General features: G+C 39.0%; 4 protein-coding genes and 2 pseudogenes across 8 annotated transcripts; 1 reads left to right on the top strand and 5 right to left on the bottom strand.

Moving 5' to 3' along the window:
- Positions 1–19,332: 19,332 nt before the first annotated feature.
- Positions 19,333–27,268, bottom strand: COMMD2 (COMM domain containing 2). Its single transcript, XM_004419259.3, has 5 exons — positions 27,154–27,268; positions 26,984–27,061; positions 26,481–26,563; positions 25,743–25,916; positions 19,333–20,034 (listed from the first exon to the last, which is right to left on the bottom strand). Exons 1-5 carry the CDS (start codon positions 27,218–27,220, stop codon positions 19,837–19,839), a joined length of 600 nt encoding a protein of 199 aa, XP_004419316.2. The 5' UTR covers positions 27,221–27,268; the 3' UTR covers positions 19,333–19,836.
- Positions 27,269–42,825: 15,557 nt separating this feature from the next.
- ANKUB1 (ankyrin repeat and ubiquitin domain containing 1) lies at positions 42,826–63,460 on the bottom strand. The gene is made up of 5 exons (XM_004419258.3): positions 63,017–63,460; positions 61,425–61,568; positions 52,229–52,445; positions 47,620–47,734; positions 42,826–43,768 (listed from the first exon to the last, which is right to left on the bottom strand). Exons 1-5 carry the CDS (start codon positions 63,104–63,106, stop codon positions 42,826–42,828), a joined length of 1,509 nt encoding a protein of 502 aa, XP_004419315.2. The 5' UTR covers positions 63,107–63,460.
- A 14,709-nt stretch (positions 63,461–78,169) lies between these two features.
- RNF13 (ring finger protein 13) lies at positions 78,170–227,542 on the top strand. Of its 4 annotated transcripts, XM_087430402.1 has the most exons (11): positions 78,175–78,313; positions 96,608–96,686; positions 107,231–107,360; positions 119,787–119,867; positions 142,563–142,688; positions 160,843–160,930; positions 167,374–167,464; positions 174,847–174,952; positions 190,006–190,099; positions 225,779–225,859; positions 226,133–227,542. In XM_087430402.1, exons 3-11 carry the CDS (start codon positions 107,247–107,249, stop codon positions 226,495–226,497), a joined length of 1,146 nt encoding a protein of 381 aa, XP_087286528.1. In that variant the 5' UTR covers positions 78,175–78,313; positions 96,608–96,686; positions 107,231–107,246; the 3' UTR covers positions 226,498–227,542. The 4 variants fall into 4 exon arrangements, with proteins under 4 accessions (XP_004419314.1, XP_087286528.1, XP_087286529.1 ...); XM_004419257.3 differs by lacking the exon at positions 96,608–96,686 and having other exon boundaries at positions 78,170–78,313; XM_087430403.1 differs by lacking the exons at positions 78,175–78,313; positions 96,608–96,686 and adding an exon at positions 78,405–78,529.
- Positions 127,457–128,995, bottom strand: LOC106802145 (adiponectin receptor protein 1 pseudogene; annotated as a pseudogene).
- Positions 209,468–209,927, bottom strand: LOC106802147 (anaphase-promoting complex subunit 13 pseudogene; annotated as a pseudogene).
- Positions 227,543–230,431: 2,889 nt separating the features above from the next.
- Positions 230,432–236,399, bottom strand: PFN2 (profilin 2). Of its 2 annotated transcripts, none has more exons than XM_087430399.1 (3): positions 236,129–236,399; positions 233,889–234,081; positions 230,432–232,115 (listed from the first exon to the last, which is right to left on the bottom strand). In XM_087430399.1, the coding sequence occupies exons 1-3, from the start codon at positions 236,258–236,260 to the stop codon at positions 232,018–232,020; spliced, it is 423 nt and encodes a 140-aa protein (XP_087286525.1). In that variant the 5' UTR covers positions 236,261–236,399; the 3' UTR covers positions 230,432–232,017. The 2 variants fall into 2 exon arrangements, with proteins under 2 accessions (XP_087286525.1, XP_087286526.1); XM_087430400.1 differs by having other exon boundaries at positions 230,432–231,793; positions 236,129–236,395.
- Positions 236,400–288,358: the final 51,959 nt, after the last annotated feature.

Raw genomic sequence — 288,358 nt, 5'->3', positions numbered from 1 at the left:
TTTAGGATAAGTCCACAAGAGTTAACAGGTTTAGAAAATGAAAATTTTCCATAAAGGAAGCTTAACAGAAATCACAAGAAAAAATAAAACTAGGAGAACTACATTCACAAGGACCAAAAATTAACTTTACTCTTTTTAAAAATGTGTCCCTAGCAATCATTGTTGACCACTTATTGATTACTTATTAGGCAATTGGCCTTGTCTAGTTAACATATCTCCTAGAGGCAACTCTGCTTTGCAATTCTATGGTGCTTCTTTCCCCTTCAAAGCAGTTTCACTTCTGTTATCTCACTTTACCAGCTTGAAGGCTACAGTAATGAATAGAATTTTAGATTGCCTTTAGTCTAAAAACAATTAAAAGTTAACAAGAGCAAAAAAGCTTATGAACTGATTGTTTACAAAGACTATTTACAGGGACAATTCTTTTGATGGCACAGATTGATAAAGGGTGACAGCCTCCTGAGTAATCATGACTTTCTATTTCTGGTAGGTGGCTTGAACCATCAGGAAAGACATTAATTACCAGGAAGAGCAAAGCTGAATTGTTCCTTGAAGCTTCTTCAAGGTGCTGGAGCAAATCCAGAGAAAACCCTGCTGTAGAGGGAAAAAAGATTTGCGTCCCGAATCAAGTGAGACTTAAGATGTCTGCCCTCTGGTGCCCAGGAGGTGAAGGACAAGGGTGACAATTCCAAAGCAACCAGTTTGTAAATGTGAAGCATGTTGAATGACTTTAACACCCTGACCGGTGTGGGGAGGGGGTAGTGAAGGAGAATATTCTCGCTTCGAGGTAAAGACATAAAAATTCACACATTTGGAAGGTCTCACTTAAGCGGAGGCTTAGAAAAAGTCTAGTAACTCTTGAGTATTCAGGTATTTTCTAATTATTTACATTTCTCTCCAAGATTTTATATCACTGTTAATAAAACAAGCAACATTATTATCCTCATTTTGGAAAAAATTATCATATCATCAAGGCTGTATTTATACTGAAAAATAAGTGAACAACAGGGGGAGTTATACAAAATTCCATCCCTAAAATGCCTACTCAGGAGAACTAGACCATCAACCCAAATATATCATAAAATTGCTTCCTCTTTTACTTTGATGCACCTGTGTTGATACCACTAAGTTACCAGGCCCCAGAGTCTTTTGTTTTTTGTTTGCTGACAAAGATTAGCCTTGAGCTAGCATCCATTGCCAATCCTCCCCTTTTTGCTGAGGAAGATCGGCCCTTGTGTAACATCTGTGCCCATCTTCCTCTACTTTATGTGCGACGCCACCACAGCATGGCTTGACAAGCAGTGAGTCAGTCCGCTCCCAGGATCCAAACCAGCAAACCCCGGGGCCACCAAAGCAGAGAACACAAACTTAACCGCTACCCCAATGGGCCGACCCCAAGATTTTTTTTTTTTAAAGTCTATGTGACTACCAGAAAATTAAAGGCCTTCCATAGTAACCTCACACCTTTTGCATAATCATCACATCAAACTTGGAATTTAAGATCTCACGGAAGTGAGATTGTTCTCTCAGGGAGGCAGATGGTGGGAAGTGGGAGACCCTTACCAACCACTCACTCAGCCATAGGGGGCCATGGGCCACTCCCCTTGCTCTCACAACAAGCCCAGTGGCTCTCAGGGACTTTTTCTCAGGGTCTCCTTGCTATCTCAACTGGGGCCCTTTACTTTTTAATTTTTTCCAATTAGTTTTATTGTGGTAAAATATACCACAAACTTTTGTCTTAATCATTTTTAAGTGTGCAGTTCAGTGACATTAACTACATTCACATTGTTGTGCAACACACAATCACCACCATCCATCTCCCGAGCTCTTTTCATGTTGCAAAATCGAAATTCTATACCCATTAAACAAGAACTCCTCATTCCTCCTTGCCCCCACTCCTTGGCAACCACCATTCTACTCTCTCTCTCTATTATTTTTCTATTCTCTATTTTGTTTCCTTTTTTTTTGTGAGGAAGATCAGCCCTGAGCTAACATCTGTGCTAATCCTCCTCTTTTTGCTGAGGAAGACCGGCTCTGAGCTAACATCTATTGCCAATCCTCCTCCTTTTTTTCCCCAAAGCCCCAGTAGATAGTTGTATGTCATAGTTGCACATCCTTCTAGTTGCTGTATGTGGACACTGCCTCAGCATGGCAGGAGAAGCGGTGCATCGGTGCACGCCAGGGATCCGAACCTGGGCCGCCAGTAGCGGAGCACGCACACTTAACTGCTAAGCCACGGGGCCGGCCCACTATTTTGTTTATTTCTGCTCTAATCTTTATTATTTCCTTCCTTCTGCTACCTTGTGTTTAGTTTGTTTGTCTTTTTTTAGTTCCTTAACTTGTAAGGTTAGGTTGTTGATCTGAGAGATTTCTCTTTTTTTAGTGTAAGCGTTTATAGCTATAAATTTCACCCTTAGCACTGCTTTCACTGTATCCCATAAGTTTTGATATGTTGTGTTTTTGTTTTCATTCATCTCTGAGGATTTTCTAATTTCTTCTTTGATCCAGTGATTAAGAGTACGTTTCCAAAATTTTCAAAATTTGTGAATTTTACAAATTCTTACAGAGTTTTGGCCATTATTACTTCAAATATTCTCTCTTCCCCTCCTGGGACTTCCACATGCCTACATTGGTTGTCAATGGTGTCCCACAGCTCCCTTAGGCTTTGTTCACTTTTCTTCTTTTCTCTTTCCTTTCTTCAGACACTATAATTTCCATTGTCTTATCTTCAGGTTCACTGATTCTTTTTACTGCCTGCTCAAATCCGTCTTTGAATCCCTCTAGTGAATGTTTCATTTCAGTTATACTTTTCAGCTTTCTTTCTACAGAATTTCTTTTTGGCGCCGGCCCAGTGGCGTAGTGGTTAAGTTTGCACTTTCTGCTTCGGTGGCCCAGGGTTTGCCGGTTTGGATCCTGGGCGTGGACCTACTCACCGTTCCTCAAGCCATGCTGAGGCAGCATCCCATATAGAAGAGCTACAGCTCTACAACTATGATACACAACTATGTACTGAGGCTTTGGGGAGAAAAAGAAAAAGAGGAAGATTGGCAACAAATGTTAGTGCAGGGCCGATTTTCCCCCCCAAAATTTTTTTTTTGTCCCTTTTTAGGTTTTCTATCTATTTATATTTCCATGTTGTTCATACATCATTTTCTTGACTTTCTCCATCTTCCTTTAGTCTTTGAGCATCTTTAAGACAGTTGTTTAAAAATCTTTATCTAGTAGATCCACCATCAGGTCCTTTCCTGGGACAGTTTCTGCTGGTTTATGTTTTTCCTTTGAATGGGACATACTTTCCTGTTTCTTTGTATGCCTTGTGATTCTTTGTTGTTGTTGAAAACTAGACATTTGAATCTAATAATGTGGTAATTGAAAATCAGATTCTCCACCTTCCCCAAGGTTTGCTGTTTTTTGTTTCTTTTTTTGTTGTAGGCTGTCTCTGTGCCAAGGCTCGCCTGAGGTGTGAACCTAAGGTCTTCGCAGGTCTCTTCTGAGCCTGTGCCTTCTCCTGGGCATGTGTAGGGACTTTCTAATTTTCTCTTATATGTGGTTGCTTTTAAAAGTCTTAGTCTTCAACATCTGGCTCCCAAAAGGGGGAAAAGAGAAAAACTGAAGGGGGGGGGAGGGTGCTTGCCCTTTAAATCCCCTGGGAGTCACTCCAGCCAGAGGGACAGGGGCTGGCAACAATGGGGGGAGGTCCAATAACAATGGCTGTCACCTTTTTGTCTGCACCTCTGTGATCAGAAGCAGCAATCAGAGCACAGATCCCTGATAATGGAGGACAGAGTCTTTTATGCCCATCCTAGCTCCCACAAATCGCGTGTAGGCAACTAGGAACAAGTGCACGGCTGCTTGCCATGGGGCTGAGTGGTGGAAGATGGGTAGCTGCTACTGTGCTAAGAGCTGAATTGACCAAATTTAACCGCAATTTACCATCCATGTCTTCTCCGGGAATTTGCAAGCCTTCGACAGACTTGAGAGTTCTACAATAATTACATCAGACCGATTCTGCCGGTGTAATTGTCTTAGTGAGAAGACAGACTTCTAGTGCTTCCTACTCTGCCATCTTCCCTGAATCCTCTCTGGGGCCCTTTATTTTCAAAAATATTTTATTGGGGTTGCCTAGTGGTTAAGTTCGGCATGTTCCACTTTGGCAGCCCAGGTTTGGTTCCGGGGTGCGGACCTACACCGCTTGTCAGGGGCCACGCTATGGCGGAGATCCACATACAAAATAGAGGAAGATGGGCACAGATGTTAGCTCAGGGCGAATCTTCCTCAGCAAAAAATAAATAAATAAATAAAAGCAAGCTTAAAACAAGTTTTTTCTTTAAAAAATATTTTATTGTGAAAAATTTCAAACCTAATCGAAAGTGACAAGAATGATGTAACAAATCCCTATGTACCACCACGCAGTTTCAACAATTACCAACTACCTGCTCCTTCATCTTGAATTGCCACCTATGGTTTCTCCGCCACGTCTTCCCCACCTCTCCTCCCACCGCAGGCTTCAAACTTGAGGTGTAAACTTCAACTTTGTGATTAACGCCTTCTGCTCCAGCTCCTAGAACCAATGGGATCCCTCTAGACATCTGACTAAATCAACAAGCCCTCCTTTCTATCTTCCTAATTTGAATAATTTTTAAACCCTCCACCCCTACCCCTCAGACTTCTTTAAAAAAGAAAAAGGATAAAGAAAGCAGCATTTAATCCTTCCTAATGGTTTGAAAATCTGATGAAAGCCATTGACCATTACCCCAGGAAAAAAGGCACACACACGACTTTGTATGCCATTCCAGCAGGCTCACGGACAGGACGCCTTGAAGCTCTCCAAAGATCCCGTTAGGAAGCCCAGTTTCCGTCTGCTCTAAGAGGTAGAACCCAGCCCCAGGCCTCGCCTGCCCTTCTTGCCGGGGTCTCTTCCACAGATACACAGAGCGCAAGGCTGGCAGAGCATCCAGGCCCAGCCCTTGTTTATTGTGCCACTGAGGCAACGAGACACAAAGAACTAATGTGCTGGCCCCAAATCCTGAAGAGCGAGCAACAGAGCTAGACGCCCCACCGACATTTTTCAGTCTAATCTCAGGCTACCTCTGTTTGAACATTTTCCTGCCCCTTTGAAGTGGATTAATACCAACTCCAAAATAGTCCTAAAACCCTCTCTAAAAATACCTGCTTCAGTACCCCTTATTGTCTCTTCTCCCTTCTCTTTATTCACCCAGCACTGGATTTTCATGAAATGCAAGGAGGAAAAATACAGACTCAGAAACCAGATTGGAATTAATTGAAATATTAATTCAGAATTACTTAACAAGTATATTTTAACCACAAATGTGTCCACGCTTGTCTGTCGGGGTTCAATTTGTTTGGTTCTATTCTTGCTCATTCGTGGGGAATCTCTGGGATAGGCCAGTCAACACCACCTACTCACCCTGTGGAGAAGGCTGGTGAGTCCTCGGGGGTGCTCCCTGTAACCGTCTCTCTGGTTCTTCTCCTAAAGCTGGACCTCGCCTGTGGCCATACATGAGTCACCTGTAGAGTTTTTAAAATTAAGAAAAGGGGGGGGGCTCAGATGATCCCACCCCAGGGTTACTGACCTGTGGGTCAGGCTTCTGGGTGTGCAGCCAGGGATGAGAACCCTGCTTTAAGCTGTGTGCAAGGAATTCACGTCATTACTTGTGGGCTAAGCTGGGAGAACACTGAAGTTGTTCCACAGCTTGTAGTTCAATAACAGACACATTTTGTCTTTTTTATTGAAAAAAAAAAGCAGGAAAATTTAGAAGGAACTTGGCAAATGTAAACCATGCTGGAGCAGTATTTAAAATATGCTATTTTTCTCTACTATTTAATTCCTAATGTAGCATAAACTTCTTGGCTCAGCTGGGATATGGTTTTAGGTAATGTATATTTGTAATATATATATTTTTTTATCTTACTTTTGTTAATTTATATTATATAAGTAATACATATACTTTGTAAACATTTTTTTAACTTATAGAAGAATATAAAGTGAAATTCCAGAGGAAACCCTGTTAGTGGTTTCTTACGTATCCTTCTAGAAATTTGCCATCCACATCAAGCCTGCGTATGACATCCGTTGGTATTTATCTATCTATGGTAGGCTTAGGACTCCCGGGCCTAGAGATTAGCAGGAAGGCACATTTCCTTTACCTCCATCCTACCCACAGGGTAACAGGAAGCCCAGTCTTTCACCAGGTTCCCCTCCCAAATAACCCTAAGAATCTCTTGGAACATTCTCCTGTCCCATAGGACCATCATGCCATTGCATCTGCCTCCAGCGGGTGAACCTCTGTGCAAACACCCTCCTGAGATGTCAGGACTGGCCTCCAATTCTCCTCCCTCTTCCAGGTGGCCCTTGAGCTTGTTTCTCCTAACTGGAATCCCAGCTCCCATATTCTCTTAGGCCACGGGAGAAAGGAGTATGCCAACTTCAATCAAGGCCCACCATAGCTGTCTACCTCCAAATGACAATAAGAATGTCCACTCCCTCCAGGGAATGCCTTTACCTTTTCATTCAGGAAAGTGTGGTTTTGACCCAAAAGGTAGTCAGAACTCAGGACATTTTCCTCAGTCTGGATTCTTCAGTCTTGGAACAAAACCATGTGTGGCAGTAGGGTCTCCACCATGGTCACAACTAGCCACAGCTGCATCTCTGTAGAGGGTTTGCTCAGGATGCTTCATCACTGGAAGATCCTTCTTTGTGTTTTCCAGAATGATAGAACTTGCAGCCCTGCAGATGAATTGTTTCTACCTCTTGCAAATAAGCTTCTTCCCTCCCTCTGCAGATGATTCCAGAGATTTTAGGGCCAATATTTACTCAATGCTCACATTCTAGCCACTGAGTTCTTGCTCATCACAAGCACTCTCTTCAAGGGAACTTCTTGTAATCGGCCTTGGTGTCTCGTTCTCCTCTCACTACATCTCGGGATGTGTGCCATCCTGCTAGGTATACAGACAGAGGATTCAGGTACTGCATTTCTAAACGGTAAAAGAAACTCTATCTGTGCTATATTATGCTTCTTTTTTTAAAAAGGATTTTACTGGTACAATTTGAATGGAAAGGAGTCTGGTGAGGGTGGCTTGAAGAATGACTGTCTGGCCACCAGGACAGGATAACATCTCTGGTCTTAGTAAAGTTTATGACAGGGGCCTTGTTCTGGAATGTGGTCTTCAATTTTATAAACTCAGAAACTTAAATGTTAGCACACATAGACTCAATGGGACTCTAATGGCTGATGAATGCCAATTAATTAACTTGTAATGGGAAACATAACTACAAGCAGACCCCAAATCCATGTTTGCTAGTTAGCACATTTTCTACGGGAAACTTTTTATGCAAAGCCAAATTATAATCAGAAGGCTATTTGGTGAGAGCATGCTCTAGAACAGTGAGTTTTCAACTAGGGAGAGTTAGCATCCTGTGGAGGATAGGTAGAAGGAGGGGGGCTTTTAGGGGAATTTTTGTGTGTGTGGCGTTTTTTTCTTTCTTAGCATATTTCATTAGAAATGGCATACCCAATATTATAATTCAAGAACATATTTCTAGGGGGGAATTTAAACCCTATTGCTTTCATAATGAAAATTATAAAAAGGAAAGCTCAACAGAATCTTCTTGGCTGGTGACACTCATCTTGGAGGGTGGGAATCCACAAATCAGACTCTCTGGAGGGTCTAAGATTTTTTGGTTTTCAAGATGAGGCAAGAAAATATTGGTCACTGAGGCAAAAGCCATACACGAGGCAACTTATATTTGCAGCATCCAAATGAAATTTTCTGTTCTCAAGTTCTGTCTCTCTAAACAGTTTTGTGATGAATATAATCATATTTTGTTTATTATTAGTCACTAACAACGGGAACGGATGTAGAAATGTATCTATGTTACTTATGAAGTATTATGAACTTTACAGAATACAGTATAATACTGGAAGGTACCACGACAGTGTTGTGACCAGATGCCGCAGCCAGGCTAAACCACTGTGTGGTTACTGCAGACCCTGATGGTCTCAGCACTGATTTTGTTCCCCTCCTCCTTCCCAAAGGACCTTATGTTCATTTGGGGATTGCTATGGTTCCCGGGAAGAGGACTTCACTCTTGTCCTAGCACATTCCAAACCCTTGAACACAGCAATTGGTTTGTAACCTAAACCAGTCCAATCAGAGTGAATCTGAAAAGTTTTTCTAAAAGTGATCCTGGGACAAAGATGGGATCACTTTCCAGGTGTCTTTCAGCATCTTTGCCCATGAGGAGGGCCTAAATTAGGAGAAAGACAACACCAAGACAGTTAGAGAAACAGAAAGATATGAGGTCACTGGGGCCACCTCTGGTCCCCTGGATCAAGTTTGCCTGAAACCAACACTACCTCTGGACTCGACAGTTATTTGTACCAATGAATTGTTATTACCGTTTCAGCCATTTTTAGTTGTAGCTGAAAGCACTAGTGGGTGGATCAGGGCACTGCTGCATCTGGGTTGTTTGAATTTCTTATTCTCCAACAGGCTCAAATATCGGCCAGGGAAGCTAGCCACAAAGAAAAAACTCCAGTAACTGTCATGTTCTCAACTTCCACTGTACATCAGAATCACGTGGAGAGCTTCTACAAATCCTAGGCGAATTAACTGAGCATCTATGAAGGTGGGACTCAGGCAACAGAATTTAAAACAGCTCCTCAAGTGATTCCAAAGGGCAGCCTGGGCCAAGAACCACTGGCCTAAGTAAATCCCTGGCTCTGTCCATTCAAAAGAATCTGCAGACTAAATGTCCTAAATATGTCTTCCCAGTAAAGGAAAAAAAAGGCTGACCTGTAACCTGTGTTGTGAGGTTAACGCAAACCATACTGTGTGACAGAAAAGCAAAATTTATTTGGAGACTTGTTTTACTTTTAAAATGTATGCATGTTTTGTACTAGACTCCATTTTACATTCCTTTCTCTCTCTCTCCCTTTCTCCCTTCAACATTTAACAAGAGCTTACTACGTACCAGTCACAGTGACAAGACACCAGGGATACAGAGGAAAACAAGAAAAACATAGTTCCTACAATCCAGAAAAAATAGGTAAATAACCTAGTAATTACAACAAAACCTGTTGAATTGATGACAAGGGCAGCATGGGGCACTATGTAAATAGAACAGGGCACGCAAACTCAACCACTATGCCACCAGGCCAGTCCCTGATTCCCCTTTTTGGAAGATAACTCTGGCTGCCTTGTAAGGAATGCAAGGGGATCAGGGAGCAGGGAGCTTAATAAGAGGGAGTCAGGGAGACCAGTTAACTGGAGGCAGATACAGAAGCCCAGGCAAGAGCACTGAGATCATGGGACTGGAGAGAAGTGGACTGAGCGATACTTATGAAGGTGGAATTGATAGGACTTGGTAATTGACCAGCTGTGGGCAAAGGGGAGAGAGAGAAGCCAAGAGTGATACACACGTCTCTGGTTTGAGAAACTGTGTAGGCAGCAACGTCATTTCTTGAGTAAAGAACTGGAAGAAGATAAGTTTGCAGAGAATCAGTTGAATTTTGTTCTTCTTGAGTTTCAAGTACCTGTTAGACATCTAACGCAGACAGCTGATAGGGGTTACACGTGTCTCACATTCAGGAGAGCAACACAGACCAGCGAGTGATAGTTGACAGTCACCAGCAAATTGAGGGTAAGTAAATAAGGCAAGAGAATGAGCCAAATTACCCAGTATGAGTCTGTAGAGAGAATGGCTTAGGACAAAGCTCTGGGGGAAATCTATAACTGAGGAAAGTAGAGGAGAGGGTCTTGCAAAGAATGAGAACACATCGCTAGAGACGCAGGAGGCAAAATAGCAGACTATTTGACAAGGAAAAAAAAGGATGGGGAACGGTAAGTGTTTTAGAAAGAGAGTGATCAACCATGTCAAATGTTGCTGAAACATCTAGTAAGATGAGGACTGAAAAATATACCTTAGATCTAGCAACACAGAAGTTCCTGGAAATGTTACCAGGAGTGGCCTGGGGAGGGAAGGTGAACTTTTTCAGAAGTTACTGAAATGGAGAAGAGAGGGAGAGGGTGGTAACTGCAGGTCAAGGGATATTAAGATGAGATAGACTGGAAAATGTGCTTTTTTTTTTATGGAAAGAAATCAGGAACATGGATAACTAGAAGACACAAAAGTGTCAGGATACTGGAAAGAATGGGATCCAGAAATGTGAAGGATGCCTCTTCCACTGGAATAGGAGAGAAAGAGGAGTATCAGTGCAGAGAAAGGCGAGGATTGTAGGTTTCTTGGCCAGAATGGAGAGAATTCCTATCTGATCACTTCTATTTGTTCTGTGAAGGAGGCAGTCATCCACGGAGAATGAGAGGGGGTGGTGGGTGGGTCAGAGGTTTAGGGGAGTGGAGAAGGTTTGAAATAGTTGTTGAAAATGGGAGACAGCTGACTAAGGAAGCAGTAGGCCAGTCAGGCAGTGTTAACGGCTTAACTGAGACTGACGATCATTAACGTATAAGCTTGATAGTCTTGTGTGGTTCTGCATATTTTCTCCTTAGGTCTCAGCAGCCCATGAACTAGCAAGAAAAAAGACAGACAGTTGCATTCATGTATGGCAAGATAGGTGCAAGGGAAGTTGTAACGGAAAGGATTTAGAATATTGGCAGTGATGGGCTGTGTGAAGTGATGGGTTGTGAATATAAGCCCGATAGGGAGGGAGACAGAGAGAGGTGGAGGCTGTTAGAGAGAGAGAGAGAGAGAGAGTAGAGCAAGAGAACTGAAGGTCCATTTGAAGCCGAGCAACTGGGTGTTGGAAGTAACTGACCAGTGTGCTGGATTGATTTCAGAGGATGGGATGTCTGACATTGTGATTTCAGAAACAGAACTGTTCAGGTGGGGACAGGGTCCAGGGAACAGCAGCAGAAGCAAATGGCTGAAAGAAACAGGGAAGGCCTTGGGAAAGGAGATCAAGGCAAGGAGAAGCCAAGGTGCTGGATGGATCACCCACATACCCAGTTTGGAGGAAGGACGTGGTGGAGAAGAAGACTTGGAAGCTGAAGGCCCCACATGATCTTGCCGCTGCCCAGCCCTCTGGTCACCTCTATCCTCCCTGAACTGCAGCCACACCACCCCCCTTGCACCCTCCAGTCACACCAAGCTCAGTCCCACCTCAGGGCGTCTGCACCCACTTTCCTTCTGTCTGAATGCTCATCTTCCAAATATTCCACAGCTCACCCCCTACTTCATCCAGGTCTCTAGTCTAGCGCCACGTCCTCAGAGCTGTCTGCCCAGTCCACCTGAAATAGCAGCTCTCAACTCTGACCCCTAATCCGTTTTTACTTTTCTTCAGAGCATTTAGCACCACATGCAATTATAGTACACGCTTATTTTATTATCCATCACCCCCCTAGAATGTAAGCTCAATGAGGGCAGTGATCTCTCTCCCCACTGTATTCTCAGCACCTAAAACAGACCCTGGAACACAGCAGACGAGGACTGAAAAGTAAATAAATATAGATACTTGTCAATAAATACTTGTCGGATGGATGGACGGATGGATGGACAGAAAATAGGAGGAATCCAGGAAGTACAGGAAAGGCAGCTATTCATGATCAAGGGGCACAGTGATTGGCTTCGATTCCAATGAGCTAGGGCTTTGAAGCAAGGGTGAAAGGGGAAGTCTGAAAGGCACAGTGGGTCCATGACACTGACATCACCCATTCCTTAAATGCTCCAAACTCCAGAGAACACCAGGCTCCACGAGAAAAGGCCCAAGGGAACGGGGTCCTGAGGGGAGAGCCAGATCTAAGGTTGCAGGCACAGTGGTTCACCCTGCACAGGCCCACGGGAGCAGCAGCCACAGGCGCACCACAGCGCCAGCTTACAAGGGCAGCCTCTGAGTCCCGACTCTGTGCCTTTGCTCACGTTCCTCTCCTGCTCAGAAGGCCCGACCTTGCTGTCTATCGGCTCAGTCCCGCCCTTCTCAACGACTCACAAGCATCGTTCTGACCACTCAGGCTGAATTGCTTGCTGCCTACTCTGAAGACCCACAGAGCATACTATACATACTATTCACTCATCTCTCTTATTTACTCATTCATTTGTTCATTAATTTCTTTAACTACGATGCACTGGCTACTTTCTAGGCACTATTTCATTTGATAATTACTGTTTTATGTTTTTATCTTACTTCTACAAGCAGACTATAATATACCACTCAGGCTGAATTGCTTGCTGCCTACTCTGAAGACCCACAGAGCATACTATACATACTATTCACTCATCTCTCTTATTTACTCATTCATTTGTTCATTAATTTCTTTAACTACGATGCACTGGCTACTTTCTAGGCACTATTTCATTTGATAATTACTGTTTTATGTTTTTATCTTACTTCTACAAGCAGACTATAATATACCAACTAAAAAGATTACAGTGAAGTCACCAGATTATTGCAAGTTCTAAGGAAATAGTTTATAGACACAATAGAGAAGATAGATAAAGCAAATAAAAGGAATAGTAGAGCATTAAAAGGAAAATGCTAATTACAGTTCTTTGTTTTGAATTTTGTCTCCCTAACCAGACTGAGATCCTAACTATGAGTTTGTTGCAATCAACCTACATCCTAAAATAATGCCTGACTTTCAGATGCATGACAATTTGCAGAGCTTTTTAAAAAAATCCCATTTTGTGAAATAAAGTATGCAATTTTACAAAATTAATCTAATGGCACTGTCATCCTCTGTAGCGTTTAGGGTTATTTAGAGGCTCACTCAAGCAGAGAATGAATTTGTTGGACATTAGGTCCCCACAGAATCAAGCGGGCTCTGAGACCAGGTCCCTGAAGGACAAGGACAGGAGCACCTCCGTGAGGCCACGTAACAGGGCACTGAGCATCTTGCAAGGCTGCCACTAACACGGATTCGTGTCAGCCATCCTCTCTGACTCCTCAGCTGTCACAGTTCCAGGAGAGAGACTCACAGCCTCAGCACGAAGAGTGGCAGGCGTGGCTCTTGTCTGGACGTCCCAACATGCAACTGGGAAGAGACGACGCCCCACATAAACTGGCGTCCAACTACCAAAACAGCAAACACGATCCAGGGACAACAGCGCCCTCCTGCTGCCCCCAGTGGGGATGACTCACGCCCCGTCTCACGAGTGCAGAGCTCCTCACTTGCTGCGTCTCTTCCACGGCCTAACCACACTCTGACGGCATCAACGCTGTCTACGTGCCTTCCATTTCCTCAGAGGCTCACGAGCTCTCGGAGGCAGCGGCAGCAGCAGCTGCATCATCCAGAGGATGGGGTCCTAGAGACCCACAGTGCGTGATTTCAAAATCAGTTCAGAAATAGTCTGAGGTGTGAACGTAAGCACAAGTTTTTAAATAAATTTTAATAGTTTTTACCTCTCTCATACGAAAAATATAGCAAATGAATACGGGAAGACACAAATCCTCCTTAGTTGCTTTCCTATCTTGTCTAAATGTGTAAAATGCCCCCAGAACATCCATGATTTTCAAACTTGTATCTGGGAAGATAATCCTAGAAAACCATCATTGTAGAAAATACATTACTAAATCTATCAGAGGCTCTCTTATAAACACTATAAAATAAAATGTAACAGATTAATTCCACAGTAAGACCAGAAATAAGACTGAACCAAATACTGTAAAAAGCAAGGGAGTATCCATACAATGGAATATTATTCAGTCATAAAAAAGGTATGAATACTGATGCATGCTACAACATGAACCTTGAAAACATTATGCTGAAGCCAGACACAAAAAGCCATATATCATATAATTCTACTTACATGAAATGTCCAGATGAGGTAAATCCACAGAAAGTAGATTAGCGGTTGCGAGGGGCTGGAGGGAGGGGGAAATGGAGAGTGACTGCTAATGGATATGGGTTTCTTTTTGGAGTGATGAAAATGCTCTGTAATCAGAGAGGGGTGATGGTTGCACAACTTTGTGAACATATTAAAAACCACTGAATTGTACACTTTGATAGGGCGAACTTTACGTTAGGTGAATTATTTCTCCAAAAAAATTTTTTTAAGGGAGGGAATAGCCTTAATGAGAGATTTGGCATGAAAAGATATTGTTCTAAGGGCCCAAGAAAGGCATGGAATTTGGTATTTATGTCTAGTCAAAGATTGGAAGAAAAAAGCATAGAAAAGAATACCCAATAATTACATCCTTAACAGTCTAAACATTAAAAAAAAAAAAGGTTTTAATTACATTGCTCACATTGTGAGACAAATCACTGTTACCCTTCTGGAAAGTAGATGGTGACTTGCTCATTTTTTTTTAGGTATAGAAAAAAATCGCCTGCAGCCTTTCTTGGTTCTTTGAGTCCGTGAGTTGTGCAACAGTCTCAGCTGCAAATCAAGGAATTTTATTATGTTGCAGCACTTAAACTCACTTGAGCTTTGTAAGAACTTTTTATTTATTTGGAATAAAAGCACACAGTTTGCAGACCACGCCAGGAAATCATACCCTAACCATCTATACTTGCTCCAATGAAACTCAAAGACTTCCCTGGATTTTCTTTTCCTCATTCTCTGAATTCTAATCTGTGTGTTTTTAGTCTTTGAGTTAACTGAGAAGGCTTTTCATTCTGTGAACTAAGCACATTCCTTCAAAACCACAGGCATCCACTTCTCATTGGATTTATGACAATCACAACATCGGCATGCAGGTAAAAAAAAGAGAACTCAATTTGCTTTTCCCATCACACCTCTGGTTACCTCAGGGAAGCCCACTTCAATGGGAAAGAAGGATAATTTCTCCATCCCAACCCTGTCCAAGTATTCTGCAGTATCTTGTAGTGATCTGTCCTTTCCTCCACACATTTCTACAGCTCTAGCCATTGAATCATATTAGAGTTCTGCCTTCCAGAAGGTGGAGTCAAGGAAAAGCAGATCCAACAGACAGCAGCCCAGGGGGACTTCCCTTCTTCAGAATACCCACTTTAGGAGATTCCTTTCTGCAGCCTCACGAGTTCATGGATTAAACTATTTTCAAGGATGGAATGGCCTGAGAGCATTCTAGACTGAGATTAGGACTTTATCCTTTGTTCGACACACAGCATGGATCACTCTAAGCACTTAATAAATATTTAACAAAACCAAGTCAGTACCATTGTAAAAAAGAGAAAAGGTTTTAAAATTTGCTTTGTTTTTCCTATCAACACAATGTCATACAGAAGTGGGTGGATTATAGCTCAATGTACGAGTAAAGAATAAGAAAAATTAAGAATAAAAGAGATTAAAGACCTCACATGGTTTGTGAGAAAGGGCAAAAATCCTTTTTTTCTGTGTTGCCTCTCTCTTTAGCTGGTTGTTGGGCAGACTGTTCTGCAAGAGAAGATATGATAACTGCAAGACAAGAAAATGAAAATTGCAGTCTTTGCAACTATAAAGTATTAATTTAGGCTCAAGCACAAAAAGAGCATGACCTCTCACTCTGATAGCCAGATAACTAGTAATATTTCTAATGATAAGCATAATTAACACTATAATTATTTTAAAAATTCATCTTCTAAAAATGCAGATATTTGTATTCCTCATGCTCCTTTTTTACTTTAAGCCCATTAAAGAAATAAAATTACTTTTCCTATATTTCCCCATTATGCTAAGTAGAACCTTATGGACTCATGGCTATCAAGCATAAGTAAACCTTTTGACCTCCTGGGCAGAAAGTAGTGGCGCTAGATAAACATAACACAAAGAGCCATTACTATTCCGTGATCAAATCGTTACATATATAGTTTTTTGCCATAAAGTATTGTTTTCTCATCTCCATAGTATACTGTTTTGCAAAGCTGAGAAATAATGGGCTTATTCTGCTTTTATAATTAAAACATCACTTTCAACATTTGCAAAGATCACTGAACTAACCACACTAATGGTGGAGTTGGGCTTGCTTGTTTTGTTTTTAAACAAAGTACTTATGTTTGAACATAACAGTCATGGTGGTTTTAAAAGTGAATATATTTAAATGAGAGGTAATGTCATACGACACCCTTTTCACCAAAACATTTTCTACCATGTGTGAAAGAAAGGAAAAGAGATGAGAGTAACCTATGACTATGGAAAACATGGAAGGGTAAGCTAAGGAGGAATGTAATCAAATATATATTTTTAAAAATAAGTAGAGAAGAGTGAGTAAATGACAGCAGGAAGACTTCAATACAGCAGCTGACAGAACTCCCTGACTAGAAGGGCTGTGAAAAACTACAAAGAAGTTTTATGTGTTTTCCTTTGAAGATTAAAAACAAGATAGGTAATTCTCCATTTAGACGCAATACTGCCTAGAAAAAAGAACTGGCTTAGATGATGTCTTGAGACCCCCATGCTTCTTTCACTAGTATGGAGGAAAACAAGACAGAAGAAATGGACTCTAGACTAAGCCTATATGTAAAACCCTCAGCCTGTCCACCTGAGTGCTTTGGGAACTGAGTAGTTTTGAACAGCTGAGTTTTCTGGAGAGCTATGTGTATATCATTCCAAGAATTAAAATTCTGGATGAAAATATTACCAAAAATGTATTTAAATTCCCTGATCCTTTTTCTTCTTCCTTCAGACTTCAAAGTTTTTTTTTTTTTAAATATTATGAATGATTCAAACTCATTATAGAAATTAAGAAGGAAAAGAGGAGCCGACCAGGTGGGGCAAGTGGTTAAGCGTGCGCGCTCTGCTGCGGCGGCCTGGGGTTCGCCAGTTCGGATCCCGGGCGCGCACCGACGCACCACTTGTCAAGCCATGCTGTGGTGGTGTCCCATATAAAGTAGAGAAAGATGGGCACGGATGTTAGCACAGGGCCAGTCTTCCTCAGCAAAAAAGAGGAGGATTGGCATTGGATGTTAGCTTAGGGCTGGTCCTCCTCACAAAAAAAAAAAAAGGAAAAGAAACTACCAAGTAACATTTTCTTTCAGTTTCTTAAACAGAGTATATTGGACACAATTCAAGGCTATGAAATAATAAGATCCTCAATCTACACAAGTATTTTCTATGCCTGGTACTCTGTTAAACATTCTATATACATGGTCTTAGTTCCCACAAGCCAATGAGGTAGGTGTTATTATTCCTGTTTCAGAGATGAAGAAAACAAGGCTTTGGGAATTTACCAAGGACACATAAAAGGCCACAGAACCTAAATCCAAACTCTCATCCAGCTCTGAAGACTGACTTCTTAACCTTCTCCTAGGATTATACCCTGAAAGGCCACATACTGTTATACATTTTTTTTTTATATCTTATTTTTTTCTGAGGAAGATTGCCCCTGAGCTAACATCTGTGCCAATCTTCCTCTATTTTGTATGTGGGACGCCACCACAGCATGGCTTGATGAGCGGTGTGTAGGTCTGCACCCAGGATTGGAACCTGGAGCCACCAGAGCGGAGCACGCGAACTTAGCCACTATGCCACTGGGCCGGCCCAATACTGTTATCAATTTTAAGGGTTCCCACATACGCGTCCTTTACACACACTTCTAATGATTTTTCAAGCTTTCCTTCGTGCCGGGTCCTCATTTTCTGGTTTTCAAAGAAGGTATATTTTCTTTTTAGGTATTCCCATTGCCTTTCCAATTTGCTGCTTTAAATTTGCCAAAACTTAGAAACATCAACTACAAAACAAGCTCATTGAAATCTTGTGCAACACGAAGGGGACTTCCAACGAGTGAAGTATATATCGACTCTGTGATACATATATTGGTTATTCCTATTCACAGCTCTATTCTCAGGCTTTGAGACATGAAGGATACGACACTTAAGTCTAAACACGCATCAGCCAATCCTGAAAACTCAGCAATACTCACAATCCAAAACGTTTTAATAACAATTTAGATAGTTATGGATGGAAAGGCACATTACCCAGAGCCAAGAAGCCTGGTCATACGGGAGAGCAGAACAGTGGCTGTAACAGCAGAAAGTAAGTTCACATACAAGCTACAAAAAATGAAATGTGCCATAAAACAAGCAATGCAGAGGAGGCCATAAGGGTAAGGAATGTTTAAACAGAAAAGGAAGAGGCTCATTTGACGGCCTGTACTAAGAGGTGAGCCCCAGGTTCCACAAGAAGTTAGGAAACTGCTCCCAACTCACTGCGGCCGCAAAAGGTGAAGAGGGCAGAACTTCAGAAAGAATAATGGCCTACAGAGAAAGGAGGCCAGGGGAGTTTGATACAAACAAACAAGACTGCCACGCCCTTTCTTGTTTTGATTGGGGTAAGAACAGTAGATGCATACACGAAAGGTTGCCCTGAGGGGACACAGGGCTGTTCTTTCAATCTTGGCTGGGGCCAGCCCTGCTTATCTTCCACCAAATGTGGACAAATAAGAAGCCTCACAGAGCTATTTTTATCACAAAAGCTTGGCAGGCATGTTGCTTTTAAACTCAATGACATATGCTACTATATCATGTAACATATAAAGTTTCCTTTTGTTTGTGAGCTTTTTAATATGAAAGCTTTGTTATCACTATGATTAAAAATTATTTCTGATTATAGTTTGCTAATATCTGATATTATAGTTATTTTACAATGGCAGAACATACACCTATGGGAAATGGGTGGCCCAGATGCCTGCAAGGGGACAATGGGTGGCAATTCAATTGTGCTTTTCTCCCACTGGCCTGTTCCCTGCTAGGCTCTCTCTTAAGAGAAAGAAGAAACACAATGTCACTCTGACCTGAAAATCTCTAATTCTTAGGAGGCAAAGTGTTGACAGGGCCTAGAGTGCAGCTCAGAGTCTGATGGTGCTCAAGGCCTTCCGGGGTCGCCCCATGGGGATGAGACTGTTAGAATAAGGCCCTGGATGCATATTTAAGACGGAACTTCCATTTCCACCCTTGCACATGATTCTCCCTGAGTCTGCTACTCCTCAAGGCTCCTTGTCTCCTTAAGTCTCCCTGTGTCCCTGCACTCTATCAGGCTTGGCTGACACATCTGAGTTTTTCAGGCCAATAGCTTATAGTCATCTACTGAAAAACAAAACAAAAACCAAGTTTGTAAGGAAGAAGGGATATTTGCTTGCAACGTAGTAAACATGGCCTCCCCTTGCCCTCTTTATACTTTATTCAAACAAAATTATAAAAAGTGACTATAATTTATACCCAAATAATTAAGAATGGATTATATTACTCCTGTATCTATTGTTTATAAATGTAATTGGCAGCATGTCTCTTACATGCTTTGGGTACTGGGGAAAAAAGTAGTCCTTGATAAAATGCAATACATGATCACACAAATTTGAGTACTACTAAGCTAATTAGCCATGACAACTCAATCTTAAGCAACATGGTAAGTACTTACAATTTTCACATGCAAAGAAAAATGTATGAACAGCCTAAACAACATAGCATTTAAAAAAGCTTCTTATTTACTTCCAATATTCTGTGACTGTTAACATCATGGGGTGCTTTTAAAGGTCAAAAACATTGAACTGTCTAGAAATATTCTGAATAATAACAGTATTACATTGTGAATTTTATTTTCAAATTTTGGTCAATAAGAAAGAAAATAATAAAGTTAAACAGTCAAAAGAAGTACCAAAAAAAGGACAGTCATTCATATATACAGAAGATATGAACAGTATCAGTCAATCCCAGTTGATTCAATCCTATTTACACATTTAAAATACATCTGAGTTTGTCAAGAAGCTGATCACATTTAGCACCAGAAAAGGAACTTTACTTTTGCTTTTGATCGTGACCTCAATATCTTGTCACAGGAAAAGACGTTCCATGGACTCTATACGTATTCATCACCATCAATTAATAAAAAAATTAATTTTGAAAAGTAACTGCCGTATATTATCAATTCACAAGTGATTCAAAGGGCATAAAACCTTAAACTTGGGACTACTTGATATTGCGCACCACTCTCCTACAGTGGTTTGTCTTCATCTCCTCCAGCGCTTGTTCCAGCTGCTGCACCAGATGGAGCAGGGTGGCTGGGTCTGTCTGCAGAACTTTGGTTGTGTGGTCTCCATTCTGATTAAGGTGCAGCTTCATAGTCACTGACGGCTTCATCTGCTGCCTGAGGCTTCTGCTTGCAAGCTTCATTTTAAGTGGAATAGAGCATAATAACTATTTAATAATCATGCTAAGTAGATAATATTTATAATTACTTATATCATATACAAAAAGTCAAATTTCAGATGAATCACAGACTTCAAAATAAAAAGTAAACTTTAAAAGTTTTGGAAAGAAAAATGAAACGAGAATATATACGCAACCTTAACAGTATAGGATTTCTTTAACATGATATAAAAGGCACAAACCATAAAGATAAAACTGCTAAATTTAACTATATTAAAATTATTAAATTTTCTTCAAAGGATGCTGAAAGATGGTAGAAAAACAAGCCACAAACTGAGAGAAGATTTTTGTAACACATATAACTAAAAAAAGATTAGTATCCAGAATGTATGAAGAATTGCTCTGATTTAATAAGGAAAAAAACACAAGACCAAGAGAAAAACGTGCAGAACACCTAAGTAAGCACTTCACAAAAGAAATAACACAAATAGATAAAACATAGGAAAATATGTTCAACTTTATTAGAAATTAGGAAAATGGTCAAAAAAACCATAAGATACTGTTTTATACACATCAGACTGGCAAGAATTAAAAACCTGTCCATACGGAGCACTGCAAGTGATGGTAATGGGAACTCTCATCCACTGCTGGTGAGAGCGATGAGAGAATCACTTTGGAAAACAATATACATTACTAGCAATTCCACTCCTAGGGATATACCTTAAACTCTTATACACACACACATATATATATTCATAATAGTATTTGTTTCCAAGAGTCAAAAATTAGAAACATCTCAAATATTCTTTAACAACAGAATGGATAAATTGAGAATATTCATACAATGAAATGCTTACTGAATGGCCACAAAAAGAAATGAACTACAGCAACATGAATTGTCATGGAGAAAACTAAAAAGAAAATGTTCAATCAAAAAAGCAAGTTGCACTGCACAGCAAAGGAAACCATCAACAAAACGAAAAGACAACCTAACAATTGGGAGAAGATATTTGCAAACCATACATCTGATAAGGGCTTAATCTCCAAAATATATAAAGAACTCATGCATCTCAACAACAAAAAAACTACCAACCCAATTAAAAAATGGGCAAAAGACCTGAACAGACATTTCTCCAAAGAAGATATACAGATGGCCAACAGACACATGAAAAGATGTTCAAAATCACTAACTATCAGGGAAATGCAAATCAAAACTACAATGAGATATCACCTCACGCCTGTCAGAATGGCTATAATTAACAAGACAGGAAACAACATGTGTTGGAGAGGTTGTGGAGAGAAGGGAACTCTCATACACTGCTGGTGGGAGTGCAAACTGGTGCAGCCACTATGGAAAACAGTATGGAGATTCCTCAAAAATCAACGATAGAACTACCATATGATCCAGCTATTCCACTGTTGGGTATTTATCCAAAGAACTTGAAAACACCAATTTGCAAAGGTACATGCACCCCTGTGTTCATTGCAGCCTTATTCACGATAGCCAAGACTTGGAAGCAACCTAAGTGCCCATCAAGGGACGAATGGATAAAGAAGCTGTGGTATATATACACAATGGAATACTACTCAGCCATAAGAAACGACGAAATCCAGCCATTTGTGACAACATGGATGGACATTGAGGGTATAATGCAAAGTGAAATAAGTCAGAGGGACAAGGTCAAATACCGTATGATTTCCTTCATTAAGTAGTAGATAATAACAACAATAAACAAACACATAGGGACAGAGATTGGATTGGTGGTTACCAGAGGGGAAGGGGGGAGGGAGGAGGGTGAAAGGGATAATTCGGTACATGTGTGTGGTGATGGGTTGTAATTAGTATTTTGGTGGTGAACATGATGTAGTCCATGCAGAAATAGAAGTACAATGATGTACACCTGAAATTTTACAATGTTATAAACCAATGTTACTGCAATAAACAAAAAATAAAACACACAAAAAAAAAAAAAAAAAAAAAAAAAAAGCAAGTTGCAGAAGAATACATGAAAATTTTAAAAATATATAGTTTAGTGAAAACATATGTGTAAAAAAAACTATACAGAAAAGATTAACAGAAAATTTAGGATAATAGTTATCTCCAGGGGGCTGGGTGGGGGTTTAATTGGGGGAGGGCACAGGTGATTCAAGGGTACTGGTTTTGTTCTATTTCTTAAGCTTGGCAATGAGTACTCGTTTTATTATTATTCTTTAAACCGAATAGCTATAATCCTTGGTTTGTATGATACGTTCCAAAATTTTAAAAGTAAGTACTACTGACAAATTTTAAAAAGAAAAAAAAAAAACACTAGAAACAATGATCAACTTGGAAGTGATGGTATTTAATCCTAGCTCCAGACTATGCTCTCTAAAGATCCTTTAAAGAGTCTAAAGACTCTTAAAAGGAACCAGGACCTCACTGAAGTAATAGCTGATTCGAGATCTGGGACAGGAATTGTCCAAGATCAGCCTGAAACATCTTGTTATACAAGAAAGCAAGATTGTTATCTAAAACCATTGGAGTCATGTCAAAAGGACAAGAAGCCAAATTGAAGAGACTTCCAACAAGTTTCTCAGTAACAAATCTAAACCTGAGATTTCAGGATTAACGTAATACCACAACACTGAATATTCTAACTAATAACTTCTTCCAACTAATTCTAGGTGACCTGGGCTTCCAAAAGAACCCAAGATACTGATCCAAGGCTGAAATTTAATGTTTCAACATAATTTGGAAACTACAGGTCAGTCCCTTTGGGTGAGCCAGTTCTCAAACATAAAATAGGTACTTGTAAGGTAAAGTATCTCTTTAAGATCATTTCTCTAGTACAGAAGATTATAGATACGACAGATAGGCAAACTATAAATATGATGACTGAAAATACTACTTATTCATTCAATTATGCATTGTTTATACTTATTTTTCTTCTATATCTGCACTGACAGATAGGGATCAAATGTATCCAGATGTGTAATTAAGCCACGAATTTTCTGTTGAAAGACTTAAGGTCACTCAATCTATCCTCCAATTTTTAGACAACATGGCATTTAAATTAATAACCTTTACAGATAAGTATCTATACTATTCTTCAAAATTTTCTAGATAAAGACTATATAACATCCCTAATAAACACCTAGTAAGACACAATCAGGCCTAATTTTTTCTCAGAAAGAAATCTGAATGACATTCAGTCCCACAAGATAAAGAACAGTAGCCCACAAAGTTCTTGATATGGACTTATTTTTCAATGGGGATGAAATTCTGTCCTTTCCCTGTAAAAATAACAGCAGCAACTTCAAATGGATCAGCCCTAAAGGTAAATCCTTGCATGCAATTTACTGATGTTATTAACAAAGGCATGAATTGTGCTGGCAATTTAGGAAATATGAGAAATGTTTCTATTAGAAACTAAAGTATGGTGATTCATTTATTTCCCATAAGCAACTGCACCATAATTAGATGGTAATTGTCCATTTACTACCAGTCTCCATGAGATAAATCAGTTACTCAAAAATGAAAGGTCCTGTGTCACGTTCCCTGTTTTCCAACCACTTAGTAGGTCTTCATCTGACGAGTCTTCCTCCCACAAAGCAAAAGAATCCACTCCAGTTAAAATCCCTTGCAATAATTTCAACTAATGAGCTCAGGAAATTAATTAGTTCTCTGAGTAGTGTTCTTTAGCCTGTAAATGCATTTCAGCATGTGAGGCAATATTCATGCAGTATATCCTCAACTTTAAACTGTATTACTCTTTGCAGTAACACAACTATTCAAACTCATTTCACTGGGTAAATGAACTCTCTTGAGCTTAATTTTAGAAAATTCAATTGCTTAACTTTCTAACTTCTAAAAATGTCTTCACAATGGAAAAACTCAAAGCAAATCAATAAAGCCGAAAAAAGAACTTCTAAGGGCTACTGGACGCCAAAAGTCCAAAGTTATCCCCACACAAGAGCGAGGTAAAGATGTGCAAGATAAATCACTGCTGAGCCTCATGAACATAAGCATCCTCACATCTCCTCCACCTGGTTATTACTAGAGCACCTAAAGATAAAGGCTTAAGCACAGCGATCTCCTCCTCCCCACGAGCCTCACGGGGCTTGCTGCCTGTGATGTCTCCAACAGCACAGACTGTCCTGTTCTTTGCTGAATCCACACCGCCTGGCACATGACAGGTGTACAGGAAATAGCTGATAAAGAGTTTGTTTAAGAAGCTGCTTACCCACTCCTTTTTTATATCCAGCACTGAATGCCGACTACGTGCCAGGCATCGTGCTGGGGACACAGCAGTGAACGAGACACAGCACCTACCCTTACGGTGCCTATAATCTGGTTTATACCATATCCTGTGTTAATACCCATTCAGGCCTTCCTCACGCTGGGTTACAATCGCTAAACTCCTTTAACTGAATTTCTGTAACCTATTTGGACCACCTTACCACCATTCAAATCAGGAAGAATCCACTACAACAGTGGTTTACAAACTTTATTGTACATGAGAATTACCTGGGTGAAAGGAGAGCTTTTAAAAATCCTGATGCCCATGCCAAACCCCATACCGATACATCAGCATCTCTGGGGTGGAACACAACCATTGGAATTTCTTAAAGCTCTCCAGGTCATTCCAACATGCAGCCAAGCTTGGGAACGAGTGTGCTATATCACATATTCATATGCTCATTCCCATATCCATGTGGGCCCTTACAACTTACACTCTCTCCTCTGTCAAGAATATTTTCCCTGGTTCTCTCTATTCCTTCACCCTTCTGAAATTTTATTTCACCTCCTTTTGCTGAAGCTTTTCTGGATCATGCCAGCATACACAGAACTATCTGAGCTATAGCTTTTTTGAAATACTCAATGATACTTTCATTTATACAAATATAATCTTTTTCCCCTCTAGAACCTTATTTTATAACTATCTTTAATTACTGGTTATTTTGAGAACATCTAATATCCCTAACCAGATAATAACATCTTTTCCAGCTGAGAAAGTGTCTTACACTTCCTTTATGTCCCAAAGCATTTAGCCCAGCTCTAATCAGCAAAGGCACGACATTCAATAAACATCTATTAACTTATCTGTCACCGCTTGACAAAGGGCTACATGCAGTAATCGGAAAAGTCCCTTTTGGTTATCTATGTGGCTTTAAAAACAACTGAATCTCACAAAAATAATGTGTAAAAGAAGCCAGACACAAAAGAATATTTACTGAATCATTCCATTCACAGAAAGTTAAAGAACAGGCAAAAGTAATCTATGCACTAGAAGTCAGGACGCTGGTTATCTGTGGAAAGGAGGGAAGGAAAAGTAATTGGTAGGAGGCAAGGAAGATGCTTCTGGGGTGCTGGTTAGGGTAAGTGTCGGCTTCATGGGTGTTTTCTGCACGTGATAATTTATATTGAGCTGTACTCTGACCTGTGTACTTTTCTATATGTATGCTTTATTTAAACAGAAAAGTTTTAAAAAATCTAAGCACCATTTAAAAAATCTGCATAGCCATCTCCTTTTCCTAAATAACATATTTCTCACAAACTTTGCAAATTAAACCAATGTAAACACATTAAAAATATAACAAAATGAAGTATTTGTGAAATGGTCTGAAAATGAACATTAAAAAACTAAAATTTCACACCAGAGTTTGGTTAAGGTGGTAAAGAACACAATAAACACAATAAAATAAATCTTGTGTTCTGTCAGGGTAAAAAAAAAAAAAAGTCCTACCTGTACATCGAGTCGCCATTCAAGGCTATGGTAACTGGGAAGGTCTGGTGCCAATTCACTCAGAATAGTTCTGATTTCCTTTCTGTTGTCCAGATAAAGCTGAAGCAACAATTTGTTCAATTCTTCAGAGAATCCCAGCACAAAAACAGAGTCTTGGAAATCCAGCTCAGATATCTGAAAGCGAATCACATTTAACAGAACATAAAAATTTATCTTTGTCTAGTAAATGTTAAAATACTTGATACACATAAAACAACGTTATATTCTCTAATTCTTTTCTGTCTAGGAAAAGAAACAATACTCCTTACACTTAAAAGCAATCCTTGCCCACTACTGCAAAATCTGAGTTTCCGATACATAAAAATCCTTTATTAAAGTATAAAAACAATTGTTAAAATACCCAGTTTTCTCTCCTATTCTCCATCAAGCCAAATTCTGCTAATATGCAAAATAAATAAATAAATAAATAATTTAATTCTTCCTCCTCTCAGGCTATACACTATGGTACATGGTTTAATAATATGCAGAATTAGAGACAATTCTAATTTATACTAGCAAGAGGTATTCGTACTAGCAGATCACGTTATATTTATATTGTTTAGGCATGGCTTCCCTAAATCAATTATAAACAGTTAACTATACTACTGAAATAAGCAGGTACCTGCCCGGACTGTGATGCAGAGGATACTGGACCTTCTTAAGGTTCCGGCAACACAAAACAATGCACAGCGCCCTTACCATGAGCTTGGAGCTCTCAGTGAGCAGGTATGTCAACCCTTCCACGCCATGCTGGACGGTGTCGCTACTCACGCTGAGTTTTCCTGAGAAAGAGAAAAAAGGAGCAAATAAACTAGCGCGCGATACTTATCCTTTTATTCAGGAGCACTGCATGTTTTCCAGCACTGCAATGCAAGACCGCTGGGAACAGCCTCCCGCTCACTGTCCACCCCCAGCCACACGCCCTCGGGGTCTCCCGCCACGGGGCCTTGTGGGCACGCTGCCCGGCCCGCAAGCCCGGGGGACGGGAGCGGCCGCAGCGGCGAGGACGTCGCCCAGCCGGCGACGCCCGAGCCCGCGCTCCGCACCCCGGGGCGCGGCACCCCCGCAGACGGCATCACGGCCCCTCCCACGGGGCCCGACTTTACAGCCCCGAGACCCTCCCAGCGCCCCCCACGAGCCCTCTGGCCGGGTCGACCGCGACGGGGGCGAGCCCTCCTCCTCCCCCGGGCCGCCCCCCTTACTGGCGGCGCCCTCGTAGATCTTGGGGTTCGCGCCCCGCCTCAGGAACTCCACCGCGATCCGCCCGAACTCGGCGACCACTGCAAGGAAGCGGGGCCGTAAGCGCCGGCGCGGCCCGGGCCCGCCCCAGGCCTCACCCCAGGCCTCACCCCGCCACCCCCCGCGCCCGGACCCGCGCTGTCCACTCGCGGCAGGAAGGCCAGGTGCTCCCTATGCTCCTCCAACAGCTCCAGCAGCATCTTCGCGGGCCGGCCGATTTCACCGGCGGCACCGACCCCGCCCTCGCCACTTCCGGGGCCCGCGTTCCGGCGCCAAGAGGCTCGGGCGCCTCCGCGTCCCGAGCTTTGGGTTCCGGCCTGCGCCGTCCCGCTGCTGGGCGCGCGGTGCTGCGCTCTGCGGAAACGAGGTTTACAATCCGACGCGCCCCCTGGTGGAGCTCACCCTGATAACATCAATAGCTAACGCTGGTGAAGCGCTAAGTCAGCGTTCACTAGAACCCTATGAGGTAGGTACCATTATTATTCCCATTAGAGGTGAGGAAACTGAGAGACAGGTCAAGCCACCGAAACTGACTTTTATAGAGCTATTAGTTTTCACTGAGCTTCTGTATATGTATCTCGTTTGATTTATTTCATTTAATAAGCTCAATAGCCATGACCTCGTTTTTACGGATGAAGAAGCAAAACTCCAAAGATTATGTAACAAGCCAGCGACAGAGCTGGGAGGAGAGGGTCAGTCCCGTGACCACCTGCCCGCTCCAAAGCCGGTCATCCTACACCGCAGGCTGAGAGCTGAGGGTTTGTGACAGGTTCTGGAGCGATTATAAATTAGGATAAAGATGATGGTGGCGATGACAAGCCATGACCGATGTTCGCAGGGTTCAGAACAACGTCTGTTGTTATGTACTGTGGGCGTGTGAGAATTTGGTTCCTTCCCCATCTTTCTCTTCTCACCTGCTGTGGTTCAAATATAAGAGACACGGAATTGCTAACTGACAGGACTATGACTCTCCAGATCTCCCGCCTTGGTGGGGGAGAGGGTGGAGGAAAGAGGCCTGGAGCAGGGAGAGACTTCATGTCTATCCTCATATCTGGGGACTGAGACAGCTCTTTCTATATTCCGTGTCTTCTGGGCAGGAGTATTTTTTTCGTGAGGGAGATAGCCCTGAGCTAACATCCGTGCTAATCCTCCTCTTTTTGCTGAGGAAGACCGGCTCTGAGCTAACATCTATGGCCAATCCTCCTCCTTTTTTCCCCCCAAAGCCCCAGTAGATAGTTGTCTGTCATAGTTGCACATCCTTCTAGTTGCTGTATGTGGGACGCGGCCTCAGCATGGCTGGAGAATCGGCGTTGGTGCACACCCGGGATCCAAACCCCGGGCCGCCAGCAGCGGAGGGCGCACACTTAACTGCTAAGCCACGGGGCCACCAGGGCAAGAGTTTTTCAGCTGTTCTCTCAGTGTCTGCCTCGTGCCTCACACCTGACTGAAATTGAAGTGGTTTGTCTCCTCCACTGGGGCACAGAAAGGCAGGTCCTTAAACTTGTTAGTTAGGTCTTGAAGCAGCATTTGCAGAGAAAGCACAATTTTTACTTAGATTGTAAGTCACAGTCAGCAAAAATGGCATCATTTCCTGAAAAAGCTTTTATTCATACATTATTGAGAAAATGTCCCCTATTTAAGAATAATTTTCAGGGCCGGCCCTGTGGCTTGGTGGTTAAGTGCGTGCGCTGCGATGCTGGCGGCCTGGGTTCGGATCCCGGGTGCGCATCGAGGCACCACTTCTCTGTCCATCCTGAGGCCGAGTCCCACATACAGCAACTAGAAGGGTGTGCAGCTGTGACATACAACTATCTACTGGGGCTTTGGGGGCAAAAAATAAATAAAATCTTTAAAAAAAAAAAAAAAAGAATAATTTTCAGAAAAAATAAAATCATGATTCTTCTACAAATACATAAACACATGTCAAAGATTGTATTGAACTCTGAATTAATGAAGTTATCTTTAAGATTACAGTAAGAAGCAGTTTCAACTGGTTCAAAGAAGATAGTCAAGAACCATACATACATAGGGATGTATATAGGAATGCTGAAGTGAGTTTACAAATAGATACAATCTTATGCCAATATGATATAGCCTTTCTTCCCTGTGACCTCAGGACTGAAGTGGGGGCAGGGGAGGTGAAGGCGGGGAACAGGGAGTCTTAGAATGGGGTGATCAAGAAGCCAAGTGATCTCTGGGGGAACCAGCCTGGGAGCTGAACTCCCTAGAATAATTTATAGAGCGACTTTTTGTTACCAAATGTCACGTAGTTGTTTAAAGGAAATTACCTGAGTGAAAATCAAACGTCTAGATTCCAGATCTGGCTCTGACACTTGCTACCAGTAAGACCTCCAACAGGTTGTTTTTATATGTTATAAACTTAGCCTCTTCATTTGTAAAATGGCTGTTTGAATGATGACTGCCCTTCTGTGCCATGCAGGGCTGTTATGATGCTCAGATGAACTAATAAATTCACATTAAGAAATAGATTTTGATGATCAAATGAAACAAAAAATTCACATCAAGCCATTGAAGGATTTGTAAACTGAAGCATTTGTATTTTATAGGAGCTGATTTTATGTGCACAAATCATTGAGAATTCCCTGTGCACAATCATCCTAAAATCCATTCATTTCATTCAACAAATATTTATAGAGCAGTTACTCAAAGGTTCAAGCATATGCTGTGCTTTGGCAATTTGGAGATAAATAAAACAACGTCCTTGCCCTCTAGGAGATGACAGTAAAGTGAGGGAGACAATCAAGTAATTTCAATACAGCGTGATGAGTGGTAATAGTTGAGGACTGAACAAAATAATATGGAAGCATAAAGAAGGTGGCAATTAACTCTGATTTTGATAAGATTCAGGCTTAGAATAAATGTCCCAGGGTATCCTGTGCATATTAATAATAATGCTTTACAATTGTATAACATTATATAAGATCTTAATGTCACTTCATGCTATCTCACTTCTGGAGCTAAAGTGAAGAAAGAATAAATACTCCATATTTTTTCAGTTAACTCCAGCAGGGAACAAGCCTTCCCATCAGTGGTCCTCTCACGTTCTCTCCTCATCTTCCTATCTCCCTCCACCTCACCCACCTTCCTTTTCCCTCGTATTTGCCCATATTCCTTTCTCCTTCTTAGGCATTCCAGCCCAGAATCTTTGAATGAGGCATTTCCTTGGCTGTGTTTCAATGATACATAAAATATTATCATCCCCCGCCAGGAATTGCAGCTCGATTCAGCATACTGTCAAGGGGACAACAGCATGGTGACACCCATCGCTCACATGAACTGCACTCTCGTGAGTCTGAGGCTGGCACCAAATGCTTGAATTAGCTCCTTAGGTCTTTTTCATTATTTTAGTTCACTTTTTCAATTGGATTATAAAATGCACACAGAAAAGGGAACAGATAAAAAACACTGTTTGCTGAATTTTCTCAAATTGAACACACCTATTAACCCAGATTAAGAAATTGAATGTTACCAGTACCCCAGAACCTCTGCTGTGCCCCCTTCTGGTCACTATCCCTCTTATTGTCCCCACAGTGAACTAACACCTACACACATGCTACCTTACAACATCTCTTTAGCATCATCTTTGCATTTTCTTTTGTATTAACCTTCTGTGTACCCCAACCCCATAATCTCTAATTAGAAACTTAAAGGTATTTTTTAAAATGAGCTTTAGGGGGCTGGCCTGGTGGTGTAGTGGTTAAGTTTCATGTGCTCCACTTCCGTGGCCCAGAGTTTGCAAGTTCGGATCCTGAGCGCAGACCTACTCATGGCTCATCAAGCCATGCTTTGGCAGCGTCCCACATACAAAATAGAGGAAGACTTGCACAGATGTTAGCTCAGGGCCAGTCTTCCTTAAGCAAAAAGAGGAGGGTTGGCAACAGATGTTAGCTCACGGCCAATCTTCCTTACCTAAATAAATAAATAAATAAATAAATAAATAAAATGAACTTTAGGTTTTAGGTGACTCTGACTGTTGTAACAGAATCTATCTTAAAAATATTCCTAGCAAATAGCATCAAAAAATACAAAATATTTGACCCAGCCCTGATGGTCTAGTGGTTCAAGTTTGGCGCTGTCACTGCTTTGGCGGCCCGGGTTGCTTTCCAGTCGTGGAACCACACCACTCGTCTGTCAGTTGCCATGCTGTGGTGGCAGCTCACATAGAAGAACTAGGACTTACAACTAGAATATGCAACTATGTACTGGGGCTTTGGGGAGGAAAGAAAAAAAAAGGGAGGAAGATGGGCAACAGATATTAGCTCAGGGAGAATCTTTCCCAGCAAAAAGACAAAAATAAAAATAAATAAATAAAAATCTGTTTGGAAATGCAAAGGACTGAGAATAGCGAAAACAAACTTGGAAAAAGAAGAACAAAGCTGGAGTATTCACAGTACCTGAGTTCAAGACCCACTAGAAATCTACAGTAATTAAGACAATGTGGTCTTAGTATAAGGATAAGTAAATAGATCAACGCAACAGAATGGAGAGGCTAGAAATAGATACATGTATTGTAAATTGATTTTTGACAAAGGTGCCAAGGTAATTCAATGAGGGAAAGGAAAGTCTTTTCACTAATTGGTACTAGAACAATTTGATAAACTTATGGGAAAAAAATCCTGACCCTCACCTCACATCACACACACAAAAATAATTCGAGATGCAAAAAATTAAAAATAGAAATACCATGTGATCCAGCTATTCCACTACTGGGTGTTTATCCAAAGAACATGAAATCAATAAGTCAAAAAGATATTTGCCCCCCTATGTTCATTGCAGCATTATTCACAATAGCCAAGACTTGGAAGCAACCTAAGTGCCCATCAACAGATGAATGGAAAAAGAGATGTGGTATATATACACAACACAATCCTACTCAGCCATAAAAAGAGACAAAATTGTTCCATTTGCAACAACATGGATGGACCTTGAGGGTATTATGCTGAGCGAAATAAGTCAGAGAAAGACAAATACCATATGATTTCACTCATATGTGGAAGATAAACAAACACATAGATAAGGAGAATAGGTTAGTGGTTACCAGAGGAGAAGGGGGTGGGGGGAGGACAAAAGGGGTAAAAGGGCACATATGTATGGTGCCGGATAAAAACTGGACTGTAGAGGCTGGCCCAGTGGCTTAGTGGTTAAGTTCCAGCATTCCGCTTCGGCGGCCCAGGGTTTGCAGGTTCGGATCCCAGGCACGGACCTACGCACTGCTCATCAAGCCATGCTGTGGCAGTGTCCCATATAAAGTAGAGGAAGATGGGCACGGATGTTAGCCCAGGGCCAATCTTCCTCAGCAAAAAAGAGGAAGATTGGCAACAGATGTTAGCTCATGGCTAATCTTCCTCACAAAGAAACAAAAAAAAACTGGACTGTTGGTGGTGAACACAATGCAGTCTATACAGAAACTGAAATACAGTGATGTACACCTGAAATTTATACAATGTTGTAAGCCAATATGATCCCAATAAAATAATTAAAAGAAAATAATTCGAGATGGATTATACACCTAACATAAAAGCTAAAACTATGAAACTTCTGGAAGAAAACATACAAGAATATCTTCATGACTTTGGGTAGGCAGAGAGTTCTTAGAGAGGAAACAGAAAGCATGAACCATAAAAGAAAAAAATGATAAATTGTACTTCATCAAAGTTAAAAACTTTCGTTCATCAAAAGACACCATTATTAAAATGAAAAAGTGAGCCACAGACTGGGAAAAAAAATATTCACAATACACATATCCAACAAAGAACTTGTATTATGAGAATGTAGAAATCTCCAATGAACCAATAATTGAAAGATAACCCAATTTTTTAAATGGGCAAAAAACTTGAATTGACCCTTCATGAAAGAAGATATACAAATGGCCAATGAGCACATGAAAAAGCACTCAATATTATTAGTTATCAAGTAAATGCAAATTAAAACCACAATGAGATGTCATTTCAAACCCACTAGAATAACTAAAAATCAAAAACACTGATAACACCAAATTTTGGCAACTATGTGAAACAACCAGAACTCTTGTACATTGTTAGTGGGAGTGTAAAATAGTAGTACCACTTCAAAGAAGTTTTAGGTAGTTTTGTATAATGTTAAATGTACATTTACCCTTTTATCCAACAATTCCACTCCTAGGTATTTGTCCTAGGAGAAATGAAATGAAAAGAAATGAAAGCATATGTCCAGAAAAAGACCTTTATAATAATGTTCATAGCAGCTTTATTCACAATACCACAAAACTGGAGGTGACCCAAATGTACATACAGTTGAGTAGATAAATTATGGTGTGCCCATACAGTGGAATATTACTCAGTAATAAAAAAAGATCTAAGGAACATCTGTATGAAAGAAGTACAGATATTGAGTTATTAGACCTGCACTCTAAAATAACTATTAATAATATGTCCAAAACATTAGATGACAGATGAACTTAATCAGAGAAGTAAAAACTGTAAAAAAAAGGAAAAAGAAATTAAATTAGAAAGCAAATCTGTAATAGAATTAACGCATTATTAGTTCATTATATAAAAAATCAATAAAACTAGAAAAATTTATAAAACCATTACACGACTGACTATTCATGACAAAAATAAAAGTAGAGAGAGCAAAAGTTACCAATATTAGGAATGAAAAAGGGGATATTACTACATAGAAAGAAAAAAGAATGTACTACTGATACATGCAATAATGTAAATAAATCTCAAAACATTAAGTTGAGCAAAATAACCCAGATACAAAAGTGAACCATCGTATGATTCCTTTGCTTGGGAAATTCTATGCATGGAGATAGAAATCATAACAGTGGTGCCTAGAGGGGATTGGGATAGATTTAGGAGCTGGAAGGAACTTTCTAGGGTAACGGAAGTATTTGCATCTTGATTGGGATGTTGGTTACACAGATGTATATATTTGTCAAAGCCATTGAATCTTACATTTAAGATCTGTGCCATTCACTGTTTGTAAACCTTTCCTCAATTTTTAAAAATTAATAGAAAGCAATGTTTTAGCAGAAGTTCAGAAGATGTCCGAGACCAGTACTAGACCTAGATGGTATTTGTAACCCTTCTAGGGACTTTCCCTATACTTATAGAATTTTTTTAATTTATTTTTTTTACTAAATTTAAAAAACAAAAAGCATTAAAAACAAACCCAGGAAAACAAAAAAAGAGAAACAGTAAAAATTCTCACTCCCGTCCTTGTTTCCCATCCTCCCAGTTTCCCTACCCTGTAGGTGACTACTATTCTCAGTTTCTTATGAATTGTTCGTCTGACTCTTTCTGCAAAAACGAATGCCCTACATTTTCACTTAGGCTGATGGAGTTTGAGAAAACATGGTGTTAAACATTAAATCTGTTAAACATTAAATCATGACTATCAAACCTGTTGATAGTCATGTAGCATTAGAACTGTTATTAGAAAATTATAGCATTAGTTGTTAGAAATGTTAACATTAGAACTGGAGGTTTTATTTGACGAGGTCTTCGCCCAAACTGGGGTCGTGATGACTTTTCAATGCACAGTTTCTGGAGGATTTTCACATGCTGTCAGGCCCCCTTTGGTAGTCAGGTTAGAAATGCTCTTTTTGGCTAGAACTCTTGCTATTCCTAACTGCTGAAGCCACCGTTTCTCTTTAAAGGCACTGCAAAAAAAGAAGACAGAATTTATAAAGAGATCCAATCTTGTCCCCATTTATAGCTGAAATGGTGGAAATCTTTAGGTTGATTTTATAGCTGTGGCTAGTTTATCTTGTCACAAGAGGTAGGATGTAAAATAGGAAAGAGGAATCTTCCTAAAACCAGATCCTTGTAAAGCAGGGGAATGACATTTTCCCAAGGCAGTGCTAGAAGCTTAGAAGCCATAACCAGAAACAGAAAGCCACTCAATGTCATATGGAATCCTCTGGGTTGAAACTTTTTCTGTCTGTTCCCCCAGACATCCCTATACATAATATATTCCCTGACCTAGTATCCCTTCTCCTCCTTCTCCCCACCACAAAGACACATTTCTTTGTTAAGATATTAAATATTTTAATAGCCTTTAACCGAAATGCAATGAAGCTTAATGTTTTAAGATAGTTATTCTCTGGCTATAGACTTGTAAATTTGAATGTGATTACTCCTACTTTGTAGGAAGCAAATGTGATTTACTAGAGAGGGGTTTTACATTCCCTTGAATGTTGGGGTTCTCCAAGATTCCATCCTTTGTCCTTCTCTCTTTCTGCACCCTCATCCTGGGAGGCCTCCTTTACTAATTGCTTCGACTCCCATATCCATGTCTCCTAAATCCTGACCTTTCTTAAAATTTGGTAATTGGACATCCCACAGACGCTTCCAATTTGCATGTCTTGAAAGATAACTCTTCTTCCTACACCTGTCCCCCTTCAGTTCCTTGCTCTAACGTGGTGACTTCGCTATCCGCACCATCTCCAAAGCTAGAAACAAAACTCAATTCCTCCTTCTCTGTCCACTCCTACACCCAGTTGTGACCAAATTTTGTAGATTTTTCCCTAGAAATATCTGTCATATTTTGCCTTTCCCCACTTCCCTGACTCCTTCTGTTCTAGTCCAGGGCTTTATCATGTCTTGCTTCTCTTATTTGCAGTTTTCTAACTCTACTGTAGTCCTTCCACACCCTGAACGTTACTTCTTTTCAATGACTCTTCCACACCTCTGCCAGATTTTCCTTCAAAAATATACAAAAACTGATTATGTGACTTGCCTGATGAAAAGAATTTCTGTGAGCTTCCTACCTACTTCCTATGCCGTAGAAGGAGGAATAAGAAGAAAACTCTCCACGTCGGCACACAAGATGCTTCTCAGTGTAGGTGTAATCTACCTCACCAGTCTCTTCTCCAGCCAGTTTCTCCCTATCCCCTAAACTGCCTTTTGCAAATCCACTTACTTTCCTGAAAACTCAATTTCTTTCTTGCCGTTTCACAAAGCAGTTCCTCTGACCATGTAGCATCCTCTACCTGGCTCCTTTTTCTTCGCATCACCACTTTTGTCTGGCAAAGTCCTGTGAATTTAAAGGGCTTTCACTCAATCTATTAGGAGCAGTCTCACATAAAAGTACCTTAGTGTCTCAGATATTTGAATTAGATCCAAGTCTGCTGATTCATCGTCAACGTTCTGGATTAACTCCGTGCTTCACTTCCATGGCTATGTCTCCTTGGGCCATCTAAATCGGATTGCCCATCAATGCTGTCCATAACATCAAGTCCTAAGCCTTAAGGACATCACTCAGGCACCTTTAGCCTTTCCCCATATCCCACCTGACTTGAGTTAAAGTCCTTTGTCTCCTTTCTGATGTGTGTCCTAGCTCCTCTAAGGCTCAGAGCGCATCCTGATTCTCTCCCTGGCATTTGTACTCGGGTTTCTCTGCATTCATTCAAAAAATGTTTATTGAGCACTTACTGTATGCCAAGCATTATTATATGTGCTGAAGATACAAAAAGTGAACAAAATACACAAGGTCCCTGCCCTCATGGGACTCACATTCGGGTGGGGGGGCAAATGTACTGATCGAGGCTAATGTAATATCAGACTGTGACAGCACCCTGCACAAGAACAGAGCAGGGCTAGAGAGACGGCTGCGGGCTGGCACCTCCCGGGTCAGTTTCTTCTCTAACAGCCCTGCCTCTTTGTCAGGTCCAGACCTGGCTGAGTGTGTGGAAGAGGGCTAATTTAGGCATTTTGTCCTCAAGTCATCATTTTCTGGGTTCCTGACACTTACCCAAAACAAGCAGATATAGTTACCATCACTCTGGCAGGCAGGGACGACAAGCACACTCATTGACAGGGCTGCCTTGCTGCAGCATTATCTTGCCTCCACCAAGTGGGCACTTGCTTGGGCTCTCTGAACACTAGGCCCTGCTCCAAGTACGCCTGCAGGCTCCTGAGCAAGTACGCCTGCAGGCTCCTGAGGAGACCTGGAAATTCCTGTAGCTGCCCACGTCTCTCTAGAGACTGTTGCAGCAGCGGTGGCTGGGAGTTCCCATGAGCCCAGAACCTCACCCCTGCTTTGATCAGCTCAAAAGACAAGATTCGTCCCTGCATCCACCCTGTCCTTCATTCCTGATCATATGCAATCTACCACCAAGTCTATCAATTTCTTTCTCACCTTTGTCTTCAATCCATCCACTTCTCTCCATGACTCAAGTCACTCCTGCAGTGCAGTCTACCACCATCTCTCCCCTGGGCCCCTGCAGGTGCCTCCCATCTGAACTTCCAGGATCCATTCTGGTTCTCCCACACTGCAGCCAAAGTTGCTTTAAAAAATCCAAAGCTGGTCAGGTCAAACCCTTCAGTGTTCCTTCATTTTTTTTAGACTAAACTGCCCAATCCTTCAAGGACCCCTGCCTGCCTCTCCATGTTTGTCTCATACCTCTCCTCTCTCTCTCTGCTCTGGGACATCTTTCTATTTCACAAATGCCCCATGAGCTCCAGCCACAAGGCCTTTGCAGAAGCCATTTCCTCTACCTGGAGCACTCTCTCTCTGCTCTTCCTTCAACTGGCTAACCCCTACTCATCCTTCAGATCTCACTCAAACACTTCCTCAGGGAGGTCAAGGTCAATGTGCGACTTCCACAGAACCACACCCTCCAAGTCCTCTCCTCCATAGCACTTTCCTTGGTTAGCTATGCGATAATGCCCGTCACACCTACTGCACAGTTTGCTTCCCAAGTGCACGGCTGTGTCTGCGCTTGCTCTCTATTGCAAGCGTGACCAATCATCCTGGTTTGTCCAGGACTGGGGGATTTCCCAGGAAACAGGACTCTCAGCGCTAAAACTAGGAATGTCACCCTACCACTATAGCTCCAGCTCAATAAATGTCTATTGAATGAATAACCATTAATTGGGCCATCAGCCCAACCACCTAACTGAATCTCAGTGTTACTTTTCAGCATAGGAGTTCCCAGCTCCGGGAGGGAAGAGTGGTATAACTATATCCCCCTCTCCCTGGCTTCTATGCATCATTAAACAACTGTTTATTGAGCCCTCACTATATGCCAGGCACCATGCTGGAAATACAGAAGGGAACTAAAGAGACAAGGTTCTTCCCACCTGGATGGGTCATGGAATTCAAGACCCCTCAACTGGAGGGCCAGGCCTGAGCGTGCACTGTTTGACAAGCTAGTCTGGAGGCGGAACCCTCTGGCTTGAGTCAGTTCTCTGACCCATGTATGAGGCTGAAGGCCCAGCTCACGCCCCCCTTTGCTGCTCCTGTGGGCTCTCTCTTATCCAGAGCAAAACTGAGGAGAGGATGTGATGCAGTGAGTCTCTCAAACCCAGTGCTAAGGAACGCACAGGAGCAGCACCCTGCGCAATGCCTGCGCTTTCCGAGGGCCACATGCTCCCCTGTGCAAAATGGCAGGCTTGCCAGTAAAGGGAGATCAGCAGAGCCCTGGCTCTGCGCCCGTGTGCCCTAGCACCTGATGAAGGGGGAGGCTGAGAGAGCGACAGGAGAGGGAGGAGAGGGAAGTTTATATCCCTGAGGAATCAAAGAGAGGAAACCTGCTCCGTACCCATTACAAGGGGTACTTGGGAAGTGTGCGGGCCAGGCCTTGTTCCGCAAGGACCAGCAACTGAATTGTACCAAACTTGTTCCTAGTTGGGGTGGGGGGTGCTACTGACGGTCTTTTCTCTGGGAAGGGTTGTAACAGTTCCACACAAGTTGACCCTGAGAGACTTCGTCAGGTCCACTCCCTCACTACAATTCCCTCTGGGCCTTGGCCCTTCCTAGCTGGAGATTTGTCATTAACTCAAAAGTAGCCTCTCATACTCTGTAAATGGGTATAATCTGGTACAACCTTTTAGGAAGATAACTTAGCAGTATGTATGTGTCCTTTGAACAAGCAATTTCACTCCAATGAAAGCATCCTATAGAAATACTTCCACAAATGGAGAAGTGTTATACGTAAAATGATCTACTGCACCACTGCTATTGTGGCAAAAACCTGGAAACAACTCAAGTGTGAATCAAGAGGGGGCTGGTTAAATACCTTATTATACATCGACATAGTGGAATACTAGGCAGCCATGAAAAGGACGAGGTAATTCATTCTCCCTAGTGTGGAAAGATTGGACAGGTACATTTGAGAGACATATATTTGGGAACAATAAGTACAGCAAAATCCTTTTTATCATAAAAAAGACATGCACATACATATCTCACATACATATATTGAGATACATAGAAAAATTTTAGGAGGCTACAAACCAAACAGTAACCATAGTGCCGCCCGGGGAGAGGGCTGGGATGCGTGAGAGGGGAGATGGGTGAAACTGGAGATGGACAGAGACTCCATCCATCTTTACTTTATATATTCCCATGTTGTTTGGATGTTTCCCAGAAAGCACATAGTACTGTATTTTGTAACTAGAATTCTTTTTTTTTAAGGGAAAATATTCCATTGCCCAGCTTTCTCCTCGCACCAACACTGCCTAGAGACCACGCAGACTTCTGCTCTACCTCCTCATCTGCTTTCTCCCCCCTCAGGAGGGCAAACTCCCCTTTGCTCCTAGAATCCCCAACACATAGGAGCTTGGGGAGGAGTTACTCCTGCGTCAAGAGTGGGGCTTAGTGGCATGACCCAACCGAGCAGGTTTATTCCCTGTGTTCACTTTCCAAGCCTCAGGCCAACACCCTCATCAACCACAGTGGCTTAAACTTGTGGCACAGGTCCCCTGCCCCATCCCTGGTGCTTTTTATTAAAAAACAGAAAGCTCTGCTTTTATCAGGAACGTGAGAGCCCATCAGAGTCACCACAGGGGATTACCACCTATTCTCAGTCAACTCAGGACTCAACCTTCTGGACCAACCCTCCACATTTGAATCTTCACTAAACTGGACTTCCAGGTCATGTAAAGCTCACTGGAATTAGATAATAAGTGATAAGGAAGACTGTTTTCTAGACACACTTTGGAGATATTCTTCCATCTGTATAAAGCTTACACTCTCTTCTGAGGGGTGAGCGTCGGTGTGGCGTCAGTCACCTTCATGTCTACACCAGCCACGTGCACTCACAACCCAGGCCCATATTAGCACTGATCTGAGCTACCTGCAGCAACACCACCTTTGAGTCAACCCCAAGAGGTATCTTTTCATGAATCTAAAGGTGCAGTTCCTGAATGACATGTGGTCCAGCAAGTGCTTTCTCCTGAAGCCGGAGGAGATGTGTGGGGTCCTGATTTGGGAGACTCTCCTTCCCACACAGTCAGGAACATCAGATGGTTACTTCACCCACGCTGATGGGATTTCCCTGGGCTACCATCGTGAAGGATTACATTAGGTTCTTCTCATCTCCTGGCTCTGATACCAGCTTGGTGACAGGGGACTGGCCATCGAGATAGTGCACGTCTGCTCCTCATGTTTGTGTCTTTTTGGCACAAGAGCCGTGCTGGTCTTTTAGTGGGAAGTGCTCAGACCACCTGACTGCCTGGCCTGACTGGTGGCCTCAGGGAGACATAGGTGCTTTCATGACTTACGTGAGGGGACAGGAACCAGACCAAAAATTGCTGTGCAGGGGCATGAGGACTGTAGGTCACCCCTCCTCCCACCACAGCCCACCAACAGAGGGACGTGGGACGGGTCTTGGGAAAGATGCAACAGAAAGGGGCAGAAACAGATGGGGAGGAAGTAGAGAGTGCGAATAGAGGGAAGAGAAAACTCTGGGGAAAAGAGAAGCAGTAAGTTGGAAGGAAGATTTGCGGGGAGTAACTCAGCAAGAGGAAGTGCAGTCAGACTGACCACCGCTCCTTCTACAAGCCTCTCTTCTGCACTAACCTCTTTCTTTAATGAAATGTTTTCCCCAGCAGTTCCCTTCTCAGCTTTGAAATTGCCTCCCCTTGATAGCTTCAGTCCTTATGAAATATACCTACAAAAAAAGCACGCTGGTACAACGTCTTTGGAAAACTGGAAGTGTTTGCTAAAGCTAAACGTAGACGTATGCTATGACACAGCGATCCCATTCCTAGGTATAGAGTTGAGTGAAATGAATGCCAATGTTCAACAAACCTCATATACAAGGAGAATCATACAGTTTTATTCAAAATAGCCCCAAATTAGAAAAAACTCAAATGCCCATCAATATGAGAATGGATAAATAAATTAAGATATGGAATATAACATAGAAATGAAATACTATATAGAAATAAGAAGAATCAATATGTGCAAAAACATGCATGAATCTCATAGCCAATATGTTGAGCAAAAAAGCCAGACATAAAAGGTACATACTATATGATGCCCTTTATATGAAATTCAAGAACAGGCGAAACTAATCTTCATTGATAGAGATCAGAATAATGCTTATATCTGGGAGGGGTTATTGACTGGCTAAGGGCATGAGGGAATTTTTTGGGGTGCTGGGAATATTTTGCATCTGGTCTGAGTGGTAGTCACATGGATGTATGCAAATATAAAAACTCAACGAGCCATACATGTGAGATTAGTGCTCTTTATGTATTTCACTATTTATTTCACAGCTCAATTCCTCCCCAAGAAAGCACTACACACACTGGCAGCCTTTCTCAGCCAAAACCACACACATGTCCACCTTAAACATAGATACTTTTGCACGTTTCCACTCTGCCTGGCACTGCCCTGGGCCATAATAAGCACTTATTGGATGTGTGAAAAGTAAACTCATTTTTAGCGTGCGTCTGTTGATAAAACTAATCAGTATTTCCTTTCTTATATGTTTACAGCCTGATTTTAAGAAGGGTTATATAATTTTTTCTAGTCTTTTAAAAATTAATTATTTAATCATTTTCTAGTCTTTTCCTAGAGTTTTAGATGATCTCTTTTTACACATCTAGTCAGAGATACCTCAGAAATTACACAGACTGAAGCTGTCCAGCAGTTTCTTCATCTACTGTCAGTCTCATTGTGTTGGATCCTGAATTTTGCCTGTTTTTAGCCCAAATTACTCCCACCCTAGGTGGCAACAACCTACCTGAAATAAAGTGGAGCTGAACTAAAGACCAATACAGATAGGCAACTAACACACCCAGCCTTGTTTTTCCTTTCCTTCTCATTGAGTGAGGGGAAAAGCCACTCATAAATCTATATTTCTGCTGTAATGTGGGCACCAAATCATACCTCATAAGTAATGGATGGGACCTGAGATCTGATCGGAGTTGTGTTTTCAGTGAAATCTGACGACCAATATATAAAATTTTACCTTATGAAATGAATGTGCCTGAAAAGTCCACTTCTGATACACTTGTTTACGTCTTTAAATGTGATAATGGATTACTTTTATAACTCACCTTAAATATTAATGTCAATTCTATCACCCTATCCAATATAGATCTCTCCCCACCTGTATATCTTGCCCAGTAAGTCAACTGAAGTCTTTATGGTTCAGTTTGTCATTGAATTGTTCCTTTCTTTCCTTCCCCTTTCGTTACCACCCGGTCTTTCATGACATTTTGATATCTCCCTCCCACATTTCTCCCTTTAATTATAATTAATAATTTATTATTGCTTAAAAAAAGAAGCAGCAGCAAGAGAGCTTGTTAGGTGATACAACTGTTTTCACTGTGTCTCTTCTTCCTGAAAGCTTGAGGAGTAAAGTGCTACCCAGACTGGATTGGCCGATAAGATCAGTTCATCTTGTCCCAGACACGAGACTGAGATGAGGTCCCTGAAGTGGGGGAATGATGCATTAGAACAACTTATATTACGCCATAGGGCACTGTAGGGTTTCATGGACCATTTCCTGCGCTAGACCTTCCCTATTAAAGGTTCGTCCTCGTGTGTTTCAAGAGAAACATTACCTGGCCACAGCTAAGCAGTAGATGGCGTTCTCCCTCGGAGTCCTCCCGCTGTGCTCCGAGAAGGACGAGAAGGAGGATCTGAGTAACAAGTCAGCACTCGGTGTTGCGTAGTAAAATGATGGGTGTGAATAGCCCACTCTTGAAATGGGAGGTAGGGGGACTTGGGGAAGATATGTATTTTTTATGAGCTTTTCTTTTTTCCTAGCTGTGGCAGTGACTTTTTTCCGATTTTGTTGTTGATGCCTTTGTAATTCAGAGAATGCATTTGCATCTCCCAGTGGAGGAAATTTGAGGGTTTGTTCTCTTGTGTCCTGCTGGGGAATTTCCGAAGGACTGACAGGTCGCCTGCCTGCAGTTTGTTCCCCGAGTGGTGGGAGCTTGCCCATGGTGCTTTGTGAGTCCTTGTTCCCAGCCTTACGCCAGCTCTTGGAGGTCATTTTGGGTTTTGTGAAACCATCCACCATGATAGTGTCACCAACTTTTGCCCCAAGGACCCTTGCTCTGCAAAGCTGGCTTTTATTAAGGCTGTGACTCTGAGCTCTGAGGATCCATTGTTTTATTTTAATATAAATCCTCATGGGGACTGAAATTTTCAGAAAAGAAACTGTGGACCACATTTTACTCAATAGATATAACACGCAGTCTTTATGCTTGTGTTTGAACGCGACGGTCAGGGGAGTTTGTCCTGCTGCATTTCTGCATTCCAGGCACAGCACGCTGCAGTTGACAAAGGCCTTCAGAATCAACAGTTGGCCCGCTTCTGCAGCTGCGTGAATGGGGCATTTCGAGACGTCTGCATGAAGGGCTTCCTGGCACCATACTCGATAGGGGTGAACACCGACCGCCTCGTGGGGCCGCACGCCCTGCTTCAGGGCCCATTCAGTGAGCTCGATGTAGCCATGAAAGGCTGCGATGTACAGGGCGACCCTTTTCTGATACCTGCGGGAGTGACACAAGCAGGAGGGGGCTGTTTAGTTAGTCAGCAAACACGCAAATGTAGGTACACTAATACCCACGAAGCAGTCTAGTTAAAATGTTTGTTTCTTCCTAACTTTTACCTAAAATGTTCCCAGAAAAAGGCACACAGTAACATACGGGTGAAACCACACAGGTGCTGCTTACACACTTCGTCTGACTGTGCACATGTAAATGGTCCAAACGGGTTTCCTAGGATTGGTTTTCTTTCTTATGATAATCAAATGCTCAGGGAAAATATCAAGCTTTATATTAATTGGGAAAGTATTAGAAGAAATTCAGCACATTTTAGAAATTTGAAAGTTGTGTACCTTGGTTTTGTCTTTTCTGACAGTCCTTATCTTCTGGCTTCTCCAAGTCTCTACTGCTACCCTGATCTCCACCACCAGTCGCCCCCGCCAGCACCCCCACCGGTGCTGTGGTCTCCGCACTGGTCTCTTAGCCCCCTGCTGGCTTTCCTCACTCAGCTCTCTGTGGCCTGGACTGGAGGACCACAGATTGAGGTTGTCTATCCTCTCTTCGCAACCCCCCAATAGCTTCCCACTGCAATTGAAATCAGGCTCTTCACATTGGCTACAAGGCCCCTCATCGTCCGCCCCTGCCCACCTCTCCCACCCCGCTTCCCACCACTTCCCTTCTCTTTCACTGTGCTGGAGCCATACTGGCCTTCCTGCCATGCTTCCCATATCCCATAAGGCATAAATTGAGTGATTGGTGAAGGCTGTTCAGAGAAATGAGAATTAGGGAGGAAAACTAGACAGGGTCCCGCCAGGTATTGTCTAGGATACACTTGGTATTGTCTAGGATACACTTATCTGACACCATTGTAGAGATGGAGGCAAGCTAGCCTGGTATCATCCATGATCTACTGCCTATAACTAACTCTCCTGTCTCTGATTGCATGCTCACCACACCATCTTTTGATGTTTCTGTGGCTTCCCATGTAATTTTCCTGTATGGGGAAGATGGTCTGCCCAGAACATGTGGGTCTCTAGGACCCTCTGGCAGTTAGATTATAACTAATTAGAGTTATACATTAACATGCTGGTATTTTGGTTCACACATCAATTTCTTTTGAAATTCATTAGTGCAAACCAGCATCTCTGAATTTGATCAGTTTTCTCGATTTGGGAAGAAGACCCCCTCCTGGATAGACTGTGACCATGCCCCCTGAGATCTCTGGGCAGCTGGGCAACTGCCCTTCCCCTGGACACCTCCGATTCTTGGCCCACATCTTTCCTTTAAACTTCCTCACTTTGATTTGTGGGTCCAATAAGCTCTTCAAGCTCAACAGGCCCGTGACTGAATTCCTCATCTTCTCCCCCAAACCTGCTCCTCGTGTGGGTTCCCTTCCTGGATGTACAGACCTTCTATGCACCTTGTTATCAAGCTGGGAGCGTGGGCTTCATCCTTGTCTTCTTCTTCCCTTCTCTGTCTTTCCATATCTAATTTGCTACCTAAACTAGTTGACTTTGCCTCCTAAACATATTTTTTCACAGTCTGTCATCTTAGCTCTGCCTCTGTCGCCATGAGGCTAGTCAGGCTGCCATCATCTTTTGACTCTTGTCTCCCTGTCTGTCTGCCTGCCTCTATTTGTTACACTGCAGCCAGAGTCATCATTCTAAAATGCAGATCTCATCATGGCCCATCTCTACCATCAGTGTCTTCCCAACACTTAAAAGATCAAGTCCAAATTCCTTTATGTTCCTACAGCGGCCTGCCTGAGCTGGCCTCTTATCTTTTCAGCCTCTGGCCACTAGCTCCCTCTCACTCTGTGCCCCGCCGTGTGGAACTTCTTCCAGTTCCTTGAATCTGTTCTCTTGCCCCCTAGCTCTTTGTGCATGTGGTTCCATCTATTTGGGACATCTTTTTTCTTTTTTCTATCATCTACCTGAGCACCAACCCTTCAGTTTTCCACTTAAATTCCCTTACTCGGGATGCTTTACCTGACCCCCTAAGTCTAGTTAGTTGTCCATACCATACACTCCCATGTCATCTTGCACTATGCCCGTGGCATGACACTTTTCACACTGAATGGGAACAGCAACAACACCTGACGCTATATCCTGCTTCCCATGTGCCAGGCAGCCTTCTAAGTTCCTTATAATTACTAGGTCATTTAATCTCTAGAAAGTTCTATGAGGTAGATCCTATTATTATTCCCATTTTGTGGGAGAGGAAACTGAGGTACAGGATGGTTAGATACTTGCCCAAGTTTACATGACTAAAAGGGAGTGGGCCTTTGAACCTAGGCAGATGGGCACTGGGTTCGTAATCCCAAACATTTTGTGATTCTGCTTCTGCAGGAATTGGTTACTTGTTTTCTGTTTCTCCTTCTTGACTGTAAGCTTGCTGAAGGCAGGACCAGATCTTGTTTATTGCTATAGTCCTATGATCTTACACAGTGCATAGTAAATGCTCAATAGATATTTATTGATTGGATGGAGGAATAGAAGGAGCTTTCAGTGTGATCATTGACAGCCTCTGAGCTCTCAGAATTTGTTTAAAGATTAAGTCAATTGCAGATGGTTAAGCACATGAGCACTAGAGTTAAATCGTCAGGATCCAATACCCAGTTCTGCCCTTGCTAGCTGTGTGACATTGGGCAGATTTCCTAATACCAGTTTCCTCATCTGTAAAACAAGATAAAATAGTATCCACCTCATAAATTTGTTATAAGCACAAAATGAGGTAAGAAATGTAACACAGTGTCTGCCACGATGTATTCAATAAGTATGCACTATTTAAAGTAACAGTGCCACACAGCTATTTCTTTGGATTCAGAACATGAAAAAAGAGAACTATCATTATCCCTAAATAGAAATTAATTTAAAATATTTCGTAAAATTGCAAAAGCTGGTATTCCAATCTATCACTTCACAGAGCCCTTAGAGCTCCTGGTGGCTGTGTGGGCTTCTGTACAGGATGATTAAATCACCCACAAGGGGGCACTGTTCTAGAATACCACTGAGTTAAAACCTAAAGGGGACTGCGGCTTATGCATTTGGGAAGCTGCTGCCTGTGGAAATACATTAAAATGTTCACCTGCCTCTCTGAGTCTACCCTCCCCCACCGCCCCAGCCACACATGTCGCACTTCGTGTATGGCATGTATGGCATTTAATACACTTGTATTAAATGCAGTTTGAAAAATTACATGGAAGCTTAAGATGAGGCAGCCAATGTTTTCAGCTAATCAATTAGCAATTAATATTTTTCAGAATAATTGAATGTGAGAGTGGCAAGGTACTTATTCTGATAGCCTTTAAAAGTGCTGTTAGGGCTGGCCCGGTGGTGTAGCAGTTAAGTGCGCGTGTTCGCTGCGGTGCCTGGGGTTCGGATCCCCGGCGCACACCGACGCACCACTTGTCAAGCCACGCTGTGGTGGCGTCCCATATCAAGTGGAGGAAGATGGGCATGGATGTTAGCCCAGGGCCAGTCTTCCTCAACAAAAAGAGGAGGATTGGCAGATGTTAGCTCAGGGCTGATCTTCCTCACAAAAAAATAAACAAAATAAAGAGGGAAAAACAAACAAAAAAAGTACTGTTAAAAGTCCGATATCCAAACCATTTAAATGGTTCGTGTTTCCTGAGAAAAGTCTACCTGAATTGCAATCCATCACCGAAGGCTGTCAGCCCTGGTGGACTCCCTGCTGCCTTGCTGCAGCAATATCTCCATCACAGCGCCTGGCTGAGGCCTGCTGGGTGGGACTGGCATGAGCAGCACCCAGCTGTAGAGTCAACTGCAGACTCAAGGTCCTATGGAAGTTTAGTAAAAATTACTGAGATTAATTTCCCATTTGCCTTATCTCCGTACTTGAGTACTGGTCCTTCATTTGATAAATAGCGTTGGACTTTAAGTTTTTGTCCGAGGAGACAACCCATCAGAAATTCCTTCCATCCATCCCACACGTCCAGGCGAAGTGTTGTGCCTGTGGATCAAGAGAAGCAGTTTATGGTTCAGTCCATCACTGTGGTTTGCAATCCATAAAACTTCTAATGATAGCTTTCCCCAAAGAGAGGCATGAGCTAGACGCAAAACAGAAAGTAACCTTGGAATAAGTAGACAGGGACACTATATTTAGCTTAGGCCTGTATTGACTTGGAAAGCCACTTAGCTTCTGTGCACTTCCATTTTCTCATCTGCATAGTCACTGCACATAACGCTGAAATATATGTTGCAGCTATCTTAAAACAGTCCTGTGGACATTGATTCCGTGCTGATATATATATATCACCCTGTAGACTCAAGCTGTTATGTTGGAAGAGGAAAGTAAAGAATCTGTGGCAGGACAAATGGGCTTCTTGAACCTTTAGCTTATGAGTGGTTGTGGATGGAGTTGAACGATGCTCACCAGCGAATCCTTTCCTTCTAACCTTCACAAAATAGGAGCCATTCTGTGTTAGGGACGTGAAAGTAAAATGTTCGCTGCTGCTGGGGAATTTATCCCTTGCTCCTCAAAAGCCTGCCGTGTCCCGGTTTCTGCGACACCACATGCCCTTTGTTCTTCAGGCAGGTGTCTCCGGGCATCTGTCCTCAGCCTGCCGCTCTTCTCCGCACATTCCCTCGGAATGAAACCCGCACTCCTCCCCACCTGGCCCACCCCCACCTCCCTCCAGTCTGCCTCACCTGCTCTGTTCCAGCCTCACTGACCTGCCACTGTGCTCAGTCACAGCAAGTCCACTCCCGTCTCAGGACCTAAAGACTTACTTCTTTTGCTTCCAAGGATCCTCTTCCAGACTTTCACAGGGTGGTGCCCTTGTCCTTCAGCTTTCAATTCAAGCATCATGTCCCCACAGAGGACCCTCTCGGCCACCACAGCTACAGAAGTCTCTGTCACCACTTGTCGTCCCCTCCCTTCTCTTTATCCCGTGATCTTATTTTTACCTCTTCACAGCCCCTATCACCAGCACTTGAACCCATTCTGCTTGTTTGGAGATTTTTTTTTCATGTCCCCACTAAAAAGAAAGCTCCTCTGGGACTTGCCACACAGCCTGGCCCTCGGTCAGTGCTCACTAAACACCGTCAGCCGACTGACCGGCAATCTCAGGGATGCTAATGGCTTCACTGGCTACCCACGTGCCATCTGCTCCCAAGTCCAAATCTCCAGCCCAGGCCTCTGCTGCAGACCTGGACTCCCCTGCTGGGGACATTGCCATCTGAGGGAGCACACTACAACTCCACGGTTATAAAAGACAGCTCGTCATCTTTTACCCCCATCTGCTTTTGCTCCTGCGTTCTGGGTCTCGGTGTGTGGCCCCACTGTCTTCCTTGCTACCTAAGCTGGAAACGTGGGAGCTGTCCTCGGTCCTCCCTGTCCTCCAGCCCTGCATCTGCGCAGTCACTGTGGCCTGACAGGTTTGTCTCACAGAGGTAAGAACTCTGTTCCCTCGCTTCCTTCTCAGCCAGCCCTGCCCCGTTCCAGGCCTGGACTATCTCTCACCTACATCTACTGTGAGACGCTCCCAACAGCCTCCCCCTCCCTCTCTTTAGCCAGGTGTCTGCTCACATGTCATTTCCTTCTCTGGCCAACTGTTTAAAATAGCCCCTCCCCCACCTCACCCCGTCATTCTCTATCCCCTCATCCTGTTTCTTCTACTTCACACTTCTTATTTCTGTTGTAAATCTGATATTTTTCTGTTTTTGTGTGTGTGTGTGAGGAAGACCAGCCCTGAGCTAACATCTATGCCAATCCTCCTCTTTTTGCTGAGGAAGACCGGCTCTGAGCTAACATCTATTACCAATCCTCCTCCTTTTTTTCCCCTCTTCCCCTCAAAGCCCCAGTAGATAGTTGTACGTCATAGTTGCACATCCTTCTAGTTGCTGTGTGTGGGACGCGGCCTCAGCATGGCTGGACAAGCTGTGTGTCGGGTGCGCGCCTGGGATCCAAAGCCGGGCCACCAGTAGTGGAGCGCGCGCACTTAACCACTAAGGCCCCCTGATGTTTTTCTGTTTCCTTGATGTGCTTGCCTTCCTCACTGAAATGGAGCTTCGAGGGGGTAGGACCCTTGCTGCTCTTGCTCGCAGTCCTGTGCCTGCTCTCCCAGTGGTGACGGCTCATCGTTGGTGCTCAGTAACCACTTGTTGGATGAAGTTTGGCCCCACTCCCAAACCCGTTCTGGCCTGTGCTGCCCTCCTAACCCTTAGGGGCCCAGCAAGCTGGCCTGCACATCTATGTGCACACCAAGCTATTTCTGGCCTGGGGGCTTCTTCTCTGGGTGCCCCTTCTGTCTGAATTCTTCTGACTCCTTCCTCACACCCTCCTACCAATACTTGATAATGCAACTCTGGCATCACCTCCTCCAGGAAGTCCTCTGGCTCTGGTTGTGAGCACATCAAGCCTGTGCTCTGTGGCCTCACCCCTAAATCCCCTGAATCTGACCCCAGCTGTGCTCCCCACTGGTCTCAGCGAGGCTCCTCCACTCTTCAGAAGAATCTCCTGCTTTCTGTCCTCCTGGAGTAAGCCCATGTTCGTGAACCTGTGGCTCATGCTTTCCTCCTGGCCCGGAGGCCTGGAATGTCTTACCTTCCTCGTCTCAGATGATCCATATTTCCCACATCTTTGTGTGCTCAAGCCCCACAGTCTCCAGAACGCCTTCCCTTGAGCCCTTCAGCCTCCACTGAGCTGGCTTGTTGGACTATAGCTGAGTACGTGTGCATGTCTCGTTTCCTCCACTTGACTGTACATACCCGGAGTGCGGAGGCAGTTTTGTATATTTCTGTATGAGCTGGCACGTGCGTGACTAATTGAGCTCTTTAAATCTTTGATTTTCAACCTGAACTTGACTGCTTCTCCAAAACCTTCTGATTTTCCACTACCTTTGGAAAGGAGTTGAGATTCAACTCCTGACAGCACCAGGGGTGACCCACAACTGGGAAGGGGAGAACCTGGAAGAGAGGCTGATCCAGGACTCCTTTCGCCTCCAGTTTAAAAAGGTGGGCTGGCTACTTACAGAATGCTGGGGATGCTTTAGGCAAAGTCAGAAAGCCGGCCAAAGACTCCTTCTCCCTCCCTTTGAGGCCCTTCTTTCCCTGCCTCTCCTCCCATGCCCTGTGTTCTCACGGTGGCTAGAGCATCTACCCTGGTCAGGCTCGAGCCTCGAACCTTACATCTGAAAATGCTCCTTCCTAGAGGGCCACTGCAGGGGCCGATGTGGTGTTCCTGACACACCTGAGCAAGTCATGTTAACCTTTCTGAACCTTTTTGCTTTCTTTAAACCTATAAAAATTTGGAGCTGGGCCAAGCCATTTCTAAATTCTCTTCCAGCTCTAGAATGTCGCATCATGATCTGAGCAGCATAGTCCTGAAGAACAGTCACCCTAGTTTTCTCATTTATCCTTTGGAATTTCATTAAGTAACTAGATTATAAGTTGCTTGGGGACAAATGCGACTGGTGTGCCCTTACTCACATAAGCCCTGCCATGTCTGGGCAGGCCTGGTCCCCCAGAAAGCATGCAGAGCGGGTGTGCGCTTTATAGTGAGGTACCCTGGTGACAAATCCTAGAACATCACTTCTCCTGATCAAACAACAGGGATGACAATTGATGTCAAAGTGAGAGCCTCAATTAAAAATAAAATGAAAGAATGAGCAAATATAATAGTCAAGAGAAGTAATAATAAATGCAAATTTAGCAGTTATAAAAAGCAAACTGCTTAACTCAACGATATCTACAAGGCCCTATTATAAATTGGGAGAACTCTAATTCCATTGCAACAAATGTGACAGCACAACGTTACCTAAAACATGTGCAATTGTCAGCAAAGACTCCTTCACCTCAAGCAAGACTCTCTATAAAGTTCCAACCGTTTGCCAACATGGTTAAAACAAATATGACAGTCCTCTGAGTTTGGCTTAATGATGTACGGCGACAGCAGACATGCCCTGGAAGTACAGGACTTAGAGGGGTTGTAATCTGCCCGTCAGGGGTGAACGCCAGCTCACTGAGGCTCCTGTTCAGCCTGCACAGTATTGGCTTCATACTGTTTAAAAGGTTGTTTAATATAACTGACATTTTAAAGTGAGACTGCACAAAGCAAGGTTCAGAGCAGCATGCATCATGTGCTCCCACTTGCATTAAAAAGAGGAAAAAGAACATACACTTGAACGTACTTATATATACGTTTGAAATACATTTTGAAAGAGAAAAATACAAACTGGTCTGAGTCTTGCTCTTCCTTCCTGAGGATATTAACAAGTCCTCCTCCTTTGAGCAAAGAGAAAAGACACGGCAGGGCCGTAAGACTTTTCTCATTTCTTAGTCTACAGACCCAGGCACCAGAGAGGAGTGTTGATAATGGACATCCACACTGCGCTTACAGAGATTTTAGTTTAGAAACACCTCCTCCATTTGTTGCGAATCTGCTATCGAAAAGCCCTAGTGCTGAGCAGTAGTATCGAAAGGCATCAAATGCAGAGGGCAGTACCGATGTCAGTCTGGTAGTCCCTGAGGGTGTTGCAGTCGTACATCTCAAGTCCCTTTGGGGTCCGGAGACAGAAGACACTCACGGGGAAGCCACATCTCAGAGCTATCAGAGTTCTCAGATCAGACACTTTTTTACCAAGAAGGGAAATGCTCTCCATTATCGGCATCATCTCTTGGGTCACAGCATTGAACACGTAGAGAGTGGGCTTATCTTCTTCCTAAGGGGAAAGAAGAGGAGGGAACTCAGGAATAAGCACTGTCCGGAGGTTGGGACAAAGGACAAACATCTCGGAGGTGGCTCTGAGTGCCTCCAGCTCCCACAACATGGGTGCTAAGGATGACAGCAAAGGCCAGTTCAGTCCCCTGTCTTCGCTCTGGGTCTTGCTCTTCTGCCCTGAGGATATTAACGAGTCCTCCTGCTTTGAGTAAAGACAAGGAGACTTGGTGGGGCTATGACGCCCTTCTTACTTCTTAGTCTACAGACCCAGATACACAAGATGAGTGTTGATCACTGCACTTGTGGAGGTGTTAGTACAGAAAAAAACTCCTCCATCATGCTGCACTTTAATTTGGAAATACTGTGGGTGCTAAACTTCCATCGATTTTAAAACATCCTTTATGTGACGTTATCAATGGAATAGAATCGAGATCCCATAAATAAACCTACATATCTATCAATAGCTAATTTTCTGCTAAGGAGCCAAGAACATAACAATAGAGAAAGGAAAGTCTCTTCAATAAATGGTGTTGGGAAAACTGGACAGACACATGCAAAAGAATAAAAGTAGACCATTACTTTACCCTATACACAGAAATTAACTCAAAATGGATTAAAGACTTGAATGTAAGACCTGAAACCATAAAACTCCTAGAAGAGAACATAGGCAGTATGCTCTTTCACACTGGTCTTAGCAGTATCTTTTTGAATATCATGTCTCCCCAGGCAAGGGAAACAAAAGAAAAAATAAACAAATAGGACTATATCAAACAAAAACCTTCTGCACAGCAAAGGAAACCATCAACAAAATGAAAAGACAACTTACCAACTGGGAGAAGATATTCACAAATCATATATCTGATAAGGGGTTAATATCCCAAATATATAAAAAACACATACAACTCAACAACAACAACAAAAAACCAATTATAAAAGGGCAGAGGATCTGAACAGAAATTTTTCCAAAGAAGATATACAGATGGCCAACAGGCACATGAAAAGATGTTCAACATCCCTAAGTGTTAGGGAAATGCAAACCAAAACTACAATGAGACATCACCTCACACCCATCAGAATGGCTATTATTAAAAAGACAAGAAATAGCAAATGTTGGAGAGGATGTAGAGAAAAGGGAAACCTCATACACTGTTGGTGGGAATGTAAACTGGTGCAGCCACTATGGAAAACAGTATGAAGATTCCTCAAAAAATTAAGAATAGAACTAACCATATGATTCAACTATTCCACTTCTGGGTATTTATCCAAAGAACACGAAAACACTAATTCGAAAAGATATATGCACCCCTATGTTCATTGCAGCATTATTCACAATAACCAAAACTTGGAAACAACCTAAATGCCCATCAGTGGGTGAATGGATAAAGAAGATGTGGTATATATACACAATGGAATACTACTCAGCCATAAAAAGATGAAATCTTGCCATTTGCAATAACATGGATGGATCTTGAGGGCATTAGACTAAGTGAAATAAGCCAGAGGGAGAAAGTCAAATACCATATGATTTCACTCATATGTGGAAGATAAAAAACAACAACAAAAAACAAACACATAGATACAGAGAATAGATTGGTGGTTACCAGAGGGGAAGAGGGGGAAAGGGGTAAAGGGGAATATGTGTATGATGATGAATGGCAATTAGACTTTGGCTAGTGAACATGATGTAGTCTACACAGAAATCGAAATATAATGATGTAGGGCCGGCCCCATGGCTTAGCAGTTAAGTGCACGTGCTCTGCTGCTGGCGACCCAGGTTTGGATCCCTGGCACGCACTGACACACCGCTTCTCCGGCCATGCTGAGGCCGCGTCCCACGTACAGCAACTAGAAGGATGTGCAACTATGACATACAACTATCTACTGGGCCTTTGGGGAAAAAAAGGAGGAGGATTGGCAATAGATGTTAGCTCAGAACCGGTCTTCCTCAGCAAAAAAAAGAGGAGGATTGGCATGAATGTTAGCTCAGGGCTGATCTTCCTCACAAAAAAAAAAAGAAAAAGAAATATAAGGATGTATACCTGAAATTTATATGTTATAAACCAATGTTACCTCAGTTAAAAAAAAATCCTTTCTATGAGGTTATCTCTGGCCAGTGGAACTAGTTCAAGGTGGGAGCGGAGTTTTGCTTATCATTTTATGCTTCTCATTGTCTGTATGGTTTGACTTTTTTTTATAACCACATGTATTTATTTTTACTATTTAAAAAGGGAAGTACTAAACATAAGTGAAAAAAAAGTTTCCTTTGTTCCCTTTATTTTGCAGTCTAAATAGGAAAGCAAGTGGAACTGTGAGGTCTGAAATAGAGCTCAGAAGGGAAGTTTGGGGAAATAGCAGTCCTTCTGTTAACAACAGTTAAATCAAGCCAACCAAAACGAAAAACACAGTAAACGGGGAAAATGGGAAGAGGGTGGGGAGAAAGGATTATTAACATTTTCACTTTTCTTTTTTTATTTTATTTTATTATTTTTTTGTGAGGAAGATCAGCCCTGAGCTAACATCCGTGCTAATCCTCCTCTTTTTGCTGAGGAAGACCGACTCTGAGCTAACATCTATTGCCAATCCTCCTCCTTTTTTTCCCCAAAGCCCCAGTAGACAGTTGTATGTCATAGTTGCTGTATGTGGGACGTGGCCTCAGCATGGCCGGAGAAGCAGTGCGTCGGTGTGCGGCTGGGATCTGAACCCGGGCCGCCAGTAGCGGAGCGCGTGCACTTAACCGCTAAGCCACGGGGCTGGCCCACATTTTCACTTTTCTAACAAAAGAATGAAACTGGCTTTACTTCCTCTTTAGCGGATTCGGGATAATCATGTTTTTCTTCAATGCCCCACTGTTGCCTTGGCAGACGTGAGCATATGGCCAGCCACTGAGCCCAGTAACGGGGCTCTCAGGGGGGAACCTGAGCAAAGCCGAGAACCCGCACCTGGCCTCCAGGTTCCCCGAGGGGGGTCACTGTTGTACCCCCCCAACCCCCTCCCATCAAAATTCATCTCCAGTTTCTCCAGGCCACCTCCCCCACGCCCCCTGCCGCTTCAGGCTTGTAATACATTAAATCCATTCCCCACCTTCCAGATAACACAGGGCCATAATAGGATCAACATGCAGATCTCTTTGAAAGAGCCTTTAAGGAGTAATGTTAGCGACGAAAGTTTAGGCTGCAATGCTTTGATCTGGGGTCCATTTCAGTGATTCAAATCACCGGGAGCAGGTTCCGGCCTCTTGGGCTGAGCGTAAAGCCATCGGGCAAGCTGAGCTGCTCCCTGAGTCTAAAGAGCTTAGAACGATTTTTCTCCACAGCTTCTCGTAAACCCACTCGATAAAAACTGAAAGGACACAGGATTCACCCTTTCCCTGTGGTGACACATGCATCCTTTCCCATGGCTCCATTAAGGCAAGTATCTGCCCAACCTAATGCACATGCTGTCTATGGGCAGGAAGAAGTGCCTAGGAAAACTGAATAAGAAGATAATGAGGAAGAGAGAAATGGTATATTTTATGTAACAACTGTTCCTTATTTCTTTTATGATTCCTCTGACTTCCCTTTAGCTCTTGGTATGGGTACTAATTTATATGTAGAATTAAATGTGTAATTAACGTGCAAAGTAGCGAAGGCCCAGGTCACTCTGCCAGCTAACTAGCTGCTATACAATGACAGAGAAATAAGCTTGCAAGGTGCTTCTCGGAATATGAGTAAATATGTCGTATATATATAAAGATAAACATCTATAACTGAGGTATACATAGAGCTCTGAAACAAGTAATAACAAAGGAGAATTGCAAAATATCTGGCAATCTTTAAATGAAAATCAAAAGTGCAAGGAAGAAAATATTATTAATTATTAATGAAGCCAGGTTGGTAAATTGCAAGAAAATGAACACCTACAGAGTTTGTTCATTTTTTTTAGCACTCGGGAACTTCCCAGGCCCATTTAATTCATAATGTATCTAGAACATAGATCTCATTGCACTATTTTAACTCTATACATACACATTTTATAAACCTTGTTTTTGTGGGAAAACCTGTTTTAAGTTCTAAAGGGATACGCCAGTTGGAGACACTTCTTCATGTCGGTTATATGGTGAGGGAACAGGTAGATGCTGATTGCAACTTGCTAACTCACATTTTCTGCATAAGAGAAGGCATGTTCCCATCAAGATGATGCCCCTCCCCAAATATTCTGAATGAGGGAACACTGGTAGTTATACCCAAGGAAGTCAGATGCCATTAAATAAACAATGCCATACACAAATCAATTGTCAGACACACGTAAAATTAGATTTTCCTGCTTTAAAAACAAACCGAGACACCATGGTAGGAGGCATGTACAAAGTGTAAATACATACACTGTAAATACATACATGTGCATTGACAACAAAATAGGAAAAGTTAAAGAGAAACAGATGGAAAGAAAACGGAAGTTAATGCAAGTTTTGAACACTGCTGGATTTTTTTCACCAGTTCTGCTGTTTTTATATTTTGTTATTTTGAAATTGTGCACCAAATAAGCAGAAACTTGCCCCAACTATTCCAGAGTAGACCAAAAGGGGAAATAACGTTTGTTTTTGTTGAGCTGAATGAGTTCAAGTTGAGATGTCTTCATAAACATCTTAACCTCAACTTCTCCTTTTGAATGATAGTCATCCTAGAGAGGTTATACCTGGAGTGTAGGACACTGAATTGAAACACCTTTCTTCACCAAATTCTTTTTTTTTGTGAGGAAGATCAGCCCTGAGCTAACATCCATGCCAATCCTCCTCTTTTTGCTGAGGAAGACCGGCTCTGAGCTAACATCTATTGCCAATCCTCCTCCTTTTTTTATTCCCCCCAAAGCCCCAGTAGATAGTTGTATGTCATAGTTGCACATCCTTCCAGTTGCTGTATGTGGGACGCGGCCTCAGCATGGCCGGAGAAGCGGTGCCTCGGTGCGCGCCTGGGATCTGAACCCGAGCGGCCAGTAGCGGAGCGCGCGCACTTAACCGCTAAGCCACGGGGCCGGCCCCACCAAATTCTTTACATACTATTCTTTATGGCTCATCTTAGAAAAGATAGCTATTTTTTATAGAAACGTGTTTTTGTTTGTAAATTACTACACATTTTTAAGAAGCGTGTTTATACATGTTTTGTGTATAAAATATATTTAAAATCTAAATTCACATATTACGTATCTCCTGGATTTTGGTGTTTATACATTGAGTGCCTCTTGAAAGCTAAAATGTATATTATGTAGAATCCATTTTAGACCTACTAATATAGTTCAAACTTCTCCAATTTGTCTGGTAGACATCTATTCAGTGCTGCTACAATTAACCCAATCTCTTACCATAAAACAACATTTCAATGATGCCAGGAAGGATGAACTAAGCTCTTGGTTGGTGGAAGCATGGTGACAGAAGGAGACAGGGCAACCAGAAGGAGCACTGGGGAGACCGAGTCCAGCTCATGCTTTGAAGGCACAGCCTGCCCGGCAGTTGCTTCTCAGACCCCTTTGCACTACCACCCGGACGTGTGACCAGGGTGCTCCCAATCAGGCCTACCCATCCACTCCCACTTTGAATTAGGAGCCAGAGGGGAGAGAAGCAGCAGACACGGGGAATTCTCCCTGGCAGTCGCAGGTGTGAAGCACTGCCGGCCTGGCAGCCGGGCTGGCACTAGTGTCTAGTGCCTGCTCCGAGGGCTTGGGGTGGCTGCAGTGGTGGCCTTCCTGGGCTGGCTCTGGGCATGATTTAGAAATTGTTTCTGGGTGCATAATCTCTGAGCCCGACTCTCCAATCTTCCTGTCAAGACTGTGAACTACCCAACAGCCTTTCAATATGTTTATTTTCTGCTGAAATTGTCCAGGGTTTGTTTCTGCTGCTTGCAACTAAGAACGCTGCTGCTGGATAGGGAAAAGCGCAAGGATACAGGAGCACGTTGCCTTGAGGGTGGAGTGGGAGGAGAGATGCCACAGGAAGGGAGGGAACTTGAAATGCATCTCCATACTGTGCTGTGATGTTTCCAACGACAATCATATACCTTCTTGTTAATTTTCATACTTCACCTCTCAAGGCCTTTATCAACTCATGTATTCAATACATGTTTATGGAGAGCCTACTGTGTGCCAGGTGCTATTCTAGGTACTGAGTGACAACAATGAACAAATCCCAAGCCATAGTTTCCACAATAACATGGGTTAGAACAAAGGAGGCAAGTGTGAGAGCAGCCCTGCCTGCTGGACCATAATCTAGGCTTTTGCAACCCTGGTGCTGTGGTGTACAGGAACATGGTGAACTGCGACAGCACCAGCTATGGACGGGAAGGGCTGTGTCACCAGAACTTGGAGATGTATGCTGCAGAAACTCCTTATGGTTTCTAGGGGAGTTTTTTCCAAAGAAGGAAAAATTAATGCAATGTTCTTGCCCCACTGTTCACTTTTCCAGATGTGTCTACATGACTGTTAAAGGAAAAGGTATAACATGCAGGGAAACTGGAAACTCTATTGACTATTTTAAAAATGTATTTAAGAGTAGACTGCCTCTTAATTTATCTAATGTCTTTCTCTCTTTTTACACAAGCAAAACCTTGTAATCCACACAAAAATGTAAGCATGATAAAGAGACCAAATATTTTGGATTTACTTCATGCACATAATATCTACTTGCACCTGTTTAAAAAGAAAAATTGCTTACTTGCCAAGTTTTTGGTTCACATCATGATATTTCTAAGTTGTACCAAAAGAAATTAAGAGACTCTCGCTTTCCTAGATTCTCAGAAGGTAGAACTAATTGCATGAAGTATCCTAGTTGAGTAGGAAAGGTACTATATAAGTTTGTACATGTCTCATTGTGCAATGAAGCAATGGCCTGACAGAAGGCAGCCTTTGGTTACCTAAGACAGATCAAACAGTACAGAGCTGGTCTGACTGCGTTCTCTGAGGCGTGGGCTGTTTTCCTGAGCCTGTTTTGCATTGTTATCACACACACAGTAAATAGTGTGCACTTGGGAATAGGCCTGTTTTATCATCTCATCTGAACAGGAACTAAGATAGGATGGAAACCAATATTTATGGCTTTTGCAGGTAATTCTCTTCCTTATTCAAGATATTGTTTTCCTTCCCAAACCTAGTGATAAGAAATTCTCTAAATGTGATTCTACTGGAGAAGGTGAAGATTAAGATCGGTAAGATCCCCCGGAACTTGGGAGTTGATAATCACACCCCATGTGTTGGCTAGTCCAGTGACTCATAATTGTATTCTGCCTAGGTTCTCTTGAATAGTCTTTTACCTCTACATTCTGTTCTTATCATTAGCAGTTTAGAACTCTAGGGAAAGGTCAGAGTTCAGTGCAAGGGCAGCTGGCATCACTGGGATAGATGATGCTTTATTGGCAGAATTTATGAAATATTTTTTTTAAGTCAAACTGTGAACATAGGTTGCCTCTGGGGAGGGAAACTGGGGGCTAGAGGTAGGAGGGAGACTTTTTACTGTATATCCTTTTGTACCTTTTGAATTGAGCACCATGTGAATGTACTAGTCGAAAATAAATAAAATTTTAAAAGTTTAAATAATAAAATTAAACTCAGTGCTTAGTTAAATAAAAGTATCCTATCCATATTCTTAACATACTTTATCTACATCCCTGAATAGCCACGGTTCAGTCAGATTCCTCCAGCCAGCTCAAATATTAGTATTGATCTTATACCACGATCTCCAAGTAAGCAAACAACAAAAAATCTTGAACATCATTATTGGCATTAGAAAATTCCAGGAAATTTTAGAGGGTTGATCCTGTACAGAACCAAAACCACAGTATGTAAATATTTAAAGACATAAAGAAAAGACATTTAAGAAATGACATGGAATTTAGTCTGCTTAAAAAAGTATTATATTATACAATAATTTTCTGAGTAGCAGAGGGAGAAAAGTAGAAGAAATCAGAGTTCTTTTTATTTCCTTTTCTGATAAACATTCTTCAAGGATATAAAAATAATACATGAATAAATGCTCATAAAACATTAAAGACACATATACATATATGGTCGTTTTGTTTACATAAATGGGATCGTACAATGCTTATCTTTCTGTGACTTGTTTTTGCTACTTAATAATAAATATTTTAGAGTATTCCTTTTAAACATAGACTTCCCACCTAGTCAATCAATAAAACATATGAAAACAAAAAGAGTTAGTTTTGGCTACCATAAAACCTTTTTTAATGCTAAATGTGAACAAATTAGTGTCCCATTTAGCAGCGAATATGAAATTTACTAAGTTCCTTGAGGCTCATGTTTTCATATGGGGTAAAGAACTAGTACTGAATAATATTTCTACCCTAGAGAGCAGCTCGTAAATTCTTTAGGCCACCTTAAAGAAATTGTCAAAAGTTAAGGATCCTCTACCCAGAAAATCTCCAGGTACATTATTTTGCAATTTTAGGGTTTTGTAAAGTTCTAAAAGCCCAGCCTTGGACCTCAGATATGCACCACTGATTAAGGACGCTGTGAATGAAAAAGGCTTTCTCCGTTGTGTGTACACCTACTACATGAATGCCTATTCTGGCTAGATTTGGATGTAGAAACTGCCCCTCCATTCTTATTGTTACTGAAGGTCTCTTCCCTTTCCTCACTCCACTGCCCCTAATCCACTGTGCACCCACAGAAGTTTTCTCGTCTTCCTCCCACATCAATATTCCAGATCCGCCCTTGGCCTCGTCCCAGTGTTGGTTTATGGGTTGCTCTGTGAAGACTGTTTGGGGCAGGCAACAAGGAGGATAGACAAGGGAAGGGAGAGAAGGAGCAAACAGGGGGAGTGCTATCCAGTCTCCACATCTTATCCCCTTACAGCACAAATTGTGCATCAGATCAGTTAGACAAATGGAAGAGAGGAGAAGGCAAGAAGAGAAATCCTCTTTCTAAGTTATGGAATTACCCACAACTTTACTCAAAATGAGGAAGAAATCCTGGACAGATGTTATTCTGATCATCATACCTTAACAAAGCATTTGAGAGTTGAACAAAAAGATATTCCAACGTCAGCAAGACGCCAGCTGTCCTTCAGGGCTGCCCCAGCATACATCAGCTCCAGGTACTGCCTGCCGTGCTCATCTTCAGAGAGAGGAGTGTGGAAATAGTCCTTAAAAATCAATAGCATATTATTAAAACAGTGCGTCTCTACATTACTAGACCAGCAATATCATCTCTTTTCTTATACGTTTTCCCACTGAGCATTATAAAATTGTTTGAGACAGAAGGAAGACACATTAGACAGAGGTTCTTAACTTGGAATCTTCAGATCCACTCAAAAGTTTGTAGATAGGGCTGGCCCCGTGGCTTAGCAGTTAAGTGCGCGTGCTCCGCTGCTGGCGGCCCGGGTTCGAATCCCCCGGCGCGCACCGACGCACCGCTTCTCCGGCCACATGGCTGCGTCCCACGTACAGCAACTAGAAGGATGTGAAACTATGATGTACAACTATCTACTGGGGCCTTGGGGGAAAATAAATAAATAAAATTAAAAAAAAAAGTTTGTGGATAGAATTTAGATGGGAAAAAACTATAGTTCATTTTTATTAACTCCAAATGAAATTTGTATTTTCCCTCAATTATACAGATAGGCAACAAGCTAAAGTAGCAGTGGTTGGCTGTACCTGTGACTTTGTCACCAATAGAAATCACAGATATTTTCATATCACAGATATCTCAAAATATTATTTATACTGATCACTACTTTGAAACTGTAATAGTTATTAGATACACTGCTAGAACTTGTTAATGTGTTAATAAAGAAGCCCACATATCATTACATACAAATTTTTTTTTAATTTGAAAATTGTATTTCAATGTAACTAGTTTCCTTTTCTTTGTATGTATTGTATTTTATGCAAAAGGATCCATGATACAGAAAAGTTAAGAGCCTCTGTGTTAGAAGATCTAGATTTCAGTGATCACAGTAATCCACTAAATATCATGCAAATATGATTCAATAAATGCTCATTAGCAAATGGGAATGGTCATTTTCAAGTTAAATAACATTTGATGGTCAGGACCTAATTGCTTTTCTTAATTTCCCATTTTAGAGTGAATATTTCTAAGAAATTTATAAGAAAGGTACTGCACCCAAATTATTTCTTATTCTGGCTCTGTGATCCTAGGTTAGATGGTCGACCTCTCTGAGCTTCAGTTTTCCCTGGATGCAAAATGGGGCTATAACCCAGAAGGTCTCAAAAGTCCTCTCCACCTCCAAAATCCTTTCGTTCTTTATAGTTTGCTCACCAAACAAGCCATCTGACAACCGACATGCTCCACTTATATAGCTTAGAGTTAGTGTCCTGTTTTTGTCCTTTTATGAAAAATTGCAGTAATACCATCTGGCCCATGCACAACCCACAATTTTCCTGACTAACACCTGCATAGTTACTATCTTCCTATCAGACTACTATGTAAGCAATGATATTTTCAAATAGTTTTGGTTCCCTGTTTGCTGAAAAATGTACCCAGCAGTATCTCTACCCCTTGTACTGTTTAAACTTCACTGCATAGTTAAAATTAACATACATCTTAGTGGCTCAGGGACCAAGTACATACCTTTATCATCAGCTTGACAGCCTCCACAGTTTCATCTGCTGAAACATCAAATGGTTCAAAAGATCCCTCAAAGGCTATGAAAATCCTCATTTTCTCAAAAAAAACCCAAGCCCACAATTTTTTCCGAAGATCCTGTTGGGTAGCTAGAAAAATTCCAATGCACAATTAAGGACGAAAATGATGGCCAGAGGCAGCTGTTACTAGCCCCAAAGGTGAGCTGAGAGAATGTGAAGCGACAAGTCCCACAGTATCATAGTATCGGGCAACAAAGACAGCAGCTACGTGGAGGAAACATTCTCTGCCGACTGCCGCAGGCAACAGCCACCTTGTTCCTGTGTTACAGAAACCAGCAAACTTGACAATGGTTGGGGCAAGTGTGAACAAGCATCAAAGCTGTAGTGTAAAAATGCCACACGTGGATTACACTTTCGTGATGTGACCACCATCCACTGCCTCTTGAATCCATATTCGTACAGCTGATTAAAGGACCTTCAAAATAGATGTTTGATTGGGATGCTCTGGCGCAGAGGAAAGCAAAACAGAGTTGAATTAATTGAATGTGGTAATCCTGAAAGGTCTCTGTAAATAACTCTGAGCTGAAGCATTCTGGTTTCCATAACACCTTTGTGTACTTGTTCCCCAGCGGTGTTTCTAATCCTGCCACGGGGTACGGAACAATACCCACTTACACCAGGGAGATGAATGTGTAGGCAAATGACTGTGGCTTTCCCTTCCCATGTCTGCATAATGGAATTTGCCAATAGCAACACAATACAGTTGGTATTTCTTTTAGTCCTTGCCTTTATGTTATTTAGAACAGTTTACCATTGTTATCTCCTTCAACTTCCCTTAGTATTGGTGGAAAATATTTCAAATTCCACTCAATAAATAAGCGAAGATATTCAGCACCATTACTCAAGTTTATAGAGCAAGCATTTTACTGGAACTTAATTCTAAGACTCTCCTTTTAAATCCCCAGTATGATACACCTGGTGTAATGCTATCATCTCTGATCATTTTTTCATGTATGTAAATCTTGTCTTCTTCCTGAAATACCTCCTGACCTAGGACAGAATCCTCATCTTGCATTTCTTTTTATTATTTATAGCGCCTCACACAATGTGAGTCACGTGATAGGTGCTCAGTCAACGTTAACCTGTTGATTGATTCTGTTCTGATTCTCAACCTGAGTTCCAACTATAAGCAATTTGAGAATGGAAAACATAAAATGGGCAAAGGATTTCATTGCAAAACTAACTCTTTTTGCTTCATATTTTTCAAGTGTTGCAACATATGATATCTTCTTACACTGGTCAACATTTTGATAGAAAGCATATTAACAAAGGATGTAGTTGGTGCTGTTTTGGTGTGTTGCCCACTGTCCCTCCCACCTCCAGCTGCTGTGACTGTTGACTGCTAAAGATTCATAGCTACACTCCCTTCTCCCAAGAATTGCCCTTGGTTGATGGTAGCTGCCTCGCCAGGAAAGGCACCCTCCTCAATAACTGACTGCTAAGGGGCTACAAAAGGCCTGGCTTCTTATATCAAGAGGTGAAAACTCTGCAGAGGATCCCTGTAGATCAGGCCATGGCTGGACTTTACCTGAGACTACATCCTTCCTCGGCTTTTTCTTCTTCCCAGTCATGCTTAATTCTCTCCCTTACTAGTTTTGCTTGAAGAGCACTCCCTCAGTAATTGACCGGCATTCCAATTCCTGCCTCAGGCTCTGCTTCCGGAGAAACCAACCTAAGGCAGAGGACCTTAAAGAAGCTCATATATGTGAAAAAATCACAACCAAGTGCTTTGTAGCTTCCTGAATGAACTGCGTGTTTTTTATATGTGTGTATTTTTGTACACTGTAGTAGACTTGCCTTTTGGAGTATATGCCCAGCTCAAAATGATGTCGTTAAGTACTTGCTCCCTACCCCTGCCCCTCAGCAGCCACGTTTGATCTGTGACCCTATTCTCATCATCACAGTTGGATGCACCAGAATGAAACTGTCAGAATCCTTTCTTTTCAGACTGAAGGAAAATATGACTTTGTGGTTGGATCTGTGACATGCAACTTAGTAACGGCGTGAACCATCTTCTTCCACCCATGTGACTGAGTGGCAGAGAAAGCTAACTAAGAATAAAGAACGAGGCCGACATGTGAAGAGGAGCAGAGGACAGAGAGAGAGAGCACTCCCATGGTTTCTGTTGCCCTTGAATTTTGTGAAACACTCTGTCTCTATATAATAAAATGTCCCCATTTTGCTTAAGCATGCTCCAGTTGGTTTCTGTTACTTAAAATAAAAAGTGTTCTAACTCATTCATTTTTCGAGATTCAGCTTCCTTTGGAACAAGATAAGGATATTCATTATCACCACAATTGGTGTTTACTGTTATTCTCAAGATACTAGCCAAAATGTTTTGAGAAGAGAAATAAAAATTGGAAAACAGCAAGTAAAATTATCCCTATCATGGAAGACATAATTGTAAACCAATAAATCATGACAATCAAAATTTTAAGACTACTACAAATAATGAAATAATTCAACTAGGTGGCTGTGTTTAAAATTAATACACAGAAGTTAATAGCTTTCTAGGAACAAATAACAGATATAGAAGATGTAATGGAAGAAAACTACTCCATTTATAAAAGAAAAAAGAATATGTTAGGAATAAACTTAGCAGGAAATATGTAAGAGATACATAAAATAAATGTAAAAACACAACCAATAAAGATAAAAGTCTTGAACAAGTGGACTGGCATACCATAACCTTGGAAGGAAGGTTCAAAACCATTCAAGTCATCAGTTCTTCCTAAGTTAATATATAAATTAATATTATCCCACTGAAAATACCAACAGGATCTTTTCCCAGCTTTATGGAGATACAATTGACATATAACATTATGTAAGTTTAAGGTGTACAATGTGATGATTTGATATATATTGTGAAATGATTACCACAATAAGGTTAGGTGACACATCCGTCATCTCACACAGTTATCTCTTCTGCCGTGTGTGGTGAGAACCTTTAAGATCCAGTCTTAGCAACTTTCTTTTTTTTTTTTTTTTTATAATTTTTATTTATTTATTTTTTTTCCCCCAAAGCCCCAGTAGATAGTTGTATGTCATAGTTGCACATCCTTCTAGTTGCTGTATGTGGGATGCGGCCTCAGCATGGCCGGAGAAGCGGTGCGTAGGTGCGCGCCCGGGATCCGAACCCGGGCCGCCAGCAGCGGCGCGCACACCCTTAACCGCTAAGCCACGGGGCCGGCCCAGTCTTAGCAACTTTCAAGTTTACAGTACAATATTGTCAACCAACAGGATTTTTCTAAACCAGGCAAAGTGCTTCAAAAATTAATGTAGAAAAATAAGCAAGTATAGGTACAAAAACTCTGGAAAAGAAGAGTAATGAGAGGCACTCACTTACCAGATGTTAAAACATATTATAAGGCTACAATAATTAAAATGGTGTGGTCCTGGCACACGAAGAGTCAGAAAAATCAATGGAAAAATAGCATAAAAACAGACTCACAAGAATTTAGTATATGATAAAAGTGGCATCTTGCATCAGTGGGGATGGTGTGGGGAAATAAGATAGTGTTGGATTAACCAGGTGGTCACCTGAAAAAAAAAAAGTGGAGCTATACTTTTACCATGCATCATGAGAAAATAAAGATGAATCAAGGATTTAAATGTAAAAAATACAACTATAAAAAATTAGTTTTATAATATTTCTGCGAGACGATTTTTTTAAATCACCTCTAGTGATGACCTTTCTGTGACAAAAAGTACTGACACCATAAAAGAAAACATTGATAAATTCAACTACATTTTAAAAACCTGCATGGCAAAAATTGCTTGATATGAAGCCAAAGACAAACTCAGAAAAATATTTGCAACTATTATAGATAAAGGTTAATTTCCTTTATACATAAAGAGTACCCACAAATCAATAATCAGTAGAAAAATGAACACGATATAAACAGACAGTTCACAGAAAAGGCAATACAAGTGGCTTTCAAATATATATATATACTTAGCTCACAATAGGAGAAATATAAAATAAAACTACAACATGATGCCACTTTTTAGGAGGAAGTGAAAAAGATCCACTGCTGAGTCTGTTGCAATCATACTTTGCCATAGAGAGTGTAATTTGGTACAATTCCATATAAAGAAAAATTTGGAAACGTATATTAAAACTACAAATGCACATATTCTTTGATCCACCAATTCCATTTCTAGGACTTTGCCCTTACAAATATATGTGCCTATTTGCAAAATGACATAGGTATAACATTATTCATTGCAGTTGTTTGTAACAAATGTATAATGACATATATCCAACGCTATATTATCATACAGAATAGTTTCAATGCCCTAAAAATCCTCTGTACTCCGCCTGTTCATCCTTTCCTCTCCCCTAACCCTTGGCAACCGCTGATCTTTTTACTATCTCCATAGTTTTGCCTTTTCCAGAATGTCGTATAGTTGGAATCATGCAGCATATGTCCTTTTTAGGTAAGCTTCTCTCACTTAGTAATATGCATTTAAGGTTCTTCCACATCTTATCATGGTGTGATAGCTCATTTCTTTTTAGCATGGAATAATATTCCACTATCTGCATATACCACTGTTTATCTGTTCACCTACTGAAGGACATCTTGGTTGCTTCCAAGTTTTGGCAATTATGAATAAAGCTGCTATAGACATCTGTGTGCAGTTTTTTGTGTGGACATTAGTTTTCACCTCATTTGGGTAAATACCAAGGAACGTGATCGCTTGATGGTACGGTAAAAGTAGGTTTAGTTTTGTAAGAAACTGCCAAACTGTCTTCCAAAGTGGCTGTACGATTTTGCACTCCCACCAGCAATGAATGAGAGTCCTGTTGTTCCATATCCTCACCAGCATTTGGTGTCAGTGTTTGTATTATCTTTTAATTCTCTTAAAATGTTGAACCATGTGAATGTATTAACCAGTCAAAAAAATTAAAATTAAATTAGAAATAAAATAAAATGAAAAAAAAAAAAGAAGCCCAAGTCAGTTCCTTCAAGAAGACTTCTTCATCACCCCAGGAGAGTTGACCTCTCTCTCTGTTCTTCCACAGCATCATACATTCTTTAACTATAGAGCCTTTTATACTAAATTCCATTTATTATGTCAGTGTCAGCCTTCCCCACTAGACTGTGAGCTTTTTGATGGAGGGACACTGTCTTAATCACCTTTGTATCTCCAGTGGCCTAGCCCAGTGCCTTGCAGTAACTGAATAGACAAGTTAGATTATTGTAGACTGATATCTTAAAAGTTGCCCTGTGTTAAAAAACAAAATTCAATTGAGTAAATGTTGAAGATCTTATTGGCTTTACTCAATGATTCGTGAATCAGGAAGCACCCCATCTAGCAGGTAGAAAGGAGTTCTGAGAAGCTGTACAAAAGGAAAGACTTTTATAGGCAGAAGGGAGTGGGACAAAGAGGTTATACTAGCAAAGAGAGGATTGGTTGTGGCAAGGTACCTTCCTTTAGGGGAGAGCAGGGATCTGTCAGGCAGACGAACTCACTAGTGCTGACCAGGTGATTCCAGATTGACTGTTTTAAGATTCCATTGCTGGGAGAAGTTAAAACTGTAATTGTTAGGTATGAAGTCTCGGTTTGGTGACATGGGACTTAGCACAAGTGACTCCATTTTGGACCTGTTGTCTCTTTTTTTTAACACTTGTAACAATGAAATGATAAGTAGACTTGAAAACTTAGCAATCTAGGGACAGCTTGAAATGGTAAGGATTAGACTTGAAAACTTAGCTGCAATCTAGGAATAGCTTGCTTAGCATCTAGAGACTCTTTTTAGGTGTTTTCTTTTCCTAGGAGTTTTTAATTAATTCCGTTAGCCTAGTGGATGCCTCCTACATGCAATGGAATATGCTAGGTCTGTGGAAGAGTTGGTGATGAACGTGACCTTAAGAGATTTGCCATGAGTATGGAGAATGATAGTTGTCCAACACCTGGACCAGGAACTGTCTTACAGGATGAAATGTGCAAAGAGAGCTACAAACAAAATAGATGGTATGGAAGTGAACAGACATTTGATCTGAGATGAAGCTATACTGTTCACTAATTATACTCATTCAATACGTATACACCGAGTCCCTACTCTGTGCCAGGCACTGCTCTGTGCTGGATCATTGCAGTGAACAAGATGTGGAGCTCCCAGTCTGGTGTGATGTGTGAGTGTGTCTGGGGTGGAGGGAAGGTTAAGGGTAGGTAAGCAATAGGGGAGAGAACGAAGACAATAATTAATAAGCAATAAGTAAATAAGCTTTGTTTAAATAGAATGGTCAGATAGTAGGGAAAAGCATGGAAAAAGTAAAGACAAAATAAATGTAGAGAAATAGGAAGGGAATTACTTGCTAGGAATAATGGTAGGAAAGAACTAGGTTAAATACAGGGAAAAGAAGTAAATAGGAAGATGGCACATACCAAGGGAGATAGAGACAGAAAAATAATGTTTCAAGATCTGGACCAGCATGAAAAAGAAACAATGATGTCACAGTCAGTGAGTAATATTTTAGTCCTCTGATCTCTCATACATTTCAAAGACAGAAATCAGTTACTTGACTCTTATTTCTGCACTTAAAGTCATGGCATTCTCCCTATTATAGTTTAACCCTTTGCTTTAGATTTCTTTGAAAAACTCTCAAATATTACATGTTTAAATTTATAATATTTTCTGATGTATGATATATTGACACATATACATGTTATATGATAAATACAAAATATAAAAAATAGAATTTTATGTCATGTGGTAAAAAGCATTGTAAAGAAATGCTGAATGATTGGTGGTCCTTTACAATAATACAGTCATGCATAGCTTAACAACGGGGATACATTCTGAGAAGTGTGATGTCAGGTGGTTTCGTTGTTGTGTAAACATCATAGAGTGCACTTACGCAAACCTAGATGGTACAGCCTACTACACGCCTAGGCCATGTGATACTGATCTCATGGGACCACCGTCGGATATGCAGTCCGTCGTTGACTGAAACGTCGTTATGTGGTGCATGACTATAGTATTTACCTTAGGAGTATCTGCTTCGGTGTGAAAAATTCTCAGTGGTGATGTGTTGAGAAAGAATTGATAGCATCTGTTTTTAATAGACAATTATGCTTTTATTATTGTAACTTTTAAAATTTATCTTGAGTTCTGTTCTAAGAAAGCACAAACGTGCATTGGAATCACCTGATGATCCTCTTCATATGTGGATTCTTTTTTTTATATGTGAATTCTGACTGCGTGTTCTCAAGTGGGGCCTAAGATTTTCAGTCCTTATAAACTCCCTGGACTGTACTCTAGATAGCAAGGAACTTGAAGCTATACAGAGATTTTTTTTTTAAAGTAATTGTAGAGAGAAAGAGATTTTGACCCAGCTGCCTCCCAGTTTAATAGAAAGAAAATCAGAAGAAAATTATTCTTGAAAATTCCACTAAAAATAGTCTTATCAACTGTGATTTCATTCTAGCATTCCTTAATTTTCTTGAAAATGATAAAAGTAAGATATAAACAAAACAACCTATTGAGATATGACTGATATCGATGTTTTGTAGATTAATAAAAGTAAAATGAGCTACCTTTAGTTTGAAATCATGAGTTTTAAAAAGTCACTCTTATTAAAAAATAATTTCTTAGGAAATAAATAGATGCAACTTATTTTGACTACAAAGCTTGCTTCACATTCCTCAACCTCCCAAAAGTTTAAGAACTAGTTGTCTCTATTTTGGATACGAATTAGGTGTGATGAGTTGCTGTTGTGACTACCACCTCTGAGCAGCTCCCACTAGTCGGAAAAGCCTTACAGAAAGCATTTGTCTCTTGTGCCAGGGTGGACCTTCTGTTGGAATAGGCCAGCTTTCTGAGAATAAAAACAAGTTTGAGGGGCCGGCCCTGTGGTGTAGCGGTTAAGTGCACGCGCTCTGCTGCTGGTGGCCCGAGTTTGGATCCCGGGTGCGCACTGATGCACCACTTGTCAGGCCATGCTGCAATGGCATCCCATATAAAGCGGAGGAAGATAGGCACAGATGTTAGCTCAGGGCCAGTCTTGCTCAGCAAAAAGAGGAAGATTGGCATGGATGTTAGCTCAGGGCTGATCTTCCTCACAAAAAAAAAAAAGTTTGAAAAAAGGAAGTAGAATTCTTAATTCTCAGTATTCTTCCTGTCCTCATATTATTCCTGATTCTTTTAAGGTGCAGTTTTAGTTGTTTTTCTTTTTCTTTTTTAGTAATTTATTATTATTTTAACTGGAAAAGCAACATGCAGGTTTGGGCAATCCTAAAACATCTAGATATATTGAGTTAAATATAATACATCTATATAAATGCACGGCAGAGCTTGGAAGAAAATAAAGGATACCCTCTTGGGTCAACCAAAGAGGGTACTAAAAATCAGATTTGATAGTTTCTCGAATTTGCTACTTAGCAAAGAAAAACATGAAAAGAATCAATAGATTAAAGAAGGTGGACTCACCTGTCAAAGGAATGGACAATTTAGAAGTTTGGTAGCAATTTAGAAGTAGCATCAGGATCACCTGGATACTTGCTGGACCTATAGCATCTCAGGCTCCACCCCAGACCTACTGAGTCAAAATCTGCATTTTAACAACCCCCCCGGGGGTTCCTATGTATAACAAAGTCTGAGAAGCACTGGTCTACATGATGTCATAGTTGAGGGATGCCAGGAAGACTTCTCCTTACCACCAAGTTTTTCCACCCATTCATTTCAGTATCTAAGATTTCATTTTCGTTTCAAGTATTGTGGTTTTGGAAGCTATCCTACATAAAATATACACTTTTACCAAAGCTGATACTCTTGTATTCATTTATTAAAAAGTTTTCTAAATGACAGTTAGCTGGAAGCAGAGCTTTGGAGATCTAAGACAGGTAAATTTTAGGTGTTGGAGAGTGAAGAACATGTTCAGATAAGAGGTACTGTTCAGACAGGACAGCCATGCAGAGTTAGAATGTGACGAAATTCAGGAACAAGAGGTTGCGTTACTTGCCCCAGATCACACAGGAGAGTCATTTGGCTCCAACCTGGAGCCCTCTCTCTCATGTTATACTGGCCACTCATCGTTGATCATTTCAGTTCAGAGCTCAGGCTCTGATACGGATGCACTGGCATTCAAATCCCAGTTCCAGAGCCCCAGAGGTCTGTTCCATTTCTCACTAGCTGCATGAGTTTGGATGAGTTATTTAATTTCATTGAACCATAGTTTCCTAATCTGTAAAAATAAACACAATAGTAGGACCTAAGGTTGTCATGATGATTAATAAAATAGTGTAGGGCCGGCCCTGTGGCTTAGCGGTTAAGTGCGCGCGCTCCCCTGCTGGCGGCCCGGGTTCGGATCCCGGGCGCGCACCGACGCACCGCTTCTCCGGCCATGCTGAGGCCGCATCCCACATACAGCAACTAGAAGGATGTGCAGCTATGACATACAACTATCTACTGGGGCTTTGGGGATAAAATAAATAAATAAAATTATAAAAATAAAATATAATAGTGTATACAAGAGCTTAGTACAGTGTTATTGCTGCTGCTGCTATTGTTATTGTTAGTAGTGAGGGGAGCAGAGGGAACAAGGAAAAGTCTGGGAATATTTTGAGAGCAATGGTCTCTTGGGGATAGAGAGTTAGGGATGGGAAATAACAATGTTGAAAGGAAAGATTGGAAAGGTTTGAGAATAAACTTTGCCTAATTAAAAATTTTATTTAGCACTGAACATGAAGAGACCAATGAGGAAAAAGTGAAATCATTATGAAGTAGCAGAGAGGTAAGACAGAGAAGGAAGAGTGGAAGTTAAAATAGGAAAGGCTAAAAATAGCAATCAACTCTAGCAATTCTCATACAATGTATGTCTTTTTTCCATTATTTGGTTATTATTACTATCTAACATAACTAATGTCTTTAATTTGATCATCTGAACACATGGCAAGTGTAATTAAGTAGTTCTCTCACGTCTTTATTTTTGGAAATGAACAAACTAGGGGCAGATGCATTTCATTAAATTGCCAAGACTGATAAGACTTAACTATAATCAGGGTGGAAGCCAGGAGAATTTCCAGACTATAGAGCTCATCACCAGATGCAAAGCCTCCTTCAAGGAAGTGAAATTGTGCAGTTGATAGCTGGAATAAACTCATGCTTGATATAGGAAATACGCAGTGAGCAGAAAAGAAATCTACAATTAGGAAAACAAACAGTATTGGGGAAATAGCAGTTGTAAAACAGTTTATTGTCAACTTAACTGAAACAGAACAAACAGGAGGCTAAAGTACTGTTTAAGTATCATTGTGTTGGTTGGAATGTTTTACATCAATATAGAACTTCAGGCATCCTTTTAATCCTGTGAGTATCTCCATATCCTTCATGTAAATTGCCTTTTTAAACTTAAATTTACCAGAATTGGCTCCTGTGGCTCACAACCTAAGAACCCTCATTCTTTAAGTCTCAGCTTATGTCAACTTTTCAGAGAGGTTTCTCTGGCAGTCTTATGCAATATAGGTCCCTCCTTTAATTCTCAAATGCTTTTTCTGCATGTATTAAGATAATCTTATAGCTTTTCACTTTTAATGTATTAATGTGGTGAATCATATTAATACATTTTATGATGTTATCTTACATTTCAGCAATAAACACTCTTTGTCCATAGTTTTTTTTTTTTTAAAGCTTTGCTGGTTTTAGTTTACCAGTGTTTTGATTGGGATTTTTGCATGTTCATTCGAAGTGAGATTGGTCTATAATTTTTCTTACTTGTACTGTCTTTGTTCAGTTTCGGTATCAAGGTTATACTGCCCTCATGGAATTAGTTGAAAAGTTTTCCCCTTTGATTCTATGAAACGGTTTGTAAAAATTTTATTATCTATTCCTTGAAGGTATGGTGAACTCATCTTTAAAACCTTCTGGAGCTGATTTTTTGGGGAGAGGGTTGCAGATTTTTGAGTACTGTTTAAATTTCCTTAGTCTGCTCAGGTTTCCTACATCTTCTCAGGCATTTTGGTAAGTTAAAACTTTTTTCTAGGAAATTGTCCATTTGATATTTTTTCATATTTATTATCTAAAGTTGTTTATAGTATTCACTTAGAATTTTAAAAAATATCTACTCTATCTGTAGTTGAAATCCAATATTGTATTCTGGTCATATAACCTGGGTGATGTGCCATTGAGTCTTTGACATTTTCTGAGATTTACGTTACAACGTAATATGCTGCCATTTTGGGAAAGATTCCACGTGTACTTGAAAAGAATGTTTACAGGCTTCTCTACATGTGCTGTGTGTTGTCTAAATATTCTATATCTCACTAATGTTTTGTCTGTTGGATTTATCAGTTACTGAAAATGGTCTATAAAATTCTACTCTGATTGTGGATTTGCCAACTTTTCCTCATAAGCTTGTCAATTCTTGCTTTAAATATTTTGAGGCTATGTTTCTAGATGCATATTGGTTCAAAGTGGTTATAACTTCTTTGCAAATTTTTCCGTTTATCATTATTTAATAATTCTATTTATCCTAATAACAATGCTTTTGACTTTAGGTCTGTTTCTCCCCCTTTGATAGTAATTCAGCTATATCAGCTTTCTTTTGGTTGTTTTTTGCTTTGCATATCTTTACCCCTCCTTTCACTATCAACCTTTTGGTGTCCTTTAAGTTTTAGTAATATGTCTTGTTAAAGAGAATATAGCTGATAATCTGTCTTTTAATTGGCAAGTTTACCCCATTTACCTCTTTTAGAGATTATTGATAGATTTCTTCTATCTCATGTTGTATTTGCAGTTTATAATACCTTTTATTTGCTTCTTGCCCACCTCTCCTTCCCTGCTTTCTATTGAGTAGTTACATTTTCTTTATTCCCTTTTTTATGTCTACTGTTTTGAAAATTATACTCAATTTCCTTGCTCTCCATACTTTCTTGCATCTCACGCCTTCTTTCTGGGTTCAATTTTCACTTCTTGAAGACATCTTTAGAAGTTCTTTCAATAAGTCTCATAGGAGTAAATGCTGTTTTTCCTCTGAAAATGTCTTTATTTTACTCTGACTTTTAAATGATAGCTTAACTTGGCATACAATTCCATGTTGACAATTGTAATGATTTTATTTTGTCACTTGAAGATATTTCACTGACTTCTAGTTTCTTTTATTGCTATTGAGAAGCCAGCTGCCATTCCTTTGGAATTTATTTTTCTTTCTGTTTATTTAAGAACTTCTGTTTTTCTTTGATCTTCTTTAAATTTCACTACAGTGTACCTAAATATGAATTTGTGTTTCTTTAGAGTATATTCCCTGGATTGGAATTGTTGTGTTATAGAAAATGTTTTTTTCAGCCTTCACAGATAATGCCAAATTGTTTCCCAAAGTGACTGTATCAATTCACACTCCTGAGTTCTTACTTTAATTAAAATCTCTAATCTCTAATCTTTATATTACATTATGTCATATGAATTTTTGCATGCTTATTTTGTAATACCTTTGTTAGCAAATAGAGAAAGACTGCCTCTCCATGCCTCAAATAAGAAGGGAAAAGTTGAAATTGTATGTCAGTCATCTTAGATATAAGAAAGGGAAGCAACTTCTCTCAAGGGAAACAATGACCAGGTCATTTTTTAAGGCATTTAATCTTAAACAGACCTTTTTTTAGTTTGACCTTTCTCAATTCCTTGAAAATAAATAAACTTTGTTGAAAAACCCTTCTGATTGATACCTGACTTTTTGTGTTCTGAACTTTTTATTTACTATCTTACAAAATGAATTTATTCATTAGTTTGGAACTTGGTAAAGAAATGGGAGTCTTTTTTAATATTTAGCCAGAAATTTCCTAGAACAGTTTTTAGAAATTCTGTTTGGCACTTTTTCAAATGTGCCTTCTCCATACATATATGGTTTCCTATGGATTCTTTATGGATTCTATTCCTTCTCTTATCACAGTATAATTTTATTTTTTTCTTTTCAAAATGAAAATAAGCTTTCTATCTGGTTCTAAAATTATCTTTTTTTCTGATTCTAAATATAATAATTCCTATAGTCATTTTAATGTCTCTAGTTGATCTAATTGCATAAAGAGATTGCCTGTTTTCCTTTTATTATTTAGGGAGAACTACTTCTAAGCCATTTTAGACAATTAGGTAATTGGGTATGTTGTCTTTTTAGTTGTTGTTGTGTCTTACAATATTTTGGAGGTAGGAAATTCTATAATGTTACATGCTATCTGTTTTGTACTTTTAGGAGGATTTTTTTTTAAACTGTCAAACACAAAGTCCTAAAAGCTCATTTTCTCTTATGTGTTTTCATACAGAGATAAGCAGTGGCTATTAGTATCATGTGCCATATTAACCCTTCATGTTCTTGAAAACCATAATTAAGATACCTATCAACCTTACTGTCTATCCTACTTCTACAAAAATTACATTTTTCCAATCTGTTTTCTTCCAATTTGCCTTCATTCAACACAAAGGGGAGAATAAATGCTTCTGCAGGGTCTAGCACAATTAGTCTGCCTAAATGCAGAACAAACAGCACCTCACCTTGTTCGTAACTGAAAGAACTATACGTATTGTGTGATCTAAAGAGCAGAATAAAGTCAGATTAAAATGTTCTGTACTCAAGGTGCCTTTATTTAACGAATAAACCAAATTTTTTAACCTGTAAAATGTGGACATTATGATTATTTTTTACTTTTTTCGATGTCATGCTAGAAATCTGATTTAATACAAAACCAATTTGAGATAATTTAGTGAAGTGCTTATAGAGATATTGTAACTACGTTTACACTAATCACACTAGCCTTCATAGTAATATTCCCAATTCTGACTTTTACTTATGACTTTCTTAGAGGCAGGACTGTGTATTCAGTATTCAATGTCTTCACAGCTGATGAAAATTTTAAGAATATATAGTCATAGGATACACAGAGAAGTACCTTTGGTGGCCTTTATGTTATTTTATTGTAATTTGATTCTAAATTTTTGTATTTAAAGTTTACTTGAGTAGGTAATATTCACAAGGTTCAAAATTCAAAAGGACACACAATAGCAAGAGTCTTCCTCTCATTCCTGTGTCCCAGCCACTCAGATCTCCTCAGAGCAATCAACGTTACAAGTTACAGCCAACGATATTCTACTGCTGTTCTACGTCGTAGTCTCCTCTAGCTCCTCTGTTTAAAAGACGAGGTTGAAAGATGTGAAGTCTGTAAAGGCCTTTTAAAGGTGCCTTATTTCGAAGCAGAAGCAGGACTAGAATATGGGTCTCCTGGCCTTCTAACTCCATCTTTGTACTAAGCCAATTGCCTCCTTAAAGTGGCTAGTTGGCAACTGGTTAATCAGTGTCGATGGTCCAATCTGGGTAATTTAAGTTTCAAAGTAGCTTGGTTTAAGATTGGAACATGCGGACGGGGGATGTTTATCTTAATAGCGGTAGGGGACGACATTTTTTGGTTCATCAAAAGGAGGCAACGTTTTAAAGGGCTGACCTAGCGCTTCATCACACAGTCTGACTTTTGCTGAGTCCGGGACAGCCGGTGTCAGGCCCAGAGTGCTGACGTCAGCTCGGCTCCGAGCCAGCCCTCAGGATGATCGCACCCGGACCCCAAGGGTTGGCCTCGGTCCCGTCCATCCCGATCTCAGCCTGGACACCGTGCAGAGGGCATGAGGCCTCATCCTCGCCTCTCCAGCCGGTCGGGGGAGTGTGGTGCAGGAGAGGCGCCAGAGTCAGGCCCGTCCAGGGTCAGCCCGCCAGCTGGGTCGCGCGCTGCTCCGACCCCACACCCAGAGCGGACCAGGCCGGCCCGCCCTGCTCGGTCCCGCCCCCTGACCTCACTGCCTCCACTCCCGGCGCAGCAGCGCCCACAGCCAACCCCCTCGGCCAGCCTAAGCCCTCCCCGCCAAAGCGGATCCTGCAGCCGCGCTCCAGAAGCCGCCCCACCCTGCGCCGCCCTGCCCGGGAAGCCCGGTCACGGGGCCGAGAGCGCGACTCCGCGCACCGGGTCCCTCTCCGCGCGGGGCCGGGGCGAGCACCCAGAGCGGCGTGGGAGTGGGAGGGAGCCGTGGAGAGCAGCTCTCTGGCCCAATGGCTTTCCTCGGCCTCCGGGCGCGGGCCAATGAGGCGCGCGGGGCGGGACTTCCGCCCGGCCGCGGTGTTGTTGTCCGCGCTCCGACTCCGGCTGCGGGGTGGGTGCGGAGGCGCAGTCATGAAGTCGGGCTAGGGACTTCTCCCGCAGCGACGCGGCCGCCGAGCCTGTCTGTGCGGCGCAGCCAGGCTTCCAGGTAAGAGCCGCTCCGGCCTCGCCGCGGACGGGCGGGCTGTCCCCGCGGGCCTGGCCCGCAGAACACACCCCCTGGCCGCCCTGCGGCTCCGAGCGGCTCCGCCGCTGGCGCCCTGGCTGCTCCTCCCCGGGCTGGGCGCCGAGGAAGTGAGGCCTTTTGCAAAAAGAAAGTAAAAGTCCTGCCCTCGGAGGACCGAGTGCCCCCGCATCCCGTCCGGTGAGTTAGTGTGTAGCTCAGCTGTTGGTTATCCGTTTTGTTCTCACCTTCCCCTCCTGAGATGTCCGGAAGGCTTCTCCTGGTCCAGCGCTTGCTGCATAGTCCCCGGGCGAAATCGCTTGACTGTAGTTGCGGGGACTCTTTAGTCTCTGAAAAAAGGAGAGCAGCCACCTTCTTTCTTTCTAGCCTCCCCCCTCCCCCCCTGGAAGCTCAGATCTGAAGGTGGGACGTGACTGTGCTAGGGCCGGATTCCACGTCGCTGCCCTCTTCCAAGTCAGCAGCCCTGCCAGCACGCTGATTGAGTGCACGCGCTGATGAAGAACTCTGTCCCAGGCAGGGAGTGGGCAGACCCCGGAGCCACGCATCCCAGAAGCTCTCACGCAACTTTGTGGCAGCCGCTGAGTGTTCTCTGCCAGCTTTTCGTAATTTCCTCTATTTTGTCCTAATCTGGCAAGAGTAAATTTCCAGAACTGTCGTTTCATCCTCGGTTTCAGCACCGTGGGCAGCTGCTCAGGTCCCCTGTTGTGGCCCCAGAGCCCCTGCCTGTTAACTGTGGTGGGTGGTGCAGCAGGAACAGCGAAAACGAATGCATTCCTGTCCACAATGATCTGTTGTTCTCCAAGGAGAAGGTCTGCAGTTTTTGATACAATATAGATAAGTAAGACGGGTGTGCCTCTGAAGAGTTCTGATAGGGGAACAGATCAAGATTGAAGGGAGGGCTTGCAACGGTTTACTCTGTTTAAGGACAATTTTTAATGGCTCGAGGAGATGAGCTCCACTTCTGAGTAGCAAAACTTGACTGTGGTAGCAGTAACTTTAAACAGGAGGTAAGAAGTGTTCCTGCAGTGTTGTAGTGGAGGGCCCATGGCGGCTTCGTAATGCATTGTGCAATTTAGTGCATTGACGTTAACATTAGAAAGAAAGAAACAAAGAAAGAGAGAAAAAATATGCAAGGATATCCTAGGGAGTAAGAGTAAATATTTCATGAAGCTTTTGTTTCAGTTTTTTGGTTTTTTAAAAATATATGTGTGTGAAGAAGAAGAAGATGTAAATGCATACTATATTATTGTGGATTATGGCAAAACCCTGGATGCCAAATTTGGGAGTCAGACTGGGTTCAGCCTTCAGCTCTGCCACTTAATAATTCTTAACACCTGTAAATAAGGGAAGAATTGTGAGAATTAATTAAATTAGTTAAGCCTCAAAAGTGTTTTTTTTTTTTTTTTTTTTGAAAAGGTTGGACAGAAGCCTAGTTATTTCTCTTTGTGTTAGGGCTGATAATTGTTTTATTAATATATTTTTTTTACCTCTTCCTTTGCTTGAAGCCAGCCAGCTTGATGTCTCCATGTGTAATAGTAAAACATGGACAAAATTTTGGTTTGCAAGGTTTATTACTGGAGGATTTGGAGTAAGTTCTCATCTATCCTTGTTTAAAGCTCCCTTCTTTCTCTCAAGCATTTTGGAGGGGCCTAGACTGTTACTAGTTTTCAACTCCCTTCCTTTGATGTTTTTCTGCATCCCAGAGTAATATAGATTTATCAGAAGTTTTTCAGGCACTAATTTTAGCAAAGCAAGGGCAGGACTAAGGGTATGATAGGTTTATGTCTTCGAGTTAGTTGGATAGGAAGGCATTTTGTGTTTTATAGTTCTTGCCATGAAGATGTAGGAAATGAAATGGCTTGATCAAATATCACGGTATACTTACTCCACGTTGTTATGACCTAAAAATGGTTGGCGTTTAAATAAAAAGTATGATTTTGGACATTTTAAAATCTGGGAATTAATAATGTTTAGCAGAAGACAAAATGAGTTTGAATCAAAATAGTCTTTTGCATCATTTGACATATTACTACCATATGGCATTACATATGGTAGTTTCACATGACATAAAAAAGGGAAGAAAGTTGGTAAGCATTTTAGTTTTCTCAAAAGAGGAAACAGAATTAACAGACAAGTGAATTTCTTTTAATAAAGCCTGGTGGTTAGTCATTGTTTAAAAATTCATGTATTCTGCAAATATTTATTGAGCGTATATCAAAAAATAGTATTAAGCTTTTACAAAGCTTTTACATTATGCAAAAGTTAACTTGGAAACAATGAGAATATATAATTGGTATTGTCAGAATTTATATATCATAGCATATAAATAACAACAACAACAGTAATAATACTAGCATTGATTATTTATGGTGAGCCCAGGGCAATTCTAAGCGCTTTATATTCTCTCATGTAATTCTCACCATTAGTGGTAGATAGTACAGTTATCCCCTTTTTATAGGTGGGGAGGCAAAGGCATCACAAATACACAGTTTGCTGAGTTTGCACAGGTTGTTAGTGGAGTCACTGGAGTTTGAACCTAGGCATCCTGACTAGAAAGCCTGTCTGTCTGTAGTCATGTTTTATTAAAAAAAATACAGAATGCTATTGGGTTATTTTGGATTCTTTACTTGCTGGTTTGGATGACCTTGGGTAAGCTCCTTTGGCCCTCAGTTTCCTCAACTCCTTCCTCAAAAATATAGTATTAAGTCATTATGTTTTTGTGGGGAGTAGGATAATTTGTAAAGCACTAGACGGAATGTGTGTTCAGTAAATGATATGTCTCAGCCTTTTTCCTTTCACTGAGGATGTGGCCATTTGAAAGATTGTTAGCAGTTGGAGGAGGATGGGAGAAGAAAGATTGTTCCACATAAGGACATTGCCCAAGCAAAGGTATACAGGTATGAAAGCAGAGAATGTTTGCAAAGGTTGTATGTTTAGGGAACAGGCTGGTAAGGATAGATGGATACAGATTATGGAGATCCTTAAATACTAGTCTAAGGATTTTTGTACATGATTCTTAGTTGAAAAGAGCTCCTTTTTATGGATATTAGGCTGGAACAGAAGTCCAGTGAAGGAGTGGAAGCTTGAAGGTGTGAAGGGATACCATGGAGTTTAATTACAGTGACGATGGTGGGATTGTAGTGAAGGGTATAGATTTGAGAAATGTTGACATTGGCATTGGGAACTGACCTGAGAATGGGCCTGAGGCAAACTTTTGGGAGGATAGTGATCCTGTTAAAAAAAGTAAGGGTATTATGATGAAGAACAGGTTTTGATGGAAGGGGATTTAGGAGGAGGATTTATGATACAGATCTGAGTTTTGGAGCTGAGTTGTTGTTTGGACTTTTGGAAGTGGGAACTGGGAGCTGTGTGTATTCTATGAAAAGAGAAGAGACTAGTTGCCCACACTGTGAGGAAGTGGTCTAATGCAGTCATACCCCTGTGGTTAAAGTTTCACAGGAGTAATGTGACTCCTGAAGGTCCTCAGAAATGGAAATTTGTCACTTGATAGAGATGTACCCACTTTTTTCCCCGTAACATATTTTATGTCTTGGGAAGACAGGAGGGAAAGTAGTGGGGAGGGAAAATTTTGGAAACCTATTTATTTAGGTTTCTATTTATTATTTCAAAAGAGAGCCAGTAAGTTGGAGGCTCACTGAGAATTAGGAAAGATGCTGTGATTTTTTATATAGTGCCAGGCCTTTATACACACGTTGAATGTTGAATTGTTGTAACAACTCCAAATTTGTTATTTTTGTCATCCTCTCTTTGTTACCCTGAATTGATAAGTAGCAAAACCTTTAAAATCAGAGAGCCTGTGTGCTTCTTATGGGGGCAGCAGGGAAGAGGGGACCTAGAGAGATTGTATTCTACTTATAGCCGAGATCGTGGGAGAAGAACCTCAGAGGATAAGAGGACCATGGTGTGGTATGAAGAATAGAGATTCTGTGAATGAATCCCTGTGCCACCCATTCTCTGGCTTCAGTTACCTCATTCTGTAAAATGATGATGATAATACCAATTCTGACCTGTTATAAGAAATAAAGGAGACCCTTTATAATGGAAAAAGGGCTCAAGTCTAAGTAATAGAAGGACTTGTAGGTTTCCTTTCTTAGAAGATTTTCTAGGGTTTGGTGCAGTTGGGTAGGACATGATGTTAAACAGTATAATTATCCATCTCTGAACTATTTTTAGTTCCCTGTAATACAAGGCCCAAGTAACTCGCCAATCAAATAAACAATTGGATATTAGCCTCGAGCATTAGGACAAGGAAAGGTTTACATATTCTGTCACACTGTTGTTGGAAACATTACTTGGATCCTGCTACTTACGAGTGTTTCTATAGCATTCATTCACTCAACAAAGATTTATGAAGTGCCCTTTACATCAGGTACTGTTTTAGGCACTCAGAGCACATCAGTGAACCAAAGGGACAAAAATCCTTGCCCTCATAGAGCTTATCTTCTGGTGGGAGGAATAAGATATGTTTTAATAATGGAAAGTAATTAGATTATCCTTGTACTAAGTATTTATATAATCACAGTTTTAAACAGATAATAATAAGAGTACTATACCAAATTGTGACTAATCTTGTGGAGCACTTTGAAGGAAGGGACTGTGTTCTTCTTACTCATGTGTGTCTCCCCATTTCCTCCTCTTCCCAATGGAATGACTTAGGTGTATTTAATACTCAGCAGTGTAGGTACTCGCTAAATGTTTATGATGGGGAGAAGGAGGTTGTGTTCAGGCAGGGGCCGGATCTTAAAGGAATCAGTTAAATGTAGCAAGTATTAAGGACCCATGTACTCACTAGATTGAGGGTAGGAAAAAAGAGAAGGGTGGTATGAATCCTGTTGCCTGGTTTGCCTGTGAGGTTGAAATGGAAATAAGGTTATATCGTAGCTGAAAGCATCAACATTAAGGGAATATGGATGTTACCCAACTTGCCCACTAATTAGTTGGTGACTTTGCATAAATATCTTGACTTCTCAGTTCATTTCCTCATTTGTAAAATGAGGTAGTTGGAATTTTCCAGTTAAAAAAATCTGCTTTTAAGACTTCTTACAAAATGTCTATTGCTGTAATGTTTCACTTTACTAATGTAGATAAGATAGAGCTGATCATGAGCTTCCATTGAATAATAAACTAAATTTATACTCTTAGTTAATAACCTAGATGTTTAAAAAAAGATTGTTATCTATTTGATGTTATTTGCTAATAAGACTGCATTGTAATTTAAAAAAATAAAGCAAAATATAGCTTAACGTATAGTTTCCCCTTTTGCCATCAAGTAGGAAAAATAAGCCATAGTATTTTAGACCCTAAGAATGGATCTTAATAGTTATTCATACTTTAAGTTTACAGCAGCCTTTGATTATTGTGCTAGGTGCTCAGTATACCAAATCAGAAAATGTATAGCTCCTAACTTCAAGGAGTTTAAAGAATAGTGAGAGTGATGAACAATTTGCATTAGTTTTGTTACATTGTGGTGCCACAGAGGAGGCACGTAATGAGAGGCAGGGAGAGAAAGACTGAGGAGGAATGGCAAGGGGCAAAGTGGGAAGACATAGGCAAAGCCAGTGGATGAGGAATTTTCTGTGATGAGTCACGATTTAGTTGTGAACTTTGTTCTGAAAATTGTTTAATCTGTGAAGGATTTTATGGAGGGTGTAACATGGTCAGGCATTTTTTTTTGATGAGGAAGACTGACCCTGAGCTAACATCTATTGCCAATCTTCCTCTTTTTGCTTGAGGAAGATTGTTGCTGAGCTTACATCTGTGCCAATCATCCCAGTATGTGGGATGCCGCCACAGCATGGCTCGATGAGCAGTGTGTAGGTCTGTGCCCGGGATCCAAACCCGCGAACCCCGGGCTGCCGAAGCGGAACATGTGAACTTAACCATTATGCCACTGGGCCAGCCCCTGGTCAGGCATTTTTATATCTACCTTAACATTCCTCCTAAGAGAACAATCCATGAGGAAGATATTTATGTTATTTCTAGTTATTTCAATGGTGTAGTCCTACTTGAGGAAATCAGTTTTTTAACTCTGAAATAAATTCTGAGGAACAGTGTTAATTTGGTGTTTTTAGAGTATCAGTAACCATGAAATATTTGGACGTTAAACAATTGAAATGTTCATAGCCACATTAATGTAAATTGGAAAGACACCTAAAATTTTTGGATATTTTGCTCATAGAAATAAGAGAGCTTCTGATCAGCACAAGAATTTGATTTAAAATCATTTCTAAGGGGCTAGAAATTTGAAGTTTAATTGATTGAATGTGACCCTAGTTCGGTCTCAGTTTCTAATGATCAAGATATCTAGTTAAGGGGCCCGGCCCCGTGGCTTAGCGGTTGGGTGCGCGCGCTCCGCTGCTGGCGGCCTGGGTTCGGATCCCGGGTGCGCGACGCACAGCTTCTCCGGCCATGCTGAGGCCGCGTCCCACATACAGCAACTAGAAGGATGTGCAACTATGACATACAACTATCTACTGGGGCTTTGGGGGAAAAAAGGAGGAGGAGGATTGGCAATAGGTGTTAACTCAGAGCCGGTCTTCCTCAGCAAAAAGAGGAAGATTAGCATGGATGTTAGCTCAGGGCTGATCTTCCTCACAAAAAAAAAAAAAAAAAAGATATCTAGTTAAACTGTATAGAGGGAATGAATTTGCGGGGGGAAATAATCTCACCTGGTGATAGGTGAATATTTCTAAATCAAGTCATGAGAGAGAGTAGGAGTTGAACTTTCCTTAGCTATAAAAGACCTCATTAAATGTTGAAGAGTACTTTATTTGCCTAATTACTGTGCTTGTAATTTACATGTTTTACCTTCAAAAAGGAAGAACTGTGCTTGTAATTTACACATTTTTCCAACATGTATTATAAACATTAATTGCTGAAAAAATTATTTTTGAGGTGAAATTTGTATAACATAAAATTAACCATTTTAAAGTGAACAATTGAGTGACATTTGGAACATTCACAGTGTTGTGCAATCATGACTTCTATCTAGTTCCAGGACATTTTTATCACTCCAAAATAAAACCCCACACCCATTAAGCAGTTGCTACCCATTCCCTGCTGCCCCCAGCCCCTGACAACTATCAGTCTGCTTTCTTTTTCTGTGGATTTACTGGCTATCTCTTATTTATTCTGGAAATCTCGTATAGATGGAATCATACAATATGTGACCTTGTGTGTCTGGCTTCTTTCACTTAGCATGCTGTTTTCAAGGTTCTGCCGAGTTGTTGTAAGTCACATTGTTGTATCTATCAGTACTTCTTTCTTTTATACAGTTAAGTAATTTTTGTTGTATATATGCACCACACTTTATCCACTCATCCATTGATGGACATTTCAGTTCTTTCCACCCTTCAGCTATTGTGAATATTGTTGCTGTGAACATTCATGTACAAGGATTTTTTGAGTACCTGTTTTCATTTGTTTTGAGTATATAATGGGAGTGGAATTGCTAGATCATCTGGTAATCCTGTGGTTAGCTTTTTGAGGACTTGCCAAACTGTTTTCCACAGTGGCTGAACCATTTTGCTTTCCCGCTGGCGATATATGAGGGTTCCAATTTCTCTACATTGTTACTGGCACATGTTCTTTTCCATTAAAAAAAATAATATTATTGCCATCCTTGTGGGTACAAAGTAGTATCTCACTGCTTTTCATTTGCATTTCCCTAATGACTAATAACGTTGAGCATCTTTTCATGTGCTTGCTTGTTGGCCATTTGTACATCTTTTTTGGGGAAATGTCTATTTAAGTTCTTTGCCCATTTTTTAATGTGGTTGTTTGTCTTTTTATTATTGAGTTGTAAGCGTTTTTATATATTCTGGATATTAGACCCTTATCAGATTTGCAAATATTTTCTCCCATTCTGTGAGTTGTCTTTTTACTTTCTTGATAATGTCCTTTGATGCGAAAAGTTTTTAATTTTGATGAAGCCCAATATATTTATTTATTTATTTGTTTTTGTTGCTTATGCTTTTGGTATCATATCTAAGAATCCATTGCTGAATCCAAGGTTATGAAGATTTATCCCTATGTTTTCTTCTAAGAATTTTATCATTTTTCTGTAAGAATTTTATCATTTTAGCTCTTCCATTTAGGTCATTGAACCATTTTGAGTTAATTTTTACATATGGTATGAGTTAGGGGTACAACTTTATTGTTTTGCATGTGAAGCCAGTTGTTGCAGTACCACTTGTTGAAGAAATTATTTCCCCATTAAATGTCCTTGGCACCTTTGTCAAAAATCAGTTGACCATAGATTATGGGTTTATTTTTGGACTCTCAATTCTATTCCTTTGGTCTGTATGTCTGTCTATATGCCTGTACCACACTGTTTTGGTTACTGTAGCTTTACAGTAAGATTTTGAAATTGGGAAGTGTGAGTCCTCCAGCTTTGTTCTTTTTCAAAATTGTTTTGACTATTTGGAGCCACTTGCAATTCCATATGAATTTGTTTGTTGTTAGTGCCGTAGTGTCAATTCTGACTCCTAGTACCCCTCTGTACAGCAGAGCGGAACCCTGCCTGGTGTTTTTGCACTATCCTCTCACCTTCTGGTGCTGTATCAGCCAATGCTTGGCTGCTATTCATAGGGTTTTGATGGCCAAGTTTTTCAGAAGTGGGTGGCCAAGTCCTTCTTCCTAGTCTACCTTAGTTTGGAAGCTCCACTAAAATCTGTCTGCTATGGATGATCCTGCTATTATTTGAAATCCCAGTGGCGTGGCTTTCAGCATCATAGCAATATGCAGCTGCCACAATATGACAACCGACAAATGAATGGTGTGGTGCCCTGACTGATAAGTGAACCCGGGCTGTGGTGGTGAGAGCGCCGAATCTTAACCATAGACTACTAGGGCTGGCCTCATATGAATTCAAGGATTAACTTTTCCATTTGTTCATAAAAAGCTATTGGAATTTTGATACGGAGTGTTTTGACCTTGTAGATTGCTTTGAGTAGTATTGTCATCTTAACAATATTGTCTTCCAATACATGGGATATCTTTGCATTTACTTAGTCTTTGATTTTGCTCAGCAGTGTTTTATAGTTTTCAGTGTACAAGTCTTTCACCTCCTTAATTAAATTTATTCCTAGATATTTTATTCTTTTGGATACCTTTATAAATGGAATTGTTTTCTTAATTTCATTTTTGGATTGTTCATTGCTGGTGTGTAGAAACACAACTGATTTTTGTGTGTAACGTTAAGTGCTTTTAACAGTCATTTATTTTCTTTTTTACCTATATAAGCTGGATCATATAGGTAAATAAGAAAGTAGAAAGTGGAACACTAAAGAATTTTGATCTCTATGATGTATGATTATCCTGAATATGAATAATATAGGGTGTCCTAGCATAGTGTTGAATGATTATTTAATTATACTTATACTGTTGCATTCCTGGTATCACGTTACATATACTTGTCCATTATGATAGAAGATAGAACGTTTCGTTTAAGCTTGAAGAAAGGTGTAAATTTATAATTCCTCTTAACAGTTAATTTTTTTTTTTTTGCAATTTAATTGTAATGTAACAGAGAAAGCCTTAGGGATAAACTAGATATATCACGGAATCCAGTTTGAGATCCATGAATAATAAAAAGATGGGAACAGAAGCTAGTTTGAATATGTAAAATATTATTACTATATATTAGTTTACCTTTTTTACTTTGAAATAAGTTTTCAAATATTTAGCCTTAAAATTTCATTATGAATAGATATAGGAACAATTTCAACCTCACAGGTAACTAAAGAAATGCGAATTTATACAATACAGTAGGCCCTCTATATCCATGGGTTCAGCATCCTTGAGCTCAAGCAACTACGGATCAAAAAGCCTATGATCATTGTGTTTTTACTGAACATGTACAGACTTTTTTTTCTTGTCATTATTCCCTAAATAATACAGTGTAACAACTGTTTACATAACGTTTACATTGTATTAGGTATTATAAGTAATCTAGAGATGATTTAAAGAATATGAGAGGATGTGTGTATGTTATATGCAAATACTATGCCATTTTATATAAGAGACTTGAGCATCTGCAGATTTTGGTATCCGTGGATGGAGGTGGGGGGATCCTGGAACCAATCCCCTGTGGATACTGAGGGGCAACTGTAATTGGATGGTCTAAAAAGGCTGAGATTTCATGACACAGATCTGTATTTGAATCCTAGCTCCACTATTTAAGAGGTAAGTGTCATTGGGCAAGTTAGTTACTTAAAAATAAGAGCATACTTTTATTTTATTTTTTTATTTTTTTAAACATACTACAAAGCAATAGTAATTTATTTATTTATTTTTCCCCAAAGCCCCAGTAGATAGTTGTATGTCATAGTTTCACATCCTTCTAGTTGCTGTATGTGGGACGCGGCCTCAGCATGGCCGGAGAAGCTGTGCGTCAGTGCGCCCCCGGGATCCGAACCCGAGCCGCCAGCAGCGGAGCGCACGCGCTTAACCGCTAAGCCACGGGGCCAGCCCAAGAGCATACTTTTAAAGTGCTTGCTATATACGCTGGATGCTTTTATAGGCACTTTATGTTGTTGATCTGTCTCAGTTTCCTATCTTTGTGGAAAGACAGTGGAACCTACCTCTATCTGTTGGTAGTGTTGTGAGGATTAAAAGAAATAATGCATATTAAGTGCTTAGCCAAAAATGTAGTAAGCATTCAATAAACATTACCTATTTTTATCATTTATAACTTGACCTGATGTCAACAAAGATAAGGATAATCAGTGCAGTGAAATGCACATTTATTTGGAAATATTAATAGGAACATTTTTTCTGGAAAGCAGTTTGGCAATATGTATAAAGTCTTAAAATGTTTCTTTGGCGTAGTGATCCCACATCTAGGAATCTGTCCTAAGAAAATAATCAGAAATGTGGAAAGAGATTTACATTTATCATAAAATTATTTGTAATTGCAATAGTTGGATTCAACTTAATATTGAACTGCAGGGGAATAGTTAAAGTCATCATTTAGCCATATAATGTAACATTCAGTAGCTATTAACATGATGTTTATGAAGGGTTTTAATAACAAGGGAAAATGTTTACAACTTAAAGTAAAAAAGCATACAAATTATAATATAATATGATACAAATGATATAAAATATGCATGGAGAAAAGACTGTTTTCTGTTCCAGAAAACAAGTGCTTAAGAATGATGAGTCAAGAGTACACAGAAGCCAGTTTGAATGAGCCTCTACTGGCCAAGTTGGGGACTGTTGGGCATCAAAATAATAATTACTGTAACAGATTGTAACCCATTGAATAAAACAGTAATCCATGATTCCTACTGATATAAATGAATAAATTGAAAATTTGAAGAGAAGTCGGCTAGTGACTGTGGTAGACAGAATAATGAGCCCCGAAGATGTCCACATCCTAACATCTGGAACCTGTGACTATGTTACCTTACATGGCAAAAGGAACTTTGCAGATGTGGTTAAGTTAAGGACTTTGAGGTGGGAAGATTATCTTGGATTATCTAGGTAGGCCCAGTGTAATTACAAGGGTCCTTAAAAGTAGAAGAAGGAGGCAGAAGAGGGGTTTGGAATAATGTGATGTGAGAAGAAATCAATCTGCATTGCCATCTTTGAAGATGGAAAAAGGGACCACAAGCCAAAGAATGTGGGCAGCCTCTAGAAACTGATAAGCATAACAATTATTGCGCAACTTAAAACATTTTTATTTTAAAACATACGTGGATAAGAGCCTAGACTAGAATAAGAAATTTGTGTGACTTTTAAAAATAAATGATACTTCAGAGGCTGGCCCAGTGGTGTAGTGGTTAAGTTTGCACATTCTGCTTCGGTGGCCCGGTTCTCGGGTTTGGATCCCGGGCCTGGATCTACACATTGCTCATCAGGCCATGCTGTGGCGGTGTCCCGTATACAAAATAGAGGAAGATTGGCACAGTTGTTAGCTCAGTGCCAGTCTTCCTCACCAAAAACAAAAACAACAACAAAATAAATGGTACTTCAAAGAGATTGTGGGTGCTCTTTCAGATTCTGCACCTTGATAAAACACTAATGGCCATATATTCACTTTTCTCTTTCCCCTGTTAAGTGAGAGAAACACTGCCTTATTTAAATACTGTTAAGAACAGAAAGATAACTGTGTCAATTATCAATTTATTTTCTTTCTGCTCCACACTCTCCCTTCAGTACCTGCTCTCCAATGATGGACTGGACTCTAAGCATTTCTCCTTTACAAAGAGCATGATGTTAAGCTTTTTATTTTATTTTATTGCTATTTTATTGAGAAGTAGTTGACATACATCACTGTATAAATGTAAGGTGTACAGCATGACGGTTTGGTTTACACGTGTTGTGAAATGATTACCACAGTAGGTTCAGCTAACATCCATCTTCTTATATAGAAACAATAAAAAGAAAAAGTAGAAGAAAAGAAAATTTTCTCCTTGTGATGAGAACTCTTAGTATTTACACTCTTAACATCTTTCCTGTATTATCTTACAGTGCTGTTAGCTATAGTCACCGTGTTGTACATTACATCCCTAGTACTTATTTATTTTATAAGTGGAAGTTTGTACCTTTTGACCATCTTCTTCCAATTCCCCCTTCCCCCACCCCCCGCCTCTGGTAACCACAAGAGTCTGATCTCTTTTTCTGTGATTTTGGTTTTTTTTTTTTTAGAATCTACATATGGGTGAGATCATATGGTACTTGTCTTTCTCTGTCTGGTTTATTTCCTTTAGCATAATGCCTTGAAGGTCCATCCATGTTGTCACAAATGGTAGGTTTTTCTTATGTTTTATGGCTGAATAATATTTCCTTGTGTATATCTATACCACAACTTCTTCATCCATTCATCCATTGATGGATGTTTAGGTTGTTTCCATGTCTTGGCTATTGTAAATAATGCTGCTGTGAACATGGAGGTGCTCATATGCTCAAATAACTCATATCTTTTTGAGTTATTGTTTTCATTATCTTTGTATGTATTCCCAAAAGTGGAATTGCTAGATCCTATGGTAGATCTATTTTTAATTTTTTGAGGATCCTCCAGACTGTTTTCCATAGTAGCTGTACCAATTTACAGTCCCACCAACAGTGCACAAGGGTTCCCTTTTCTCCACATCCACGCCAGCATTTGTTATCTCTTGTCTTTTGGTGATAGCCATTCCAACAGGTGTGAGGTGATATCTCATTATGGTTTTAATTTGCATTTCTCTAATGACTAGTGATGTTGAGCATCTTTTCATGTACCTGTTGGCCTTTCATATATCATTTTTGGAGAAAGGTCTGTTCAGGTCCTTTGCCCATTTTTTAATTGGATTATTTGTTTTTTTTGCTGTTGAGTTGTATGAGTTCTTTATATGTTTTGGATATTAACCCTTATCAGATAGATGGTTTGCCAATATTTTTTCCCATTCTGTAGGTTGTCTTTTCACTTTTGCTGTGCAGAAGCTTTTTAGTTTGATGTGGTCCCACTTGTTTATTTTTGATTTTGTTGCTTGCGCTTTAGGTGTCATATCCAAAAAATCATTGCCAAGAGCCACATCAGGCAGCTTTGTTCCTTTGTTTTGTTCTAGGAATTTCATGATTTCAGGTCTTACATTTAAGTCTTTAATCCATTTTGAGTTAATTTTTGTGAGTGTAAAATATGGGTCCAGTTTCGTTCTTTTGCATATGAATATCCAGTTATCTCATCATCATTTGTTGAAGAGACTGTCTCTTCTCCATTGGTTATTTTTGGCTCCCTTGTTGAATATTAGTTGACCATATATGCTTGGGTTTATTTCTGAGCTCTCGATTCTGTTCCACTGGTCTATTTGTCTTTTTTTATGCCAGTACCATACTGTTTTGATTGCTATAGCTTTATAGTATAGCTTGAAGTCGGGGAGTGTGATGCCTCCTGCTTTGTTCATCTTTCTCAGGATTTCTTTGGCTATTGGGGTCTTTTGTGGTTCCATATAAATTTTAGGAGTCTTTTTTCTACTTCTGTAAAAAATGCCATTGTAGTCTTCATAGGAATTGCCTTGACTATATAGATGGCTTTTGGTGGTATTAACATTTTAACAATGTTACTTCTTCCAATCCAGAAACATGTGATACCTTTCGATTTATTTGTGTGTTCTTCGATTTCTTTCATCAGTGTCTTGTAGTTTTCAGTGTAGAGATCTTTCAACTTCTTAATTAAATTTATTGCTAAGAATTTTATTGTTTTTGATGCTATTGTAAATGGGATTGATTTCTTTATTTCTTTTTCAGGAATTTTATTCTTAGTATATAGAAATGCTACTGATTTTTGTATGTTAATTTTGTATCCTGCGACTTTACTGAATTTATTGATTCGATTGAACAGTTTTTTGGTTGTGTCTTTAGGATTTTCTGTATATAAAATCATGTCATCTACAAATAGAAACTATTTTACTGTTTCTTTTCCAATTCTGCTACTTTTTATTTCTTTTTTTGCCTGATTACTTTAGCTGGGACTTCAGTACTAAGTTGAATAGGAGTGGTGAGAGTGGGCATCGTTGTCTTCCTGATGTTAGAGGAAAAGCTTGCAGCCTTTCACCCCTGAGTATGATGTTAGCTGTGGGCTTGTCTTATATGGCCTTTATTATATGCTCTGTCTATACCTAATTTATGAAGAGTCTTTTTATGATGAATGGATGTTGAATTTTATCAAATGCTTTTTCTGTGTCTATTGAGATAATCATATGATTCTTTTCTTTCATTCTGTTAATGTGATGTAGCACATTGATTGACTTGTGTAGGTTGAACCATCCCTGCATCCCAGGGATAAGTCTCACTTGATCATGGTGAATGATCCTTTTAATATGCTGCTGAATTCATTTTCCTAGTATTTTATGAAGACTTTTTGCATCTATATTCATCAGGGATATTAGCCTGTAGTTTTCTTTTCCAGTAGTGCCCTTTTCTGGTTTTGGTATCAGGATAATGCTGGCCTTGTAAAATGAGTTTGGGAGTGTTTCCTCTTCTTTGATTTTTTTGGAAGAGTTTGAGAAAGACTGGTGTTAATTCTTCTTTAAATGTTTGGTAAAATTCACCTGTGAAGCCATCTGGTCCTGGATGTTTCTTTGTTGGAAGATTTTTGATTGCTAATTTAATCTTCTTACTAGTAATTGGTTTATTCGGATTTTTTATTTCTTCCTGATTCAGTCTTGGTAAGTTGTATGCTTCTAAGAATTTTTCCATTTCTTCTAAATTGTCCGGTTTGTTGGCATATAGTTGTTTGTAGTAGCCTCTTAAGATCCTTTGAATATCTGTGGTATCAGTTGTAATGTCTCCTTTTTCATTTATAATTTTGTTGATTTGAGTCCTTGCTTTTGTTTGCCTCATTAGTGTAGCTAAGGGTTTGTTAATTTTGTTTATCTTTTCAAAGAAGCAACTCTTAGTTTGGTTAATCTTTTCTATTGTTTTTCTATTCTGTATTTCATTTATTTATGCTCGAATCTTTATTATTTCCTTTCTTCTGTTCACTTTGGGCTCAGTTTGTTTTTTTTCTAGTTCCTTAAAGTGTAGAGTTAAGTTGTTTATTTGGGATCTTTCTTCTTTATGTAGGTGTTTATTGCTATGAACTTCCCTCTTAGAACTGCTTTTGCTGCATCCCATATATTCTGATATGTTGTGTTTCTATTTTTGTTTGTCTGAAGAAACTTTTTTATTTCCCCTTTAATCTTCAATGAACCTGTAGTTTAATTTCCATGTATTCATGAATTTTGCAGTTTTCCTCTTGTTATTGATTTCTAGCTTCATGCCACTGTGGTCAGAGAAGATACTTGGTATGATTTCAGTCTTCTTGAATTTGCTGAGACTTGTTTTGTGGCCTAACATATGGTCTATCCTAGAAAATGTTCCATGTACACTTGAGAAGAGTGTATTCTGCTGCTGTTGGATAGAATGTTTTGTATCTGTCTGTTAGATTTATGTGGTATATAGTGTTGTTCAAATCCACTGTTTCCTTATTGATTCTCTGTCTGGATGATCTATCCATTGTTGAGAGTGGGGTATTAAAGTCCCCAACTATTATTGTATTACTGTTTATTTCTCCTTTTAGGTCTGTTAGTTTTTGATTTATATATTTAGGTGCTTCAGTGTTGGGCACACAAATATTTACGATAGTTATATCATCTTGATGTATTGATCCAGTTATCATTGTATAATGACCTCTTTCTCTGTCTTTACCATTTGTAATTTAAAGTCTACTTTGTCTGGCATAACTACCTTTGCTTTTTTTTTTGGTTACCATTTGCTTGAAATGTCTTTTTCTATCCTTTTACTCTCGGTCTATGTGTGTCTTTAAGGCTAAAGTGAGTCTCTTGTAAGCAGCATATTGTTGCATCTTGTTTTTATTATCCATTCAGCCATTCTGTGTCTTTTGATTGGAGAATTTAATCCATTTACATTTAAAGTAATTGTTGATAGGTAAGGACTTACTGTTACCATTTTGTTAACTATTTTCTGGTTGTTTGTAGATCCATTGTTTGTTATCCTGTCTTTTTTGTGTTTGATGTCTTTTCATATCAGTATGCTTTGACTTCTTTATTGTTTTTTTTTTGTGTGTAATTACTACAAGATTTCCCTTGTGGTTACCATGAGGTTTACATAAAATATCTTAGACCCTATTTTAAACTGATAACTTCAATAGAATTCGTATACTTTACACTGTTACTTCTCTCCCTCACCTTTTAGGTTATTGCTGTCACAGTTTATGTTTTTTATATTGTGTAACTAATAAAAGATTATTGTATTTATGGTTATTTTTATTACATTCTTTTTGTTTTGACTTTTAAACTAGAGTTGTGAGTTATGCATCACGATTACCGTGTTGCAGAATCTAACTATGACTATATGTTTATCATTACCAGTGAGATTTATGCTACCTTTCTGTGTTTTTATGACATTGATCTGGTGCCCCATACTTGTCCACCATTACATAGTAGGCCAGATTTCATGCTTAACAACCAAACTGTGTATGGGTCATGGGGCATGCTCAGCTTTTTGTTCAGAAATTATGCATAAATTGAAGAAGGAAGAGTGGGGGTGGGATAATGGGTAACAGAATTGGTTCATTTATTCAGTCAGTCTTAGTACTTACATAGAAATTGAGTCTGCTAACATAGGGAAACTGAATGATAGTGCAAGTTACTTTTTCCGTGATTGTTTTTGTTTTACTTGACAAGGTTGTCCTGAGGGTTAGATGAAAAAACATTTATGTCAGATGTTTATCAGAGTGCCCGGCACAAAGTTAAGTTCTCAGACTTAGAGACTGATTTGTCTGTAGTGATGGTGGTGACATTTATGTGAAGCACCATAAAAAAAAATTCTGGTTCAGGAGATTGATATTTTGAAGTACACTGAGCATGATATTTTTGATGACCTAGAAAACCAGAATTTTCTGCCATGTTTCCCTGAATTGTGCTTAAGATTCTGATATCCACGAAAGCAATTTCATTGTCCTTTTCTTGTTTGCTGTGTGGCTTATTGCTGGGGTTGGCAACACATGCCACTAGTGACAGTAGTGGTATTTGAAAGAATTGTGGAGTGTATTTTTGTTAGCATTTCTATTTCTCTTTTTTTTCTTTCTCTAATTTCACCCTCTATCCCATTCCTCTTTGACTTGTTGAGAAATTTATGAATAATAACTTGGTATGCCACTTGCCATTCTATGGTCAAGAATGGTGTTTTCCAAATTTGGCTTGATAATAAGGATTCACAGAGGGTGTTTTTTGAAAGTAAAATTATGGGCTTTTTGTCTGATCTCCAGGGGAGGGGCCTGGGAACATTTATTTTTTATCACAGGCCCCCAGTTGATATGTGCTATACTGGACTAAAGCATAGTTTGGAAACTTCTCTGGTGATAAGAACCACCTGGAGTGATGCTAATGATAAGAGCAATAGAGATTACCAGATCCCACCTCATGTCCACTGAATGAGAAGCTCTAACTCTGGGGTTGAATATGAGTCTAGTTTTTAATAGTTGCTTATTTGTGCACTCGCTTAGTGTGTGTGTGTGTGTGTGTGTGTGCGCGTGTGTGTGTGTGATCCTGGTATGCTCCTGCTCGCTAGCTTTTATAATATTTCCATGTAGTCAGAAAAGCAAAACTAAAAACCTTGTTTTGAATGGTAGACTGCTTTATTTTTATTTTTTTCTTTTAAGAAATGGTTAGATATCATAGAAGAGAGTACATAAAACATCGGTGTATGATTGAAAGAATAATTATAATGCCGACTCTCATCTCACCACAGCCTAGGTCAAGGTGTAGAATATTGCTGGGATCCCAGGAGCGCCCTTTCCCTGATCACACTCTTCTTTCTTACCCTGGAGGTAACCACTATCTTGATTTTTATGATGATAATTTCTTCATTTTTCTTTATGTTTTTACCTGTTAAATGGGAATTCTTGCATAGTATCATCTGTTTTGCCTTTTAAAGAACTTCTTATGAGTAGGATCATAGTGTTTGCACTCTTTGTGACTTCTTTTACTCAGGGTTATTCATGTGGAATTCATCTATGTTGGTCATGTAGCTGTCGTTGGTTTTCATTGTTGTAGAGGATTACATTACTGTATATGCACGTACCACAATTTATTAATTCTACTTTTGTGAATAAGGCTCAATACGTAATGTTTAATTTCAAAAAGAGCAGCTCATTGCCTATGTCTGCAAAAGGACAAGGTAGGGTATATTTTGGGGCAGAACAAGACATAAGTTCTGGCGCTTAACAGTAGAAATATCCTTGATTCTATTACAGTTGCTGTTTTGAGGGAAATAGTCAAGTATTGTTTCTGTGGGGGAGAAAGTTGATTTGAGTACACACTAATCTTGGGAACAGTTTATATGAGGCCCTGAGGTTGAAAAGAATTGATATTTTGGAGAAAGCTGTTTGCTGAGCTTCTAAAATTAAAAATTTGTTCATTTTGTTTCATTTGTTGGAAAAATCAATTGTAAAGCAATTGTCATGGAATTTGAAAAAATTTTGCTTTGGTTGACAATAATAGGTAAAAATCTTAGCTGAGGCTCGCTTTTAGTTTGGAAGGCTTCATGTTAGAGAAATTAGGTGGGCAACCTTCTGTTTCCTTGCAAAGAACTGTTAAGTATCTTATTTTTGCTTAAAAAGTTAAGCCTTGTTGTTTTTTTCTGATGTAACACTTCTGCTCATGACCAACTCTCAACCTCTTTAAAGAAACTGTGCTTTATGGGAATTTAACTATAGTGTATGTTAGTCATTCCCAGTTGTTAGAACTTTTGGAAGTCATGATGCTTTTTAAGGAACCCTATGAAGTTATTGATATATTCAGTTGTATGAATTGAGAATACTGTTTTAGAGGAAATGTTATTGTACCCTGTATATGTAAGATACATACATGACCATGAGCACATTTGTAAGAAAAACAACCTATTAATGTGATTTGGCTATTATAAATTTTACATTAAAATAGTTAACTAGCTTTTCACTTATTTTTTCTGTTAGTGCTTGCTACAGTATGTATTCTTTTGATGTATATTGTAGTATAAGATACATTTATGGAGAAAAACAAATTGAAATTACTATCCATTAATTCTTTTTGCAAATTAGGAAAAGATTACCATTATTTTAGCATTGGAGTGTTTTGGTCCAGTTTTTGAAATGTCAGTGATGCTCAGGAATGTAGCTTGAGAACCAATGGAAAATGAGCTTATTCAGAGGCTTTCTTATGGAGGTGGTTAGCTGCTTCATGACTCTTATTTGGCACTGAACTAGTTGATGTCAGAATGTGAGTCATCTTCAGAATTAAAAGTTATTTGGAAAGGAATTTCCTGAAAGTAATGTTGGTCTTAAACACTTACTAAATGCATCCCCAGTCATAAAATGACGTTTTTAAATATAAGTTTGTGTAAATGAGTTGTATAGAATTGTAACAGATTTAACTATGAGGTTAGGATTCACTGTAATGTTTGAGGAAGTTTTTAAATTTTGCGATTACCAGACTAGGGTTAGATGAGTAACTGGCATCTGTGCTCTTAAGCCATACAAATAATCACGTGCGCCAGTGTTCTCAAAAACAAGGCCAAGAGAAAATCAAAAAAATCAAGAGTTGGTTCTTTGAAAAGATCAACAAAACTAATAAACCTTTAGCTAAAATGACTAAGAAAAAAGGGAGAAGACTCGACTAAAATCAGACATGACAGAGGGAACATTACGATAGATTTTACAGAAATAAAAAGAATTATGAAAGAATACTATAAACAATTTTAAGGCAAAAAATGGGATAACCTAGATGAAATGGGCAAATTCCGAGGAACCACACAACCTACCAAGTTTGAATCATGAAGAGACAGAAAATCTGAATAGACCTGAGACTGGTAGTAAGGAGATTGAATCAGGAATCAAAAACCTCCCAAAAAAGAAAAGCCCAAGACCAGATGGCTTTGCTGATGAAGTCTACCATACATTTAAAGAAGAGTTAATACCAGTCTTTCTTAAACTCTTCCAAAAAGTTGAAGAGGAGGAAACACTTCCTAGCTTATTGTATATGGCCAACATTACCCTGATATCAAAGCCAGACAAAGACACTATGAGAAAAGAAAACTACAGGCCAATATTTCTTAAGAATATTGATGCAAAAATATTCAACAAAGTACTGGCAAACCAAATTCAACAGCACCATGACCAAGTGGAACTAAGTCCTAGAATGCAAGGGTGGTTCAATGTGTGAAAAGTAATCACTGTAATACACCACATTAACAGCATCAAGGGGGGAAAACACATGACCATCTCAATTAATGCAGAAAAAACATTTGACAAAATTCAATATTCTTTCATGATAAAAAAACACCCAGCAAACTAAAAACAGAAGGAAATTACCATATATGAAAAACTGACACTTAACATCATACTCAGTGGTGAGACTGAAAGCCTTTCTTTTAAGATCAGGTACAAGACAAGGATGCCCACTTTAATCGCTTCTATTCATCATAGTGCTGGAAGTTCTAGCTAGAGCAGTTGAGCAAGAAAAAGAAATAAAAGGCATCCAAACTGGAAAGGAAGAAGTAAAATTTAAAATGCCTCTGCAGACAACATGATCTTACATATATAAAACCACATTCACAAAACCTATTAGAACTAATAAATGAATTCAGCAAAGTTGTAGGCTATATAATCAGCATGCAACAATCAGTTGCATTTCTGTAGACTAACAGTGAACAATCCCCAAAGGAAATTAATGAAACAATTCCATTACAATAGCATCAACAAGAATAAAATACTTAGGAATAAACTTACCAAGGTGGTAAAAGACTTTTATGCTGAAAACTATAAAACACTGCTAGAAGAAATTAAAGAAGACATAAATAAATGGATAGACATCCCATGTCCATTGATTTATAGACTTAATATTGTTAAGCTGTCAATACTGTCCAAAGCCATCTATAGATTCAGTGCAATCCGTATCAAAATTCCAGTGACATTTTTTGCTGACATAGAAAAATCCACCCTTAAATTCATATGGAATCTCAACTAGCCAAAACAATATTGATAAAGAACAAAGTTGAACATCTCATACTTCCTGATTTCAAAACCGACTACAAAGCTACGGTAATCAAAATAGTATGGTACTGGCATATATACAGACATATACAGTGGGATAGAATAGAGAGCCCAGAAGTAAATCTTCACATATATGGTCAAATGATTTTTGACAAGGGGTGCCAAGACCATTTAATGGGGAAAGTCAATTCTTTCAACAGATAGTATTGGGATAACTGGATATCCACACACGCAAAAGAGTAAAGTTGGACCCTATCTTATACCGTATACAAAAATTAACTGAAAATGGATCAAAGATGTAAACCTAAGAGCTAATATATAAAACTCTTGGATGCAAACATAGGCAAAATCTTCATGACATTGGATTTGGCAATGATTTCTTGGATATGACATTAAAAGTACAGGCAACAAAAGAAAAAATACATGAGTTGGACTTCATTAAAATTAAAAACTTGTGCATTGAAGGGCACTATACAGAGTGAAAGGACAACCCAGGGAATGGGAGAAAATATTTTTCAATCATATATCTGATAAGGGAAATATATACAGAATATATAAAGAACTTTTACAACCAGCAACAACAACCCAATTAAAAATGGGCAAAGGACTTGAATAATCATTTCTCGAATGAAGATATATAATGGCTAATAAGCATATGAAAAGATGCTCAGCATCACTAATCATTAGGGAAATGCAAGTCCAAACCACAGTGAGATACCACTTTACACACATTAGGATGACTTTTATCAAACAAAGAGAAAATAATCAATGTTGGTGAGGATGTGAAGAAATTGGAACCCTTGTGCATTGCTGGTGGGTATGTAAAATGATGCAGCCATTATGGAAAATGGTATGGCAATTCCTCAAAAAATTAAGCATAGAAGTATCATATGATCCAACAATTCCACTTCTGGGTATATACCCAAAAGAAGGAAAGTAGAAACTCAAACAGATATTTGTACAGCGACGTTCATAGCAGCATTATTCACAATAGCCAAAAGGTCGAAGCAACTGAAGCGTCTATTGACAGATGAATGGATAAACAAAATGTGGTATACACGTGTAATGGAATATTATTCAACCTTAAAAAAGAAGGAAATCCTGACATATCCTACTACATGCGTGAATCTTGAAGACGTTATGTGAAGTGAAATAAGCTAGACATAAATGGGCAAAAAGTGATTCCACTTATTTGAGATATCTAGAGTAGTCAAATTCATAGAGACAGAAAGTAAAACAGTGGTTGCCTGGGGCTAGGGGGAGAGGGGAATGAGAAATTAGTGTTTAATGGGAACAGAGTTTCACTTTGGGAAGATGAAAAAGTTCTGGAGATGGATGGTGTTGATGGTTGCACAAAAATGTGAGTGTACTTAATGTCACTGAACTTTATACTTGAAAATTTTCGTTTAAAATGGTAAATTTTATGTTATGTATATGATACCACAACAAAATAATGAGCTCGAAGGACTTCTAAAAAGATCACTGAAGAGTTAAAACGATTATTTATTTGCTACATTAAAAAAACCTTTTTATTATACAAATCATCAAACATATAGAAAAGTAGAGAAATAGTATAATGAACCTCAATGTAACCTAGATTTGACATTTATTAGTCTTTTGGTTAATTTTTTTTGGCTAGAATATTTTAAAGTAAATTACAGATATTATGACATTTCAATCCTTGGTACTTTACTAAGCATCTCCAAAAATGACTTTCTCGTATAACTATAATCTGTCATCATACCTAAGAAAATTAACAATTATTTAAAAAAAAATCTAATGTCTAGACCATATTCATATTGTTCCTAAAGTGTATTTTTATTGTTGGTTTGCTTGAATCTTGTGTTTTGCATTTGGATTTAATGTTTTTTATCTCTTTTGATGTACAACAGTCTCATGGCCTTCTCCTATTACATCTCCCTACACTGTTTTGTTTATTCCATTTAATTTTATAGAAATTGGTGCAGTGCCCTCAAGTAACACACCCACCTTGTTTTATAGCTTATTTTTTTCTCTTCCGTGTATTTCTTACAAACTTGAAGTTAGAGCTAAAAGCTTGTTAGAATCGAGTTAAAACAATTTTGGCAAGAATATACCTTCAGTAATATAGACTGACAAGAAAGTAGAATGAGAATTTGCCAGTTGGAAAACCCCTTGGACAGAGTCAGGAAGCTAATTTCAGATAAAATGTCTGTTAATAATTAGTAGAATTCTGTCAAATAGTAGGCAAAATTAGATATGATCAGTACTGGTGATGATAGGTACATATCCAGAAACCTGCTTGGTAGTTCTCAAGGATTTCTTGTATATTCTCTACTATATACTTCCTTTGTAGAAGTGTAACCTTCTTCTGATATTATGCATACTCAGAGTGAATACAGATTCATGTCCTACCTTTGGGAATTATTGAGAGAGAGAGAGAAGGAAAGAGAATGAGAAAGAGAAAGGGAAAGGGAGGGAGAGGGAGGAAAAGAGGTAGATATTTGTAATTAGCCAGATTTTATTAGTTTTTTCTGTGTGTTCTCTCTTTCCAAACATGGTTCTAAAGAAGTGTCCTCAAGATGAATGTGTGCTATTTGGGGATGATAAGAGTCGCAACACTTTATTGAATTCTGTTATAGAGGCTGCAACAGTTGAATAAATTCAAGGATGAGAGGCTGATAAGAATTGTGCTGGCAAAGAAAGGCACACCACCAGTCTGCATGACCAGCCATAGTCAGGGGTTCTGGTCGACCTTCACACTCTCAATAACTGATGGGCCGGCCGTAACCTGACACCAGGTGCACCAGCTTTGTAGGAAGATATAGACCAGGATATCAACATAAGATATCTCTTCATTGAGAAGAAGCCTTACACTCACCTATGTGCAGCTTTTATACTCAACAAGGGGTATACTGGATGGTAACAGACAAGATCAAGTGTGTGGTTGTGTATCACATCAGCATAGGAAGTCTCGTGTATGAAAGGAACCACTTCTTGTAACTGTCCATGAGTAGCTTCCAGGTTCCCTCAAGGGTCATGCTTGGTTTCAAGAAACACACTCCACAGGGAATCAGAGGCTCTTTTGTTTTTGTAACAAGCTTTTATAATTAACTTGCAGTCTTTCCAGTTTTAATGCTTTTCATCATTTAGGAAGTCATTTTTACATTTTTAAAATTAGGAAGTCATTTTACGAATAATGTTGCCTAGTCGTACAGTTGACAATCTATATTTATCTCAACCCATAGTTTAAGTGCTAGAAGAAAGTATCAAAGGATTTAAGTTTGTTAACCTTTCTCTCCAGAAGACTTCTTGGGGAAGTAAAGATTTAACAACAAAAAAAACCTTTTGTGCTTTTTTGAGAATGTATTAACAACCATGGACCTTTTTCACAGAAACTGCATATATTTATATATACATAAAATTTTGCATATAATTTCATAGGATTCATAGTTTTCCCCCAAATTTTCCTTTGAAAGTACAGGAGAGTGTATTTTAGTTTCTGGGTAACACATGAATGAAGATATACAGCTAGCAACAGCAGGGGGCATTTTTGGGAATAGTGAGTTGATCAGAGCACAGTACCTGGTAGACTACAGGGACACAGGGACATGGTAGTCTCTGTAGTTTAGGTTGAGGTTGGACAGATGCTGAAAAGTGAAAATTTTAGACCTTTTGGCTCTTCTCCACCATTTACTTCTGTTGACTAACTGCCTTCCTTTTCCTCACATTCATGTCAAAAGTTCTTTTCTTTCTTGACTTTTGTGAAATTAGTCTATTTCTCTCTTTCTTTGCTTTCTCTCCCTACCCTTAAATTTAGAAATTCTTCAGAGTTTTCTTTAGCTCTTCTCTTTTTAATTTTCACTTTTACATGAAGATCACTTTAGTTATCACCTGTTTGTTGATGGTTCCTAAATCTCTCTATGCCTTGGATAGAACTCCTGACTTATATTTATCACTGTCTGTTTACATGTCCACCAGAATGTTCCACAAACATTCAGTGAAAAAGTTCCCAAATTGCACTCACCTCCACTACCTATAGTTCTCCTGTATTTCCCGTCTCATCTATTGGCATCACCACCCAAACTCCTTTGCTCTCATATTCCACTGCTGTGTTAAGCCCTTGTATACATTTTTATATTTATCCCATGGAGATGTCTTTTAAATCCTAAATAATCTGCTTTTACAGATGAAACAACTTAATCATTTTGCCTCAAAATCACACTGTTAGTATGTGGCAGTGCTGAGACATAAATCTAGGTCTATCTAATCCTAGGTCTCATATTTCTTACCACAGTTACAATACTACCAATCATTTCTGTGACTTTAATCTAAAAAATTGAGTGTAACTATAAAATTTAACTACAAGAATATTTATTGCAGAATTTATAATAGTAAAAAAATATAAGAACAAATTAAATCTCCAACAATAGAGATTCCATTAAATCCATTATAGCACATTTATGTGGAATATCATGTGGTCATTATAGTACATGATGTTTTATATACCAGTAGTTTTCATTTTGTATAAACAGAGTCAGATATGGAAATCCAATGTATGCAACAGATTAAAAAAAAATAGTGTTTGACAGGGGTGGAAGCCCCAAAGGGTCTCTTGAATTGCTATCTGTGCTGGATCTTGAAGGGGTGTTATCGTGCAGGGTTTGAAATTTTTAATTTTTTCAAGTATCGTTAATGAATTGGAAAATAGTCACAGTATAGTAAGTGAAAAGAATATAGTTAATAAAACAGTATGGATAGTGTATCCCCAATTTGGTTAAATATATATATTTGAATGTACACATAACTAAAGGAATGGAAAGTTACACATCAAAATATGGACCCTGGTTATTCCTTAATTTGGTGATTATGAGTGATTTTAATTTTTCCCACATTTTCTACAGTGAACAAGAATTAGTTTTGTAAATAGAGACTATAAAAACTCCAGAATATGTTATTTTAAAAGCAATGAAAGGAAAAAGAAAGTATAACCAAACCCACTGCATATTATTAAATACACATATTTAATGTGTATTTAATACACATGTACACGTAAAAAAAGGAAATAATCCCGTGGCTGCTGTGCCATGAGCATTGGTTTGAAGCCCTTGAGTACCTGTGTAAGCATAGGGCCATTACTCTACCTTTTGAACATCAACGTTGCATATTGATGCTATTTTCACTTGGGCTTTAGAGTGTGGATTTGGAGACAGACTGCCTGGGTTTGAATCCTGGCTCTGGTATTATTCATTGTTTGACCTTGGGCAAGTTACTTAATGGTGCCTACGTTTCCCCCATCTGTGAAATGATACCTATCTTGTCGGGGGTTGTTAGGATTAGATGAGTTTAACTCAACAACATGCTTAGAGCATTGGCTGGCACTTAGTCAGTGATCGATAATAGTTGTGGCTATTATTATTATTACTGTCCTTAGAGTTATTTTCCCTCTAAACTCTTCCCACTCCCTCCCCTAAAGTTGGCTGGAAATTCCAGAACTTTACTAGGAAAATCATAGTTCTTATTCAGATTAAGTTTCCTAGACAGGTCAGTGGTCAACATACTGCATGTTTATTCTTCCTCGCAAAGTTTAGTAGCAAGTATACATTATTTTATAAGGATTTATATGTTTTTATGGTATGATTTCTGGCCAGAAATTGTCTAATGTGGTTGTGCTGGAGGTCCCCAAGACCACCCCCAGATTCAGTGATTCACTAGGAGAACTTACAGGGCTCAGCATATGGTTATGTTCATGACTGTGATTGATTGTAGTGAAAGGATACAAAGCAAAATCAGCAAAGGGAAAGGCGCATGGTGTGAAGTCCAGAGGAACCCAGGTGTAAGCTTTTACCAGTCCTCTCCCAATGGGTCACACAGGACATGCTTAATTCCTCAGCAGTGAGTTATGACAACACATGTGAAATATCTACCAGGGAAGCTCGGTAGAGATTCAGTGCCTAGGGCTTATACTGGGGCTGTTCATGTAGGCACCCTCTGCCTAGCATGTACCAAAATTTCAGACTCCTGGAAAAAAAGTAGATGTTCAACGTAAACCACATTGTTTGCAGAGTTTAGGCATGATGAGCTGTTCTTATCAGGGAATGATGGGAGCCCTTCTGAAATCTAAGTTCCCAGATACCACTGAGGGGCTGACACTGCAAGCAGGACCTTTCTAAGGATAGCAGTCTCAGGCTTGCTATGTTAAAACTCTTTTCTGCACAAAAGTATATTATACAATATTTTTTAACTAGGAAACTAATATCAACAAATCTATACATTTTTAAAACAGCTTTATTGAGATATAATTCACATACCATAAATTTACCCATTTAAAGTGAACAGTGCAGTGATTTTTAGTATATTTATAGAGTTGTGCAACCATCACTACAATCTAAATTGAGGACATATTGATCATTCTGGAAAGAAACCCCATACCCCTTGGCAGTCATTCTCCATTCCTATGTGTCCCTCTCTCCTTCGTTGACTCCTACCTCCAGCCCCAGGCAACCGCTAATCTACTTGCTGTCTCTGTGGAGCAAATCTATACATTTAACCTGTTTTCACCTTTATTTCATCTCTGATATTAATGGCTATATAAGATGTCAGTTCAAAAATTATTCAGAGATGTTTCTCTTTCGGTGTGTGTAAGAGTCAGAGTTTGCGTCTGTATAGTAGTCTCCAAATCCAGAGCCTTACCAACTTTGATACTTACTTGTTTTATTATTTAGTCCTTTCATGGTATCTTTTTGTTGTAAGATAAATAGGGACTCCTGTAGAGAACTGGCTGAGGTTGGGAAAGGTTACTGCATTATTGCCATTAAGACGTAGAGAGGGAAAAAAGTATATATTGTTAGGAGGGACAGGGAAGAAAGTATTACTTTATAATAGTGGCTATTTTTTTTTCATTCTCTAATGTAGGTACAATATGCAAGAATAAATAAAAAGTAAATTTACATGTGAATTTATAAATTATATTTAAAGAATTATGAAAATTCTTTAAAATAGTAAAAAAATTTAAAGCAAAGGTGCTTGTGTATTTTTTAATCATTATGTTGATTGAAATCTACTTTCCCCCGTAATTGAGTTAGTAGACAAGCTGTACTGTAAACGGAGAACTGTGGGAGGATGGTTGTTTTGTGGTTAAAACACAGAACTTAGTAACCATGAGTTATATAGGTATTGACGGAGCTTGGGTTTTTACCTAAATGTCCAAATCTGTGTAAATTCTTAGGCTTTTGAAATATAATGTTTGTACATGTTTATAATTGAAAGAGAGATTTTTGGACATCAGGAATTAATATATGAAATGACTTATTTTCAGGGACAAAGCACCAGAGCTTATTGTTACTTACTTGTTTATCTTCCAGGTGATTTTACGGCGAGATGCTGCTCTCCATAGGGATGCTCATGCTGTCGGCTACACAAGTCTATACCATCTTGACTGTCCAGCTCTTTGCATTCTTAAACCTACTGCCTGTAGAAGCGGACATTTTAGCAGTAAGTACAGTAAAATTTATTCATGTCTAAAGACATCCCTTAAAGAAAAGCTTTACGAGTCCCAAATGATGGAATCTTATAAGGTGTTTACCTACAAACATACAGGCACATACACATAGTTGTTACTTGAAAGTGGGGGACCTTACTCATCTTTTTATTGCTTAATATCTAATGAGATCTCGTGTGCGCTAAGTACATGATAAATGTTGTTGCTCTTGAGAGTGTGTGTGCACTCTCAAGAGGGCTCATGCACTCATATATCTATATGCTGTGTATTTATGTAGAATCTTGCTGTTTTTGGTAATTAGTATATCTGTAATGACTTTGATAATGATATTTTTTTACTTGATGTTTTAATAGTTTATAACATTGTGAAATTTTGGGTTGTACATTTTTGTTTGTCCATCACCATATATATGTCTTCCTTCACCCCTTGTGCCCACTCCTCACCCCCATTGCCCCTGGTAACCACAATACAGTTTTCTCTGTCCATGTGTTGGTTTATATTCCACATATGAGTGAGATCATACAGGGTTTGTCTTTCTCTTTCTGGCTTATTGCACTTAACATAATACCCTCCAAGTCTGTCCATGTTGTTGTGAATGGGACAATTTTGTCTTTCTTTATGGCTGAGTAGTATTCCATTGTAATATATATACCACATCTTCTTGATCCAGTCATCAGTCGAGGGATGCTTAGGTTGCTTCCACTTCTTGGCTATAGTGAATAATGCTGCAATGAACATAGGGGTGCATAGGCCTCTTTGGATTGTTGATTTCAGGTTCATTGGCTAGATTCCCAGTAGTGGGATGGCTGGGTCATAGGGTATCTCTATTTTTAATTCTTTGAGGAATCTCCATACCGTTTTCCATAGAGGCTGCACCAGTTTGCATTGCCACCAGCTGTGTATGAGGGTTCCTGTTTCTGCACATCCTCTCCAACACATTTGTTGTTTTTTGCCTTAGTGATTATACCCATTCTAATGGGCGTGAGGTGATAATCTTAGTGTTGTTTTGATTTGCATTTCCCTGATGATTAGTGATGTTGAACATCTTTTCATGTGCCTTTTGGCCATCTGTATATCTTCTTTGGAGAAGTGTCTGTTCATTTCCTCTGTCCATTTTTTTACCGGGTTGTTTGTTTTTTTGTTGTTCAGTTGTGTGAGTTCTTTATATATTATGGAGATTAACCCCCTGTCAGATGTGTGTTTTGCAAATATTTTCTCCCAGCTGGTGGGCTGTCTGTTCATCTTGATTCTGGTTTCGTTTGTTTTATAGAAGCTCTTTAATCTGATAAAGTCCCACTTGCTTATTTTTTCTTTAGTTTCCCTAATCTGGGTAAGCATGTCATCTGGAAAGATTCCTTTGTGACCAATGTCAAATAGTGTGTTGCCTGTATTTTCTTCTATGAGTTTTATAGTTTCAGGTCTCACCTTCAGGTCTTTGATCCATTTTGAGTTAATTTTTGTGAATGGCGATAGCAGATGGTCCACTTTCATTCTTTTACATGTGGCTGTCCAGTTTTCCCAACACCATTTATTGAAGAGACTTTCTTTTCTCCATTGTATGTTGTTAGCTCCTTTGTCGAAAATTAGCTGTCCGTATATGTGTGGTTTTATTTCTGGGCTTTCAGTTCAGTTCCATTGTTCTGTGTGTCTGTTTTTGTACCAGTACCATGCTGTTTTGATTACTATAGCTTTATAGCATGTTTTGAAGTCAGGGATTGTGATGCCTCCTGCTTTGTTCTTTTTTCTGAGGATTGCTTTAGCTATTCAGAGTCTTTTGTTGCCCCATATGAATTTTAGTATTCTTTTTTCTATTTCCGTGAAAAATGTCATTGGGATTCTGATTAGGATTGCATTGAATCTGTAGATTGCTTTAGGTAATATAGACATTTTAACTATGTTTATTCTTCCAATCCATGTGCATGAGATGTCTTCCCATTGCTTTATGTCCCCATCGATTTCTTTCAATAATGTCTTGTAGTTTTCATTGTATAGCTCTTTCACCTCCTTGGTAAGATTTATTCCTAGCTATTTTATTCTTTTTGATGCAATTGTAAATGGTATTATCTTTTTGAGCTCTCTTTCTGTTAGTTCGTTATTAGCATACAGAAATGCAACTGATTTTTGTAGATTGATTTTGTACCCTGCGACTTTGCTGTAGTTGTTGATTATTTCTACTAGTTTTCCAATGGATTCTTGAGGGTTTTGTATATATAAAATCATGTCATCTGCAAATAGTGAGAGTTTCACTTCTTCGTTGCGTATTTCGATGCCTTTTATTCCTTTTTCTTGCCTAATTGCTCTGGCCAAAACCTCCAGTACTATGTTGAACAGGAGTGGTGAGAGTGGGCAGCCCCACCTCATTCCTGTTCTCAGAGGACTGGCTTTCAGTCTTTCCCTGTTGAGTATGATGTTGGCTGTGGGTTTGTCATAAATAGCCTTTATTATGTTGAGGTACTTTCCTTCTATACCCATTTTGTTGAGGGTTTTTTATCATAAATGGATATCGTATCTTGTCAAATGCCTTCTCTGTGTCTATTGAGATGACCATGTGGTTTTTATTCTCTGTTTTGTTGATGTGGTGTATCACGTTGATTGATTTGTGGATGTTGAACCATCCCTGCATCCCTGGTATAAATCCAAGTTGATCATGGTGTATGATCTTTTCAATGCATTGCTGTATTCGGTTTGCCAATATTTTGTTGAGGAATTTTGCATCTGTGTTCATCAGCGATATTGGCCTGTAATTTTCCTTCTTTCTATTGTCTTTGTTTGGCTTTGGTATCAGGGTGATGTTGGCTTTGTAGAATGATTTAGGAAGTGTTCCATCTTCCTCTATTTTTTGGAATAGTTTGAGAGGGATGGGTATTAAATCTTCTTTGAATGTTTGGTAAAATTCACTGGAGAAGCCATCTGGTCCTGGACTTTTATTTTTTGGGAGGTTTTTGATTACTATTTCAGTCTCTTTATTTGTGATTGGTCTATTCAGATTCTCCATTTCTTCTTGGTTCAGTTTTGGGAGGTTGTATGAGTCTAAGAATGTCTCCATTTAATCTAGATTGTCCAAATTGTTGGTGTATAATTTCTCATAGTATTCTCTGATAATCTTTTGTATTTCCATGGTATCCGTTGTAATTTCTCCTCTTTCGTTTCTAATTTTATTTACTTGAGCCTTTTCTCTTTTTTACTTAGTAAGTCTGGCTAAGGGTTTGTCAATTTTGTTTATCTTCTCAAAGAACCAACTCTTTGTTTCATTAATGCTTTCTACTGCTTTTTGGTCTCAATTTCATTTATTTCTGTTCTGATTTTTATCATTTCTCACCTTCTGCTGACTTTGGGCTTCGTTTGTTCTTCTTTTTCTAGTTCTGTTAGGTGTAATTTAAGGTTGATTATTTGGGCTTTTTCTTGTTTGTTAAGGTGGGCTGTATTGCTATGAGTTTCCCTCTCAAGACTGCCTTTGCTGCATCCCATATGGTTTGGTATGGCATATTTTCATTTTTGTTTGTTTCCAGATAGTTTTTGATTTCTCCTTTAATTTTGTCAATGATCCATTGGTTGTTCAGTAGCATGTTGTTTAATCTCCACATTTTTGTCACTTTCCCAGTTTTTTTTTCGTGGTTGATTTCCAGTGTCATAGCATTATGGTCTGAAAAGATGCTTGTTATGATTTCAGCCTTAAATTTATTGAGGCTTGCTTTGTTTCCCATTATATGGTCTATCCTTGAGAATGTTCCATGCATGCGTGAGAAGTGTGTAGTCAGCTGTTTTTGGATGGAGTGCTCTGTATATGTCTACTAGGTCCATCTTGTCCAGTTTTTCATTTAAGTCCACTATTTGTTTATTGACTTTTTGTCTGGATGATCTATCGATTGATGTAAGTGGGGTATTAAGATCCCCTACTATTATTGTGTTGTTGTTAATGTATCCTTTTAGGTTTGTTAATAGTTGCTTTATGTACATTGGTGCTCCTGTGTTGGGTGCATATATATTTATAAGTGATATGTCTTCTTGCTGGAGTGTCCCTTTTATCATTGTGTATTTCCCTTCTTTGTCTCTCTTAACCTGTTTTATCTTGAAGTCTACTTTGTCTGATATGAATATAGCAACACCTGCTTTCTTTTGTTTGCCATTAGTTGTGAGTATTGTCTTCCATCCTTTCACTCTGAGCCTGTGCTTGTCTTTAGAGCTGAGATGTGTTTCCTGGAGGCAGCATATTGTTGGGTCTTGCTTTTTAATCCATCCTGCCACTCTGTATCTTTTGATTGGAGAGTTCAATCCATTTACATTTAGGTTAAGAGGGCTTAATGTTGCTGTTTTGTCACTTATTTTCTGGTTCTTTTGCATTTCCTTTGTTTCTTGTCCCTTTTGTTTCGGACTGCCAATTCAGTTTGGTTGTTCTGTCTCATGACTCTTCTAGTTTTCTCTTTGTTTATCATATGTGATTTTGTTTTGATTATTTGTTTAGTGGTTACCTTGAGGTTTGTATAAAAAATCTTGTGTATGAGATAGTCCATTATCTGATGGCCTCTTATTTTCTTATACTAAGTCAATTCAATGACTTTCCTCTTCCCCTTCTTTTTTTTTTTTTTTTTTTTTCTGTTCATTGTTTGTTGTTTTCTTATTTTTTTTTTTTTATTTTTTTATTTATTTTATTGCAGTAATATTGGTTTATAACATTGCAAAAATTTCAGGTGTACATCATTGTACTTCTATTTCTGCATGGACTACATCATGTTCACCACCAAAATACTAATTACAAGCCATCACCACACACATGTACCGAATTATCCCTTTCACCCTCCACCCTCCCCCCTTCCCCTCTGGTAACCACCAATCCAATCTCTGTCTCTATGTGTTTGTTTATTGTTGTTATTATCTACTACTTAATGAAGGAAATCATACGGTATTTGACCTTCTCCCTCTGACTTATTTCACTTTGCATTATACCCTCAATGTCCATCCATGTTGTCACAAATGGCTGGATTTCGTCGTTTCTTATGGCTGAGTAGTATTCCATTGTGTATATATACCACAGCTTCTTTATCCATTCGTCCCTTGATGGGCACTTAGGTTGCTTCCAAGTCTTGGCTATTGTGAATAAGGCTGCAATGAACACAGGGGTGCATGTACCTTTGCAAATTGGTGTTTTCAAGTTCTTTGGATAAATACCCAACAGTGGAATAGCTGGATCATATGGCAGTTCTATCGTTGATTTTTTGAGGAATCTCCATACTGTTTTCCATAGTGGCTGCACCAGTTTGCACTCCCACCAGCAGTGTATGAGAGTTCCTCCTCTTCCCCTTCTAAGTCGTTCTTGTTATACCTTATTCTATGTTGTGTTGTGGGTGTGTGTTTACAGTGGTGAGGTTATATTTATTTTTGGTGAATTCCTTCCTTTGATCTTTGATTTTGGTATTTAAGTGGTTGCTAACCTATTCCGGTAAAGATCTGCTATTTTTCTGATTTTGTCTACCTATTTTTCTCCTTGCTCCAAGCTTTGTATTCCCTTTCTTTTCTTTTTTTCAGGCCTGAGGTCCTTCTTGAGTATTTCTTGTAGTGGGGGTCTCGTGGCCATGAACTCCCTTAGCTTTTGTTTAGATGGGAAAGTTACTATTTCTCCATCATGTTTGAAAGATATTTTCGCTGGATAGAATATTCTTGGCTGAAAGTTTTTGTCTTTCAGTATTTTGAATATGTCATTCCAGTCTCTCCTATCCTGTAAAGTTTCTGTTGAGAAATCTGCTGAGAGCCTGATGGGAGTTCTTTTGTACATTATTTTTCGTTTTTGTCTGGCTGCCCTTAATATTTTTTCTTTGTTGTTGACTTTGGCCAGCCTTACCACTAGATGTCGTGGAGTGGGCCTTTGCCTGTTGACGTATTTAGATGACCTGTTGGCTTCACTTACTGGTATTTCATGCTCCTTCCCCAGATTTGGGAAGTTCTCAGCTATTACTTCCTTGAATAGGCTCTCTGTTCCTCTTTCCCTCTCTTCTCCCTCAGGAATACCTATAATTTTTATGTTACATTTCCTAATAGAGTCAGATATTTCTTGGAGTCTTTCTTCATTTCTTTTTAGTTTTAGTTCTCTCTCCTCTTCCATGTGGAGCATATCTGTCTTCCTATCCTCCATAATGCTAATTCTTTCCTCCATATTGTCAGCTCTGTTCTTTCAAGATTCCAGATTCTTCTTTATCTCCTCCATTGTGTTCTTCATCTCCATCAGTACTGATTGGTTTTTCTTTATGATTTCAATCTCTTTTGTGAAGAAACTCCTAATTTCATTGAATTGTTTGTCTGTGTTGTCTCGTATTTCGTTGAGTTTTTTTATGATAGCTATTTTGAAATCTCTGTCATTTAGCTTATGGATTTCTGTGTCTTCAGGGTTGATTTCTGGGTGCTTGTTATTTTCCTTCTGGTCTGGTGATTTCATGTACCTTTGCATTGTGGTTCCTGTATTGGCTTTGTTTTTCCTCATCCTAGAAATATCTGGTTGCAATTTCCACCCGCTGCCACTGTGTGGGGGTTAAGGGCTGTGTAATCTGAGCCCCCTGTGCTCTGCCCCAGCTGTTCACTGCGATCTGCCAGCCGCTTGGTCTGGTCTGGTCGGCTGAGCTGCAGTGTCCAGCTTGCACGAAGGTGGAGGGTGCTCTCTTTTTCCTGCTGCGTCCCTGGCCTGGGGGGCTTCTCGCTCGCCCCTCGTTATCCGCTCTCCTGGGGTGCTCAGATGTTGATGGCACCCCTGCAGCAGTCCTGAGTCCCCTGTGTGGGAGTTTCCCACTGGCTGAGAGAGCCCGAAGAGCTACGGTTTCCCGCAGAGGGCCGCCCCTCCCCGCTCTCTGGGAGCCACATGGACCAGGGTCGCTGATCTGATGGGGAGGGAGAGGAGTTCTCCTTACCTCTCCCCATTTCCTCTGTGGGCCCAGCACGTTCTACTCTCAGATGTGCGGCAGTGTGCATCTTTCCGATCTTGGTTTTCGCTGTCTATGAGTCCGTTGTTGGTCTGTGACTGTTCCTTTTGTTGTATCTTATCGGGGGAAGAGTTTACAGGAACGCTTCCTCCGCCATGACGCTGATGTCACTCCATAATGATATTTTTAAAAATTATGTAAGATGTCCATAGAAAATTTCAACCTAAGATTAACATTAATGAGTCAGAAGAGAAGCACAGTGGTGGATTGTATATCTTTGATGGTGGGTAGAAAAGTTTTTAGAGAAGATGATTGCTTTTCAAAACCTTACGTGTCCTTTCTAGGCTGCTGTCTTACTCTCCTCTAAACTGGGAAGTGTATATATTTCCTATTTCTCATTTCTGTGAGGCTAGGAAAAGAAGAATTAAGTCTGTGTGTATATGTGTATGCATGCACAGCTATACTCTAGGTACTATGTAAGGATTTATTGTTTTTACTTTCTGGGTGCAAGTGATTTGCTTAATAACATTAGGTGAGAAATAGAAGAGCCAGAATTGTTGCTGACCACAGCTCACTATGGTCCTCCACCCTGTTTTTGCTTGCTGTAGCACTTATGGAAAGGTCTAGGATCATTGTAGAACTTGGGAGAGCTGGGCTGGTTTCTATACCATAGCTTTTGAAGGTGTAGCATGCTAATCCCTGTGAGAGTTCTCACTTTCTGTCGTCCTCTTTAGTGGGGAACTGGTTGATTAGATTTTTTCTAGAATAGTCTGGATCTTTTTTAGATGGAGTGGAAGTAGAACCTTTAAGGACTAAGCGTCCATTGCTATTCAACTCTCTCCTCTAAATTGGTCCCCAAAGTCCTTGGAATATTCTTGGGATGACTTCTGAAATGAGGTAGAGGATTTATGGACTGATCAAGGACTAAAGTTCTCATTGTCTCCATTTTCTCCTTTGATTTCTTGCATTCTCACGTGCTCTCTCTTTTTTTTCTCTGTTGTTTCTAACATCTGCCAATCCTTGTCTTCTTTCTTTCTTTTTTTACCTGAAGTGGATTGTTATTCTGTAGTTCAGCTACGTGATGGGTTAGATGATTTTCAGTGGACTGCTCTGGGTGCTTAACCAGCTGTGTGATCTTCATTGAATTACTTAGCCACTATAAGTGCCTCTGTTTCTTTATTTGTAAGCTGGAGTGTTATAGTGATGATTAAATAAGGTAAACTGATTAGGACAGTGTCTGATACAAAGTAAATGTTTTGTTTGTCTTTTTTCTTGGTTAGGAAGATTGGCCCTGAGCTAACATCTGTTGCCAATCTTCCTCTTTTTGCTTGAGGAAGATTGTCCCTGAGCTAACATCCATGCCAGTCTTCCTCTGTTTTGTATGTGGGACACCTCCACAGCATGGCTTGATGAATGATGTGTAGGTTGCGCCCAGGATCCGAACCTGTGAACCCTGTGCCACCGAAGCGGAGTGTGTAAAGTTAACTACTGTGCCACTGGGCTGGCCCCAAATGTTTTGTTTATCTTTTTTATCTTCATTATAATCATCATTCTCATCATTCTGCAGTCACTCCCTTGAGCAGTGTATGAGACTGCCCAAGGTGTATTTTTTGACATTGAGACAGAACAAAATATTAGGTATAGAACAGTCAGTCCTTGCCAGGAGTATTCCCTGTGCTTTGGGCAGGGAAGTGTGGAATGCCTGTTGGTGTCATCTAGTGAAGGAACCGTCAGCATGGGAGCTGCTTAAATCTGGTCTTTATGCTGACATTAAAGGATAGAAGGCTGACGTGAATGCAGAGGTAGGTGGAGGGGAGTGGGTTTTGAAGGCACGTAACTGGTACAAAGGGGACTAAACTCTGAGCAGAGGAGCTGGCTGTGGTAACACAGTCATTCAGAGGAGGTGAATCAAGAGGTAGAAAATAGTAGCTCTTACTTTTAGTTGAATAAGAGCATCCCTGAAATTTGTAGTAATAGAGATTTATATCAGTTGGACATCAGCTTGATTCTAGTTCCATTTTGGACAGGTATTAGGACACTGCTTTTGAAAAGATAAAGTGAGTTTTAGTCATGCTATTTGTATGCCAGATGATTTTATTTTTGGAGGTTGAATTCTCTCACTTGACTGTTAATTCTCTGACAACATCATTTGTTCAGCTAGTTGGTGAGTTCTGAGAGGCTGTGGAGATGCTACTAGAGTGTGTTGCTGACTAGTCAGTAAGCCCCCTAGATCATGAGCCCCTGGAAGGGAGGCAGGACTGTGTCTAACTAAACTTGATGTTTCTGGTCCCTAGTGCGAGTTAGAGAGTAGGAATTCAGTAAATGTTTGAATTGATTAATAGCTTTTCCTCGGAGATTTAGTTCTTTCATATTTTCTTTTAATAGCATTTATTCCTTGGTACTGTAGATGATTGTTATTTCTGTTAGTAATTCAGTCTCTTTTCGTCTGTTATCTCATCGTTGCTCTTTCCTTTGACCCAGAAGGAAATGTGAAGTTATCCACTATGTAGGTTTACGTCAGAAACGTGGAGCTTTAGAATTGGCAGGGACGTTACACTTCAGAGATACCAGATCAGTGTTGAATGTTCTGAGCTTCATAGGCTACAAGTGGCTCATTAACTTTGAGCTGTGCCATGATCTTATTCAGAAGTGGTATTTATCTTATGTAGTTTCAGAGAGAGTCAAACAACCCAATTTTGGTTTACTCCCAAACTGCCCTTTGATTCTGATGTAGGGATTTGTCAGAGAGAATCCGTTGCTTGGTAGGTGGCTGTGAAGGTCGGTAGGCAGAGTAGGAGAGAAGCACCCAGTGGTTGGTGTGTGCGTGGATTGGATTATATAGCGTGGTAGCTAAGAGCTCCAGCAATGGATTTACAATCTGAGTTGAATCTGATTCTACCACTCTATAGTTGCATGACCTTGGGCAAATTATTTAACATCTCTTAAGTCTCAATTTACTTACTATGGAAATGAGACAATATGAGAGACAGTGTAGGGCAATGGATTAAGAGCCAGGGCTCTGAGGCCCGGCTGCCTGGATTAGAGTCTGGTTCCTCTAATTTACTGCAGCAAGTTGTTTTCAGCATTCTGTGGTCAGTCTGTAAAATGAGGATGATGATAAGAGGGGCCAACTTTATAGGTTGTTGTAAGGATTAAATAAGTAAATACCTGTCAAGTGTTTAGCATGCTGTCATAAATGCTCAATAATTGTTAGCTCTTTGTTACTTTCTAAATTAAATTAAACCTTCTGTTAAGGCTGCTGTCAAAGGGAACTGGTTAAGGAAAAGACCTTTTCAAAATAAGTGGATTAAAAGTGTTACCTGGTAGTTACTGAGGATGGGATTCCAGAGAGTCTACTTCAAAAGTTTCAACAGGGAGCATGCTTTAATTTCGTGAGCAGCAGCCTCCCCTCCAATACTAAAAATGTAAAGCACTTTTGTGCTAAAGATGTTTCTGTTTGTCTTGTTCATCATAGGAACATTTTTTTGTTTTTAAACAATGTGGTTGTAAGAGGCAGTGTGAGACAATTCTTATTTTGCTGTTAAGGAAAAACAAAGCAATTTCAAAATGGGTCTCACTCAATAACGAAACTTATTCCAAGTCCTAGTGTTACAAGTACTGTAGTTCAAGCTAGATATTTTATTTCTGAAATTCTAGCCAAAAAAATGAAATTCCTCAGTACGTAATAGGAAGTGATAAAAGAATACTTTGGTACAGTTATAGATTTTCCATTTCCTGAGTTTAGAAGTACAATTTTTTTTAAGTACTGTCTGTATACACTTGTATTTTTCTTTGGTCTATCTATGTCGATCCAAGTCAATTTCTTTATTTTATTGTAGTGTCTTTGGCCTTGGAGGAGTTAAATGACTTTCTCAAGTTAAACACAAAGCTGATCACAATTGAATTAAATCAATTAAAGGTGTTTTAATTGGGATTAAATGATACATTGTGGTAATGGATAGAAAAGCATTTTGTGACTTGAAAGCACTTTGTAAAGCATAGAATACTCTGCAAATATGAATTATTGTTACAGTAGGAAATTACCCTGAAGCAATGCTGACCTCCAAGTATGCTACCAGGCTGATTATTCAGAGATAACAGAATGGATAGGTTCAGTGACCAAATTCAGATGCTTGAATCAGTTTATTGAATTAATTACAGACATACAATGAGAAGCTTAGGTGAAAGGTATGTTAAGACACTCAGGATTGGGTGTGAGTGGAATGCAAGAACCACACGACCCGAATCCCGTCTTACCCGTTATTAGTTTGTCCAGTCTCTCCATGCTGCATCAGCTTTCCCCGCTGACAGTGCGGGACCGGGACCTGCGTTGAGGGTGAGCAAGAGGACTTGACAGATGGAGGTTGTTTGGATCCAATGTTTGCTCGCTCTGTTGGAGAGACACGAGGTGTTTACATCTGAATGCAGCCGTAACTTGCTGTTAATCTGCACAGCTGTTTATGTTGCCTGTCTCTGGCAGATGACACATGAGCCTAGAATGGGGATCACCAATGGGTGTTTGATTGAGGGACAACATGACTATCAGTCTGGATATGTGGCCTAATTCATGCTTTGTGAATACTGAAGGTTTGCTTGATCCTTGGCTAGCTATACGTAGCAATTACTTTGTTCCATCCTTTTTATCTATATTAAAAACAAATGTCTTCTATTTTTGGCCTAGAAGTTAAGGACAACTGTCTTAACTTCTGATACATCATCTAAGTTTTCCCTGTGTTTTAAAAGTTACTTCTTTACTATCTTTGCTTAGTTTCGTCGATCTTCCTTGTTTCTCTTGTTTTCTATATAGCAGAGTGAACATTCTTAAATACAGCAGCTCACTTGACAATTATCATTGTTATTATCTTCTAAAGCACAGAGAGCCTTTGCTTTGTTCTGTTTTGGTCAAGGACTGATGAGTATTGTAGCATAGGGAAAGTCGTGAAGGAGTGTGAATACCTTCAGCTCTCTCTGTGTATGTATTTCATTGAGTTTAGTCTTTTCATTGCTCAGCCCTAGATAAAAATATTCAGATTATATAAAAAAATGACAGTGCCTTCAAAGTATGATGTGATGATGCTCCTTCTTTCTCTGGGAAAAGGCATCTTTCATAGCTAGAGCCAGAAATCCTGTAAATCTCTTCTATTAAATCAGACTCTTAAATATAGAGAAAATAAAGTGGAACTCTTGCTGGAAAATAATCTTGTCTAGAAAATTCCTTGCTAGGGAATTGTCAGTGGGAAAAACTCGGAAAACAGTAGGTGGTTTAATGTTATAGAATTATTGCTGCTGTTTAATAGTAATTATGTGAAATCAGAATCCAATTTAAGCAGTTGTATATGTAGTAAATTATTTATATTCTTTGCTGTTTTAGTGAATGTGCATTTACGAAGTTGATGTTTATTGTGATAAGCTGTGATAGTAAATCAGAATTGTGGAAATGATGACTTAATCAACTTTTTGTTTTTAATGTGCGTAAATTGGTTGTAACTTGATTGTTTTTAATTTTATATTTAGTATAATTTTGAAAATGCATCTCAGACATTTGATGACCTTCCAGCAAGATTTGGATATAGACCTCCGGCTGAAGGTTTAAAGGTAAGAAAATAGTAATATATGCTAAAGGCATGAGGTGTTTAATAAGGTGATTTTTATTGCTATTTATTTATTTAAAGAAAAGAAAATATTTCTTACTACTTCTTATCATAAAACCCATACATATTCATTTGTAAAGTGTTCAGACTATTCAAAACGTATGAAGAAGAAAGTGAAAATCACCTATGATTGTATTATTCTGATCTAGCTACTGTTAACATTTTGGTATATAATATTTCAGACCTGTGCCCTAGAATATGTGTCATATGTGTGTGTTTGTAGATATATGTGCACACATATGTTTATGCAATTGTTTACATACATAATGAATCAATATTTTAACACTAATAGAAACAAGCTACTTAATTACCTGCCTTTTTCACTTAATTATATATCTAGAACATCTTTTTATATGAATAAAGGAGGATCTATGTTTTTATTTGTAATGGCTGCATGGTTTTGTAATATCATGAAATACGATGGATTTTTGAACATTAGTTTAATTTTTCATAATGGATATTTAGGTTGTCCAGTTTTTGCTATTACAAACAGTGCTACAGTGAATGTCTTCTTTGTGTATTTGTCTGTCTGTTTGCATAAGATGTATTTCCAAATGTAGAATTTCTTTGTTTATGGAACACATGTTTATAATATTGTTGCATATTCAAGGTTGCCCTTTGAAATTTGGGGACAATTTTAGACTCCCACCAATAGTGGCTGAGACTGCCCTTTTCCCCCACACTCTCTTCAATACTAGGTATTACCAAATTTTTGTTAATTGCTAAAAAATGTCTAATGAGATTGAAAATCGTAATGCTTTTCGCCCATTTCGTGTGTGTGTGTGTGTGTGTGTGTGTGTGTGTGAATGTGAGAGAAAGAGTGAATTGCCTATTAATAATACTCTTTGCTTATTTTTAAATTAAGACGTCCATTCTTATTGATTTGTAAGAATTCTCTATATATTGGAGGTATCAATCTGTTGTTTGCCATATATGCTTCAGGTAATTTTCCCAGTTTGACCTTCATCTTTTAACTTTGTTTAAGGTTTCAGAAGTTTTGTTTATATAGTTATAAAATACTTTCTTTTCCTTCTACTTCTGGGATCATGGTTAGAAAGTCCTTCTCCATTCCAAGATAATATGAGGTTTTTGTGTTATATAAGTTAGAGTACATGAAATTGTGTGTATATATACGTACACACTACAGAATGTTTTCAGTTTGTTCTAACTTTCTTAAAATTCCTTATTTAAGTACCATAAAACTATTATTCTCAATTAGGATGACAGGCATCTATGGGCCGGGCATATCAGTTTTTAATTTTTTAAAGATTTTAAATTATTTAAAAAAATTTCCAGCGTCGTATGACTGTTTCTTGTTGTAAAAATATTTAAACAGAAAAGAAGTATACAGAGAAAAAAGAAAAAGCCTTCCTTCACCCCTTCCTCACCTGTACGTATCAATCCCACTTCCCTCTTCAGTGTTAAACATCAGGGTGTTATGTGATCCTACAAACCTGCAGATCCTTTTCTGAATATGTAGTACTTTTTGAATCATAAATTTGTAAACTCATAAAATTCATAAGTAATCATTGTGTATATGAAAGGTCTCTTAAATTTTATAATGGAATCCATTCTATGAAGGGATAAAGATGTTCAGAGTATCATAGCCTGCAGAAGCAGTTTACAGACTGTTTCAGGAATAAAACCCAGAACCACCTTGTGGAACTGACTTGATAAAGGATTGAAGCAGCCACTGACCCCCAAAGCCCATCACCTTTTCTCGGATCGGGAAGCCTCAGTGGTCTTACCCCAAAACGTTCTGCCTCTACTGCCACCCAGGATAATCAAAGAGATATCCTTTGCCAGACTCTTTCCTCAGATCTAACACCTAGATTTTTCTGATTGATAGACTCTCGGCCACATGGTTACTAGCCACATACATTAGTGAAATACTAGCTATGAGGGAGGCTGGGTAATATAGTAAATTTTTAAATTTTTGTTGTTTTAGTCTACTTTGGGAAGGTGGGATTCATAGTGTGGGGAGAGTGGGTTCAGAAAGTTTGAGGCACCTTGCGTGATAGGTGTCCACTACAATGTTACTCTGCAATTTGACTTCCTCACCTCCCCACACTTAGCATTATGTCTTAGAGATCTTTCCACAGCTGTACCTATAGATCCAGCACATTCCTATTAAGCAGTGCATGGTATTCTGTAATATGAATGACCATAGTTTATTAGTAATTTCCTATTAACAGATATTTTAGTTTCTTATCCAAAGTATAGAGATTTGGAAGTATAGTTGATGAGTCAATGAGTATGTACATCTAAAGTTTTCCTAGATATGCTAAATTACCTTTCCAAAAGTCTGTACTAATTTATTCCCATTAACAGTGTATGAGAATACTCATTTCCCTACACCCTTGCCAACACTAGATATTATCAGTCTTTTTAACTTTTGCCAATCTGATGGGCAAAAAGTATTATCTTGTTTTAATTTGCATTTCTCTGATTACTGGTGATTTTGAGCTGGCAGCCTTTCTTTGATTCAGTCTAAGGAATCAGACCATCCCTTTTCACTGAAGAGCCTTTCTGCTTAGCAAGTTTGTTTTAAAGAGTTACAGAACTCCTGGTAACCATAGTCCTATGGGTGCTCCTCTATTACTATGTTAGTGTAAATTCAGTTTACATTTAAAAGGTATTTGACAAATTTGTTTATTTACTGCCTAAGAAAGAATAGTGTTAAATATCTGCTTGCTTTTTGCCCTGTGACCAGATAGGGCAAGCCCAGGAAGTAAAATACAGTGACAAAAGAGAGAATGTTCTAACAAATAGTTTTATTATGGATAGCTTTTATATTTACATGACTGGCTTGCCATTGCCCAGATTCCGAATTCACAAATGCTAGCCTACTCATTATTGTTTACAAGGAGGACTTGATGATAATGAAGCGGGGATAGCTCACTGTAGTGTAATGTCTATAAAACCAATTAAATAAATGTGTTAAAAATATAACCAAGTTAAAGATACAATATGGTTATTAAGAGATGTAGCTGAGAAATATTTGCTTTTAAATTTTGCCCAGAGAGTTGAGTTGGAATAATTTTTATAGACTTATATTCTGTATTCTGTAGGTTTTATAATATCATTGGATTCTACCATTTATAAGAGATCAGATATTTATAGTACAACATACATGAATTGAAATTCTCTGTTTACGTTCCATTTACATATGCCCCAACATTAAGCTAATAGTAGTTAGAGGCTTCTTCTGTCCTTCTCCATCATTTAAAAAAATATTCTTAGACTCATACAACCTTCCAAAACTGAATCAAGAAGAAATAGAGAATCTGAATAGACTGGTCACTGGTAAGGAGATTGAAACAGTAATCAAAAACTTCCCAAAAAACAAAAGTCCAGGACCAGATGGCTTCTCTGGTGAATTCTACCAAACATCCAAAGAAGACTTAATGCCTGTTCTTCTCAAACTCATTGAAAAAGTTGAAGAGGAGGGGACGCTTACTAACTCACTTTACAAGGCCAACATTACTATTACTAAAACCAGACAAGGACAACACAAAAACAGAAAATTACAGGCCAATATCACTGATGAAGGTAAATGCTAAAATTCTCAACAAAATACTAGCAAATTGGATATAACAGTACATTAAAAAAGATCATACATCATGATCAAGTGGGATTTATTCCAGGGATGCAAGGATAGTTCAACATTTGCAAAGCAGTTAATGTGGTACACCATGTTAGCAAGATGAAGAATAAAAATCACATGATCATCTCAATAGATGTAGAGAAAGCATTCAACAAGATACAGCATCAATTTATGATAAAAACTCTGAATAAAATGGATATAGAAGGAAAGTACCTCAACATAATAAAGGCCATATATGACAAACCCACAGCTTTCATACTCAATGGTGAAAAACTGAGAGCTATCCCTTTAACAACAGGAACAAGACAAGGATGGCCACTTTTGCCACTCTTATTTAACATACTATTGGAAGTCCTAGCCAGAGCAATCAGGCAAGAAAAAGAAATAAAAGGGATCCAAATTGACAAGGAAGAAGTGAACCTATCACTATTTACAGATGATATGATTTTATATATATAGAAAACCCTATAGAATTCACCAAAAAAACTAATGGAAATAATAAACGAATACAGTTTGCAGAATAAAATTGCAGGGTACAAAATCAACGTACAAAAATTAGTTGCGTTTCTATACACTAACAACGAAGTAGCAGAAAGAGAAATTAAGAATACAGTCACAACAAAAAGAATAAAATACTTAGGAATAAATTTAACCAAAGAAGTCAAAGACCTGTACGCTGAAAACTATTAAGCGTTGTTGAAAGAATTCAAAGACGACACAAATGGGAAGATATTTTGTGCTCATAGATTGGAAGAGTTAACATAGTTAAAATGGTCATGCTTCCTAAAGCAATCTACACATTCAATGCAATCCCTATCAAAGTACCAATATTTTGAATGGAAATAGAACAAAGAATCCTAAAATTTATATGGAACAATGAAAGACTCCAGATAGCCAAAGCAATCCTGAGAAAAAAGAACAAAGCTGGAGGTATCACACTCCTTGATTTCAAATTATACTACAAAGCTATAGTAATCAAAACAGCATGGTACCGGCACAAAAACAGACACACAGATCAATGGAATAGAATCGAAAGCCCAGAAATAAACGAACGCATCTATGGACAGCTAATTTTCCACAAGGGAGCCAAGAACATACAATGGAGAAAGGAAGGTCTCTTTAGTAAATGGTGTTGGGAAAACTGGACAGCCACATGCAAAAGAATGAAAGTAGGCCATTATCTTACATTATACACAAAAATTAACTCAAAATGGATTAAAGACTTGAATGTAAGACCTGAAACCATAAAACTTCCAGAAGAAAACATAGGCAGTATGCTCTTTGACATTGGTCTTAGCAGTAGCTTTTTGAATACCATGTCTGACCAGGCAAGGGAAACAACAGAAAAAATAAACAAATGAGACTACATCAAACTAAAAAGCTTCTGCACAGCAAAATAAACCATCAAGAAAACAAAAAGACAACTTACCAATTGGGAGAAGATATTCGCAAATCATATATCTGATAAGGGGTTAATACCCAAAATGTATAAAGAACTCATACAACTCAACAACAAAAAGCAAACAACCCAATTGAAAAATGAGCAAAGGATCTGAACACTTTTCTAAAGAAGATATACAGATGGCCAACAGGCACATGAAAAGATGCTCAACATAATTAATTGTTAGGAAAATGCAAATCAAAACTACAGTGAGATATCACCTCACGCCTGTCAGAATGACTGTAATTAACAAGACAAGCAATATCAAGTGTTGGAGAGGATGTGGAGAAAAGGGAATCCTCATACACTGCTGATGGGAATGTAAACTAGTGCAGCCACTATGGAAAACAGTATGGAGATTCCTCAAAAAATTAAGAATAGAACTAACCATATGATTCAGCTGTTCCACTTCTGGGTATTTATCCAAAGAACATGAAAACATTAAGTCAAAAAGATGTTTGAACCCTTATGTTCATTGCGGCATTATTCACAATAGCCAAGACTTGGAAACAGCCTAAGTGCCCATCAATGGATGAACGGATAAAGAAGATATATGTATGCATATACACCACATAATGGAATATTACTCAGCCATAAGATGAAATCTTGCCATTTGTGACAACATGGCTGGGCCTTGTGGGTGTTATGCTAAGCGAAATAAGTAAGATGGAGAAAGTCAAATACCATATGATTTCACTCATAAATGGAAGGTAAAAACAACAACAACAACAACAAAGTATGTAGGTACAGAGATTACATTAGTGGTTACCAGATGGGAAGAGGGTGAGAGGAGGGCAAAAGAAGTAATAGGGGACATGTGTACGGTGACAGTTGGTAATTAGTCTTTGGATGGTGAACATGATGTTTGTCTACACAGAAATCGAAATATCATGATGTACACCTAAAATGTATATAAAGTTATAAACCAGTGCTAGCTCAATAAAAATAAAGCGAACAACAAAATAATTCTCAAGTATAGGAAAGTCAGAAAGCTAAAGAAATTTTAGCTATTTGAGCTGTAATGTAAAAAAATGTGAATCTTGCATGGATTAAAATACGGCATGTTAGTGTTGTAGACATTTTAAAAGAAAGATCTGATATTTTTACCTGGGGGAAGCTCTATGGTTTCAGTTATATATTTTAATTAACTGTTTTGGCTGGAACCTTTTTCCAGAAAACCTTTATTTATTTATTTGGAGACCCTGTGGCTGTGCCTCTGATCAAAAGGGAAGATGTGTGGCATCAATATGTTCCCTTACGTCTAAATACCTCATGAGAAACCTGGCAATGAAATATTGTATGGTGTGGTCATTGTGCAGAGTTAGACACTCACGAGGAGTTCATTACTGAGAGTTCCCAGTAGACATTTCTGAAAGTCTTTAACCTCGAGGTTTGCTGTTGTAGGCCCATTCCACCCCACCGTCCCTGAAGGAAACTGACATGCGACTGTTGCTGTTTTACCAGGTGCTTGTCAAGACGTCGTACTGTCCGAATTAAATTTTTGCCAGCCTGGTGGATATGAAATAGTATCTTACTGTTTTTTTTTTGTACTTTCCTTTATTATCTTCACAGTGTTTGCATCAAGATACATAACAATAATAGCAGGTTTCTTTTTTTTTTTTTTTTTTTTTTAAAGATTTTATTTATTTATTTTTTCCCCCCAAAGCCCCAGTAGATAGTTGTGTGTCATAGCTGCACATCCTTCTAGTTGCTGTATGTGGGACGCGGCCTCAGCATGGCCGGAGAAGCAGCGCGTCGGTGCGAGCCCGGGATCCGAACCCGGGTCGCCAGCAGTGGAGCGCACGCACTTAACCACCAAGCCACGGGGCCGGCCCGATAGCAGGTTTCTTTTTAAAGCTTAGTATTAAATATCTTTCCCCATTTTAATTTTACATTACTCTGCCAAGAAAAAAAATTAACAATCAAGTTATCTGAAGCCTGGACACATTTCCATGATTAGCTGGGCTATATAAAAGTTGGGGGCTTTGTTCTTCCTGCTGTGTAAGCAGATCCAGGCCCTAGAAAGATGGGACCAGCTTGTAACTTTTTGAAAAGGGTGCTACAAAAATGGATGGCCTGTTATAAGCCAGATTACAAAGTAAGGACAGGGGCAAGGGAGGGACATTTTCTTGCAGAAACAATTTCTGAGGAGTCCCAATCCATCATTTTTCCCCAGAATGGTTGGCTGAGGGGTAAAATCTCAACCTGAGCCTCAAAGTACTGTCTTGGGGGTGGGGTGGACATGGGAGTTGCCTTGCTGAGGAAGGGGAGGGCTAAGAGTGACCATCCCCACCTTTCTCAGCTAGGGAAATGGAAAGTTTATTGCCCAGTGGGTGTGAAAGTGGGCTGAAGCTTGGTTGGTACTGAATTCTCTAAGAGGTTTCTTCTGGAGACAGACAACTCAGTCTCGTCCTCTCACTTCAGCAAAGAAGTTATTTTTAAAAGCGCTTGGGAAGTTCCTCCTCCACTCTGCAGGTGGAAGGGCTCAGAGAAGGGAGTCATCAGTACAGCCACCCTCTAGGCCATAACGGAATTCCTGAAGGTTGGCGACCCCGTAGAAGTGGACAGGGGCTGCTGCCACCACCAGGACGTGGAAAACCTGATGAGACTGGAAGCATATGTCAAATTTTCCAGGAAAAAAGCGCTCAGGAATTCGAGCAGCATAAAGGCCAGCTCCGGTGATGTACATCACAGCCATGAGGAAGAACCAGCCCATCTGGCCCACGTGGTGGCCTTGACAAAGCCCTCAGTGAGAGTAAAGTGCATGGTGGGCACAACACTGCTCAAGTCAAGTCCCAGGAACACTCCTGCCCTTGTCTGCCAGTGCTTAGGAGTGGCAAACCCGTCCCACGGTGCCACGGTGCCACGGTGATGGCAGAAATATCCAGGACACAGACGATGGAGAGGTAGATGTGCCGTGGCTGTGGGCAGCAGTAGAAGCAGTAACAGAGCCAGGGGACGAAGCTCCCCACGATCAGTAGAGCAATCCCTGAATAATCCAGTTTGGAAAAAGTCCGAGAGACTTTCTCTGAATGACAATAGATGGTGTGAAAGAGTCAGGAGAAGCTGAGGCAGAGCACTGCACCCAAAAAGAACATCCCCAAAACCACCTTCTCCTGTAGAGGAGCCATGAAGTACATATTTGATCTGAGCATGGTCAAGATTCCCAAAAGAGAAACAGGACGAAACCAAGCAGATGGGTCCAAATGTTGCCAGTTTCGCTGTGGATGCGGAAGATGCTCTTGAAGCAGGCCTGAAGGAGGGCATGGGGGCTCTATGGCCATGTAGCAGGTAGTCACTGTCCTTCAGCCAGTCAGGAAGCACATCATGCGAGATGACCCTCCAACGCACCTCCCAGACCTTGTACGCGAACTCCTCCGTCTTCTCCATGGCATGGTGGGCTTGCAGGGGGAGTGTCAGTACCTGTACCTCCTCCTCCTCTTCCTGGGGCACTGGGCATGCTTACTCTTCTTCAGTCTCAAAACCCTGCAGCCTCAGCTTAGGGAAAGGTTGGGGTCTCTCAGCCCCAGGGGGCAGAGATCTCCCTGTGATGGTAGACAGGCCGGGCGGGCGGCCTCTGCTGAGGCCACGGCCTCTCGCTACATCCCGCGGCGCCCTCCCCGCGCCGGAAGGGGCGCGCCTACCTATCTTACTGGTTTTAATTGGTATTTCCTGGATTATTAGTGAGATCAAGCATCTTTTTATAGGATTATTAGTCAAGCAGGTTTCTTCTAGTTTGAATTGTCTTCTTTTTTGCCCATTTTTCTATTGGTTTGTTGGTTTTTAAAATATTGATTTGCAGGAATCTAGACACTAATCCTTATGTTCTTTGTGCTTGCTTTTTAATTGTAAGTTGCCTTTCAAAATTATGCCTGTTTAAATTTTAATGTAGCCCCCTTTTTTGATATTTTATATTTTCTCTGTCTTAAGTAAATCTTTCCTTACCCTGAAGTCTTGAAATATTGTCCTCCAACCCTGAAGTCTTGAAATATTGTCCTCCAAAAGATTTGTAAATTTTTCCCATGCCCCCTACTCCATGCTTAGGAGATCTTTACTTTCCCAGAATTACTTTATTGTGTAGTATTGTAAGATAAGCCCCTATTTCTTACATTTTTGAAATGAATAACCAACTATTAAAGCATCGTTATTGAATAGTCAAGATTTTACATGGAGATTTGTAATGCTAGCAAGGTCTCCTCGTAGACTCTCTATTTATTATCAATATAGTTGGAATAATTTAGTTACACATTAAAGGCCAGTCTCAGGAAGATCAAGCTTTTCTAGGTTTCTTGTTTCTATACTTTTAAGAAGTGGCTTGATAGGTATAGGAGATAATGATGTTTAGTAAAAAATTCAAAACAAGCTTTGTCTCTGAGAAGGAAGGCTTGATCAGTAGTCCTAGCATCATATTTCCTTAGTATACCTGTCAATGGCAAATCTTGTTTTCAGCAAAACACCTTTTGGGCTAGATTTACTGTGATCATTGTGTACAGTGTTTTTGTAATTTGGTGCTCAACGTATGTTCTTCATGTTGGTGAGAGGAAGACGTCGAGGATGAAGGTCAGGGGATACAGATTCGTCCTTGACTGAATCACTCTTAATATACAGAACAAAGGTACAAGTAAAGGGTTTTCCTTATATGATACGTGATTTATTTCTCCTTAGCATTATTCTTAAATTAGTACCCTACGTCATTACTAGTTAATTTTCCACAAACTAGACTTATTCATTGAAAATTAATTTACTAGTTAATTTTAGAATTCTTTTATAAGAAATGATTTTATTTAATGCAAAGGCTTGAGATTAGAAGAGAGATTTTTTTCCTAGTGAAGGGAAGTGCAAATATTGCAGGGACTCGTGGTTGTTTGGATGCCTTGTTTGTGATACCTGCTGTGCTTTGTTTGTAGAGAAGATGCTCAGCACCGGCTACTGTGTTCTCCCTCTCCGGACTCCCAACAGTTTTGTGGAGAAGTCTGCATTAAGGCTGAACGTGCTTGACTTTCTCTCTCTTAGGAACTGTTCACTGTCGAAATATCACCTTCAATTGGTAGACTAAAACAGAGGTCAGAGTTCCCTTTTTAAAGGATAAATAAGGAAACAACACCATCAAAATAGGGAGGAAAACCACCTGGCTATACATAAAATAGGAATTCTAAAGTCTAAAGACATTTTCAAATGCGCAAAGTTAGATGGTGTAAAAAGAATGCTTCTTCAGTGGATTTTGAGCTTTTGAAATAAACCTTTTCCTGTTAATTTCAAAGGTAATGATTGCTCATTCATTTATTAACTGAATCTGGGAATATAGCATTTCATTAGATGTAGAAAATAAGAATTAATTCATCATGACAATTCATCACTGAGCGAAGAAGTGTGGAGGTAGGAAGAGAGAGTAGGGGGAGGGCCTGAAAGTGTGCGTGGGCAGGTCTGCAGATATCCCACCCATCTGACGTGGAATTCCCAAAATCCAGCCTTGGTTCTTTTCCTTTCTTCCACAGTTTGGGCCCTTGTCTCTTCCACCATGCTTGGATCCCCCCCACATAGTTCTGTTTAGTCTCTACCGCCTTAGAAGTCAAAGGAGGCTTAGGTGTCTGATCTCATAAATCCATACACTCCCCCGACTTCCCTGTTCCGTTACTGGGCATCTTGGTTGTTTGATCACTTGGTAGTTTTCATTAGATTTTCTTGCTGACTTTCTCAATTTGATATGGTAAAAGAGTAATTTTTTATTCTTCTGCTTATGAAAAAAATATTTTTCTGGTTATAAGAGTAATATATGATCACCATAAAAATTAAGATAATACAGGACATGTATAAAGAATATGAAAATCATACATAATTCTGTAACCAAGGGATTATAGTGGTAGACATTTGGGTACAACTATGAGTTTTTATAGACCCATTTAAGCCTTCATTTAATGCATTTATATTGCATTATAATGCATCTATTTTGCACTTCTTAAAATTTGGCAATGTCATGGCATATCCAATATTATGGAGATCTTTTCCTATAAAAATATATGCATTCATATCATCACTAGAAATTCTGCAATTTATTACAATACTTAAGTTATACCATAATGTAGCCAATCACCTCTGTCACTGGACATTTAGATTGCTTTCACTTTGAAGATTATGAAATATTTTAAACATAGAATAGAGTAAGGGAATAATAGAATATCTCATATATCTACTACTTAGATGTTAATATTTTGCCATTTTTTTAAAGATGAAATAAAATGTTACCAATACTATTGGAATATTGTTTTTTTTTGGTAAGGAATATTGACCCTGAGCTAACATCTGTGCCAGTCTTCCTCTATTTTATATGTGGGTTGCCTGCCATAGCATGGCTTGATGAGTGGTGTAGGTCCACACCTGGGATCTGAAGCCGCAAACTTGGGCTACCAAAGCGGAGCACGCCGAACTTACCCACTACACCACCAGGCCAGCCCCAGGAATATTCTTTTTATTCTTCCAAATTCCATTCCTTTTTCTCCCTCTTCATAGATAATCATTATCCTGAAATTTATGTGTATCTTTCCCATTTATGTTATAAAACATTTTTTACCTCCTATATGCATTTATAAACATTGTTGTGCCTCCTTTTAAATTTTGTTTGGTCTCTTTTTAAACTTGCGTTTTTCATCCAACACTATATTTGAAATTTATCTATGTTGTTATATAGTGTTCATTCATTTTAACTGTTGCATAATACTCCGTTTTATGAATATGCCACAATTTATTTTTTCATTATTTTGTTGGTAGATATGTAAGATAGTTTTTTTGCTGTTACTGTGTTGCAGTGAACATCCTTAAAAATGTCTCCTTGTGTACATTATAGCTAGATGCCATTGCACGCTCAATAGATTAGTGAAAATAGCCTAACAATATCAATAGCTGGCAAGGATATGGGAAACCATATTGATTATGTGGCAATTTAGAAGGCAATCTTAGAGGACGTGTATTTCTATTGTAAACTCAAACCACTTAGAATTCCTCTTATTTTTAGAGAAACTATCTTGTTGGATGTAGCAAATCCTACAAGTATACCTCAGTCTTTTGAGCCAGTTTTCCACTCTGTTGGTTCAGGGTTTAGATTGAAATGACAATGTTTGATTGGATTTGTTTCTGAAGAATGATGATGTAGTAATGATGGTGGTGTGGTGTGTTACATATTAACTAAAAGGCATTGTCCACCAGAGGGCACAATCATTTTGTTTTCTGAAATGTCAAGATACAGCTATCCAGTGAGGCATTATGTCTGTGCTGAATGAGAGTCACATACCCGACGGCCTTTTCTTCAGAGAGCTTGAATGTGGTAAAAACAAAATCCTGAAAGACAACTCCTTCTGTGTTAAGTAAAACTCAAGGCTACAATCTTTAAATTTTAATCGTGTTATTTTTTAAGAATTAAATTCAGTAATAGAAAAACCAAAGGATTGTCAACCAGATATTATGATTTCTCTTTATTTAAATCTTTCAACATCAATTTGAGTGAAAAAGGAATTATTGGTCTTATTTCCTAGCTTTGCCCTGAACACCATGATGTATTGCCTTTTTTTTTTTTTTTCTTTTTAATGACAAGGTCACTAGCAAACTATTTAGGTCTGCAGATTAGTTTCGAATAGTTAACTTTGGGAGAAGATATTTGTTAATTTATATATAAATGTGAAATTCTATTTGCAATCAAGTTAATCGTATTTTGATGATATAAAGAAAGTTTTAGTAGATGTTTTAGCCAGCCCTGGTGGTCTAGTGGTTAAGATCTGGCGCTTTCACCACCTCGGCTGGGTTTGTGTCCTGGTCAGGGAACCACACCACCCATCTGTTGGTTGTCCTACTGTGGTGGCTGCATGTTGCTGTGAAGCTAGAAGCTATGCCACTGGGATTTCAAATACCAGCAGGGTCACTCATAGTGGACAGGTTTCAGTGGAGCTTCCAGACTAGACAGACTAGGAGGAAGGACCTGGCCACTCCCAGAAAAATTGGCCATGAAAACCCGATGAACAGCAGCAGAGCATTGTCTGATACAGCACTGGAAGGCGAGAGGATGGTGCAAAACTGGGCAGGGTTCAGCTCTGCTGAACAGGGTCGCTACGAGTCAGAATCCAGTCAGTGGCACTAACAACAAAAATAAATGTTTAACAAGATAAATTATATATAGATGGGACAGCCAGTATTCTAAAACCAAGACAAAAGAAAAACACACAAAAACAAGAAAGCATCTCCATAAGATAAAAACATCTCTTCTTGCTGTCTTCAGACATAGTACATTACTGGTTACAGTGGACTGCAGCCTCGTGTTTCTAGATGACCTTGTATTAGGTGATGTATATTTTCAACAGATATTACTTTTTTGGGTAAGAATTTAACCAACAATACTAATAGTAAAACTAGGAATATTTAAGATACAACCTAAGACATGCTAGAAACTGTCTAGTTCATCGAGCAGCCTCACGTCCTTATCTTTTTTTTTTTTCTCTAAGGAACATTCACCCTAAGCTAACGTATGTTGCCAATCTTCCTTTTTTTTTTGCTTGAGGAGGATTTGCTCTGAGCTAACATCTGTATCAGTCTTTCTCTGTTTTGTATGTTGGTCGCTGCCACAGCATGGCTGATGAGTGGTGTAGGTTTGTGCTTGGGGTCCGAACCCGTGAACCTGGGCTGCCAAAGCGGAGTGCACGAACTTAATCACTACACCACAGGGCCAGCCCCCTTATCTTTTTAAAATAACAACTATACTGAGATATAATGCATATACCATACAATTTGCCCATTTAAAGTGTACATTTCAATGGCTTTTAGTGTATTTAGAGTTATGCAACTATTACCACAATCAATTTTAGTACATTTCCATCACCCCAAAAAGAAACCCCATACCCGTTAGCAGTCATGCCCCATTTCTCCCCAACCCCTCCAGCCCCAGCCCTAGACAGTCATTAATTTACTTTCTGTCTCTATAGAGTTGCCTGTTCTTGACATTTCATTTATAAATAGAATCATATAATATGTGGCCTTTTGTTTCTAATTTCTTTTGCATAGCATGTCTTCAAGGTTCATCTGTATTGTAGGTTATATCAGTACTTTGTCTCTTCTGATGGCTGATAACATTCCATTGTATAGGTATACCACATTGTGTTTATCTCTTTATCAGTTAATAGACATTTGGGTTGGCTATTATGGATAATGCTGCTATGAATATCTGTGTATGTGTTTTTATGTGGACGTATGTTTTCATTTTTCTTTAGTATAAAACATATCTAAGAGTGGAATTGTTGGGTCATATGGTAACTCTATGTTTAACCTTTTAAGGAACTGCCAGACTGCTTTCCAAAGTGGCTGCACCATTTTCAGTTTCCACCAGCTGTGTATGGGGGTTCTAGTTTCTCCATGTTCTTGTCAAAACTTATTTTTTATCTGTCTTTTTTTTTTTATTATAGCCTTTCTGGTGGGTGACATGGTAGCTCGTCGTGGTTTGAATTTGCATTTCCCTAATGATTAGTGATGTTCAGCATCTTTTCATGTGCTTATTGGCCAGTCGTATATCTTCTTGAACTTTCCCACACTCTGTTTCAAATAAGTCAGTTTCTTTAGGAAGAGCTTTGGAGGTCTTTGTTCTTATGGACTGCCTCTCCCAGTGGGCAAACTTTCTGAGCCATTGCTCTGGAATTGGCTCCATTCAAAGTGTGTCAGCCTCACTGGTTTTCTTTCTAATCTAGGAAACTGCCTGTGCACTTACTATTTCCTGTGCTTGTTCTTCCATTATTAATATCTCTGTATCTGCTGGGTGGTTGCCTAGCATAAAAATATGTGTTCATTTTTCAGTGACACCCTGCTTTATGCACAGTGTGCTGGTTGGGGGTGGTTGTCCCTGGTCTTCTCTATTTGTCTCTCCCAGCGTGGATCCTCTGCCCTGCAGGTGAGCAAGGGTGAGGGTGATCAGGGCCCAGCGTTCTTGGCCTCGTGTACTTTGCCGCATTCACCAGAAGTTGAGCCTTTGCGATTTGGAGCTGGAGAGGATGAGAAATGGTGGTGACCTTCCCTTCCTGCTGAGATACCATATTTCTTAACTGGGAGCTGAGGGGAGAAGGAGCCCTGTTGTCTCTGCCACTACAATCCAGAGCGGAGCTTCCGTGTTGCTGAGTTAATGGGGTCTGGAGAGTGGGTTGTGACTCAAGTGCTACAAACTTCTGATTTTCTTGTCTCACTTCTCCTTTAGCGGAAATTTCGCATCAACCTAATAACTACCGTTCTTGGTTTAACCTAGCAGTTGTGTCAAATGAATTGATTCTCCCAGTCCTTGAAAATAATCTCTTTGATAATAAGGATATTCTTCCATATTCTCCTCTTTTGTAGAGATACTGTTTCAATATTAAGAGGATTTCTAACCTGAGACTTCTTTGTGTGATATACTTTATAAAAATTGAGTGACGACCAACTCTATCAAATATTGGAGAAGTGTGCGCATCCAGAATGATTGCAATTTTGTGGGAGTATTTTCTCTCTGTTCTGTCTGAACAATTTTACCAATATAAGTAGATATGAGCTATATTTAGTATTTATAAATTGAAATGTTGATAAATGTAAAACCAGGAAGGGGAATGTCATGAGCAACAAGTACTTGATCTTACTTATTTCTGTGTAGTACAGTGTCTGGCATAGAATGTAAATTTCTTGAAGGCAAAATCTTTATCTCTGGTAGTGTCTGGGTTATAGTCGGGCTTCAGTAAATATTTGTTCAATGAGTGAGTGCATCAGTAAAATAAAGAAAACTGCAATTAATGCTTCAGATTGACCTGTTGGGAATAAATTATGAAGTAGGGAATGGCCAAGATGTCCATAAATATATCGACCAGTTTGCTATCTTATGTGTTTATTAGTGTTCTTTAGTGAGCATGAAAAGCCATATTTAAGAACCTGGTAGCCTGGCCTTTGCTGTTTTTAGGGTGATTTATGCCATCTGTTTTCTGCTTGGCCTCAAAGGCTCTGTGGAGAAAAGTTGAGGATAAAAATTCCAACTTCAGGGTTTATTTTGTTCTCTGACAATAAGAGGTAGGTTGGAGATAAACCAACCTCTTGTGCTCGCCTTCACACTTTGATGACTAGCTCATCTTATTTTATGTGGCATTTAGGAGTAGTTATCGTATTGAGTACATCATACAGATCAGAGTTGCAAAACTGTTAACAGTTCCTTGGCATCAAGGGGAGCGTAGCTTGAACCGTAGCTGTGGTGATTGTTTATTACTTCTCCACCAGTATACGTTTTTGGCCTCACCACTATTCCCCAGCCTTTCCTCTCCCAAATTGAACATATTTTACCTGTAATATTTGACATATGTAATGATACAGAAGATGCTAAGAGAATTTGCTTTGTAATGGAATCTGAAAATGAATCCTTGTAAGGCAAGGAATCTTTTCTTAAAATAAATAATTATATTACTATCTGTTAGTTGGAATAAAAGTGTTGGAATAAGGTAAAAATTTTACTGCCTGGTTCTGTAAATATAGAACTGTCTTGGTTTGGTGGTATTAGTTCCCTTCTGGACACTTTGTCATTCACTATTTAAGGAGTTTGAGCTATTTTTCTTTGCCAAGTGTATTTGTTAAGCGCAGTTATCATCTTCATAACAATAATGAAAATAATAGCATTAAAGAATAATCTTTAGTCTCAGCAATCTCACCAAAATCATTTTCTTTTTGTGTTTGTGTTTAATTTGAAAGACACTGTGTTTTGGAGAAAAGAAACATGATTTAAGTCAGCCCTGGGCTTGGCTCACAGCACTGTCAGTTATCACCTGAGTGTTCTTAGGTATATTCCCTACTTTGAAGCTTTGGTTTCTTCTTTAAAACAGGGATGATAATGCCTGTGTGATTTGTGAGTATAAAGCTATCTGTGTATTCTAGGACTTAAGTTTAATTGTGATAGTTAACTTCAATAGCAGCAAATAACTTGGAACACGAGTTGTCTGTAAAGCACATTGCAGACTTTTGCATAATCTGATGAAAGATGCTGGGATGATAGGAGAAAATAGGAAGGTGTTAGAAAAAGAAGAGAAAAGGGCAAACTAGAATGCTAATAATTTTAATAAGCACTTTTGCCGTTGCAATGGTGATTATATTACCGCAATGCCAAAATTATTAGAGTGCTGGGCTGAGAATAGGGAAACCTGGAATTTAGTCCTGGTTTAATCCTTGTCTTTGCGAAGATGAGTAGTGTGCTAAAATGGGAAGAACATGGGCTTTTGGGTCAGAGTTGCTGGGCTTCAAAATCTGGTTTTATCACTGGGCAAGTTATTCAATTTCTTTAGGTTGTCTACTCATCTATAACAGTACATATCCAGAGGATGAGTGTGAGGAAAGAGGCTATTATTTATTATTTCCTTCTTTCTCGTGTTTTGGGTTTAATTTGCTCTTATTTTTTCTAGTTTCTTTAGATGCTTGTGGAGGACATTGATGTGAGACCTTTCCTTTTTTCTGATCTAGGTATTTAGTGCTGTGTATTTCCCTGTAAGTATTATTTTAGCTGTGTCCCACAAATTTTGGTAAGTTGTGTTTCTATTTTCATTTGCTTCAAATGTTTAGGGCTCATTTGCCCCTCTTCTGAGGCAATAGTCTGAGGACTCTCTGTGATGCTCTGTATTAGGAAGTCTTTCCCTTCTGGCTGGTAGGAACATGAACTATTCCCAGTGCTGTGTAACTCCAGGGCTTGTTCCGTTTACTCCCTCCTGATGGTTTTTTCGCAGTGTTCGTAGTTCCCTCACACACATACGCAGATTACTGCTCACCCAAGGACTTGAGTGGACGCCTCTACATATATCTGGAGCCCTCTCTCTTTGTGGCTCCCTCCTCCCCACGACTTGGCCCCACAAAAATCTAGCTGCCGTCGCCTCCTCAAACCCTTAACTCTGTCTCCTCAGCTCATTGAGACCACCAGACTCTGTTGGGTTCCTGTGCCCTGTTCTGAGGCCTGGAATCTCTGCATGCGGGGAGCTGAGGTGTTTGTGGGGCTCATCTCATTTGTTTCCCTCTTCTCTGGAATCACTGTCCGGCGCTATCTATTGTCCGTTGTTTGAAAGCTCACGTTTAATATCTTTTGTTTGGTTTCCTAGTTATTTGAAGCAAGAGGGTAAAAGTAGCCCCTATTATTCCGTCATGGCTGGGAAGTGGAAATTCAACTTAGCATCCAGTAGGTAATCAATAAGTGCTAATTATCAAATCCTTTAAAAACAAATCACTCAAAAATTCCCATTTGAGGAAATTAAGATGGGTGATTTCAGAGCTGCATATCGACATTGTATAAATCATTATGCTGTTTTTTCCTTTTTTTCTTGTTTGTTTTTAATCTCAGTACAATTAATAAACAAGTATAGTAGTCTGTGACCTTTTTTTATTAAAGCTTTGATGTTCTTAGAATTTTAACATGAGCCAAATTTTGGTTCTAATGCTTTTTGAACTTTTTCAGAAATAATATGTTTTAAAAAGTATGTAGTTGGTCTAAATTTTAAGTATTCTTTTAATGTTTTTAGTTATTAATGGGCTTATTGTATTTTTTGACATCTTTTAATCAGACTTTGTTAAAATCTAAAATCTAACTCATTGATAAAATATATAACCAAAATGGTTATTGGGGAGAATTCTAGCAGAGTATACGAGATGTAACTTTGAGATGACAGATATTCAGTTACTGCTCTGAATAACGCTGCAAATGTAGTATCTAATTTGTGAGGAGTTTTGTGTGTGTGTGTGTGTGTGAGGAAGACCAGCCCTGTGCTAACATCTGCCAATCCTCCTCTTTTTTTGCTGAGGAAGACTGGCCCTGGGCTAACATCCGTGCCCATCTTCCTCCAGTTTATATGGGACGCTGCCACAGCATGCGTGAGGAGTTTTTAAAAACCTTCTTTTAATCCAGTTAAGGGCTTAACTTTTAGTATATAACCCTCAGATTCCTGTCTTATTCAGTGCTTTCTTCAGTGATGTTCAGGAAGACATGGAAGGTATGGCTATCGAATTCACAGGTGGCATGGAACTGGGAATGGTTAATATACTAGTGTTTTGCCCTTGAGTCTTAAAAGATAGGTACTGAAAAGAGGAGAAGTATACCTTAGTAGTAACATATGTCAAAAATCTGTTGAAACCACTGTGATGTGTTTTCAGTTTTACAGTGCATCAATAGATGTATAATGTCTAGAACAAGTTAAGGAGTGGTAGTTCCTATCTGTGTTATACTGGTCAGATCACTTCCAGTAGTATGTTCAGGTTTTGGCCAAACTGAAATATAGTCAAGTTTAAGAACCAAGGCAAATGCCACTTTTTCCTGTTACTGAATCCCATAGTTAGAATGATTTGCTCTGTTCTGTGCAGTTGTACTGCATGTTGTTTAGACATGGTTTTCTCCTATCTTATTGGATCTCTTAGTTCTTTCCAGGTATTGATTACTGGGGTAGGGACTCAGTCTTGCTCATCCATCCTAGTACTTGAACAGAGCCCTCGTGAAATGAGACCGGTGTATTTAGAGCATAGTGTTAAAGAAATGTAAAGTAATATGATATGAGTAATGATTAAGGGACCTTTGGCTGCATAAGAGGAGAGTAATCTCCAGCTCTTTGTGAAAAAGAAATGACATGTGCCCTGTATGTGAAAGTTACTGGTAGATTTTGGAAGAATGATCTACTAAAGAATTAGAGAAAAGGGCAGTGGATATTTTTAACATTCCAGAAAGTGTTGATATAAATAAATTTATCTGTCTCACATTAGGAAAATGTTAGCTGATAAAGTCTGATCAGTGAAACTCTTTTTGGTCTATGTTTGAATGTAAAAATTATGACAGAAAGATTCTGTTGACATCTTCATCATTTGAAGTATTTGTTTCTTGGCCACTCTTATTTAAAGGACCAGAGAGTTCTGTCAAATTAATTGACAAAGCCTATTATACTACCTTGTAGACTTTGTGGATGAAACAAAGTAAATTTGCACTTAGTTTTAAGTGACTCACATCTGAGGGAAGGATAGGAATTTGTAAGCTATTTAGCAAGTTATTCGTTTTAGCATCCACAGGAAAGATAATATTTAATAATTTAAGACCTGGTTTTAAAAATTTTATTGAGGTCATAATAGTTTATAACTGTGAAATTTCAGTTGTACATTATTATTTGTCACTCACCATATAAATGTGCCCCTTCACCCCTTGTGCCCACCCCTGACCCCCTCCCCCCGGTAACCTCTAATCTGTTCTCTTTGTCCATGTGTTAGTTTATCTTCCACACATGAGAGAAATCATATGGTGTTTTAAGACCTGTTTTTTTTTTAAAGGCTTCAGTCAGTTTTCCATTAATGCAAATAGATTGTTTTTCTGGACTTTTAGCTTATGTGTATTTGATTTTTGTAAATTTTCTTAAGTTTAAAAATAATACAGGCTTCTCATAACGGATTCAACAATACGGAAATGATTAAAAGGCAAATACCCTTTCGCAGTTCCACTTGTAGACCCTTTTTTGTGTCGGTACATAGCATAAATTTATTGATTCTAAGGTTCATTTTATTACCCCATATTTTAACATCTCTTTAGAAATTGGGATATGTTTCAATTGCTGTCCGCCAGGTGGCAGTCATGATGGAGCTGTCATCACCTGGACATGGGAAATTTGGCCGTTCATATTGTCTTCACTTCAGTTGAGTTATATGCCTTGTTGGTATTATATGGATTGAGTTTAATTGCTGTTATAAGTGTCTTGAACTGCACTGCAGTAGTCCCTCCTTATCCGTTGGGGATACGTTCCAAGACCCCCCACTGGATGCCTGAAACTGCAGATAGTAAACCCTATATATACTGTTTTTTCCTGTTTATACATTCCTGTGATAAAGTTTAATTTATAAATTAGGCACAGTAAGAGATTAACAATAATAACTAAAAATGGAAAAATTATAACAATATACTTAATAAAAGTTACTGTAGATCTTAGCAACCTCGACATACGATTTTTTTCTTTTCTTAGTAAGTCAAGAACTTTTACCTTTTTACTTAAAGGAAGCGCTTTATTGGCTTCTCTTTGGCATATCTGAGTTGCCACCATCACTATTCTTGCACTTTGGGGCCATTATTAAGTAAAATAAGGATTACTTGAACACAAGCACTGCGATACCATGACAGTTGATCTGATAATGAGCCGGCTACTGAGTGGGTAATGGATGGCGCATACAGCATAAATACGCTGGACAAAGGAATGATTTACATCCTGAATGAGGTGGAGCAGGACTGCATGAGATTTCATCATGCTACTCAGAGTGGTGCACAATCTAAAACTTATAAATTGTTTATTTCTGGAATTTTCCGTTCAATATTTTCTGACCACAGGTAACCGAAACTGTGGAAAGTGAAACCACAAATAAGGGGGGACTACTTCATGTGATCTGGCATTAAAGCAAAAAGTTAATTTGTGTGCAAAAAGGCACAGAAAAGGCAGCAGGATGTAAATATAACATGAGTGAAATATTTATTATTGTAAGGATAACCACAGTTCTGTTTCCGTGCAAGTGAAAACCAAGTGCTTAATGGAATCAAGAAGGGGAGCTATTCTATGAGTAAATGAAAGTGTGATGTATTTTATTCCTGAAACACGTGCAAAAGCATTCCCTATCACAAGCCCAGCAATGCAACTTAAGGCAGGAGAAATTGCCAAATCCTGTGGAATAGATGGTTGGTGTGAGCAGTTCACACGCCGTACAGGACTATTGTTAAGGCACTGTGTCATAGCTTTAATTGCTCATTTCTTCTTATAAATGAATTTAATGAATTTGAACATCTTTTTATGTGCTTATTCAGTGTTTTACATCTGTTGAGAGAGTCATTTGGTTTTTCTGTGTTAATCTATTAATATAACATTTTATATTAATACGTTTTCTGATGTAAAACCATCCTGTATTTCTGGGAACATAACTTGGCTATTTTCTTTTTAAATTAATAGTTATGTTGTGGACATCTTTCCAATTTAGTATTTATAGATTTACTTCATTCTTTTTAATGGCTCCGTTATTTTTCTGTTGTATGAATATACTATAATTTTTTTAAATGGCTGCCTTATTGATGTGCATGATTTCCAGTTTTTGCTGTTAAAATCAATGTAGCAGGGAACATCTATCTGCATGTACCTTTATATATTCAGGCTAGTATTTCTAGAGAATAAATTCCTAGAAATGCTATGCATTTTCATTGTTAATAACATGAAAGAAATTTATAAGTTAATTTAAAAAAAATTATTTGCTTGGTTTGGAAATGTCGATCATTGTTAGAAAATATACCATCATGCTAACAGTGGTTGTCTTGGGGTGGTGGGCTTATGCACGATTTTTTTTTTTTAATTTTCATAGTAAAAATGGAAGTTACTTTAAAAAACTAAATGCTTATGAAACGAAATACTACTCTAGAGGTTCTGGGATTGTGAGCAGTTGGAGGGTAGGAATTGTTGTGGCTGCCAGATAATGCATCTAGCCCAATGCAAAACACATGAAACAAATTCAAAAGATGTTTGTAGAAGTAAGTTGAATTGATTTTTTGAGTTTAACAGAGAATAAACTTATTGCCAATTCTTTTTCAGGGTTTTTTGATTAACTCAAAACCAGAGAATGCCTGTGAACCCATAGTGCCTCCACCACTGAAGGACAATTCATCTGCCACTTTCATCGTGTTAATTAGAAGACTTGATTGTAATTTTGATGTAAAGGTAATGTTTGCTTTCTTCATTTTTTTTGTTACTGTTTGTTTAGTTATCTAACTTAAAATTCTCCCTTGTTTCAGAAAGGATTTAAGAAAGTTTACACAATTCGTTCAGATTAAAAAAGAAAGGAGTGAGGACAAAAGGCAAATGAGGAGATAGTGAAGGCAAGAAAGACAGGAGCAGGTTTACTGAAGTCTTACTCATTGCTACAAAATTTACTCTAAAGAAGCAAATTGACTAGGATATAAATAATTACTGTTGGTTCTAAGAATTTTCAGATGGTTGTTGGGCATCTGGAACTGTGGTTTAATAGTGGAATCTTGCTTGATCTAACCTGGGAATGGAACCGTCAACCTTTAGTTTTATGCTTTCACCCTTCCGGTGTCAATGCTACACCTATATCCATATCCGTGTTGACACTTGGGTTTCTCTTTTATAATAAGCTGACTCTGTCACCTGTTAAAGTTTGTCTCTCTGGAGTGGCTTAAGCTGGCATTTCAGGTAGTAAAACAAACTTTGCTATAGGACCTCCCTCATGATCATCAGTGCTGCTCTAAAGGTATGGTTTTTTGATACTTTAATAGTCTTTACAAACCTGTTTTTGGGTTGCCCTTGGCAGAAGAGCCACATTGAGGCTTGCATAAAAATAAGCCTGGATGTTACTTTTACTGGACTACCTCAGACCTGAGTTTTGTGGAGTATCTTGCATGTATCTTAGAGAATAGACACGGGATATTGTTTCATGTACTTGCCATTGCTTGATCTTAGATGATTATCTGTTCAGTAGGAAAGGACTGAATTTTGTCTGTGCTCCTTTCATTTCATGAAAGACATGACACCTCCATAATAAACTTATTAAAGGAATAAGATAATAACTGTAAAGGACTTTGAAAATGTAGAGCACTTTGCAAATGGTGGGTATTGCTACTATTGCGTATTAGTTCCAAATGTAAACTCTCAATTGCCTTTAGATGGGGAATAAATTAGAGCTTGAAGTCAAGTATAGTAGATTTCTTGCTCTTCAAAGTTATTTGTTATATCTTTTATAGTAGTTTAAATTTAAACCATTGTAATAGTTGATCTAGAACTAAACTATAATAATTGCAGATTATTTCAACAAAAATGAAATATTATTGTAATATTTCATTAACTTCTTGCCACTAAGAAATTAAAAGTAAACCAAGTCTGCTGATTCCGAGGTTTATTGCACTATTATGCTGTGTAATTTTTGGCTCAGTCCAGTCTTTGGTAACTGGAAACTAGAATATGTTTTTTTTTTTTAAATAACTTTCTTTTTTAGCTGGGGATGGGAGGTGGTTCACTGCAAATTTTAGGGAAATAGTGTGATTGAGTATTTATTTTTGATGGTGAAAACACAGCTCAGAAGTGAATAGGTAGGCTTGTTAGTCCTCCTGTCCTGTTAGTGGATCGTCATCGTGAGTCTCAGTACTTCTAATGGAGTTTCATGATTTAGCTGTTACGCCAGGTCATCTCTTTCCACTGCCTTGAACCTCATGCTGCAGCCACACCACTACTTCAAGTTTCGCAACTTGCTATGCCATGCTGACTACACCTTTGTGCCTTTACGTACTATTTTCTCTGTTTAAGATCTCTGTCCTCTACCACCTGTATTTCTGACTGTTTCATCATATAAGTGCCAGCTGAGGATGTTCACTCCTCTGGAAGCTGTACTTTTCCTCTTACCTCTCTCTGGCAGAGCAGTCATTCTAGCTCGGTGTGCCGCCCTTCCACTTTGTAAATACCTCCTTTATTGCTCTTTATCACATTATTTTTTTATTATATATATTTCACATATATGTGAGTTTACTGTGTTCAGAGGTCAAGTTTTAATTATATTTATACGTCTAACTTGTATCATAGTGCATAGTAGGAGAGCAATAAACGTTTGTTAAATCAAAAGGCTTAGTAGTAAGCCTTTTGCTTATGTGTATAATGCATTCTTTGAAAACATGTACATGTAAAACCGTTTAAATTGAGGATTTTCATCTTAGAAAGGAAAATGTTAAAAAATTTCCCATTATTATATCTTATCATGTAGACATAGTCTTAGTGGATAGGATTCTAGTCTGTTGTACATGTTCTTTAACTTCATTCTTTTTTCCCTCACAAATAAACAGCAGAGTACATTATAGCCATGTAAGGCTATTTCTGTCTTTGTCTCAGTTGTATTAAATTTGTGCGACATCAGTTTATAGAGGAGACACATTGATTTTAATCAAGGTCTGGAAACAGGCCACATACATTTGAATCTCATCTTTATCATTTATTAGCAGTGTGATCTTGGGCAAGTTATTTTGCCTCTGTGTGTCTCAATTTCTTTATCTATAAAATAGCAACTATAATATTCCCTAGATCGTAGGATTGTTATGAGGTTCAAATGAAATAATCAGTGTTAAATGCTTATCCAGCAGTGCCTTGCACGCAGTAAGTAGGCAATAGGTATTAGCCGTTGATGTTTTACACTTTTTAGCATTGTTTTAAAATAGAACAGTGAAGACGGCAAAGATGCTGACTGTATTAGGCCAAGAAGTCCCACAGTCTGCTGTGTGCAAGCTGGAGACCCAGGAAAGCCAGGTCTGTAATTCAGTCCAGGTCCACAGACCTGTGAACCAGGGGAGCTGATGGTGTAAGTCCTGGAGTCCAAAGGCCCCAGACCCAAGAGGTCTGATGTCTGAGGGCAGGAAGAGGTAGATGTCAGGGGGAGAGAGGGAATTCGCCCTCCCTTTGCCTTTTGTTCTGTTTGGGTCCTCAATGAATTGGATGGTGCCTGCCCACATTGCTGAGGGTGGATCTTCTTGACTCAGTCTACTAAATCAAATGCCACTTTCTTCCAGAATCCCCTCACAGACACATCCCAAGATAATGTTTTGCCAGCTTTCTGGGCATCTCTTAGTCTAGTCAAGTTGACACATAAAAGTAACCATCACACTGACCTTTCAGAAGCTAAATTATTGGCTTATAAGTCACACTGTGATATAGTAACTCAGTGTCAGTTGATGTGCAAAATTTCTAATTTCTCTTATGAAGGACAGTTTAGTCATGCCAATGTGTAATGTATAAAATATAAGTTTCTTAAATATATACGAGTAAGAATTATGGATCACCAGTCAAGGTAGTGTGAATAGATAAGGATAAATTCATGATGGTTATTGGAAAAACAACTGGAATCTCTTCCCAAAGAGAATTTCCCTTCTAAGAGTGGTCACTGGTAGAGAGACTGTTAGCTTTATTAGCTATAATCTTCAGATCAGAAATCTATGCCTGTATTCTCTGGGCTTCCAAATTGATGATTATATATGGTTTTGTATTAGGTATGTTGTGGAACCTAATCATTTACAATGTTTGTACAGTACTTCTTTTCTGGATTGCAAATAAATAGCTCTTTGTAGATCATCAATAGTGGTTCATTCATATATATACACAATTTTGTATGAATGCGTTGGCTTAAGAAAATAGTTAGAAAAAGAACTAATTTCCTTATTCTTGATGTAGCATCCTGGGCCTGAGTATTAGAAAAGCTTAATTCAGCACCATACAGAGTGCTGCAGCTGGTAGTAGTTGCAAGGTTATTTATTTTTTTTCCATGCCTTCTATCCAAAGTGAAACCCAGATTATCTCAGACAAATGAGAATTGGCTCTATTTTACAAAGCTGTCCTTGCAGAAAGGAACCCTTTCCATTGTAGACAGCAGAAGAGAAAGGAAGTAGAAATAAAATTTTATCAAGGTATTTCAAATGATTAATGGTGGTGAGTATTTCAGGGTTTACTTTTTGTAATTGTTAAGATTTTGTTTGAAGGTGAATTGTACTATAATTAAAGAGAACTAGACTTCTCTTATTTCTTCCTTAAAAGTAAATGATGACGTGAAAGTTGTGTGCTACAATAAAGAAAATGGCAGATTTTCCGTATACAAACTATCCCAAGTGTTTGTGACTCAGCGATAGCCAATAAGACAGCAGAAATGCAATTAGCAATTTTTGGAGGGTAGGAAATTGCATTGTTCATAACATTCTAAAATAGAGAGAGCACTGTTTTAATTTTTTATCTTTTGTCGAAAGAAGCACATTTGAGCCTTTTAATCTGTCTTGCCCTGAAAAGATGCAGCAAAACCCAGGCTCATAATCAGTATTTGGACATGTGGGATGTCCAGAAGGCCAGTAGGAACAGCTACTGATTACATGCCAGCTGCTTATTCTCAAAACAATCACTTTTACTCACACTGACAAAAACTGTATCCTCTGAAAAACACTGCTCTTTAGAGGAAAAGCAAAACAGTGTTATTTTGTTAATCTTTGTACAATGCTGTTCTTTACTGTGACAAAATATAACTGTTTGAAAATGTTAGTTTTTGATGGGTATTTGAAGTTAAAAAAGGGCTCATTGGTAAATAAATTAAGGCTATCTTAAATCTTTCAATTAGAAAAATGACTTTGTAGCGTTTTGAGGCAGAGAGTTCTCAGAAGACTTGAATTGACATCCCAGTGGGAAATATGACATTTTTTAAAAATTGTAAAAATATGTAATCACGTAAAATAGATCTTTTCAGAACTACACAAATTTCTGTGTTTATAACCAAATAAAGATTAGTTATCAGAAATATGTCCATTGTTATTGCAGTCCAAGATATTTCTACCATATGGTTTTAATGCTAGGTTAACAATTTCTTTGAATAGGCAATTTACTTTATTTTAACTGAACTCTAGGCAAGCTTGCTAAACAGAAATGGTGTAGTGCATGTACTTCTGCCAAATTTTATTACCATTTTATGCTCTAATGATTATTTTTGAAAAAGTGCGCTGCAAAGCCATATAGGCCAGTTATCAGGAGGCTGAAAGAACGTAGATGTTATTCCCTCCACCTTTGTTTTTTGTTGGCGTGGATGGAGTTGCATTTGGATTGTAAATGATGTGTTGGTACTCATTTTCTGTTGGAATGTGACTTTTACAAAACTAAGCTGGGGTTCATACCCCTGCTTTACCTGACTTCTGCCTCTCTCCCTGTACTTAGCCTGTCTTCTCACCTTAACCTTCAAGACTTTACAAGTCTCCATGTACGCTGAACAGTCTTTCTCCCTCTGTCTTGTTTTCTACTATGTCCTTCATTTGGAATATCCTCCCTCTGCTTGTCTGTCTGGGAAATCCCTTTTTATTTTAGGTCTAAAATGAAGTTATCATCTCCTGTCCGAAACCTTTCCTAATTTTCTCCAAGGCATAATAGATCACTTCTTCTTTTATGTGTTACTTGTTTAATCCCATGTGAATCTCTGTGAAGGAAAAGATAATGTTTTAGATTCTGTAGTTCTAGTGCCTAATACATTGTATGGCACTTGGTAGATGATTAATAAATATTTGCTGAATGAACTAATTTAGAAAACCCTAAGGGTTTATAGTTAAATTTAACTGGATTAGGAAATAAACAGTATTATTGGAACCTTCTATTGGCTTCATGTTCATTTCACTTAATGTTCTTGGAAGTATTTCTAAATCTAGATATTTGTTTATCCCACAGACATTTTTCTCTAGGTCCAAATGTTTTATGAGAATTTTAAAAAATTACCATAAACATTTTTTGGATTATTTGGGGGACCTTATCATCATCATAATAAATAAATAATAAAAAAAATTTTTGTGTGTGAAATTTTATCATCTTACAAAATAGTCCTCCAGTTTTTTTTCTAGGTTTACCTTTCATTATCTTCTCTCAGGCCTCCAGGCTGATACATTACATGGTATTCCCAGAATGGCACTTTTATTTCAGTAGTGCTAAGCAAGTAGATATGACCTTGAGTATAAATTAAATTCTGCAAATTATCTTGAAGTCATTTAATATCATTATTTAATTTTTCCTACACTTTTCTATATTTCTAGAACTAATTTATGGCATCTGTTATTAATCTACTTCAGAATCATATTTACAAGATTCCACTAAAGGAACATGTTCAAGGATACTCGGTGGGTGGAAACATTTCTATCCATATGTGGTTCAGACAACGTTGTACTACTAGTTCGTTAATTTATTCGTTTGTTCCTTTCTTCCACCCTTTAATTGATAAACACATCTGCCTCTTAATAATTAGTTTCTTTTATACACAAATTTATTCAATATTAAAACAACAAAGCAAAATTCTCTTCTTTTACCAGGAAAGTAATATTTAATGAAAGGAAAAAGCTGAAAAATAGTAAATTTCATGTACTTTACCCTAACCTAATGAAGCAGTGTAATGCCGGTAACTTTATTTACATATCTCTTCCTCACACATTCTTTTCCTTCAAAATCAAGATATTCAAGTTACTCAGATACACTAAATGAAGACTGTCTAGGTAAGGAGCAACGAAGGGATCTAAAGAGAAAGCAAAAGACGGCTTATATCCCTGAATTCTTCCTATGAATGAGAGTGAAAATGTCGTTAGAGCTTAGGGCTCTCTTTTGTGGAGCAGCTCTGCCCACACGGCCTGTAGGAATCCTAAAATAACATGTAGGAAAGAATGGCGTTAGAATGGGATTTAATCTTGGCAGGAGTGCTCCACAGTTCTGGATCTGTTTCCACAATTGATTATTCCCGACCATGACATTTCCAGGAATTTTTGTCCTGCAGGTAGAATGAATGGTTTTTACACTCGCACCTGAATCCTCTGCTGTTGCTGCATTCTCTTCTGCGTTGCTTTGATCACCTGAGAAAGATTCTACTTCTTAATTTCTTCAGACAAAAAAGGAAGATCATAGCCAGATGTTGAAAACTATCTCTGTTCTCTAAGTCCCCCATTAATTTCTTTACTTCATTTCTTTTCCTTATAGAGAAAACAGCTTTTTCTCTTGTGTTAGACATCTGCGTTGGGAGAAAGGGGAGGTAGCGCCCAGGCTGATGGATGAGTTAACTGTTGCTTTATGTTGGCAATTCTGAAAGAAAAGAAATCCATTTTCCAGAGAATTTTTTCAGTTGGCATTTGGAAAGATTCGGAAGCAGAGTTAGACTACATTTTCTGCAGAGGATCCATGGAGGTCTTGTAGAGTTTGGGCAGTCAAGTGAAGCTGCGGTTGTCTCAGATTGCTGGAATTGCCAACACCTAGGGTGTAGCCGGGGTGGGCAGAAGAGGCCGGGCTCCAAAACCACTCAGTGTCTGTGTTACGCTGTGTTTTCTTTTTTGTTCTGACTTTTTACCTTTTTGTGTTTTGAAACATAGCATACTAAGAAAAAGTATTCATAACGTATGTATGTACAATTTAAATAATAGTAAAATGAATATCTGAGTACTCACTATTCAGCTTGAGAGACCTGTTACTAATGTTAGTTAATGTTAATTACTTTAACCAAACTTCATTAAAGACTTTATCAGGTAAATTGTTTATCTTTTAGATTTTATTCCATCTACAGATCATATTAAACTAGTATTAATATCTGATGTTCATGAGAGAACTTCCTATTTGGAATATTTTTACGATAATTTCAAATGTTTTAATAAAGTGATGTTAAGTGTACCATAAAGTGATGGCTCGTTAAAGGTGCTCATTTTCTGTCGTGTGTTGGAAGAAGCTTGCGATGGGAAAGATTCTTTGCTAAGGACAGAGCAAATCCCATCAGTACTGTGCATTTCCTATTTCTTTACTAAAGTAGATTCTCTTTTGCTCTATAATATTATTTTCTTTCCCTCTCACTTGATTCTGGCCTAAAAAACCCTCGAGTATATCTTTTCTCACTTCAGCTTCTTGGGAGTAGAGCCTCTGTTTTAAACAGTTCTGTGTGCTGAGCCTTTAGTGCAGTGCCTAGAACTTGAAAATGAATAGACAGGAAAGGGAGGAGAATATTCAGAGACCTGTCATGGTGGAGCTGAGCATCAGAATTCTGGCCGTATTGCTCCGGGGGTTATTTTTCGAATGCAGTATAAATCCCTGTCATTACTTGGAAATTCCTAGAAAGCTGATAGCAGATTCAGAGAGTTATACTTTTGTTGCACAAAAAGTTTTTCCAACAAGCTTTTTTCCTAGTGGTAGGTGGGTTGAAATGGAACTTCTGCGGTATTAGTATCAGAAATCATATAATTATGATTTGATTGGAATATAAATCCTATCAGTATCCAAAAAATAGGAACTTAGATTAGATCCTTCATTTTTTTTTTTAAAGAATTTATTTATTTATTTTTTCCCCCCAAAGCCCCAGCAGATAGTTGTATGTCATAGCTGCACATCCTTCCAGTTGCTGTATGTGGGACGCAGCCTCAGCATGGCCGGAGATGCGGTGCGTCGGTGCTCCCCCGGGATCCGAACCGGGGCCGCCAGCAGCGGAGCGCGCGTACTTAACCGCTAAGCCACGGGGCCGGCCCACATCCTTCATTTTAATATGCAGTTTAGTATACATAGGTAACTAGAGAATATTTTATGGTTACCTTTGTTAATCTTAAATTGCAATTCTGAAAATTAAATATTTAGGCAATTTAAACTAATGTAGTTTATTTTAACTGGTATAGTTCATTACAAAGTAAAAGTTTTTTTTGAAAAAGCATGTTTATTTCAAACTAATAGCCAGCAGAGGAAATAGCTGCACATAAACGTTTATTTGGGTTTTCTTAATGTCACTGAGAAAAAAGATTATTCTTAGTTTTAATCTTTAGTACTAATTATGTGTCAGATACAATATTAAAACTTCGTTGGAAACAGCCACATTCAAAGACCTATAAGCTAATGACTTTGATTTTGTCTTGGTATGTTGCAGAATATTATTGTTACAATGAATGGGAAAGCACAAATCTCTTTTCTGATTGCAGACAACCTTCAGAACATTAAGAACTCACTATATGAGTGGGTTTCAAACTTTTTTGACTGCAACCCACAATATGAAATTTGTTTTTACTCATGCCCCAGTGTATGTACGACACCCAGCCTATAGTAAAGTTTCTTGATACAGTACTTACTGATACTATCTATAATACTCCGTTATATGACATTTCTTTTTATTTAAAAAAAAGTTCACCCAGGTCCACTAAATTATTTTACTACCCACAATTTTCGCTACCCTCAATATTTAAAAATTTTTTTCCCATGTACCAAAGATTGACCTTAAAATACTGCTGCTGGAACATAACGTAAAATCTTTAATTAATTTTTAAAGTTCCAAGGATTCTGGCTTCTGTTTTCTGCTATACTTGAAACAAATAAGTATGGCTTTGCATACAAACACAGGTTTTACCAGCCCTACCAAAAATATTTTCTAATGAAACAAATAAATTCAGCTTATCTCTAAGCCTAAATAAATATGTACAGTTGTAATATGCCATTTGTCTAAAGGTCAGCGCTCTCAGAACATAACCTGAAATAAGAGAAGGAGACATGCCTTTGTGCCACCATGATAAATGTCACAAAGCTTCAGCAGTGAAACCATACTTCTCCTGATAGTTTTTGGAACTTTTATATACTTAATTTTTTTAAGGAATAGAATTTTTATCAGGTTTCCTTCTTTGTTTCTCTGCTATAGAAAAGAATACGGGAGTAGAGCAAGGCTCATGTGACTGCTAGTAGTCTACTCGTCTACTCGTCTACTAGTAGTAAGCACGGAGAGAGAGGAAGTGACATTTGACACTTAACATTAAGGAGAAAAACCAGCTACGGTCTGGGGAAGCATGTTCATGATGGCCCCAAGTCACTGGAAAAGGTCAAATCACATTTGGTGCCTTTTACTTGAGAAAGCTCGGAAAATGCAAAATATTTTAGGAAAATTTTTATCCACAATGATTGAAGTAAAATTTTTGGCGTATTTTTTAGGGGGAAGTAAGCAACAGATATAAGGGAATTTCATTTTTGTGGCATATATCTTGCTGGGTAGAGCTGGGTAGACAATTACGTTAGCTGTGATTTAGTTTGATTAAACGGGTATTTATGTGAGAGAGATTCTTCTAGGCTTGAGATATATATATAAGTAAACAAGATAGTTCCTTTCCTTAAGGAATATAAAGTCTGGCATTCAAAATGCTCTAAATGTTATTCTATCATCTCTGTTTTTCAAGGTGATAACAGGCTTACTTTTCTGATAATTAATGTCTTTACCAAGAAGCATGAAAAATTGATCTTGGATTAATTTTTAAGGTAATACTTTAAAATATAAATTATCACAAATTTAGTTTTCTAGTATTGTGATTTTCATTTAAGTGCAGCAGGATTTTGTTTTTATTATCTTTTTGATAACATGGTGAAATTAGTCCACATTCATGTCATTTTATTAATGGACCATTACAGTTGAAAATTATTCTGTTTAAAGTTAATTATGTGACGTTGGGTTGATTAAAACATATCATGTTGTCAAAGTACCCAGATAGGTATTAAAAAAAATAATACTCTCAAGACAAAACCTTCTTGTGGTTTATATAATAACAAAGAAGAAAACATAGGTATCCTGCTAAAGTTACCATTGTTAGTAATTCCCAAATGTTTTGTTTTAAAGTATTTTAAAATAGCCCCATCTTTTATGTCTTAGTTATTCTCTCTTTCCCACAGCAGCATTCTCCTACATGTCCACAAAACACAGTTATCACACTTAGGAAATTTAATATTAATAAGTACTATATCTAATAATATAGGGTATGAGTATATATCTTATATATATATTTTGAGATAGTATATTCTATCTAATAATATACTGTACATGTTTAAATTTCCTAATTGTCCTCAAAATATCCTTTATACTGTTTTGTTTTTAACCATTTCAGGATTCAATCACAGATTACACATTGAGTTAGTTTTCATGTCTCCTTTAATCTGCAACAGTTCTTGATCCTTTTTCTGCTGCCTTTCTATGTCTGTTTCAGTTTAGATCATTTTTATTGCTTTGTCTTTAGATTCACTGATCATTTCTTCTACAGTATCTAATCTTTTGTTAAGCCCATCCAATGAACTTTTCATTTCACACATACTATATTTCTTCTTTAGAAATTTCATTTGGATCTTTTAAAATGTATGTGTGTGTGTGTTTGTGTGTAGCTTCAATTTTTCTCAGTGTTATGTTCATATTTTCTTTCAAATCCTTGAGCATAATTTATAATTTTATGTAATTTATATTATATATTATTGTAAATAAATATAATTATAATAGATTATCTATAATAGCTATTTTTTTTTGTGTGTGAGGAAGATTAGCCCTGAGCTAACATCTGATGCCAGTCCTCCTCTTTTTGCTGAGGAAGATTGGCTCTGGGCTATCATCCATGCCCATCTTCCTCTACTTTGTATGGGATGCCGCCATAGCATGGCTTGACAAGGGGTGCGTTCGTGCGCGCCCTGGATCTGAACCTGTGAACCCCATGCTGCTGAAGCAGAGTGTGCGAACTTAACCGCTATGCCACCAGGCTGGCCACTATAATAGCTGTTTTAAAGTCTTTGTCTGCTAATTCCATATCCATGGCATTTCTGGGTGTGTTTCTGTTGACTGATTTTACTCCTGGTTATAGGTCATGTTTTCCTGCTTCTTTGCCTGTCTAGTAATTTTGATTGGATGCTGGACACTGTGTTATGTTTGTTGAGTGTCTAGGTTTTGTTGTCTTTCTTGAAAGAGCATTTAATTTTGTTTTGACTGGCAGTTAAGTTACTTGCAGCTGAGCTTGGTCCTTTTGAAGCTTGTTTTTAAAGTGTAAGTTGATCAAGAGTAGCCTTTACTCTAGAACTACTATTTTAGTTCTACTAAGTTGTGATCCTTTTAGGGTACCCTCTGAATGCCCTGGGAGTTCAAGGTAGTCTCCCCTCTCTGGCTGGTCAGAATTTGAAATTTTCCCAACTGCCCTGTTTGAGCCCTGGGAATGGTTCATCTTAAGCTCCTCGATAGTTTTTTTTTTTTTTCCCAATGGGGTTGTTTGTCCAGACTCATAGAGTCTTACTGTATACATACACATCTTTATATTCAGCCAAAGATGCAGTGGGACCCCTTGCAGATTCCTGAAGTACTTTACCTTCTCTGTAGTACTCTAACTTGGAAATTCAAATTTGAGCCACCTCAGCTTCCTTGAACTCAGGTCTCTGTGTCCACAACTTGGTGAGACTGCTGTGTTCTGCATTACTCTGTGTTGCTCTGCTAGGCCATGGTCCACAAAGTTTCTCCAGGCAGAAAGCCAGGACATGTGTAGACATTACCTTGTTTTCATTCTCTCAGGGAGCACAGTCCTGTGCTGGCTGTTGTCCAGTGTTTGAAAGCAGCCGTTTCATAAATTTTGTCCAGTTTTCTAGTTATTTGTCAAAGGAAGGCATATCCATATCAGTTACTCCATCATGGTCAGATGCACAAGTTTCCCCATCCTGTATTTATCTTTTGTGACTTTGATATTTTGGAAGAATCCAAGCTAGTTGTTTTACAGAATGCCCCTCACTTTGGATTCGTCTGATTTTTGTGTCATGATTAGATGGAAGTTAAACAATTTTGACAGGAATTCTACATATGAAATATTGTGTCCTTCTTAATTTCAATTCTGTTCCATTGGTCTATATGTGTATTCTTATGCAGTAGCACACTGTCTTGATTACTCTAGCTTTGTAGGAGGTTTTGAAATTGAGAATTTTGAGTCCTCCAACTTTGTTCTTTTTCAATATTGTCTTGACTATTCTGGGTCTCTTGAATTTCCATATGAATTTTAGGACTAGCTTGTCCATTTCTGCCAAAAAAAAAAAAGCCATCAGGATTTTGATAGGGATTGAGTTGAAATAGTAGGTCAGTATAGGAGTATTGCCATCATCCTGCCTTGCTGTAACAGCTTCCAAATCTTCAGTCTCTCCTCTCCATATCAATCTAAGCATTACCAGATTGTTCTAAAACATTGCTTTAGCCGTGTCAACCCTTTGTTCAAGTGCCTATTGTGAACCCTTGACAGAGGAGACCCCAGGTCTGCTTTTCTGAAAGGCCTTCAAGGTACTGCACAATCTATCCTTTTTTGTCCTATCTCACCTCGCCTCTGACCCTCCAACAGCAACAATAAAAACCAATAGCAGTGACAGTAATCATAACGAGCCCTTATTTAATATGTGCCAGGCACTAAGTACTATTTTAAGTGTTTTACGTGTATTAAATCATTTAATCCTCAGGATAACTCTTTAAGTTGGGTATATTATCATGCTTATTTTACAAAAGTTAAGTTACTTGCCCAAGTTTATATAGCGTGTATATGACAGAGTCAGAATTTGAATCCAGGTAATCTCGTTCCGAGAGTCTATGCTTTTAACTCCTCTGCTGTTCTTCCTTTCAGTAATACTCTTCCTTACTTAGTAAGGTCACTCTTTGTGTTTTTTTGTTTTGTTCTTAATATGCCTTGCTAGGTCCTGCCTTTTGTCTTGTTATTTCTTTCTTCCTCTCATATGAGAAATTTCCCCCAACTCTTTCCACTGTTAACCCACGCTTCCCTTTTGTTGAAGTGTATTTCAGGTCCCATAAAGTCTGGCATATGAATTTTAGCCCATAGGTTTTTCCCCTCTAAATTTCTACAAACTCTACCACAATATTTTAGCACTTTTCTTCTTGGCTTATACTCTTTTGTATATAGGTTTTATTTTGCCCACAAGATTTTAAGATTAATGTTGTCTGAGTCTTGATGCTTTCTCAGTTCAATTCCTTTTCCCAGACATTTGTAAAATGTTAAATAAGGCTAGTAGTCCTGGTTATCATCCTGATTCACTGGGAAACCCCAGGCTTCTCTATCTAATTAGATAAATTTGTGTTCAAATCTCAGTTCTGCCTAAGGGTGACCTTAGGGCAGTTTTGTTTACCCATCTTTTCTTCTTTCTGAAATACAGAAAAGCATATCTACGTTGTAGAGTTGTGTTAGGTCTAGAGGCAAGGTATGTGAAGCAGCAGCTCAGAGAGGCGCATGTAGCCTGTGGTCTGGAGCCTTGTTATATGTACTCTATCAACACTTTCCCCAACTCCTCATGCCTGTGTGTCCCTTAAAAGATCTCTACACATGATCATCTTGACAGCACAATTAATTCTTTCTTCTTACAAGGTCTGTGTCAGTATTACCTACCAGTTTTCCCAGTCTGGAAATAAGATGAACTATTGTGTCATTTCCGGGGTTCGTTTTAGAACCTATCTTGTTGAAGGCTCTTCCATTAGCAATCTGCTATCTTCTGACCTACTAGCTATTTATAATAACAAGCCAGCAGTCCTATATTTCTTTAAAACTTTTGGTTAGGTGCCACCTTGTCTACATAATTTAGTTGCAGCTAATTTGTTGATTAGATGTAAAATATTTAGTGCATTTGCCACAATTTGAGCTAATAGCTCTGATCAGTCTCCATAAAAAGACAGATTGGCAATGTAATTCAGAAGGCTTTTTCGTGCAGTTTTTAGTTTTGATGACTGTTTTGGAATTTAGGTTTGTTCGCCGTGCATGCTCTTTATTCATGAATCTGTGAGTTCTTTGCCGCCATCTGACACCATGTGTTTGAGGTTGCATTTTATGAATGTGAAACCTTGCACATGCTTACTAAATGGTTTAGGTTTTATTTCTGCCTCATGTGTTCTTAAAAATACCAGCTGCTGTTTAGTTAAAAATGTAATTTAATCTGACTGACACATGAGTTTTATAGTTCATAAACATGATATATTTTTCCTGTTTGTATTCATAAGCCTGTTGGTCCATATGTTAATGTGTTTCTTGATTTAATTTCTCTGTTTTAGAAAGCAATAAAAACAACAACAAAAACCTTGGGAAAGCCTTCTTGTTAAATTTTTGAAAACATGTTTCTATTTTTTGGAATTCACACTTGTGTTCATAGAATTCCTTCCTATTTTAGTGATTTCTAAGTTTTCTAGTTTAGGAATTTTATCATTTTCTTAGCAGAGAACAGCTTTTGATATTGATATAATTTTATATTGTATTTATGGAAACAATTGCATTTTGGATGTGTGAACAAAACATTTCTCCTCAGTTGCTTGGTGCAGTTTTAAGAATCTTATGGCCAGATTTAGTTACACACAGCAGATTGTCTTAAATCCATTACTTTATATTGATGGTTCTTAACAATTTGATGATTACTTTGTCCCTTCTTACCAGAAAAGTTCACATATAGACAACTGCAGGAGATTTAAGGACTCCCTGAGGGCTTGTTTTGAAAATGGGATAGTACCTGTATGCGTGAGTATAATGTAAGGCACTATATAAGATCTTTAAGAAAAAATGTAACAAAACCAATAATAGGGGCTGGCCCAGTGGTGTAGTGGTTAATTTCGCATGCTCTGCTTTGGTGGCCTGGGGTTCACAGGTTCAGATCCCAGGTGCGGACCTATGCACCACTCATCAAGCCATCCTGTGGTGGTGTCCCACATACAAAGCAGAGGAAGATGGGCACAGATATTAGTTCAGGGCCAGTCTTCCTCAGCAAAAAAAAAAAAAAAAAAAGGATAGAAAAAAACCTGATATAAATACTCTAGCAGGAAGCAACTATGTGGGTGCTTGGGGGCAGCCCGTGGAACAGGTCAGGCTTCATGGAGATAGTGGAATTTGAAGGCCGGATAGGCATTCAGAAGACAAAGCCTGTTCCAAGCAGAGATGATAGCATGAGCAAAATAGAGAGGCAGGAAAGTAGCTGACCTGTGGAGATACCCATGAGTACTGAGGTCTTCTTGAGGACAATGATCGTTTCCGATTCACCTTTGATCTGCATCGTGCGCAACACACAGTAGTACCTCACTCATTATGTAAACTCAATAAATACTGTTGAACTGAACTGCGTTTTTTTACTCTTTATCCTGGTTCCTGAGACTGCTTTTCTCTGTGTCGTAACATGTTGTATGTTTGCTCACAAATATGTGTTGTGCAGGGAAACAAGTTAACTCATGTAATTTCAATGACATGTGCATTAGTTCGCTTTAAAAAGAAACATAAAACTTGTTTTATATTAGCAGAGAACAGCTTTTGATATAAAATTTATATTTCTTAAATTATATCTCTGGAAACAGTTGTTTTTTGGATGTGTGCAAGAAACCTTTCTCCTTGATTACTTGGTTAGCATTTGGGAACAGTTAAAATGGTCCTTAAAGCATCACAAAAACTAATAGCAACCCCAACCAAGTTTGTTTAAATAAAAGCTGAGTGAAGTCTGTGCTGCTATGGTGATAAAATGAATAGGAATAGATTAATATATAAGTAATAAATAAGGAATAAGGCTTAGAAACTATAATACTTTTCTTAAGAGATTTTTTTTTTCTCCCCTTGGAAAGCAGTAATATATATGGGAAGAGGCTGTGGGGGCTGGCATTTTCTCAATGTGAGTTGGATAACAAATTCCACCTAAAAATAAAGCATGCACACATAGGCAAAAAATAGTAAACTTATTTCTTGATTATTGGCTTTTCCTTGCATGACTGCAAAGCATTTGTCATAACAGTTTTGTTGTCTGGTTGATTTTCTTGCCATTATTTCTAATATTAGAACAGTAGGTCCTGTATCGGTGAACTACTTATGCTATTTTAATTAGTTTTTAAAAAAAATCTCGGGCTAATTTTCTCTCTATGTTGTAATGTTATACATGTGAACTATTAATTTAAGCATATATTTTATACATTTATTCATTCAAGTAATATTTAACGAGTGCCTACTCTGTGTCAGGCTATTCAACAGATGCTGTAGAGGCTGGAACAATGAACAAAATATTAATTCCTTGAGGCACTCTTACCTCCTACAGATTCAGGTTTTTTTCAGTGATAGGATAAAATTATTCCGATTAATCCACATTATCGTCTCTTTCGGAAACCCAGCTTACATTTGTGGGGTGGTTTTAGAGTAGTCAAGGGTACTGTAGAAGAGAATTTTACTCTGTGCGAAGCCAGCTGACCTGACTGGGGTTGAATACGTGAGCCTCATTTCTCTTACCAGGCATTCAGATCAGAGTCTGTCTGAATACTTGAGCCTTCCTTTCACTCTGGGGACCTTGACTCTTTGGGCTTTCCCTTATTCTTTGGAACTTGCCCCAGGTTTTATTTTTATTGAATTACAGTAGAGTTTTGAATCATTATAATGCTGTTAACTAAAACAGAACTAATATTAGACCTTCTAAAAATTATTTTAAAAGATTAATTTTCCTATTTTTTGGAAGTATAAGTATAAAGAAACACTTTGAGAGACTTATCATTATGCAATGATCATAAGGTGACATATTTCAAGAGTTTCTTACCATATTAAGTATTCAAAACTATATATATATTTAGTTTTGAAAGTATTGTAAAGTATTTCAGGTATTCAAAACTATAATATAGATATATTTGCCTACTCTATTTTCATTTTATTTAACCAATATGCAAATAATGATCTGATCCTTCGTTTTTACCAGTACTCCAAAGGTCATACAATAAGTAGCTTAGTTCTGGGTTTATTTTTATTTAAAACAGATTGCTACTGTTAAAGTGAAGTGTGGTAACATGTTTGGCTACTTTTCAGATCTTTCATGTAAGAACATTCTACCACACATTAGGCATATTCTTATGCTGCAAAGGCTACTGTTTTGGAGACTAGCTTTGGGAAGATTAAAAGGCTAGATAGAAGCAAAGCAAGCAGCTCAGGCTGGAGGTATTTTTAATGCTTTCAGAGCTTTAGAAAGGAATTGTAAAGGACATAGTTGATGACGAAGCTAGTAATAAGAATAGCTTTTATTTGACTCATTTCTTTGTGTTACGCATGGTATTAAGCCTTTAAAAACTATTTTTTATATATGAGAAACATACTGTGTCATTCTCATTTTAAAGTTGGAGAAACTGAGGCTTAAGGAAGAAGAATAATTTGCCAAGTTTATCCCACTAATAAGTAGTGGAGGTAGATTTGAATTCCCAAGGGCTGATGACTCTTGGGCCTGATCACAGCTAGTCTCTACCTCTTTAGAACTAGACAGGTTTATTGTTTTGGATCCTTTTAGTATTTTAGCTTGGATCCCTATCCTTTATTTGCTTCTCATTTCACTTAATGCCATGAATGAAATTAAGAAGACATGTAAAGAAGTTCTTGATAATCAGTTGTAAAACATCTGTTATGTTTCAAGAACACACTTGAGATCTGTTCTTAGATGTATACATAATCTAGTCCTGGATATGTAGTATAGACTTGTGATTTGTGTTTGTTGACATTGAGGGACTTTATGACAAAGCACTTTCTTCCTCATATCATGGCTGTTTTCTGACTTGCAGGTTTTAAATGCACAAAGAGCGGGGTACAAAGCAGCCATAGTTCACAATGTTGATTCTGATGACCTCATTAGCATGGGATCCAACGACAGTAAGTACAGGTATCACTTTTCTTCTCTCCTGTTTGACAGATCTTTTAAAACTAAAACTTAACAGGATTTCTCTTCTCTCATCTGTTTGGAAAGCAAAATTTCTTCTCTGTCAGAAAAATAATTCCCAATTCTTAACCCTCTTGGGACAACTTTATTCACAGTAGGAGTGGCATTGACTTGTTCTTTTCAGAACAGTTATTTTTTTTTTTTTAACCTATATGTTTCATTTTAGAAGATGTGTTAATATTTTAGTAAAAACCAAAGGAAAACCAAAGCTTTAAATAGAGATGGACATGCTGAGTAGAGATTGCCATTGAAGAATTTTTGTGATTTATTTAGAGATTCACAACATTAAATATTAGGATATGTGGATATACTAAGTAGCTACTGTATTCTTATGAAATTTGAAAGCCATATTCTTGTGCCTTCTTACCCCTCTTGGTTATTAGCCCCTTAACATACATTGGCATGCCTGTGGTTTTTCCTTCAAAATGGGAGTATCTTTCCTTACTCTCTACTAAATATTAGCTTGTAGGGAAAATGAGCCAATTTTAATGAAATAACTGGCTTTAATCAGACAGTGACTTTTAATCTGTATGCTTTCACTTAATTTAGTCAGAGTGATCAAGGTGTCTTGTTATGTTAATGAGGGGACTTTGGGACTCTGCCTAAGGATGGGGGCCAGTTGCCAGGAGAACCAGTCATGTGATTAGAGGGTTGGAACTTTCAGTCCCAGCCCCCTGACCTCTGGGGAGGGGTGAAGGACTGGAGGTTTAATCAGTCACCATTGGTGGCCAATGGTTTAATCAATCATGCTTGTGTAATGAAGCCTCCATAAAAACCCAAAAGGAAGGGATTCAGAGAGCGTCCGGTTTGGTGAACACGTGGAGGTGCTGGTAGAATTGCACCCTGGAGAGAGAGTATGGATGCTCCGTGCCCCTCTCCACATACCTTGCCCTGTACATCTCTTCCATCTGGCGGTTCCTGAGTTACATCCTTTCATAATAAACTGGTAATCTAGTAAGTGAAATGTTTCCCTGAGTTCTGTGAGCCACTGAAGCAAATTAATCAAACCCAAAGGGCAGGGCGGGGGGTTGTTGGGACCTCCCATCTATAGCCAGTTGGTCAGAAGCACAGGTGACAACCAGGACTTGCAGTTGGTATCTGAAAGTGGGGAGGGGCAGTCTTGTGAGACTCAATCCTTAACCTGTGAAATCTGATGCTATCTCTGGGTGGATAGTGTCAGAATTGAGTTGAATTGAGTTGTTTGATGATGTGGGGGAGAGTCTACACACACACGTTAGAAATTGGGTTCAGAACTCAAAATACACTGCCAATATTCATGATTAAATATTTTATTTTATTTATTTATTTTAGTATGTACATAACCATAATACCTCTTGCTACTGGGTTCCATTGAGTCATGTATGCAAGAAAGAGCTTGGAACCAAGAGCAAACATAAAGCTATGGACTGATATGTTAGAATGTATTTAGGACTTTAAATAACTTCATTCTCATTAGGGAATATTTTGGATTCCTTGACCAAAGAAATCTTTTTATTGCATAAGACAGTATTTTTTTGTCGTCATTGTTTGAGTAGAACTCTTTTCCTTCTTCTGATATAAGCTGAGGCAAAATTATAATATGTAACAATTAAAACTTAGTAGTAAGTTCCTTAGTTAATTTCTTTATATTTTAAATTATTATTTTAATCTTCTAGCTGATTAAATTATCATACTTGTAGAATGCATAAAGTATCCTTAGAGGTTCTAGCATTTCACAAAATGTTTGACAACCTCTGCTTGGGAATTAGAGGAATTGATGAAGGGATTTTACCTATCAGATAAACTAGTACTGTTGGTATTTTGTAGTTGACACATTTTTCTTCTCCTGCTTTAACTATATCCCTTAAAAAAATATGTTATCCCATATATGATACATTGCAGGTTAGTAACTTTTGTGACCTGTATACATTGCTGGCAAAATGGAAAGCATACATACTCTAGAAATAGACACGCCTGAATTCGCATTCAGGCTCCCACTTGTATTGGCTGTATAATTTTGAGCAAGGTACTTACTCTTTGTGTGTTTTGCTGAAGGCCTGAGCCCAGGGTTTAGCAACCCTCAAGACCTTCTCAGGGGTTTTGGGTTGAACAAATTAATTAGTATTTGTAAACTGGTTAGTCTTGTGACATGTTTTCAGTAAAAATTTTGCAAGCTGGAAGTGTCAGTTCCCTTTAACATCTGTTTTGTCTTTGTAATACTGTAAACCTTTTTGTGATAATCATGTCAGTTCCTAAGGAAAAGTGCTAAATATTAAAAGTAGAACATAACCATATAATCCTGCTGTTGCCATGGAAATGTTCCAGCTGAGTTATTATATGTCAAAGATTGCTCAGAATTTTACTTCTTGACTTTATTGCTTGTATTACTTTCTGTGATATTTTGCCCTGTCTTCGCGTATATGTGTGTTTGAACATTTCATGTATCCAAAGACAAAGGTTATAAAGATCTTTGCCATTTTCATCTTTGCTGTTACTTGGTACAGAAAAGGAAAGCATGGATTTATTAAAAGAGCTTATATCTATCCCTCTTTTCAAAGCTTAGTCCACAGACACAAGGAGTATTGCACGCGTTCTTCTAAGAGCAGAGGTTCTAATATCTGGAAACAAAAGGAAGTTTTAAAAGCCCCTTGCTGCCAACATTTCACACGAGGAATGTGTGCGTTTTTATTTCAGCCAGGACATAGGATGGGTTAACTCAGTGAGCCGATAACATTTGTCATCTTTAGGAGGCAGCAGAATGTGATGGGGAAAACACCACCTTCAGGACCAGGAAATGTCGGTTTATTCCAGGCTAGTTGATACATGAACCTAACCTGTGCCTCTGGGAAAGTTAACCTTCCTAAGCCCTTTATTTTCATCTGTAAGAGTGTGAACAATTGCACTTTTCATTTGACCTGATGAGGTTGTGAAGATCATGTGAGAGCAGGTGTGAGGAAACCCATGCCATGGCAGACTGGGAAGACCCTAGATTAGGAGTCAGAGCCTCAAATTCGAGTCTAGGCTGTGCACATTCCTAACGGTGTAACCAGGGAAAGTTATCAATATATCTGGGTTTGTTTCTTCTTTTTTCCTTCAACAAATATTTTTTGACAGCGTCCTCTGCATCAAGCACTGTTTTAGGCACCATGACTACAGCAGGGAATGATACAGTTTAAGGCTCTGCTCTCATACCTTTTGTTGAGGTAGCAGAATACAGTAGTTAAAAGTGTGGTTTCTGGGGACCGCCTGCCAGGGTTTGAATCCCAGCTCTACCACCTACCAGCTGTGTGACCTTGGGTATGTTACCTAACATCTCTGTGCCTCACTTTTCTGATCTATAAAATGGGGATAATAATAGCACTTGACTCATTGGGTTGTTGTGAGGATTGAATGAGTTAAGACATAAAGCAGCTAGAAGACTGCTGGTTCTTAGTAATCATTTCATGGTTATTTCGCTATTATTATTATTGCTGCTGTTATTATTGCATTCTGGGGCAGGAGAGGAAATGAACACATGATCAAAGAGGTATGCTATATGTCAAGTAGTGATAAGTGCTATGAAGAAAACCATGTTGGGCTAAAGGGATGAGCAGCTTTTTACATCTCTTAGGTATCATAACTCAAAGAAGTTACATTGCTTCTAATGATTATAAGCCAGTAGGTTACAAGCCAAAAGTTCCTCCTTAAGTTTATCAGAGTACCGTCATGAAAGAGTAAAACATTTTACAATGGGTATATAATTCTAAGCTTTAATTGTCGAATAAGTTAAACTTTAAACTGATATGTGATAGAGAAGGATCTCTTAGCAAGATAGAAAATAGTTCCCTAAAATATATATGGCTATATAACAATGCCTCTGCAGCTATTAAAAATGATTAAGTGAATCTTTATTTATTGACATGACAGGATATCTGAGGTGTATCACTGAGTGGAAAAAAAGCTTACACTTTTTCCCATTATTATATGACCTCATTGATATAAAAGATAAAATTTTGGGGGCCAGCCCCGTGATGTAGTGGTTAAGCTTGCACACTCCACTTCGGTGGCCTGGGTTCACGGGTTCAGATCCTGGGTGCCAGCCTACACCACTTGTCAGCCACGCTGTGGCAGCATCCTACATACAAAATAGAGGAAGACTGGCACAGATGTTAGCTCAGGGCGAATCTTCCTCAAGCAAAAAAAAAGAGGAAGATCAGGCCGGCCCCGTGGCTTAGCAGTTAAGTGCGCACGCTCCGCTACTGGCGGCCTGGGTTCGGATCCCGGGTGCGCACCGACGCACCGCTTCTCCAGCCATGCTGAGGCCGCGTCCCACATACAGCAACTAGAAGGATGTGCAACTATGACATACAACTATCTACTGGGGCTTTGGGGAAAATAAAAAAAGAGGAAGGTTGGCAACAGATTTTAGCTCAGGGCGAATCTTCCTCAGCAAAAAAATAAAAAATAAAAAATAAAATAAAATTTGTATGATCACATTGATATAAAAATAGTGATTAAACATTCTTTTACTAACCATTTTGGTTCCTGCCCTCCTGGGGCTAATATGTGTGTGTGTGTGTGTGTGTGTGTGTGTGTGAGAAAGAGACAGACGCAGACAGAGAAACAGACAGAGAGAGAGAGAGAATGTGTGGGAATCAATGATTATATTTGCATAAAACAAAACAATCTGGAAGTGAAAAAAATATACTCTACCAAGGATAACAAGATTTTAAAATTTGTCTTTATAAGGATTTAAGAAAAACACATCAGTGATTGCTGAGGTTGGGGGGAGGAGTTGAGTATAAAGTAGCATGAGAGAATTTTGGGGGGGTGATAGAACATTCTATATCTTTAAAAAATTTTTTTTTAAATTTTTCTTTATTGAGGTTACATTGGTTTATAACATTATATAAATTTCAGGTGTACATCATTATATTTCAACTTCTGTATAGACTGCATCATGTTCATCACCAAAAGTGTAGTTGCCATCCGTCACCATACTTGTGTACCCCTTTACTCCTTTCACCTTCCCCCTACTCCCTTCCCTTCTGGTAACCACCAGTCTGTTCTCCATATCTATGTATTTTTTTGTTTGTTGATTTTCCACACATGAGTGAAATCATGCGGTAATTATCTTTCTGCATCTAACTTATTTTGCTTAGCGTAATACTCTCAAGGTCCATCCATGTTGTTGCAAATGGTGAGACTTCATCTTTTTTGTGGCTGAATGGTATTCCATTGTGTATGTATAACACATCTTTATCCGTTCATCCACTGATGGGCACTCAGGTTGCTTCCAAGTCTTGCTATTGTGAATAATGCTGCAGTGAACATAGGGGCGCATCTATCTTTTCCAATTAGTGTTTTTGTGTTCTTTGGATAGATCGTGGTGGTGGTTACTTAATTGTATCTATTTGTCAAAATTTATAGAACTGTTTATTGCTTCAAATAAAACCGTTGTCTTTGGGTGGGAAAGATTATGGTTGTGTTCTGTTTTCTTCTTTACGTATATCTTCCCCTCTTTTTAAAATAAATAGTGATTATGCATTTTTTTTTAAGAAATGTAGAACAAAGTTACTGTGAAAAAATATAACAAAAGAAAACAAATGGACTTTCTCTAAAGCCAAATCTGTGATTAGTGAAATTAACTCACAGATAAAAATAAGGTTGCTTTTTCTATAGTAACATTAAAAGGATTGTTTTATTTCTTTTCCTGAGTAATAGGTGATTTTTACAAAATTCTTTTTTGTTGGCATTTGATTTTGGTTTTGTAATGTAGGTATAAGAGTCACATTTTTTAGGACTCCAATCAAAACACAAAGCTTTACCATGAACTCCAGGCTTAGAGGAAGTAGAAATTTACCCAGCTTTCCTATCCTATGCCGTTTCTACTCCTGTCAGCTCTTCACTCGGGAAAGCCATAGATGTGTGGTGTCATTTTTCAGACTGTTGTAAAGTGGTCTTTTCTTACATTCTTTGGCTTACACTACTCCTGGGAATGGGTATGTAAAAAAAGCTTTTTCACTTTTTCATTTAGGAATTAAGTTATATGTAGAAAGAAAACTTAAAATTTCTTCCTCTTCTTCCTTTTTTAATAGTTAATTATGTCCTCTATGGGAGTCCATAGAGGAATAAATCAAATGGAAATATTAAAAATAATTATATCTCAATCTCAGGACTATTGAGATAGTATGGTAATGTATATATGCAAAATATTAGCTTTTGTTATTGTAAATGTAATAATGTTTCTCAACCACTTTGATGATGGTATAAATCTTCAATCGGGAAATCAACCAATAGACAATTCGAGTTGATTGTAATTGTTTCCAGTTGCATTTGCTGCTATTATGATGAAAGTTAAGTTGATTGTACACTAAGTGTGGGCTTTTAAGAGTAGTTTTATTATTGTTTTATACAGTTGATGTGCTAAAGAAAATTGACATTCCATCTGTCTTTATTGGCGAATCATCAGCTAATTCCCTGAAAGATGAATTCACATATGAAAAAGGGTAAGTAATGGATATAAAAAATAATCATGTAGCTTAAAGTTCTTCTTTATATTAGGGTAGAATCATATAATATTAGTTGTAATCAAGGTTATGTTTTAGAATGAACTCTATTGTGCTAAATTATTTCTCAAGTCATGATTTTAAGACTTACTGTACTGTAGTATTTTCTCTGTGTATGATTACATATTGAAAATATATTCCTACTAGAGAGATTAAGAACACCATGTTGCTAAAAAGGTAACAAAACTTTCCCTTTTATAGTTTAATCAAACCATTGGTATTTAGAAACAATGTGATTTACATTTCTATGATACTCTAAGACATATTTGTGTTTTATTAAAAAGAGATTTTTTATTTTATAAACACAGAATCCAAAACAGTGTGTTAAGTGACTAATTTTTACAAAGATAAAAAGGTTGTTTTCAACTTTAATAAGTTTGATTTGGAATAAAAACTTCTATGTGGAATTTCCCTCAAAAGTCTCATTACCAAGGTGACACATAGACTGAAACTAACTTAAGGCACTGCTGTCTCATCTCATATAGAAAACACTGCAGTTAGCACTTCAGAGGTGCTTCTGTGAAAACAGATCCCCACACAGTGGGCAGGAACAGGCTTTTGACTGAGAGGAACAATGTTAATAGTAAAAGCAATATTTATTGAGTAATATTTATTGAGTATTTAGCAAGTGCCAGACAAGATTTACATTTGTTATCCATGTAATTCTCACAACCACCCTCTAGAGGGTATGATTATTGTCTCTTATTATCTACGTTTGCCAAAGGAGGAGACTGGCACAAGGAAATTCAACTCTTATTATTTAGGGGGAAAAAGAAATCCGTGAATATTTGAGGTTGAAAATGCGTAAAAAGGAGAGGGAAATGTTTTCTGTTTACTGTTTTTGTCATTTTCCCTATACAGTTTTGACGTTTAAAATACTGTTCACCTATTATGTGCTCGGAACATCTTTATTAATTTAGGGACATAATTTTGGATGTTGTATTAAAAATAGTTATCTTTGATGCTATTTGTCAGCCGTGTTTGTGTAGTTAACAGAAGGGAGAATTAATACTTGCTTTTACCTCAATATTGTTCCCTCATTTAGAAAAATGGTGTGCATTTTAACATGTATTTTAAAGATTCTTTTTGTTTTTAATTATCAAATCATACCTTTTTAAGTAATAAATACATGCTGTTAAAATATGGAAAAACTCAGAAATATAAAGCATTTAAATGAAAGTCCCTTTGATGCTATTCTCTAACAACAGCTACCATTTAAAAGAACCTTTTAATTTTTTCCCATATTTGAATGTTCACATTAATTAGTGATAATGTGCTCATAAAATAAAACCATAGAATACATAGTATTTTGTAACATGCTCTATTTACTTAATATTTACAGCCTATCCATGTTAATACAAGTCCACAGAATCCTTTATTCCAACTCTTGGGGACAGATGTATTGTGGGATTGAAAATTTTTCAGGTTTTTAAAAGTTAAGTAACATTCCACATAGCATTTGAGGTGGAATGCCATAATCAAACAGATCATACATATCTGCAGTGAATGTATGAGTATTTTATTGCGTCAGTTCAGTTCAAGTTGACTATCAAATGAATTGCAAACATTATTTTTTAAAACTTTTTAGGTTTCAGAATTGTGTATAAGGGATTGTAGACCTGTACATACAGATATGCCTCATCCAGCTGTTGGTCGGTCAGTCGGCTGGCTGGCAGTCTGTCAGTCCATCTGTTGTCTGTCTTTCTGCCTGCCTGCCTGCCTACCTACCTGTTAATTTATTTTACTTTTTATTATGAAAACTTTCAAACATATTTAAAAGTGGAGAAATGAGTATAATGAATCTGGTCATTCAGTTTCAAAATTGTCAACTCATGGCCAATTTTGTTTGGACTGTTCACCCTTAACCCCCCTGCTCCCACGATTATTTTGAAGTAATCATTTCAACTGTAAGTATCTCAGAATATATCACCAGGAGATAAGGTTATATATATAAAAAATAGAACCACGTTATCATTATTATACCTTAAAGAAAGTAAACATTAATTCAACATCAACACATTTCAGTCTTCAGATTTTCCCAACTGTCTGAAATCTTTTTTTTTCTCTGTAGATATTTGTTTGTTTGAATCAGGATCCAAAGAATGTCCATACATTGCAGTGGTTCTTATGTCTTAAGTTTCTTTTTTTTTTTTTTTTGTGAGGAAGATCAGCCCTGAGCTAACATCCATGCCAATCCTCCTCTTTTTGCTGAGGAAGACCGGCTCTGAGCTAACATCTATTGCCAATCCTCCTCCTTTTTTTCCCCAAAGCCCCAGTAGATAGTTGTATGTCATAGCTGCACATCCTTCTAGTTGCTGTATGTGGGATGAGGCCTCAGCATGGCCGGAGAAACGGTGCGTCAGTGCGCGCCCGGGATCCAAACCCGGGCTGCCAGTAGCAGAGCGCGTGCACTTAACCGCTAAGCCAAAGGGCCGGCCCTTAAGTTTCTTTTAATTGAGGTGACTTTGAGAGTGAAAAGGGTCACTTTTAATAATTACATTGGGACAACAGGCATAAACCACAACTCACCCAGGCAAATCAGGGCGTGTGATCACCCTATCTTTAATCTATAAGTTTGCCGTGCCTCTTTTTGTCCTAATCATTTGTTTATTGAAAAAATAGGGTCATTTGTCCTGTGAAATTTACCAGAGTCTGAACTTTTCTGATTGCATCCTTAGGGTATTATCTAGAATATTCTTTTGTTACTTCATTTCCCTGTAAATTGCTAATTAGATCTAGAAGTTTATCGCAATTCAAGTGTGACTGAGGGGTGGAAGGATAGGTAAGGCAAGACATACATTATGTATTTCCATCAGGAGACACAATATTTGGTTCTGTCTTTGAGATATGAGCAATCATTGATGATTATTGCCTAGATCCGTTAGTTCTTTAGGATTTGCAAGTAACTCAATTTTATAATTCCTTCTTCTTTTATTAGCTAAAATACTTCTATAAAGAGAACTTGCACCTTATCGATAATTTGATTACCTTGATGTACAGTCTGTTTAGGAAAGACAGGATAAACACTTGATTCTTTCCCTTTATTTATTGTTTTTCAAGTGATTTGGTTCACTGGCATCTTCCGAAGTTGATTTAATATATATATTTAAACTATCATAACGAACTCATGATATAAACCTATTTAATATGCTTCATTCATTCCATTGCAGTTATTACCTTTCTTGATGTTCACACTGTCTCATTTCAAGCTTCAAACAAGGTTAAATCTGTATTTTTACTAGATATGGCCAAATTCCCTTCCATAAGGGTTATGCCAGCAGTATATGAAAGTGCCTCTTTTCCCACAGCTTCAGCAATAAAGTACATTGTCAGATTTTTGGATTTTTACTAATCAGATAGGTAAGAAATGGTATCCTATTGTAGTTTTAATGTGTATTTCTGTTATTATGAGCAAATTTGAGCATCGTTTCTTATGCTTAAGAGCTATTTGCATGTCATTTTCTATGAATTGTTTATCTTTAGCCCATAGGAAACTATTAGCTTGTTGGTGATTCTCTTTTCTATTTTTAGAAGCTCTTTATTTATTAGGTATGTTAACCCTTGGTTTGAGATATATTACAAGTATTTTTTTCGTAGTTTGTCATCTTAATTTTACTTATGGTGTAATCAAATGTATTAATCTTTTCCTTTGGACTGCTGGTCTTGAGTCTTAGGAAAGTTTCTCCTGCTTCCAGGTTTCAGAGGAATTTATGCATATTTATACTTGTATGGTATCATTTTTAACATTAAATCTCTGGCTCATTTGTAATTTATTCTATATATGGCTTGAGGAATGTATCCAACTGTGTCTTTTTCCAAATAACCATCCAGTTATCCCAACATTACTCCTTAAAATGTTCACCCCTTCACTCCATTTGAGATGCTGCCATATTTCCATATATAATTTTGAATTTTCCATTCTTTATCTTCTGTCTGCCGATACCACACTGTTTTTCATTGCAGGGTTTTATAATAAGCAGGGCTAGCCCTCCCCACTCCCACTCCTCTTTTTCAGATTTTTCATAGCTCTTCTTGCTTGTTTGTTCTTTCAAACAAATTTTTTTACAGCTTTATTGAGTTATATTTCACAGACTATAAATTTACCAATTTAAAGTATACAGTTCATGATTTTAGTATATTTACAGAGTTATGCAGCTATCACCACATTCTAATTTTAGAATTCTCCAACACCTCAAATAGAAATCATGTATATATTTGCAGTCATTCCCTATTTCCCACCCCCTCTCCCCCATACCAGCCCCAGGCAACTACTAATCTACTTTCTGTCCCTGTGGGTTTCTCTCTTCTGGTCATTGCACATAAATAAGATCATACGATATGCGATCTGTTGTGATTGGCTTTTTTCACTTAACATAATGTTTTCAAGGTTCAGCCATGTAGGAACTGTATTCTTTTTATTGCTGAATAATATTCCACTGTATGGACATACCACATATTGTTTATCCATTCATCAGTCAATGGACATTTAGCTTGTTTCCACATTTTGGCTATTATGCATCAGGCTGCTGTAAACATTCATGTACAAGTTTTGTGTGTACACGTGTTTTCATTTCTCTTGGGTATATCCCCAGAATGGAATTGCTGGGTTATATGGTAACTCTGTGCTTCACTTTTTGAGAAATGGCCAGACTATTTTCCAGAGTGCCTGCACCTTTTTATATTCCTACCAGCAGTGTATGAGGGTTCCAGTTTCTCCTTCCAAAGGAATTTAATCATCAACTTGTCTTCTAGCTCCAGAAAACCTGATGTTTTTATTGGAATTACATTATACTTATAAGTAATTTAGGAGAATTGCTGTTTTTAGGATGTTAAGTCTCCGTATCCAAGAACATGCTATATCCTTCCATTTGTTCAATTCTGCTTTTATAGATGCAGGGGTATTTTTTAGGCCAAAACCTGTGTGAGAAAAACATTTTTTGTTAAATTTATGCCTAGATGTTTTATTCTTTGCTATTGTAAATGGTGTCTACTCTTTCATTATATCTACTGGATTTTTGTTGTATATTGATTGTATAACCTGTAATTTGACTAAATTCTCTTACTGTTCCATTACCAATAGGAATAGTTTAATCTTTTTCTTTTTAATTCTTACGCTTCTAATTGTTTTCTCTTATCGAATTGCGTTGGCTAGTGCCTTCAATGCCATGTTAAAGAACAGTGGAGATAGTAGGCATCTTTGTCTTGTTCCTCACTTCAGTGAGAAAGCTTCTTGTTTCCTCTTTTGGTAAGATTCTGGCTTTTTATATTAAGAAAGTATCCGTCAATTTCTGTTTTATTGTACTGCATTCTTTTTAACTACTGTTCATTCTTTTAACAACTGTTAAAAGTAGTCCATTGTTTAGATATACCTTTATTTACTTAATTAGTAGAGTCACTGGTTATAAGCATGGGCTCTGGAGTCAGACTTGTGTGGATTCTAATCCTGGCTTTCATCACTTCTTAGCTGTGTAACCTTCAACAAAAAACTTATCATCCCTGGGCCTTAGCCTCTCATCTTTAAAAATGATGTTAATAATAGTACAGCATTGCTATGAGGGTTAAACACATTAACCAATCCTTGCAGGAATACCTGGTACATAGTAAATGGTTCATAAATGTTAGCTTTTAAGCCCCTCTCACAATTTTTGTCTACTTCAGGGAGTGTATGACAGTATTGTTGACCATGCATCACGTGCAGTTGTACAGATGTTTCTTTATCAAAAGCACCTGAACGTGGATTTGCTGGAGTACAGCAGTTTTAAATTTCAGTAAATGGTTGTCATTCAGTAAACAAATGCCCTCCGACAAATGTGAACCCATTATGTTTCCACCAACATTTTAGGAAAGTCAGTGTTTCCCTCTACTCTTGCCAATAATGTATATTTTCAGTCTTTTTAATTACTTACCACTCTGATGAGAAAACTCATTAGTAGAGTTAGCTTTTCTTTATTCATAGAGAACATTTTTAGATACTGTTTGATGTCCTTTGTCTATATTGGTCTTTTAAAAAATTGACGCCTGAAAGCATTTTGTAATTTTTTAAGAGGAAAGATAACATAGTGGACAACATACAGCTTGACAGTTGTGGGCAGAGGAAAGATTGTTTTTGATCATAGTGAGTAGGGAGGTGCACTGGAGAGACTGCTGGGGTGTGGCCTTTAGGGGATTAGTTAATCTTCATGGACCTATTTTCTCTTTGGAAAATAAGGAGTTGAAGAAAGAATCCTTGAAGTTCCTTTCATCTCTAAAATCTCCATCTTCCCTCTCACGTTTAGGGACTCTGCTTTTTTCATCTCTCTTCCCCAGCACTGGGCACAGTGGCTGCATCAAGTAGATATTCAGTAAATGCGGGTGAAATTGAACTGCTATCGTGCTACCTCAGGATTCTTCAATAAGACAGAGTAGTGTCCTGGCAGCAAAATAGGATCGGCCACAAATGGGGACCTAGGACCCAGCAATGCGTCTGTCTAGTGGGGGATGTAGGCTGTTTGGTGAGGCAGCTGTGAGCCTTATCTGAGAGGAGCAAGTTCAAGCAAGTAGTCACCTGAAATAGTGGGGTGTGCAACAGTTGGGCCGATCACAGGTCACTGCCTGGAAAGTTGGTTTATAGGAAAGAAGGCCTTAGTGTGTGGCTGTGTATCCATTGGGGCTCAGTTCTTTGATCCAATATGGTGGGGGTGAGATATGAAAACAGACAAGAAGGCAAGATCTCAAGTGTCAACAGAGGGATTAGGAAATTAGAGAGATTATTGTTATAAAGTTTAGACCTAGACATCTGGTTTGAAATTAGCCGGGAACTCATGCAAAGGAGAGTAAGACACTATTTCCTGGGTTGCTTAGGACTCTGCTTCAGTGATCAAATCTTAGCTGCAGAGCTCATGGAATGTACCCTAGTTAGGGGTGGACATGGAGGTAGTGTGGTAAGATACTTACTAAAGCTGTTTAAATAGCTCTTTCTTCAAATACAAATTGATCTGGGATTAGGACCGGGAATGAGTCTGCAGGCTCAGCTGTGGAGCCTGGACAGCTGGAGGAACTAGAAATAAAGCTAGAGGACTGACACTCTGTTGCAGTTCTCTACCCTGTATCATCACAGTCCCCACCTCCACCATGAGCAGTTTGCTTAAGAAAAAGCATTATCTTGAATGTGCTTTGATTTAAGATGCTTAAAACCTTCTATCAGTTGTAGGAAATGAGATGTGTCTAGTGGATTGAATTGTGATGTCTGAATGCCTTTTAAAAATATTTTTCTATGTTTTTAATTAACATCTAATTTGACAACTCTTAATATTTCTCAATTATTAATTTTTGTTTTCTTCCAGGGGCCACATTATCTTAGTTCCAGAATTTAGCCTTCCCCTGGAATACTACCTAATCCCCTTCCTTATCATAGTGGGCATCTGTCTCATCTTGATAGTCATTTTCATGGTAAGTAAATTAATTTTAAATACTTTAAAAAAATAGTATAGATGGCTCTAAAAAACATTGTACTGAGTTTCTGTCACTAAGAAGCCTTACATAAAAGAGTACATATTGTATGAGTCCATTTATATGACTGGTTCTGGAAAAGGCAAAGATAATCTGAATAGAAAAATGAGAACAGAGATTGCTTTTGGGGGGCTAGGGAGGGGTGAAGGATTTACTGAGAAGCATATGAAGGAACTTTCTGGAGTGAGGGTCACGTTCTGTATCTTGAGATAGGTTTGGGTTGCACAAATGTCTGAATCACCAAATTGTATACCTAAATTTTGTGCATTTCATTGGAAGTAAATTTTACCTAAAAAAAACTGTAAAACAATACTAAACTCTTAAATAATGATATATACATGCTGACATATTTTGGGGGAAGTATACTGATACATGCAACGTACTTTGAAGTGCGTTGTAAAAACTTAAGAGAAAAGAAGATGTATTGATGGGTAGATAGAGAGATGGATAGAGATAGATAAAATGTATAGTAAAATATTAATTGTAGAGTCTAGGTGGTGGTAGATTAAGGGGGATGATACATTGTTTCTCCAAAACACTGGTTACCAAAGTATGGTCTAAGACTCTTCACTGGTCTGCGAGGTCAAAATTTTCATAATAATACTAAGTATTACTTGCCTTTGTCACTCTTATTCTTTCAGGGTTTATAGTGGAGGTTTCTAGAGGCTGCATGGTGTGTGATATCAAAACAAATTGAAGGCAGAAGCAGATTTGAGAATCCCTTTGTATTCTGTTAAGACAGATATTAAAAGATTTGCAGATATAAAACAATCCCACTATTCTCACTTTTTTATTTTTCATGAAGAATATTTATATTACTATCCAATGAGTTTATTATTGTATTGAGTTTATAGATTAATTTGAAGATTAAATGCCATCTTTGAAATGTTCAGTCTTCCTGTGATGCTATGGTATTTCTTTTCATTTATCAGTTGAATAATTTCTTTTCTGTAAACATTTTGCATGTCTTTTGTTAGACTTCTTTGAAATTGCATTTCTAATTGGTTATTACTAGGATATAATAACATTATTGACTTTTAAAATAAACTTTTAATTTTGGAATAATGTGAAGATTTACAGAAAAATTGCAAAGAAGAGAGTTCCTCTACATCCTTCATCTAGTTTCCCCCCTTATTATCATTTTACATTACCATGCTACATTTGTCGAAACTAAGAAACTGACATTGGCACATTACTAGTAACTAAACTCCAGACTTGGTGATGGTTGCACCAGTTCTCCCATCACTGTCCACTTTCTGTTCCAGGATCCAATCCAGGGCACCACATTGTGTTTAGTTACCATGTCTTCCCTGACTCCTGCCATCTGTGACAGTTTCTCAGTCTATTTATCATGACCTTGACAGCCTTGAGGGTCCTGGCCAGGGATCCTGTAGTATGTCCCTCAGTCTGATGTTTTTCTTATGATTAGACTGGGTTATAAGTTTTTTAAAACATATCACAGAGGTGCAATGCCCTTCTCGTCATATTGTGTCAGGGGGCACATGGTATCTGCATAACATCACTGATGATGTTAACCTTCATCCCATGGTCATGTTTGCCAGTTTCTCCACTATAAAGTTAATATTTTTCTCTATTCTAATCTTTTTCTGGAAGTGAGGCACGAAGTATAACCCACTTTAAATGTGGGAAGGGGCAGGAATTAAACTCCACTTCCTGGAGGGGAGTATTATCTACATATATCATTTGAAATTCTTTTGTAAGGAAGATTTGTCTCTTCTTTCGTTTATTTATTTACTCAGTCAAATATATTTATATTTTAATATGTACTCATGTATTTTTATTTCATACTTTGGGTTATAATCCAGTGCTACATTACTTATTTCTGTTGTTGAAACTGTGTGAGCTTTGGCCATTGGGAGCTCTGACAAGCTGGGTCCCATGTCCCTTGGATTCGACCCACTCTTTTGCTGTGCAAGTACTTCTTTAGTGTCTGGTGTTATAAGAAGCTCCAGGCTCATCTTATATTTTTCTTGCCGTAGCCCTAGAATCAGACATTTCTCCAAGGAACGTTGGTTTCTTTTATTGAAGAGTTGTATCTAGAAACCATGATTTGGACACCGGGCATTATTGATTTTTATATATTAGTCTTGTATCTACAAGTTTGCTGAATTCTCCTATTCTGGTAATTTGAATTTATTGACTCTTCTATAGAAGCAAGGAAGTATGGAAGGTTAGAACAACAAACACAAATACCATTGGCAAACTAGGAGTAGAAGTTAATACCCTTAAGCTAACAAGGATTATTGACTAAAAACTTCTAAGTGAACGTCATTAAATGGTGAATTATTAGAAAGCTTCCCTTGAAAGTCAGGGAAAATAGATGCCTCTTATTGTACCTCCTGTTTAACATTGTGGTATATTTTCTAGTAAAACAAGAAAAAGAAAAACGCAGTGTAAGGATTAGAAATAAAGAAACCCAATTTTTATTTGCTTTTTTTCTTTTTTAATAATGAATGGGTGCTGAATTGTATGTCTTCTATCTGTTGTAGTGATGACTCGTTTTTCTCTCTTTTACTCTGTTCTTATGTTGGATTACATTGATTTGTTTTGTAAAAATCTTTGTATTTTGGAGATAAACTATTTGCTTATTATGTATAAATTTTGTCTTTGCATTTTGGATTATTCAGATTTCTAATATGGGTCAGTCAGTTTTACACTTGGACATAGCTGCAAAAATCCTAAATAAAATATTAGCAATCTGAATGTCCAGGTAAGGGCAAGTTTTAGTTTTATGGGGCTAGGATAATCTTGACATCAAAACCAGACGATTCTTTGAGCACTGTTGGTAGGAATGTTAAATGGAGCAGCCGCTATAGAAAACAGTGTGGCAGTTCCTCAAACAATTAGACATAAATTACCATATGATCTGGCAGTTCCACTGCTGGGTGTACATGCAAAAGAACCGAAAGCAGAGTCCAACAGACCTTTGTACACCTGTGATCATAGTAGCGTTATTTGCAACAGCCAAAGGTGGAAGCAACCCAGTTGTACATTGATGGATGAAGAGATAAACAAAATGTGGTATATATGTATACACACACACACAGGAATGTTATTCAGCCTTGAAAAGGAAGGAAATTCTGACATATACTACAACATGGATGAAGCTTGAAGACATTATGCCAGGTGAAATAAGCCAGTCACAAAAGGACAAATACTGTATGCTTCTGTTTATATGAGGTCCCTAGAGTAGTCAGATTCAGAGACAGAAAGTAGACTGGTAGTTGCTAGGGGCTGTGGGGAGGGAAGAGTGGGGAAGTATTGTTTAATGGGTACAGAATTTCAGTTTTTCAAGATGAAATGAGTTTTATGGGTGGATGGTAGCACAACACTCTGAATATACTTAATGCCGTAGAACTGTACACTTAAAAATGATTGATGGCAAATTTTATGTTGTGTATTTTACCATAATTTAAAATAACATAAAAAAATAACTAGACAAGATAAAACTAGCCCCCAAAAACCCAAGCTTTCCCTTATTTTCCATTTTCTAAAATAGTTTTTTTTTGAAAAGCAGTGTAAGTCTTTACTAAATGCCCTTGAAAATGAGAGAGGAATTATATCTCAAAATATACAATTATTTCATGAAAATCCTCATTACAAGGTTTTGTCCCCAGAGTTCCACTCCTCGGGGTGACAGCTCTTTTGATTGCATCCATCTCTTCCCACCCCCAACCTCGACCGATTTCCCTCCGCCCCCTTCCCTGCTCCCGTTCGTTCTCCTGGAAAACAGTCTGGCCTGCTCTCAGGTTCTGTTACAGTCCTGGTTAGAGGGTAAAGGGAGCAGGGAGAGTGTTTGTAAATACTAACATTTAATGTTCTCGTGTTTTATCCTTGTCTCAATTATTAATATTTACAGGATGATTCCTGAGAAACTGCAGAAATGTTTCATTCATTGTCAAATATCACAGAAAAGAGTTAATATAATTTAGGCTGGGGTGGGTTGATGAGCCCCATAAGAGGGGCCTGTATGAAGTATATTAGGAGTATAGAGATGGGGGCACAAATGGATGTAAATTGGTGAAATCCAGACAATGTCCTTCTCCCTCCCACTACTCTGCTACCCCAAACAGCACTCACCGACATTCCCAATGAGCTCAGCAAAAATGAGTGGGAGTTTCAGGCTTGGGGGGTCATCCCTAGCTGGCTTCTGAGAGGAGGTGGGGGCCCAAGTGTCCTTCAGTAGAATTCCGTAGTCCAGAAGCTTCTTCAGTCCTTTCCCTTGGCTTTCATAAGCCCTGCCCACCCTTCCCTTCACCCTCCTCTCCACGCCCAGTTTGCTAGGATCTCTTTGCAAATAGACTGAAAGTGTTCTCAGCAGGAAAGCAACTACTCTTTTCACTTCCTTTCCTCTGCCTGGGAGTCTTTGGTGGGTGCAGGCTTGGGCCAAGTCCAGGGAGGAATACAAAAGAGTCTTTTGAGAAGGGCATCAGAGTCTTGTAACAACTGTCTGGTGTGAAATCCAAGGATTACTTCCTTCCTGTGTGACTTCAGGCAAGATGCTTTCCTTCTCTGATTCTCAATTTTTTTTTTTAGTTGATGTTTTAATAGTTTATAACATTGTGAAATTTTGGGTTGTACATTTTTGTTTGTCCATCACCCTATAAATGTCTCCCTTCACCCCTTGTGCCCACCCCCCACCCCCATTGCCCCTGGTAACCACAATACAGTTTTCTCTGTCCATGTGTTGGTTTATATTCCAGATGTGAGTGAGATCATACGGTGTTTGTCTTTCTCTTTCTGGCTTACTTCACTTAACATAATACCCTCCAGGTCCATCCATGTTGTTGCAAATGGGATGATTTTGTCTTCTTTTATGGCTGAGTAGTATTCCATTGTATATATATACCACATCTTCTCGATCCAGTCATCAGTTGAGGGACACTTAGGTTGCTTCCACTTCTTGGCTATAGTGAATAATGCTGCAATGAACATAGGGGTGCATAAGCCTCTTTGGCTTGTTGATTTCAGATTCGTTGGATAGAGTCCCAGTAGTGGAAGGGATCATAAGGTATTTCTATTTTTAATTTTTTGAGGAATCTCCATACCGTTTTCCATAGAGGCTGCACCAGTTTGCATTCCCACCAGCTGTGTATGAGGGTTCCTGTTTCTCCCCATCCTCTCCAACATTTGTTGTTTTTGTCTTGGTGATTATAGCCATTCTAACAGGCATGAGGTGATATCATAGTGTTGTTTTGATTTGCATTTCCCTGACGATTAGTGATGTTGAACATCTTTTCATGTCCCTTTTGGCCATCTGTATATCTTCTTTGGAGAAGTGTCTGTTCATTTCCTCTGCCCATTTTTTGATAGGGTTGTTTGTTTTTTTGTTGTTCAGTTGTGTGAGTTCTTTATGTATTACTGAGATCAACTCCTTGTCAGATATATGTTTTGCAAATATTCTCTCCCAGCTGGTGGGTTGTCTGTTCATCTTGATTCTGGTTTCCTTTGTCTTGTAGAAGCTCTTTAATCTGATAAAGTCCCACTTGCTTATCTTTTCTTTAGTTTCCCTAGTCTGGGTAGACATGTCATCTGAAAAGATTCCTTTATGACCAATGTCAAATAGTTTGTTGCCTATATTTTCTTCTATGAGTTTTATAGTTTCAGGTCTCACCTTCAGGTCTTTGATCCATTTTGAGTTAATTTTTGTGAATGGCGATAGCAGATGGTCCACTTTCATTCTTTTACATGTGGCTGTCCAGTTTTCCCAACACCATTTATTGAAGAGACTTTCCTTTCTCCATTGTATGTTGTTAGCTCCTTTGTCGAAAATTAGCTGTCCGTATATGTGTGGTTTTATTTCTGGGCTTTCAGTTCTGTTCCATTGATCTGTGTGTCTGTTTTTGTACCAGTACCATGCTGTTTTGATTACTATTGCTTTGTAGTATGTTTTCAAGTCAGAGATTGTGATGCCTCCAGCTTGGTTCTTTTTTCTTAGGAGTGCTTTAGTTATTCGGGGTCTTTTGTTGCCCCATATGAATTTTAGTATTCTTCTTTCTATTTCCGTGAAGAATGTCCTTGGTATTCTGATTGGGATTGCATTGAATCTGTAGATTGCTTTAGGTAATATAGACATTTTAACTATGTTTATTCTTCCAATCCATGTGCATGAGATGTCTTTCCATTTCTTTATGTCATCATCAATTTCTTTCAATAATGTCATGTAGTTTTCATTGTGTAGGTCTTTCACCTCCTTGGTAAGATTTATTCCTAGCTATTTTATTCTTTTTGATGCAATTGTAAATGGTATTATCTTTTTGAGCTCTCCTTCTGTTAGTTCGTTATTAGCATACAGAGATGCAACTGATTTTTGTAGATTGATTTTGTACCCTGCGACTTTGCTGTAGTTGTTGATTATTTCTACTAGTTTTCCAATGGATTCTTTAGGGTTTTCTATATATAAAATCATGTCATCTGCAAATAGTGAGAGTTTCACTTCTTCATTGCCTATTTCGATGCCTTTTATTCCTTTTTCTTGCCTAATTGCTCTGGCCAAAACCTCCAGTACTATGTTGAACAGGAGTGGTGAGAGTGGGCAGCCCTGCCTCGTTCCTGTTCTCAGAGGAATGGCTTTCAGTCTTTCCCCATTGAGTATGTTGTTGGCTGTGGGTTTGTCATAAATAGCCTTTATTATGTTGAGGTACTTTCCTTCTATTCCCATTTTGTTGAGAGTTTTTATCATAAATGGATGTTGGATCTTGTCAAATGCCTTCTCAGCATCTATTGAGATGACCATGTGGTTTCTATTCTTTGTTTTCTTGATGTGGTGTATCACGTTGATTGATTTGCGGATGTTGAACCATCCCTGCCTTCCTTGGTGTAAATCCCACTTGATCTTGGTGTATGATCTTTTTAATATATTGCTGTATTCGGTTTGCCAATATTTTGTTGAGGAGTTTTGCATCTATGTTCATCAGCGATATTGGCCTGTAATTTTCCTTCTTTGTATTGTCTTTGTCTGGCTTTGGTATCAGGGGGATGTTGGCCTCGTAGAATGATTTAGGAAGTGTTCCATCTTCCTCTATTTTTTGGAATAGTTTGAGAAGGATGGGTATTAAATCTTCTTTGAATGTTTGGTAAAATTCACCAGAGAAGCCATTTGGTCCTGGACTTTTATTTTTTGGGAGGTTTTTGATTACTATTTCAATCTCTTTACTTGTGATTGGTCTATTCAGATTCTCCATTTCTTCTTGGTTCAGTTTTGGGAGGTTGTATGAGTCTAAGAATTTATCCATTTCTTCTAGATTGTCCAATTTGTTGGCATATAAATTCTCATAGCATTCTCTTATAATCCTTTGTATTTCCGTGGTATCCGTTGTAATTTCTCCTTTCATTTCTAATTTTATTTACTTGAGCCTTTTCTCTTTTTTTCTTAGTAAGTCTGGCTAAGGGTTTGTCGATTATGTTTATCTTCTCAAAGAACCAACTCTTTGTTTCATTAATCCTTTCTACTGTTTTTTTGGTCTCAATTTCATGTATTTCTGCCCTGATTTTTATTATTTCTCTCCTTCTGCTGACTTTGGGCTTTGTTTGTTCTTCTTTTTCTAGTTCTGTTAGGTGTAATTTAAGGTTGATTATTTGGGCTTTTTCTTGTTTGTTAAGGTGGGCTTGTATCGCTATGAGTTTCCCTCTCAAGACCGCTTTTGCTGCATCCCATATGGTTTGGTATGGCATATTTTCATTTTCGTTTGTTTCCAGATAGTTTTTGATTTCTCCTTTAGTTTCATCAATGATCCATTGGTTGTTCAGTAGCATGTTGTTTAATCTCCACATTTTTGTCACTTTCCCAGTTTTTTTTTTCGTGGATGATTTCCAGTGTCATAGCAATTATGGTCTGAAAAAATGCTTGTTATGATTTCAATCTTCTTAAATTTATTGAGGCTTGCTTTGTTTCCCAACATATGAGCTATCCTTGAGAATGTTCCATGCATGCTTGAGAAGAATGTGTAGTCAGCTGTTTTTGGATGGAGTGCTCTGTATATGTCTACTAGGTCCATCTTGTCCAGTTTTTCATTTAAGTCCACTATTTGTTTATTGACTTTTTGTCTGGATGATCTATCGATTGATGTAAGTGGGGTATTAAGATCCCCTACTATTATTGTGGTGTTGTTAATGTCTCTTTTTAGGTTTGTTAATAGTTGCTCTATGTACATTGGTGCTCCTATGTTGGGTGCATATATATTTATAAGTGATATTATTCTTGGTGGAGTGTCCCTTTTATCATTATATATTTCCCTTCTTTGTCTCTCTTAACCTGTTTTATCTTGAAGTCTACTTTGTCTGATATGAGTATGGCAACACCTGCTTTCTTTTGTTTGCCGTTATCTTGGAGTATTGTCTTCCATCCTTTCACTCTGAGCCTGTGCTTGTCTTTAGAGCTGAGATGTGTTTCCTGAAGGCAGCATATTGTTTGGTCTTGCTTTTTAATCCATCCTGCCACTCTGTGTCTTTTGATTGGAGAGTTCAATCCATTTACATTTAGGGGAATTATTGATATACGAGGGCTTAATGTTGCTGTTTTGTCACTTATTTTCTGGTTCTTTTGCATTTCCTTTGTTTCTTGTCCCCTTTGTTTCAGACTGCCAATTCAGTTTTCTTATTCTGTCTTATGACTCTTCTAGTTTTCTCTTTGTTTATCATATATGATTTTGTTTTGATTATTTGTTTAGTGGTTCCCTTGAGGTTTGTGTAAAAAATCTTGTGTATGAGACAGTCCATTATCTGATGGCCTCTTATTTCCTTATACTAAGTCAATTCAGTCACTTTCCTCTTCCCCTTCTAAGTTGTTCTTGTTATACTTCATTCTATGTTGTGTTGTGGGTGTGTGTTTACAGTGGTGAGGTTATTTTTATTTTTCGTGAATTCCTTCCTTTGATCTTTGATTTTGGTATTTAAGTGGTTGCTAACCTATTCCGGTAAAGATCTGCTATTTTTCTGAGTTTGTCTACCTATTTTTCTCCTTGTTCCAAGCTTTGTATTCCCTTTCTCTTTTGTTTTTCAGGCCTGATGGCCTTCTTGAGTATTTCTTGTAGTGGGGGTCTCGTGGCCATGAACTCTCTTAGCTTTTCTTTATCTGGGAAAGTTACTATTTCTCCATCATATTTGAAGGATATTTTTGCTGGGTAGAGTATTCTTGGCTGAAAGTTTTTGTCTTTCAGTATTTTGAATATGTCATTCCAGTCTCTGCTAGCCTGTAAAGTTTCTGTTGAGAAATCCACTGAGAGCCTGATGGGAGTTCCTTTGTACGTTATTTTTTGTTTTTGTCTAGCTGCCCCTTTGTCATTGACTTTGGCCAGCCTTACCACTAGATGTCGTGGAGTGGGCCTTTGCCTGTTGACATATTTAGGTGACCTTTTGGCTTCACTTACTGGTATTTCCTGCTCCTTCCCCAGATTTGGGAAGGTCTCAGCTATTGTTTCCTTGAATAGGCTCTCTGTTCCTCTTTCCCTCTCTTCTCCCTCAGGAATACCTATAATTCTTATGTTACATTTCCTAACAGAGCCAGATATTTCTCGGAGACTTTCTTCATTTCTTTTTAGTCTTAGTTCTCTCTCCTCTTCCATCTGGAGCATATCTGTATTCCTATCCTCTATAATGCTAATTCTTTCCTCCATATTGTCAGCTCTGTTCTTTCAAGATTCCAGATTCTCCTTTATCTCCTCCATTGTGTTCTTCATCTCCATCAGTACTGATTGGTTTTTCTTTATGATTTCAATCTCTTTTGTGAAGAAACTCCTGATTTCATTGAATTGTTTGTCTGTGTTGTCTCGTATTTCGTTGAGTTTTTTTATGATAGCTATTTTGAAATCTCTGTCATTTAGGTTATCGATTTCTGTGTCTTCAGGGTTGGTTTCTGGGTGCTTGTCATTTTCCTTCTGGTCTGGTGATTTCATGTACCTTTGCATTGTGGTTCCTGTATTGGCTTTGTTTTTCCACATCCTGGAAATATCTGGTTGCAATTTCCACCCGCCGCCGTGGGGGTTAAGGGCTGTGTAATCTGAGCCCCCAGTGCTCTGCCGCGGCTGTTCCCTGCGATCCACCGGCTGCTTGGTCTGGTCTGGTCAGCTGAGCTGTAGTGTCCAGCTTGTGGGGAGCGGGGGACTCTCTCTTTTGCCCACTGGTTCCCTGGTGTGGGGGGCTTCTCGCTCGCCCCTCGTTATCCGCTCTCCTGGGGTGCTCAGATGCTGATGGTACCCTGTAGCAATTCCTAGTCCTCTGTGTGGGAGTTTCCCACTGGCTGAGAGAGCCCGAAGAGCTACGGTTTCCCACAGAGGGCTGCCCCTCACCCCTCTCTGGGAGCCACGCGGACCAGGATCTCTCATCTGACGGGGAGGGAGAGAAATTCTCCTTTCCTCTCCCCACTTCCTCCGTGGGCCCAGCACGTTCCACTCTCAGATGTGCTGCAGTGTGGATCTTTCTGATCTTGCTTTTCACTGTCTACGAGTCCGTTGTTGGTCTGTGACTGTTCCTTTTGTTGTGTCTTACCAGTGGAAGAGTTTGGGAAAGCTCACTCTGCCAGATGCTGACGTCACTCTAAAATAGTTTTTTATAAAATTGGGATTATCTGTTACTTGACTTTTGTTAAAGGTTGTCTATAAAATCATCTAAGTCTACTGACCTTTTTCATAGTTACCTGGACATTTAGATGGTTGTCTACTTCTTTATACTAAATTATACTTCTAAGAAATTGTCTAGTTTGTTTTCAAGTATAGTGGCATAAAGTGATTGATATCTATGTACTCATGTAACAGTTTAAAGAGAATTTCTACTATATATGGAATGAGTTCTCTTTATTCATATCCATCTGTACCTTGCATAATGTTGTCAGAAGTTTATCTGTTCTGTCTTTCAAAGAAGTGGACTTTGAGGGCTTTTTTTCCCTTTTGTTCCACCAACATTTATTCTGCACCTCTGGGGAACTATAGGCCCTGCTCTAGGGTCTGAAGATTTATTAGTGAACAACAGAGGTAAAAATCCCTGATGTCAGGCAGCTTACATTCCAGTGGAACTTAACATTCTAAAGTCTTTATTCTTCTTTATCTTTTTTATCTCATGCATTTCTGCTCTTAGCATCATTTTCTTTCTTCTACTTTGTTTGGATATATTGCTTTTCTTTTCTAGCTTGTTGAGCTGAATGCTTATTTTTTTTCTTTATAGTATATGCATTTAGGTTATAAATTTCTCTTTAACAGTCACTTTTAGCTGCAACTCCTAACTTTTTTGGTGGGGTGTATTCTGAGTTCAGATAAAGGTTTTTTTTATTTTTAAATTATTTTTATTTTGTAAGTTAGTAGCTTTTGATAAGGAATATTTTTATTTGTTTTAAATTGAAAATTTTTTTCATTGTTATATAGGATATTTCTTTACCACTCTTGATGTTTCCATCCATGTGAAGGGGAACCTCAATTACTATAGCTCCTAGCCCTTACTTACCTTTTCCTCATTTGGTCTCGAAGGAGATGAAGTATCTTATCTGTGTGGTACATTTGGGAAGAATAAATTAGGGCATGCGTGGCTCAGCTCTGCCTTTCTCTTGGGACCACCCTGTCTTCAGCTCCTCCAGGACTAGTTTTACAATTCTGGGGGAAAGTGAAGGCAAGGCCAACTCCATTTCAGAGTTGTTTTTGTCTGTATCTGAGTGGGTAAAGCATTCTAATCCTATGGTTCAGTAAAAAGTTCTGTGTCTTTCTCCACTGAGTTAGGTACTCCACCTGCTTCCATCTGCCAGTTCATGATCTTATTTCTCAAGTTATTTAGAATCCAGGTGGCAAAGAGGCATGCTGATTATACGTCCCCCTCAGAAACTCAAATATCCATTATGATTTCTTCTGTGATTTATAAACTATTTTAATAAAGTTTCAAACATATGTATTTTTTTTCCATAGCTTTTTTCTCTCATTGATTTCAAATTCAGTCGCATTGTGGTCAGAAAACGTTGTGTGTTATAGATTCTTTAGTTATTTCCAAAGACCTGCTTTGTGGTTAAATTTTATAAACATTCTCCATGTGTGTGAAAAGAATTGTGGAGTGTAAAGTTCTATATATGTCCATTAGTTTGAGCTTATGCATTTGTTTTGTCTAGTCTTTTTCTTTTTTAGTATTTTCACATAACATAAAATTGACCCATTTAAAGTGTACAATTCAGTGGTTTTTAGTATATTCACAGAATTGTGCAATCATCACAATTGTCTGTAGGTTTTTGCACTCTTCTACTTTCTAAAGCAGTGTTGGGCAATAGAATGATATTGTGAGCCACATTTATTGTAATTTTTTTTGTGTGTGTGTGAGGAAGGTTGGCCCTGGGCTAACATCTGCTAATCCTCCTCTTTTTGCTGAGGAAGACTGGCGCTGGGCTAACATCCATGCCAGTCTTCCTAAACTCTATATGGGACGCCACCACAGCATGGCTTGACAGGCGGTGCATCGGTGCGCGCAGGATCCGAACCGGCAAACCCCAGGCCACCGCAGCGGAACGCGCGCACACTTAACCACTTGTGCCACCGGGCCGGCCCCCATTTATTGTAATTTTAAATTTTCTGGTGGCCAAATTTAAAAAGGTAAAGAGAAACTGGTAAGATTAAAGACTACGCTTATTTAACCTAGTAAATCTAAAATGTATTTCAACATTCAGTTAATATAAATAATTATAAAATATGTTTTACATTCTTTTTGTGCTAAGTCTTTGCAGTCTGGTGTGTTTTATACTTTTACAGCAAATCTCGATTGACACCAGCCACATTTCAGGTGCTCAGTAGCCACATGTACCTAGTGGCTACCATATTGGGCAGCATAGTTCTTTAGTGTTTACAGTTTTTGTCTGCTTGAGCTGTAAATTACAGAGCTTGGGAATTCATGTATTTCTCCCATAATTTTGTCATTTTCTAGATGAAATGTCCTTTTTATCATTGTCATGACCATCTCCTAATGATGATTTTTATCGTTAACATCAGCTTTTCTATTGTTTAGTATTATCATGGTATATCTTCATCTATCCCTTTATTTTTTACCTTTATTTTTGTCTTAATGTTTTGTTAAGTTTTAATCTTGTGTCTTGTAAATAGCATATGGTTGGAACTTTTTCTTTATCCAATATGATACACTCTTTAAAAAAAAACTGGCAGATTTAATCCATTTACATTTTTGTGAGTATATATATATTTGGACTAATTTCTGTTGTTTACTTTTTATTAATTCTGTTTTTGTTCTTTACAGAATTGGATTAACTTTTACTTATTCTCTTTCTCCTGCTGGTTTGAAAATTTACATTATATTGTTATTCTTCTAGTGGTTACTATTCAATTAAAACATTTATTAAGATATGATTAACATATAATAAACTGCACATATTTAAATTGTACAATTTGGTAAGTTTTGACACATATATATGTATATATACACCTGTGAAACCACCACCATGATCAAAATAATGAAATATCGATCAGTTCAAAAAGTTTCCTCATGTTTCTTGGTAATCCCTCCCTCTCACCCCTTCCCGTTTCCCTTCATGTCCCCCTCCCCCCATCCCTAGGCAACCGCAGATCTGCTTTTGGTCACTATAGATTAATTTGCTTTTTCTACAACTTTATATACGTGGAATCATGAATTATGTTCTCTATTGTGTCTGCCTTTCTCTCAGAATGATTATTTTGAGGTTCATATATGTTGTTGAATATACTGATTATTCATTCCTTTTTATTGCCGAGTTGTATTCCATTGCGTGGATATACCACAGTTCTGTTTATCCATTTACCTGTTGATGGATATTTGGGTTGTTTCTTGTTTTGGCCTATTATAAATAAAGCTGACATGGACGTTTGTGTACAAGTTGCTATATGGATATATGCTTTAATTTCTATTGGGTAAATATAAGTAGGAGTGGGATGATTGGGTCATATGGTAAATGTGTGTTTAAATTTATAAGAAACCACCAAACTGTTTTCCAAAGTGGTTGTACTATTTTCAGTCCTGCCAGTTCTGTGTCAGAGTGCCAGTTCCTCCACTTCTATGCCAACACTTGGTCTAGTCAGTCTTTCATTTTAGTCATTCTAATAGGGGTATAGTGGTATTTGTAATTTGAATTTTCATTTTCCTATTGACTAGTTATGTTGAGCATCTCTTCAAGTGTTTATTTGCTATCCATTTATCGTCTGTGGTGACGTGTTTATTCAAATATTTTGTCCACTTTTTCCTATTGGGTTGCTTGTTTTCTTATTATTGATTTTTGAGTTCTTTATATATTCTGGATGCAAATACCTTATCAGATATGCAATTTGCATATATTTTGTCCCAGTGTGTCGCTTGACTTATACAGTGTCTCTTGAGGACAGAAGTCTTTAACATTGATATAGTCACATTTGACATTTGACTTTAACATTGATAGAGTCAAAATTTTCTTTTATGGATGTTGCTTTTGGCATTTGGTTCTGGCCCTGTGGACTTGCTTTTCATTCTTGTAAGCATAGTAATTTATAGTCAAAAATATTTTTTATATTTTATCCAGCATTTCTGAGTATTTGTAGTACAGGTGTTCTGTGTTCGTTCTGTCCATTTTGGTGCTAGAACTGAAAGTGCAGTGACTGATAAGTGAATGTTTGAAAATTTTATTAGTTTGTAACTTATAGGAATTTCAACCCTCCCATCCTTCTTGATCCAGTGGAGTCTTTGTAACCTATAGTCTACCATTTGTATTTTTACAAATAAACAGTTATATGTTATTTATAATGTTTCTCTCAGAGTACATTAAAGATAATTTAGGTCAATGAATAAAAATTCAAAGAATAATTTATGGAGTAAGTAATTACTAATGTAATTTAATGCTTTAATTAATAATGCAATTAGGATTTAAGTAAATTGAATTGATTTGCAGCAGCTATCCAGAAACTTAAAAGATATTTTTTATTTAAAAGATATTGGTTATTTCCTATTTGCATGTTTAAAATATCTAATTCCATTTTTTTCTCTATTATTTTTAGATCACAAAATTTGTCCAGGATAGACATAGAGCTAGAAGAAATAGACTTCGTAAAGATCAACTTAAGAAACTCCCTATACATAAATTCAAAAAAGGTAAGTGAATGCTTTTATTTTCTAAATAATCACCCTTAGTTTACTTAAGAATACGTGGTGACCATTCTCTGATACTACCTTCCAAGTCCTTGCCATACGCTATGGCTGACACTCAGTTGATAATGAATTAGTGAATGTGGGAGATGGTCTTTTGCTGTGCTGTACTCTGGTGAAGGCAAGAAGGGGGTACATGGTCTGCAGAGAATTTAAAAACAATAATGAAACTGATCAAAATGCTTTTTATTATCACCATGTGCCAGCGGTTCTAAACATCACTGGGTAAAATATATTTCTCTGTGCTAGGGTGGTCTGCTCCCACTGACCTTCCTCCCACTCTCTCTCTCACCATCGGCCACTGTATTAACATTGCATTAACTAAACACATCGTTGATAGTGTTTTATTAACTAAACACATAGGTAGCTATTATGTGTCATTATATTTTAAATGTATCATCCCATTTAATTTTCATATTTCTATGAAATGGGTACCGTAATGGGTATTATAAATGAAATAGAGGGTCAGAGAGGCAAAAAACTTGAAATGTCACACAGCCAGTACTGACAGAGCTGGGGAGGGTGTGAGTCTAACAGTCTAGCCAATATGGTTTCTCCTGTCCATGCTTTAGTGAGCTTTTAGTGCAGGTACATGCTGGTTAAATCCTTTTAGCTAGTAGTTCCCAATTTTCAATTTCATATACCACTAAAAATGTTCTGTTTATTAATTCAGCAGAGAAAATGTGTAGAGAATGGAGAGGAGAAATAGAGAAGGAGGCAATAAAACTAAGTTCTGCCAAATTTTTTTTTCCAAGTAATAAAATGCTTTAAAAACCTACCATTTACAATAACCATTATTTTATGAAAAATATAAAATTGACCAACAAAAAAATAGGAAAAATCACATGTTAAAAGAAAGAAATAGGGACAAAAATTTGTAAAAATGCACTGCACTCTCACCATATGGTGTGGATTAAGTAACAGTTATTCACAGACCAGAAGTAGTTTGAGGACTGGCTTTAGGAGTCACGTTTTTAAGCTCTGTTTTGTGTGTTTCCTAAACGCAGAAAAAAAAGTAAAAACAAAAAAAAAAAATGATGTTGATATTGTCCTGGGCCAAAAAGGGCATGCATAGTTGGGATTTCCTCTGAATAAGATGAGTAGCCACTGTAGGATTTTGAGCAGAGGAAAGATAAGATCTAAGGTAAATGTTAAAGGAATCTTTTTGCTGCTAAGAATAGGGTGTAGAGGGTCAATGATGTAAGCAGAGAGACCAGATAGGAGGCTAGTGCAGAATCCAAGTGGGATATGGATGTGGCTTGCATTAGAGTGGTAGCAGTGGAGGAGGTAAAGAAATCTTAAATTCTGTATATATTTGGAAGATGGAATATACTGGATTTATTGATGGACTAGATGTGGGGAGAGGAAACAAGGATGACTCCAGATTTTTTGGTTTCAACAACAGGAAGGATGACATGGCTTTAAATAGAAATAAAGATGGTTAATAAATGGTGGACTAGGTTTTGGGGGAAAATTTGGGAAATTAGTTTTGGACATGTGGAATTTCAGATGTCTCCTAGACATTATAAATGAGTCTGGAGTTTAAGAGATGGGTCTGAACTGGAAGTATTGGTATAAAGATGTATTTAAATCAAGAGACTGGATGGGATTACCAAGAGAATGAGTATAGATGGACAGAAGAATACCAAAGACATACTGGGGCATTCCAACATTAGGTAAGGAAGAAGAGGAATCAGCAGTCTCAGAGACTGAGAAGGAGTGACTGGTTATATAAGGGGAAAGCCAGAAGAGTGGTTTACCTGAAACCAAGCGATGTGCATCTGTTAAGGAGCAAGAAGTGATAACCTGTGTCAGATGCTCCTGATTGATAAGTAAGATGAGAGCTGATAATTGACCATTAGAGGTTATTGATATCGTGATAAACAGTTTTGACAGAGTGGTCCGGCCAGAAACCTGATTTTTGAGAATGGAAGGAGAGAGATTGGAGACAGTAACGATAGACCACTTTTTCAAGAAATTTAACTGCAAAAGGGAGCAAAGAAATGGGATAGTAGCTGGTGGGAGAAGTTGGGTCAAGAAATAACAGCTTGTTTGCTGAAGGAAATTGATGATGTAGATGATGGGAGAGTTGCTGTAATAACGTCTTTGAGAAGGCAAGAAGGGTTGGGATCTGGTAGACAAGTAGATTGATTGGCCTTAGTTAGTAGCGTGGAGAGTTGAGCTAAGGGAAGGTAGAATATGTGGTTGCAAAATCCTGGTAGATGATTATGGTGGTGAGTCTATGGAAGTGTTCTTTACTTTCAGTTTTCTCAGTGAAGTAGGAAACACAATCATTAACTTAAGGTTGGGGTGGGAGAAGAGATGTTGGAGGTTTAAGAACAGAAAGATATAAAATATTGTTCTAGGAGAGTAGGCAGGCAAATGGACTAGGGAAATATGATTGCCTGGCAACCTCAACCTCCCTTTAGGGCAGGCTCATGGTTATGAACTAGTCAGCCTAACTGTGTTTTTCTCTAGCCATGTTCGTCTATATGGAGTGGTGTTTATCTTTACCATCCCTGTTTTAAAAATGTGAAATACAGCATGTATACAGAAAAGTATATAGGACATATTTCTGGAACCATCCAGTTCAAGAAATAGAACGTTACTAGCACCCCAGAAAGTACTGTGTCCCCTTCTAAATCATAATTCCTTCCTCCTCACTGGAAGTAACCACTATCTTGGCTTATGATAATCGTTTCATTGCCTTTCTCTTAACATTTTACCTTAAGTTTAAGTTTATGTATGCATTGCAGAGCAATATGATTTAATTTTTCCTATTTTTTGAATTGCATTTGTCTTTTTGTCTTACCTCTTTTATGAACAATTTTTTGGTGAAATTAATCCACTTATTGCATGTATATGTAATTCATTCACTTTCATTCCATTGTATAAATATGTTAATTTATTTATCCATTTTACCATTAGTAGATATTTGTTTTTTGTTTTTTCAGTTTAAGGCCATTACAAACCATGCTTTTAAGAACATTCTTGTACATATATCCTGGTGTATATGAGCGTGAATTTCTTTAGGGTATATACCTAGAAGTAGATTAGCTGGATCAAGGATATGCCTATCTTAAATTTTATTGGGTAAGGCCAGACCATTTCCAAAGTGATGATAGTACCAATTTATACTCCCGCCAGCAGTGTATAGGAGTTCCTGTTGTCCCACATATTTGCCAATATTTTGTACTGACAGACTTTTAAATTTTAGCCAAGCCGATGGGTTTATAAAGATACCTCATAGTGATTTTAATTTACATTTCCCTCCTTGCCAATGAGGTTAGGACCTGTTTATATTTTTATTTAGCAGTTTGGTTCTTCATTTTCATGAAGTGCCTTTCATGTCATTTTTCTGTTGGGTTGTCCTTCCCGTTCCTTTTCATATGTGGGAGGAATTCTTTATATGTTCTCACAACCCCCGCCCTGGAGTTGTGGTGTGTGGCCAGTTAGTCCTTCACTGGTTTTATGTGTTGTAACTGTCTTCTAGTTTGTGGCTTATTTTTTTCACAGGAATTAAGTTCTTTTCATTTATGGTAGTTTTTGTGTGTTTTAAAAGAACTTCTTCCCTTTCCCAAAATCACATAGATGTTATATTATCTTCTGAAAGCTTTACAGTTTTGCCTTTCATGTTTGGGTATTCAGTCCACCTAAACTGATTCTGTAAAATGGGGGTCCAATTTAAGTTGTTTCCAATTTGATATTTTACATAAGGATATCCAGTGGTCCCAGAGCTAATTATTAAAAATGCACTGTTCTGCACTGTCACCTCTGACATAAATCAAGTGTCCATGTATGTGTGGGTTTGTTTCTGGACTTCTGTTGGTCTTGCTGTTATCCTCATATCAGTGTCACACTATCTCAGTTACTATAGGTTTATGTAAGTCTTGATATCTGATAGAGTTAGTCCTCCCGCCTTCTTCTTCTTCAACAGTTTTTAGCTATTCTTGACACTTTTCATTTCATGTAAAATTTAAAATCAGCTTGTCAGGTCACCCCATCTCCAAACATATACATATCACTCTTGCATTTTCTTGTAGTAAAGTATATATAACATAAAATTTACCATTTTAACCATTTTTAAGTGTATAGTTCAGTGGCATGAAGTACATTCGCATTGTTGTGCAGTGATCACCACCATCCATCTCCAGAACTTTTTCATCATTCCAAATGGACTCTGTACCCAATAAACAGTAACTTCCCATTTCTCCCTCCTGCCAGCCCCTGACAACTACCATTCTACTTTTGTCTCTGTGAATTTGACTACTCTAGGTACCTCATGTAAGTGGAATAATAAGTGACTGACTTATTTCACTTACCATAAGGTCCTCAAGGTTCATCCACATTGTAGCATCTGTCAAAATTTTCTTCCTTTTTAAGGCTGAAGAATATTCATAATATTCTATGTATATACCACATATTGTTTATCCATTCATCTGTCGATGGTTACTTGGGTTGCTTCCACCTTTTGACTATTGTGAATAACGCTGCTGTGAACATGGGTGTACAAATATCTGTTCAGGTCTCTGCTGTCACTTCTTTTGGGTATATTCCTAGAAGTAGAATTTCTAGATCATATGGTAATTCTCTGTTTAATTTTTTGAGGAACGCCATACCATTTTTCCTAGTCGCTACAGGTCTGTGTCTAGATTCTTTTTTAAATATTTCTTTTTACTCCAGTAAAGTATGTACATACCAAAAGTTTGTCATTTTAACCATTTTTAAAGGTTCAATTCAGTGTATTAATTACAATCACAATGTTTTTACAGATATCAACACTCTTTATTTCTAAAACTTCTTCATCGTTCTAGAAACTCTGTACCACTTAAACAATAACTCCCTATTCTCACTTCCCCCCAGTCTCTGATACCCTCTAATCTACTTTCTGTCATTATGAATTTTCTTATCCAAGATATTTCATATAAGTGGAATCATACATTTGTCCTTTTGTGTTTGGCTTATTTCACTTAGCATAATGTTTTCAGGGATTATCCATGTTGTAGCATGGATCAGAACTTCATTGCTTTTTATGGCTGAATAAAAGCCATTGTGAGTTTTTACTACATTTTGTTTATCCATTCATCTGCCAATAGACACTTGGGTTGCTTCCACCTTTTGGCTATTGTGAATACTACTACAATGAAAATTGGTGTAAAAGTATATGTTTGAGTTCCTGGATTCAGTTCTTTTGAGAACATACCTAAAAGTGGTATTGCTGGGTGATATGGTAATTCTATGTTTACCTCTTTGAGGAACTGCCATACTATCTCCTGCAGCCACTGCACCATTTTACATTCCCAGCAGCAGCGCAGAAGTGTTGTTATTTCTCCACATCCTTGTCAATGTCCTTTGAAACACAAAATTTTTAATTATGATGAAGTCTAATTTCTCTGTTCTTCTTGCTTTTATGCTTTTGGTGTCACAATTAAGAATACATTGCCAAATCCAAGGTCGTGAAGATTTACCCCAGTGTTTTCTTCTAAGAGTTTTATGGTTTTAGCTCATACTAGGTCTTTGATCAATTTTGAGTTCAGTTTTTTAATATAGTGTGAGGTAGGGCACCAACTTTATTCTTTTGCATGTGGAAATGCAGTTGTCCCAATACCATTTGTTGAAGAAACTGTTCTTTCCTTATTGAACAGACTTTCACCCTTGTCAGAAATATTGGCCACAGATGTATGGGTTTATTTCTAGACTTTCAAGTCTATTCCATTACTTTTTGAGGGCGTGGGTTTGTTTTTCCTTATGCTGAAAATATCTGGTTGCAGCTTCCACCTGCTGCCACTGGGTGGGGGTCAAGAGCTGTGTATTCTGAGCCCACTGTGATCCGTGGGCGCTCTGGCCAACCGGCTGTGCTGGAGCCCTGGGCAAGGGGAGGGGCTCTTTCTTTTGCGTGCCCAATCCCAGGGGTGTCTTGCTCTTCTCTGGCTATCTGCTCTCCTGGGGTGCTAGCTTGATGAAGACACCTCTGCAACAGCTCAGTCCCCTCCATATGGGAGTTTCCCACAGACTGTGAGAGAACTTGGAGAGCGACAGTTTTCCTGTAGAGGGCCGCCCCTCCCCCCACCCCAAGAGCCACGTGACCCGGAGTCACTGCCGTTGGGGATGGAGAGGAGTTCTCCTTACCTCCTTCCGCTTCCTCCAGGGATTCCAGCACCTCCACCTTCAGATAAAAGGCTGCAGACGTCTTTTGTGTTGTGTGAATGTCTTCTATTGGTATATGAATGTCCTTTTTGTTGTATCTTGGTGGGGAGATTCTATAGGGAAAGCTGACTCCGCCATGATGCTGATGTCATTGATGTACCATACTGTTTTGATTACTCTACATTTGCAGTACATTTTGGAATTGGGAAGTGTGAGTCCTCCAACTTTGTTCTTCTTTTTCCAAGATTGTTTTGGTTATGCAGGATCTCTTGCAATTCCTTTTGAATTTGAGGATCAATATTTTCATTTCTGCAAAAAAGGCTTTTGGAATTTTGATAGAGATTGTGTTGAATTTGTAGATTAAGTTGGTATTGACATCTTAACAATATTAAATCTTCCAATCCATGAACATGGGATGTCTTTCTATTTATTTAGGTCTTCTTTAATTTCTTTCGTCAATGTCTTGTAGTTTTCAGCATACAAGTCTTTCATTTCCTTTGTTAGATTTTTTTTCCTAAGTATTTTGTTCTTTTAGATGCTATTGCAGATGGAATTGATTTCTTAATTTACTTTCTGGATTGTTCATTGCTCCTTATATAGAAAGCCAACTGATTTTCATAGGTTGATCTTGTAACCTGCCACTTTGCTGAATTTATTAGCTCTAGTAGCTTTCTTGTGGATTCTTTGGGATGATCTATGTATGGGATCATGTCATCTGTGAATAGACATAGTTTTATTCTTCCTTTACGATTTGGATTCCTTTTATTTTTTTTCCTGTCTAACTGCTCTGAGTAAATCCACCAGTACAACATCGAATAGCAGTAGTGAAAATGCACATCCTTGTCTTGTTCCTGATCTTAGGAGGAAAGTTTTCAGTCTTACACCATTGAGTATGATATTAGCTGTATGATTTTCAAAAATGCCCTTTATCATAGTGATAAAATTCTTTTATTTAGATTCATATTTTGGCACATCCAGTTGTTCTGGCACCATTTGTTAAAAAGCCTGTTCTTTCTCTCTTGCTCTGTTGTCAGAGAGCATTTGACTATATTTGTGTGGATCTATTTCTGGGCTTTCTATTCTGTCCCATTTATCTATACATCTGTTCTTTCACCAATTTTATACTGTCTTGAGTATTATGGCCTGATAGTAAGTCTTGAAGTGGGATAGTATCAGTCCTTCAACTTTCTTTTTCAATATTGTGTTGACTATTCTGGTTTTTTGCCTTTCCATATAAACTTTTGAATCAGTTTGTCAACATCCAAAAAAGAAAAAAATGCTGGGATTGGGATTACACTGAATCTATGATCCAGTTGGAAATCCCACTTATTTATGGTGTATAATTTTTTCATACACTGTTGGATTCAATTTGCTAATATTTTTGTTGAGAATTTATCATCTATGTTCATGAGAGGTATTACTCAGTAGTTTTCCTTTCTTGTGATGTCTTTGTCTGGTTTTTGTATTAGGGCAATGCTGGCCTCATAGAGTGAGTTGGGAAGTATTCCCTCTGCTTCTGTTTTCTGGAAGAGATTATAAAGAATTTGTATAATTTCTTCCTTAACTGTTCAAATGTTTCTTCCTGCACAGCCTTCTGGGTCTGGTGCTTTCTGTTTTGTTAGGTTATTAATTATTGATTCAGTTTCTTTAACAGATATAGGCCTACTCAGATTATCTATTTCTCCTTGTGTGAGTTTTGTTAGATTGTGTCTTTCAAGGAATTGGCTCATTTCATGTTATCAAATTTGTGGACATAAAATTATTCACGTTATTCCTTTATTATCCTTTTAATATACATAGAATCAGTAGTGATGACCCCTCTTTCATTTCTAATATTAGTAATTTGTGTTTTTCTTAGCCTGGCTAGAAGCTTATCGATATTACTGATCTTTTCAAAGAACCAGCTTTTTGTTTCATTGACTTTTTTCTTTATTGATTTCCTATTTTCAATTTCATTGATTTCTGTTCTAAATTTTATTCCTTTTCTTGTGCTTTTTTTGGGGGGGTTAATTTGCTCTTCTTTTTCTAGTTTCCTAAGGTGGAAGCTTAGATTATTGAGTTTAGATCTTTCTTCTTTTCTGATACATATATATCCAGTGCTATCAGTTTTCCTCTAAGCATTAATTTCACTGCATTCCACAAATTTTGGTAAATTGTATTTTCATTTTCATTTAGTTAAAAATATTTTAAAATTTCTTTTGAGGTTTCTCCTTTGATCCATGTGTTAGTTAGAAGTGTGTTGTTTAATCTCCAAGTATTTGGTGATTTTCCAGCCCTTTTTCTGATATTGGTTTCTAGTTTAATTCCATTGTGGTCTGAGAGCAGACATTGTATGATTTCTTTTAAATTTGCTTATGTGTGTTTTATGGCTCAGTGTGTGGTCTTTGTGAATGTTCCATGTGAACTTGAGAAGAACATATATTCTGCTTCTAGTTGGATGAAATATTCTATATGTCAATTATATCCAGTTGATTGATGATGCTGTTGAGTTCAACTATATCCTCACTGATTTTCTGCTTACTGGGTCTGTTCCTTTTCTGATAGAGGGTGTTGCAGTCTTCAGCCTTACTAGTGGATTCATCTATTTCTCCTTGCAGTTATATCAGTTTTTGCTTTATGTACTTTGATGCTCTATTTTTAGGCACGTACACTTTAAGAACTGTTATGTCTTCCTGGAGTATTGACCCCTTTATCATTATGTATTGCCCCTCTTTATCTCTGATAACTTTCCTTGCTCTGAAGTTTGCTCTGTCTGAAATTAATATAGCTACTCTGCTTTCTTTTATTAATGTTATTAGCATGTGTCTTAGTCCATTCAGGTTGCTCTGACAAAAATACTATACAGTGGATGGTTTAAACAACAAACATTTATTTCTCACAGTTATGGAGCCTGGGAAGTCCAAGATCAAGGCACTGGCAGATGTGATGTCTGCTGAGGGCCTGCTTCCTGGTTGTTTAGCCGGCTGTCTTCTTGCTTTGTCTTCACATGGCAGAAGGGGTGAGGGAGCTCTCTGGGGTCTCTTTTATAAGGTCGCTAATACTATTCATGAGGGCTCCGTTGTTATGACCTAATCACCTTCCAGTGCACACCCCCCCAAACCATCACATTGGAGATTAGGCTTCATTTTATGAATTTTGGGGAAACACAAACATTCAGTCTAAAACAGCATGGAATACGTGTCTCCATCCCTTTACTTTTAACCTGCATATGTCTTTATATTTAAAATGGGTTTCTTATAGACAACACGTAATTGGCTCACCCTTGTTTTTTGATCCACTCTGATAATCTGTCTTTTAGTTGGTGTATTTAGACCATTGACATTTAAAGTGATTATTGATGTAGTTTATTAATATCTACTATATTTGTTATTGTTTGTTGTTGCCTTTGTTCTTTGTTCCTATTATTGTCTTCCATTTTTTTTCTTCCTTTTGTGGTTTTAATTGAGCATTTTATATGATCCCATTTTCCCTCCTGTCTCAGTATATTATACTTATTTTAAATTTTTTTCTAGTGGTTACCGTAGAGTTTGCAACTAATCCAAGTAGACTTTCAAATAACAATATATTGATTCACAGGTAGTGAAATACCTTATAATAACAAAATATTCCTAATTTCTCCTACCCCACGTCCCTTGTATCATTGCTGTCTTTCATTTTGGTATATGTGAGCATATATAAACATAGATAAGCATACATAATTGAATACATTGTTGCTGTTATTATTTTGAAGAGCCCATTATCTGTTAGGTCAATTAAGAATAAGAAAAATTAGAGTATTTATTTTCCCTTCACTTATTCTTTGTTTGGTGCTCTTCTTTTCTTTATGTATATTGGAGTTTTTGACCTATATCCTTGTCCTTCTCTCTAAATTTCTTTTAACATTGCTTGGAAGTTACTGGCAAGACATTCCCTCAATTTTTGTTTGTCTGAGAAAGTCTTTATTTTACCTTCAGGTTTTTTTTTGTTTAAATCTTATCTTTTTTTATTGTGATAAAAGACACATAACATTAAATTTACTATCACAACAATTTTTAAGTATATGGTTCAGTAGTGTTAAATATATTATGTTGTTGTACTATAGATCTCTAGAACTCTTTAATCTTGCAGCCCTGAAACTCTATGCTCATTAAACACTAATTTCCCCTGCCCCCTTCCCTCAGTCCTCGATAACCACTTCTCTACCTTCTATTTCTATGCTTTTGAATACTTTAGATACTTCATATGAGTGGAATCAGACAATGTTTGTCCTTTTGTGACTGGCTTATTTTGCTTAACATAATGTCTTCCTAGTGCATCCATGTTATATAGCATATGACAGAATTTCCTCCTTTTTTAAGGCTACATAATATTCCATTGTATGTATATGCCACTTTTTCTTCATTCATGTGTCTGTTGATGGACATTTGGGTTGCTCCCACCTCTTGGCTATTGTGAATAATGCTGCTATGAACATGGATATACAAATCTCTCTTCAAGACCCTACTTTGAATGGATATGTACTCAGAAGTGGAACTGCTAGATGATGTAATAATTCTATTCTTAAATTTTTTAGGAACTTCTGTGCTGTTTTCCATAATGGCTGCACCATTTTACATTCCCACCAACCACGCACAAGGGTTCCAACTTTTCCACGTCCTTGCTAACACTTATTTTCTGTTCTTTTGATAGTAACCATCCGGATTGGTGTGAGGGGATATCTCATTGTGGTTTTGATTTACATTTCCCTAATGATTAGTGAAATTGAATATCTTTTCATGTGCTTATTAGCCATTGTATATTGTCTTCGGAGAAATGTCTATTCAAGTCCTTTACTCAATTTTTAATTGGGTTATTTTTGTTGTTATTGAGTTGTAGAAGTTCCATATATATATATATATATATATATGATATTAACTTCTTATCAGATATATGATTTGTAGTTATTTTTTTCCATCGTATAGGTTGCCTTTTTACTCTGTTGATTGTTTCCTTTGATGTGCAGAAGTTTTTAAGTTTAGTGTAATTTTAATTTTTTTATTATGTTTATTCTTTATTTTGTTGCCTCTGCTTTTGGTGTCATATCCAAGAAGTCATTGCCAAAATTCAATGTCCTGCAGCTTTTTTCCTCTCTTCTTCTAGGAGTTTAATAGTTTTAGGTCTTAGGACTTTAATCCATTTTGAGCTAATTTTTGTATATGGGTCCAACTTCATTCTTTTGCATGTGGAAATGTAGTTTTCCCAACACCATTTGTTAAAGAGACTATCCTTTTCCTGTTGTGTAATCTTGGCACCCTTGTCAAAAATCATTTGGCCATATATGCAAGGGTTCATTTCTGGACTTTTTATTCTTTTCCATTGTCTATATATCTATCTTTATGCCAGTACCACACTATTTTAATTACTGTTGCTTTGTAGTCAAGTTTGAAATTGGTGTCAGGCCTCCAACTTTGTTCTTCTTTTTTAAGATTGTTTTGGCTATTTGGTATCTCTCCAGATCCCATATGAATTTTAGGATTTTTTTTCTATTTCTGTAAAAAATATCTTTGGGATTTTGATGGAGATTGCATTGAATCTGTAGATTACTTTGGATAGTGTGGACACTTCAACAATATTAAGTCTTCCAGTCCATGAGTACAGGGTATCTTTCCATTTATTTGTAACTTCTTTTATTTTTTTTAGCAGTGTTTTGTAGTTTTCAGTATACAAGTCTTTTACCTCCTTGGTTAAATTTATTCCTAAGTATTTTATGTTTTTTGATGCTATAATAAATGGGATTATTTTCTTAGTTTCCTTTTTGGATTGGTCATTGTTAGTGTATAGAAATGCAATTATTTTTGATTTTGTATCCTGTAACTTTGTCGAATTTGTTTACTAATTATAACAGTTTTTCTTGGAAATCCGTATGGTTTTCTACATGTAAGATCAAGTCATCTGCAAACTGAGGTAATTTTTCTTCTTTCTTTCCAGTTTGTATTCCTTTTCTTTCTTTTCTTGTCTAATTCCTCTGGCTAGAACTTCCAGTTCTTTGTTGAATAGTTGTGGCAAGAGTGGGCATCCCTGGCCTATTTCTGATCTTAAGAGGAAAAGCTTTTAGTCTTTTCCTATTGCATATGATGTTAGCTGTGGGCTTTTCATATATGGTTTTTATTATGTTGAGGTAGTTCCTTCTATTCCTATTTGTTGAGTGGTTTTTTTTTTTTGTCATAGAAGATTGTTAAATTTTGTCAAATGCTTTTTCTGCATTGATTGGGATAATCACATTTTCTGTCCTTCATTTTGTTAATATGGTGTATTACATTGATTGATTTTCATATGTTGGACCATCCTTGTATTCCATAAAATAAATCTCATTTGGTCATGGTGTATGATCCGTTTAATGTGCTGTTGAATTCGGTTTGATAGTATTTTGTTTAGGATTTTGCATCAGTATTCATCAGGGAATTTGGTTTGTAATTTTCTGGCCTCTTTGTCTGGTTTTGGTATCAGACTAATGCTGGGCCTCATAGAATGAGTTTGGGAGTATTTCTTCCTATTGGATGTTTTGGAAGCGTTTGAGGATTGGTGTTAATTCTTCTTTAAGTGTTTGGTATAATTTACCAGTTAAGCCATCCTAGGCTTTTCTTTTTGGGAGGTTTTTGATTGCTGCTTCAATCTTTTAATTAGTTTTAGGTCTGTTCAGATTTTTTATTTCTTCATGATGCAGTCTTAGTGGGTTGTATGATTCTAGGAATTTATCTATATTTTCTTGGCTATCCAATTTGTTGGCATATAATTGTTCACAGTCGGCTCTCTTAATTCTTTTTTATTTTTGTGACTTCAGTTGTAATGTTTCTTCTTTCATTTATAATTTTACCCATGAGTTTTCTCTTTTTCTTAGTTATTCTAGCTAATGGTTTGTCCATTTTGTTGATCTTTAAAGTAAACCAACTCTTGGTTTCATTGATTTTTTTTTCCTATTCTTTTTTTATTCTCTATTTCATTTATTTCTGCTCTAATCTTTATATTTCCTTTCTTCTGTTAACTTTGGGTTTAGTTTGTTCTTCCTTTTCTAGTTTCCTTGAGGTGTTAGGTTAGGTTGTTGATTTGAAATCTTTCTTCTTTAAATATAAGCATTTACTGCTATAAACTTACCTTAGTACTGCTTTTGCTGTATCCCATAAGTTTTGGTATGTTGTGTTTTCATTGTCATTTGTCTCCATATATTTTCTAAATTTCTTTGTAGTTTCTTTTTTGACCCATTAGTTGTTTAAGAGTGGATTGATTATTTTCCACATATTTGTGGATTTTTCTGTTTCCCTTCTATTGGTTTCTAGTTTCTTTCCTTGTGTTGGAGAATGTACTCTGTATAATTTCAGTCTTCTTATATTTATTAATATTTGTTTTGTGGCCTAACGTGTGGTCTACCTTGGAGAATGTTCCATGTTCTCTTAAAAAGAATATATATACTGCTGTTGCTGGGTGGAGTGTTCTGTATATGTCTGTTTGGTACAATTGGCCTGTGGTGTTTTTCATGTCCTGTTTCCTTATTGAACTTCTGTGTGGTTGTTCTATCCATATCTGAAAGTGGGGTATTGAAGTTTCCTACAACTATTATGTTGCTGTTTGTTTCTCCCTTTAGTCTGTCAGTGTTTGCTTCATATATTTGAGTGCTCTAATGTTAGGTTGCATATATATTTATAGTTGTTATATCTTCCTGGTGAATTGACCTTTTATTATATAATGTCTTTATCTTGTGACAGTTTGTATCCTAAATTCTATTTTGTCTGCTATAAGTGTAGTCACCTCTGCTCTCTTTAGGCTCCCATTGGCATGGAATATCTTTTTCCACCCCTTCACTTCTACCCTATATGTCTCCTCAGATGTATAATGAATCTTTTGTAGAGAGTATATAGTTGGATCTTGTTTATCCATTCAGCTAATCTGTGTCTTTTAAATGATGCATTTAATCCATATACATTTAAAGTAATTAAATGGGAAGGACTTACTATTGCCATTTTGTTAATTGTTTTCTGTCTGCCTTGTAGCTTCTTTGTATCTCTTCCCTTCTTTTGCTGTCTTCTTTTGTGTTTTGTTGCTTTTTTCCTTTAGCGACATGTTTTGATTTCCTTCTCATTTCCATTTGTATATATTCTATCAGTATTTTCCTGGTGGTTACCATTGCAATCACATAAAACATCTTAAAGTTATACAATCTATTTTAAGCAGATAACAACTTCAGTCACATATAAAAACTGTAGTCTTTTACATCTCTGCCTCCCATTTTGTGTTATTGATTACACAAATTATTTTCTTATATTGCATACATCAATTAATATTGATTTATAATTATTTTTTATGCTTATAAAAAATTCTATACCAGATTTATTTGTGATTTTCTCACCTGAATTACAATATTATAAGATTCTATATTTGTCTGTATGTTTATTTTTACCAGGGAATATTATATATTCATATGATTTTGTTTTGCTGTTTATTGTCCTTTCACTTTAATTTGTAAGACTCTTTGCAGCATTTCTTGTAGGGCAAGGCTACTGGTGATGAACTTGCGTTTTTTTTTAATCTGGCAAAGTCTTGATTTCTCCTTTGTTTTCGGAAGAGATTTTTTTACTGGATATAGTCTTCTGCGTTGGCAGTTATTTTCATTCAGTACTTCAAATATGTGATCTCACTTCCTACCATCCTGAAAGGTTTGTGCTGAGAAATCTGATAACCTAAAAAGAATTCCTTTGTATGTGACAAGTCGCTTTTCTCTTGACTTTCAAGATTCTCTGTATGTGACTTTTGACAGTTTGATTATGATGTGTCTTGGTATAGGTCTCTCTAGACTTATCCTAGTTAGAGTTATTTGGGCTTCTTGAATTTGTAAGTCCATTTCTCCTAGATTGGGGAAATTTTTGGTGATTATTTCTGCAAATAGGTTCTCTGCCCCTTTCTCTTCCTTCTCCTTCTAGGATTCCCATAACGCATATGTTGTTCTACTTGATGGTGTCCCATAAGTCCCTTAGACTCTTTTTCATTTTTCTTCATCCTTTTATTTTTGCTCCCCTGCCTTGGTAATTTCAAAAGTTCTGTCTTCAGGTTCACTGATTCTTTCTTCTGCTTGGTCAAGTCTGTTGTTGAATCCTTCTTTTATATTTTTAATTCTGTTATTGTATTCTTTTTTTTTTTTTTTTTTTTAAAGATTTTATTTATTTTATTTTTTCCCCCCAAAGCCCCAGTAGATAGTTGTATGTCGTAGCTGCACATCCTTCTAGTTGCTGTATGCGGGACTCAGCCTCAGGATGAACGGAGAAGTGGTGCCTCGATGCGCACCCGGGATCCGAACCCGGGCCACCAGCATCGCAGCGCGCGCACTTAACCACCAAGCCACAGGGCCGGCCCTGTTATTGTATTCTTTAGTTCCAGATTTTGTTTGGTTCTTCTTCATGGTTTCTCTTTGTTGATATTATTTTTTTCATGCATCATTTTCCTGATTTGTTTAGTTGTCCATCTGTGCTTTTAATTCATTGAGGATCTTTTTTTTTTTTTTTTTTGGTGAGGAAGATTAGCCCTGAGCTAGCATCTGTTGCCAGTCGTCATCTTTTTGCTGAGCAGGATTGGCCCTGAGGTAACATCTGTGCCCATCTTCCTCTATTTTGTATCTGAAACGCCACCACAGCATAGCTTGATGAGCAGTGCCTCAGTCTGTGCCTGGGATCTAAACCCGCGAACCCTGGGCCACCAAAGTGAAGTGTGTGAACTTAACCACTATGCCACGGGGCTGGCCCCCATTGAGGATCCTCTTGATAGTACTTCTTAATTCTTTGTCTGACAATTCATTTATTTTTGTTTCTTTAGGTTTGATTTCTGGAGATTTAATTTTTTCTTTTAAATATGTCATGGTTCCCTGTTTCTTTGTGTGTCTTATTATTTGTTGTTGTGATTTGGGCATTTGAAGAGTCAGCCAACTCTCCCAGACTTTGCAGTCTGGTTTCAAACAGGGAGGACTTTCTCCACTTAGCAGGGCTAAAGATCTGGAGATCTCTCAATCCTTTTCTAGGTATGCATCCTCTCTGGGCTTGTGTATGTAACCTATTTGAAGAGGTTTGCTGGTTTCTATTCAGGAGCTCCCCCTGGTGTCTGTGTATGATATTGCAGCCTCTCTGGTGCTGTAGTAAATTGTGATACTGGAGCTCCACCTACTGTGTGTGTGGTACTGCAGAGTCTAGTGCGTGGTTGATCATCTTTGTTCTTAGAGATCCCCAACCTGGCACTCCATTCTTGTCATTACTTGGATACATCAAGACAGAAACCATTCCCTTAGGCAGCCCCTCTAAAATTCTGACATTTGACATATATTCTACACCTTTCCCTTCTCAGGTAGAAGATAGGAATTGGGGGTTTCCTCCCAAATGTGCCGCACCAGGGGAGAGGGTCATGAGAGAGTGCACAGTGTCATGAATTTTCTTACTGGGCTTTGATGCTGTTGGCTTCGCCCTGGCCTGGGTGCCCAAACCTTTTAACTGTTTTTTGGCTTTCTCACAGAGGCATTTGGTCTGTTTGTTGTTGTTGTCTTGTCTCCATGGCAGAAGGCAGGTCTAGGGCTTCCTGTTCTGCCGTCTTGCTAGCCTCACTCCTCTACTTCACTTTTGAAGGATGATTTTGCAGGGCATAGAATTCTAGGTTGGTGGTTTTTCTCCCCTCAACACTTTAAATATTTCACTCCACTCTCTTCTTGCTTGCGTGGTTTCTGAAGAGAGTCAGAAGTAATTCTTCTTTGTTCTTGTATAGGTAAGGTGTTGTTTTCCTCTGACTTCTTTCAAGATCATTTTTTTAATCTTTGATTTTCTGCAGTTTGAATATGATATGCCTAGTGTTTTTTTGCATTTACCCTACTTGGTGTTCTCTGATCTTCCTGGATTTGTGGTTTGCTGTCTTACATTAATGTGAGGAAATTCTCCATCATTATGCTTCAGTATTGCTTCTGTTCCTTTCTCTCTTTCTTCTCCTGTTATTAGTATTATGCATATGTTACATCTTTTTTTTTTTTTTAAGTTGTCCTACAGTTCTTAGGTATTCTGTTCTTTTTGTTTGTTTGTTTTCCCAGTGTTTTTCTTTTTTTGCTTTTCGATTTTGGAGGTTTCTATTGACATGTCCTCAAGCTCAGAGATTCTTTCCTCAGCTGTGTCCAGTCTACTAATGAGCCCATCATAGACATTTTTCATTTCTGTTAATATCTTTTATCTCTAGCATTTCTTTGTAATTCTTAGAATTTTCATCTCTCTGCTTGCATTATCTATCTGTCCTTTTTTTTTTTTGGTGAGGAAGATGGGCCTGAGGTAACACCTGTTGCCAATCTTCTTCTTTTTGCTTCAGGAAGATTGTCCCTGAGCTAATATCTGTGCCCGTCTTCCTCTATTTGGTATGTGGGATGCTGCCACAGCATGGCTTGATGAGTTCCAAACCCATGAACCCAGGCCGCCCAAGCGGAGTGCACTGAACTTAACCACTATGCCACCGGACCGACCCCAATCTATCTGTTCTTGAATGTTGTCTACTTTACCTATTAGAGCTCTTAGCATATTAATCATAATTACTTTAAATTCATGGTCTGATAATTCCAACATCCCTGCCGTATCTAAGTTTGGTTCTGATGCTTGCTCTGTCTTTTCAGTGTTTTTTGCCTTTTAATATCCCTTGTAATTTTTGGTTGAAAGCCAGACATGATGTTCTGAGTGAAAGGAATGCCAGTAAATAGACTGTTGGTGGTGAGGTAGTAAGGGGTGGTGATGGGATGGGAAGCATTCTGTAGTCCTATGATTATGTCTCCGTCTTTTAGTGAGCCTGTGGCTTTGGCCTGTGAACTTCACAAGTGCCTCTTGGTTTTTTCCTAGCCTTTGGTGAGACCTGATGGCTGGAGAGGTTGGAGTTGGGTATTTCCCTGCCCCCACATAGAAGGCTAGAGCTGGCAGGAGTTGGGTATTTCTCTTCCTTCATGTCAGTTAGACTCAGATAAAAACCCTAGTAAGTTACCATCTGGTTAGGTAGTTTCTCTTGAGGGCAGGCTTGTTAAGAACAGAATGTTCTGGCATATTTCAAAATGGCTACTTTCCCCTCCCCTGCCAGAAGCCCAGTCATTCACTGTGAAAACCTGGTAGAGCTCCACATGGTAAAACACAAAAATGTGCAGGCTCCCCTTGTGCACACTGAGCCTCTGGAATTCATCAATTACAGTTCAGGTTTTCCTACTCTGATACTAGTTCCCATGGAAGTTTCTGCTCAGAGGGTTTCTGATCTGGTGAGGTGTGATTCTCTGATCTACCCGTTTGTATCTCCAATGCTGGGGGCAGCAGCTTGCCCTGTGAGTTTACTTCTCTGATGGATATAAGAATAATCGTTGATTTTTCAGTTTGCTTAGCTTCTTACTTGTTAGGACCGAGTGGCAACTTCTAAGCTCCTTACATGCTGGACCAGAAAACCTTCCCTAGGGTTTTTTTTTTTTTTTTCTCCCCCCCAATTATTCAGTGTTTTCAGTTTTTCAATGAGGGATACAGAAGTATAAGGCAGGGCCTCTTCCCAGAGTTTATGATCTGGGCACAGAACAAGAAAGATGCCACTTAACAGAGGCAAACAATTCCAGGAGATCAATGCCCATGAATGGGTTCTGCAAAATACAAGTTCTTATACAAATGCTTAACTAAATCTGACTCCATGGTGTTTCAGTTACATCTGAAAGCGCTTTGAGAAAATAAGAAATGCTGTTACTAGATAAAACATCTAGCTAAAGATCCTTTCCAGAGGCACCAAAGGAAGTTGTAGGGGCAGCAGAGGTAACTGTCAGATAACTTTTTAATCTGTAAATGTATCCAAAGTTTGAAAATCCTACAGGGAATCTCAGGAGTCCCAGTAATCAGTGAACAGGCTATCTATACATCCATTACATCTACAGGCTTCACACACATCACTCAGAATCTTCTCAGAATAGGGGTATATGAGATGGTAATAATCTCTTCACGTCTGGCTTCCTTTTTGCCTTTCCCTCTCATATTTTCAATCACCCATGTCACAGGACACAGATAAGCAGTTGGGATGTGTTAAGCTCTGATAATAAAGCAAAATCAGAGTTAAAGGCAAATGTTTAACTCATGATGTTCAGACACAAGCCAGTGAATGAAGACCTTTAGGTTCAGAGAGCCAAATATTCCGCACTCCTGAGAAATCTCAATCAGTTTCTTGCTCTGGTGAGTATCTCCACATTGCACTTTGCTGCCACAAACTAAGTGGGTGTACATTTTTGAGTGCTGATCTATTACTAAAAGATTTCAATTAGGAGACTGGAAGAAAACATTCTGTATCTATGTATTTTTAAAAAATCTGTCCATGAAAAAGGAGCCAAGGCTCAGTTTCCTATGGGGGGAACGTTCTCATGGAGGTACTGTAAGGCTAAGTCTGTCCACTTCATTTCCTGTTCTTTAACAGACTCTGTGGTGCCTCCGTTGTCCTGTTCAGGTTCAGGAAGCTCACGCAGTGGTATTGCAACATCCTCATAAGGCCGCTTGTCTTCTCGCCAAGCATCATCAATCAAATCCAAGATCCTTCCATCTCTCTGGGCCTCACTGTCCATTCTCCGGCAGCTTTATCTTGTCAGATCGGTACCTGACCCAGACCGCACCGCTTCCGCCTTCCCTAGGGTTTTAACTCTCAAACGTGTCCACGCTGAGCCCGCAGCAGTTTATCAGTTACAGTTTGTGTTTCTGCCGTGGCGCTGGTTCCCACAGCTTTTCCTCCCGGGCTTCTGCTCCAGGAACTTGTGATTCTCTGTGCCTGGCAGTCTGTCCAGTTTTGGGGGCAGCAGTTTTCTCTGTGGTCTCAATCTTGTGACAGATCTAAGAAGAGTTGTTGATTTTCAGTTTTTTTCAGGTTTTTCCTTGTTGTGAGCACAGGAGTGACAACTTCCAAGCTCCTTACATGCCAGACCAGAAACTGGAGGTCTCCTTCCTGCCCTTCTGGTCTTACTGCTACGTCATACCACTTTGGTTCTGTGTGTGTGTCTCTAGATTGTTTACTTACCTAGGAGTGAAACTGCCAAGTCAAAAAGTATGTATACCGTCAAATTTACTGCACTGGTACCATATGGATCTCCAAAGTGTTTATACCAATTTACCATCCTACGTATATGACAATTCCTGTTACTCTACACATTTCCAGGTCAATCCAGTATCCTTAGAAACTTTTAGGTCTGATCACATCCACCTGTCTTACATGAGGTCTTCATTTAGTATTTTAGTACCAACAAAATTATTCATTAATATTATTACTGATTTATACAGACTGATTTTTAAAAATAGTTAAAAAAAAATGCTGCCCTTACATTAACTTATATAGTAAATTCCAGATTTAAATACTATTCGTGCATTCAGTAAATGTATACTGGGCACTTGCTGTGCTCTGGATACACTGTTCTGCCTAAACATTAGGGATGCAATAGGGAATGTAAATCAAGAAGGAACTGTCATATTTCTACTTTTTTATAAAATTTACCAAAATATCTCACACTGGGTTTCTTTAATATTGAATTAATAGAGATAGTTTAGAAAACATTTTGACTTAATGCAGCTTTTGTGAATTCCTACTACATAAATTGAGATAAGCCTCATGTTTTTAAATTATTTGTTATTAGTCTATATCTTGCAGATATTATTCTTTGCATAGGTTGTATTATTTTAATTTCTAAGAAACCTTCACACCTAGCATGGCACTTAGTCGGAAGTCGAATATTTGCTCATTGCCCCAAATTATAGTTAAATCACAAACCATTTAAATTCAGTTACACTGGCCCTAAAAATATTACTTAAACTTACCAGCAGCAGTCAGAGTTCCAAATCTTTGCTAATATACCCTGTATTGTATCCATTGACAGTAGATAGTTTTTAATTTGCACAAATGATTCGACAGTATAAAACTTTGTTCTCAGCATGACTATGATTATTCCATTGTAAATCAAATTATGAGAAATCTAGAACCAATCACTGAACGGATGGATTTCTTCTTAGAAGTGGCAGGCTACTACCATATGATCCAGCCATCCCACTGCTGGGTATTTATCCAAAGAACTTGAAAACACCAATTTGTAAAGGTACATGCACCCATGTGTTCATTGCAGCGTTATTCACAATAGCCAAGACTTGGAAGCAACCTAAGTGCCCATCAAGGGATGAATGGATAAAGAAGCTGTGGTATATATACACAATGGAATACTACTCAGCCATAAGAAACGATGAAATCCAGCCATTTGTGACATCATGGATGGACATTGAGGGTATAATGCAAAGTGAAATAAGTCAGAGGGAGAAGGTCAAATACCGCATGATTTCCTTCATTAAGTAGTAGATAATAACAACAATAAACAAACACATAGGGACAGAGATTGGATTGGTGGTTACCAGAGGCGAAGGGGGGAGGGAGGAGGGTGAAAGGGATAATTCGGTACATGTGTGTGGTGATGGGTTGTAATTAGTATTTTGGTGGTGAACATGATGTAATCTATGCAGAAATAGAAGTACAATGATGTACACCTGAAATTTTTACAATGTTATAAACCAATGTTACTGCAATAAACAAAAAATTAAAAAAAAAAAAAAGTGGCAGGCTAAACATATTCTGATAGTTGTTACTGTCTGTGAAAAAGTCCTACTTTTTTGTCATAATTATGAAAAGGATAAAATCAAAATGCTTTCCACATGAACATAGCATTGGAGACCATTTTCATGTTTTAAAAAAGTTATTCTTTGCCAAAAACCTTAAACGTGAAATTTTTTTTCTTGGTCCAGATGCTTAGGGCTACACAGCCTGAGACTATGAAAAGCCTGTCAGGTTCACTACTGTCAAAGGATAAACACTAGTGTTGAAAACAGATGTTCTTTATGCCTTTCAAGTTTAAGGACTGAAGTAATCTAGTTTATCAGAAAGAAATTCCACCCACTTTTTCTTGCTTGTGGGAACTTATCTTACCAAGAATTCTGGATCCAACTGCAATGTACGATTGTACAGGTTGTACATTGCACAACTTAGGGAGCTTATCATTCATTCTTCATCATCAGAGATTTTTATATTTATGATAAAATTATTTTTTGGCAGATAGCAATAAAGTGTCTTGAGGAAGTGTTGCTTTTCTCCTAATTTGCATCAAGTTGCCATTGAGCCAGTAGAATTTCTGGTCTGAACATAGAATGATTGATGAAGCTCCCCAGCTATCTTAAAAAACAATCATCTATGCAATCACCCAAATCCAGAATGCAGACAAATTTACAGGACAAATGATACAGTTTCTTTAACAAATAAGGCATACAAAGGAGGCAGGGCTGTTTTAGATTCAGAGAGATTTATAAGTCATCAGCCAGATGCAATGTTTGGATCCTGCTTGGATCTTAGTTTAAATAAATCATCTGTAAAAAGACAGTTTTGAGACAATTGAGGAAACTTGAATATGCCTTGGGTATTGAATGATATTAAAAAATTACTGTTCATTTTGTTAGGTGTGAGAATAGTATTGTGATTATGTTTTTTAAAGTCCTTATCTTTTAGAGATACATACAAAGTATGTGTTGGTAAAATGATATGTCTCAGTATTTGCTTGAAAATACTTCAGGGAAAAAAGTAGAGGAAGATAGTTGTAACAAGAATAGCAGAAGAAATTTGGTGATGGTACATGAGTTGGTATAATGATTCATCATTATACTTTCGTGTATGTTTGAAAGTTTCTCTAAAAAAAAAGGAGCAAAAAACAAAGAAATCACCTACTCTCACTGGATCTTATGTCCAAAGGGAAGTTCAGTAGAAGTCAGTGAGGAATGTTAATTATGTTACCTCTTTTCCCTGCAGGAATCATTCCATTTTAGGAATTATAGAGAGCTCCAAAACTCCACTGGAATCATAAGTCATTTCCTTTCCTATAGCTGGTTCCTAGGTTTCCTTCTACCACAGATGAACTTCAGCAGTTTATATCAAAGCTATATTAATTGTAGGGGTGGGGGTATGTAAGTAATGTAAGTAGTTCTTATGAACACCATAGAAATGAGGAAGTTAGCAGTTAATTTTTTAGAAAGTCACCAAAATGGTGCAGTGGAAAGTGTATAAGATTTGGAACCAAAGATCTGGTTCTGTTCATGATGAGATGTGTGACCTTGAGCAAACCACTTAACCTGCCTTCCTGATAATACCTGCCCTAAGTACCTCACTAAGATGTGAGGAGAAAATAATGCAAAACCAAGACTTTTCAAATACAAAGTATTATAGACCAAAACTAAGCAAGTTTAGTATCCTTCTAGCCATAGAATCTTTGAAATCTCACAGGCCAGGTTAGATATTCAGGATGTCTTCTGAAGAAAAAGAAATCTGAAGTTGTTACACATGACTTGTCTCCTTTGTGTCCTACTGGATGGGTATTCCTCTCACTCAGAATTAATTTTTTTTCTAAATGTAAAATTACATTTGTTTTGTACTCTGTGTTGTGGGAAATGTTTTCACATATATTGCCTCATTTGGCTTCTTTATCCAAGATCTATTTTATGACTTTTTATTTAAAGATGTTTTTCCCCAAAATGGTGTTATATCAGCAAATTTTCATAGGCTGATCATCCTTTGTGATTTATTTTAGTAATTTAACAAATCTTTATTAACTAGTACCATGTTGGCCACACTTTGAAAGAAGGAATGAAGCATTTATTAAGTTAGTTACAGTTTCTGCCCTCAAAAAAAGAAAGTATGTTGTGGTCCGGAGATTCTCAACCATTTTCTGCTTTCTGCTTCCACAGAATTTACATAGGCAACCCACTGCCATCAGTAGCTTCTCTTCTCGTGTGCCGTGTTTCTCGATCCTGGGTGTTTGTGGCTTGGGTGGACACTCAGGAGCACTGCTGTAGTCAGTCATCAGTATTTTCAGTTCTCTTCTTCTGTAAAGCAGGACTCTCCTTGCCTGCCATTTATCCTTTGGTTCGCTGCTTGCTTATAATACCAGCAAACATTTGAGAGCTTTCTGCATGCTACGCACAGACCTATGGTTTTATATCAGATTGTTTTCTCCTTATCCCTGCCTCCTGCTGGTGAGCTGTTTCCTGAAGACTTCCATACTTTCATCTCCCACCTAGAGCTTTATCCTAAGCTCCAGTCCCACATATCCAGTTAACTAATGGACATCTCTGCCTGGGTAATCTATACACTCTTCAAATTTAATATGTCCAACACTGTTCTTCCTTTTGCATTTAGTCAACATACATTTGACCAGCCACTGTGCTTGGTGTTGGAGATAGGAACTCACTGTCCATAATTACATACAGCAAGAGAACTTCTGTGGTTAATTCTGAGAATCATATATATGTAAGAATAAAGTCAAGCTTACACTTTAGCATGGCATAAGGACCTTATGGTCTGACCCTGGCTTACACCCCAGCCTCATCCTCTGTTCTCTTCCTTTCATCCTACATTCTAGCCTAAAGAGCGACTTCCTGTGCCACCACATACCTCTTTGAGTTTCTTTGGCTTTTAGTTCCTTTCTCTGCTTTATTTACCTTGAAGTCCCAATTCATCCTTTAAGCCCTGGTTTAGTGCAGTTCATGGTGCCTAGCAGACACTTAAGCTCTGTTTGCCAAATAAATGTCAATGTATGTCTGTTATTATAATGGATATTTTAGAAAACTTACAAAGAAGAAATGTGACCCCCCCCGCCCCCATTCTCAAGGAATTTCCAATCCAGTGGCAATAGGGCAAATGTAACGTATATATATTTCCACAGAAGGTATGACTTTCCATTGCAGTACTGTATTTCTTACATTACAATAAAGTGTGTGGTCCAGTGAGGAAGAGTATACACTCTGTCTTTGCAGAGAGATTACATTGACACACTGTAGTCTAAATCAGCTGCACATGTTGTTCAGGGTATACTTAGTCTTGAGCAGTAGTTACACATTATTTCAGGATTAAAATATACTCACAAAACACCAACCATCTCTTTAATATTTAGAATTAACTTACCAATTCTTAGTTTAAAAAAATTACCAGCTTGTAAACAGTTGATTTGCTCTCATTCCCTCTCCTGCTCCTTTTACATGTTGTATCTTAATAATGTCAAATCACACACTTAAGATTATATACATCGTCTTTGATTCAGCACCCCCCTCCTTTTATTACTTATGTCTAGTCCCCAGATCCAATGAGTTTTTCCTTCAAAATGATTATTGGATCTGATCATTTCTCTCCATTCTTGTTGTCACTCTATCATGCAAGCCTGCCTCAGTTTATTTACTTGAATTTTGGGAGTGGCAAACAGTAGGTCAGCCTTCCTGTGCCTAGGCTCACCTCTACATCCCAGGCCCAGGTCCCTTCAGCACACTGATGAAGTTTTTTTGAGATGTTGTTTTCAGACGTCAAGCATTCCTCTGCTTGAAAGGTTTCAGTTGGCCTCTGCTGCCTCAGCGATCACGTCAGAGTCCTCATCTTGGTATTCAAAACGTTTCATCATTTGGCTCCACCATATTCATCCAGCCTTACTTTCCACTGCCCCTTATTGCTAACCTTGCATAACTTTGATTTTGCCATGTTTATTTCTTCTTTGCAAATGCTTTTCAACTGTTTACTCTCCCTATAGTGTCTTTTCCTCTTGAGTTTTTCTAAATCCAATTTATCTTTAAGGCCTGACCCTAGTACCTCTCTAAGAACTCTTCTCCACTGTCTCCTGGTACAATGAGCTCTTCTTTCTTGGATATATGCTGATTATCAGTAGACACCAGTATCTATTATTGCCACTGTGCAAACATTATATTCCTTATAGTGCTTTGTTGTATATTGTCTTTTGTTGTCTTTAGAGCTGGCTGGCATATTCAACATTGAATTAGGATGGTAAAATCTGAGGCCAGTTTTACTATATCAGTCAGGATCTATATAGACTTTATCTACATTGTATTAAAATATTTACCTTTTTGTAGTTAGACCTGTGATTAGGTCTTCCAATTAGCAGCTGGAGGCAGAAATCAGGATTTCCTGGGAATAACCTGTGTAGTTATTCATACATTCCTTCAATAAATATTTACTGAGTACTTTTACTATGTGCCAGGTGCTGTGAAGGTGCTAGGGAAAGAGCAGTAAATAAAACAAACAACTCCTGCCTTTGTGGAGCTTAGTGGGGGCAAACAGACAAATAAGAAATGAAGTCACATAGCAATAAGTGCAATGAAGGACCACAAATGATGAGTGATGGGGGAGGCATGGGATGCTATTTTAGATAAAACAGGGAAGACCTCTCTGAGAAGGAGACTTCGAACAGAGATCTAAATGAAGTGAGAGAATAAACAGTGGGGGAAGGCAGGAAGGGGAAGGGAGAACTCTGCAGGCAGAGGAACAGCAATACGGCGGCCTTGAGGCAACAGTGTGTTTGAAATATTCAGGGAACAGTAAAGGGAGCACGTGGCTAGAATGTAGTGGTCTAGAGGGAGAGTGGTTAGAGATGAGACCAGAGAGGTAGACGGGGAGCCAGATCATGCATGGTAAGAACTTGTGATTTAATGTGTGATGGTAAAACTCGGATGGGTTTTGAGAAGAATAACATGCTCAGATGACTGTGGAAAAGGATCCCTCACACTGGTGAATGGAGAAGAGACAAGGGGTTGACAGTGAAGCAGGGGGTCCACGTGGCAGGTTCCAGGTGAGAGGTAGATGCTTCGTTGTTAACCATCCATCACGAAATGAACAAATGCTTTGTGGCACTTGTTAGTCTGCATATGTTTATGGGAGCCTGCTCTGTACCAGGCACTGTACTAAACACTAGGGATATAATGGTGAGTAAAAGACATAGTCCATCTCCTCATAAAGCTAAGAATCTTTAACCAGAGTTCAGTCCAACCAAGGCTAGTTGATATTTGTTCTGTGTTGAACTATTCCAAGGGAAAACTGTTCTGAATTTACTCTTAAAAGGGGAATATTTCTCAGTTCCTTTCAAGGTGTACTTTTCGTAATGGCCACAAAGCAGTAAAACAATGAGGTTCCAGGTTGGCTAGGAGTTACTGTCATGGCTATGGCTCCTAGGAGGTCAGCATTCCTGAGTTACTTGAGGATGAACTAGTTTATTATTTCATGTCCAGGTCTGCACTGTAGCTTGGAGATGGACTGACGGGGACTGAGAGAGCTGGTGCTGTAGGCTAGTTTGTGTCGTGGCACTCTTGACCTTTATCACTTGCCTGTAGCTGTGACTGCTACAGAGAACCGTGCCTTCAGTCCACTAACTTCTAACTGCAGCAGTTTAATTTATACCAAATGAGTTAACTGGGATTAAATTGGATTGGGATGGGCACTGCACCCAATAAAATTTTGATAATTTTCCATTTTAGATCTTAGAGCAGCACAATTAGAAAAGTACTGTTACAACGATTTTGTAGATAAAGAAAATCCAGACACTGATAAACAGTAATGGACACCTGAAATTACACAATGTTGTATACCATCATGATCTCAATAAAATTACTGGGGAAAAAAAAGAAAGCGAGACTTAGAAAGGTCAAGTAAATTACCTGAGGGCGCATAGCTAGTAAAGGCACGTGGCAGGGCTGCAAATCAAATTCTTGACTCCAGACACTGTACTTGTAAATACTACCCTATCCCATCTTTCCTCTTCAGGCCCTACGATTTCAAAATAAAATAAACTGCCTCCTGGCTTTAATCTTTCCCATTCCCCTTCTCTCATCCTCTTCCATGCCCACCTGCACTTACCCTCCTCCTCAAATCACTATGTCAAAGAGAAGGCACATTTTTGAGAGCAAACTAATTTCCTAAAGGTTGAAGTCTAGGAGCAGTATATGAGAATATTCATTTCATTATATTCTACATTAACAAGGTAAATTACCTATTTATATTTCTATTTTGTAACTTGTCTTGTCCTTTGCTCACATTTCTATTGGGATATTAGTGTTTTCTTATCAATTCGTATGCACTTTTTAGAAGGAAGTTTTATGTATGATTTTTTATAGTCACCTTTGCTACACTGAGAGTTGTAATAAATATTAGCCCAATCTAGTCAACAGGAAGAAGTCATCTAGAAGTAATTCTGCTTTATGCAAAAATATTGTAGGCCCAGTGCCTCTTCCACTTTAAACCTCAGGTGTATCTGAGGGCTGCTTAAGGTTTATGTTTAATTTCCTTTATACAAGGAAAAGAAAAATAATTACTAGATTAGAACACACAAGTATGTAAGGACGTACATGAATTTGAGTTTGTTGAAGCTGGCTCTGGAAGGGTGTTGTACACCTCATTCCCTAGTGGCCTGAAAAGGAATAATGAAACCTTTAGTACTCAATCCAAGGAAATGCTTTTTAAGTACTTGAGTCGGGCACAATGTGTACCATTCTAAAATCTCTTCAACTTTTGATTTTTCACTTCAGGATAATGACAAATCTTTAAATCTATTTGCTCCTCTATTCAGAAAGATCTTGGGTGCAATTGTAGTTTATCTGTGTAATGTAGCCAAGTTAGAACCAATACAGAGTAATACAGAATGGGTGTTCAGAATCTGGGAAAAGTTAAGTTTAAAGAAAATTATCCAAAATGGAATTCTACCAAAGCTGGTATCAATGCCTAAACTTGGATTTTTAAGTTTGTTAATATGGATTTATTTATGTGGATTTATTGCCTTAAAGGCAATCATTTTTATTCTTACTGACAGTTAATGAAGTAATTGACTAACATACTTCCAAAATAAAAGTTGCCAACATAATGCTCTTTCCTTCAGTGGAGTCAGTTGAGTGTTTCCTTATTGTGCATGCATTATCATTTCATCATCAGACTACATAAGAAATGTTTGGCCCTTAATTAAAGTTGAAGAATATAGCTGCTATTTTGTAGCATCCTAGAAAGGTTTATAAAAATAGGAAACCATGGGAGATAGGAATAAAACATGATCTTCATTCCTTCTCCATTGTGTGGCAATCTGAAGAAAAAAAGAGTGCTCTGCCTTATGAATTGAAAACATTTTAATTTCTAATACGTGGCTGCCTAAGAGTATTTCTTAACCTCTTACCCTTTTTACACTGTGAATCAAAAGTGATTATTTAAATGTGAAATTCTGAGTACATGTGCTAGAAGACAATACAGCATAATGGTTAACACCATGCATGGACTTTGGAGTCTGACAGACCTGGATGAAATTCTGGATCACCCATTTATTGGCTATCCGACCTTGAGCAAGTTCCTTAACCTCTTCATACATCCCTTCATGTGTAAATGTGACTAATAATACCTACTTCATAAGGTGGGTGGGGGAGTTTAAATCGGTATATGAAAAATGCTTATAATAGTGCCAAGCACATAGCAACAGCTCAACAAATGATAGCAATTATTATTACAAAACAATCTCTTAAATAAAAACCATAAATGAAATATTAGTGTCATCAAAATCCAGTCATTAAACATTTCTTTTCGGGTGAAAAAAGAGAAGATTGTCAAAATCATGAAGCAGCTTAAAAATATGTAACTTTATAAATACTACACCTGAAATTTCTTTCCAGTAACCATAAGTTTAAGCTAGTTGTAGTTTTGTTTTAGAATGTTTTGGTTATCATGAGATTTGGCATCTAAAGTAAAAGAAAGGTTTATTGGTTATGCATGTTCTAGTGTACTCTAAAGGTTTGGACAAGTATGCATAGATGTTAGAAAAAATCCCAATTTAACAGTTGCAGTTTTCTTACAGTTGCAGAGCAACCATCAGATGAGTGAAAACATGAAGAGAAGTGTCGAACACTTCTGTGGTACCTATCACTCCAGTGAGTCATAGCAGCAAACCATGCAAGTCTCAACTTTTGTAGGCTTAGAATGTAGTGGAAATGTTAATGTTAATGTTAGGGGAATCTGTAACATTTTGGAGATAGTTGCCAACGAACCAAAAAGAATTTCGAGTTGGGAAATTTTCCATAGGCATAGCCTGTCATCAAACCCACAGAAACCAGCAACTTGAGGCCCTCGCATAGTAGACTATGTGTACAGGTTATAACATCAGCACTCACACACGTTGACCATACTTTGGGGACATGATCGTCTTAACTCTTCCTAACTCTTTTATTGATCTTCACCTTTGTAGCTCTATCAGAAATGTTTGTGCTGATTAATACTTAAATGATTTAAATACTGACTTAACCATTTCTAGTACATGTAAAATAATAAGGTTTTAGTTGTTTTCTTCTAAAGCAGTAATGAAGCATTTTCTTGCTTCATTACTCATTATTGTCCTCAAAAATAGCTCTTCAATTGAAATTGTGGTTCCTGAGTTTCGTGTGTCATTTCAATTAATGTATTTCTCCAAGTCCGTAACCATAAGGACTGGTTACCACACACCATGTTTCACAGCAGATGAAAAGTCCTTATGTTTTCACTTAACAGTTCCTCTACTAGGCATTGAAGGCCGTCTCTGTGGGAGTGTCTCCCCTATGCCATCAATATGTGAAGGAGCCAGATCCCTGAGATATGAATGATAAAAAGTGGGTTTCATATTTGAAATTTTAAGTTACCAAGCATTCTTCTTTTATAGTTTAATCATTGTGATTTTCCATGGAAAGAAGGAGAAGGATTTTATTTCAGAGATTAGAAAAAAGCAATATCACATTTTATAGCATTTACATAAAAATGGAGCAATACTTAATTTTTGTAATTTTTTATTTCTTTATCTGTTAAAACATGCTTAATTTTTATAACTACATTTAACTGCCTTTACTCTAAGCTTAAAAGTAAATATTAGTTCCTTTGCTCAGGGCTTAAAAATAACAAGGAAGAATTCTCAAGCAAGTCTGGCTTTAAAAATATTTTATCCTGTTGTCTTTTGTTCAGATTTCTTGGGAATTGGTATGGAAGAGGGGAGAACAGAAGATAAGAATCATTTATTTTTATTTGCTAGAAAGAGCTGCCATCATTTTCTTTACTGGCAAAGTGGGGAGTAAGAGGCAAGGCACTTTCTCTAGGAGAACAGTCATTTTTGCTTTGAATCTCCTGAATCCAATGCTCCATTTTCCGTGGGCAGATTATTTAAAACGTGTATGTTAAGTCATTCTTCCTGTGAAACTTGTGTGTGTTTAGCCCTGAAGGTTCACTCTTTTATCTTTTACTTTCAGGAAACCCATTCTGGTTGACTTAAGGCCTGGACTGCTTTGTTATAAAATTGAACAATTAAGCTCTGCATCAATGTGTTTGTACTATGACTAGATTATTTAAAACTAGCTCATTTTTGAGTCATCTCTAGAAATGATGATTCCTCTTTGTATACCTAATTTTATGTCCCAATGTTTTTGTTACAACATGGCTAAATGCAGGTCCCCACCTAACTCTATCATATTAGTTTATTCAAGACTGAAAGGCCAGTGTGATTGAAGCATGAGTGAAGCGGGGTGGACTGGTGTGAGATGAGATGGGGAGTGGGAGGCAGGGGTCAGATCATATACAGCCATATGAAGGCCATGATAAGGAGCTCAGATTTTATTCTAAGTGAGATGGAGAACCATTTAAATGGGATTGACATGATATGATTGACGTTTTTAAAAAACCACCCTGGCTGCTCTGGAGAAAAGCCACATGGGGCTTGGTGACAGATTGAATGTAGGCTCTCAGGGAAAGAGGCATCAAGGAGATGCCCAGGAATCAGTTCATGCCACTGTAATGGCTGCCTTAAGTCTTTGTGTGATTCCCCTTCTGATGGGTCATTGCCCTTGTACCTGATGACCCAAGGTTTGGGGGAGAAACTAGGGAGGAACAGGTTTAGAGGGGACAACCCAAGTTCTGTCTACCTGCATATTATAACACTCCCAGACTGATGTGACTTTAAAAGTGCCTTCATTAAATTTTTATGAAACATTATTCAAATAACAGTAATGCCAAAAACATTCCAGACAGAAGCGTTTCCATATTGTTTCACATAATAGACATGAGTCTCACCCCTCTCACAACTTCTGAACATCTGTCTACTAGTGAATTAGCAGTCTTTGATAAAGCCTGGAGAGGTTTTATATCAGGGTTTCTCAACCTCAGCACTACTGACATTTTAGATGAGATAATTCTTTCTTCGAGGGGCTGTCCAGAGCATTGCAGGTTTAGCAGCATCCCTGGCCTACCAGATGCCAGCAGCACCAACTCCCAGTTGTGAAAACCAAAAATGTCTGTAGGTGTCACCAAATGTCCCTGGGAGGCAATAATGTCCCCAGTTAAGAACCAGTTTTTACTAAGCAACACTTTTTAGCATGGTGCAGAGGTAACAAAACTGACACTGTTATAGCCCTTTTATCTTATGCTACCTGAACCAGTGGACAGATTGGTTATTTTTAAAAATCTGATAAAGTTGTGAATCATAAAAAAATATGTAAATACATTAAATTTATCTTCTGATTAAAAATAAATATAAATCAACTCAACATGTTTTGATGTTGTGCCATGGTCTTGAATATGAATCCACTGCCTGGATTTGCAAGTTGTTGTGGTACATGATGCATTTTCTACCATTTGTAGTTTCGATATTTTAAAATGGGACAAAAATTGGATTATGCTCTCATTCTTGCTTTTTATTGATACATAAGTTTGTCTGATCTTTTCGATTTCTCACCCATACCTCATTTAATCACATTTTGGCTAGAGAGGGGTTAGAGAAGCAACTAGCTTTTATTAAATGCTCCTAATACAGTCAACCTAGCTTTCAATAAAACCAGAAGTCTTTTACACTCACAGTTCTGGGCTGCTGAATATTTAATTAAATTACATAATTATTCTAAGTACAACAAACAGGTTCAATGATTAGTGCCGTGAACTCTTTGTAAGCAAGAGTTGATGTGATGGGACAGAAGCACATGGGGGTATTAGAGAGCAGCCCCCTAGCCTCAGCCTTCAGTGCACTATGTCATAAGCCAGTATCAGGCCAGTGTTAACAGGTGGACGTTGGTGAAGAGGTGCTATATGCACCAGACACTGTGTAGTACTCTACTTTGATTATCTCTTTTAATCCACAACAATCCTAAGACATAGATACGTTATTATTTTTGTTTTGTCTTTGAGAATACTGAAACATAGAAGTGTCTTGCACAGGGTTACATAGCTAAGAAATAAGATGATTAGGATAAGAAACCCAAGCATTCTAACATGTGTTTTACCATTTCATCACAAGTCCAAGGCCATGGGGGTTAATTCTCTAGAGAGCACTAGGCTCCAGTCTGGTCCATGATCACAAATGACACCTCTGAATCTTGACCTGTCATCTTCAAAGTAAAGTGCTGTGGCTAGAAAATATGGGAGCTCAATATAAATTCATCACTTGCAACAATTCAAAGGATTGATAGGAAAGCAGAGTGACCCTGAAGCATCAATTCCATACATTCAGGGCTAACCCAAATACTACCTGTATTCATTTCCTGTTGCTGAGGTAACAGACTACCACAAAGTTAGGGTAAAGCAACACTTTTATTATATTACAGTTTTGTAGGTTAGAAGTCCGACAGTGGTCTCACTGGGCTAAAATCAAGATGTTGGCAGGGCTGTGTTCTTTTCTGGAAGCTCTAAGGAGGAATCCATTTCCTTGCCTTTTCCGGCTTCTAGAGGCCACGATATTCTTTGGTTTGTGACCCTCCTGCTCTCCTTCAAAGCCCATAAGATTGCATGTCCCTAACCATTCATCCAGTCACATCTCCCTCTGACTCTGAATTCTTCTGCCTCCCTCTTGCATGATTACATTGGGCCCCTAGATAGTGGAGGATGACCTCCCTACCTTAGGAAAATGAGGCTTAGAGCCTTGGCACAGCTTTGGACGAGTCTGTTCCTGTTCAATTATATTAACAGTATGTTTTTAATAGGCATTTTCGCAGTCATAAGACTGAAAGTTTGATTTGTATGAGAAATTGGTCATGATTGAATTGCTTATTAAAACTGTCCTCAAAGTCCATGTAAATAGATCAACTGTGTAATTACAAATTATAGATATATTGGAGTCCTTTTGTCTTTTAATAGTTTGAGATGCATATAATCAGTCTCACCAAATTCCACACACAAGGTTTTAATAGAACCATGGCCTCTAATAGAATCTTGTATTTATTAGAGAATGTATTTGATGGGTGATACTAGAGTAACCAAATTTAAGACACTGAACAAAAATTAGTAATCTTCATTAAAGCTTTCTATTTAGAACTCCTCCTCAATGTGCTATTTTAAATGACTAAAGGCTATTAAAGAGATTGTTTGGATAGAACTATCATTCCCTTCTCCATGTGTCGTGTTCGTCCAGCCTGTCTATCCAGACAATGGCTTTATTTCTGACACGCCTCCTAGGTTGTTACCCTGTGTGTGGGATAGGCAATGAATTTAACTGTCTTTTGTTCCCTGATATTTTTGTAAGTTTTTACCTAACGTATACATTCAATGGAAAACACTAAATTGAAAGCAGTCACAATGGTCACTGCCACTACAGAAAAACTACTGACTCAGCTTAAAAAGCTGCTGTAAGACTGACAGTTCCCTTAAAAACTTATACTATCCTTGACTTCCAAAAAGAGCTATGAATTAATGAACTTTCGTGATTATAAAGGTGGTAAGTTCAACAATAAGAAATTAAAAGGGCAGTGATATTAATAATAAACACCATTTAGTGAATCCCTCTGTGCCTGGCCCTTCGCTCACACTCTCATTCCATCCTCACAACCCGGCGAGGTAGACAGAATCTCTCTACAGATAAAAGAACTGGATGTCAGAGGCTAAGTAACCTGCCAGGTGCCACGGAACTACTAAATGTTGGAATGGAGATTTGAAGCTCAGTGTGTCTTCATTCCAAATGTTTTTATTCACTAATATATTTAAATAATTTTGAGTGTCTTCTAACATGTTTCCGTTTTTACTTAAAAAATGACCCAGACTTGAAGACATCTATATAGTGAAATTTTGTTGTTTTTTGGCATAAAATATTTCAAAACTAGCATTTGAATAGTTACATAAAACACCAATGGAATTAGGATAGTTTTTATAAAAATCTTTTGCAAAGGTAATGAAGGTAAACAAAGCTGACATCCATTTTTAATTTCTTATTTTAGGTAAAAGGTTAACTATTTAAAACTTCAGGTTCCTGAACTTGAACTTGAAACAGCTCTCTGATGTGACAGAAAACAAACAAAAGGTTATCATTTAAAAACAGATAAATCAAAAGGCATTTAGGCCGGCCCCGTGGCTTGGTGGTTAAGTGCGCGCGCTCCGATGCTGGTGGCCCGGGTTCGGATCCTGGGCGCGCACCGAGGCACCACTTCTCTGTCCATCCTGGGGCCGAGTCCCACATGCAGCAACTAGAAGGATGTGCAGCTATGACATACAACTATCTACTGGGGCTTTGGGGGGAAAAAATAAATAAATAAAATCTTTAAAAAAAAAAAAAAGGCATTTAAAATAACGGAGGAAGACCCAACTTGAAAAGTTTGAAAAGTTAAGAATACCTCTCCACCTCTTTTAATTAATTTTATGTGCTGTTTTCTGTCACAGGAGATGAGTATGACGTATGTGCCATTTGTTTGGATGAGTATGAAGACGGAGACAAGCTCAGAATCCTTCCCTGTTCCCATGGTATGAATAATTACATCCTTTTTTGAATTTCCACAGAGAGTAATTTCCATTTAGGTTCAGTATTAGAGGGGAAGACAGAAACTAGTTCTTAGCACACCGTAAGCCAGGCCCTGTACTAATTAGTAGTCTCATCAAAGGATGGAAGAGTAGTGATGAAAATGTACACTTTTCTTCTTTTGTCCCTACATGATGCATATAGATCAGAAGAACAGATTGAAAATAACGTTCTCAACCACAGTTACTACCTAAAAGATGTATATTTTGCTTCAACAGCTTATCACTGCAAGTGTGTAGACCCTTGGCTAACTAAAACCAAAAAAACCTGTCCAGTCTGCAAGCAAAAAGTTGTTCCTTCTCAAGGCGATTCAGACTCCGACACAGACAGTAGTCAAGAAGAAAACGAAGTGTCAGAACACACCCCTTTACTCAGACCTTTGGCTTCTGTCAGCACCCAGTCATTTGGGGCTTTGTCGGAATCCCGCTCACAACAGAACATGACAGAATCTTCAGACTATGAGGAAGATGACAATGAAGATACCGACAGCAGTGATGCAGAAAACGAAATGAATGAACGCAGTGTTGTGGTCCAGCTGCAGCCTAATGGTGAACGGGATTACAACATAGCAAACACTGTTTAACCTTCAGAGGGTCATGGGTTATTTCCCTTTAAATGTTTATTTAGGTCTATAATTTGATTTTTTTGCTCCCTTCAGAGATTTCTGTAGAAATAACTTATTTTTAGTATTCTACAGTTTAATCAGATTACTGAAACAGGTTTTTCTGATCTGGCATTTATCTGCAGGAGTGTACTTCATTTCACTACTAACTAATAATAGACTGGTGCTGTAACTCAAGCATCACATCAGCTCTTCTTTTGGAATGAAATATAGCCAAAACAATACATAAAAATTCCTCAGTATAGCTTGCAATTAAGACCTAGATCACAGTATGCAAACATTTCATCTTTTACACACAAGATCAGTGCTGTGGCCACAGAGCGTGAGCTAAGCCAACTCCCACCTCCACGAAGTGACCTAGCGTTGTTGAGTTGGAATATGTATGCTCTGGTATTTCCCCAAACTGCTATCATTAGTGCGAGGCCACAAGGTAATTTAGCACTTTTCCTCCTATCGGGCACCACAAAGAAACTCAAAGCTATCTTTTTCCTTTCTGGTCCCAAGTAGTCTTATCCTGGTAGGAAAGGTCTGTACTACTACAGATTTCAAGTTTTTTTTTTTAAAGATTTTTAATACTATAGTGTTATGTATGAATTTGATTCATCAGCTAAAGTAATGTCTCTGGACTTTACTTACTGAATTTCGGTATCCTTAAGGGTTTTGTGTTTTTTGTGATCAAAGCAAAAAAAATGCTGTATAAAAATACCAAACTTCAGCAACTGTTAATACTCAGATCATATACCTCTTAATAAAGAGCATCTTATGTTAGCCCTGCTAAACTATGTACAAAGAAAATTGTTCAAGTATTGGATTTGAAAATAACTGCTTATGTTTAACAGAACTAATGATGTATTTAAACAGTGTATTATGAAAAGCTAAATTATATTATACATCACTGTAACTATGTAGAAAATATACTTATGTATAATCAAAATACTAAGAATTTTTATAAGGCCTTGTGTGAAGGGAGTTCGAATGTTAATAAACACGTTTTCCACTTTAAGAACTGGCAAATACTTGTTCTACTGTAGTATTACCCACATTAGCCTTCTTTATATGTGGTACTATAAAGTGTAATGAGTAAAGTAGTTTAATCAGGTAAACACACATCACCTTAGAATTTTACACAAGGTAACTGCTCACAAGCAATTAGGTAATCCCCAAAAAGTTAAAACTGCAGCCAAAACCAGTCCAATAGTGTACATTATGGTACTCTTGTAATTATGGTACATCAAAGGAAAAAAATGCTGTATAAAAATACCAAACTTATACAGTAGACTACTATACAGCCTTCAAAGGATAAAGTATCTAGATATATCTGTATTGACATGGGAAATTGTTAGTGAACAAAAGCATATTAGAGAATAATAAGTACACTAGGTAGATGAGCCTTTTGTTGTAGAAAGAAAAAATTTAATAGATTTTAAAAGAAATGTAACATATTAGGGGAAATTTCACTTTCTGAATTGCTTTCTAAAAAAAACTCTTATAATCAACCAAAAAAATAGGTATTTCCACTGGGGAACAAAAGGTTGAATTCCATATCTACTGATACCACCTCATAAACTACCCCCCCCCCCCACCTTTTATAAATAACAAACACAGGCCTGAGAAACAGAACATGGTCTACTATGGTAGTCAAGCAGAACTTTGGAATTTGGCATACTTGTGTGGCACTAACCTTTCTAACCCTGTTTGGTTATTTGTATAATTTCATTTAACCTAAGGCAGGGTGTGAGGACAAAACACTGAGCTCAGCGCCTGACACAGAAATACACAATAAGTAAGTAACAGCTTTTATAATTATTAAAAAGTAAATAAAAACATACCTAAAACAAATTTTTTTTTTAAAGGGGAAAAGTTAAAAGTCATGGTTATGTATATTGGATGTTGTATTCCCTCAGTCCATATTCCAGTTCAGACTGAGGACCTAGTTCCTTTACATTAGGAGTTTTTCTGAGGCAAAAATTACTTGAAACTGTTGAGTTGTAAAAAAAAAAAAAAATTTAATTATCTTAGCACTAAGATTGTTACTAGTTCTCTTAATAAATATTCACTTGAAATCTTTTATAATTTCTTCATGGTATATACATGGTATATACAGCTTTTTAAATAGGACATTAAATAAAATTATTAAAATCCAATTTCTATTAAAAAATACCTTCCTAACTTAAAATTTTTTTGATTATAAAAGTATAGTCACCTGGAAACCTACCCTAGAGTTAAATTTTTCTTCAAAAATACATATATAAAATACATATATATTATACACTCTATGTAGTTATTCTGTATATAACATCTCTTTATATCCTCATTTAACATTCATTGGTGAGCAGTTTCTCATGTCATCCTTCAATGACTATTTTATCCTCTGGACATACAATCATTTATTCAACCTATATAACCCTGAAAGTTAAATCTTGTAGTTTTCCAAGTTGAGTTATTCTAAGTAATGCTGTGTGATGGACAATCTGGTATACAAATTTGTATAGCTCCATCTCTTTAGGTTAAAGTCCTAGAACTAAGTACAAAGAAAAGACACATGTACGTACTTTCCTAAGTTTTTCTAATGAAGTTGTGGGTAGGGGCCAATGACTAGTTCGTTATTTACTATTTTAGTGATATGGGTGCTCTCTACCTCTTCTACTCCCCTCCCCACACCCCCAACACACACCTGCCTCATGGACTTACAGGTTCATTCATTAAGGATTTCACAATTCTGATCACTGCTTTCTAATTAGTTACCCTAACAGTTCTTTACAACTGAAGTGTTAATGTATATTACCATAAAATCTCAAATCATCACAACCCAATCACCAAATTTTCATTTGACCAACCTTTTGTTCCTATCAGGGACCTTAACAGGTCAAGAAATTGAGGTTTTTGTTGTTTTACAATTTCTAAGGTATGCCCAACTACCAAAGTAGCCCCAATTCCCTTATCTTCCATACTGTGACATCCCTATATGTACAAATTCAGAACTGATACCTGACAACATCAAAGAAAAAATTTTAGTTATGCACAGTATATTTAAGTAAGGTAAAGAGATTAATTCCCATTCCCTAACCCACTGCTTCTCAAAGGGTAGCATACAGGCACTTACAATGAGTCAGACTGACCTGGCAATTGTTTCTAAAGGGACTTCTGGGGCTTATGGAATCTCCATTTCCAGGGTGGAACTCCAGAGCCCGAAATCTGCATTACAACCAGCTCCCCAGTTTCGCTTAGACCCCCCACTTTTGAGCACCCCTGCTCTGAGCTTCTGCTTGACAGTTCATGGTAATGATGTATCTAAATAGTATTAAACTAATAATGTATTTACTAAATTTCAATACATCTCAGGGACATTATGACCTCTGGGATTAAACCTATTACACAGGCATAGTTAACATGTCACTCCTAAGTCAGAAACTGCAAGAACATCCCAATTATCTGCTGCCTAAGGAGTATCTTCTCTTACGTGAGAGTCCCAGCTGGCTGACTTCAGCCTACCAACACAGCCTCCAAATCTAAAGTCACGTGACAGTTCCACAATGCAGAAACCCTTCTTGGTATTGGGCCCCTTACTACTCACTAGATTTCACATCTAGAGACCAGCAACAAGAGAAAAATATTTAAATTCTAGTGGATACGTCACTTTTTCTCTCATAAGCCTGAAGATGAGCCTGAAATGACTAAAAGCCATTTTTAATACATCAAAGCCCACTAAAAAGAAATTCCCAGGCACTCATTTTATTTATAATAAATACCACAAGAAATGGAATAGGCCATCAGCTTAAGATTTTTAAGATTTTATGCTTGCAGCAGTTTGGCCTATTCTGTATATTCCCATTGTGTCAAAAGTCAACTGTAACAGTAAGCCAACGATTTATATAAACAACAGGAGTCTAGAGTATTTGGTTGGAATAAATTTATTTCATCTGTCTGTAAACAAGGTGTTTAATAGTTATGGCATTTTTTTAAATGCATATTAAATCAGATGAGTTAGACTGTATCCCAGATGTAACAAAGTGCAGGGAAAGAAAATGGACAAATCAGCAACAGGATTTGTTTTTAAATCTGTACATTATCCACAAGGCCCAAACAATAGAAGCAAATACTAGAATGTCCCTAAAGTAGTGCCATTCGAAAGAAACCTTTAATAGGTCAGTTAAAATCCATCTCACAATAGCAACAGTTCATTTTAACAATAGTATGGCACAGAATACATATGAAAAAAATTCATCACAAGACAGCCAAGTCCACAATAATGCAACTTCATATAAAAACTCAAGCTGCAAATAAAAATTGGTCCTATGAAGAACAAACTGGACACACTCCAGATGGTTATGTTGGGATACCTAATGTCCATAATGGCAGCCTTTTACAATTTTACTAAAGAGTAGAGCTGGTGTGCAAAGAACAAGACAGGAACAAAAATCTGAGCTACTGCAATGATGGCATGTCCCTGGGGATCAATCAGTGTGGTGACTATGAGGTGGTGGGAGGAAGTGCCTTTGCTCTTGTTTTGAAGTTGCACTGTGTGTGTGTCCTGTAGACACGGAAAGAAGAGTTGTCTCTACTCAAGTGCAACAACAGTCCTGAAAGCAAACTACCGCAGCTCTCAATAGCTCATCCACAAAAGGGATATTAATTTGTTAAATAAACCAGGCACTGAATAAAAGAAGAGGGAAGCAAACCAAACACCTTATGTGTGAAGGGAGGGGATGGGAAATAGTGGAGTGAAGGAAGATGCATGCACTTTTTCCTCCCAACCATGCGCTACCAAAGGAAGACTAAATGAGCTAAGTAAATGCTCAAAGTGCTGAAAAGACATTGATCAAATTAGAGATTGTACAACCGGCACCTTGCTTAATAGTAACTTATTTTAGTAATCAGTATCCCATTAATTGCTAAGACAAAGTGATGCCCAACTTGGCATGCCCCCTCCCCCCAAATTGCAAGGTATCATGCAAATCATTATTGTGCTGCAATTATGTTGCCAGATAAAAGTTGGTTACATACAGTGGTTAACATACAAATGATCCATTGGGCAAACAGGAATCGTGACATTAGAAAACAGGTAAAGAAAAATTAGCTACCATCTATAGTTGGGTAGCATTGTGACCATAATTGGGGTGGTGGTGAAGACAGCTGCTAGGTAGATGGGGAGAGGCTGCTTACACATCAGACCTCCTCAGGTATAAAGCGAGTTCATATGCTTTCTTGTTAAGTGTGCCTCCGTGGACACCTTCCTTTCCCATGACTATAACCAATGCTGGAGTACACAAGGAAACAAAACAAAAGTGAACAGAATTATTTAAGGGGGGGAGGGCAGAAAGAAAGACACCTTTCCCCACCAACAGAGGGATACAAAGGAGACACAGGTTCATACCCCATCACCCTGCATTGCTAATAAAATTTCCAGAATTAAGACTCAAGCTTACAGCTAGGAAAGTTTAAGAGCAATTTTCCCCTAATACTTAACAGTCTGCCTAGCAGCTAGAACCCAGAGTCTCTCAAGTATTTTGCCATTGAGTATGCCTTCTTATTCAATCCGCCTCCATGGACCCCTTCTTTTCCCATTACAAAGACCAAGACTGAAAGAGAAAGAAGAAAAGTGTTTCAAAAGAAGTGTTAATCAAGAAAGTCACATAAGTTTTAGCAGACAGAACCCTGATTAATAAGTTAACATTAAGTTAGTTTTCTATGAACTGTCAAGCACTGAAGTCAACTAGGTCTCCGAAAAGAAAAACTTTCAAACTAGTAATATGCTAAAACTATTGTTAACTATTAACTGCATCTTGGATGTCCAATCAAGGCAGCTGTAGCACTGTATAAAAATATCTTTACACTAACTAGGGAAAAAAAAGTGTCATCATTTATGTTCTATTCTACGGCAAAAAACTTCTGGTTAATATGACAAATACATATTAGACTGGCCCCAAAAAATATAAACGTAAAAAACTTAGCTGATTATTTATTTACAAAATTCTCCTTAAATTAACATTAAGAACAAACTATTAAGTCTTACCGGTGAGGCTAAATGTGTCTATTACTTCCAGAGAAAAACTAAGACCAAATTTTAAATAGCATTTTCAGCACCATTCAAAAAAGGCCGAACTGCAAGCACTTAAGCTTGTGCTTACTGACATCCTGACTGTGCCAGCTTTGATTCTAACTGAGTCTAAAATCCTGAAACAGGTTTACCGTTTCAAACAACAGGTTCTGACACGATGCAATTCAAAGGTCTAGCCTCACAACAGACGTGCATGTGGGGTTTATATTCACTGCCACTAGATGGCAGCAGTGCTACAGAATATGAAGATCTCATTCTGCTTTTAGGTCATATGGCTGATGCTTTTTAACATATTTATCTGAGCTCGGCTAATGTTCAGAGAGATCTGTCTACTATTTTACAGTCATCTAATTTTCCTACAGAGCAATACGTATAAGCATCAACTCACATCAGAGTAAGAGTCACCTTTGGCACAATCACAGGGAGTTGGTAGGATCACTGCAGTAATTACAGCTCAGAGTAGCTAAAGTTCCTTCACATGGTAGAGTTGGTCTTAAAATTAGACGTGCCAAGTCTGCTATATGAGTCTACACAAGCTTTCTTTATTTACAAGATATTTACACAAATTATCACATTTAAATGTATTTGTAATTCAGATTCATAATAAACCTCAATTTTGAAAGTGTCCTTCGAAAAAGTAGTGAGACTTATTTAGTGCAGTAAGAATCTCTGCAATGTTGACAACAGTCAGGAAACACCAGAATATCTGGACAAAGTGTATAAATGAAATATAATTTCCTACTTTTCAAATCTAAATTACAGACACGGTCTTTGAAAATATTTTAGTAAATGAACAACCTGCTCCAAAACCCTCATTCTAATTATTTCTCTCTTCCTCAGCAATGTTTCTAATAGAAAAATGAGTCAATATTAATTTTTCCTTTTGTATGCTGAGCAATGAATGATTAAAATGTGAGGAAGAGGTCCAAAAGTCAGACTCGTAGGGATTAAAGTAGCCGAACAATTTTACAATTTGGATATATCATAGGATCATTCATCGTGTCAAGCAGTTTAAGAGTTAAATTTAAATTTTCAGTTTTCTAGAGCTGAAAATGAAGAGCTGACATGAATATTCTATTTTAGAATCAAGTCAGGATCTCAGAGACTAGGCTGTATATGCAGCTGCTGTAGAGGAAGTAAATCGAAAGCAGTGCCTCCCTTCAGTGCTGAGCAGCTCACAAAAACCACCTTAATAGCCCTTATAGACTAACACTTTTATTCAAAATGTTAAAGAAACTGCTTAATAAGTTGTAATGCAGCGTGCAGCTTTTAACCAAAAGGGTACCCTGCTTACCTCTACCAGCTCTGCCGACGGCAACGTTGTATGTTGGCTCCCCACCTTGACTCTTTGTCCGGATGTCCATCGTGCAGTCACCATCGACGTATAGGCTATCTCTGATCACCGAGCACTTCTTTGCGCCAAGAGTCAAACCGTTGGTAAAGAAACCTTCCCGGTCTTTTCCTACAATCATATCTATTTCTACTGGCTGCCCCCCACCAAAGAAAAAGAAAAAAAAACACGAAGTTATAGTTAATTCCTCTCAGGCCTTGATATGACAGGAAAGAAGACCGTGCGCCAAGTTTGTACTACCACAAGACATCCACATTTCACCAACCGAAAGTCAAGTTTCAGTCTTTTCTAAAGAATTACTTAATCCTACATGATTTCATATTTTATATCAGTTAATTCGAGTTCAGTTAACAGTATAGTCTGCTAACTAAAGACCAGTCTATGCAAAGAATCTCTCTAAATAGTTGGTAGTTGACACTAGATAAACCGCAAACTTAAGAGTTATTTATAAACTGTATCAAGTCAGGTGGTACCTGAAGTGCTTATGTAACGGTAAAGATTCACCTCTAAACTTTCAACAGCTTGTCTATCATATTCAGTCACATTACAGTCAGTCGTGTTGCATCAAATTTAGAGTTGCCTGAAAGTGTCCTGAAATAAAGCGCATGCCTAGCAGATCTGTTCACTTCTAGTCTGCCTCACATAGCTTGAAATATCCCCCACAGTATGAACTTCAAACCCTAGACCTCAGCGCATTCCCAAATTCACATTTCCCTCCTCTCTGTTTTTCTAGCCACTACTCCTTTTTCTCTCCAACTTCCCTTCCCCTCCCAGCTCAGTCATCAGTTTTGTCTCTGGGCAAATGCAGAGAGGATTCTGTCTGCGGCAGCGCAGGAGGCAGTGGTAAAAGGAGAGAGAAAATGGAGGGAGACAGGGAAGAAACTGAGGTAGCCGCCAGAACCGGAAAGGAGAAAACGTGCATGCTAACATTCCCTGGATAAGAAGGAAGGCGTCGCCCCCATCAGAACTGCAGAGTCATAGCAGGCCCCAGCCATTTCCCAGCTCCCTCCCGCAATCCTCCCAGCCAGGCAGCGGGAACCACACAAAGACCAGCGGACTGCAGGAAAAAAGTTGATCGCCAGACGCCAATTCTCCGGAAGAATCGCATTCCGCCGCGGTCATAGGAGACGTTCAAGCGCTAGTGTCGAGGGCCGAGTTCCGCACACTTAGATCTCAAACCACGCTAAGAAGTGGAGGGCTGCTGAGTGGAACCCGTAATAGGGGGCCTGAATCTTGGCGTTGATGGGAAGGGAGCGTGAGGCTAAGAAATTAAGGGAATGCTCCTGTATCTGATACAGTCGTCACAATTTTAGAAAGAGGCAAAACAATAGAGCAGCACCGGAGGTTAGTGACTATTCCCAAACATGTGGCAAGCAAGTCAAAACCACCAAGGCAAATCGGGCCCCGGGAGGCATAAATCTGCTCAGCTCCTTCACTCCATCACTCAAGAGGGAGGGGCCTGGGACGCCGAGTGTCCCCTCGGCCGCCGCAGATCCCCGAGAGCCCCGCGAAAGCTCCCCTTTTTAGAGCCACATTGCGTCACCGGGGATAACGGTCTATCGATGAACCTCCACGGGAGGAGAGAAATCAATGGCAGTTCGCCATCTTGGAGAATTAAAAAAAAAACCACCCTCTGGAGCCGGAGCCCGGGTGGAGATTCACGAACCCACCCACTTCGGCGGCGCGCTCGCCCCGCGGCCCGAGGCCCGGACGCCGCGGACCCGCGCCAAGTGGCCCCGCGTCCCCGGGCCGGGCCGCCGCCTCCCGAGCCCGCGCGGCCGCGGAGCGGAGTCCCCGCCCGGCCCCCGGCCCCCGCCGCCTCCCGGGCGGGCACGGCGAGCCGCCGGCTGCAGCGGCCACAGGGGCCGCGGGAGCAAGGACCCGCCCCCGCCCCGCCGGGCCGCCCCGCCCCCGGCTCCGCCGGCCCGGGGCCCGGGGACGCGGGGCGGGCAGGGACCGGGCACCGGGGCCGGCCGCCGCCTCCGCTGTAAGCGCAGCCCGGGAGGGGCGTCCCCGGCCGCGGCCTCTCGCCCGCCGCAGCCGGCCACCGCTCACCTGCCGGCGCGGCCCCCGTGCTCGGCCTCGCCCGTGCCCGGCCCCCCGGCCCCGTACCCGGCCCCGGCCCCGTGCCCGGCCCCCCGGCCCGCCCGCCGCTCCGGCAGGGCCCCGGCCGCGGTCCTCACCGTAATGCTCTGGAAGACGCCCCCGGCCGTGGCGGCCCACACGTATTTGGCGTCGCAGTAGCCGACAATGGCGGCCTCCTGGCAGCAGCCATCGCACATCAGGTTGTCCACGTAGCTCTGCCACCCGGCCATCTTCAGCCCTCAGCACTGCAGCGGGCACGGCGAGCAGCAGCAGGCGCGGCGGCGGCGGCGGCGGCGGGAGCGGCGCGCGGGGGGCGGGGCGGGGGCGGGAGGAGGCGGCTCTGCGCAGGCACCGACCGCCCCCTGCCCGCGGCGCTGCGCACGGAGGACGCGGGGACGGCGGGAGGGAAGAGCCGCGAGCAAGCCCGGCCGCCGGCCGCCCGCCGCAGCCGCGGGCTGGCTGACGCGGCGGAGGCTGCGGGGCGGCTGTGCGGCGGCGGCGGCTCCTCGCGCGGCGCCCTCGGTGCTCGCGGCCGCGTGGGCGTGCGCGCGTGCGTGCGATCCTTCCGCGGCGCCGGCCCGAGGGTCCCGGAGGGCGAGGGGCCGAGGCGGGGGCGCGGAGGGATACCGCCCGGCACAATCACGGCGCCACGGCCGCCAGGTCGCGGGCCCCGGGCCACGGAGAGGGCGTCTGTCCCGCGCGCTCGGCCACCAGGACGGCGGCGCCCGGGCGGCGATGCGCCTGTCCTCGGGATGCGGAGTCGAGCGCCTCGGTGTCGAGTTGCAGAGTTGCCCTGGTGACGGGATGCGCGGCGCTGACTCCTCCTTGTGGTGGGGGCGCTGGAGGCGGCCGCCCACACTCTCCTCAGGCGCCCCCGGGGGGCCCGCGTCCCCGGACCCCTCGCCGCCCCTCGGCCGGGAAGGCCGCCGAGCTCCGCCGCCTGGAATCCGAGCCGGGCTCGCGGCTCCGGGAGCGTTCCTGGGCTCTGCGGGTCCTGCCTTGTCGCCCCGTCTGGGTACCAGGGGCCTCGGCTCTGTGGGTTCTGCGCCGGAAGAACCAACCCTCCTTAGTGTTGCTCGTCACATGTGGCTAAACTGCTCGTGAATTCCGAACAGAAATAGCGGCCCGTGTAAACTCTTGGTAACTGGGAGAATTACTGGTGGGTCAAAAAAATGGTTGAAAATACAAAGAATAAAGAAATCTAAGAAAAGGTTCACTGACTGAATGTAGTGATATTTCTGCTCTCGAAGGGTAAAATAATTTCAGGACCTGGATCTGAGAATGGCTTGTATTTACAAGGTAAACGTGGGTGGTCTCTGACTCGCACATCGTCTTTGGTAACCTCGGCGCCATGACTGGACAAGGAATTAGGAGACGTCCTACAACGATTTAAATTTTAAGCGAACAGAAATGATCTGCCAATCAAAGGAAAGAAGAAAGCGCCTTTAAAACGTTGACATGTTGATTTTCAACTTTAAAGTTACCGTGTAAGGTCACAATTTGTGACAGGAGGGTTACAGGGATGTAGTTCAGGAAAGAAGACAAAAACGTTGCTGGGCAATCTAACTGGTTCTGAAGTTTTGTGTTTTTCTGTTGTTTGCGTTGAAATGTACAGTTACTGCAGAGGGGGAGAAAGCACAGTAGGAGAACTCCCAAATCAGGAACCTCTCAGATCTTATGTTCTGATGATGCGGAATACTATGTGGTATGAAAAGGGTGCCAGAAAGTGTTTCGTTTTTGCAAGTGTGCCTCCCACCTCATGTAGTGACAGTTACCGTTCTTGTTTACTACTCTGTCTTTTTGTGGTGGCCGTTGATAGTTTTAATCCTTCCATTTTAGCAGTTTATCACGTTAAAAGTTAATGATAAAGTCTGCTGGTAACACAGTTATGGTCACTCTGAGAATTCATCAGGCTGTACAGTTAACGGTTTGTGCTCTTGGTATGCATGTTATAATTCAATAAATTTAAACAGTAAACAAAGATAATGAAAAGGATAAAAAATCATAATAGTTTAAAGAAGTATATTGAAATTGAGTTTTATCTATTAGTCTGAAGTTTTTAAGATTTCATTTCTAGACTATTGTTATGGCAAAGAGTCGGCAATAACAGCATTCCGTTCTTATTCTTTTATTGTTGCCTTTAAACAGCAAAAGGATTAGACCAACTGAATATTCTGGATATTCAAATCTCAAAGGATTCTAAAACACATCTATTGGGTAAAACATTCATAAGAATTTAGAATTCCTATCATTATTTTTCTATATTTTCCAAAATGTAACAATACATTTTAAAATTAGTTTTAGTTTTAGTATTACTTTCCCAGAATTGCATACAGTAAAATTTAAACGACTATGAAAAATATATTCTGTGTAATAGACTAACTAGGTTTTACAGTTTAGATTTTTAGATGATACATTCAGAGAGTCTATTTACTGTTTTCAGTACTATGATAAAACTAATCCTGTGCCTGTTTTCTTTAGAACCAGCTTCCTATCATGCTGCCTTATTTTCCATTTGTAAACAATGATCTATTCCTATTTTGTATAACTATTGCTTACCATATCATGTTTCAAAAGGCATAAGTAGAGGTAACACTGTGTTTTAATAGCAGTATAAGTTAAGCCTAAAGGAGTATTAATATGAGAAAAAGAATTACCAATTTGTATCTTTCTCTATTTTTGGGAGGGTAACTGATCCCCTCAGTGAAAATAGCAATGTCTGGGTGGAAGCAGAAAAGAATCACAGATCTCTTGTTGGTGCAGATATCCAGAATGATGTAGCCATTAACAATCAGTAGTAGCATATTTAAACTTGGAGTGTATTATTATGCATTCTTCCCCAAATTCTTTTATCCTTATTTGGAAAAACAGAAACATTGTGGTAAATCAGACTCTTTAGTGGATCATTCAAGGAGTGCCTGAGGCATTTAAGTCAATGAGTAAATCATTTGACATTTTAGCAAAATACAAAGAAACAAGAAGTTAAGTTGTAAATGTTAAAATGTATTCAGCCTGATAAACATTGGGGTAGGATCTAAAACTATAGGATATAATTACCCCAAATAGAGTAAAACTATAATTAACTAAGCCCACCCCAAGCCCTCAGTTAACTAAAATTTTCACCTCCATACTTCATTGTTCAAAAAAAGTATTTTAATTATTAAAAAAGTATTTTAATGTTATCTTTTGAATGTGTTCACTCATTGTTTTATTTATGATTTTTACCGTAAAGAGCAAGGAGTACCTATAATTCTGGATTTGTCCATTTTACTCTGAAACTCGATGAACTTTTGCATTTTATAGCTTGAGGTTATTTAATTGGGTGCATACAAGTTAAAGTTGTTATACAGTCAGCCCTCCATATCCGCGGGTTCCTGTACTGAACATGCACATACTTTTTTTTCTTGTCATTGTTCCTTAAACAATAGTATTAAAACTATTTACACATCATTTGCATTGTATTAGGTATTATAAGTAATCTAGAGCTGATTTAAAGTGTACGGCAGGATGTGCGTAGGTTATATGCAAACACTATGCCCTTTTATATAGGGACTTGAGCATCTGAGGAGTTTGGTATCTGCTGGGGTCCTGGAACCAATCCCCCTCAGATACCTAGAGACAACGGTTATTTTCTTGCTGATGAATTTAACTTTTACATTAAGTAGTGGCCCTCTTTATCACCAATACTGCTTTTTGTCTTAAAATCTATTTTGTCAAATAAGTATCTCAGCTCTCTTTCTATTGCTGTTTATCTGATATATCCTCTCTCCTTCCCCCTTCCTCCTCTACCCCTCCTCTTCCTCCTCCTCCTCCTTTTCTTTATTCTCCTTCTCCTTCTTCTTCCTCTCCCTCCCCTTCTCTCTCTTCTCCGACCTTAAATTTTAGATGTCTCTTGGAAACTTCACATAGCTGGATTTTGGCTTTTTGTCTACTAGGCAAGCTATTCTGTAATTTTTCATTCATGTGGAATTTATATGTTCAATTTCTATTCTTTTAGTGTTACCCTTGAAATTTTACCATGCATATTTAATAGAACAAAGCTTTAAATTAAATAATATCTTAAATCCTCCCTCGAGGCAATCCAAGGACCTTAGAATACTTTAAATCTGGTCACCCTTCTCCAGACTATTTTACACAGATATTTGTTTATACATATGTATTTATACATATATGTTTGCTGTTTTATTTACTTACCATTCCTTCTCATATCTCAGACCATCATTCTATGATTTTTTCCTTCTTCCTAAAGTAAATGTTTACAAGTTCCTTTAATGGAGGTCTCTTGGCGGTAAACTCTCTATTTTTGTTTATCTGAAAGTGTCTTTATATCACTTTCATTCTTAAAAAATAGGTTGAACCTACAATGCAAGACTGACACTTTGAAGATATTATTCTGTTCATCCTGGTTTTCGTCATTGCTGTTGCACCTTTATGGATGATCTCTTCTTTTTCTCTGGCTACTTTGGAATCTTTTTGTCTTTGCTGTTTTACAGTTTCACTATGATGTATCTATACTTGGGTTTCTTTTACTCTGCTTGGAAAAATAGATTTATATCTATGATCACTTTTGGAAAATTCTCAATCATTATCTCTTCAATTATTCCTTTTCCTCAGTTCTCGATACTGTCTTCTTTTAGGGTTCAGAATAAATGTTTTCTTTCTGTCTTCTTCATATCTTTTAGTTTCTTTCTTATTTTCCATCTTCTTACCTCTCTGTGCTGCATTCTGGGGAATTTCTTCAGCTAAATGTTCCAATTCACTCCAACTGTTTCACCTGTTGTTAAACCCCTACATTGATATTTTTTGTTTCTAAAAATCTATTTTTCATTTTTAGAAGTTCCATTTTATGGTTACACAGATCTTTCTCATTATTCCTGATAATATCTTATTGTTTGCCCATCTTTGTGGTTCCATAATTTATTTCTTTAAACATCTCTTACCTAGTTCTGTACTCTGCACTGAAAATCCCAATATCTGAATAAGTTGTGTTGTTTTTTTCTCTCTCACCCATGATGGCTTGCCTCCTTGTATACTTTGTGATCTTAGATTGTGAATTTATATTTCCTTGATCTTAATATATGGGAATTCTAAGGCTTAAATTGAGGACACTTTCTTTCAAAGATGATCTGCATCTACTTCTGCTCTGTGCCCAAGGGTGCTAGCAACCTGGGGCCACTTTCACGCTTTCTGTGGTGTCCCCTAAATGCAGGAGTATCTGGTTCATCTCTTCACACAGAGCTGCTATTGGCATTTGCACTCTGACCAACACCATCTCTCCAGCTGGCGTACACAGCCCTGCTCTAGTTTCTGCTCAAGATTTATTTCTCCTTATTTGGTGGGAAGAGGGATCTTGGAAGATTTTTCTAATTTCTGAGAGCCAAGCAAAACATCAAAAAATGGTTTTGACCCAGTATCTAGCTGTTTTGCAGCAGGATGATTTCCCCACACTATCTAGTCCACCATGACACCAGGAGCAGAAGTCATACCCACAATTCTGCATCTTCTTTGTTTTATTCAACAAGTATAAATTGAACATAGGTTTCAGGCTTGGGTGCTGGTGGGTGCTATTTACTGAGACAAAGAATACAGAAAGATGAACAACATTAAGGAGGGAGATGTTAAACTTAGTTGACTTCTCAGTACTTAAGAGTCATCTAAGTGAAAATATTGCATGGCAGCTAGATATACAGCTCTGTGGTTGACAAGAGATATCTGGACTCAAGGGAACATTTCAAAAATGAGTAGAGGAAGAGAAGTGCACAATGAAAACAGAATTTGTGGCCAGAGAAGTTAGGTGGGAAATCAGGAGCCAGTAGGGCAAAAGTGCCCAAGGAAGAGAGCTTTTCCAAATGGTAGGAATGGTTGACAGTAGCAAATAATGCTGAGAAGTCAAATAAGAGAATAATTGAAAGGTGTTCATTAGATTAGCAACAGGGGCTGTTTTAGAAATTGGTAAACACAGATTTAGGTGAGTGGTGGGGAAGTAAACCAGGTTGCAATGGGTAAAGGGAAAAATGGAAGGCAAGGGGGCTGAGACTTTCTTTGTTCAGGAATTTTGACAGTAAAGGAAAAAATAATAGCCAAGGGGAACATATGGGTAAAGGAGAGGGTTGTTGTTGTTGTTGTTTTAATTGGAGAGTATTGAACATGATTAAATGCTGATAGGATGGCACTAGTAGAAAAGGAGATGTTAAAGATATAGGAGAGAAGGAAGATAAGTAATATCTCAGGGCTCTGGAACAGTGAAAAAAAAAAAGCCTGGGATCCAAAGCACAGTTGGATAGAATTGCCTTAGACAAAAGATGGGACACCGTCACTGCAACAGCGGTATATAATTATAACTTCTTCCTTTTTTCCCTGCAGTATAACATATATACAGAAAAGTGAGCCAATCAGAAATATATACCTTGATGAATTTCCACCAAGTTCATCAAGAAACAAGACAATATTAGGGGCCCAGGAGTCCACTTCTTGCCTATATTAAGTCACTACTCTCCTCTTGGAATTTTAACTACTTTTCTGACTTTTTCTGAGACATCATAGGATAATTTTGCCTATTTTTTAACTTTATGTAAATAGACTCACACTGTAGGTCTTTTTTTGTGACTGCGTCTGGCTTCTTTTGCTCAAAGATGTTTGTGAGAGTCATTCCTATTGTTGCATGTAATTGTGGGTTGTTCATTCTCGTTGCTGTACAGTATTCCATTACGTGACTATACCATAATGTATTTATTTGTTCCACTGTTGGTGCATATTTGGTTAATTTCTAGGTTTTTGCTATTATGAATATAAACACTTTTGTGCATGTATTTTGGTGAGCAGAGTTAAACATGTACCTAGGGTGGGATTGCCAGCTCATGGGTTCAGGTTTAGAAAATACTAGTAAACAACGTTCCAGAGAGCTCGGACGTTTTTACCCTGGCACCAGCAGTATACCAGGGTTTTATTTGCTCTACATCCTCAAAACATTTGGTATTATCTCTCTTTTTAATTTTAAACACTTTGCTGGATATGTAATAGTGATCTATTATGACTTTAATTTGCATGTTCCCAATGACAAAGCTGAGTATCTTTTTCATATTTGTATTAGTTATTTGGACACTTTTTTGTGAAGTGCTTATGCAAATGTTTCCCATATATGTTGTTTGTAATGACTATGTAGTGGTCCATCAAGTGGATGCATCCTAAGTTGTCCTTTCTTACTGGAAAATCAAGTTGGGAAATAATAATTAAAAGAAAATTTAGTTATGATTTGTGTGGTGGTGGACTTTCAAAGGCATGAAAATGGATAAATACATTTTTAAAGAAATGTCTAACAGCAAGATTTAAAACATAAAATATGACATTTTACTCAATCGGATGTACTAGACATTGGTAGTCTGACTACCCAGGATCTCCTCTTCTGCCTTGCTAACAGAATCAGAAATTTACGTGGGGGGGGGGGGGGGGGACGTGGTACAAATCCAATTTAAAATACTTCCAAAAATGCCGTTCCAGCCAGGGTGATCATCTGATCCATTGGCCAATGAGCTGAAATAGAAGTTACTTCATGGAAAGCTACTTTTTTCCGGATATTTAAAAAAAAGGACAGCTCAGCTGGTATAAGCTTTCTGCCTTTAACATGCCCTCCCCTGGTCCACACTGTGACGATGCCAAGTTGAGCTGGAGCAGCTGTTTGTGACTATGCTGGGGGTGGTGGAGCAGGAGGGGAGAAGGACCTGCTTTCTTAGGTGGCTTGCACTGCCTACCCCAGACTCTTGTTACATCGGATAAACAAACTCCTTATTGGGTTAAGCTACTATGATCAGCTTCTGTTAAGTGCAACCAAACCCTGTGGTAACCAGAACATCCATTTTCCTACCCCACCTCAGGTTCCTAAGCATTTTGGTTTATGCAGTGTTGTTTTCCATAATGAGTTAAGCGCTTGAGGAAATGCTTTGTATTTATTGTGTCCCTACTGTAATAATGACTGAATTAGCCATACCGTGGAAAATTACTCCACTGGTTTTGTTGCAGTAAGACATTCAATCGTGCCCTGGAGGCTTCAAGGATTTCATGTACCTTCGTGAATGGCACACTAGCTGATAGAGAATTCCCTATGAGTTTTGACTCTGTTCTCTGTTTTACTTGATGCAGAAAGAGGATCTGGAATCACATGTGGAGCACTTTATTCCAAGGAAGTTACACTTGAATTGAGAGATGTTTGTTGTAGAATTCCAAGGGGAAGGGCACAGAGCCTGTACAAACACTGGTCGTCTTGTTATCTGATACATGAGAGAAATGCAGGCACTCCATACCAAACACCCCCAATGAGATAACACATCTAATTTTTCTTGATCTCAGTCCCAGAAGATGAGCAATGAAATTTAATTTAATTAAGTAGTCTTCAAAAAAAGTATTAAAATGAGGCTTAAAAAAATTTTTTTTTTGTTTTCCTGTAATAAAGCTCAGATTTCACTTCTAGGGAAAATTGTTTCTGGGTCCACAAACATGCTGATTAGGGAAGTAAAAGTATAAATTAAACAATGATATGTGGCATTTAAAAGCAATTTTTTGTGTGTATGTGAGGAAGATCATCCCTGAGCTAACATCCATGCCAGTCCTCTTTGCTGAGGAAGACTGGCCCTGAGCTAACATCCTCCACTTTATGTGGGATGCCGCCACAACATGGCCTGACAAGCGGTGCATCAGTGCGCACCCAGGATCTGAACCCGGGCCACCAGCAGCGGAGCGCGCACACTTAACCACTACGCCACAGGGCTGGCCCCATTTAAAATCAATTTTTAAAGTGAATGTTAAAACACAGGTTTTTAAAAGTAACATTTGATATTTGAAGAACGTTAACATCAGCACCACTGCCTGCAGCCCCTTCATCCTTATTGAGAAACATATATTAGGTAGCTAATTGTGGCCATAACAAGACTCTCAAGGACCATGTTGATGGCTTATATTGCCTTCCCGTTTCAGGCTTATCCAGACTCATGATATGAATGGATATACATTGACCAAAGAGACCAACAGCAGAACAAAAGCATAAAGAAACACATGAATGGAGAATAGGATAATTATACCAACTCTAGGTGAAAAGGAAGTGCTTTTAGAGGTGAATAAGTAAACAAGACTAAATAGATAATGAAGGTGGTGTTCAGAACTGTTAGTGACTGGAATTGCAAATAACATCTAGGGAAGATAAAGTAAAACACTCTCAATATTATTCCTTTACTTTGTAGAGATTAGACTCTTTTGATGAATACTTCTGTGGCTGTACTTTGAAGACCTCTTTAACACAATGTATTTAATTTGAACAATTTATTTGCCATCACTTCTTCTTCTTAGTACCACAAATAGATATTCCTTGTAGTATTAATATTTTCCAAATCATGTAGCAAGTATTAAGCTCTTGCTATAGCTGTGCGTACTGGTATGTGCTAAGGATATTACAAAAGAAGGTCCCTGCCCTCATGTTTAAAGTCTAGGCAGGGAAGTAACACATACAAAGAAGTTAAGCAACAAGGTCTGACTGTGGGAGACAAACAAAGGTAGGACTGTACGCCATTAGATCACAAAATCAGATGGTAAGCACTCTAGAAGGGCAGAGATGGAGAAAATTGATGGAAATTGGAGTTGTAAGAAAGTAATAAAAGGGTGTTTCATAGAAAAGTTTCAACTACTATTAAACCTTAAAGAATAGGAAGAACTGAGGTTTGATTTTCAAAATCATGGAGAGAACACAAGCTACAGATTTCCCCTCCTACTAGAAAAGGTAGCCCACAGAATAAGAGAAGATATTTGCAAAGCATACATCTAGCAAAGTAATCATTCAGAATATTTAAACCATAAACCAATATGAAAAAGAGTGACAACCTATAAGAAAAGTAGGCAAAGACTTGAATATGCACTTTACAAAAGGAGTTCCCAAGGCCGATAACCACAGGAGAAGGTGCTTAACTGCATGAGTCACCAGGAAAAGGCAAATTAAAGCCACAATGCACCATCTTACACCCATTAGGATGGCTACTATCAAAAAACCAGAAAACGAGTGTTGGTGAGGATGTGGAGAAATTGGAACCCTTGTGCACTGTTGTTGGGAATGTAAAATGATGCAGCTGCTATGGAAAACAGTATGGTGGTTTCTCAAAAAATTAAAAATAGAATTACCATGTGGTCCAAGAATTCCACTTCTGGGTATATACCCAAAAGAATTGAAAGCAGGAACTCAAACAGATATTTGTACACCCAAGTCCACAGCATTGTTATTCACAATAACCAAAAGGTGGAAGCAACTCAAGTGTCCATTGATGGAGGAATGTATAAACAAACTGTGGTAAATACATACAATGGAATATTATTCAGCCTTAAAAAGGAAGGAATTTCTGACACATCCTGCAACATGGATGAACCCTGAGGAAATTATGCTAAATGAAATAAACCAGTTACAAAGGGACAAATAGTGTATGATTCCATTTATATGCGGTACCTACAGTAGTCAGATTCCTAGAGACAGAAAGCAGGGTAGTGGTTGACTGGGGTTGGAGAGAGGGGAAATGGGGAGTTATTGTTCAATGAGTACAGAGTTTCAGTTTTGCAAGATGAAGAGTTCTGTGGATGGATGGTGGTGATGGTAGCACAACACTGTAAATGCACTTAATACCACTGAACTATACACTTAAAAATGATTAAGATGGCAAATTTTACATGTATTTTACCATAATTAAAAAAAAAAAACTAAAAAAGAACTCACAATGCAATGCCACTGCATACATATCAGAATGGCAAAAATGAAAAGACAGAAAATACCAAGCATATATCCTGCCACATATATCCTGCCGTTAGGAGTGTAAAATAGTATAATCATTTCAGAATGCTGTTTGCAGTGTCTATGAAAACCAACAGACCTTAAGACCCCACAATTCTACTCCTAGGTATATATCCAAGTGAAATGCCTATGTGTCTTCTCCAAAAGACTATAAGAATGTTTGTAGCATGATTCCTAACAGCCCCAAACTGGAAACTACTCAAATGCCTATCAACAGTAAAATGGATGAATAAATTATGTTATATTTGCACAATGGAATATTGTACAGCAATGGAAATAAACAACACTACAACTATTTTCAACAATATAGATGAACCTGATAAACATTCAGTTAAGCAAAAGAAGCCAAAGTGTATCCTTTTGGGGTGCATTATTTGAAGGGTGCCCTGGGGTCCTGTTATAGTCCTGTTTCTTGATCTCGGTGCTGGTTGTATGGGTATGTTAACTCTGTAAAAATTCATCAAGCTATATACTTATGACTGGTGTGCTTTTCTGTTATTTTTGTCGTACTTCAAAAGAAAAAGTTTTTTTTCTTTAAACCCAGCAGTTGTGTGTGGGGGTGTGTGTGTGTGTGAGCGAGAGAGAGAGAGGGAGAGAGAGAGAGAGAACTTATAAAGTGATTCTAAGATTTATATTGAAACGCAAAGGACCAAGAATAATCATGAGAATTTTGAAGAAGAACAAATTGGAAGATGTTTACTATTGGCTGTCAAGACTACGGTGTATGTGATTTTGGCACAAGGAAATACATACAGGTCAATAGAACAGAATAGAGACTCTTCCAGAAATAGACCCATGTATGGTCAATCAATTTTTTCAACATAGATGTCAAGGTAATTAAGTGGGTGGGTGGAGGAGGAGATAGTCTTTTCAACAAATATTGCTGGAACAATTGAACATCTATATGCAAAAAAAAGTGACCCTCTACACTTACGTCTCACTCTCTGCAAAAATTAACTTGAAATAGATCCTAAAACTAAATGTAAGAGCCAAAGGCATAAAAGTGCTAGAAGAAAACAAGAGAAAATCTTTGTGACCTTGAATTAAGTGAAGAATTTTTAGATAGAATATAAAAGCATGAACCATAAAAGAAAAAAATTGATAAATTGAACTTTATCAAAAAGTTTTTAATTTCTGCACTTTCTAACCAGAACTCTCAGACACTGATGGTGGGAATGTAACGTAGTATAACCACTTTAGGAAACAACTTGGCAGTTTCTTAAAAATTTAAGCACACACCTACCACATGACCCAGCTCTTCTACTCCTAAGTATTTATCCAATAGAATTAAAAATATATGTCTACACAAAGACTTGCATAAGAATGTTCTCAGCAGCTTTATTTGTAATAGCCAAAAACTCGAAAAACCCTAAATGTCCATCAGCAGATGTATGGATCAGCAAATGTGGTATATCCATATAATGGAATACTATTCAGCAATAAAAAAGAACATATTTTTGATACACTCAACAATAATGAATCACAAAATCATTATGCTGAATGGAAGAAGCCAGACCAAAAAACGAGTACATACAAGGAGTTGACCTAAGCATCTTAGAAAAACAATGTTTTACTGGATACTGTAAGGCAGATGAAAAGAACTGTATACAAACACTATGATCTAATTGGTAAATTTGTTTCTCATAAGGGTCTGGTTAGCAATTTTGAAACTATTTAACATGTTGTGTTAATTTCCTAGAGCTGCTGTAGCAAATTACCACAGACTTGGTGGCTTGAAACAACAGAAATTTATTCTTTCACCATTCTGGAGACCAGAAGTCCAAAATCAAGGTGTTGTCAGGGCCACAGTCTCTCTGAAGCCTCTAGTGGAGATTCTTCTCTTGCCTCGTTAGGTTTCTGGTGACTCCAGGCATTCCTTGGCTTGTGGCTGCATCACTAATCTCGGCCGCTGTCTTCACATGGCTTTCTCGTTTCTCTCCCCTGTGTGTCTCTTATAAGGACACTTGTCATTGGATTTAGAGCCCACCCGGATAATCCAGGTCAGGATCTTGAGACCCTCAATTTAATTACATCTGCAAAGACCCTTTTTCCAAATAAGTTTACATTCACAGCTTCCAGTGGTTAGAACACAGACATGTCTTTTTGAGGGCACCAATCAACCCAATATACATGTATATAAAAATTGAATCAGTAAGAAAATATATTGTAAATAGTGAGAGCCAGGTTTCTCACTGTCAGAGAAAGAAATTACAAATAAGCAGGGGGGAAAGGCTAGAATGAATTCTGTGGTGCTGGATTAGAGACACATGTATCAGCAGGAACTTATATTTATATTAATATGTCCATAGAGAGATAGAAAAGCAATCAATACAGGTATGTGTGTGTGTACGGGTTAGTATACATATGTATATTTCCTTCCTCTGTCCACTGAGAGAAGCAGGAAGCAAAGACACTCAAGTAGCAACAAGTACACCTTGCACCCGGATCTTGGTTTCTAAATACCATTCTCCAACAAGCAGAACCAGTGTTCCTCGAAGAAATGGTTGTTTCGAGGGTTAGGGCAGGGAAAATAGAAGATGAGCCTGGAGCATCCTACAGTGCCAGAAAGTAAGGAAGTATCCAGAAAAGACAAATTGATAGAGACAGAAAGTAGATTAGTGATTCCCTGAGGCTGAGTGGTGGGGAGTGACTGCAAATGGACATGAGGTTTCTTTCAGAGTAATGGAAATATTCAAAAATTAAATTGTCCTAATGGTTGCACAATTCTATAAATATACTGAGAATCATACTGATATCATGTACCCCCTGATAGGATGTGATGAGCAGGAAATCTCCTAAATTTTAACATGCACATAACCTTAAAACAGGTAAATTTTATGGCACATAAATTATACCTCAATAAAGCTGTTTAAGAAGAAAAAAAGAAGAAAATGCTCAAAAAAAAAAAAAAAAAAAGAGGCTGTGGTATGTCAAAAGTACACAGGAACCAGTTGAAAGAGTTCTCAATGGCCAAAGTTAGAACAATTTGAGCAAAAAGTTAAGTAATAATAGTACTATAATTTCCAAAATAAAATAAGTACACATGCCTCCATACTGAAATAAATAAATAAATGAGAAGGGACAAATTTTCCTAATAGAAGAATTGCAAGTACTAAACATAGAAGGAATGAGGGAAATAGAAAATTACTATTAAAATATATCATAATGTTTAATAACCGTGGAAATCACAGTAATAACTATTGCAAGCAAGATCCACTGATGAATGCTAAAATTAGTAATGAAACTTTTAGGAGAAACAAGGTATTTGCATAACCTCAAGGTATCTCCCCAAGTTATTTATTAATCTATTAACTCCTGTGGCTTTAACATAAGTCTTTCATACTCCTTCCTCCAGAGGGTGGAGCTTAATTCCCTCCCCCTTGAGTGTGGGCTGGACTCAGTGACTTGCTTTTACTGAATAGTGTATGGAAAGGGGAAAATAGTAACTTTACAGCAGAGAAAACTGGCAGACATGACCTTAAAAATTGGTCAGAGTTAATATCACCAATAACATGTCCTGTTGATACCATGTACTCCTTGAGGTGATGTGATGCATGTGAAATCTCCTGAAGCTGCACATGCCTACATCCTAGGACGTATCCATTCCATCCATATGTATACATCCTACAAAAGCGTGTTCATGTTTTTTGCACCAAAAGACCTTTACAAGAATGTCCATAGCAGCATTTTTATAATAGCTCAAATGCCCATCAACAGTAGAATAAAAAAAAAGTATTATACTGAAGCGATGGAATACTATACAGTAATGGTAATAAATGAAATATTGCTACACACAACATTAGGGAAAACAGCTCGCAACATAATATTTAACAAAAGAAGCTAGGCACTAAAGAATTCATACTATATGACTTGATTCATATAAAGTTAAAAAAGTAGACAAAATTAATCTATGGTGTTAGAAGTCAGAGTAGTAGGTAAACATTGGGGAGGAGGGACATAAGGAATGCTTCTGGGGTGCTGGTAATGTTCTATTTCCCTGATCCACAGAGTGGGTGTTTATAATGGGCTATCCACTTTGTGATAATTCATCAGTCTGCACACTTATGATAGTACTTTTCAGTATGTGCATTTTGCCTTAATGACAAAGTTTAAGTTAAAAAAAACTTTGGCAGTTAGATAAAATCCCTGCCATACGACTTGCTGGATATTACCTAGTCTCACTAAGCTACAGTTTCCTGATCTGCACAATAAAGATAAACAATACCTAGCTCAAAAGACTATTTTGAGGACTATTAAATGAGATAGTATATATATACAAAGTAAGAAAACAAAGTCTGGCACAAATCGATAATAAATCGATAATAAAAGGCTGTCGTCATACTCATCATTACCGTGGGCAAGGGGAGCATTCCTCCCAGCTCTGGGCCATGCTTTGTTGCATGAGCCCCAGAGTGACTCAGCTTGGGTCTGAACTCACAAAGTCCCTCTTGACCACCTGTATTTGCTTCTAGCCTCTCCAGAGTGTTCCCAAATCAGCCAAGGGAGGAGAGACGTCATCCTGTGTCTTTCCATTCATCTGCTCCTCACAAAAGATCCCATGCCTGTGTGGCTGGGACTGCCCTTCTCCTGCTCCCCGTGGTTGGAGTGAGGATGGGAGGAACCCTGGACTGGTTGGAGTCTTTGAACAAGGCACCTTCCACATTAACAAATTGGAAGATACTTTTCGTGTGGTTCATCAAGTTCAGGCACTGGTCATGATGTGATGATTTCAGCATAAAAATATATTAAGATTAACTGAAACAAGTGGAGTCTATGAGAGGGTATGAGCCTCTAATTGATGAGTTAACAGCAAGTGTAGAATAATTAGATGGAAAGGGGGTCCAACAGTTAATCAGCACCAGGGGTCAGTCACCAAAACCAAACAAAAAGCGGACTTGGTGCTGTATTCCAAGGTAATAAATTTCCTACACGTCCTGCAGGGGGGTGCCGAGCACACAGACTCAACTCCTAGGGAATGAAATCCCAGTGGTTCCACTAATGGTAATAAAACACTAGTAAAGACACATACGTTGTTTATAACTCTAATAGACCAGATCAGTCTAGTCCAATATAGGGCAATGCGGTATATAATCTTGGCCAAGTGAGACTCAAAATACATTATTTTCAGAGACAAACATCGAGTTCTGGTGACAAACTTAAATCTAGAGAAAGGAGTGGACTTAAAAATTCTAAGCAACTTAACGACTAATTTTTACAATAAGAAAAAGAGGCTCAGATTGTAACTATTGGGTATGAATCAGTTGTGGAGAAAATACTGATTTTGTGCCCCAACCAAGAAATAGCCAAAAATCCAGAACCTCGGTGAGTTTTGGGGTCTGCTGAAAATCATGACCTAGAAGGTGTCAAACTAATATTTTTTATTTTATTTTATTTTTTTGCTGAGGAAGATTTGCCCTTAGCTAACGTCTGTTGCCAATCTTCCTCTTTTTGCTTGAGGAAGATTGTCCCTGAGCTAACATTCATGCCAATCTTCCTCTATTTTGTATGTGGGTCGCCACCACAGCATGGCTGCCAACTAGTGGCGTAGGTCCGCACCCGTGAACCGAACCCAGGCCGCTGAAGCAGAGCACACAGAACTTAACCACAAGGCCATGGTGCTGGCCCTCAAACTAACATTACTGAAACATTAGGAAGATGTAAAAATAAGTTCATCCACAATCCTAGGGAGGTATAAAGCAACTTGAACGAATAAATAAATTTAACATATGATATTTGATATTCAGAATAGTTTAAAGTTAAATGTTGTAATAAGTTCTGTCATCATATTTGTGTATTTTGTCTGCTATTTAAAGTGTTGAAGTGTTCAAAAGAATCAATTATATTGGACTTGCAGTTTCAGTTTAAATTGAGGGAATTGAATCAAATTTTATATCAATGTCTAAATGCTCAATCTATTGAGATTTAAGCAAAGTTCATATCATTATGAGTGTTCCTTTCTGTGCAGAAAGCCCTCTCAGATATTAGACTAATCTGCATGCCCAGCAGAATCAACCTCTGGGGAGAGAAGGACCTTGACTCACAAGGCACCCTGTGCGTGGGAAGATTCAGTCTTTGCTGGCTTGGGCCCCCATGACAAGTCCCACAGACCAGGCAGCTTCAACGACATAAATTTGCTTCCTCACAGTTCTGGAGGCTAGAAGTCCAAGGTGAGGTTGTCAGCAGGGTTGATTTCTTAGGAAGCCTCTCTCCTTGGCTTGCAGAGGACACTCTTCTCCCTCTGTCTTCACGTTTTCCCTCTATGCCTGTCTGCGACCTAACCTCCTCTTGTTATAAATTTACCACATTGGATCAGGATCCACCCGTATGAACTCATTTTACCTTAATTACCTCCTTAATGGCCATGTCTCCCAAAACAGTCACATTCTGAGGTATTTCAACATATGAGTTTTGCAAGGACACAGTTCAGCCCATAACAATTTCTAAAACCTGAGAGTCTTGGGGCTCATTCACTGCAGGTAGAAGGACACAGCCTTGGAAAGTTGCCAAGGTGGCAACTCTGGGGAGAGAGAGAAGGAATTGAATGATCAGAGGAGCTGCAATCGGGCAGGAGGGGGTGTCTTGAGGAAAGGAGAGAGGAGTGATCTCTAAGTGTTGTGGCACGGAGCCCCCTGACTGCACATTGGTCCCTAGGGGTACTTTAAGGCATCTTAGTGCCCAGGTTATACCTCAGAACAATTAAATCAGAACGTCTGGGGGTGAGACTTGGGCATCAGTAACTTTTACAGCTCCCCAGGTGATTCCAATTGTGTAACTGAGGTGGAAAGCCAAAAGATTTGACCATGAGTCCTTGAGTTCCAGGTTAGGCTAGAGGGGATAACTTTCAGACCCCTTGCTCTGCAAAAGGTGGGGCCAAAGTCAACGGCAGGTCCCTTGGTCACCTTCATTCTGGGCCAGGGTGTCGTATGAAAGTGCCACTGGTGGTATGACGCCTCCTGAGAAGTGCTGAGGCTAATGCTCCTGTCTCCCTTGCCTCTTCCCAGGCACTTTGCCCGGATATTGAGCTCCCGGGGTGTTTCCATAGCTGTGGCCAACGCTCACCCATGCCATCCCCACCCTCTATCCCCAAAAAGAAAAAAGGAAAATGAGAAAGCCAGTTTTGTGTATTTGCAGATATACATATTCCCAAATATGTTGGGAATGTTTGAACCATGTTGATAGGGTGAATACTGCTACCCAATCCTTCAGGAATACTACATCATGGAAATACTGTACTTAGAACAACGCAGTGTCACCCATGGGCCTCCCTGACCTGTGCAAATATTAGTCTTTAACAGAAATGACCACAAACAGATGTTTCATATCTAGAATGTTTTCTCTCAAGGAGTTTCAATAGAAATATTTTAGCTCTTTAGATACATCCAAATAAAATATTTGTTCTTGAAACATTCTATTTTAAAAGTCAGTGAGTTGTGACTTCGTTACATACCACAGAGGAAGCATGAATCGGGGACCCGTTTTCATCCTTCATTTCTCATCTTCAGGCTGAGCAAGGGTCAGCTGTGAAAACCGATGAAATTCTGAACTCTAGTGAATCAGAAATGATTTTTAAAAAACAAGCATCCCTCATGTAATGAAATTGAGAAATGCCAGTGACATTTACTATGAAACATGCTTGGTGACTCTTCTCATACTGATTTGCATTATTAAACCAGAAGTGGCTTTTGATTAGAAAAATTCGTCCCCAGGATATAATAAAAGCACGCGTGTAGCTAAATTTTAAAGTTGAATCTTCAGAGAAAAACGTGTCACTCTAAAGAGACATAATATTACCCAAATCTCAATATTACTAATATGGTAGATCCAAAATAAACTCCAGGGAAAAACACAGACAGGGAAAATATTCTACAACAATGCTTCTCAAATTTTAATTTGCTTAAGAATCAACTGGAGCTCTTTTTTTTTGTGTGTGTGTGTGAGGAAGATCAGCCCTGAGCTAACATCCATGCCAATCCTCCTCTTTTTTGCTGAGGAAGATCGGCCCTGAGCTAACATCTATTGCTGATCCTCCTCGTTTTTTTTTCCCTCTCCAAAGCCCCAGTAGGTAGTTGTACATGGTAGTTGCACATCCTGCTAGCTGCTGTATGTGGGACGCGGCTTCTGCATGGCTGGAGAAGCGGTGAGTCGGTGCGCGCCAGGATCTGAACCTGCCACCAGTAGCAGATGGCGCGCACTTAACCACTACACCAGGGGGCTGGCCCCTGGGGCTCTTTTTAATTCTGATTCTCATAGGGCCCAAGACTCTACCAAGCTCGTAGGGCATTTCTACCAAGCTCTCAGGGGATGCTGTTGCTGCCAGTCTGTAGACCAAGATCTTTGAAAGCCTGATTTCCTTCTTGATTATTTATACCCGCCTGAAAGGCAACAATTCCTAAAGCTTTCGTTCTTCACTACATTTTCATCAGCTTTGAACAGTCTTGACTGCTACAACTTTATACCTATTAGCATTATCCCCTGCAACTTTTATTTTTTAACTTCTTAGCGGTCTTTTTGTAAACAAATTTTCCCTTACCACCACTTTGATACTTGATTATATAGTCTATATAAAATGCATAAAGGTCATCAGCTCGTTGTTAATTAGCCAACAGAGACTTCTCTGCAGTGCATGCTGGGAAGTGTGCTAGTAAGACAATTGCTAATGTTCGGCAGTGATCACCCCATGGCAACGACAACACTGTTGATTGAATACCTACCATCATAGGTACAAACATCGTGGTAAGTGATTTATATAATTCATCTCCATTAATTGTTATAAGAACCCAATGAGGAAGGTATTTATTTATTTATTTATTTTTTGCTGAGGAAGATTTGCACTGAGCTAAAATCAGTTGCCAATCTTCCTCTTTTTTGTTTTTTTTTTTTTTGCTTGAGGAAGATTCACCCTGAGCTAACATCTGTGCCAATCTTCCTCCATTTTGTATGTGGGTCACTGCCCACAGCATGGCCACTGACGAGTGGTGTAGGTCCCTGCCAGAGATCTGAACCTGGGCTACCAAAGCAGAGAGCACTGAACTTAACCACTAGGCCACAGGCCTGGCCCCAGGAAGGTATTTATTTAATTTAGCAAAGAGTTATATGCTTTCTGTGTACCAGACACTGCTCTAAGTGCTTCACAAACATTCACTCAATCAACCCTATAAACTATATAAGGTTGATGCTGTAATTATTATACTCATTTTACAGAGGGGGAAGCTAAGGCATAGAGAAGTTAAGGAACTTGCCCAAAGTTACTTAGTTAGAAGGAGGTGGTTTGACTAGAACCTAAGCAGTCTGGCTCCCAGTCATCCTCCTAAACAGACGAGTGACAGCCAAGAAAACCAAAAGTTAGTAACTTGTCTCACAGCCAGTAAGAGGAGGAGACAGCGGTCAGAGCAAGATCTGTTGGGCTGCTGGGCCCCTTCGTCTCTGACCACTACACATTGCCTCTCGACATTAGCAACAAGTGCTGCTGTGGAACACTTTTTTTTTTTTGTGAGGAAGATCAGCCCTGAGCTAACATCCATGCTAATCCAGCTCTGAGCTAATATCTATTGATTCTCATTGAATCAATATGATCTCAGATTATTTGATTTGTATATGTAACTGATCATTTCTGTCTTCATTAAAGACTATTAGAATTTCAAACTGATTTTTTATGCTTAAAGAGTGGTATTAGATATTAGATCATGTCTGAGGTTTGTTCATGACATATGAGTGCATACAGTTACGGAGGGAGCGGGAAGTTATGTGGATGACCAATTGGCAGCAGCAGAAACAAGACTGTCTCATGAAATCCCCAAATTCCATCTGTTTAGTGAGTTGTGACTCTTAAAGGAAACTGTAAAAAGTTTAGTTGAACTACCAAATATCTTAGACATATTTAGTTAAAACCAGGAATATTTCTGATTTCATTATGTACAAATTAGAAATATCTACTCAGTGCTAAATTGGATGTTAACCAGTCTCTAGTAGAGACCATATAGTTGGGTCTTGCTTTTTGAAATCCAGCCTAATAGTTCTGTGCCTTGTAATTGAAGTGTGTAATCCATCTACAGTTAAAGTACTTGTTGACACAGTTGGGTTGAGGTCTACAGTTTGCCATTTGTTTTCTGTTTGTCCCATCTTCTGCTCCTCCTTTTCTGCCTTCATATCAGTTAATCAAATATATCTGAGTATTCCATTTAGATCCCTCCGTTTTTAAGATATATGTAATTTTTTATCGATTCCTCTAAGGATTACAATCTGCATCTTAAATTATCTTAGTCTATTTAGAGTTGATACTGTACCACTTCATTCAAAGTATAAGATTTTGCAACAGTATAATTCTATTTATGCCACCCCATCCTTCGTGCTATCATTGTCATATATTTTACATTTGTGTAGATTATAAACCTCACAATACAATGTTATAAATTTTTGTTTTAAACAGTTGTCTTTTAAATAAATTAAGAGAAGAAAAAGTAGTCTTTCATATTTATCCAAATATTTACTATGTCCAGTGTTCTTCATTCCTTCCCATAGATTCAAATTTCTGTTTGGTGCTGCTTCACTTCAGCCAGAACAACTTCCTTTAATGTTTCTTGTAGCATAAGTCTGTGAGTGACAAATTTATTCAGCTTTGGTTTATCTAAAAACGTCTGGGTTGACAGTGTTTATTTCCTTTCAGCACTTAAAGGTGAATTCCATTGTCTTCTGGTCTCCATTTTTTTTTTTCTGATCGTAAGTGAGCTGTCATCTGTGTTGTTTTTCTCCTGTATGCAATGTCTTTTTTCTCTAGCTGATTTCAAGATTTTCTCCTTCTTTAGTTTTCAGCCATCTGATTATGATCTTACTAGATGTAGTTTTCCTTGTGTCTATCTGCTTGGAGTTTTCTGAGACTCCTGGATCTCTAAACTGATGTTTTTCACCATTATTTCTTTAAATATGTTTTTCTGCCCCATTTTCTATTTCCTCTCCTTCTGAGACTCCAATTGCACCTATATTAGACCCCTTGATATTGTTCCATAGGTCACTGAGGCTCTTTATATTTTTTTCAAATTTTTTCTCTCTGTTTTTCAGATTGGATAATTTCTGTTAATCTGTCTTCAAGTTTGTTGACCCTTCCTTCTCCTACTTCCAATATGCTGTTAAATAATTTCTTCATTTCATTTCCAGATCTAGAATTTCCATGTGGTTCTTTATTTATCATGTCCATTTCTTTGCTGGTATTTCCCATCTATTCAATCGTTATGACATGTTTTCCTTTAAGTCCTTGAACATATATTTATAATAGCTGTTGCAGCGTCCTTGTCTACTAATTCCAACATTTACTCCCAGGGTTGATTTCTATTGATGGCTTTTCCTCTTAGCTTTAGATCACATTTTCCTGTTTCTTTGCATGTATACCTGTTATCAATTTATTGCATCTTAATTCCAAATTCACCCTTTAGTACCTTCTCTGTGAAAATGGATTGACTCTTCAAGAATTTCTTCTATGTAGTGAGCATGATGTTAAGCTTTATTAGTGGAGGAGACTGGAGGCACATTGCAGGAAGAAGGGCATTTCTCTTCCTGGTTCTGATATACTGCATTGTTTTCACTTCCTCTTGCTGCAGAGTCCATCAGTATGTGTGTGGAGGGGAACATCCAGTGGTGCACTGCCTCAAGTGTGTGCCTAGAGCACATAGCCCTTTGGTGACCTGGCAGTCCTAGCCCAGGCCTGGTGACCACCACGCTGCAGCCTTCCTGATGTGCACAATAGCACATTTCAGGCCTTGTACTGGGAAAGGTGCCCCAATTCCCTGTGCAGCTGCTCACCAGGTTCAGTTTGCCCACATCATAGAGAATTGTTTCCTGGTGTCTTCCTGACGCAGACACCACCATGCCTCAGACCTTGTGCTGGCAGTGGTCCTCTGACTCTGCCTGGGCTTGCCTGCACCTCAGAGAATTGTTTCCTAAGGTCCTCCAAACATGAACAGTGCACACCCCAGGCTGCACCACTCTGCCAGCAAGCAGGGTTCTAACACCCTGACTCCCTCTGTGAACACCAGCGTCATCTTCCTGTGTACTGGAAGGTTGTGGCCTGCTGCCTGCTGATGTGGACCAGCTTTGGGTGAGCAACCAGTGAACTTCTCTGCCTTCTATTGCACTATAACCACACTTTCTCCAATGAGGTCTGAACCCTTCTTGGGAAGGAAACCCCCTTCCAACTTTGTTCTTCCTTGAGGACTCTCCCTCAGCCCCAGAGTACCTTTTTGAGTTCTCTTTACATCTTTATAATTACTCTTCTATCATAATTTAATAATTCTTTATATTTAACTATTTTAGTTCAAATTATTGTGTGGTTTCTGTCCCCTGATTTGGCCCAGACTGATACAACATATCTAGTAATCTCTTTTTCTTCTTTATTATATATTTGATATTATGATTGACATCTTATAGAGACTCTGGACTGTGTTATCTTCCTCTGAATAGTGTTGATTTTTGTTCTAGTCACCAGTTTAATTATTGACTCATTGCCCTGAGTTTCTGTAGACTTACTTTTATACTTTGTGAAGGCAGATTTGTTTCAGTTTTGCCTTTATTCCTAGGGCAAAACTCCCTGTCCTGAGACACAGTAATTTTTCCTAAAGTATGGCTAGTCTGGAATTTCAATGGAAAGTTTGAGGTATTCACCAAGCCCTTCTAATTTTTCAGGACTCAAACTTTAAATTCAGCCTCCTTATGTTGTGCGGCCACTGAAATACTTGCTTAGCTCCATGGCCTTCTGGCTGTTGCTTTCCACTGGGCTCTGTGATGTCTCTCCCACACGTGCACAGGTCAGAAATCAGCCAAAGATTTTGGGGAGTTTATACACAGATTTTAGGGCTCCCTCTCTGTGTCTCCCTCCTTTCTGAGATTTCCTCCCTTAATTTCTGGATGTTTTAACAGCTTTGAACTCCATTCTTTGACATTTCAAGCCAACAAAATTGCAGTTTTCCATTTGAAATCTAGCCACTCTGCATAGTTTGGAGTGGGATATGCTTTCAGAGGCAAAACTGTATAAACACGGATCTCATCCTTCCTTATTCTCTTCAGTGTCTGCCAGAGTTTGGTTGCTCTCTGGTGCTTTATGATAGTAGTTTTAATATTTTTTCTAAGGTTTCCCATTATTATCTACAGGAAGATTCATCTGATATAAACTTGTCTGCCATCACCAGGACAGGATCTCTACAGTGCATTTCATTAAGACATTATCCGGGTAAGTCATTGATAGAGGGGTGCACAATATTAATATTGGAAATGATTTTGCTAAACAAAAACCAGAGAACCTATATCTCTGAGTCCATTTCTGATGTTAAAGTAGTAAGTTAATTTTTTTTTTTTTGCAGTAACATTGGTTTATTGCAGTAACATTGGTTTATAACATTGTAAAAATTTCAGGTGTACATCACTGTACTTCTATTTCTGCATAGATTACATCATGTTCACCACCAAAATACTAATTACAACCCATCACCACACACATGTGCTGAATTATCCCTTTCACCCTCCTCCCTCCCCCCTTCCCCTCTGGTAACCACCAATCCAATCTCTGTCCCTATGTGTTTGTTTATTGAAATAAGTCAGAGGGAGAAGGTCAAATACTGTAAGTTAATTTTTTAATTCAAGTTATTTTTTAAAGAAAATAACGGGCCGGCCCCGTGGCGTAGCGGCTAAGTGTGCGCAATCCACTGCTGGCGGCCCGGGTTTGAATCCTAGGCGTGCACTGATGCACCGCTTGTCAGGCCATGCTGTGGTGTCCCATATAAACTGGAGGAAGATAGGTACAGATGTTAGCCTAGGGCCAGTTTTCCTCAGCAAAAAGAGGAGGATTGGCATGGATGTTAGCTCAGGGCTAATGTTCCTCACAAAAAAAAAAAAAAAAAGAAAAAGAAAATAACTAACTTCGATTATGTTATACAACACTAAAGTCTGGATATTGAGTTTGCACTCAGAATGCCCTACTGAACAATCAGCAGATTGTGTGAAATATGTTAAGTATTAAATGTTTTAAAAATAAGATTTCAACTAGGAAAAAAAAAGGGTTGCTGCAATTTGACAAAAACAGTCTTCTTTCCAAAATCGGGCAAATTATGCCATTTGATACTATACTTTGATGAACATAATGTATAAGAATATGATGTTTCAGACTAGGTTTTTAGGTACAAGTGTTCATATTTATGACCACATTTTCCTGTCTGTACCATAGCACTATCAACAAGGAGGCTGATCTAGGGAATCAGTTAATGATGATATAAAAACAGACACTTTTAACAAGAAATAGAAATTTTGGAAGTGTGTAAGAAGCTTTGACAATTTTCAATTTGTTTCTTATCCAGTTGTTTGTAGAAACCAGAATGACTACATGAAAAAACACAGGGTTGTGTTTTTACCCTTTTCTTTCTATCTTTTTTGTTGTGGTATTTTGTGGTTGAGAATTTTTTAAAACTGACAAGTGTTCAAATGTATACTGTATTTTAACAAAACAAGGATATACCAACATTGATTGTAGAAATCCTTTATTTCAAGGGCTACCCTAGTGTAAGACTGTCTCTAGTTACTTGAGTTCCCAATATGTTAAAAGCTCCCCATCCAGAGTGGTGTCTCTGGGTGACAGCTAATATTCTGTGATTCTTAAAAAGGACAGAAAGATCTTCTCTAAAAGATACAACCCTGGGATTCAGAACCTTTCATTTCCTTACCTCTCACAGACATCTTGCTGCACATTCTGCATGCATAGAGAGCTCAAGACCACATACTATTATTTATCCAATTCCAGCGAATTTTATTCAGTACAGGTAATTACAAGATTAGAGACTCACATTACTCAATTATTTTTGGCATGGCTAAAATCATTAATTTGTCTTTCCAGCTTGGCCAGATTTACAGCTCTTCACCCTGACTCAAGGTTCAAACATGGTTGGTTGTTCTTATTTTCACCAGGCTTTCGCTGAATTTCCGCCTGTCTCCTGTAAGACCTGTTTTGAGCCTGGGAATGGCAGCCTCTTTTCAGTTTGGGCTCCCAGTCGGCTCATGGGCCGTAGGTTGAATCTGGTCTTGCAGTCACCTGATTTGCTGTCCCTCGACTTTGATTGTCAAGAAATGCTTTGGAGCCTCCCCTAAGGTTATTGGCTGGCTCTGTGACACAGTCTTTGCCAAGTTTGAATAAACTGGTTGTCAATATGTGCCATTTTATTGATAAAATAGTATCAGTTCTACAAAGCCAGGTAAGGCAAGCCCTTTTTTATGGCATTCTGGCCACCTGAGATATGTGTAAGATGATCCTCAGCAAGTCCAGATTTTAGTTGTGCCTACTAGATAATCCAATCCAGGTGACTTTTATGTGTGAATTATGAACATAAATGTATAATTATAATTTTCCTCTTTCTATCTTACCTAAGAAAGAGGAAAGAATATGAGTTAATAATTCCCATATTGGTTAATCTCTTGTGGGTGGGATGGGATGAGGAATCTCCACTCACAAAGCACACGGGTAGCTGAACTGGTAGAGTTAAGCCAAAGGCAGCAAAAGAGAACCAGCCCAAGAGTGTAGCCCTGCCAGTGGAAGCACATGCTGGGAAGGAGAGGCTACATTTCTTTGGAATGCCAAAGAAAGTGGCTTCTTCAGGTCTGTGCTCAGTCCTGTCTCAGACCATTGATGAGACATGGAGATAACTGAGAGGGTTGGCAAATCTCAGAAAATTATACGGAAAGCAAGAAAATAAAGGGACTAGAGGTACCAAAGTTTGGGTTTGCTATTATCTTGAGACATTTGAAAAATGCGTAAATTATACCTTTGAACTTAGCTGGCACCATTTTGTCCTTGGTTAAAGTTGACCCTATGTGGCAGGAGATCTGAGCAGGGCTGTAATGATCTCAGTAACTACAATGTCTACCAATGGCCATGTGCACGTTTTTAACATCATCATCATCATCATCATCATCATCATCATTATTATTATTCAAAAGACATGAGATATAGTGGAGTCACAGTATATGTGCATTTTGTGAGTTCAATTCAACTATCTCCTTCTCATAGAACTAAAATACTGTAAATATGTCTGGCATATGTATTCTTTATTATATTCTGTACATTCCTGCAGACATTGCAAAAAGTTGTAGATGCAAAGCTATGTATACTGTGTACTTTATGGGATACACAATTTATTTTCCAGAGCATATTGGACTATATGTGATTTTTGTTATTACACATTGATTTTAGAATCTTTGCTCTGGGTAAGACAAGATTCTACTCTATAGGGTTCTCAATAAGGAAATAAAATATGTTCTGTTTGTATTTTGTTTATCTTCCCACATTAATTTATTATATTCATTTATTACAATAGTTATAAAAGTAAATTCTAAGGCAAAGTCCTAAGTAAGTATTAGTTTTTCACAATTCATATCTATTACATGGGGGCAGGAAGGGACCACTCTTCTTTATTAGATGCCTTAAGGTGTTGGGAAGCTGGGAGATCTCAGGACAGTGGTGACGCTCACCTTGAATGAGGATGGGTGCCGAGCACATGTGACAAGCATAACACACACTTGGAGATGCTTATCACAAAAGAGTTTTCCCAACTTCAATTCTATGTATTCTGTTTCTAAAAAAACAAAATACAGCAAAATGAAGTAAACAAACATAGGATAGGAAATGTGTTGAGCGGTGAGGATGGATGAAATTTTCATTAGGTTTTCCAAAAAGGGACTAAGAGAAAAGTTATCACATAAGGAGCAAGCTGATTAGATAGAATAAGCATGACTATCACAGAGAAGTAAGGAAAAACATGTAAGCAAACTTTGAAAAAGTCACATGAATGTCCAGAAAGAATCTTCCTTCTCAAGATAAATTGTTGGGAAGGATTGTACAATCTTTCTCATCCAGCTTGACAAATGACATTATCTCATCACACAGCCTGTGGAACTGATTACACGGAGAGCCTGGAATGCACCGTCAGGAGGCGGGTCAGGGTCAAGCCCTACTGCCAATGGGCAACGACACCAAGGCGTTTGAAAGAATGCTTACGTGAAAATTTACCTATAAACCTGGCGGAAATATATGTTTTGGAAAATATATTTAAGAAGGTAGGAGTAAAAATATCTAAATCAAAATACTGTTTCTATTCTTTGGAAGAAATGGGAGCCTTTAAAAAAGATCTGCTTTATCCAAATTGCTCGGGTGACAGATACTCCCACCTCTGTGAAGTGAAAGCCTGATTGTTGAAAGACGTGTCTAGAGTCAGGAGTCATGAGAACAGTCTGCTTACTTCCAATTCAGAGATTAGATGGTATCTGCTGATCTTGGGGAGATGTTTGGGAGCTCCAGCTCCTGTAAAGGAATGTAGACCTTCCACCTTACTACGCAGCCCAGGGCAGACATACACACACACACACACACACACACACACACACGCACACAGAGCCCAGTGCAGACACACACACACACACACACACACACACACACACACACACAACTTGTGCTGGTCCTTCCCCTTTAGAATGAGAACTAAAAAATTTGAATTATGCAGGAAAATGATACTGAAACTATTCAGAGAAAACTAATGTGAGCAATATAATAGGATCCTTAGCTCTAGGCAAAGTTATGTTCCAGGAATGTGACTGGGAAGTCACTGTGAGCTGAAAACATTGCCCTATTTTGCTTCTGTGGCCCCAAGAAGATGAAACAAAACAACAATGAAATGCTAAGAATTATTAAGGAAGACATGGGAAATGAAAATAAACAGTTATTGAACCTGGGAATATCATATGCTCTTCTGGTCGTTGCATTTAGAGAAAGAAAAACAAAACCATAGCAGGCTTGAAGAAGAGTACAGGAGACTTCCATATGCAGAGATCAGAGACACTCTCCTTCCCAAAAAAGGCTTAGAGGCAGATAGAGCTCAAATACATACAATAGGAGAGGCTAAAGCTTGATAAACACAGACTCACCAAGAGCAGGTTTACCAGACTCATGGCTCCCTTACGAAGTTAAAATGTGCTGGTTAGGACAAATCAAAGGAAGGCTTCCTTTGCACAGTAGTTAGTGAGTTTTATGCAAATCTTTTCTCAGAGTTGGAGTACTAGTGGCAAACACCCATAACGCCAAGAAAGACTCAGGGATTGCCGATGACATCATAGTTAAGGTACGAGCTTTGGTGTTAGATGGTCTAGGGTTTGAATCCCAGTTAGGGATTTGCTAAGAGTGACTTAAGATTAGTTAGTTAATCTCCCTGGGCTTCATATTTCTCATCTATAAAATGAAAATCATGACATTTTCTACCTCACTGGGTTGTTGTGAGAATTAAATGAGATAATGGATGAAAACACCGCACACGGGCCCCGCACATGGTGAGAGGTCAACAGAGGTAACTAGTAATAGTATTCATGGACGAGAGCTCCTGTACTGTGATAATCTGCTCCTGTGTAGGAAGTCTTATAGTCTAAAACAGGAATCAACAAACATTTTCTGAAAAGAGCCAGATAGTAAAAATTTTAGGCTTTGTAGGACATATGGTCTCTGTTGAAAATATTCAACTCTGCTCTTTATCGTGATAGCCACCATACACAACCTGTGAATGAACTGGCATGGTTGTGTTCCAATTAAACTTTATTCGTGAACACTAGAATTTGAATTTCACATAGTTTTCACAAGTCACCAAATATTCTTTGTTTTTTTCAATGATTTGAAAATGTGAAAACCATTCTTATCTCCGAGGCCGTACAAGAACCAGTGGTGGGCTGGATCTGGCCCCAGATTGTAGTCTGCCTTCTGCTGCTTTCAGGTAATGAGGGGGTTCAGAACATGCCCACCCAGAATGTGCCACTTTGGCATGTGGACTATTTTGAGCTGAAGGCAATCAAGACCCAGAAGACTCAGGAAAGTCTTTTTTACCTCCCCCTTCACCGCCTAAAAGAAATTAGAAAGGGGACCTGCACCAGGAAGAGAGCTATTGTCAGAGATCACTTTTCATTTGAGAGACTTACCTGCCTGGAGGACAAACGTCTGCTTACAAAACATCTGCTCTTCTCACCTCCCTGTGAGTTGCCCTCCTCCCCGAGGAAGTCCCAGGCCTCACCCTATTCCTTAGCTCAAGGTGGTCTCAACACAAATTATCTATAGTCAATCTATAAATCAAAATTAGGGTGAGTTTATTATGAACCAAGTTTGAGGGCTATAGACTGGGGCTTTCCTTCCCCAAGGAAGGAAGGGCACCAAAGAAGTGGGGTGCACAGAGCGCTTCTATACTGGCTTGGAACAAAGAGCACACATCACATATGACAGGAGTATCTCTTACTACTGTCACGAGGTGCTTAGCTGGCACAGCAGGCCCGTGGTCAGCAGGTCAGTGGTCACAAGGTGAGCACAGCAGGTCAGTAATTAATCCTTAGTTTCCAGGAAGAGATGCTTATCCTTAAAGAAATGCCGATGTGGGGGGAAGTTACATTCCTATCTGGAAGGGCATCATTCTTTTCTTTGGGACATGGTAAAAGCCTAAAGCAGATGTACAATGCATGCTCGACAGGCCACGTCAGGCCTTTTGTGGAAAAACAAGTTCAGGCCGAATTAGTTTTAACCCAAATGGCTTCCTCATATACTCCAATATATCCTACTGTTTTTCATTTATTTATCAACGACATATAAGCCTCAATTGCCTGGCTGTCTTTGGGTCTCATACCTTTGTGGTGCTCCCACAGGTACATAAATAAATTTGTTTTTCTCCTGCTAATCTTTTTTTTTATGGAGGAGGGGGTCTCAGCCAAGAACCTAGAAGGGTAGAGGGAAAATTATTTTTCCTCCCCAACAATAATAATTCAGTCCACTTAGTCCTGACAATATTAAGAGCAGTTCTCAATCTAGTTTTGCAACACTCCATCCTCCTTTGAGGACACACACAGTCTGCTGCTAAATGTGCTGTTGGAATCTCTGTGTTAGGTTAAAGTGAACTCAAAACATCTTTTGAAAAGAATAGGAAATTTTCAGGATTCGATCTTAGATTCTAGCCATCTATAGACCTGTAGAATCAAGCAGGGAAAAGTGAATTAGAACCACACTGACAAAGAAAATGGTAATAAATTGTCTCTTGCTGAAAATGATGAATGTGAAATACTGTAGGAGCCGTTGCCAATCGTCTGTCTTTCTATTTGTGACTCAGTGGATGGTAAGACTGGAGACTCAATTAATCAACAGCTGAACAATGTTATGATACTGAAGCCCAAGATTCTGAAGGTAGCTTTGTAAACATTTTTCAAAATGGTCTCTCTCATGACTAATGCAGGGACATCTGCGGTGGTGTCTGCAGTAAAGGACAAAATTCATTCTTGATATTTCTTTAGTGTGCTTAAATAAATTTTCCTCTAAAATTGGAAACTGCAGTCCTCTCTTACTACAGTGTTGTGTGACTTGTGTGGGGAAAATGACGCTTCTCTTCACATACACTCTCCCGCCCCTCAGAGTAAATTAGAGCTTCAGAAATCGTCACGGCTGAGAGCAGGAAGCTCAGGGCAGTGTGGACAGATGGAAGGAAACTCAGTGAAGGGTTTTCTGCAAACCTCCACCTCCTGAATATCACGTTCTTGCCTTTAATCTACCCAACCACCTACAGGCACTGATGGGCACCTCTTAACAGAGTTGACATCCGCTAGGCTCAGTGGGCATGGCACCTAGGAGCCACAATATTTTAAGGGTACATAAAGATGCCATAATTTCTTTTCAAAGCAGAAGAAAAGGCTTTCCCAGCCTTACTCCTTTGGTTTTAGCCGGTCGGTGTGGCCAACCCAGAAAAACAGGGGGAAGGTGTCCTGGACCTTGGCCCTGAGGTTCCAGAACCCACTGAGTTAAATATCCCCCCAAACTGATTTTCAAGGGCACCTTCATCAAGAGCGCCCCCGATGGACTTACTGTGCAAAGTAGGAGACTCAGAGCAGCCTCCCGGCAGAGCAGCTCCTCAGAATCCTAGGGAAGTGGTGGAAGCCTTCTGAATTGTGGAGCCAGTCTCTGGGGGACTGTCTGACCCAGGGCTGGTGCACTGACAGAGCCAGCTTGCACAGGGCCTCTGGACACTGCTCTGGATTGAGAAGGTCCACTCCTTCGTTGCAGCCTGGATGCAGGTGTTTCTTTTTGTTGTTGTTGTTTTAATTTGAGCCCCCAAGGGCACAGTTTTGGAAATGTGACTCTGTTCCAGAAAAGAAAGGCAGCCAGAGGTAGATGTCAGGGGATGGGTGCTGTGAGTGGTACACACAGTGCAGAGAGTCCCTATACCCATCTGCTCAGAGAACTGCTCATCCCGCTCCATAGGGCCATCCAGCAATGCCACTTGGCAAGTGTCTACCATAGTGATGGAGACTCGGACAGCTGGGTTTCCTGAAGCCAAGGGACTGCACTATGACCTAGTCCTACACCAGACCTCCTCCACCTCTGGGGTATAGAGCCGCCAGAGCTCCAGGACCTGACCCCAGCAAGGTTGGACTAGTGTCCAGTTTAGAAGCAACAGTAGCAGCCATGTCAGTTTGTAGAAGCAGCTTCCAGAACATGTGTGATTCTTTTTTTTTTTTTTTTTTTTGACTGATGTGCAGTCTTAGTCCTCAGTTAGTGTGTTAGTGTGCATACATAGATTTGAATGGGTCAGTTCTTCTCTTAGCCAGCTGGAGGGACTGATGCTCTGTGAGGGGACGTCTCCAGGGGAGTTGGGGGAGATGGCTTAGTGGCAGGATAGGGCATATGCAGGGGTCGTAGTAAACAAAATAAGAGGGTGCCTGTGGTCCCGCCATGGTGGCCTGCTGTATTTCCCAACGTGGTGAAGAAAGTTACCACTGGGCTCTCTCATCTTTGTATGTGAGTTATTACGAAGGACGTCAGCAATCTTTTTATAGTCCACTTTATGGGAATGGGGACAGTTTGTAATTTCTTCCGGGAGGTAGTCTATACATTTATAAGCCAGAAGTACCATTCTGCAATCTTGTTTAAATAACCCTAGAATAATTCGATAGTGTATTTAGGGGCCTCCTTTTCTGTGAACCTGGTTAGGGTCTGGAGGACTTGGGCTTGGATGTTTTTGCTGATGGTTTCTAGGAACGATGATGCTGGGGTCATGTGCCAGTCCCCACTCAGCAGACCTAACAGGACAACAGGCCCTGCAGTACATGGTCAGGAGCCACACAGCCAGGGCCCTCCTGAGGCAGGTCTGTCACCGCCCAGACTGGCATCCAGGAGAGCTGGGGTGCTAGAGTCAGCCTCGGGACAAGCTCGACAGCCGTCTGGTCTAGATAGGACATGGGACCACTCTTTGTTACAGGCAGTAGGCACCACCCCCCTTCCTTAACCAGGGACTCGTCTTATTTTGTAAAGGCAGTAACCTCCATGATGGAGATCATATCCCAAGGGCTGGCAGCTTGACATCAAATATAAACTTTATACAGCATCCCGGCAGGACCAACTGACGAGCACACTGGCAATATTTCTGGTAAAGCTCACTGTCTTGTCTAGGTTGGACTTAATGGTCACCCTCCTTTTGTACTTGAAACAGACACCATACAGAACTGCCTTGGCTGTCTCTATCATCTTTTCAGTGCATTTTCTCTACCCTAGCATATTAGCTTTTCATCCATGAAGATACTAATAGCGCTGGGCTCCTGTGGTGGTTCGAGTGATAGGGTTTGGAAACCACTGGTAGGGATTATGCGCTATCAAAAATGACAGAAATTGTGGGCAGGATGGGAGAAGGGAACCTTGAGTTACAAAGATGACAGGCCTCCAGTGGGGAGAAGTGTGGGTCTACAAAGTCAGCATTGTGGACTCAAACCCTAGAAGCCTCTGTTTTTTGTGGCAAAATTGCCTCAGCTGTGGAAAGATTTTTCACCAAAGTGAGGTTTCTATGTAGAGTTCGTAGCTGCATACCAAAGGGAACAGGGAAATGGTCCACACGTGCTCTCAGACACAAAGGGTGGCTGCAGCCTCCACCTGGCCAAGTGGGATGGAGAGTTCTGGAGAAGCAGAGTCAAAGCTAGTTCAGAGCACCTTGTGGCCAAGAGAGACTGAACAACCTATTCTCAGCCTCAAACCAAAGGGCCACCTGAACTCTCACTTTAATGAACTCATGGGAAAGGAAGAAGAGGATAGAATGACCACAGAGTTCCTGGGAGAATACCGGGGACGCACCAGCCTGCACCTGAGGAACCAGAAGTGACCGGCTGGCTGTGGAGGAGGAATGAGCAGGTTTTCCTGCCCAGTTCAGGCCCTCTCAGTCTCTTCAGGGCTGTGGTCACAGACACCGTCCCCTGATTTGCTTCCAGTGTGGCTGGGTTGCTCACAGATGGGACTGCTGTGGACCTCAGGCACAAAGCCCCTGATGTCCAGGAGTCTCCGTTCGTGAGAAACTGACTTGAATCTCAGTGGGTGGAGATAACTGCTAGCAAAGAGGGACATCTGAGAGGCAGCTGCCTCCCGAGGGGAGACAAAACTCAGTGAGCATCCCACCTCCCACAAGAAGAACCAACCTTGTTTGGGGTTGGGTTGGGGCTGTGGTGCGTGTGTGTATTAGATTAAAGTTAGACGTTGACATGTTTCCCTGCCATCTAGTTTCAAAATTCCCAACTCCTAGATTTTCTAGATGGTATTTTACCAACTGTGGTTCTTGGCCTATTAGTGGATTGTGAAATCAATTTAGTGGGGCATGACCAGTACTTTTGTTTTGTTTTAAATGTTTTATTATGGAAGATATCAAATATATAAAATTTTGAGAGAAGAGTGTAATGACTTGCCATGTGCCTCTCACCTGGTTGCAGCAATCATCAACTCATGGTCAGTCTCGTTTCCTCTACACCCCAGCTCTCGTCTCAATTATTATGAAGCAAGTTCCAGACATTATATGCTTTTATCTGTAAATACTTTGGTATGCGATCCTAAAAGATGCCGATTATGCCCATTTTAAAATGACAGACGTAGAGTAGAAAATAGAGTGGAGGTTAAGTCAGGTTTTATTAAACTTTGTTTCAGTTGTACGAGCTGGTGAGGACGAGGTGTTAGAAGTTTGAAGTGGTTGATCAACTTTTGTTCAATATCTTTCTTTCCAAAAGACTGTCAACCCCGTGGAAGCAAGAATTGGGTCTGTCTTGTTCATTGCTCACTCCTAGTACCTTGCAAGTTGCTGCATGTATGTAAGTGTTCGATAAAACAATTGTTAAATGAATGAAAGAGTCAGTGTTGGCAAGGAAGTTAGACATCTCTTCCAGCTACTTATTACTGCATAACAAACCACCCTGAAACTGTGAGGCTTAAAGCAACCCTTTACTAGTCTCTGTCACCGTTCTGTGGTCTTGATGAGCTCATCGGGCTAGTTCTCGTGGGATTCCTCACAGGGTTGCAGGCAGAATGCAGCTGAGGCTGCAGTTACTTTATGGCTTCTTCATTCATGCGTGCGGTGCTTGGGCTACGATGTCTGGGCCATTTGGGGACTGGTGGGGCATCACTCTCTCCATACAGCTTGTCCCCATCGCTAGCGTGGGCTTCCTTACAGCGTGGTGGTCTCGGGGTAGTTGGATTCTTTCATAGTGGCTGGCTTCCCCCAGGGCTGGCTTCTCCTAGAACTAGTGTTCCAAGAGACCCCGGTGGAAGCTACAAGCTTCTTAAAACCTAGCCTTAGAAGTCTCACAGTGTCGCATGCACTATATTCTGTGAATCAAAGCAGTCACAGGCCCCCAGATTCAAGGGAAAGAATAGGCTCCACTTTGCAATGGGGGAAAGAATTGATGCAGCTTTTTTGGAGACAAACTGCAACGTCCGTGTGAATGAGTCCTGTAGACCTGGAATTTAGGTGAAAGGATAGAACTAGAGACAGAAAGTGGAAGTCATAGACAGAAATAAGGAGTTGAATTCATTAGAAGGAATTGGATCCCTTAAGGAAACATTGTAAGAAAGCTGAGTCTTGGAGCACATCCTTGCCACCCCCCTGCCCTAATCAAAGGTAAAGAAGAGAGAAGAGGCATGAGGGAGAGGACCTGGGAGGGAGAGAGGTAACGAGGAAGGGGGAAGGATCAAGGGAAAGAGGAGGAGAGAGAGAGAGATTAGACGATTTGGTATCTGACGTTAGCTTGTGGCATAAATAAGAACCCACTTATCTGAAGGGTAAAATCAAATTCTCAAGTCTGTTTATTTGTAGAGACTGCTAAGTCTACTTGATAAATTAATGGCAGTTGCTGCTTTGGCCCTAGATGGAGCAGAACCTTCACACGTTCTGCTTGGGTTAGATTCCAGTCACACCTGAGGCTGTTCCACATCGGTTCAGGCTCAAGCCAGTGATGGTGCAGGTTATTTCCACTGATTCTCATTGTAAATATCACCATTCACATACCCCACTGCAGTGCTTGATTAGGTTTCACAAAACCTTCCAAAAGTAGTGATTTTGGTTTAGTTGTGAGTTTGAAAAGGATAATAGTTTGCCAGATTGAATGCTGGGTCTGAGCTGGGGTCAGTAATCTGGCTCATTTCAATAATTTTCTTTTTTCTTTGCCAATTAAGCCAGCTCCTGAGTACACTCTGTGTGAGTCTCAGTTTTCAAGGAGAAATGAGATTTTATCTTTGCAGAGTTGGGCAAGGGAGACATAGAGCAGCAGGTCCTGTCGAAAGGAGAGGTGACTTCAATGTCAAATGACGGGACTGTGAAATGAGAGAGCCAGGGGCTCTAATGAGGAGGAAGGGAAGGGACGGGGAACAGCAGGGAGCAGAAATGACGGAAGGGAGAGGAGGTCAAACTGTCTCAGTTGATCTGATCTGTTTTCTCTTGGAAAACTCTCCGGGACACAACCATGGTGTTTCCTTGCGTCCAAGGAAAATGGCTCACTTACCATTTCATCTATCACACAATCATAAACTGTGATCTTTAAGAAACGATAGCCAGATTAAAGTGTGGTGACAATCCTTTTATGTTAGCCGTAGTCTGTACATGTGCACATTCTTACACAGACTTTTCATGCCTTCTGCTCCAGCTCAGAACTAAGACTGGGACCAGGGGCTTGGATTCAGCCTTGAGTGTGTGAACTGTTTATGAAAATCAATTACTCCTAGTTTAAGTTAAATTCCCCGTGTTGAGATGACCTCAACATGGGAAATTTAACGTTGACCCTTCATGTTGAAGCTGGAAGTTCCCTCCAAGCTCACCAGTCACTACCCCTCATTTAACAGGTGAGAACACACAGCACCAGGATCTGAGGGATGAACTTATTCATTTCGTTTAAAAGACAGTGGATTTAACAAGAGATTTTGTAGATAAAATTGTATACTTTTGAAAAAATCATTAGTAGTCAATGTATTATTCCCCGCACACCATCCAAACTCATTCTTGTCATAAATGCTTTGAACTAAGCCACACTTGAATGTGAGGTGTCTTTTGAACCTCACTTTCAATGTCTGTGAAGTCACTATTCTGGGCTTTGTAAACTTCTTGGCAAAATTATTCCTTTAAATCTGGATAGAGTATATCTGCATAGTGACACACTGTATTAGCATAACCTCATGCAGTACCAAGTAAAACTAACCAGTGGCTTAACACAGTAGCTGTGCCGTTGAAGTTATTTAGCTTCTTGGTGAGTCAGGTTCCTGATCTGTAAAAGGGAGGTAACATTAGCACATGCCTCATATGTTGTTTTGTGTATTAAATGAGTTAGTATTCCTAAAGCCCTTAGAACAGTGTCCGACACATAGTAAACCTATGTAAGTGGTGGTGGAATGAATGAATGAATAAGTGAATGAATGAATAAAAATTTGTTTCTTGGTCACTCACAATCCAGTGTGGGTGCTCCTGGTCCATTGGTTTTCCCTGGGCTCATTCAGGGTCCCCGTCTCCTTCCTTCTTGGGGCTCTACCCTCCTCGAGGTACTCAAGGTCCTCTCCATCCCCCTAGTAGCAACCAGCCTCAGGCACCTGGTGCACCCTCCCCTCCCTGACATCAAAATTGGAAATGATTTAAAATTGGCCAAGTAGGGAAAGATTCTGATTCAGCTGTCCCTACAGAAAACAGGCCTTATCTGAGAGATTTAGATAATGACCCCCATCTCATTGGGCTCTTTTGAGAATCGCATAAAATTTGTTGTCTTTAATGCTGTGGAGTGTAGTGCTGTGGAGTTGATTGTGACTCCCAGAGATGCAGTGGACGGCAGAGTGGAACCCTGCCCGGTCTTTCTGCGCTATCCTCTCACCTTTCACCTTCTGGTGCTATATCAGACAATGCTCTGCTGCTATTTGTAGGGTTTTCATGGCCAATTTTTTGGAAGTGGGTGGCCAGGTCCCTTCTTCCTAGTCTGTCTTAGTCTGCAAGTACCGCTGAAACCTGTCCACTATGGGGGACCCTACTGGTATTTGAAATCCCGGTGGTATAGCTGTCAGCATCACAACAACACGCAGTCCGCAGTATGACAACCAGTAGACGGGTGGTGTGGGTCCCTGACCAGGAAAGGAACCTGGGCTGAGGCGGTGAGATGGCCCGACCTTAACCGCTAGGCCACCAGGGCAGCTCTTCCACAGAACGGAGATATGAAGCACCTGGCACAGGGCAGCCACCGTTAATTTGTCATTGCCTGTTCACATCTGTCTTCCGTATTTTTACTTTTCTTCTGTTTCTTTTCCTCCCTCTTCCCCCAGCCTTTCCAAAGAGGTGCAGGTATTTGACATTATTTTTGTTGGTATTTAATGACTATCCACAGTGTTAGATCTCACTTCTCAAAATGTCCCTCACCTCAACTGCACCTTCTTGTTTTGGCCTCTGGAAGAAACCTTCTGGATAAGGGTGTAGTCCAAAGGCATCCTCCTCACTAACAGAGGTGCTGATGCAAATCAGCCTTCAGGTTGAACTCTCTTTCATTCCTTGCTAAGCGGCAGTATGATTCTTGTAAAAGGATGAGAAGCAGCGATGGGGAGTGAAAGAGGATGTAGAAATGAGAGACTTTATGTTCTTATCTCATACAACTTTTTTCAAAGTAATTTCTTTTATTTTTAGAAGTATTTTATTATTTCAATAATAGAAGTATTTTACAAAAATACCAAAGAAAACTTCATAATCACATATTCACAATTTCTTGGTTGCTTAATTATATTCATTGTGTGCAGACTTTGTTAGTTTCAGCCTCAGATGAAACATTCTTCTTCTTATTTCCCGGTGCTTGGGGAAGTCACACCTCATGGCCAGGCTTCATGTATCACCTACATCAGACCTTTTGTAGCATCTAGTACTTTCCTCTCAAAGGCAGTTTTAACACATTCACATGATAAAGTACAGAGAATTAAAACTATTTCCTTTGAAAATTTGCAATGCTCCCAAGACGTCTAGAGACACTTAGACTTAATGTGTTGCTGCGATGATTGAAGGAGTCTATAATCAACATCCTCCCAGTTCCCTCAATGACAGCGCAGCTAACATGGCTGTTATTTCCCCTAAAGACATAGTGCAATATTAAAGCTACTGTTGTTCAGGTCCCCTCCAGGCTAATTACAGTGGACTCTGGAGATGAGACCTGGGCATAGGCATGTATTCACTCAAGCTCCTAATTCTAACGTGCCCCCAGGGTGGAGAACCACTGCGTACGCATTCGTAGTTCCTCCTAAATTCATAGAAGAGGCACATGATTATTTTGTTTTTCTAATAGTGGAGAGTTTACTGTCCATTAATTATATACACATGAAGGCACATGGAGGTGGGATGCCCCAAGACAGCAGGAGCAGACACTACACCCCTCCCTAAGTGATAAGTCCCATGGTTCTCGTGAGACCAGCTGTGACCCACTTCTCTGAAGCCCGAGATTGCTTAAGAGGGGTCCCCTTGGCCTTTGGGGAAGGAAGTCGGGCAACGCTGCTGGTGTTACCTTTGCTGCAAGTCCTGTGGTGGGAGCATCTGTGGGGCTAGGAGCACCATGACCATCGTAGGCGGCTTAGTTTTAACATCTTAACCAGCTGTGTTTTCTTGTTAAGAATGAACCCTCTCCCACCTACCTTTTTACCGTCACCTCGAATTAACCTGGTGTTTAGCTGGTCATTGTGATAAACAAGGTTTACTAATTGTGTCCCCACCCAAATCAGGTCCTCTGAGTCACTGCGCATAAGCTGTGAAACAAAGAATAGGTGTTGGAGGAGGTGGCATAAGGAGTAAGACATGTCATTTGCTCCCACAGGTGGATGTTTGCACTAACATTTTCTAAGCACCTGTGTGTCCAAGTCCAGGTGTTGTCTCAGGATGAAGGCTGCAGTATCTGCTGGAAATTCCAAATTTCAGGCTCCTCCCCAGAACTACTGAGTCCTCAGTTGATTCTGATGCACGTTCAAGTCTGAGAAACACGGAGCTGGGACACAAAGATGACTGTCTGCAAGGAGCTCCTGGCTTCTGGCAAAGGATACTTTTTTAAAAATGTGAAAACGTGATCTTAGAAAAATATATAGGGAGTGTATGTCAAAGATTTATTTATTCATTAATGAGGGGAATCAACAAAATGGCAAAACTGGTTCAAAAGAGGATGGGAAAAACTTGCTAAATTTAGTCAATGGAGAAATGAAAATACTAGAATAAGACTGCAAAGTTCAGTACAAAACTGGTTAATGTCCTATAGGAACCTAAAAACCTTAGCCATTGGGTTTATTTTTTTGATTGGAAAGAAATAGTTTGCCTCTTTACTGGATAAAAATCATTTGTAATTTATCAATCTTCTACAAATAAAATCCAGCTTTCTAGAATCTGGCCTGTAATCAATAGAAAGTAATAAATCAAACAAAGTTACTTTCCCCTTAGGTTTGCGTGTTAGATAATGCTTGAGTATCACTTGAAAGGCTGTGGGTTAAGGTTTGGGTAATTTTTCTTAACAATTCAGAGAGAAGACAGATCTAGAAATAATTGCAAGAGAATATCATAGGTAATGATAAAACTGGCTGACATGCATGGAGTGCTGGCACTGTTCTGAGTGTTTTTATGTATTAGCTCTTGTAGTCACCATCACAACTCTGTGAGGCGGGCCTGTTACTGTCCTTGCTTTACAGAGGAGGAAGTTGAGGCAGTCTGGCTCCAGAGCCCGTGTGCTTAACTGCCTCCCATAAGAACATAGCTAAGTGTACGGCTAGGGTAGGTGTGTGCATGTGAGTGCACAGGTGTGAATTTGATGGAAGTAGGGACACAGGCTGATGGTGGACTTAGATATACTCCCACTTTTCATGTCTAATCTAGAGTTTGAATCAGGCAACGAGATATAATATGACAGTTGTTTGTTCTATAGGCTGCCTGGAAACCCTAAGATGCTCTGTGCAGGATGCTTGATACATTTTGCCGATCGGGGCCAGTGCCCCTGGTAATCAGACCTCGTGTGTCAGCTCATTAAACCATCGTTCCCAGTCCTAAGGCTGAAGCAGTTCTGTTGGCAGGTCTAGTAGAGACAAGGGGAGGGAGAGCTGTGTGTGTGTTATAATTCAGTGGGATAGATGTGTCAGTGTTCTTTGTACAAAAACAGAATTTCATTAGAATCTGGCATTATCTGAGAGTCTGGGTGCTTAATTAGAGGGCTCTTTGGCTGGATTTGGTATCCAGAACTCGCTTTAGCAAAAGGCCAGTGAATAGTCGAGATGAGTTGTTCTTTTCTAATTAAATAAGTCCACAATCTAGTCCTCTAAAAATACATGAGTAAACAGTGGAAGGAATGCTCCAGCCCATTGCACCCAGAGTAGGTGTTAGTCTCTTGTCCTGCTGTTCTGTCTCTTGTAGCTGGCACATGTTTGAAGTTGGAGTTATGACTTGATGAGCCAAATTGTCCTCCCCAGCCTCCTTTTGTTTTGTCACAATTAGTTGCACGTGCAGAACTGTTTTAATATATAATTGCTCCCTCAAGAGGGTAATTGCACCCAAAAGTGGCTGGTTGCACCAATGGCGGGAGCAATTAGTAACAAAAATGCAAATAATTGCAGGCATCAAAATTGCAGTCTTAAAAAAGGGACACCCAGTAGAAGCTTGGCTGAAGATTTGGCCCATTCTCTTTTTCCCACTGGAAGTGTATTTGTCATTTGAAACCAATATTGTAATCTCTGGACCTACCTTGACTTTCCACACTCTAGGGGCCACTTGAGAATGGTGTACATTACAGGACCAACGAAAAACTGGACTGATCCCAAATGTCAGCTCATTTAGGAACCAGAAAATGAGTAACTTAGAGTCAGAATTATATTTGTTGGAGGTGGTAGCACAGATAGTTGAACGAATGCATTTTTATCATAGCTGTAAACCTCATATTTCCCCATACTAAACCTGGAGGAAAACAGAGTCACAGAAATAGTAATAAAGTTATTTTTTAAGTCGACTCTGTCTCTAATCACAGAATTACAGGAACTCTATCTACACATCTTTCCCATCCCCTTCTCCCCACCAGATTATTCCCAAACAGTGCAGGATCATGCAGCCTCGGTGAGGCACGATCGTAACCTGTCTCCACGGCTTTGCATGTGTTCTGCGGTGTCCTCCCAGCCTTCTCCCCACAGAGAGCACTGGGCGATGCTGGTGGCTCTGGCTCTCTGCTGTTCTGGATGGCAATGTTGGGCTCCCAGGTTGGCCCCTGTGAAGTGAGAAAACACATCGTTTTCCTTCTGTGTTACACCCTGTAACAAGGGCCACAAAGGAATATGGCTTTCTGCTCTCAGAGCCTTCCAGAGGTTTTATTGACACACCTGTCCTTCCTTTTTTCATTTCAACCTTCCCAACTCTAGCCAGAGACTTGAGGGAGAGGGCGTACAGGGGAAAGCTAAAGGCGGGCAGCAGGAAGGCCGATGCAGAGGGCAGCGTGGGTCCTGCACACTCCATTGTGCTCAAAATTGTTCCTCCACTCGCAGCTGTGCACGCACACCAACTCTTCTTCTTGTAAGGCTTCCTCCCACTAGCTTCTTGGACCCTCGTGCAAATGGACCTACCAATGGGCTCCTCTTATTTGTCCACAGTGTTCCAGAGGTACCTGGACATGCCTGGACAGGCTGGAAACACAGCCAGCTACAACAGTATTGGTTGACAGGGAAACGGTGCCCTAAGGAAGACAGGCAGGGAAGGCAATATTTTATGGCAAGTGTTTTAGAACAAGGAAATAGCAAGCTCCTATTGATTATGGGCCCATAGGGGCCAATGTTACCAAGAGAATGAAGAAAATAAACTCTGGTAATGTGTGTATTGTTTAGCGTTCCTGTATTAGCAAAGCCTTTTCCTTGGGGAGTAAGTTTGCTATGAATCGATGCCAATCCAACCAGAAGAATGTGGAAGAAAGAAAGGAACATATAATTCATTTCCCTGGACTAGAAAGACACTTTTGTTTTGCTTGCAGGGTAGAGGTAGAGCTTGCAACGCTTTGAGGTGAAAAGTGGGGAGTGAGGGGTGAGCTCATTTGTCGACAAGAAACAATCTGGAGAAAACCTTGGGCCACCTGTGGGCAGAATGTATTTAAACCCCAAAGGTCGGCCCAGCAGTGGCGGTCTCAGGGCTGCTGCTCTAGGCGTGAGCTCTTAGTCGATTTCATAATAGCCTCCTCCGCCCAGTGATGGGGAAGAAATGTCGTGTTCCATTTACTCCTGCTGTTGGTGGCATCTGGGATGCTGCTCCATCATCCTGCCAATATAATTCTCCCCTCCTTTATTGCTGTAGGCAGCCTCATCCAAAAGATTTACTTTGCAGATAAAAGAAGAAGCGTTAAGTGGTCAAAAATGACTAAGGTGAGGGGTGGTGAAGTGTTTTTGCTGCCACAGAAAGAGGAAGTATAAAGCACGAGAGAATTGTGCCAGAATATTTCAGAGGGCTGCTCAGATACGGCACATCAGGTGAAATGTGTTTGGGCGAACTATTTGGTTTGGGTAACGAGAGAAGGTAAGATCATTCCGAGTCCTGCTAAATTCCCATGTATCTCAGGCCTAAAAGAAACCCTATGACTGTTTGTGGAAGGAATCCTCTTTGTACAGGCTGCACTCAGATTCTATTTTCTACCTGGACGGTCCAGTGTGTGCTCAGTGCACGGCTTTGACATCAGTGGCTCTGTGCAATGGTGGCTTGCACAGGGATAAATGGGCATCCGTTGGACTTGCATGCATTGCAGAGGAGGGCCCCCCCTCCCTGTTTGCCTATGTTAAAATTAATTTAAGCTGGGAATAAAGGCTTTAATTGCTCACTTAGGCTTTAAATCCAAATATTATTGAGACAGTGCATTAGTGAAAAAATCACATTAAAATGTAAATGATTGACATGTACCTCTAAATCAGAAGGAGGCCCTGGAAGAGGAAAGGAGCAGAGCAGAAATGTAGTCTTGGGAGCTCTGGGTAGCCTGACGCAAGGCTGCTGAGGTGTGCGATGGTAGTTTCTGAATAGCATGAGGGAGAGGGAGTTCAGGGTCAGCAGAGGGAGAGGGCAGCGTGTTTCAGGACCTCATGGACATCTGCTGATTCCACCTGATTGCTGTTCTTTCCCCTTTGTCAAGAAATAGCATGCCCCTTTTCCTTTGGGGCACTATGCTTCCCATACTCCATGTGGTCCTGGAAGGACTAAGTTCCCCCGTGACCTTTCCCATCCACCTTCCCTTCCACTTATGTGACCAATCAGAGCTCTTAATCCTTCAGGGCACTTGCCTGCCCTGTGTCATGATATATGGACACTGGGAGAGAGAAGGTGTCTATTTTACTCTAGGATTTCTAGTTGTAGGGATTGTGTGAGCCTGGAGCTGCTGGAGGCAATTTCCCCAGCGGTGTGGGAGAAACTGCCTGTAGAACAAAGCCGTCACACAGAGGAAAGCAGAGCTAAGAGGTGAAGAGAGAAACACACACACAGCTCTGATCGCATCACTAGAGGCGCTGGATGCAGCCATGCCTGAAGGGAGAACACTCCTAGTTACAAGAGCCTCAACAGAATGCCTTTGGCTTGAGAAAGTTCGAGTTGGATTTTTGTCGTTTGAAAACAAATTCACAGAGAGTTAAAGAAGCCAATGGATTCTAACAAGAGTAGATACAAACTCTGTGTTTAGACTCAAAGTTTTTCAAAGCACCTACCAAGAATAAACACAAAATCTTTTGTGTTTCTTTGAAGTGACTTTGCTCTGGGATAGAAACATGTAGGTTTTGGCTCTACCCAGGAGAGTTTTGTAATCATTTTGTTTCCTCATTTGTAGTATGAGAATGGTGTGGTGCCTGCCTTGGGTGGGTTAATTCATGCAGAACTCTTAGAAAGATGCCTGGCACATAGTGAGCACTCAGTGCATTGTACTCGCCCTCTCATGCTCTCCTGCACCTCCCTTCTCTCCTCCTTACCCTCCCTCTCCCACCCCAAGTCTCCACCCAAAGGTGGAAGAACTAGTCTAGTAAAGGGAGTACTTGGAGCTGGGAAGTTGCTGAGCTGGTGAAGGCAGACACCTCTTCAGTGAATGGGGATAGAATAGAGTCTGGCAAGAACACACATTCCTTGAAAAAGTTAAGTCCATCACATGCAGGCTAAGCACAGAAGAATCATTTTATTCATACTAGCCCTTAATGTCTTCTTGGCCAGTGAAAATTTAATGCCTGCATATGTTTCTTGGTATAAGATTTTAAAGACAATTTCCAGGCTATAGAGAATTCATTCAACTGAATTGCCCATGTTCACAATTTGGAACAGTGAACCGAATGATCCTAACCTGATACACAATATTAGGTAGCTCGAGAAAATCGTAGGTATTTGGGTTGGCGATATACTATTTAACCCAGAGTTAAGAGTGCTTGATTACAGAATATTTCAGATTTAAAGTAAAAAAAAAAAAATTCTTTTCCACCAGCTGCTTCACTATTTTTGTATTGAAACAATGCTATGGTCAAAGGCGGAGGCCATTTACCGTGAAGCTAATGCAGCTTAAACCTCAGGGACCCTTTAGTGCATGGCCCCTTCCCAGGCCCTCGAGGGATATCCACCACATATTCGTTCTCATGTTCATTTGTTTTTGTAAGATTTGCAAAAGTAAAATATTTTTGTATTCTTTTTTAAAAAGAGAGATATCAATATTACATAAGCTACAGACCCCGTTAAACCTGGACCCATCCCCTGTCAAAGGCCTTGACACTATTATAATTGGTTTCCTGGAGTGTTGTTAGGAAAAATAATCAACCAAAACTTGGAAATAAGACCAAGAAAGCACACACATCTTTTCAATATTATACTAAGGATGCTGCTTAACAACCCAACCAGTGAGTATTTTAATTATCTTTAGGGAAATGTGTCTTCATTTGACTCCTTTTTTACTGTTGTTTAAAGGTCCCAGACTTCGTGTAATTGCATGTTAACTTGTAGATTTTTTGTCGGGTAGAAAAGATCAGTTCAAAGATTATGGTTTTATAACCAGTTTTGTATCTAACCTAGCAATCTTTTCTGCCTCTTTTTTATTGCCCGTCGATACCCAGACCCCCAATGCTTTTTGCACCAGCTTTACCATCTTGCTAGTTTCCTCATTCGTGGTCTGAAGAAAATCTTTCACATGTGTTCATTCTATGTTGGTACAAGAGTCATGTTTTTAACTTTTTGAAAATTATACTGTGACAGTATGTTAAACTCTCCAAGGAAAATCACTCTATTTATAATTCACTATGACGTGTACAAGTCTATGCCACACATCTGTATGATTACCATATGGAGGAGTCTGGCTCCTAACTTGGCTTGAGCTGTCACCATAAAACCTGGGGATTTCTTCCATTTGGTGGCACAGAGCCAACTTGAAGGCATGCATGTGACCTTTCTGAGCCTCATCTTCCCCCTTGTAAAATGGGGGTAGCTGTTAAGATTACGTAAGATGAGGTCTGTACCTCATCTATGTGAGCACCTCACACAGCAACCTCAATAACTATTAGCAGCTTTCTTGCCTAGCCAGTATCTTCTAGATACCCAAGGCAGCCCCAGATCTCCCCCAGAACCCAAGGTGGAAGTCACAAAGATTAGACCCACATTTGAGCTTCCTGGCCAGTAAACAGTTTTAGCAAAAAGCAGCCAGACCAGAGAGCATGTCTTCTTCTCTGACTGTGGCTTAAATGACTCTGTCGGCCCCAACACTCACCCAGAAGCAGAAGATGACCTCCTTCCTAAGGGGTCCGCTCCTGAACCTGCTTCATTCTCAGATAGTGTCTTAGTCAGCTCAGGCGGCCATAGCCAACTACCATAGACTAGGTGGCTTGAAAACAGAAACTCATTTCTCACAGTTCTGGAGGCTGGAACTCCGAGATCAGGGGGCTAGCATGGTCGGGTTCTGGTGAAAGCTCTCTTTCTGGCTTGGACACGGTCACCTTATCACTGCGTGCCCACATGGCCTTTCTTCGGTTTGTGTATGTGGTGAGAGATTCTCTCTCTTCCTATTCTTATAAGGCCACCAATCCTACTGGATTAGGACCCCACGCTTACGACTTGATTTAGCTGTAATTACCTCCTCAAAGCTCTATCTCCAGATATAGTCACATTGGGGATTAGGACTTCAACATATGAATTTTGGGGGACACAATTCAGCCCATAGCAGACAGGTTTAGACCTTGCCTGCTTGTACAACTTTTTACCAATAGGTTGGGTGCTATTCACCCAAGTATTGTCTGTCTTGCTATCTCCTCAGTTTTTAATCTTGGAGGCAAAAGGAGATCTATTTTCAGTTGAATTCTCTAATTCTTTCAGAGAACCCCCACGCCACTTCTAGAACCTAGCAGCATAGTAAAAATGATTTACATAGTCTGTATCCTTGGCCAGACTCCATGGGATGAAGGATGTATAGGCAGAGGGGGCATGAAGCTGAGTAAATGGGAGGGCCAGAGTGGGATATTGTTTTAGCTACATTTTGGCTTAGGGGCTCTCTGTCTAAGACAGTGTGATCCTGGACCATTGTTTGCTCCATTCTGCCTTTATAACTTTCCCCGACCTTCCCCCTCATGAGTTAGCACCTTTAATTGTTCAGACTCCTTTACTATTTCTGGCTTTTTAAAGGACATGTTCTAGCTTCCTCTATCTTTAGAGACACCCACACATCCCTTTCCTCCTTCATTTATTCACTCTTTTAAAACCTGATTTCCAAGGAAGTCATTGAAAAGTTTCCAGTAGGGAGGCAACAGCATTAGATTTGTCTTAAAAAGAGTGCTCAGGGTTCTCAGGAATTCCACTTTCAGTCAAGATGGAGGAACCAGGACCAGATTTGTCCTTCTGCCTTAAACAACTAGAAAAAACAAACAAAATACATGAAATGACAGTTTTCAGATATACAACAAGCAGTGCAGGATTGTGATCTATGACAGAAGGGAAACAAATGAGGTGAGCCCTGTGATAGCCCAGCTCCCCGCCTGCAGGTTCTTTCTAGGCTGAGCACAAGGAAGAGGACCCAGCACCGCCTGGCAATCTCACTGAGTCGAGGAGACGGAGGTCAGTGTTGGGGGGAAGCCAGGCAGCTAGGCTTTATGAGGTGTAATACCAGAGAGAAAGGAAGTAGAGAGAGAGAGGAAGGAGAGAACACTCTGGCGATCTGTAGAGGAGTATCCTCAAGTGTTGTCTGAGTATATATCTACACATGTAACAGAGGCAGGGAAAGAGCCACTGAAAAGGAGTGGCAGAACAATTACTAGAGCTTATTTTCCTACAAGCCAGAGTAAAAAGACCTTGTAATTCAAGGGGCAGTGAGCATAATCCTCAGAAGGTTCTTATCTTAGCTGTAGAGCTAAGTTAGCCCTATACTAAAGACTGCTCTGAACTCAGTCTAACGGAGCTGGAAAGTAAGGCTCAAAAGTGTCCTAATGATTCCAAGTAACTTATGTGTGCATGAGAATAAAATCCAACACTACTTAAAAGAATATAACAAAATCCGGCATGTAAACATCACAGTGTCTGGCATCCAGTTAAGACAAGGAATATTACCAGGAGTAAAGGGGGACATTACATGAGACTAAAAAGGTTAATTCACCAAGAAGCTGTAACAATCCTAAATGTTTACGCGCTTAACACAGAGCTTCAAAACACATGAAGTAAAACTGATAGAACTGAAATCAGATATAGACAAATCCCCAATTACTTTGGAATCTTCAACATTTCCCTCTCAGTAATCAACAGACCAAGTAGACAGAAAATTAGACACAGAAGCACGAAAACCTGAATATATATATTCATAGCAGCATGGTTCATGATGCCAAAAAGTGGAAACACCCAAATGTCCCTCAGCTAATGAATGGGTAAACAAAGTGTAATACAGTTGATAAAGTTACCACAAATACTGAACCACTACGTCTAGGGGAAATACAGAGTTAGGTTCCTGAGAGCCTCCGGTCATAACATTTTTGTCAACCGATCAACACATAATCTTGTCTTACATTTGTCTCTGTTTAGAGACATCTTATTTATTTAAAGAGACCTGATTCATTAGCATTGAACTCACGGCCAGCAGCGCTATAACTCATGCCTGAACAAAGCTTATCTAACACACACTCTTTCTCCATAAGGCAAATTGCAACCTTCTTGTGCTTAGGAACACCAGACAGCACTTCAACACTATTCTTCAGGGCCAATTTAAACAGCAAAATCGTCAACAAAAAGCAAGAAAAATGTGAAAAACACGGCACTCAGTAGACTGTGAAAAGGACGCTTGTTTATAGTCTGAGAGCTGAAACAAGAAGGCTGAGCATTGCCTTGTTCGACCTCAGCTGGGAAGGTGTGTGTTGGGTGACTCCATTTTTTTGCTACTCTACGCATGCCCACAAATGACCACGAAAGCACTGTGAGTATTGATTTTGGAGCTACAAATAATAGCAATGTTCTATAATCTTGATTGTGGTGGTGGTTAGATAACTGTATGCATTTATCAAAACGCATAGAACTGTACAGATAAAATTGGTCAAGTTTATTATATTTAAAATATATCTCAATAAACCTGATTTTAAAAAAAGAGAGAGCCCTCTGGTTGCCACAAAGAGGGTGGATTCATGAGGGTGATCTAGACTAAAGATCTGAATGTTAATTATTAAGAGGCAAAAGCTAGAATTTTCAAAAGAAACTTGACTGAGAAATAAGGAGAAAGCACAAGACCAAAAAAGGAAAATACAAAAGCACAGAAACAGACGAGCTTCCCGAGCACAGATTTTGTGTCCTAAGATATCTTCCAGACGAGCCACAGATTGGCATGGCAGCCACAGCAACCTGGGTGCACCAGCCCCTGTTCCTTTCTGGGCCCACTTTGGTCTCGCTTAGATGCTGTGCCAAGCTGCTCAGGGTAATTCCAAGGTCGGCTCCTGCTGGTACCATTGTTTCCATTTGCCAGTTGCATTTCCAGGGCCCCTGAGGACCCGGTCTACTGTTGGTGGAGTTTGGTTCTCGGCTACTTTCCGAGGCCGGAATGCCGAGGGGTCAAATGGCCCCAGTGGCCCCTTGTTTACCTTTGGTTGGTGAACCTGAGTAAGTCACCCGTGACCACATCTTGTCTTCACATGTTTCCACCGCGGTGGGGTGGTCCCATGCAATATTTGGGATTGACTTATGCCGTTTATCTGAAAGGGAAATGTAACGGGGCACCCTGTATTTTTGCTTGCTAAATTTGGCAACACTTACCTCAGGCCACTTCCCCCAAGAGTCCACCTATTGTCCTTCCCAGGTGAACTCTCAGAAGCTCTTTTCCCTGAATCTTCCCATGTAGCGTTTACAGTGACAATATGTTTACACATCCAGGAACAGAAACAGGCTCTTGTCCAATAAGCTGGGAGAGGAGTTTGTCCTCTCAAGTTTCAGGCTGGTCAGAAGAATGGGGTATGTTTTCTCTAAACAGCTGTCCCCCCCACATAGGTTATCAAAAACTGCCATGTCCCATCTCCTTACCTATGGGAGGAATATCTCCCTTTGCATATTTAGGGAGAAAAAAAATTAAATTCTTGTCTTAGAGTAGTAGCAATAAGTTAAAGATGTGACCATCCAGTCTAAGATTGATTTGCTTTTTTTCAGCAACTCCTTTTACATACACTTTGTACAGAAAGATTCTAGATGATCTAACTTTTTTCCAAATGTGTCTGAGTCTAGCTTGAAGGCAATTTCATACCAAGTAAAACACCCTGAATCGTGGCATCTGGTACAAGGACTAGGAATTCTTTGCTGTCCGATTAGTGTTCTAAAGTGCCTTCTTTGTGAATAAGCCCATATTTACACTGCAAGCACAGTCAACGTTATTTGAAATCTGTGATCTTATATTTGCCGTGTATTTGAGCACTTTTAAAATTCTCATTAATGATGAAAATGAGACCGTTAATGAAGCTAAATGACATGGTGGAGGTAACAGTGAGTCGATTATTATGGAGTGCTTGGGTCTGACATTCTTGCTTCTGCAATTGGTGATGAGAAACCAATGTATCAATCTATCTGTCTATCTATCTATCTATCTATCTATCTATCTATCTATCTATCTATCTATATCTATCATCTGTCTATCTATCTATCATCATCATCTTCTGGTTCTCCATTTCTCCCAATATCCTACAAACCCTAAACTAGAAACAGAAATAAAAAATTTGATGACAAATATTTAAGAATTAGATAGAACTATTCATCATGGATTTTTTTTCCCCAAAACCACATGGGTGGGTCATGCCTATATGTGTACACATAATTCTTATGTATTAAATACATATATGTGTATATCATGTTGGGACACATGTAATAGGCATATAGTATACACTCCCAAATGAGTGCATGTGACTGGAAGAAAAGACCAGTGTCTCTTGCATTGCATGTCCCTTTGCCCCATTGTGTCAGGGAGGCGCAGATCTCTTTGCCTCAAGTTATTATAGCAGAGAAAAGGCTTTTTTGGCTTTCAGAAGTGCAAGGGCTCAGGGCATAGAAAAGAACCTATTGAGAAAGAGCAAGTCTTCCCTTCAACTTCTCATTCCCCCAAAGAGCCACAGTTATGGGGAGAGGGAAAAGAAGAGAACTGGAGGGGAGGCACAGGGAGGTTAGCTCAACTCTCGTGTGACCTGACAGGGGTTTCCAAGCTCTGCTCCCTCCCCCAGGCTGAGGCCTTGGGCAGAAGGCGAGGAGAAGGGTAAAAAAAAATACTAGATGAGATCATAGGATCTGAGAGTGGTGAATATCTGTATTCCCGTCCCCCTCCAATCTACTCGAAGGCTGGGGAAGCAGCCAGAACCGGGGTCCCCTGGAAACCCCCCAATTGTGCTGGAGCAATGGGCTCACAGCCCCAGGCAGCCCCACAGAGCTTCTTGTGCCCTGGGCAGTGTGGTAACCCTGGAATGGGCTAGACAGAGCCGAACTCTGGGAGCCTTGCAGCCTCCCTGGGTGGACAATCGGAGAACAGACAGGAACGAAGACCCACACCAGATGCGCCCTCCAACCCAGCGCCTGGGCACACAGTTCTCCCCAGCAATTTAGACAGAAGCAAGGGAGAAACCCTCCTTGACTGAGATTGTTTCCACATAAGACACACTAAGTTTGCTTATTAGGAGACTAAATAAAGTTATATATTTTTTATACCACTAAATTTGTGGTCTGAAATATATGTCCATTATAGA

Source organism: Ceratotherium simum, chromosome 5, assembly GCF_057802395.1.
Source record: "Ceratotherium simum simum isolate JZ-2026a chromosome 5, ASM5780239v1, whole genome shotgun sequence".
Lineage (NCBI taxonomy): Eukaryota > Metazoa > Chordata > Mammalia > Perissodactyla > Rhinocerotidae > Ceratotherium > Ceratotherium simum.
Note: the sequence above shows the minus strand (reverse complement) of the source record. Positions and strands in the feature narration are given on the sequence as shown.

Excerpts from the sequence above, each read along its gene's own strand:
- COMMD2 (XM_004419259.3), bottom strand. The coding sequence starts at position 27,220 with ATGCTGCTGGAGCTGTTGGAGGAGCATAGGGAGCACCTGGCCTTCCTG. Across the intron at positions 27,062-27,153 it reads GCCGCGAGTGGACAGCGCGG|TGGTCGCCGAGTTCGGGCGG; the intron begins GTCCGGGCGCGG and ends GCTTCCTTGCAG. Across the intron at positions 20,035-25,742 it reads AATGGCGACTCGATGTACAG|CTTGCAAGCAGAAGCCTCAG; the intron begins GTAGGACTTTTT and ends CTTAAAATGAAG.
- ANKUB1 (XM_004419258.3), bottom strand. The coding sequence starts at position 63,106 with ATGAGGATTTTCATAGCCTTTGAGGGATCTTTTGAACCATTTGATGTT. Across the intron at positions 61,569-63,016 it reads CTGTCAAGCTGATGATAAAG|GACTATTTCCACACTCCTCT; the intron begins GTATGTACTTGG and ends TTGATTTTTAAG. Across the intron at positions 43,769-47,619 it reads AATGAAGGACCAGTACTCAA|GTATCAGAAAAGGGTCGCCC; the intron begins GTACGGAGATAA and ends TCACTCCCGCAG.
- RNF13 (XM_004419257.3), top strand. The coding sequence starts at position 107,247 with ATGCTGCTCTCCATAGGGATGCTCATGCTGTCGGCTACACAAGTCTAT. Across the intron at positions 119,868-142,562 it reads CTCCGGCTGAAGGTTTAAAG|GGTTTTTTGATTAACTCAAA; the intron begins GTAAGAAAATAG and ends ATTCTTTTTCAG. Across the intron at positions 225,860-226,132 it reads AATCCTTCCCTGTTCCCATG|CTTATCACTGCAAGTGTGTA; the intron begins GTATGAATAATT and ends TTGCTTCAACAG.
- PFN2 (XM_087430399.1), bottom strand. The coding sequence starts at position 236,260 with ATGGCCGGGTGGCAGAGCTACGTGGACAACCTGATGTGCGATGGCTGC. Across the intron at positions 234,082-236,128 it reads GCGTCTTCCAGAGCATTACG|CCAGTAGAAATAGATATGAT; the intron begins GTGAGGACCGCG and ends GGTGGGGGGCAG. Across the intron at positions 232,116-233,888 it reads CGTCGGCAGAGCTGGTAGAG|TCTTGGTCTTTGTAATGGGA; the intron begins GTAAGCAGGGTA and ends TTTCTCTTTCAG.